This window comes from Pholis gunnellus (assembly GCF_910591455.1).
Source record: "Pholis gunnellus genome assembly, chromosome: 7".
In the NCBI taxonomy this organism is placed as follows: Eukaryota; Metazoa; Chordata; class Actinopteri; order Perciformes; family Pholidae; genus Pholis; species Pholis gunnellus.
In genome coordinates, this window is record NC_136533.1 from 11,677,251 (window position 1) to 11,948,718 (window position 271,468).

Here is a 271,468-nt window from a genome sequence, read left to right on the forward strand (position 1 = left end):
AATCCTCCTGCAGGGTTGTTTCCTGTGGCCTTTTGATTAGCCGTGGATTAACAGGACCTTTATGTTTTTCTCACTGCACCCGTGTTTTCAGCACAGGTTAGCTCCCCTATTACAAAACAAATGAATTAGTGCCTGGAAATGTGTCATGCATATTACCTTTCAGCAGGAGGCACATTGAGCTGGTCAACCATAAAGGAGCAGTGCAAAGCGTATCATGCAATATCGCTTGTTTGCGTTTCTCTTTAAAGCTCTTTGTGATTTACTGTGAGGCTTGTTTATGCTTAGCAATGCAAATGTGAGTCTTACAGCAGCATATATCACACACCAATTAAAATATATCAATAGAAGTGGCACTTGGTGATTGGTCATTGTGTTAGTCACCCAGGAGCAAAGGACTAAGCATTGCCTTGGTGACTGCAGTCCTGTCTCATAAAATACAAATACTAAGTGACATTAAAACAAAGTGCAGGCCCTTGTCTCCAAAGTAAGAGTCACCTAGGAGATGTAGGTCAGAAAGAGAAATTTAAGTGTTCAAATTTGTCTCTCTTCTGCTTTGACACATGGTTTACATTTGCAAACTTTTTTTAATCAAAATGTCCTGTGATATCTTTTCACTCCGTTACCTTCCCCGTGGGTGTTCCTGGCATCAGCCGTGTGTTCTTGTTTACGTGTGTTGTAAACACTCCTGTATTGTTATTGTGTATTGTGTTGTTCTGGTCTTTGGCTCTGTTAGCCACATCCTTGGAGACCAGGCATTTCCCTGATGTATAAGATGAAAGATAGAACAAAATGCCCCTCATAGGTCCCAGTTGGTTAAGCGTGTTCTGATCACTGCCAAGGTCTGGATGAACATAAGCCACACAAAGGACCGTGCCTTCCAACCACACGAGCTCACAATAAAAAAAGGATTTGCCTCAGTTCAATGTCTTACACACTAACCCCCAAAGGAGAGACGTGTTGGTGGCGTTGCCGAGGACATGTCTAACAAACAACAATATCAACTTTCTCTGAATTGATCCCAGAGTTCAAAGCTTTTCATCCCTCACTATCCCGTACCTTACAAACTTGTAAGTTACTTGAGGCAAGCAGTCAAAGTTTATAACAGCTTTCCACCATTTCTCCACAGTGAAAAAACAATAGAAATGCAAACACAAAAGAAGAGGTGAAGGGTTTAAGGTTAAACCTATTACATGGACCTCAACGGGTTCTAATTTCACTTAAAGTGACCCAATATTTTTTTCCATTTTATACTCAACATGTCACCTGTCATTCGGGTGTGTTGTACATCAGCATTTTAATAGCTCCCTGTCTACACCTCCAATAATATTACTTCATCCTGTGATCCTTGCTGCACAGATATGCTTATCCACCTCAAAGCCTTCCACCTCATCTTTTATCCTCTGAAAGGTAACTCTTTGTATGTGATTGAACTATGTTAATTCATACCTTTTTTTGCATAATAGCCCTTTTATCTTTCTGCTTCACAGAGAAATTTCCTTCTTTGTTGAGTTTGTTGTTAATATATTATGATCTCACATTGTTTAATATTGCATTATTCTCTCATTTTCAACAATATATACAGTAACTGAGAATTATTGTTCATACGAAACTAGTTCATTATACAGTAATATATTGTATAGTAGTGAGGGCTTCTGCATGTTATTCTCAATATTGAAATGGACTCTGTCATATTGTTATTCTGCTTTCTCCTCTTATCTTTTTGCCCATTTACATTTTCTCAATCTTACACCATCGAAGCGACTTTCTTCTCGCTCTTTGCTCCTTCCATTTTATATCTGTCAGCTGGATAAGTATCATATGTAGTTTAATAGGATGATTTGTTGTTACGGAGTCATCTGTCACCAAAACTAAATGATGAAATGAGAGTGTGAGCGGCACTGTCTTGTCTTTTATGAATTATGCAGTGGGTCAGGGGTCGCTGTTTTGGTTACAGTCCACAGCACAAACACGGACCTCAGGTAGTACACTCATCAGTCCTGCTGTTTCTCACCATATGGAGTCAATGAACTGGGACACCCCTCCTACACACACACACACACACACACACACACTTCACATGTGCCTGCAGATACAAATTCATAGAAGTACAGTACAACGATGAATAGATGCGTTTTATACTGTCCAAAATTGTCATATTGACTCTTCAAAATAACAGACTCATTTAATTATTCTTGTAAAATCATAGATAGATAGATATATAGATAGACAGATAGATAGATAGATAGATAGATAGACAGACAGATAGATAGATAGATAGATAGATAGATAGATAGATAGACAGACAGATAGATAGATAGATAGATAGACAGACAGATAGATAGATAGATAGATAGATAGATAGATAGATAGATAGATAGATAGATAGACAGACCAATAGATGGATGGGCATGTTTGCATGTGGCAGTGTATCTGATTATATAGATTATATGTAGATATATAAATCATTACCATAATAGAATAACCGAGGAAGACAGACTGCAGAGCCTGTCCCCATCTTATGGTCACAAAGTGAAACTGCTGCCTGAGAAAAAAAGACCAAAAAAAACCAACAATTAGAAACCATGATACAATAATAAAATAAAAGCACAAATATATAGTGATCAACATTTCTTCCCTTTCTTCCTTTTTTCACGACTTTCAGTGTTTAATTGGTTGAAACTATTCACAGACAAATTGAATTAGATGTTCCCGCCTCTGTGCAATTGAGATATCTGTTACAGATGATGTGCCGTATAATGAATGCCTAATTTATGTAATTAGACCATTAAGCATAATCCGAGCATATGTTGTAAATGCCCTGAGGTCTTCTTCCAGGTACTCCCTCTGATGTCACCCAGAAACAACTAATGGGGCGGGCTGCTGCGAGGACTATAATCCCGCTGTTTGATAAAATAAACAATCAAAAAGAATATATTCACCATATTATGATTTTGAACATTGAGATCATGCTTTTCTTCAGATTTTTTTTTCTGGTCAAAACTGAATATTCAAGAGGGCAGCGTGTGAAGATGGCCTTTAAATAGAGTGAATATTCCGTTATATGGGCTAAATTCGCGATTGAGGAGGTTATTGTGAGAGCCCTCTGTCTGCTAATTAATTGTCATTCTGCTGAATATTCATACCTTATCATCAGCGCGTCCTTAATTGCACCGTAAAACATCTCTGGGGGCTGAAATCACCATGGACTTAATTAGCAACACAGGCCTATTGGTTGGGTTGGAGAGTCACAGTTTGCAGCAGACAACAAACTACACCTGCTTTCACTGAACGTGTGTTTTAACGACGAGGCCAGGTAGCAAATCCCTTTAAATCTACAGGCTTGCTCGCGATAATGTGCATGACAAAAATAGAAAATTGCGGTAATTTAAACTCGTAATTCAGTGGTAGTATAAATGTTTGTTTTATAGATGCGAATTTGTTCACGTCTAGCGATGATTTGTCTATTTATAGGTTGATTAGTGGCCTAGATAAATATTGCCTGCAGTCAGCAACAATCACGCTCTGTAGGACTTGAAATGGGAAAGTATAAAAAAACAAAAAACAGAAATCACCACAAAATAATTTATTATGCGTCCATAAAATCTAGAACTATGTACAAAGAGCTTAACTAAAAGTTGGAAATCAAATGTGTATTATTTTTTTATTATTTCGTATTAATTTTCCAACTTGTCTCAACCCTTGAATAAATGGTTTCCTTTGTAATAACCCTCATCTTTAAATTTCTCTTAATTGTTCCCTGAAAGGCACATTTCCCCCCCCCCCCCCCCTCTCCGTAGGTCTGGGTGGCAGCATATCTCAACTCGATTCAGTGTGACAATATTGTTTGGCTATCATTCGCTGCTTTAGGATGAATGGCATCGATCCTCTTTTAACAACATTTGTTTCCTATTGTGTTCGGGGGTGCAGCAGAGGAGGGCAGACGTGTGAAAGTGGCTGTTTGATTCTCTTTTTCATCCCCATGACCTCAGCTTTTGTGTCTCGTCACCCTGGGAATGTCACGCCTCACTACTCTACTTTAAGATGTTTCAGAAAGTGCCCTTTGTTTTCGCTCCTCTTTTTTTTGAAAGCTCACACAAAATTGTTCTTGGTCCCCCTCCTGCTATAAAGGATACTTCAGGCTGAGGCACGGTTCACAAGTGCAATGCAATTTGGCTTATCCCAACCTTTGTTCGGGTTTCTACAAATGACCAAACATAGTGCAGACTTGATCTACTGCTGCTTGAACTCAGGAGTTTGGGAGCAGCTAAAAACCCTATTCAGATTCAGAGTCATGGTGGTATTTTCAGTGTGTGCATTCGACGGGGACAAAAGGTCTACCAATATCCCATAACCCTGAAGCTCAAAAAGCCACTCCGTCTGTGTGTGAGCGGAGAGGGAGAAAAAAAACTCTTACTGCTCCTCTGTGGCTCGGCTGGTTAATGCGAGTGTTGCGGGTTAACTTGCAAAGCACTAACTTGTCGTGGCAGGGCAAACATGAGCAAACAAAAGTGAGAAAGATTAGATATATCAGGAGGAAAATGTGAAGTTAAGAATCATGCGTAAAAATTGTAAGTAGTCTGTGACATTCAAAGGAATTGCTGCATGCTTTTTTGTGTTTGCAGTTCGATTTTAATAGCTCATAATCACATTTCACAATCACAATTCGTGCACGTAACAAAGGCAGTCTGACTGCTTTGCGCACGGCATATTAATCTCAGTGAATCCCAATTATAGGCTATATTTATTTTTAAATGAATGAATGAATGGGCTGGATGTCAGTAGATGTTTGGCACTTGGCAGGGTGTTGTCATTATTCGCGGTGTTTGAGATGGGTCGAATTGGCCACTTCCTTTTGGACAAAACCTTTTCAGCTGAACATTAATGGCAAATGACAGGTGTTAAAAAGGCACTCTGCAGGGGAAAAAAGTCATGAAACTGCACGATGGAAGTTTTAGACTTGACACTAAAGAAATTGACTTTATATATAATATATATATTTTTCTCGAACTCTCATAATATGATGTATACAAGTATTTATTATAGTTAGCCAATATCTATGAAATAGCCTTCTACCGTTTCTTCTTTTTTGCATTGATTCAGGGTTTCAGATTGTTAAACAGTGCTTTTACTGCAGGGAGGACGCTCCTGGTTTCTGGGTGAAAATAGCTCGGTGTCCCCCGCAATGCGATTCTTTTCGTAATCCGTCAGACTGGTGATGGGGTGCTTTGTGGATTTATGGGGGGAAATTAGCATAAATTATGAGCAAATCTGCGTGTGCGTGTGTGTGGTCCCTGCATTGCAAACCCTCCAAGCGGAAAGGTGGCCCTGGCCAAAAGCTTGAATAGCAATAGCTCAAAATAGGCTTCCCATTTGGTTTTCACATTCATATAATTGACTTATGGATATTTTATACAGTTTTCACCACACCATCCTGAAGGGTTTATTTGCATTTCTGAAGTACTTTTCAATCTTCTTTACATAAACACAATAGACCTGACTGCCTCATGAAGTTTCAGTTTGAACAGCGTTGTTTGCATTGTGTTGATGTTTTCATATCGTCTACTTCCTCTGCGCAGCTCTGGGCGAAATTAGCTGAGAAAAACTAATAGTCGGCTCATCAACAAACTTGCTCATGGCAAATTATTTTGTATGGCATTTCGTAAACAATATTAGGCTTTAATTAGGGGAAGCGAAACGTCTTTTTGCAACATTGTATCTGTAAAATAAGTTTTAATTCAAATCCACACCATAACAAATGGTTATTAGCGTGCATAAAACACTTTATGGAAAACCGCACTCATTACACACACCACTGCACAAACAGCAGTATTTTTTAATTAATTCACGTCTAAATCAAATACAATATACTCCTGCCTCAACAACAGCACATATGGTTAAAAGCCAGTTTCATTACAAAATATCATTAAATTACAATATAACGTGTCCGTTCAAATTCCAAATATCTACACTCGTGAATTGTAACTGTACAGTCCACTGAAGAAGTATTAGCGCATACCTTCACACACTGAGTGTCATCGCAGTTCAATTCCGGTTGCCGAGCCTTTTCACCCCTTTTTCTGTCTTCAAATGGAAATGATTTCCATTGGCCCAAGGTGTCCATGTAAATAGGTGTAAATGAAACCAGATTATGCCTTCCTCCCAGCCCCCTCCTCCCATGGCAATTGTCATGTGATAGCAAAGAGGTGGCACATTAATGGAGCGCCTCTACAGGGGTCTTTTCTGCTCATGTCACTACATAAAACTATCAGATGGTTAGAGGAAGGCCATGGAGGCATCCACTTAGCTCGTCTTATCAAGGACGCCAAATGAAATCTATTCAGCTCTGCTAGTGGGACGATCTGACTTACTTTGGCAGAAAGACTTACAGCAGCCGTCACTCCATAAATGTGCACCGCCCGCCCGCCTGCACACTGCAGAGGCGCTCAATCTGGCTGTTTTACGCACAACGCAACTCCAGCATTGTCGGTGTTGAAACTTTCCTCGGCGGTTTTTTTTCCATGAAGAGCGGCAAGCTTTCGTCAAGGAATTAAGGGAGACTACTTTTTTTATTGCTTTTCTGAAAATATCGAGGATGCCTCGCCCAGGGAGAAACACGTACAGCGACCAGAAGCCACCTTACTCCTACATCTCCCTCACTGCCATGGCGATCCAGAGCTGCTCAGAGAAGATGCTGCCTCTCAGTGAAATTTACAAGTTCATCATGGATAGATTCCCTTATTATAGAGAAAACACTCAGCGGTGGCAAAACTCTCTGCGACACAATCTGTCCTTCAACGACTGTTTCATTAAAATCCCCCGGCGCCCAGATCAGCCGGGCAAGGGCAGTTTCTGGGCTCTGCACCCCAGCTGCGGGGACATGTTTGAGAATGGAAGTTTCTTGAGACGACGCAAAAGGTTCAAACTGTTGATGTCAACTGATCATTTGGTCCAGAGTAAGCAGTCGGATGCTGCCCATTACCTCCAGCAGCAAGCCAAACTGAGACTGAGCGCCCTGGCAGCCACCGGCACACACCTTCCCCAAATGTCAACTTACAACCTCGGAGTGTCTCAGTCCTCAACTTTTAAGCATCCGTTCGCCATCGAGAACATCATCGCCAGAGAGTACAAGGTCCCGGGGAGTCTGGCGTTCTCCACCATGCAGTCCATGTCTGCCGGGTACCCGCTCCACAACCAGCTGACGACAGCCTGGCCCCACATGTACAACACCAGCATGATTGACACGGTGGCCCCGATCTCCATGGCAAGTAGCGACTACAGTGCTTATGGCGTGCCCATCAAGTCCCTGTGCCACGGGGGACAGTCCCTACCGGCTATCCCTATGCCAATCAAGCCCACCCCGACTTCCATGGCCGGTTTCTCGGCGTTACCTCCACACATTCCCGCGTTTCTATCAAACTCTCCACAGTCGCTGAGCCCGACGTCCCCACAGACAGCGACGAGCCAAAGCAGCCCTGCAACCCCGAGCGAGACTCTGACGAGCCCCTCCACACTGCAGTCTGTGGCTGTGCACTGACCAGCTCAACTTTCCCATGTAAACGAACTGCTGGCCGGCTCCCAGGCCCCTTTATCAATCCCAAAGTTTATATTTTCTGTCGTCGGAAACTATCAAGGCGAGTTGCAGTTGCATATCGAATTATTTGTGTATGTGTCGAATGTGTCGCTTTAAATTGTGTCATAGAAGTCCAGCACAGAATCGCACAGCGAAGTATTGCTCTTGAAAATATAAATTATTTGATAGTTCTATTTTTCAGTTTATTGTGAAAGGTGAGTGTTGAACGTGGTGCCACAGATGGGGAACCAGGGGACGTTTGTTTTGGCACCATCAACTCTGATTTAAAGTGCTTGCAATTTCCGTGGCCGTTTTTCAGTTGTATCAAATAGCAAAACTTTTGCACCGTTTCTGTGTGACCACTGTAATGTCAATGAAATTGCGAGGCAATGGCTCTGTGTTTTTGTTTGCTTTTTAATACTGGAATGATGGATAAGGGTATACCAAATAGGAATAGGATTTAGATTTGTTCTTACCATCCCTGTAAAAAAGAAAGCAAAATGAGTTATCATATCTTTTCAAACTGGAAAAGTATGAGACCTCCTCAAAATGCAAGATGTGAATATTGCAAATAACTGATACTGAAATGTTGTAAAATGCACTTTTTAGTTTTATGTTTTAGATATCTATTTTCCAGAAAATGTTCTGTGAAGCATTTAATTTAAAAGGCTGTGGTGACCATGTGTATCAGATGCTGTAAATTTGTACTTTTGTTTTTTAGGTAAAAGCATGCATTCAAAAACATTTGTGTTGGTACTGTTGTTGTTGTTATTGTTGTTGTTTTGTTTTTGTTTGATTATTTTTTGCAAGCATGCGTGCTTTCGAAAAGTGTGCAAACAGTCTGCAATGAGTTGGAAAAATAATGGTCATCGAAATATTTTCTCATTAAAAGTGAAGTAAACAATCAAAAATGTTTCTGAAGATTTAATCTAAAACGATGTTAAATGTCATTATTATTATTATTATTATTATTAAATTGGCAAAAAAACGTTTAGCATATCATACATTAATTCCCACACAAGAATAATATCGTCAAATAATAATACAATTATTATTAATAATAATAATATTATTATTACTACTAATAATAGTAGTAATAATACTTTAATGTGTCGTGTATTCAGGCCTATATGATTTCAGTGTTGAAGAGAAGCGGTGGGGAGAGAAATGAATCGTGCAGTCGATTAGGATGCATGGAGTTGCGATGCCATGGTCACAGCGCAGACAACTGGGCTCATTCATCAAGCTGTGGGCTAAACACAATTAAGCCCAACAATAAACATTTAGAAAAGCTGCACACAGTGTCCAAATCAATGTTGTTGCATACTTTTGCCTCCAAAAGTCACAGAGCGCAATTAATAAAGTGCCAGGCAGATTTTTTTTCAAATGTTTCGACCTTATAATGTTTTCCTATTCGGGCAGACTTAATTCAACAGGTTTCTAAATAAAGAGGGAGAAATATCTGCAAAATATATTTTTCAATCTATTATTCTATTTATTTTCAGGATAAAAAAAAGAACGCGCTTTAACTGCCTCCCCTATAGAAAGCAGCAGCCTATTTCGGGGTATTAAACAAATACATTAGAATTCCGTCACTTTATACAATCGAGTAGATCAAATAAAGGGTCTCGGGCCACTTCATTCTCCCTCATTCACTTGAATTGAAAGTGCAAAGAATAGCAAACTTAGACTGGGCCACCAATGTAGATTTAGCCTTTTTTCAGCAAGACAAAAAGACTGATTTTTCACAAACACATTGCTGACTGGGGAACTAGGAAACGAGCTGCAAGACTCTTTTGGAATTTAAATCCACCCCTCCCCCATGGACTGTTTGGACAACAGTGTTAGTTTTTTTTTTCTCCTCACTTTGTGCATTTGTGTGTGTAACATTCATTCTGACTCTGGATGATTAAATGTATTGACACTGCAACGGCAGATTACAAGCTTTAATTTTAAATCAGATTGAATTTTTCTGGCTGGTCATTACAATTACATTTAAACCACATTAACATATGGAACTTTTTTTTTTTAAGAACATTAAAGCAATGAATCCAGCCACTAAAAAAATATGTAACAACAATATATATTTACTACACATTTAAACGTGTGCAATTTTTTCCATTAAGTTGGATTTCAGTGTACTTTGTCTTATTTGGTATATATTGCACTGTTATAAATAAAATGTTAATGTAATATATATTGATGAATGTCTGGAAAGAACTTTTGTGAACAAGAAGTAATTCATTGTACATTTATCCCAGAATGTGAAATGTATAAAAATAACAAAACGTGTTCATTTGATGTATTATGTTCTACTCTGGAGCAGAAACGCAACATTTAAAGGCAACATCCTGCCTTTAATTATGTTTCAAGATGCAGTGTATTGGGCGGATGTTCCATGAAAATATTTAAAATGTTGCCCTTCAATGCAATGAAGTCCGTCTAGAAAAAGGGCGTTATTTGGCTGGCACTCAGTTCATTAATAAATAAACACAGTTAGCTTTTCCACCACAAAATGTTCAAATGAGCCAATAAATTTAACCCCTACAAGAGAACGTGTGAAACCACAGGTTACAGGTGGGAGAGAGGAAACACACATTTGACCTCACCATAGGAAACTCATCTGACACCTGATTTGGCAAACATAATTTTTTTTTCTGAATACAACCTTAAAACAATAACTGTTCCTGAAGCCAATAGATGTTTTTGTCTCCAAACATCCCAGAGTTTTACCTCCTATAGCATTCATTTCCTTTCATATTACAAATAAAATCTGTTCTCGCTAATTCAGCCTATTATACAGATGATGTTTTCCATATTTTCGGTAACATCAGTATGAACTCAGTTTTATAAAGCAAGTCTGCCTTGTCCTTGTTCTCTCAACTATGTTCCACTTAGACAAAGAAGAAGGTCATCTTAGGCAGGGGGATGAAATATAGACCACATGCAAAACCCCAATGTTGTAGTTTAATTAAAATAATTCATTAAAGTGGAGGCCCAAGGTAATTAGCATGTATAATTTATGATTTGCTTAATGCATGCAGGCAGTGGCCTCCGCAATAAACTCAACTTAACCTCAAGTAGGGAGCTGATACGGACAGGGTGCTGTTATTTACTATGTGTTTATTGTTTGGATATTTGTCAAGAGGAAGCAAGTGTTTCATAAAACCCTGGCCGTTATCTGGCTTCCACGGCACACAAACAACTTATTTGTTTATGAGTTTATCTTGTGGATTTATGGTCACTCATAAGAGAAGCTGTCAGGTTTGTTGTGAAGAAGAGCTATTGAGAATTGCCCTCACTTTTTCACTCTATCTGACGTCTATGTTTACGGTTAACCTGCTGGTCACTGTAGTGTTGAAAAGTAGTTTATGCTGGCTTTTTGAGCTGACAGAATGAGGACATGGACAAACACCACAAGCAGACAGACTGTCAACGCTGACTTTTAGAGGAAGCACAATAATCAGAGATAGACAAAACTTGCATTAATTATGCTCCGCAAATGTGTCAATCCTTGACAAGCCTTTTGACATTTTAAAACATGGCTAGTGGCTATATATTATTATATCTTGCAAGTACTTTTTTTTTTTTTTTTTTTATAAAAACAACAAAGTAAAACAAATATTTTCAGATGGAGCTGTGGACCATGGTAAACAGATTTATTTTAGTGGTAAATAGAGCAGCTCGGTGCTCTCCTGACAGGTGGGAGAGGAGCTACTGGATGAAAATCTATATCTTCTAAGATACTATCATTCTTTTAAACCTGTTCGTACAAATCATACACAATATAATCATACCAGTAAATCTTACCATTGGTTTAAGGTTTTGTCAGAGATCATCACTCTGTTTTACTTCATATCACAAACAATGGTACAGTGTGGGAATAATATTCCACCAGTGAAACCCTCACGGTGCACATCATCATTATGAGACTACATGGTTTAATCATCAGTCATAATGTGTGACCCCCAGGTTAACTACATTACATGGCTGTGTCAGAGGGCAAAGGGCAGGTATAGTGGGCTGGAGGGAGAGGCAGGGGGATGCAGCAGCATTCAGGGCTGGCTCAGCCAAACACCCATGTGTGCATGAAATTAGAGTGTCAACATCTGATTCATGCTGCTGGGTGGTGACTGTGAAACAAATTATGTCAGCGGGTGGCAGCGGCGAAATTCCACTGACGGTGGCTACGTGGAAGTTGAAGCGGGCTGTAGATTCTATTTCATAAACTGTGATAAAGTTTAAGGCTCTCAGCTCGTGCTCCAGCTCATCCAGAAATATATATTTTTAATCTCTTTTAATGTGCTTTCAATGGATTCTTGAGCTGCAGACGGTGAAATTTAAGTTATCTGATGGAAGTGGGTATCGTAAAGAAGACTGGTTCCAGGAAATGGGGTGATCATTTTCTTCAAGATAAGGATTCACATTGTTGCAGACAGGGTGTGAGGTGCAAATGAAAGAGTTCCTGCTCCATTGTCAGCAGAACAACAAGGCTCATATAGATATAAAGCTCCAAATGCAGGAAACATTCAAATTCTTTGAAATGTAATTTTAAGTGGAAATACATTTTGCAAACATGTAATCCTTCCTCTGATGCTCTTAATGTTTCTTCCTTTTATTCACTGTTTCTGTGGATCTTTCCCAAGCTGAATAGAGTGTCTTTGGACAGAGAATACGTTGTGCAGATTGTAAAACCTTTTGAGGCAAATTTGTGATTTTCAGCTATATAAATAAACTGACTCAACTTGACTTTACTAATAACAGTAGATGTGATATTAATTCAGTGGGGCACAGTTGCTGACATCGATTTCAGTTTACAATACGTGATGCAACACATCGCCATCTTTGTACAAGTGTACATAGATGGAGCTCTTGTTATTAGCTCCTGAATGTGTGCAAGTGTTGGACGGGTTGAGACAAGGGGAGACAGACAACCAACAGAAACTCATTCATCAAACTTCAGGCTCCAACCTTGTCCACCTCGGGCCATTACATCTGAGATCTGACTCACACCTCTTCTTCATTTCATCATTAAAAGTCGAGCGAAAATCAGAATGGCTTGGACTTTTTTGCGGTTGTCTCCACATGGTCGACAGTGTTGAATTCTATCATGCTCATTGCTGATGAATCTATTTGTTTTCCGCAGAGTTTTATTTGGCATGCCTGTGAAGGGTGTGTTCTCAGAGCATAAAGTGCTCTGTCCCAGCTTGTCCTGTCTAAATCTGTTGCCCTTGCACCGTATTAGATAATATACTTCTGATTCAATTCAAAGAAGTCCCACAGCTACAGTTTGACCAAATGCTTGTTGATGCAGAACCTCAGTGTGGGAAGCAAGCTAAATACAAACAAGCTGCTTTAATGAAGGTACTTAACAGATTTGACACTACAACGTTTTTGCTTCTCAAGTGCTTTAGCTGTTAGGCGTTAGAACTGTAACATATTCTGTGGATTTTTAGCAGCCTGCTATTTCCCCTTTTAAACGTGGGACGAAAAGCTAATTTATCACCTTTCCATGGGATCTTATCGTACCATCTCCAGCCATAAACTAACACTTGCACAGGACTTCAAAGGTGCGCTAGGTAGCAGAGGTGAGAAAGAGGCCTACATCCACTTGGGGCTAGTTCCTCCCAGAGATGAGATGGAGCTGATTAGCAGGAGTGTGCAGCGAGCCCCGTGGGGGCAGCAGCTGGAGGAGCGCTCCCCACGGGAGAAGGGAGAGGTGTGAGATTTGACAGCTTCTGTCTCTCCCCTCTGGATACTGCAGGGTCAGGGCACCCTCAGCAGGCCCGGGCTCTGCACTGGATAGGAAGTCAGCAGTAATTGCCATTCAGCCAGTGGGACAGAAGCAGGGGCAACAATAACCAGCGAAGAACACACAGCCTGTTTCCTCTTTGTCTTGATGTGTTTGAGGAAGGATGCTACCTCCTCTCTGACAGAACAAAGCCGCAATAAAGTTCCCACAATCAAACACAATCTTGCAGAAGTTGCAGAGGAGGACTCATCATTCGGGCGTAGCGGCGCAATTGGAGTCTTCTCCTACACCAGAGGAGGCCCACACGGCGGCTTCTTGCATAACAAGGCTGCATTGTTTTGTTAATGTAACTTCATCTGTCTTTGATCTAATCTCATGTTGTCATGGCCAGTGTGAAAATCCCTATCAAGTGCATGATCCAGCACTACGCTCATTGTGATTGTGATAATCTCCTGCATTGAAATTCCACTTTGTTCCTTTGTTTCTTTGTTAGCGAACACAATGTGAGGTTAATTAGCAGCCACTGGTAACCTCTGCGTTCCTGCATCCTTCATCACAGCTGAAGTGTACTCTTCACTGGAGCCGCTGGCACTAACAAGACCAAACACAAGGCCTTGAGCCAATTCAAAGTAAGCAGAATACAAACGCAGCAGCAACTTAATCCCTTTCAGACTAAAACACAGGCCCCAAAAGTATCAACTGTAATTGGTTTTTCCATGTCATTAATTGCTCTCGTCATTGTTTCCTTTCTTGGACTGAAAACACACAGAGGAGGAATTGACTAAACCAGCATTGCATCAAGTTATATTTGCAGAAAAGGGTTGCAGTGATCACGTTTGTCAAACATTAAAAGGCATTTAATGTGGTTATTATCTGATTCCAATGTGTCACAGTGTCATTTTCTGTTTCTTCTGTGGTGCAGAAGCTCTCAGCACAGTGCATTTATGTGTAATATTGCCCTTCCGCCACTTCAGATCTCCCCATTCCCTGGTGGTCTAATTTATGTTAAGTCACAAACCTCCCCTATGGCTGTTTTGAAATGTTCAGAATGGAGACTGTGTGCTCCAGGTTTATGCCAGCACCACAATCCCCTGTATAATTGTTCTCTATGGGAAAGCACATCTCAGTGAAACCATCTGCAAGTCCATGGGGCAGTTTCCTAAGAATGAGTGGACTTCTTAGGGGGTTCCACTGCAATCCAGTTTCTCTTGTGAAGCAAGTAATTAATTCAAATCTCAGGAAGTCAATAGCTGCCTGGATCAGAGGCACGTAGCACACAGCTGCTGATACCTCCGAACCAACACATTCTCACTGCTTGTCTTCTCAGGAAGTCGCCAAACAAAAAGGTTACAATGGGCGCACACACCCATACAAGGCCAAGATAACACTCGCTTCAAACTGTGATTTTTGTGTACTCTTACCATGCGGCGCACACTTCATTAATCTAAATTGTAGCGACGATAAAGTCACCAATACTCTTAGGAAATGGGTTCTTTATGAATGATGTAATGTACTGTCATTAAATAAGCTTTCAAGGTTCTGTGGTCCCTCTAGCTACAATTATTTTATCCAGTGTTGAATCGTTTTTTTCTTGAAATTAAAGTAAAGAAAACATGCCACGGACTATTTTCCATTATACTAAACACTGATTTAACTTGACAAGGTCTTAGTTTCCCCAAAAAGTTGATATGGTATCTTCATATAGAGTTGAGTTTTCCAAAATTCTGTGCAAAGAAGCCCAAGTTTTTGTGTCCGTCTTTGTGATGATGCGCTGGAAAAATTGTTCCTCTCTTTTTCTACTTTTTTTGGGTCATTAAATTCATTAGCTAAAGCGTAGAGTGATGAAATATGATGAAAGAGCCAGGGCAGCACTTTAAGAACCACAAATGAACATCACTTGCTTGCTGCACACATCGTTCTTTAGAAGTAGAGCAAATGAGAAGAACGAGCCATTTTAGTTATGCCTTGTGTCACCATGTCTCTGATTTTGGAATCATTTCAAGAGACTTACTTGAAGGTACATTTTCGAGCTGAAATCAAACTGCAGTCGCTTCCACTTGACAGTATGATCTCCGAGCTGTCGGGCAGAGATCAGCAGGACAGGAAGGCTCGGTGTGTGGGGAGTGAAAGTATCGGATTCACAGGCAGCAAACTTTCCTCTCCCCTTCTTCTCGAGACGGGGCAGGGCTGGACTAAATGCCTCGCTGGGCTGCTCCCTACAGCTTATTGTTATCCAGCCCATAGAGGAAGCCACTGCTGTGCTTCCAGCCTGTCTCTGACAACAAGTGTAAATAAGGATCTAAATAACAAACAGAGGAATGCAAGCCTGTGTGTCACAGTGAGCTTCACAGGGCTCCGCTTTAGCTCCACACTGGCCACCTTAATGACTTGGTCAAAGGGAGCGTGCAATGGTCGGCTAATTTCTTTTCTTTGGCATCATTAGATGGCACTGTAGTGGACAAATGAAAAGCAGGGCCAGTGTATGTGTGTGTGTGTGTGTGTGTGTGTGTGTGTGTGTGTCATGGATTACTGGCTTTGGCCTTGTTGTTAAGACCAAGGAGCTGGAAATGAAAATGAGCTCAAGTAACGTTGTTTAAAAGTGATGTTGTGTCTTAAATGTGATTTCACAGTGTGAATGTAAATCAAATTTGATTTCGCAACATGCAAGACGTTTCAACACCTTTCTTCCAACACACCCCGACAATGATGAAGAACATCTTGTGAAAAATGCCTCAGTTCAGAATGACTGACACTGTGTCTGGGCCCTGCGGCAGTGAGTGAATTACAAGCCTCTTTTTTTTGTTAAGGTCATGCAAGATTCACAGCGTTGTCTTTTGTTTCATTCTTTAATTGACGACTTGCAAGAATGAAGTTATGACATGTGTTTGACATGTCCAAAAAGCTCTTCTTGCTGCCATCAGCAGCACTCAACACCTGAAACGTTGTAAATAGTCGTTATTAATGTTTCAAATGAGAGCAAAGCAAACAATTTTGTTTGCATATGATTTTCCGACTGTGACCTAATCCCTGTGATCCCTAGTCTCCTTCCACTTGACCTTTGACAGTCAGGAGCCCTTCTTCTTACCGCATCAAGTGTGTGTTGTGCAGCTTGATTGAAAGTCCTCAAGCATATCAGCAAATTATGAGTCTACCTCCTTCTGACACCCTCTCCGGTTTGGCGAGAGCGTTGTGCAGCGCCTGGAGAAAGGGCTTGCCCTTCTGGCCACAAATCAGCCGGGGAGGCAAGCTTGTATCTTCAAAGGGTGGGCTTCCCCCCGTGATTTACAGCCCCCACTGAGACAAAGTTAGGCACGGCCACTGTCTCTGCACCTGGGCCTTTATCAAGCAGCCAGGATGAGCTCTTTGCAGAAGACATTCAAATGTACAAGGAGCAGATTAGGCTGACTCAATCTTCTTTTGCTCGGAGAGAGAGAAAAAAAGAAAAGAAAGGGAACCGGCTGACTTCAAAAAGACCTCTTTACCTCTGCTTCGTGAATGAGTGAAAGGAGTTCGGGAATGAAAACAGCCTTGTGTATTCAAAGTGCTAATTCACAACTTATTCCTCTAATACACTCATGAAGCACTTTTAATTGTGTTAGTTCGCATTCCAAAGACATGTTTGTAGCTTTTAATTGGAGGCCTCTTTGAAATCATTGAAATGTATGACTTGTGGGGCCAACTTAAACAGTTCTTGGCTTGGAGGGTGGCTGGCTTTCATTCCCAGGCCTGGGTGGCTCTCAAATATTGGCTATTAGAGGAAAAGTGATCTAAATATAATGTTTTTATTTTTTTTATCATCATCATTAGAATATCTCAGTTAGGTGCATTTCTGACAGAAATGTTTTGGTGAGTATTGATGGGAAGTAAAGAAAATATACAGTGATTTGTATATATTGACCTTTTGATTGATCCACTTGTTTGCGTAAACCTCTAAATTGTGTCAATTCTAATCATCTGTTGAGGTTTAGAGGCAATAGAAGATGTTTGACTAACAAAATGAAAAGACTTGTAAAATGAGTTAAGACAGTATTCTATCTTTTCATTTGATTATTGATCTTGTGCTTTTCAAGAACCAGTAACTACATTGCAGCTTTTATGCACGAGAAACCAGAGAAGTAATATAATCAATAAATCATATTTTCTGACTAAACTAACTTAACATTTGGGATTATACTGTATTTTTTTAAGCATTGCCATGTCTGATCTTTCACTCATTGTATTTTACTTTGGAATATTTCAATGTTTGTGTGAATCTCTATACTTTCATTCAACTAAAACTGGCGCGCATGTGTGTCTGTGTGAGACGTATGTGTGTGTTCTGTAGTGCTGGATGGGAGGAGTGAGTGCTGGAGCATATTTCTCTGTCAATCTTCACACATGTCCACAGTGTTCAATACACTTTGGCAACCTCTGCAGGTCTCAGTTACTTTTTTCAGATAAACTATGGACTTCTTTCTCCCTGAATGAATTCTTTCTTAAGCCATTCTGCCTTCCTCTCCTGAATCATCCTTTAATCCAGAGAAAAGACCCCGAGAACTGGCTGTCATTTAATGCTGCCACTGCCAGGACTCCTAGCTTAAATAAAGTCAGTGTAGCATGAATCTAATTCTGTGGATGTATGGGCCTGGGACGGTGAATGTTGCGTCTGGAGAGCCGGTCCTCTTCAAAACCTCCGTGCGAATGCCTGGCGACTGCACAGTTACCCACAGTGAAAGGACCACCCACTTAGGGTTGAGAGGGGATTTGAAGCTTCCCTGCATGCTCATTCCTTTCCAGGCCTTTCTGATACTGTTTGCAGCTCATCCAATTGTGCCACTCTTAACGTTACTCTATGGCTCTCTGAAAGCAAGCTTCAACCGTCAATCTTTCTTTTCGGATGATGTCCATGCGTATGTTGATACATCTTGAAGGATTTCCTGAGGACCTTGAGTATACTTTATTAGATCTTGTTAATAGCTAAGTTCATAACAAACAGAGATTAGTCAAATATTGAATTTAGACTCTGTGTTTCATTTTTGCAGCACAGACTATACAGTACTAATACAACTCAGCACTGCATTTTATGACATGTCTGAAAAATGTGGTATTAGAAGATGAATGTTGTAAGTGCCAAATATAAGAGCGAGGGAGACATTTGACATTATAAAGTAATAAAATAAAGCAAAACTATAATTTACCCCTATTCACTAAAGAACATCCAGAAATCTCAACACTTAGTGATAAAGTATTTGGCAATTTTACCAATTGTTCCTGTAGTTTGAATTTCAATGCTTCAGACACAACGTCCCCAGGACTTCTCTCTATGCGTTTCCTTTGAGGTCTTGTATATTTGGATTTCCCGCTTCATTGCTCCACCCCAACATGTTCATTTCCAACTGCCCATCTCCATTTACAACCTGTTTTTATCAACTTTTTTCACAAAGCACAACAAAACAGAGGGAGGGGAGCCTCGCTGCTTGCGTGCTAACACAGCCAGGAACATTGTCCATGAACTTCTCCTCATCTCCATCCCCCAGTGTTATAGACAAACAATCCTTTCCATATGCAGTGGAAGGGGTCATGGCGTTAACAGAGGAAGGAATGCTTTGGGGAGAAAATATTGTCCAGCAATGACACAGAAGTAATTTGGGTCTCACTGAGTGATTTCATCAGGGCCTTTGTTGCCTCAAAGTGTTTGACCCAGAGGTCCCTGTCAGCCCTGTTGTTAATGGGAGCCAGAGCAGAGTGACAGCCCCAGAAAGTAAAACATTTTACTACTAATAGTGGGCCTCCAGAGGCTTAGGCATAAATATTTAAGCTCTTCTCCCTTGTCCCAAATACTGGGGGGTCTCCATGGTGCATTTATATATAATGCAAGAAAAAGAGCAAATATATCCGCTAGATGCTACTATACCGGCTTGATGGTATTTTTTTTCCCAGTTGTTAAATGGAATAAGAATGAAGACAAAGTTTTCCTTAAACAGGAAATTGAAACAGTGCTGTGTGTTGTTCTTAACCCTCGTCAAGCTTTTCAGGGCCGCATGACTTAAAATATAGACTCCTATCATCAGTGAGGTCTGAGAAGAGTTCCCCGGTATAGGCCTAGCATGAAGAAAAGGTACTAGCTTTGGCCTATTTCTCAAAGTAAACTTCATTAAAAAGACTATGTGGCTTGTGAAGGTGGTCTGACGTGCCCTGAATGATGGTCTCCACAAACAAAGCTGCTACACAAGCCATCGAATTATCTCTGTCAAACTTTGGCGTAATCTGAGCTGATCCTCTTAAAAATATTTAAATGAAAACATTTGCACATCAATGGGCTCCATGGCAACGCTGTGTGTATTCTTCTTCGGGGTGCCTCTTTAACACTGAGCTTTAGAAAAGCACATCTCCTCTGTTGTGTTGACAAACAACAAAACAAACAATATTAAATGGAGGAGCTGAAGTTTTTCACAGCGTTGATTGATGGAGGATCCTGAAAGGCTGAAGGAACCCGAGTTGAATGAACACTCAAGTTCGAGACGTTGGTAATTATATGATTGGTGCTTGGGATGTGTCGTTATACATGGGCTATAAACCAGAGTGAGAGCATTTTGAATAAGATGACCAAGGTTGTGAGAGTGAATGTATTGCAGGACTCTTCATAAGTATTCACTGAGCCGCCTCATCAGTACTTTATAGCTGCATATTATTGCTCTCCACAGTGAGACCTGTGAGGATCACCTCTCCCCCTAGTGGCGGAAAATAAATCAGCCCGCATGAACTTAAAATCATCTCCCCGCTCAGGTTTTACCCAAACAGCTCCGACCGCCGTCTGAATACATTATAACATAAACTCGGGCATTTTCGCGGGTGCAAGTGTTGCAACAAAATGTGATTATGTTTGTGAAAATAATAGTGCTTCCGTGGTACTTCCTCTGCATTCTGGGAAATGGGCGATGTATTAATATAGCTTGTGGCTTAATTGGGTTTTGGATGGTAGATTAATTAATTTGTGGCTAATAGGCACAAACATGAGAAAACAAACTTCTTTACTTTAAGCTCAGGCTGTACATGCATCTAAGTAAGTAACGTAAATTATGCAGACTGTGTTGATTATTCTGACAAAGAGGTTTTTGTAAGAGGTGCTTTAAAAGATTACTCCTTCCTGGCATTTTATCAATTGCACACTTCCATAAATAAGTTATGCTGCAGATTTGAATTATTAGTCTGCTTTGCTCTAACAAATATTGAGCAGTGATTAATGACATGGCTTGTTTATAAGTGAAATAATATCATCCGTTTTACAATACGATAGCGTGTAGACTATATAATACCACAAATACACTCTGCTAACAGAGTACGACAATATGAATATTTACCCAAGTACTAAAACTGTCACTCTTTTGTAAGTATCAGACTTTCACACAAGACAGAACTTGTGTATTAAAGCTAATTATACTTTTCTGTTCTCTAAATCTGCAGTTTTTATCTCCCCAGAACAGACTGAATCTCTGACGCAATACAGAAAAAAGTTCTGGGATTCAGCTAGGCCCTGTAACTCTGCTGCAATCCATGCCTGCAAACTGATAGCTTACAGAAATAGAGCCCCCCCCCCCCCCCCCCGGTCCTCAGCATAAAATGTGCTTTAATCAGCAGAACATCAATTAACAGTTGGAAATAAAATGTCACCTTGCCGTTTCAGGGGAGAAGACGTCTCCCCTGAAGCTTTCATTTGGAAAACTTTTAAATTATTTCTTATGGTAATTTTCTGATTGTGCTGTGTGCTAATACCATTTTCATTTGGGTGTTAATTATGTTTGCAAAGTTTTAAAACTCAACAGAGCAATTAGAGCCAAATAGTTGTATCAGAAAATGTCAGTATTCAAATATATTGTTCCAAGGTTCCTGTTAATCTAAGTTTTGTATTAGGAAATGTTGACAGAGAGATTTTTGACACAAGACAGACTAATTGGAAAAGACTAATTAGACGGTCTGGGGAATTGACTGTGATTTTAAGGAGATGCCTATAAATGTTGATATTTTAAACTCTCACTACTTTAAAATACGCTTTACTTTAATGTAAAAGGTCAAACAAACAATATCTCTATGAAGACGAACTCTAGTTAATTGCTTATTTAGAAAATTCAAGTAATATGTGTTGCAGCACAGCATAGACTGATTATGAGACCATTTTCACCAACTAACTTAATACCACATAGATCATAATCGTACCACATTTAATGTGCAATAACAAATACCACATTTCCACTATGTTCAGTGTAACGCTAATTCCATGCACACTTTTTTTGTATCAAATAAAGACTTCAATGCAAATGTTTCAGACCACTGTATCCACTTTGTCTGCAGATTTGGTCTAAATACCCAAAAGGCGGGATGGATATGAGACTACGCTGAGGTGGGACTGTGCTGCATATATCAGCGGAGTCCTGCCAATGTGATAATTCTCCAAAGTTAAACAGCCATAAAAGGCTTGAGAACTCTGACCTTCACAATCTAACTAAGCAAGAGAAGCCAATGATGTGGAACAGACCCATCGCAGCACTCACATGATGATAAACTATGCTCCAGCTTTGCTAAAAAATAACTGTATGTCTTCGATGACATATATAGCGCCAGCATTTCAATAGGATCCCAATTTATTTTGCACTAAAATGGTTTATTGTCGGCTATAAAGCATATGCAGCAAGAGGCGGAAGGACGAGGCTGCTTCAGCGCAGCGAGTGTGTCTCAAAGGCATATTGTTCTCTGTGCAGCTCAAGAGCACATCTCAGTGATGTGCCTCAGCTCCACGAGAAGGCCGTAAAAACTATCAAAACTTATAAACCTTATCATTAGTCTGCCTCGTGTCACTCATCCCTGCTACTTTACTCACAGTTAGCTGTTTTCCGCTCAGCGACTTTCTACAAACTTCTATCATGAGGGGGAATTTTGGCACAACAAAAAAAATAATTTGATCTCATAAGAAGTGTTTTATAACAACCTCCCACCACCACAACCACCATCACACGCACAAATTCAATGAATTTACAGACATTTAGGCTCCCGAGCAGTATTTGTCACTCTGTGTCAAAAAGTTATCATAGAGAATAAAATGAAAAGAAAAGAGGTTTTGCTTGTTGTGAGACTCGTGTCGATATGAGGTCATTTACAATCCTATAACATATTCAGACACTGAGCAGATAAGCGAGTGATACATCTTTCACCATGCCTGCCCTTCACACTTGTCATAGCAGCACCATAAACAGCATCCATAACAATTGAACCCACAGAGGGAAAACCTCCAATATGCAGAGGAGCCTGAAGCTAGGGCATACTTTGCTAAGAAAGAGATATGTTTTTGAAGTCGTTGTGAAAATATGTAAAGCATTGTTCTTGTGACAAGCAATACTTTCTCAGCAGGAATTTCATTTTGCTGCAAACATCCCTATAATTAATGAATAATGTCGTGTTTAGTGAGAGCGTTCTATTATTTGTATACTTGGTAGAGGAAATCTTTGTGGGTATGTAATTAATCATAATTAAGAAGATTTTGACAAGAGCTTGGGGACAGAGCAGACAAAGCCCTCTTTCTATATTCCCAGGGAGGGCACTATGAAATGATGGGAGAGGTATGCAGGCAGCTAATGAGATATGTTTCCAGCACTGTAGGTCCTGTTATGATCTTTGAGTTTCCTCTGTGTTAAGGGAGATCATTGAGGGTTACAACCGCTGGCTGGAGAAGGGAGGCACACACCTCCTTGTTTCTCTTAACCCCCTCCTTAGATCTATAACAGTGCTCTTCACAAGGCTAAGTACCATTTAATTTAGTCGCCCTCCCATATTTATCTTCTGCTTGTGATTTATGGGTTTCAAATCTATGCGCTTGAAATGTCTTTACTTTCGGTCCACAGATTTTCACACTATGTTGCATAAACATCTCCTTCTTTCTTTGATTAATTCTGAGCTGAATTTGTAATGCACATCATGATCATTATTTACAAATTATTACATGTTATTATTGTCTATATTTGTGTTGTTTCTGGTGGGGGATTTAAAATAATCACGGCAGCAAAACATTATTACTTATTATACAAATTACTTTTTTAAACATACATTCATCATTTCTCATCCTTTATCTTACTTTCCTCTAATAATCATGTTTCACACTTGTCTTTCTGCACTATACATATTATTTGTGTGTGTGTGTCAATAGTTTACTTGTAACACACACGTTACACATCCTCCATTTTCTCCCTGAATAAAAAAAAATCTTACATTGTTCTGATAAATTAGTATTTGTCATAGTATTTTGAATACTTACAAACTGATTCAACTATTACAAATAATTCAGCAACAGCAACAGCAAGCTGAAACAATCAGCTTTAGTGAATTTGGGCTCTTAGCCATACATCAGGTACAAGCACGCTCTGTTGTATTTACAAGTACAAGGGAGGTGTGAACGCACTCTCAAATTACACAACTTGAGAGAGAAACACTTAAAACAAAGAGGCCAGTGACCTCAACATCGAGGAAAGTTCCTAATTGACAGCAGCTTGTCGGCACCTGTATGTGTCTGACTGGTTGTCTTAAAGGTGTGCAGAGCTGACTGTTTGATGAAAGTCCTGAGACTCTTTAAAGTCCAGATAGTGAGTGATGAATGGCCCTGTCCCTCACTCCACCTCTCTAATTTTCCTTTTGGAAATGAAATGAGTTTTTCTGTGCTGTTGCCTAATTGCTCTTCGCAAGCAGCTTTAAGAATCCGCGATGACAAAGTGAGCATACCATCTGCAGCAGCTGCTTACTGGAGGCTAATGCCCCAAGAGCGCACATACTGTCCTGACACTGGCATTTCTCACTCTGCGCTGCTCCTCCGGTCAGGCGCAATAACACCTCAGGTTGAATAATTCAGCCTGCCATCATCCACAAAGGCAGCCTGAGGAGTGATGGCCTCCGGGTGGCATAGTTCACACATGTTCCATTTGGTTTGGATGCTGTAATTAAAGAGACGGTGTTGTTCAAGTGAAAGATCAGTGAATCGTTTACTAGCTTTTGGATGGTCGAGATAACAGGAATATGATACTTTCTGTGTTAACATTATGATGAGCGGTAAAGAGTGGAGATTTGTGGAGTGATCTGGAGAGCTGTCCCACTTGGCAAAGAGCTGAATTGTGTTTGATTTCATAAATAATTGCAGTCATCAGGGACACACATTGTTTTAGGCTTAACCGTGTTGTTTACCCATGCCACATGTCTGAGGGAGAGACACTGTTGTGGATACACATCGCCCTCAAGGAATCTTACCAAGGGCCCACAGTTGGCAAGTGTATTAAAGGCTTTTCCAGAGTGTGTGTGTGTGTGTGTGTGTGTGTGTGTGTGTGTGTGTGTGTGTGTGTGTGTGTGTGTGTGTGCATGTGTGTGTGTGTGTGCGTGCATGCGTGTAAATAAGTGAGGAAGAGAACTTAAAAGAGGAGAGAAAAACAACATGCATCCAGTACTTGAGGTATTTAGGCGAAGCTGTAAGCAAACACATCCGTAGCTAATGAGGCCTGGCATATGGAGTGATGATTGGAATTCATCATTGCTCACTGTTGCTGCAGTGCAGGACTGTTATGCTCCATCGCTTAGACAACCACTAAAGACTAGTAAAAAAGCTTTTTTTTTTTTACCACAGTGTTAGCAAATTAAGCGCCACATATGTGGGCCAAAAAACAAGTTGAAAAGAAAGGTGATTGATTGTTCCCTTGTTGCCTTCCTGTCAGCTCGCTTTCTGTCAGCAGAGGATACATGAAAGATGGAAAGCATCGACGCCTCTGGCCCAAATCCCACTTTGCACTGACAAATGTAGAAATTCTTCGAAAATAACAAAAATACAAGAACTTTTCTCGTCCTCATGACCCCAAGAGTTTTCAGAATAAGAAGGAAAGAGACATTCCTTTTGGAAGAGGTGTGGTGCTCACTTCTACATTTGTTCATCTGAGCTTTATGAGGAAGTCTCTGTGGTGGACTATGTGACTGTGTATTTTTGTGTACAAATGTGTACACTTGCATATGTGTGTGTGCTAAACAGAGCTGGGAGGTGGAGGCAGTGGAGAGACAGAGAGAGAGAGAGAGAGAGATGATTAGGAATCAGTATCTATGCTTCTTCTGCCTGCGTTTGGTGCCAGAGATGAAAGAGAGTGGAGGAGGAGGTGTGGGTGCAGGTGCTTGAATCTTTATCTGAGTGTCTCCTTGCACAGCGGAGGGACCGCTATGTCCCTATTATGGGTGAGTGCAGCGATCTCAATAGTCCCAGTCACCCCCCCAAAAAAACAGCAGCGCAGTAAAACCGGCACGGTGCCATTAGGATGGAGCAAGCAAACATATGCCTCTCTCTCAAAAAAAAAAAAAAACAAGTCTTGATGAAAGTGCATATTGATGTGATAAATTAGGAGTACAATAGATTGTTGGGTGTTTGTGTGTAAATGTTTAATTAACCCGCTTGCCTACATCACTGCTGTGCTTTGCAGCTAAGGAATCAATCTACTTAGCAACCCATTTAACAATACAAGACCTGCCTTGACACATTCATTGGGGACAGCCGAGCAGTTGTTAATGTCTTCAAATTAACAAAGCCATTAACCCAAGTGATAATGGTCTGTTTGATGTGTATGTGCAGGTTGTCCAAGGACGATAACTCTGTATAAAACCTGGGTCTAATTTTCTTCATGGCTTCAGTTGAATTATCTGTATTTTAATGATCGCAGACATGTTTAAATCGGGATGCTAATGATCAAGGGTGTGTTCAAACTAGCGGTTTTTAATCAGGAATGAAAAGGGGAAGTGTCTAATAGAAATGTTAATAATAATTAAAAGAGCTGTATTATTCCACAGTGTGAAATTGCCATCTATTGTTCACCGTCGGCTCGCCCCAAATCACCAAATCAAATATTTATCCAACATTTCAATACTCCGTGTGAATGTTGTGGATTCGGAAATCTTTAGACAAATCTCAATTTTAACACCCATTAAGTTCTTCGTGTTTTTTTTTTTTTTTTTCAACAGTGGTACATAATACCGAGCAGTCTGCACCCCCCTCCTCTTTTTTTGCAGAGATCACAGAACACAGAGGGGGCCATGATGACCCCATCCCAGAGGAACCTGCTGTTTTGCCTGCGAGGTAAAGAGCTTGGATGCAGAGGAGTTTTTTTTTTATTTAATCACCGTGCTCCACAGTGCACAGTGTGTACTAAGAGGAGATGGCAATTATAACGCCCGTGCCGGCCTGCTGTCCTGCCCGTGTGGTGATGCATTCCCTGGGGCGTCACAGGGAGACGGCGGCGGGGGCACCGCTACCATGAAAGAGAGCAGAAATCCCCCCACAGACACCCCAAGCTTATCTTTCTGCAGTAAGAGCCAACGACGAACCACATCACTGGGGCGTGCCACACTTAGTTAGTGCCTCCTTTTGAGCAAAATAAACACTTCAAAACAAGGTACAGGGTATTTTTGTGTTTTCTTTTGTGTGCACTTTTCTGCCAATCCACAAAATCCCACTGACCCAGTTTACCTTCCTGCTTCAAATCGATTTGATTACACAGCTTTGTATTCAGTGGTTTCACATTCTCCTTAATCCTCACATTAATGCCATTCTCACAGTCCAGATTTAAAGTACCCCTTTGATTGTATTGTTTATACTAAAAGGAGAGGATACGGTATTATGATACAATATTGATATATCCATAAATAAGTACTAGTGCTAGCTCTCCCACATACTGCATTTGTCAGACTTTCTCGTACTGAGAGGAACTAGCTCAACAACTTTTCATATTAGATCAATCCTACAAGGAATATTGTTGTTTATTGGCAAACATCCTGACACATCATCATACACAATGAAGCAGGCATGAATAATTAATATTGTCTCATACAAAATATTCACTCGCGCTCCAATGGTGTTTACTCCCCTGCAGACATCCATACTGAGGATAACCTCTGCTGTTTAGAGGAGCTCTGCGTCTCACTTCTCTGCTGCTGAATACTGAGAAGTTACAAGAGACACAGTAACAACATAAAAGCAGCGAGAAATAGATCAGTAAATACACAGCAGCACTGTTTAAAGAGTAGCTCGAAAACACGGCAATTGCGTTTTTCGGAAGCCAGGAAAAATAGTGCAGTGCAGCAGTGCAGCCAAAAACTGGTGACTGCAAAGAGACTGAGGCTTGAAACCTGGGTACAGGTGAGATGATAATGAGGTTAATCTGACCTCTGGCATTTAAATAACGCGAGATTTACACTGAGGACACAATTATAACACGCCAAAAAGAAGGTTTAAACTTGTTTCAATTTGCGGTTTGATTACAATGATGGCAATCTTTTCAGTTTCTTGAGGCATGTTAGTAACTTTGCCCGATCTTTGTTTGGTGTGTTTATTCAGATTTGGCACCAGCTGTTAACATATGTTTGGATTCGGTTTGATTTTATTGGCTCAACAGATGTATGGCCTTCCTCCTTCAGGATTCCAAATGCAGCCACATGAATTATGCTCTCGACAAATTACTGTTATTGTTAATACTTGTGCTACATTTGAGCACATTCATATTAAAGTTATTACTGGTTTAGACTAAAACCAACAGACTTACAAGAGAATTTTGTATACCTTAGTGAATGTAACTGGGTCCTGTAGACCGCGTACAGCTGAATATTAAACTGGGGAGTGACTGACTGATGGAAGATGGTGCAGCCCTGGGGAGACGTCTTTGTGGGAGAAATGACACTCCCCTTGTAACTGTCTCGGAAGTCAACGCTATCACACTGTCAAACTCAGAACTTGCTTCCCGCATTTCTTTTATTCCCCCCCATCTCTGCATTCAAAATCATTCCCACAGCCTACAGCTACGAGCGCAGACTTTTAGTGCGCGTCCGCTCTAGACGGGAAGTGTGGGGGACGGGGCGCATCCTGGGCCACCCTCACCAGGGAAAGTGACAGCCTGGATAATTGGCACTAATCAAGTGACTGCTTGTATTGAGAGAATGTCGCTATCTGCACAGAGAGAGGAACAAGGTTGACCCACAGAGGTAGTGCCCAAGGCCCTTACTCTCTTACAATAGAGTCTGTCAATCTGCAGTGTGTGATAGTCATCATCTACGAGCACAGTCTGTCTTTGGTCAATATGCATAAAAAAAAAAAGAGAGAAAGAAGAAAGTCAGAGATAAAGAAAGAAAGAGAGAGGGGTGGTGGGAGAGGAGAGACGTTTCCTATTTCACATGAAAACTAGGATGTTATGGAGTGCATACTACATTATTCTTTTTTATAATTCCTCTTACAGCTATTGCTTTGAATTACAGAGGACTTTTTTGTCAAGAGCGAGAAGGAGATAAATCAAAAATTCATCTGAAGAAGTTCTGCATAGGGCGAGGCGAATATACCTCTGGTGGAACCAACATTTGCAAAAGTTCTATCTCCTTAAGCAATTATTAGCGGTGATAGTTTGACATGTACAAGAGTTGTCAACAACTGACTTTAAACAAAGTACAAAGCAGAAGTAAACAGTGCCTTGGGCAAAATTAACTTGGGGGACTAGCCACCTCATGAATTATAAATGACCATCTATTACTGCAGTGAGTGCTACCAGGAGGCTTCATTCATTGGAATAGACTAACCTATTTTCAACACATCTGAAAGTCAAGTGACAGAGAGGCGCTAAAGAATGCAGTTCAGGGAAAAAGGAGCCTGTTATTTAGTAAACGAGTTGTGTAATTTCTAAATTGTACCAAACTAACCATGGAATACCCTCGGGGGGTTTGTGTCATCTGTTATACACGGTTGCCTACTAACTGCCATTCACTTGCAAATTAATTCCCTTTGCAGAGCACGTTTTAATCCATCTAATTAGCAAAGTGGCCGATGCATAAAAGCCTGTGTTTTATCTTTTTAATCCTCACCTCCCTGATGCTGCCTGGAAATAATTGAAATTATGTCAATAAGATTATATCGAGTCAGGATGCTTTTTGACAAACTGGACTTGGACTTTAAGTTGTTCACTTCAAAGATCCACGTAGATGAACGCTGTTCGTGTGTTTGAATCTCAGGAGAAACAAACTCACCACTAATAAAAAAAAAAGAAATCCACAGGTTCAGAGTTTTTCCTTTTTTACATACCTTCAGAGTATTTCCTTTGCTATAATTCTCAAGGTGGAAATGTAGTACATCTACTGACCTGAGATGACAAAGAAGAGGGATTAGAGAAGCTCCCAGGTGCAGCTGTGCGGGAGCCACGAGGAGTCTGGCTGGTCAACATTGATAAAAGACGTCAGCCTGTCCTAACCAGGGACTTGTGCCTGCTTGTGCCTTGTGGGCTCTGTCTCAGAAAGGTGGTGAGACGTCTGGATTGGCACCTCTCTGGATACACTGATGTAACCACTGGAGAACAGTGAGGCCTGAACAGCTGAGGATCCCTGTAGAGGAAGACACACACCAACGGCTTCTTTAGACATGCAGAGAGAATACATGATGAAAGTCCATTAAACAGAAGACTTTGGGTATGATTCTAGAGGTAGGAGACTAATGTGTTGTTGTCTATCAGAAAATGGGTTTCACCTTTTTGTTCCAGGTGACATACAGAATCTTTTTGTCAAACCTAGAAGGAGCTGGGCTACAACTGCAGAGATAGACGTCAATTTCCTCTCCTATCAGATTAGCACAAGATGATAAAGTTGCACCAAATCGGTGCAATGAATGGTGGGAATACTGTGCCTGGTCTGACATTAAGCACACACACGATACAGAAGACATGGTTTGCTTTTTACCTTCCCACATTTTTCCTCTTCCATTCCTTTTTGCAATTTGCGCATCTTTGCGCTGCACGTGCCGCTCTGGCTCGTCTTCAAAAGACCGGTAAATACAATCTTTTTACACCAGTGGAAGTAAATACATAGCTGAATACAGTAGGAAAACAACACTGTGATCTAGCTCTACAAACACCGTGATTGGCAGGTGTATGGCACAAAGTGGGATTCAAGCACAGCTTCACACATTAATTGTAGCTGCCGTTAAAGGATGTTAACCAATATATATTCAATGCTCCCTTTTTAGACTCAGTTCTGAGGAGGCACTCTTCAAGCATGTGTTATGTGAGCCGCACCGCTGTAGTTTTCAGGAGACTTGAAATACCTTTTTCAGTCGGAGCGTCACTGCAGAACAACATTCCCTCCAGCTGTTTATTGGCAGCAAAATAAACTAAAATAACTTCAGTTTGTTTTGAATTGAAAGTCTTTATAAATGAAAATAAACAGCACTGCAGCTATGTGCTGCCGCATATTCTTTCTCACAGGAAAGAATATTTATTTACTTTGTATACTTTGGCACATCAATATTTCATTTTCTCTTACATGATTTTGATTGTTTCGGTAAGGTCCAGAATTATTTATCACCCTGGACACATGGAGGCCCTTGTGCCTTGTTGTTTCTGATTAAGGCCTTCAGATACAAGTCTATGCTAATCTGAAGAACACAGGATTTGGTGAAGAACTTTACAGATGAAAGCAGCTGTGCACTGATAAAAGGACAGTGAACACAACACCGCATAACATTAGCAAGGTGGAGTTACTTCTACTGACTCATAATTGTCCAATATGCCTGGGAGATACACAGATGAGTTCACGCGACACCAAAAAAAAGAAAAAAATCCTCGCCCCTTGTTTTGCATAATACTCAGCTTTGCATGGAAGCAGGGAGGGGCAGGTGCCAGTGATCTTCCCAGTGTCTCCAAGTCATTTTGTTTATCATTCAAATGAAAACCTTGTTCCATTATCCATGAGGGAGCGGGAGTAATGTGTTAATGTCCCTTACTCATAGCTCGTCTTCAGGTCCGAGCTGACAGCACCGCAGCCGCTCATGTCACAGATGATGAGAGACAAAGGCCAGACAGAGGGCGGCAAAAACAGGTAATTACTTCATACCTACACTTTTATAGAGGCGACTCCCCTCAGCACTCACATTTCTGTGTATTATAATTAGGCCAACCAGGCCAGGGTCTGGGGAGGCATTTGAGGACATACAGACTTTGGGACTTTGATGAAATCTGAGGTGTCAAGCAGACATGAAGGGACCTCAGCACTTGCGCCCTTCATTCTGCCTTGTGTTTATGCTCTATGCTGTAAGAGTCTCCTCATAGGGATCATTTGCCTTTATCTCTATGTGATTGATTATTTAGTGGAAAACTCCGCAGCTCAAATCAACGTGAAGCCAGCAAATAAAGTCAAATAACAAGGGAGAGTGCCGGTCTGAGGGAGGGAAAGATCTCAAGATGTTTTTGAAGCGAGTCAGAGTAGCCAAAGGCGAGTAGATCGTCACGCTTTCATATCCACCCTTTTTAATATTTCTGCCCCGTTTTAATGATGTGCTTCCTATCCTTGAGTAAAGTTCTTCATAGCCAGTCTTTTTGCCAGAGAGGGTTTTTTTCTCTTTGAAATAAAATGTAAGTATATATTTAGTCTCCTAGTTTAGAGGCTTACAGGCCAAGGAAGAAACTCAAATTTGTGCTTTTATGAATAAGCATATTGACGGTTGTCTGGCTATTGCCAAAATGTTCACGATATATTAATAAGCAGTGTGTGAGTTCTGTTCTAAAGCTTTGCTGGAGGAGTATAAAGTTTCAGTTTGTAAATTAACAGAAATAATCCCATCAATAAAAACATTTTCAGCTCACTTTCATCATCTGTATGTTAATAAGAAAAAAAAAGACCATACTATAAAGAGATAACTTGCATGTAAAACTCAAGAAAATATACAGACAGGACAAAGCGTGTCCATGCATGAGGTATATGTGTATGGGGACTTTGCATAAAGAAAAATCAAATATTGATGATAGTGGAGAAACTTCCAAAAGAAAAAAAAACAATGAAATCCAAAGCAGCAGACGGCTGTCATTACAACACCTATAAGTGTCTGAGGCCCAGATATCAAAGCCGTCCTTTTGATATAACCAGCCCCTGCTCTCCTTTAAACATGTCTATAATGAAGGCATCTCATCACACTCCGTCCGTCTCAATTATCAGCCAGAGCCTTGTACTTCCAGTCGCAAACCCTGAGGCTGACTCAATATACCTGCATCCCCTTTTTCTCCTTGAGTACAAGACACTGGGTGCACTTGAAAGGACATGCAGCCAGTAAAGTTTGCATATGTGACACTTCTTAGTCTGTATATTAAAGCAGGGGGAACTGGGAACCCATGATGTTGAAAATCGTAAAATCTGCAAGACTGCACCATTGAGATACAAAAGACAATGATAAAGAGAGACACAATATAACAACCTGGATAGTATGCAAACATGTACAGCAGTGAAGACTAAATGAAGATTATAGAATTTAAATCATGTAACATCTATGAGCTTTTCAGAAATTGTAACATTGACAGGCACAGTTTACAGTATAATGAAAGATTTAACTATATTTTTGAAGCTATTGTTCTGTTGCAACATATTACCAACTTTCTGGTAAAGATGTTGAAAGGGAAATATGTATAGAACCCCCCTGTCTTAAGGCAGGGACAGCTATTGGAAAGTGCTGGTTCAGTCTGCCTCTGTCTCTGGGCATAGCTTTGATCAGTCCCACCTCAAGACTTATCCTGGAGGGAGCACTGCACTTCTATTCTGTATGGCTAATCATACTTCCTGTCTTTGTCTTTATGTGCTTTAGACAAGCATCAGATAGAAGCACAGGAACAGATTTGCCCCGAGAACCTGGAGAATAAAGCCTCTGGTTGTGCTGCGGCTCGTCTTCTCCAGCGGATTTCTTCATGAATATTTCCACTGTTTTGGAGCGGTGGATTTCAACCCATTGCAGCTTTAAGAAAAGGTGCTTTTGAGAAAGGAGGGGAAAAAAGCATTTTGGAGTTCAAGAAGCCAGAGTAAACACACTGTATGTCACCTGACTGTGGTGGATGGTGTATTTTTAGCTGTACCTACAATCGCTGATGACAAGGCCAGAGGTTAGATCTGTACTCTGAGCCACGGCGCCTTGCTAACCAGAAGGGACGAGACTCAAGTAGTGAAATGGTTAAACAAAAGAAATTCCCATGCACAACATATACTTTGGGCTCAGGCTATATTTCCTGCCTGCCACCAGTGGCACTTTTCACCAAGAAACGTGCTTTGTGTATTTCAAGCAAGTACAGAAAAGACCATTTCTGCCAGGAGCCAAAAAGAATGAAAAGAAATAGACAAAAAATCCTTTTTTGCGGGGAAGCTGAAGGCTATGAAAACCATCTTGTGTTCTATTTTAGAGCTGATTTCCATATCCATGGCCACCTGATGGAGGTCAGGCTGCCCTGGCCAACTTCCTCTCGGGGAGAGAGACTAACGGTGACGGGGACACAAATCCAAGAACAAACTATATTCCATCCTTTCCAACACCCACGCCACTCACTATCCTCACTGGCACCGCCAAGACTCTCACACAGATAGGGAAATGAATCGCCATAGAGAAACAGAAAGCAACAAAATCATTTTTTCCTTTTACTTCTTTCTTGCTCCCCCCCCCCCCCCCCCCCCCACCCCCCCCCCCCACCCCCCCCCTCTTCTGCTTCAAAGCCTGCAACTCTCTGCTGCGCCCTAGGGTTAATTAACATGAACCAAACAGTGAATGATCACAGAGAATGGGAAATCTCCAAAGGTTAAGTGTCACATGGGAAACGTGTTGTCAGAAGAAGTAGAAGAAGGCTGCTTTTTTTTTTTTTTTTTCAAATGAGAGAGTAGCGTAGCATGGGGAAGAAATTCGTAGACACCTTTCCAAAACTTTGCATTTCTCCTGTCAGAGGAGGCAGAGCTTCACGGTCTGGCTTCAAACAATATCAGTAATTCCATGACATTTTGATGAACAAAAGAAGTCTGCAGTTTTCTCTAACTTGCTGATCTTTCAGTGGATTTGCTCCCCTTTTTGTACAATATCGTAAAAGTGCACACAACACAATCCCATAAAGTGATGAGCAAAAGCTTGTGGAAAAAAACACATCCATCACAAAGTTAATCACTGCTTTTAAAGACCTACTCATTGAAATTGTGTCTCCTCTTGGTTTATCCCTGGAGGGGAAAAAAGAAAATGACTTCATGAGCCACAGATATCCGGGATAGCATGTTTTGCAGGGGAAATAGTCTGATTTCTCTTTGTAATAATTAACATGGGCTCCTCTTCTCTCCCTGTGGCTTGTCGCTGACATTTGGTTCATGCTTGAGTGTCTGCCTAGCTGATTTCAATCTCTTGCATGAAGGTGAGGTTGTGTGTGTGTGTGTGTGTGTGTGTGTGTGTGTGTGTGTGTGTGTGTGTGTGTGTGTGTGTGTGTGTGTGTGTGTGTGTGTGTGTGTGTGTGTGCATAGGGTCCAGTGGCCAGTCTGACAAGGACATTGGTGACAGGGCCTGCCTTCAGTAGATGGGATTAAGTGTCATGAAAATATGGATTAAACACCCACTCAGTCAATCCCGGACCTCCAACAGGTTAGAGGTTGTAAGCCAAATGCTGAAACACAAATGAGTCTTGTCAGTGTGTTTGAGTTCTTTCAAAATTGCATTATGTAAAAGGTTATATCTCGCTCCCTTCTGAATACACATTTTGACAATTCCCAAATTTATCACAGCGATCTGTATACCTTGTGTCTGCAGTGACACGCCATATTGATTTACACTGTGCTCCGAGGATGAAAACACCTCAGAATGGTCACCTCACCCACCGCTGCAACAAGCCTTATTTTACATTATTACATTATGTATGCAGGCTTGAGTATGGATAATGGATGAATCTAAAGCAAAGCAGTTTAATTACCCACCATCATTCTGTCTCACCTAGCTGCGGAGCACACATCTTATTAGCCATGGTGTAAATAAACATTAATATGCCAGGCTGATAAAGACTGTCCTCCCCTTGCAGTTTCTTGGTATATTATCGCCATCGCTGCAAAGTACACACACCCAAACTGATCCAGTGGCATGTGCAAACAACGGAGGAGCTGCTGATGCTTGGGCCAGACCATTACAAGCACTTCACAGAAAATTATCATTAGTGCATCTGGCTGGGGGCCACGCAAGCGCCATCAAAAGATTAAACTGTACACACACTTTATGCATACATGCATCCTGTATGTTACAAAACAGAGACCCTGTGTTTCCTATGTCAGACATAATGATCAAACCCAGTGGATCACAATCTTTGCAAGTGTGGTTCTTTGTCAGAAAATTCCCTTTTGCGTGTTTGGCAGGGCGGCGAGTGGCAGAATAGGCACAGGGGATGAGGGGCGTCTCTGTGGGCCAACTGGAGGAGGAGAGACGGTGGATATAGATAGAAAGCGTGTAGGTTAACCAGCCACAGGGTGTTCTCATCCCTTCAGCACACGGCTATGGAGAGGAAGCTTCAAGCAAAGAGAGAAGTCAGCATCCAATCCAGCCCTGAGCATCAAATAGTGCTGATCTGATAAACTATATAAAAGTCTGGTTATGTCTCCAGGCACGCTTTTTAACAAACTGGATTGTGACTAGTATCAGACATGATTGATTTAATGCACAATTAAGAACAAAGCATCATCTTTCTCCACTAAATACTGTATTAAACAGGTTGAGGTTAAGCAGCAAATTCACAGCTTGCACCAAGTAAAATCTTCTCATGAATCCTTTTGTCTTCTAAAGATGACAGAAGCTGAACTCTTCAAAGACATTGTGTTGCATGTTACACAAAGCTCTTTTAGAAACTTCTTGACACGTTTTTTTTTTTTTCTGCAGATGGACTGACTGCAGCCAAAACCGAAGAGGAGACAGGGCCTTATTCTGCTCTCTTATGTTGTTTCAATTACCAGTCTACTGTACAAAGGAGGCAGCCTGATGGCATGACGAGTGCACAGCGCTCTTCTGCCTGTGCTGTTGTCTCAGTTTGAGCCTCATAAAAGGAAACGGGCCTGACGAAGCCAGAGGCGGAGGATCCGGCTCTACGGTCTGCGCAGAGAAACATCAGCAGAGCGGCATTCTTTAGAAGGAGATGTCCTTCAGTGTGGTGCCAACTCTCCCTGGGGCAGCAGCATAACACACAACCTCTTATTTACCATATACAGGATCTCTCAGTGCCCTTAACGAGCCAGAGTATTCAGCATCACAGAGACAAAGGCCACACTTTCACTGAAGAAGCTCTGGTTTGGGTGAATTAAATAATGATAATTAAGAAAATATTAATCAAACTCTGGCTCTCTCGGCTCCGCAGCTGTGGGGAGGGAGCGGGTCCTCCAGCTTAGCCTGTAGGAGTTCTCATTTAGAGTATGCCTGCGACCTATAGAGCTGCGGGCAAACACACACACACACACACACAAACACACACAGATGCACACAATTAAAAGCAGACCTTGGTGGCCCGCTACTCTATAATTAAACACCCTTTGGTGCTCTGCACAAAAAAATCCGAGCCGGGTTCAGATGTGTCAAGGAGGGAGGGAGATGAGAAGGAACGTTCCGACGCTGTCGGTTCTTTAAGTTGCAAGCTCTGTTCAATGCAATAAATTAATAAAAAGCACAAACTAAAACCTTCCCAATGTGCAGTTGGTGTGTCTGGCGGGCCGACAGCAGCTCCACAGCTGTACTGTGAAACTTTAATGCTGCTGGATGCCTGCAGCGCTGCCTGGGCTTTGTCTCTGAGGTGAATGGGGGGGAGCTAGCCACATGTTCAATCTAACTGGGACAAGTATTAGCAAAGGTAACTGGATTTGTCTGACCTTTCATGCTAAAACCACCACAACAGAGCAGCCCGACAGCTGGGAATGGTCACTGGTCCTTATCAGTGTCTTTGAACATAAAGTAATCAGAAATCTCCTCTCAAATGCAATCCTTATTAGGTGATTATATGGTATTATTCTTCACCTTTTAGGCTCCAGAGTGCTTGTCATTTGGTTCTAGTTGTTATGGTAATGCGAGGTATTCCATCTCCTTCCCAGCATGCTCCGTGTTTGACATTCATGGGGTTAAAGTCCTCTGAATGATGAAGTGCCAGCGTTTGGGACAGTAAATTGCATCGTTTCAATTGAGAAGAGAGTTCCCCTTGGGTTTGCTGGAGGTCCCAACGGACTGGCCTTGAACAGAACAGCATGTTGTACATCTATATAAAAAAGGGAAAAATATGGTGCTGCTTTCCTCTTTATGATGCAAAGATTAATCTGTCACCACACTCGCGCATAAATCTCACTCCCTGCTTTGCAAAATACTGTTTTACCTAACTTTACACTATATTTTATTTTTTTATTGCCTATAAACATAAACCATCACAAAAGGCTAATGTTGTCATCAATATTATTACAAAATGATCATAAATCCAGTGCCTTGCTCAAATCTGAAGCCATTTCTCTCCTAAGCTACTCAACCAGTGAAAATATTAGACAGAAGCATTATTTTATCGGACAATTTCTCTCACAATAATAGATGATCTTCTATCATATTTGAGCCACAGTACACCACTTTGTTTTAGATTATAAGGTCCATGCGCTTTCCCTCACATCCTTTTCCTCATCGCTGTGTTCAGCATTTCCGATCTTGCCTTTTGGGGCCATTTTTTTTCTTATACTTCAGTAGAAATGCCTTGACAACACTGTGGTGGTTATTTCATCCTGAGAGACCACAAACTAAACAGCAGAAACACACTGTATAGAAGCTTGTTTAGTGGTATGCAAATCATCTTTGCCGGAGGTAAAATTAACATTTTTAATTAAAATATTAGCACCAAACAAACACAGAAAAACACACTAATGATTAAATCATCTTGATGGAACCTCATAGTGGAAAGTGTGGAAGATTTGAATCTTAATTCTTTGTACGAAAAGATGCTGTATGGATCATGCATGACTGTTTTCACAAAGTAATACATCTTCAAGTTGGTGCAGCATTGAATCTAAATACCATCATTTCAAATACGGTTTAAAAAATTGGCAAACTGCAAAATAGTAATATTTCCATCCCTTGTGCAAATAAAATATATGTTCTTTGAATGGCTGTTTTATGTATTTACTCTTAATTTACTACTTAAAATAATAAGGGGAAATGATAATGGAACGTAAAAAATGTTTCAAAATATATATATTCAAAAATTCGTGTTTCCTCAGCAGATATCAGATACCATGAGGCCTGAGACACAGAGGAGCGGGAGCTATCTGCTCTTGCTTTTAATGCTACTATAGCGCCCTCTAATGGTTATCTGTGTTATCAACATACAACAATGTCAGAACAAAGCAGTGGAATGCAAAGAAAGTAAGCAATACTCTTACAAAGCAACTTTATTGCCGTTTTGGTACAACAAAAGTACGCTTTAATACAGATTCTTCATGTTTCGAGATATAAGATAAACGTATCTCCTTAAATGTTGCATTTAAATGTGTGCAGAAAAAGTTCGTTCCAAGCGTGATATTCATGAGTCCTCCTCTCCAGTACACCTTTCCAGAGGTGCAACGTGAGGCCCTTTTGATACTGATGATTCATTTTTACTCCTCTGGTCCGCACAGGCCGAGCAGCACCTTCTGGTAGTCTCCCTTGGTGTGTTCCTGCAGAAACAGAGACAGGTTAGAGGTGCTGCATGACAAAAGAAGGCTTACTGTAACTCAGTCAGAGGTCAGGGGGCAGGCTGAATAATTCACTTACCAGAATAGTCTTTTGCAGAGACTCTCCAAAGTTGGTCTTGTATTCAGAGCAGACCTTCTTCAGGTCCACCTCGCAGCGCGACACAATAATTCTGGTCACCATCTTCTCTTTGGCTCCTTTACTCTGAGCAGACAAGCACAAGTCAGCACTTACAAGTTGTACACGCTTTCAACTTAACTACAGCAGCTGATGCAACGCTGTTGTAAGACAACTTCTGCCAACTTTGGATTCTGTGTTCCTGCAGCAAAATTGCACTTTCAAAAGCAGATGTACTTCTTACATCTATTCTAAAAGAAAGGGAAAAAAAAAAAAAAAAAGTCTGGCCCTCAAAATAGCCACATTTCCACAAGAAGAAATAGAACAGCACCGCGTACCTTCATGGCTTCATTCAGTCTGCTGGCAAAGTACAGCTGTTTGTTTTCAAAGCACTTAACTGGAACAAAAAGAAAACCTGAATAAATATCCACAATAACGCGTCTTGTATTTGACAGATGATTTTCTTTTGTAATTTTAGAAGTGATTCACACAACAGTACCTGGCCTACACGGTGAATATTTACTTCAGTAATGATTAAACAGGGTGTAATGTATTAATAATATGAATTATTGATAAAAGATAATGTGTACCTAGCACCAGGAAGGACCTTTGCAAGTCTCCTTTGACTTCCTTAATAATGCTCTCCTGCATGTCGTAGGGGCTGTAACTCTTGTACCTTTGAAACACTAACAAGCAGAGGGAAACAAAGTGATTCACTGATTGTTAATGGGTATTTTTCAAATGTTTAAGAAAAATTAACACTTATGTAACAATGCTACCAAGCAAAAACAGGCGATCTTACCCTTCTGCAGGTGGGGCACGCTTCTCTCGGACATAATGGAGATCCAGGTCGGCACATCAGTTCCTTTTATCTTCACCCCGGCCTCATAGAGGGCCTGAGATGAATCAATGAAAGAGCAACACAAAACTCATTACACTTTGTGGCATAGAAGTGTTGTCACTACTGTTAAATATCAAGGTACCAAAATTAAATATTGTTATTGAATGAGCTCAAAATGATCAAATGAGAGTAAACGCACTGTATGTCACCTGAGTAGTAATGATCAAATTACAGTTTTTTAAATTCGATTTATTTTAGATTCCACAGACAAAGTGAAAACGGGCAACTTACTCTGGCATCTTCATCAATCTTTTCATAGTCTACCATAGCGGACGGTTCTGCTCTCTTGGTCTGCACAGAAATAAGACACAAACTCAGGTCAGCTTAAACTGTCTGGTGTTGTATTAATCATAAAAGACGGTCACTGACAAATCTCACCTGCACCAGAGCCAAGAGCAGCTTAGCAAAGTTCCCGGAGGTGTCACCTGCCACGTCTTTCTCCAGGTCCTTCTTGAACACTGTGGGAAATAATACTTTCAATGTAAACATTTAGCTTTCTCTGCGTATCTAAAGTAATCACATAGCTGTGGAATTTCTGGTTCAAGATCATTGAAGACAAGACTTTTGATGGAGAAAGATAACCTGTACAATAGCCTAATAGTGCATGAATGGCACAACAACCTATAGGTGAGGCAATACATGCTACAATGTATTTCCAGCCCTTCGTATGAATGACTGGGATGTTTTGAACTTACACTCCATGTAGACCTTCTTGATCTCCACCATCTCATTGTTGCTGCGTGAGCACAGAACCTCAATCAGCGTCTCTTCATCTGTTCCTGCGCCCTGAAAAAGGCAGAAATCTTCATTACTTTTTAAGTATGAAACTCTAGGATGAACACAATGAAATCATAAAATCGGGGCGTAGCACAAAAGCAAGTTCTGTAATTTCTCCAGAAGGGGGCAGTGTAACCTTTAAATCTAATCTGCTGATATTGTGTACCAATCTGTGTCCTTTACCTTGATGGAGCCTCTGATCAATGAGGCATCGTACTGGGCCGTGCTCTTCATCAATCCAAGGATCACTGCTTCCAGAGAGCCAGACAGCGCTCCCTTCAGGGCTGAGATCATGTCCTAAAGATAAAACAATGTTACCTGAATGTCTCCGACACTGTTTCTAACAGCTATAGCTGTGAAGCATTTTGGATCGCATCTCGAGGCCGACTGTACCTTCTTTGCCCTCCTTTCATATGCAAAAGCGACGTCTCTTCTTTGGGAGTAGGTCCGCTTTGTCAGGATGTCAATGATGGTCTGTTCATCCACTCCTGTTCATGTTAGAATGAAAAAGACACACACAACTAGAGTCAACTTTTACAGTTCAAAAAACTGAGCTGTGAGACATTCTGTAGGCTAAAATGGTTAATGCCATAGAACAGGTTTGGAGTCTTTTGAACATGTGTGTGTGTGGATTTATCTTTAATTATTTTGAAAGTGCATGTTGAAGAAGAACAATAAACACTTATAAGAGGGCCTGGTAGCAAAGCTTGCCTGCCTGCTTTAACACATGATGTGGTCACAAGGCATTTTCCCCCTCAAACGTCATTAGTAAAGAAACTTAGAACATATTCTTCATAACAACAAAATGGCGGACTGTTGAAGAGGTAGCGTCCAGACTGTTGCCAACGGCTCCCAGCTCTGCCAGCACTGAGGCAGACTTGGAAGTGTTCCCAGCATGGTCAAAACGTTTTTTAAGCCAGGATGTCTGACTCACAAATACCAGCTACTCATCTGTAGAGAGACCAGCAGCACCAAGCACAGATTTCTTTTTTTTTTTAAGCAACACGTACAGTACTACATCTTACCTTTGGTTTTGATAGCGGTCTCTATTCTGGCAGCATCTCTGTCAGGGTCAAAATCCATAGCAGGTACCACAGTGGGGAACGTGGGTTCATGGGCCTGAGGATCCAAAGCAAATCAGAGTGAGATCAAATTGATGCTATCTTTTTTTTTTAATATATATATGTATTTAAAAAAGGTACACCATGTATTGTGTAAGAGTTTTAATAAATTAAATATAGGACGTTACCCCAATGTTGAGAGAGAGCTGTCCCAGAAACTCTGATACCATAGCCATTGTGACTCTCCTGGAAAAGGTTGCAAAAGTGTCAACACTACAGTCCTGTAATCAAATCTCATTGTAATCCCGTCACCAACTTGTCTGAGCTTCATTCAATGGGCTCTGTTTGTTTTGTCTCAAGATATCATCACCTGACCCCACAAAGCCAATCTTCTCTACACAGAGGCAGAGGAATTTAATTCACTTAAGTTGTTGCTTTTGGTACAACTGTGTCACCAAAAAAAAATCACTGTGACACTTTTTCCATTTCATCAAGTTACTGTATAACTTAGTTTCCACTGCTTTGCCATATTCACAGTAAAATGGTTCGACACTACTACCCACAATCCCCTAGGTCTTTGAAATCCTTGTTCAGTCTGACACACATCTCTAACAGCAATCCCACAGAGACACACCCTGGAAAAAGTGCTCCTGTACTCAAGTCTGGTAAAATAACTGAGCACATTCACGTGGAAGAAAACAGGAAGAGGGCTCACACTGAAGAGCAGGGATTCATTTTAACCATTAACCATTTGGTTTGACCATTTTAACTTAACCAAAACTCAAGAAAATAAAACAACAAAACACATTCGCAGACTTAATGGAAATCATGTGGAAATCATTTGCCATGATTGAAAGTTGGGAAATTCCCTTAAACCTCCCTGCAGTGTTACATCTCAGTTACAAAGTCAGTTAGTCCGCATTAAAATGTAGAACTGCACTGAACTTACCTTTGTTGTCAACGTTGAGATGATGCAGAGATTTGTCCAGGCAATGTATAAATGGAATGGGTGTGGAGGTTCAACTTTTTTCTGACAGGAAAAAAACTTCCCCTGTCACCTCCCCTTTCCAAGCACTCATGACTCCACCCTTTAACACTGTAGCTCAAAGTTTTAAACACACACACACACACACGTGCGCACACACACACACACGTGATATCTAATATTCACACCACACACACACACGTCCATACAAACTGTTACAAAGATGTGAAGAACTTCACCCCATATGGATACTTGCACAAAAGTTTATTGTTTTCACAAAACACAACAATTAACAAAATATACATGTCTCTGAACAAAATTAAAATATAAAAAAAAAAGTATATTTTCTGTACTCTCAAAGTGCTTCAGAATTCACATTTATGTTTACGGTCATAATGTATTTCCAGTATGAAATTACAGATTGAATAAGTGGTCTTGTTTCCTCTCCTTTCCTTAGGCGTGCAGGTCCAGCTCCTCACCTGACTCACCTTATATGAAATGATAGAAGTTAAATGGAATTCTGAACGAGCTTTTTTATGTACTTGTTACGCCTGGCTGCACGTTTCTTTGGTTTTTTCTTCTTGTTGCCCCCTGCATTCGATTTGTTCTGTGACTGCCCAGCTCCATGGCTGTTGGACTGCGATGACCCATCTTTCGCCGTCTGGTAGGATAAAGGAAGGTCAAATTATTGTAGATTTAAATTTCAGTAGCATCATACCCTCAAATGCTTTGTTTAGTACAAGCATCTGTGGCGAATGTTGACAATCCCATTGCCCTGTTGAAACTTATTGCGAAATATTTGCCGTTGCAAGTTAAAAGCAGTTTAAATATCTTTGAGACACTCATTGGATTCCTGTCTAAAATTCCATGTGGCAGAGTCTACAGCACTAACCCTGCTGAGCTGTTGTTGATGTTGCTGTGCTCTCTATTGTTCCTGCGTTTAGTTGTGGGCTTGTATAGGAAAACTATGCAGTATTGTGCTGGTTCAGCCTGTCTGTTAAGAAAACAGCCAAGAGTTTTGCACTCAAGAGACTTCATGTCATTTATCTTGGCTTTTAGAGAATCCCCGTTGGTGGGTGTGGACTTCCTCGGCATTAACCAATAAAACACTTCCTATTAGTTCAAACAACTTATCATCTCTTGCCATCACTTGTGCGGTCATGACCTCCAGTGCTTTTGTATTTTTTCACCGTGTCATCTATCAAGTACACACCTTTGTGAAGGATTTTGGTGGGAAGGTGCAGGGGACACGGCCGTGTTTCTGGTGGAAGGGCAGGACCACAGCTGGATCAACAGGTATCCAGGGCACGAGGCCGGACGCTGGGGGCTGGGGCACTGAGCTGTGGAGCTGCTGCAGGTTGTACGCCCCCCGACTCACTTTCCCATTAGCCGCTTTTAATAAGGTCACGAATGGTTCCCCTGCCTTGTGCGCAATCAGATACTGTCCTTCATCTAACCTACAAAAAAAGCAAACAAAGTCATTGAGGGTGTGTTAAAAGTCAAAACCCACACACTGAATCATGCAGCATTCTTAGTTCCCTGCCAGGTGACTGGTATGGGGGTGAACAGAGTCTTAAGAAAGCAGAAGGTGACACATGTATTGTGTGTCGATGAGTAATCGATTGCGTAACACAACACAAAGATGAAGGGAAACTAATGTCATGTTTTTAGCCCAAGGCTGACCGGACATCTTAAACAGAGCATGAAGACAAATAGACAACTCGTCTGCAGATGTGGTCCAACTAAAAAAATATTAGTTCATACATGTATTGTGTTTTTATACACATTAAATATGTTCTGTGCTTCCATAAGGACACATTAATTAAAATAAAGCTGCAAAAATTATGTTTTTGCAAAAAGACTTACAAGAGAATACACTTTCAACTACAAACATCTAATCAGTGCATCCTTGTGTACAAGTGGATGCAAATTTGAAGAAATTCCCTCCAGACGTTCCTGAGATATTGCGTTCATAACAGGACAGATGGACTTACGTACAAACATACGTCCAGATGAACGGACCGACAACCCAAAACATAATTATTCTGGCATTACAAAAAAAAGGGGAAAATGAGGATGGAGGAGCTCAGCACTAATAATCTAAAACAAGACAAAGAATGTCTTCAACAACTCACCCAGTTAGCTTCTTCAGTAGGTGGTGCAGTATATTCAGGGACTTCGATGGCCTGTGGATGGAAAAAGAGACACCAGCAAGCTTTAGTCCCTCTACTTTCAGTCCGTCTACGTTAGTAGTAATCTAAATTTCAACACTAATTAAGATGACAAAACCAGAGGTTGATGAAAAGGCTTGGATTATTGATCAACTCTCAAGATGAGAACTTGACAAACTATATAATCATACTGGGGCGATGAGGCTAATCCCAATCATCTGCACACATCTGTTGTAAGGACACTCACTTGAAGCCACAGGAGACGTTCTGTTTCCAGTCGTCAGGCAGCTTTCTCAGCAGAGCTACTTTTGATGTGTGCGCATTGATGTGAGCTACAGAGACAGAACGAGAGGGTGAGCGACACACTGAGAAAGCAACGAGATCTAATGAGCATGCACACCACGAGCTTCCCTTCATCATCAATCCCATTTCTAGTGCTTACAAAGTAATTAGTCGCTGTTGATTCGCCTGCATTGTTACACTCTTGAGTGGGTGGTAAGAAAAGCTTGTTGGTCCCGTCTCCTTTCATGCCTCCCACTCCAGCATGTAATGTCTGCTTATTTCAAGAGGGCCTTCCTTCAATTATGGGCTGTTTCAGGGCCGGCACCCACAGCCAGAAATACACAACTGGGGAATGCCACGTGATAAACCCCATGATGAACTACGAACCACTTAGAAAAGAAGGAAGTCTTTTATCAGCTGTGTCATGAAGTGAGAAATAATCTATACCGTTGCACATAGCTGGCATATAATCCCTGTTTTCTCACCGGCTATTCCTTGTCCTATACTATTGACGGATAAAGATAAAACGCTTTTTAAACTGCAACATCGTCTTCCAAAAAACATCAATAGCGAAGCTGAATATAAGAAGCCAGGCTATACACTTGTTGTACTGTCAGTGACGCTGATGAGAGATCCTGCCTAGTGTGTCAACTATGCCAGGAGACTGGACAGGCGTTTAACACCGAGACGGCTTTTAGCCATTAAATCATAACGGAGCCGACACCTACACGAGTCCACACGTCAGTGAACCTAGTACAGAAAAAGGATAGATCTTTGAGCTACAGATAAGCAGTACATGTAAGCACACAATATGCATTAAGGGAATTTAACTGAAGTTCAAAACAACATTTAGCTGAGTTCTGCTTTATAATTCCCCACAATCAAATGTGGCTGTAGTTATGGCAACAAAGTAAACTCATTCACTACACACAGTCACAGCAGGATGGTGAGTCATCTGAAGACTATTCCATTGGTTTGTGGGAGGATTTGCCATGTGGACTCTACTGAACCCTCTCAGGAAATATTACTTTGACTATTTTCCTGGCAATTATTTTGAAACAAATTAAAGGCTGAAGGCGCACTCCTCCTGCACTGGAACTGAGAGCAATTTGGTAACATTTATTTCTTAATTTTCACTGAATTTAGCAAGAAAACGATTGCAGTTTTTGTTTTCTTACCTATGTAGGATACAGTGCTGGAGTGGAGCAATGTCTCAGTCCACAGCTGGCAAGCCTCACTGCTGCTCAGACACTCGACACCATAATTCAACTGGTACTCCAGCTTGGGAAAGACATGCACTGGCACAAACTATTGGGGAAGAAAACAGACAGACATAACTGTTGCATATATATTCATTTTATACTTTAATATGTGAAAAGACACTATTAAAATCTGGAGGATGAAGTTAAACTAACATGTATACCTGGTTTTGTCTGTTGTGGCCTAGTTTTCTGTTATGGGTCAGTGAGACAGAGCTGCGCACCATGAGCAGCAAGTCTTGCAGACTGTAGAGCTTATAGAGCAGGTTTCCTTCCTCTGGGGCCTGGTAGTCTTGTTCATCTTCAATACCAGCCTGTAAGTCTTGTGACAGGATTTCTGTGTGGGAGGCAATGATGAACTATGTTAATCAAGCACATAAACACAACCTAAATCCACAAGAATGAAAATGAACTTGACACTAACTTTTGTGCTCTGTAGTAGTAATGTTGACCAGCGGTGCCGATACGCAGGTCTCGCCATCCTGGTTCTGGTTTCTCTCCAAATATGAGGAAACGCAGGGCTTCACCAGAGACACTGGGTGGGAGTGAACCGAGGGTCCCATGCATCGGGTGGGGGAGTTGGTTTCCTGGGACATGGTGGAGCCTTTGGCTGCGTCACTGGGAGAGTTGAACATGGCAGTCTGCATGCGCAGGATCTCACCCAGCTGGTCGCCAGATACTTTCGCTCTTTTGAGTTGTCGCCTCTGCTTCGTACCTTTTTGAGGGGACGCTGACTCGGGGTTTACAGGTACAGACTCGGGGACGGGGATTATCGGGGGGTCTGCAGCGCGCGATGTGGTCCGTGCGTTAGCTGGAGACACCGAGTCATCAATGACCAGCTTCTCGTCATCCGAGTCTCCTATAAAAGGTGGGTCTTCGTCACTTTGTTGAGCAGTGTCCGACCTCATTTGTTCATTTTTGGGGGCAGTGGCCTCACTCTCCTCTTTTACGGGACCATTCACATCTGTCGATGAGCTGTCCATCTCTTCTTGTGAACTGCCGCTAGTGTTTACAAGATGCTCACTGGACTTTGTCGTCTTAGCTAAAGGCGGGGAACTTGGAGCGTTTGAACTTTTAACACATGCATTCTGCATCTTGGGGGTTTTAATGGGGGGCGCCTCTCCAAATGTTTCCAGGTCAGCGAGGTCCACCTCAAAGTCAAGACCATCGTTTCCAGAAGACACCAAGTTTCTTTGTGACCTCTCCTGATTTAGAAACAGAAAACAAAGAATCGTTGTTCAGGTGAAGTAAGACCCCGTACATGACACCACGTATAGGACTTCTATTTGCGCGACTACATACGGCGTGGAGTTGCTGGTGATCCTCAGGAAGCTCCGTCATTAAATGGAACACATTTTTACTGCCTTGCTTCTTGATGGAAAGCTTCAAACTCTCCTCGTGGTAGACATGTGACCTCTCTCTCACCGTCATTTCAGTCTGCAGCAGGGGTGAGTCTATGTACACAGTCTTCTTCTGGCTACTGCCTGTGAATTTAAGATGTGGGAAACAAAAAGGAAATGTGAAACAGTGCCACCCTGAGGCCATTCAACGTCACTACACACTGTGCTCTATCACTCAAAGTGTCTCACCTCTCAAAAGGACAACCAGATGACTATCTTATATGTGCTGCCAATGTGAAACGTGTTGTTCTTTACGGTGAACGTAATAACCTTGTGTCATATATATGTATAGATCCTTATATTCTAAAATGTCATGAACTTGTTACAAAAACATGTCATCGCCAAATAGCAATTCCTATCTTTTCCTATTAAATTTACATTTAGCAAGGAAGCAAATAGATTTTTGTGTTGCTTGAAATTCAAGTGTCATCCGATACAAAAAAGAAAATAATAAAATGTAACTCCTCATATAGGCTTCGGTTTTAACATTCTTTGTACACACACTGTTATTTGTATTCTCTGGCATTTGATGACTGAAAGTGAACAGCAACACAAAGAAGAGAGAGAGAGAGAGAATAAAGGAGATGTCTGGTTCTTGTTAGCATTTTCACTCATGGAAGCAAAGCCGTAATTGGCCCTAGTTAACATCACCTCCACTATAACAGCCTGAATGGCCGACTGATGATGCTGTACCTTTTTCTGGGTTTAATTGGACACAAACAGGCAGTTCCCATTGCTCTCCAAAGTCAGGACCATGGTTGTCTAGCAGCCTGACGAGGGCATCTCGAGTCAGACACACTTCAGGCTCATAGCGGGCAGACAGACTCTCGGCATTACTATCAGTGCTGATTTTCTGTGGAGAAAAACAAGACTCGGTCACACGACCAGGACATCGACTCCATCAGTCAAACATGACTGTCTTCAATGAACTGGACTTTTGACTGTACCGTGTGTGTGTGTCCCGCATCTTTCAGAAGCACAATTAGCATCGGTTTTGCTGAGCAAGACATGAACACCCTCTGGTGTCTTTTGTGAAAACTGCAAGAGCTAAAATGGATTTAACAATAGACCTGCGGTCATGAATCCCATTCTAGCCCTAAAACGTCTTTGTGACTTACTTTATTGGAGTAATTAAAAAAGCGAGACAACTGCTTACAGCGTGCATGTCCTTGGCTTTTTTAGCTGGAGGATTCTCTGATGAAACACTCTGATAATCCGATGCAAGCTGTGCATCAGCAGGCAGTATCTTGAGGTCTGTAATATCCACATCGCCCTGGAGAAATAAAAAGGGTACAAACATGGAAATAGAGGAAGTGAATCAACACCGAAAGACTGATTCTGCAATTCAACACTTCCAAGTTGTAACGGTTGAATAAAATACTGGACAATGGCATTTAGGAACAAGATATATGTATATGAAGTGGTTATCCTACATATCTGTTATTAAAAGGAACAGCTCTTGTGTGATACTTAACACTTCAAAAGGTAGATTACCATGGTCAGCAGCTGTTTCTCAAAGGTCAGCTTCAGGCCTGGGTCGAATGTTCCGCCTGTCAAACTAGTCATCTCATAGATCTGATAGAGCTCAGGAAATGCCTGAATGTGCTCCAAACACCCCCCGAAGAACTCCTGAAACACAAATCAAGGCTCAATGTTTGAATGCTTATATATAAAAAAAATATATATATATGGTGCAATCCTTGTCGTATCAGTACCTCTGAATATTGCATCGCTCCCTGTGATATGAAGTTGTAGTCGTCCGCACATATTTTGGCCACATCTTGCAGGTACCTCATGAACTGCATCACTTCATTGTTTACTCGGGCCTTCAAGTTCTGAAACATTAGAGCACGCAAGTTAAAGAAGGGATGCAACGAGGTCTGGCAGGATTAAAAATACCATTAAGGAGATAATGCTGTTACCTGCGGAGGATCTGTTATTTTCTTACTCATCAAAATGCCAAGATACGCCTTCTGTTCGTTGCTGGACAGGCTGGACATACATGGGACAGGCAGTCTGGGTTCAGGATAAGCTGCAACCGTCTCATTCTCAGCCTGCTTGAGCTTCACTCTGGATTTTTTAGTATCCTTACATTCTGCTGTAACTCCAGCAGCATTGTCAGGATCATCACTATCACAGCCGTCCCAACAGAAGACATCCTTTCTGATGCAACCGTTGTCTTTAAACTCTGCAGCTGCTTTTGTGGAAGGAGAGCCGGAGGCGTTTGCAGTCCCACATCCCTGTTTATTGTTCTCCACTGGACTTTGGTGAAAAACAACATGGAAGATAAACACTCACTAATTACACAGAAAAAAAATGCACCTCAACTGATGTATTATTAATAAGATTATTCATTGACATACCTTTGGAGAAAGGCCCATAGTTCTCTGATATTAGGTGCAAGTGAATATTTGTCATAGAGGTCTCTGGTAAAGAAAGGAGCCTCAGGGACTGGAAGGTCCTCCCTTAAATTAAAAAGAGAAAATAAATCATATTAAAGGGCCTGTATCGTACACAAAAATTCACAACTGTTTCTGTACTGCTTTAATACTGGGAAAGACTTCTGTTGGCATGTAAGACAGGGGAACTTAATTGGTGTTTACACATTTTTGTTGTAGGGTAGAAAGTTAAATAAATAAATCATTCTGTACACACATTTGTTATATATTGGATGGATATCCAGCAAGCAACAGCTGTGGGAAGTAAGCAATCTATATTTGGTGCAAAAATGTTTTAATCAACAATTAAATTGTGCCATTTGTGTTGGTTTCTTCCTGATTGACTTCAAATAGCCAAAGATCTACCCTTTATCTAATTTTAATATGACAACATATGTAACGCTTTTGTGCTTCAGGATAAGGCCAGTGGTGTTATGTTTTGAAGGTAAATAATAGGATTACATTTCTAAAATGTTTCATAATGTTACTTACTTGTGATAACGGAGTAAATACACTAGTGTAACGCTACCTGTAAGTTAGTAGTCGGCTTGTAATTAACGTTACCTACACACGTGCTACAGAGCATCAAGTCAGGAAACCGTAGAATACACTTAACTTCCTGTTTAAACCTTCAAAATAAGAGCTAATATTAGGGTAATCGCGACGTCGTTGTGATTTGTACAATTGGTTAATTTTTAAACTTAGCGTTCTGAAGTAAGAACACATATGCCGAGTTTATGCTATATTAGTTATAAGTTAGTGGTATAATAAAAATCCTGCCACGAAGACGACACAGAGGCGATGGTTAATACAATGTAAATTAATTCTTAAGATCAATAGTTACATTATTATTTCGCCAACAGTTAGCTTGTAGTTACGTTCGTCACAACTACACATCTATGGTTTAGCGACAAAATGGTTCAAATGGTTGAAAATCAACGCACAACATTTTGGTCGACTAAAAAAAACTGTTTATGTTATTGTTAACATTAACTTCTGGTCTCATTAAAGTAGCTTGACTGTAAGCTAAGGTTAGCATAATGCAACTCTCTCGTTTTGTCTTCCCCGGTACAGACTCGTGTTATAAATACAAGCACGTTAACGAATAAGAGCTGCAATACAGTAACACACTGTCCGGTTAAGTGCATTTTTAATATCCAAGTAATTTAGTTAGCCAACACTTGGTTTGCATAGTTAGCTGCCAGTCAGTCTCTCCACAACACTGGGACGCTAACTAGCTTGTTAGCTAACATTAGCTAGCCCAAAGTTAATGTATGTTGCCTGAATTATACCAATATGATATTCTGCAAACTGCAGTGACAATATTACTCACCATACCAGCTCCATTATGGTCAATACTAACAAGCAGTCCTTAAGAATGAAGCAACTGTAAATGTACGAGTTAGCGTTAGCCACCTAAAACGTTTGACAGATGACATTCTTCGTCTGGTAAAATTATGTTGACATAAAGCGGTTTGTATGCTTTGCTGCCCCTTCCGGACATTGACTATAATTTATTTATCGTGCATTTAAACCTATGAATTAAACACAGGTCCCTGAAACAAGGACCTCCTTCTCTGTACCTTGACTAAGGTGTCCAATGACCGTCCTCCTCCAGCTCGTCTGAAAGAGAGTTGATGACATCCCATTGTGTTCCGAACCAGCACTTAATCAGCGGACACATTGTCTTAATGTCTGTTTATAGTAATTATTTTTACTTAAAGTTATGGAAGGTCCTTTTTGCTGCAGCCATTCTCTTGTCTCTGAGCAGAACAGGCCTGATTTCTTGCATTTTTCACCCTTAATGCTCATATCCACACCTGGCTCAGGCATTTGCCTTGGGGTACATCCACCATTGTGTTGGTGAACAATATAAATAATATAATATAACAAATATATATAAAGCTTTAGAAACAATAGCATCATGGGCATTATCTGTACACATATGGCTCAAAATCTACTATTGGTCTTGCTATTATTTTGCATTTGGTCAATGATATAATTCTGACATCTTTGCAAATATTTTAAGGTATGATTTGTGTCCACTTTAAATTATTTTGCACAAATGTATCATATTGCAGTTCATTTTGCGTTATCAAAATGTCCAAGGTTAGATAGGAAAATTAGATGAGGGAATATTACTTCCATAATTTTGAAATTTGAAATAATTGCTCAGTCTCATTAATCAACACATTTTGACTGATGAATCATGTAACAAGAACATTGTCTGAATTTAAATTTGATATGTCATGACCACAATTGGGTTCTCATATTGGTAAAATTGTTTTGCATCTTAATATGTAATAACCCAGGGGTGTATTTACACTGTTATATGTCTTAAATAAAAAAAATGTTGACTGTTAAGGTTTCTTAGTATTTCTTAGTGTGTGGTTAAAGTATTGGCACACCTTTATTTAGATTTTCATTGCCAGTTGCACAAATTTAGGCAAAATATTGAAACACTAATTCAAACAGTTGGGCCTGATAAAATGATTGTGAATCAAAAATATACAAATTGATTAATTTGGTTGAAAAAAGTGAGCCAAAGAGAGAGCAGACAACAGAGACAGATAAATAGTCAGGAAATAAAAGCCCATTACAAGCGGTAAATTTTATTATGGGATAACAGCACATAAAGCACATCTAAAATCGATGTGTCCAATGCACTTTTAATAAAGGTAATATTAAAGGTACAGTTTCTAAGTACAATATAACAACATTCATATTAGAATGAAAAGTATTTAAAAGACAACATTAAATTTCTTATTTTTCTTTACAGCTGTATTTACAAAATGAATCAAAATACTTATTTTCATATTTAAGAATCAGACAAGAAGGAGCAAAACTACGTTTGTGAATAGACTACCTGCTAAAGAGAGTTCAAAAGAGCTGGATAAAAAGGTACATGATCATCTGTCCCCATTTCAACATCAGTAGCAAACGTGTGACTTAGAAATTTGTGACAACCACACACTAGTTTCGGCTTTCCCATAACTTGCACTGCTTTTGCATGGAAAAAGAATCCACCCCTGCTCCACCCACCCTTCATGTTAAGTTACCCCAACCGACTGAGCGCACATTGAACACAGAACATTAAAGAAATCCAGATGTGTTGTATGCCTCTTTTACAAACACATACAACTACTTGATATACAATGCATTAGTAAATCTCAATGAAATAAAAAAAAGAGTCGATATAAAACAAACAGAAATTGAAGAAATGCGGGTTGCCTGTTAGTTTTTGCCTGATCAAAGAAAGGTGAACTTTTCTGTCTGCAAGCATTTATTTGACCGTTCAAGATCAACATGAAACAAACTTCCCAGTTACGTTTCTCAAAAAACGAGGTAAGGGGTGACATGTACACTCTAAACGGACCATCTACACATTGAAACCCTTTAACATCAAGCGCGTCAACCCATGTGAAAATGATTAACGTCACATAAAGAAAGTATCTGAAAAACATTTGAAGCATGTGAGAGTTGAGAGTTCATCCTCATGTACAAAATACATCGTCACTTCAGTACACGTCTGTAAAACCACAAAAAAAGACAATCAAAACCATGTATGCATCTTGTTACACCGAGAGGCACTCAGTGTGATACGTTGTGTATTATTGCAAGCATATTCTCACTGATATTTGCTACAGAGTGGAGAGAAAAGGTCAACTTTGTCCTCAAATGGCGATTTTTTTTCATGTAAATTTGTAACACTTCATGTGGTGCAAGAGGTTTACGCTACTGGTCTGAAGAAACCAGTTTCAGGATAGTCTAAAATGGGGAATAACAAAAGCATATCGAGGCTCTGTTTAATAAAATCCAAGCACCACTTCCCTGCATCAGGTAGAGAACTATGCAGACACAAAGAGAGGTAAATATTTAGTATCTTAAAACCTGACAAACTATAGCCTCAGTGAGTGGTTTTTACAATCAGACAAAGAAAAAAACACAATACTGCTGTTTCAGTTTGAATATTATCATTTTTCCACAAACCGGAAAAGCAACCTTAAATAGTTTGTTAATTAGCAGACACTAGCTTTGCTATAAGTCAGAAGGAAATAAGTGCCTTATCCCAAGACGAGCACACTGATACAGGTACCGGCCGGGTAATTTTACCACTATCATTTTTACTATCATTATCATTTATTGAGTCCTAATATCAATAATACATTAATATGCAATGAAATGAACGGACTAATAGGGCGGCCAGGCTTAGGAATCAATACTTTGTTCACAAAATTAACTTACCTAGCACCACACGTCAGGGCAACACAAAATAAATGTCAGCACACCCTATCTCTATCAAACTAATCCTAAAGGAGGGAAGCAAACTAGAAACTAGAGAGTTATCGTACAATATGGTGTAATTGATAAACAGATAAATAGTTTCACTGGGTCGGCCTTAGTAGCAGTATTTTCCTCTTATCTATACAGACAGAAATTACAAAGCTACCTTTATACATGTGATCAATAATAACATTAAATATGGTGAATAAACGGCTGAGAATGAGGGAGAGAGAAAGAGTGAGAAAATAAGTTCTTCGTCCTCCACCTGGGAACAGAACTGGTCAAATATACAGATGGAACATAAAAAGATCCACAAAATCAACACAAAGTAAACCAAAAGTTGATAAATAAAAGGTGTATTTACATGCAGATGTTCAAAGACTATTATGCACAAAAGAATCAAAAATAATACACAGACATATATTATTGCTTGACATTCGATTATGGCTAAAAGTTGCTTTTCTTTTTCTTTTTTAAGCTATATTCTTAAACGTATTTTTAATCATAAATCCTTATCAGCTGTGCTTTGGAAAGTAAGTTCTGTTAAAATGTGATGACTCATAATTCGGGGTAACACACCGACACTCCAGCACAACTTTAAGCGTGACATAACACTGATCTTCACAATTTATGGCCGAGAAGACTCATTTTCACAATTTACACTCCAGAATAAATTTCAATTCATCTCAGGTCGGGCCGTAGCCGCGCTGTCCGAAATGATAGGGAAGCATGTTTCCGCTGTGAAGCCGGTCAATGTTGCCTCCCAGCATTCTGCAGGCCTATGAATTGTTGAAGGCATTATGTCATGCTTTTAAAACCTAAACCTATTATGGATGGATCAAGCTTGGCATTTCCAAAACCTTACATTTCTAAAAAAGACCAAAAAGAAATCCTCGTCCACATAACCCTGTTCCTTTGTAATTATTAAAGCCTTGTCTGGGGTTTATTTTATTCACACACTGTGAGAACAAACACATACACACACACACGCATACATACACACTATTGCTTTATACACACAGACAACAGAGCAGAGACAGAAGGACCAGCACATTTTACTGTATACTATACACTGATTGAGTAGCACACTTAGCATCAATCCCTTACTTAAACTGGGATATATCAAGTGAGAATATACAGGACATCACTTTACAGGCCTGTGTGAAGGCGCAGTTTATAGTTAGACACATAAGTATTCATGTGTTTGATGACCATTTTCTGCTATCCTGCCAATATCGCAACCATACAGAAGAAGATGAAAACAGAGTGACGGGGTTTTTTTTGTTCTGGACTGAGAGTTAACGTCACCAGTTTGAGTCAGCTGAACGAATAAAGTCAATTCAAAAGGATGATGACTGCACTGTAGAGACCCGTAATTGTAACACAAGGCATATTGCTTGTTTTGTATCGTAGAAGACATTACATGCCACTTCGAAAAAAATGAAAAACAAAAATTTTCATTTTATGAGAGAAGAACCGTTTTGGTGGTAGACCTCAGCTGATCATATTTGAGAAAAAATAATGAATCGTTTTATGCGATCATCAAGCGATATTACAACAGCTTAAGAAAATTGAATCATTTCTTTTTAGAAACAAACTTCTTTTTTTTTGCAAATAAATAACAGGAGATCAGCCCAACCTCCATCTCTTAATACTTTTCTGAACAGTAAGTGCTCTATGCTCTGCATGTTCAATGTGCTACGCCCCCTCCTCTTATCAATCGGGTGCTTTGAAGAGATTTCTAAAGACCTCATAAATTCGCATGAGAGCTAATCAAATGCTCGGCAACTGTCCAGAGGAAAGCGAGCTGCTTCTTCGGTCTACCTGTTACCTCCCTGAGCGTTCACACCTCATCCTCTTTCGCTGCTCTTGCTGGGCCACTGGGCCTCTCAACCTGGATTGTCTAGCAGTGTTCCAGACTGGGTTTCTTTTGCTGGGAGACTGAGGTTTACTAGTCGTAGAGGGCTTGTGCATATCCAAATAGCATTGGATCATAACAGAGATTATTACTTAGGTACAGCATATCTACTACAACCCAAACACAACAGATTTAGTATTGCATAAGAATATTTGGTTTTTCTAACAAAGAGGGTTATCATTTTTAAAGACCCTGATGACACCGTTTGAAACCAAAACAGATTTTTTTTTTTTTTGTGTGTGACAGGAATATGCTGTGTACTGATAAAATTGCGGTTTCTAAAAGTGATGGCGTTTGTTGTTTATACAAATGAGATTTTTCTTGAACTTGACCAAAGGGGCGCAGTGGTCTTTGAGTGGCTGGGGGCCCCTTAAAGACATCAATACTTTAAAATTCTGATGACTATTCAAATGTGAAATCTCAACCACTTCTCATGGAACATCCCTGACAAAAAACAAACACAAACTAAACCTAACGAGTACAAACAAATGTCCTCTCAAACAGAAAGCGCAAAAGAAACTCTTCCCTGAGGGGTGACAGCACAAGGTGTTAACGCCTTGTACAAATTGCACGGCTGAGGAATGATAGTGTGCAAACAGAAAACAAAAGACAAACAACTGGATTCTATGTTACGGTTGGTGACAGATGTATCAACATGCTTTGTTGGGTTTCTAAAGGGATATCATTTTTTTTCTTTTTTTTTGATCTTTTTTTGAAAGATTTTTCTAGAAGCCGCTACTGAGATTGCTGGAATGTCTTAGGAATCCATTCTACGTTATAGACGAGTAGACTGGAAAGCGGAAGCAACGACTACTGTTTGGCACATCCAGGGTTTTTTCTACCACTTTACTACCACACTGACAAGAAAGACACACTCAACAAAACAGAAGCACAACAACAAAGCATTCTGAAAATAGCACTTGTCCTACCATTTTTATGTTTCTCCCCTAATCATACAAACAACAGCTAGTCTAATTATTGCAGGAATATAGTTAAGTGCTACCTGACATCTTTTTCTCTCCCTCGTTCTCTTTCATGAGTTTTTTTTAACCAAAACATGTTACAAAAATAGAAGCTTTACTACCAGACAAGGCTTTGAATATTCACTTTCCCTTCACTGTTCCTTCTGTGTCCTGTTGTGGCGTTGCTGAGGCTGAGGTTGTGGTGAGAAGGCAGATAAAGTCACTCAAAAACAACAAAAAAACAATCTGAACAGTTTGACAGCGGCTCATGAATGTGCTTTTAGGTTAGACTGTAAATCTTTGTCATTAGGCTGTCAACCTGCTTGCTGTATCTTCACCTTCCACTAGATGGAACAATTGGATTACGGTCTATGTGTGGATTTTATAACCTGATTTCTGTTTTCTTGTGGCCTTCTTTACATATTACGTGAGGTTTTTCAAAGTAAAATTAGTACCAAATATTTTTGTAGTATATCAACGCCAGTGTGTTGCAAATGTTTCACCAAACAACACCTCTTTATTCTTTCTTTTTCTTTTTTTTGCCGCTCAATCCACGTCTGTTCATAACAAAGATCAAGAAAGCCAAGAGACTTTAATGTCCCAAAAAAAGTTTGTAGGTATGTGTGCATTCTCTCTAAAAGGAGTATCGGAGCTACATTTTGACAGGCCGTTGATGAGGTAACAGAGCTCCTCTAACCTGCCTTCTTTGTTCACCAACCAGCAGCCTCGCCAGCAATCCTAACAGACAGCCCTTACACTTCCAGACCAGTATCATCTGCAGCTCCCAGGACTAGCCTCTGTGACCATGGTTCAACTTGTATTTCTTGTGCACATGCAACACATCACTAGGTAAATATACAAGTCTTAAATTAAAGAAAGGTGTAAATAAAAGTGCCTTATCAATTCAACAATTAAGAATGGTCTAACTACTAATATCATACATGTTATTTAAAATAGATTCTATAAACATTTATTTTTTTCTGTATAGTAAGTACTTATGACCATATACCCTGTAGTACATTATAAAACAGGTGGAATGGACCCTTTTCATTGTGTTGGTGCCCTGTGCTTCTCCAGGGCACCTGTCCAGAGAAGGATTAATAGCAGATGGCCTTACATGATTTCACTATGCAACAATGGTGGATGGAGTCTTTGACAGCTAAAATCATTGCGTTTTCATTAGAATTACCAGAATTCTATATGTTTCTTTTTTTTTTTTTTAAACGATTGTCCATAGAGAGGTGTCGATTGCATCACCATGCCGACAGACCGTCCCTCAAAGTCGCTGTGAGTTTTCATTCCAAGAACGGCATCCAAAAGATACGACTGAACACAAGAGTAAAAGGGCTGAACTTGACCAAAATGTGCGCATTTGTCAGCTGTTTATTTCAGTTTAGGGAGATAGGGATAAGACTATTCAAAGCTTTGAATGTGAAAATACTAAAACTGTTTGGGAAATGTAATCTGAAAAACAACACCGATGCGGATTTATCTTCAAATTGAAGAGGTCTTGAGCTATTTTTAAAATCCAAAAGTGACTCAGTAATTGTTTATGTGATTACAAGTCAGATGTACAGGTAAATCATAACAAGGGCGATGCCAAAAATACTGGAGGAAATGAATGAATGAAATGAAGTGAATCATGAAAGAAATGCGCAAAAGAGGGTCAAGTTCAACCAGACAGAAATCATTTGTCCCTATCTCCTCTTCATGTCCCATGGGGTGTCGGGTCCCACAAGTCTTCCAAAGAGAACTAAATTCAATAAAGTAAACCTTAAGAATCAACTCACTAAGCCCTCCCCTTCAAAGTAAAAGAAGAAGTTGAACAGCGTGCCATCTGTCCGCTCTGGTTTTGTGCAGGGCACCAATAAAGTGTCTCAGATTCCTCCTCCACATTCCCCTACGGTGGGCACACTGGCACCTGGCAGGGCTGCTACCCGTCAACGGGCATGGACTGCTCAAAGTCTGATCCGAACAGCTCCTTGTATAAGGGGGGGAAGTGGGCACGCACAATGTCTGGATATATTGCTTTGAAAGCTGTAAGCTTCTCTGTATGCCTACTGCACAGCGCTCGCAGTGTCGACACTTTGCATATCAACTGTGGAGAGAGAGGAGACAGGCTGTTTAGATTCACAGGGAGGCAAGGACATGGAGCAATGGTAGTGAAAAACATCCCTCCCTACAGTGTATTCCCTCTCACACAGGGGCAAACAGACTTGTAAATATTGAGACAAGCGCTCAGGCAAGAGGAAAACCTGACACTTCATATTATGGAGCTGGTACAATTGATAAATTGCCACTTCTCTACTGATAAAAAGGCATTTAGTGAGACATTATGAATGCTTCCCCTGAAATATGTGTAAGCTTAATCAAATGCACTAAAAATGGTTGATGGCCTGTGGATAAAGATCCTAAACAGTGGTTGATTGCGCCGCTACAAGGGTAGAGCATGCTTAGCAGACAGCAACTTTCAGGGATAACGGATGGAGTGTGTACTGTACCTTTGTAAGTATACCATCCTCTCTGTGGTTCTTCTGCAGGACGTGCTGGAGGGCCAGTTGAATCTTCTGCTGGAGTTTCTCCACCTTCACCTTCTCCTGGAGCCAAGACCGGTCTGAAAGGTAAATTATCCCGACTGTTTGTTACTGTAAAAACACACACTTGAAAGCCCCTTAACAGTCTACTTGGCTCACGTGAAAAGGAAATGATGCAGTGCCACTAATACCAGATACTAATTGATAGAGAAAAACAGGAGGGCAACAGCGTTCTTTGTCGTGGTGAATGTGCGTCTACCTTTTTTTTTTTTTTTTTCTTTGCACTGTGAGTGACACCTACCAGCAGACATCAACACAAAGGCGGAGAACAGGGCGATCTCATCCTCAGACAGGTGCATAGAACACAAGTTTTTCCCAAACTCGAAGACGGAGCTGATCAAGTCGTCACAGCCTGCCACAGCAAAGGACACAGAGAGAGGGCTTAGGATGAGGAAGACCAAAGAACAACATTCACTCTTGATCTTTATTGGGAGAGAGGCACACAGGGAGGGGAGAGGAAGGGGAAGGAATGAAAAAGAGCGGCATGCTGACAGCACATGGGAGCGTCTTAAGCAGAACAGGCAATGCCTTTACTGAGTTTTGCCTCCCAGACGAGTCACTTTTGGCAGTTGGGGTGGTGTTATGCAAGCCAAAATGAGGTCACTATTGAGGCTTTTAGTTAAATCAATTATCGGGGATACAGAGAGACAGGCTGATGCCACTGCGGCTCGGGAAGCCCATCACTCTGCCTACCCTGCCGCGGACCCCTCTGTGCAGAACACACAGGACACTGGGACTCTCCAAGCTGGGACAGATACACATGCTCACTCGCATACACACACACACAAACAGGGAGATACACGGAATGGCAAACTTACACCAAGAACCAGAATTCAGCATTTTTACTGCCGCCATGGGACATATTTACATTTTTTTTTTACCGTCAAAAGGCAGTTGGAAATCCGAGAAAATCCACGGTGGAGAGTCTTACTATTGTCACGGCAGTCAAACACGAATGCTATTTGCTTTCGCCTGAGATGTTTTATATCAGACTATCATTGATGGTTTTGATAGCGCTCCCCCTAAAGACCCTCCGTCTGGCTTTATTTATTCCACAGTTACAGGAGCCATATGCAGCAGAGCCTCACTAACATCTCTGTTCTACCACAAATAACCATTGCAGAGACAGCAATGCCAGGTGAGGCAGGGATGAGTGCTTAGTGTTTGCTTCCAGGCCTTCAGCATTGTGTAAAACAGAGCAGCAGACTCTAATTTTGGCTATTACACCAAGGGAAGGAGTAAGACACTGTAGGAAACACACACAAACACAGCAGCATACAAATACACACATGTAAACTCACACAAACGTGCACATGCACGCACACACACACAGACACACACACACTCCACTTACCTAATGACTTGAACACATCAGGTCCGGCATACTTTCCATCAAAATAGACTGTGTTGTTTTGCGAGTCAAAGGCACGGCACATTCTGACAAACACAACTTCCAAAGAGCCTGTGGAGACAGACAGGAACAAGATGCTGAATCTGAGAGTTGTTTCTTTTTTTCCCCAACAGTTACACATCAGTGAGGGATGCAAAACACATGATTGTGCTTCGTGCTGTTCTTCTACAATGTGAGTAACACAACCACTTTGACATAAAGAAGCCTGCCATCAGAGGGAGAGAAAAAAAAAAAAACACCTCTGCAGATGATAATATCATAGACAGAAGGCTATTCTTCCAAAATGACATGCCAGATAAAAATTGAGCTTCATTCAGTTGTGACAGTGTTTATTCATTCAACCTTTATTTAGCAAGATAGGTTGGGAATTTATTCTATCCTGCAATTGTGTACCACTCTGTGGGAGTTGATAAGAGGATCAAGAAAATGTAACAGAAGCCATTACTGCCTCTAAGGGAGATGCTACTGTTTTAAATGTCATGTCTGACAAGGGATCTCAGTCTTTATTTAATTATTCATATTGGCTGTGCTAATGTAAATAATACTCAAGGAAAGACCCAGGAGAGGTGTTTGTTTGCTGCGTGTGCGGTGTGTGTGCATGTGCGTTTCAGCATTTGTATTCATGCGTAAATATAGTTGACAGTGTGCACAGAGCCATAGCTGCATTTCATATTTTGCAAGTATGTCTTCATGAGAGCAGTTTGAATAAGCAGACATCATCGGTGTCTGAGGAAAGAGAGGGGAATGGCAGCCGTCATGATAGGTATTATCTGAGCTCAGGAACACATTGCTTATCTAATGCTGTGTCCGTCCCCGCTACGTCTGTAATGAACAGAAGAAAATAAAGAGCGACAGAGGCGGAGACAGGAAACAGGCAGGGCGGGGTCTCCTCTCTGTGACACTGTCTGTGCGTGTGAAGAAGAGGACTTTGTGCAGTCAGGTCAGCTACGCTCTTGTGACAATGCCAGGGGGGTGGGGGTGTGGGTGTGTGTGTGTGTGTGTGTGTGTGTCTGTGGGGGTGGTGGTGGTGGGTGAGTTTGACGGCAGCAGGCCATGTTGACAGGCTGTCATACCTGCTTTCAGCAGCACTATCTGATCGTTCTGACACAGCTCCATGAAACCGTCGATGCGCTTGGCGAACTCCACCACATACTGAATGGACTCTGTTATTTTGATAGCACACAGCTGCCACATGACTTCCCGGGGCTAAGAAGAGATAGGACAGAGAATGGGTTATCTGCTTTAAAACAATGGGTTTGATAGCTGTTACTGCTGTGGAGGCCAGCACAGGCCCGGTTGTGGTCGTGGTACCTTGCTCTGGTAACTCTCGACCTCCTCCTGCAGGAAGGCCTGCCAGGTCATCTGCTGCAGCTCCTCCCTCAGGTACTGACATGTCTCCATGTGTGACTTGGAGATGTTCTGGGCCAGGTGCTCTGCAATACAAGAAGATCACAGCTGAGATCTGAATGTTACTCACAAGGACATGTGAAAGTGAAGACCTCACTGATGAAAGATGCCACAGGAAAAGAAGATTTTACTGAGCTTTCAAAAAGGAAGAGAGGCAGATACGCCTGGGCTTTTTTTGACTGGGAAAAGGCTTGTTGACATTTCCTTTTACTGCCTGCAGGAAGCTCATAACTTAAGGTTGAGGCACAGCCAATCTAGTTATGACACAAATGCATGGCGAGGAGGATGGGCGCCACGTTACTCACTGAAACAAAGGTCACATTTTCTCTGAGAGAAATATTGAGTATAAGAATTTAAATGGTTTTGAAAACACATCTGTTAAAAGGAGTTCCTGGGCACAGGGGAGCCTAAAAAAATGATTTCCCCAGACGCCTGCCCTGCTGGATCCTGATTGGCCCTAATTAATGGAAACTAATTACAAAAAAGAGCCTCTTTTAATGAGTGTTGGAGATGAGTCTCCAACCTCCTGCTATTTTAAGCAACCTTTGTGTCGTTTGCCCCACGGTTGAGTTGTTCTCCCCCCCCCCTCCATTTTGCTGTCTCTCCTCTCGTCTCCCCCTGCCTCTCTCCTGCTACTTACCTAGTTCAGCCATGGACACGGTGGGGGAGGTTTCTCCGTTGGTGAAGGAGCAGTAAGGGAAGAAGCCAGAGCCAGGGGCAAAGTCGCAGATGGGCTCCGGCTTGATGCCGTTGATGTCCAGGCCTGACTGGTCAGGAGATGGCTGGATGTCCAGGTAGAAGCTGCTGACCGCCGAGTCTGGTTTGCTGCCGTCAGGGGTGTGACCATCCATGTAGCCGCTGAGGTCGTCATGGAGCTCGGTGAGGCCATTGGCTGAGAGGCCATAGCTAGGTGTGAGCGGCTCCGCCTCTCCGGGCTGTTGTTGGTGGTCACGCTGCTGCTGCTGCTGCAGCCGGTGCTTCTGGACCTCAGCGTACAGGCTGTCTCGCTGCTTCTTCGACATGCGGCCAAACTTCACCGCTGTGATTATAGCAGGACAAAACGTGTGTTACACTCTAGTGAAACTTTGCAAACAATCAACCAGAAATATGTGATAATAACTTGTACTCAAAACATTATGAAAGCCCTAGTTAATTAGAAAATGTCTAACTTTCATGTGTTATCTACTTTACTTTTTATTGTTGAGTCTTATAATAAGTAAAACAGTCTCACCAGTGGGGTGAATTCCCAACACAAACAAACTTAATTCAATAACTTTCTAGATACTAACAAGATACTGACACTCATGTTTAGAAAATGCCTGAAACAGTGGAATTACTATAAGAACTAATCGTATTATTTCACACTATTGACTAAATTCTGACTTCTATAAGAAAAACATAATTCTTGCCGTCAGAAGAAATTACTTGTTGACAAGAGAAAAGGATTGAATTAGCGATTTTTGGGGCACATTAGTTCCTTACTTAGTATAAATTGTGTACCACATTCAGAGTCAATTTATGCCCTCCCATGACAAAGTAAAACAACACTCATGTATGTTACTATTAGACCAAAAGACGCCTGCTATTAGCATCAATCTCCACAATACGAATGTACAGTACAGTAAAAGCGATATACTCTTTCAATAGAAAACAGATGACAAAAAAAGCAAATCTACATTTTTCAGGAGGGATCACTGATGACAGAGATTACAAAAAAAATTAACAGCTTCATAAGTGCAGAGGCAGAAGTGGGAAGTGACGAAGTGACTAACAGCTTACCAGCCACTCAAACGTGAGACGGGCTAAGTTGCTGCCTCCTGTTTCAAGGTTTCCAGACTAAACACTGGTGCTGAGAATGTGACTCCTTGGCCAGAGTTCTGGGGGCCTGGCAGTATGTCAGCCGGTCACAGTGTGTGTCTATGTGTGTGTGTGTGTGTGCATGTCTACGCACAGCGGAAAGCGAGTGGAGCGGCGAGGAGGAGAGTGCGGGCAGATGGGCTCTGGTGTGTTGAGTGAAAGCAAGAGTCACCTTCGTCTGTCCTGAGTGTGTGTGTGTGTGTGTGTGTGTGTGTATATGTGCATGTGTCTGGCTATGCATAAGTGCTAATGTACTTCTGTGTTCATTCATATTCATGAATATGTATGCGTGTGTAACTGAACTGTACAAAGCAGTGTGCATAAAGACATGCCAGCCTCAGCCATGTCTGTTCAGCTTTTCTCTTGTCTGTGTGAATTCCTGTGTGTGCTTAAAAAAAAAGAAAAAAACATCATAGATCTGCTTTGTTCTGATATAATCTCCTCAGCTCAGCCCAGTCTGGACCGGCCCAGTCTGGCCCAGTCTGGACCAGCCTGGCACAGCAGGAGCCCTCCAGCACACATCCCCACCTGTGTGCTCCCATTACAGCATCTCAGCTGCAGCAGCACTAATGACAACCTCTAACAACCTCCTATTTCATCAAACCTAGTTTCTATCACAGCAACAAATTAGTCCCACAGACAAAGCACTCACCTGCTACTGGCAGACAATGAACACAGGCTGACGTCATAGCATGTGTTCATGTCACCATTTTCTTGGGATGTGTCTATTGTGTCTCTTTGAGAATAATGGCGTTCATTATCTGTGTGTGAGTGTTTTCTTTGTCTCACAAAATATCTGTATTTGGTAAGATATAAATATAGGGCCAACTAACAATAATGATATAAACCCACAGATGTTAATGGCTATGTAAAGCAGCTATGAGTTGCAAAAGAGCTATGGTGTTGTTTTTTTTTACTCTTTCAGGAAATACACCTCAGACTTTACAGATTTTCACTGACAAATACCCAGATATCTACGCTGGAGCAGGGACATTTCAAAAAGTTGCATTTCCTGCCGCAAGAAGATAGTGACTAGAAGTTTACAGAAAACAACGTCCTTTTTTTCTAATTTATTTTCTCATCCAGTCCTCACTCATTTTTTTTTTAAATTGAAAATAAACAGATACATTCCTGGCTTGTTTTTTTTTGTAATAAATAATGAGCCCCAAATAAACACTACCAATAACTTCATAAAATGACATTAATATTTTGATCCCCTTAGGAAATTCTTTCCTCTCTTGCCCGCCTTCACAGGGAGGTCAGAGTCCACAACAGCAGCCCTGAAGCACTGCCTCAAACACACTTCAGCAGAGCAGATTCTTGCCCACACAGGCGCTTGAACCCGGGCCCTTCACCTCCCCTGATTCACCATGCCCCCCCCCTGCTGTGTCTGCCCACCTCTTCCATCAAGCACTTACCATCCCGTGACATGCCCACTGCCAGGCACTTCTGCAGCCGGCAGTGCTGGCAGCGGTTGCGGCTGGTGCGGTCGATCAGGCAGTTCTTCTGACGGGGGCAGGAGTAGGCTGCATTGCTCTGCTGACTCCTCCTGAAGAAGCCCTGAACAGAAAAAAGGGGTATGGAAGCACTTTGGGTTACTAGATGAACCACCGTGGGAGGAAAAATGTTCTGGGACTGAAGGATCAATTCATGTTTTCATAGTGTTTTAGTGCTTATAAAATTCATTACCGATTGATAGTGATATACTGTATTGCTGGTGGTGATACTTTTATTTTACTGCTGCCAAACTGATTAGATAATACCACTCCTGTTGGCTGTTAAATCTGGCATTCAAAGAGTGTTTTTTTTTCACCTGTGTGTTCAGCATGAGGGTGGTGTGTTTGGATAGGAATGATAACAGTGGATGGTGTTCTTCTTCAGTGGGGCTATTAGGGTTGATTAACGCAGCACTGGCATGTGCAGTGCTAAAGGATTGCGAAAGGATTGCGAATGCACACCGACTGGATTCCTCATCCTTTGACTTAATGAATTGATTCCAGCACATCATTAACATGCCCCACTCTACTGCTCCATACACATATGTCTTAATTAGCTGCTCATTGGCTGTTTAATTACAAGAAAACAGCTGACAGCTGCCAAGTTGCTTTATAATGGAAGCCATTATGGAAACAGGCTATAACTGCCAGTGACAAGCAGCACTCTTTAATAATGCTGTGATTTATGGTCCAAACTTTTATACTCGCACATATCATTAAAGGGCTCTCTGCCTTGGACTAATTAGCAATCATTAAAGATAGATTTCAGCAGTTTATTCTTTAGTGTTTTGTTCCTTCCAGCTCCTGTGTGAGGGAGAGTAGCATTGGGAAGAACAGGAACCTCTCTCTCTCCCTCCTCTCTCTCTCTCTCTCTCTCTCTCTCTCTCCACACACACACACACACACACACACACACACACACGCACACACAGGAGCAAACAGCAAAGGTGCAGGCTGGCTGAGGAATGCTAATGATGTGCCTGGTGACAAGCACTGGGACAAGAATACACTCTAAGCACAAAATTCCCCTCACTGTGAATGGCTGGTGCATTTGAAACAGTACAAAAGGCGGCTTCAATGGAAGCAACACTGTAGCAAACAGCCAACAATCTGCTATAATTCAAAGCACTCTCCTTTTGATCATTTTATTTCAAGAAGAGCATGCTGCAGCAGAAGCAAAAAAAAGAAGAAGTGAAAAGACATGTCCCTGGGAGGGAAAGGCAGAGCAAGGCAGAGGGATGACTTTGTCCTACTAATTGTGCTTTTCTGTGATGTCCTCTGTGGTGCTTGACCACTTTAATGATCATGTTCTTTGTGTTTACACTTCGCAGTCCCTCTCCAAATCATTGTAAAACTTCAGCAACATTTATAAACGTTTTTCCCAGCAAACAACTTTCCATACCTTCTCAAATTTCCCTGTCTTCCCCTTCTCAGATCTCTCTCTCCTTCTCACTCACACACACACACACACACACACACACACACACACACACACACACACACACACACACACACACACACACACACACACACACACACACACACACACACACACACACACACACAAACACTACTTCCCATGACACAAACAGCTCCAGTCTCTTGATGCTTACCTTACAGCCTTCACATGTTATCACGCCGTAATGGATGCCTGATGATTTGTCTCCACAGATCTTGCAGGGAATTATTTCGATTTGAGCTGCAGAGAAGAAAAGAAAATGAAAGAAATAATAAATAAATAAAAAATCAACATTTTGCTGTCACAAGTCACTGTACAACACCCTCGCCATGGATCCATGTTGGTACATGAAAGAGCACTGTGCTTCTAAAAATGTCTCATCCGGTGGCTTTTGAATCCTCACTTCCACAGAGCATTAGCTGAATATTTACAGAGTTGGATATGTGTGTGTGTGTAGGTGTGTGTGTGTGTGTGTGTGTGTGTGAGAAAGCGAGGAGGACATTTTAAGTCCTCACAAGCAGCCAATGTAAACAAAGTGTCAAACACAACTTGTACAAGGAAAAACCCATCTACCCACGAACCCAAATACAGAACAGTCATATTAATACTAGCCTGGAGCAGTGACAAAGGCTCATTTAGAAACATGAGGAGACTTCATGAAGCCTCTTAAACTTCAAAATCATAAGAACCTCAGGACTAAATCCACTGCGGCCACAAAGACTCATAACATGGCCTGTGGTGGACGGAGCGGTGGCAGTGAGTGTGTACGTCTGTATACGCTACGAGAAAAAGTGTTCAGTGGCCGCGGTGTTGTGCTGTTGACAGGCCTGTGATTCACCCGCCATAGAGGACAAAGGCACACAGAGGACAGGCCTCATCCATCGTTGGCCTTCTCTTCAGGAGCAGACCACAGGGCAACACCACAGAACACACAGACATCAGAGACACAGAACTCCCTGCTCGTCCCACTGCTCTCAGCTTTATCATTGCAGCCACTGATGCTACATCCCTCTCCACCTCCACCTCCCCCTCTCTCTCTCTCCCTCTAGAGATCTCTATCTCACAGCCCTCCTCCACATCTCCAACATCTCAGTCCCACTATCCCAACAGTGCAGTACAGCGCCAGACGAACACCGCTATCTGGTCTAAATCGAGGAAAGATCACCGCAGGATATTTTCTCACAATGTAATGGTTTTCTCCAACCACCCATGTGGCCAACCAATCAGAGCATGTGGAGCTATTGCAACATCAGTCTATACCAATTAGGGGAGGAATACTATGGTTTTTGCCTTAATAAGATGCAAAAGAAATTATAATAATTTAAAAAGTGGTGGTAAATTTTCGATGTCAAAGTGTTACATCAGCCTCTCCCCTCCAGCCAGGCCTAACTGTCTCTTCACAAGACTGGAAGCTTCAAATATCCCTCGTACACCTTAACAACCAACCTCTTTAAACTAGTTTGATCACATCAAAAGTACTTCTGCTGAAGTTCAATCCAAAGATCCCTGCCCATTTTAATCATCTGCCTAGGAGCTTGTAATGTGTCATGTGGATAATGTCCTTGTCCCTGAGGCATGCCCGGGAGAGGCCCTTAACACAGAGCCTCTAATCCACTAACCCCGGAGCCACACTCTATTCATTCAGGAATCTGTGTCTGTTCTCCTCGCGCTGCTGGAGTCAACAAGACCGGCCATGTTTACATGGAATTAGCCTACATTTTAGTAAAATGAACAAAAGGGAGTGGTGGAACATGCACAATTAATTCTCCTCCAGACAACACCTCCTGCGATTCGTGATTCTCACATACAATAGAGGGCACTGCACCTCGTCGGCCCGGATTAGAGTGAAATCCAAGCAGGAGGCGGGCTTCGACAACCTAACCGAGAGGGTTAATTTATAATTAATCTTTTCCTTACTGTGCACAGTTGCTTGTTATTTCGGTTAGGTCTATGTCTGTATGAGTGCACTCTATTGTTTGTTTTTGTGTTCTCCCTGCATGAGCATTAGCAGTGCAGTGTGTTTCGACTCCTTTAGCGTTTTCAGCCTCATTACTTACATAATTTGTTCTGACATGCACTAACAACAACTGAAGCGTGCCGTAATTATGACTAGTTGTGGTTGTATTGAGCTAAAGGTTGTAGTGACAGGCCCCAGCCATTGGGTGGCAGTGCAGGGCCGTGGCTATGGTTGTCTTGCCAAGTTAAGCCAAGCTTCTTCCACCCACCCTATCCAGCCCACAGGCTTTTGGCTCTGAGCTCCAGCCTCTGATAGCTCCAGGCTTAGGCTGCTGCTAGCTTCCCCCACCCCCACAGCGTAGCTGTGAGATGCCTTCATCTCTCCTGAAGAAGCGGAGCTGGCTAGGCGCTCGCTCAGGCCTGACAGAGGCTCTGCCACATCAGGTGAAAGCAGTGGGAGTAGAGACACGAGGGTGCCAGGCCGGGCAGGCCATACACATACGCGAGCATGCCTCACAAAGCCCTATCTGCAGCAGGAAGACCCTGAGTGCACATAGCCTCACCAGCTAACACCCTCTCACTCCACCACTGCACAAGCCCCTGAATGCTCAGTGCACTCAACAGTAAAAAGGGTTTGTCTCTGGACCGGCTGAGGCAGGCTCTGTCATTTCTTGTATGAGAGAAAACCTCAGTCTGAACACAGAGTCATTTCCACACGAGGATAAGCTGCTTTCAAAAAAGATGTGGAGAGAGGGGTCAAGGAGAATAAATACCCAGCAATGACACAATGGAGATCAAATACACCATGAAGTCACCTACTTCATCAGCCGGAGTCAATATTTGTATATCTGTGACTGTGCAAGTTGTCCTCTCGTGTGGCTGCTCATGGGGCCTCTAAGCTACACTTTAGACACTGAGGATGATTTAAACTGAATTCACACAGGAGAATCAGTCAAACAAAAAGGCATGCGCTCATAAGCACTCCCAATCTGGCAGTCAATATCTATTGACATGAGCTGCGGTGTTAACTGCCTCTTGGTGTGAAACAGGCAGCTGCTGGCTCGCTTGAGCTTGACCAGCGCAGTGCCACTGATCCCATTCACTGCGCCTGCCTGCCTGCCTTCCTGCCCGCCTGCCTGCCCGCTTCCCTGCCAGCCAGCACTGCCTGCACTGTTTACGACATCAAAGCCAGGCACAGTTAGACGGGCAGCCATGCTAAAGCCCATCCCAGCAGCCCGACGCTCCTCACAGCACTGAGATGGCCTCTGCATGCAGGCCACTTCAAAGACACCTGCTGAGACGCCAAGATTATGTGTGAATCACACTGCAGCGCAATCACACCACAGCATAATCATAAGGGCCGGACGGCGGCTCAAGACTGATTTCCTGTATGCAACATTGCAGCCTGGCGTGGGTGTCTTGGACAATGGGCATGGCAGAGAGAGGAGACAGTCAAGCCGAATGCTAAAGCTTGTTCTTTGTCTGTCTGTGGTTGAGCAGTTCAAGGACACTGATTCACCACACTAGCAGGCCCTTTGAGGGGATGACGTGTCACTCAGAGCACATGCACAATAGGGCAGCCAGGCCTCTGCATGTTCACCCAGTGCCCTTCACTGTCTTCTCCACTGCCCTGAGATCAACCCACTGCTAAAACTACACTCCATTATCAAAGACCTGGAAACTGACAGTCAAATGTGAACACCCAGAACAATTTGCCAAACACACTAACAGCTTACAGGGGTCTTGTCATAGTTTATATTGTTATAAGCATCAGACTGACAGACATTGTCAGACAGAACACTTCTTCCCTATTCACTGCAAATGTAGTATTGATTCATTCAATGATATAAAGAGCCATTCACAGGACATAATGAAACTGTGAAGCTGAGAAATAAATAGAAAAAGTGGAGAAATATTTAGAAATGCTGCTACTCTGGTAGTCACTATGCAGTGTGAATTCTTGATGAAAAACAACAATTAGTATGCACTAAAGAGGACCTGCTATTCATACCTACCACAGCATAGTGCACTATATTATCAATTTTAAACATCCACACAAATGTGGAACATTTCACTTAGTTCCCACTAATAATTCTTAAATTTGTTTTCCATAAACTATCAGAATTATATTGTTCAAATTTTACATACAGCATGCTGGTAAAAAAATAAAATAAAAACTGAATATCCTACAGGCTTGTGCAAACATGGAAAATCACCAGTCAAAATCTCCTGGCTGTTTCCACTGAACCCTTGGACTACTGACATAACGTTGAAGGATTAAGATTATCCCTTACATTACAGACCCATGCCCAGGCCACCGTCATAATGCTGAGAGCTTAACCCATTACTCGATTGAACCAATAAATCATTTTCTCATGGCCCGATGATTCATGATAGATGTGTACAATAGACGAGGTCTGAGATCGGGGCGTCTATATTCTCTTCGGTCTATGCAGAGCCCTTCTTTTTTTCCTCCATTGGCTCATTTACAACACACATCGTTCTGAAAGAAAGCATGTGAAGCAGTTGAAAAAAACAAACACATTTGCCTCTCTGCGCATGGTGGTGTGTGAGTAAGTGAGTGTGTATTTGTGTGCGTCGGCCGTGTTGTGTTGACAGCTGTCAATGACAGAGTGACGCAAGCCAGCGGGCTCATGTCAGAGATTATGTAAGGAATTGAACAGGGCCCAGCGTTATGAGCAGATTAACAATTCTTCTCCTATCAGACAAACTGTGTTAATGCAGCCTCCATTTAGAATATTTTTGCAACAAAACCAAAGGACACATGCCTTTCCTCAGGACTGTAATACAAAAAAGTACATTGTTAACATACAAACACCGGAGGCACTGAACCGGCTGGCAAATGTGCACTAAGCAATGTTCCTCCATCATTATCTGCAGCTATTCATTTTGTGGAGACCAGCTGTCGGTTGATAAAGAGTCTTCTTTAAACAGATACCCATGACAGTCAGATCTAGCTGCGGAGAGACGACAGCCCAACAAGAGCTGGAATCAGAATTCTGCCTCTTTTCATCTGCCGGGGCTCTGCTGTCATGTGAAGTCGCACAACACAATACTTTTTTTATTCCCATTTAAGCAGCAGAAGAAATGTTTTTTTTGAATGTCAGCGGCAAAGGACAGTGGTGTCACGGAACACAGGCTGAATAGTATAAATGTGTTATTTGTTTAGGGATCGGAGGCTGTTGGCATATTAGCATAGAGCTGTTCTAATGGCATTTGCAGGTTTGTAACACAAAGAAAACACACGGCGCTTGTACAGAAATTCACCTGCAGACCAAAACTGTGTATCATCACTTTAAACAGCTTCCATTCAACCTATGAACACGCCAAAGTCATCAAAATATATTCTGACCAGAGGGATTAGAGCAAGGAAAGACGTAATTGACACATTTTGATGTCTCTATGCTGCGTCTTGCTAATTCCCCCCCAATCATTTAGCTGCCTAAGCTGTGATCCCCCTTCACTAGAGACCAGCTATATTTGAAGAGATATTTCCGTTTGAAAAGATGGGCTCTTTAAGTCTTTTCCTATTATTCCTTCATAGCAGTGAAGTGACTCTGCTAAAGCTCAGGTCTGGACCATTGCCCTTGGCTGCTTTTTGGATGAACTCAAGCGTACATCTCTGTGTTTGTTTGTATGTGAGGCCTATTAATATTTCAACACTGCCCAACTTCAGTTGCCTGTACAACACAGCAGTGCGTCTCTCTCCATGTCTCTCCCTGTATTTACTTGACTGTTTTATTGAAGTGCATTCTGACACCCTCTATGAGGGGGAGCAGGAGAAGGGAAGATGTATTCCCAAACCGCAGCACAAGACATCTCTCTCCACGTCTCTGTCTCCACCGGCGTAACAGTAATTTGGGCACTAATTTATGTGTTGTTGTGGCAAAGATTGACGAGCTTCTTGACTGGGAGTCTGCGCGCTTGCACTCTAGGGGAAACAACAAAAGCCTGGGTTTACCGAGCAGACGAGCACCATGAAGGGTAGCGTGTTTGCGGCGTTCCTCTCCCCTCCCTTGTCTGCCCCACCTGAGCTCAAATCTCTCTCCCCATCACTCCTTACCTCCCTCTATCTATCTTCCCCCACCTATTCCCTGCTTGTCTGTGACTCCAGTGACAAGCAAAGTTGTGCTGGGGACCGGAGGGCACGCCCCGTCTGTGTGTGCGAGCTTGTGCGTGCGGGCGTACATGTGTGCCAGGAGGGAGAAAGACTCACACTGTTTACTCTGATGGCAGTATACAATCTGTAGACAGCACTCACTTATGCATTCTATCAGCCCCTAGTTAGTCAGAGAGCGTCATGAGAGCTGAATAAAAAAAAATCTGTGTTGCAAATATTTACATGCTTTGTCTAACTATTTAGATCATTTGGTTTGGGCCCTTTATACATTTAAATGTGATACATCCTCTATTATAATGACATACATTTTGAAGGGAAATATACGTTTGAGTCAGAGTTGCTTGTGTATTGTTTGCTTTACTCATGCATTGCGCAGAAAGGCATTGGGATGCACCAAAACTCAAAATCACTGAGGCTGAAATCACACAGGACCGACTGATTGACTGGTGCAGGAGCTGCTGTTTGAATTCTAAGATTCAGCGGAGGATCATGTGATGCTTCTGAACCTTTAGTGTGACCACTTGACCTAAGCAGGCAATGGTTAATGCCTCGATTGTGGTACATTGCCTTAGCTAAGCACCTCTCAGCTCCTCATCTCCCTGCAGGGACAGCAGCCTAGTAGGCTCCTTTAGAAAAACACAGGAATATATAAATAATGAATCCACCAAAACATCCACTGCAATTACACGCAGAAACCTTTACATAACAACAAAGAGCCTTGTTCAGTTGCACCAGGGAATTTGCCACTGCCACACTGTATAACTTCCTTCCTCCTATAATTGCTGTATTAGTATGCATTTCTGTAAGACAACTAGGATTCTGCTGTGGGTTTTTGAATAGGATTTTTCTACTGTTTCACACAAAGAAATCAAAACTTACATCCATACAACTTCCTGCATTGTCTTTTTGCCAGAGGGGTGACTGAGTACATGAGCATTTCTCGTGTGCATTTTAGACACTTGCGAAGTCTATCTGTGGGTGCTTCAGTTATGGTAGATATTGGGGGAGAGAGTAATGGGGGTGTGAGGGGGGGGGGGAAGAGAAGGGAGGCTGGAGGTCCCATCTCATGCTGCTGCTCAGGGTCAGTGGGTCAGAGGCACGCAGCCAGAACACACATGGAGAGCAGGCTGAATAGTTCAGCTGACAGTAATTGTCCCTCTGTGGTCTCCTTAGGAAAACATGTTTCCAGACAATGAAGACCGGCTGCATGGGCCAGATAGTAATCATGATCTTGATTTGCTCCATCGAAGAGGGAAGCTCAGCATAAGCCTGCAGTTATGGCGCGAGTCAGTATTTCCATTGGAGCTGACATCAGCTGAAGCCAGCCCTGCGCAGGCATGCAGCACATGCATTAATAGATCAAGAGATGAGCTTTATTCCAAAACATTTGAAAACAATTTGAGGGGGGTAAAAAATGTAATAAAATCATGTAATAGCTCTACAAATAACAAAATAAGGAGGTCCACAGTGTAAAGTACGTGTCAATGAAAAATGATCCTTTCAAAATTGGGATTGTTAAATTCTTCCTATACTATGGGAATTAGCATTTAGAGTATACTATACTGCAGGTAACATTATAACACTACAGATGCCTTAAGCTACGTCTTCAGTTAGCTCCTGCTTCACATCGTTGTCGCCTGTTAATGTTTTATATATCAGTCACCCTGAATTGTTACTTATATAATGGACATCAGATTGTGGAAGGAAACCTGGAAGCTTGTAAATCCTATGCACACGTGTCATTCAAATGCATTGTAATCTCAAAATTAAAAAGTCAGTCTCCAAAACGTGAACAGGTCTGTCTACCTTTAATGGAATCAGGAACGTTACCGTCTGCGAGTTTTATGAACGCTGCACACAGCAGCGCGGTTACTCGACAGTTTTTACGGCTGAGCTGATGAGCACTTTTTACAGCACCTCTGACATTCTGCTTGAAGGTCTTCGGTTTTCATCAGCCGAAAAAAAGAGCAGGCAAGGACAGGGAAGATGAATGACATCAATGGCCAGCCGATACTACCAGGGACGTGTGATTGAGACAAATGAGCCTTGTTACATTAGCTCGTGATACTGAATCCTGCTGCTCAAAGATCCAGAGTTTGATAGAGCTGAAACTAGAAGCACCCAACCTTTCTACAGATCACCGGTGTCATGGGGACCCAGAAGAACAGCTCTCATAAAGAGCCTGCTTCACTGGGCTCTTTCTGTTTTTACCTGGACCACTTTTGTTTTGTCCTTATGAGCATGCATGCACGCGCACGCACACACGCACACACGCACGCACGCACGCACGCACGCACACGCACAAAATTCAAATATTTAGGCCCTTTCTTCCAGGTGCAGAGAGAAAATTAAAGTGAGACAGAGCAATTATCTAATCCATATACAGCGCCCTTGGCTAATAATAAGTGAGTGTGAATACTTCCATCATGCATCATTTATCCTCAATGCTACTAAATGATTAAACTGAAAGGTTATGATTGCAAACCATGTAAAATATTTACTTGTGATGAAATTTGCAAGACACTTTAAAAATCAATCTGTTTATTTCATTTTGCCCGTGGCAGTATCAGTAGACTGAGGCATTGATGGTCAATGGCTTGCCTAAGTGTCACTTGTGTGTTGTCGCTTTATTAGTAACCGGATACATAAGTGGCCATCAAGTGATATTAAACGGGCTCGAAGCTAATTACATATTCATATATTATATAGTTACAGTACATCTAGCAAAGATAAGCACAACAGGTTCTGCTCTCACTGTGTAGGAGATGCTGAGCAACTCCACTGTCTTCCTCCCTCTCCTATAGTTGTAGCAGACCGTATGAAAGGCATTCCTAGACGACAGGGGTGCACGAGGAGTGTCTACTGCCACACAGAGTTCACAGACTGCTTACAGCGTGTGAGGCACATTCCCCCTGCACTGCTGTTTTCATAGTCCTACAAACACTGGCCTGGTTTTGTTTAACATGGCAGGATTAAGCAGCCATGCACAAAGCATGCTTCCCTCCTTGCACGCTTCTGCTTAGAGTGGAAGGCCCGAGCGCTCGCTGCTACCTTTTGGTGCACCGGCTTCCCTGAGTGCCGGTGAATGTGCCATGGTGCTCTAATCCCAGGCACATAAAAAAAGGGCCAAGATTAATGATTGCGTAAACACATCCCAAAAGCCCTGGAATAACAATCGGCTCTTCAGCCCTTTCTGCAGCCATTGCGAAGGCTCTTGGAGTCAGCTGACAGCCAGTGCATCCCTCTCTCCTTTTGCTGCTGCTTCACAACAGTCAGGAGTTGTCTGTGCTTTGTTGCTTCATTAACAACAGGAAGCTGTCAATATTTTCCACATGAGTGGGTATTTTGCAGTGCTGCAGAAAGAGGGAACTTCTAAGCCAGAGCAGGACATAGGGTGCTCCACAGTTCTTCAGCCCCTCACTTCTTCCTGCTAACCAAGGCTGCTGCACAGCATGTCTGGCCCTCAGCGCCTGTCATAACGCACACGTCTGTCTGAGTCCATAATGAAGACAGCAGGGTCGGAAGAAAGATCTCAGTGCAGTTCTGATTAATTTGTCAACCTGTTCCTCATTATGAGATCTAAAACAATAGCGTCTTTGACTTGTGAAAAAGACTGTCAAGTAGACCTCAAGGAGGACATTAGAAGTGTGTATAGCAATAAATCACAACCACAACAGACCGAACAAGGCCATTAAAATGACATTAGGAGCACGGACCGTCCTCTCATCCCTGTCATCCCCGGTCTGCGACTATAAGACGAGCTGCTTGGTGGGGAGGAGGACGTCGTGGAGACTGGGAGAGATAGACACGGAGAAAGAAAAAAAGAGAGAGAGTGCAGTGCAGTCCACTGGTCCAGGGCAGGGGAGCGTGGGACGTTCAGATGAAGTGGGAGGCCCCTCTCCAGGAGGTTGCTCCTCAGCATGAAGGCAGAGGCAGCACCCCGCCTAATGAGGGGTGAAGTGGAGCCCCCTGTGGGACCCCCTCAGGCACATTCATTAGGAGATGAAAAAGCGTTTCCTGCGGCAGAGCAAGTGCCTGCCTTGGCTCGGACATGTTTAATTTAGGGCAATATGAAAACACGAGGCCACACTGGCCAGGTCCGCCATCGTGGGTCAGGGGACTCAACAACACACAGAGCCAGCGAGCCAGAGCTCGACTAAATGTGTGCAGAATTGAATTATGTACTTTTGTTTTTTTCTTGGAAAGGTTTGGGTTTTGAAACACACTTTTATTCCTACAATATTCAGATTATTGAAAGGTCAAGTGCACTGATACTTCCAACTATGTGTAAAAAGTCTGTTGTAGACAGGCTATTATAGAGAAAATGTGCGGCTTATCACAAGTTTTATTCCCTTCAATGCATTGCATTTTGTTGCATCTTTATGGCTCCAGGCAAAAATAATAGATTCATTTAGCCAGTGGTGGTTTGTGGAAGGGAACCAAGGATTATGGTAATGCAGCACAGAATGCTGCAAGCAAAATACAGTGAAAGAGAAGTTGCTGCAGTAAGAGACACAGGAAGAATATCCGAGAGGTTAATTCATATGATTGCACAAATCAGAATTCACAAATGCATCTTGAAAATCTCATATCGCACAAGGTATGCTGTTTGCAAAGACAATAGAAGAGACAGTGCTTCTTTCCTTTCACTGTATAAAGACGGGCATTACAGGGTATCAATCTATGGTGATTCAAATACATCCGTCCGCTTATCACAGTTGCTTATTCTTTTTCCTGATGAATCCTCACATTTATTAAGGCTGTCTTCTTGCCTTGTTAGATATGTATAACCAATCTCCTGTAATTAGCAACTGCTAACCTTTGGGGTGCTAATCCTCCATGAATTGTGGATTTGTACATCAAAGCCCACACTCTCCCATATAGCTGGTGCTTGAAATTACACTCGATTTGAAACCTGCAATTATTTGTATAGCATGGATGCAAACAGTCTCCTCTTTTATGTCTCAGAGAATCCCGTGGGTTTGCAGTAAAGAATCCTTAATCCACTCCAGTGGAATCCAAATATAGAGTTAACACAGCTGGCTCCCTAAAAATGTAGATGCACAGCCAAGTGCCTCCTGTGCACGTAAAGTGGAGAAAGCTTCTCTCTCTCTCTCTCTCTCTCTTATTTAGATTAGATTTCTTCAGTGGCTTAGATGCATCACATAAGAAGCAAGGAGGATTGCCCAGGGGTATAACACAACCATACTTCAATAACGGCGCATGGCTACACTTGTAGTTGTGATCTTGTCCTTTTCACAAGCAATAATTGAAAGTTGATTAGATAATCAATGGTCTTGGCCCCTTTGTTTAATGTAATCATATGTCCAGGGCTCCGTCGACAGGGTGAATGCCCAGCTGTTTAGAGTCAGCTGCAATTTGTACTCTCTCCCATTCAAGGCCAGACTAAATCCATTGTACAAGGAGGGAGAGATTATCGAGAGGGAAAACAACTGAGATAGCTTCCCACACACAGGCACACACACACACACACAAACTTGATGCTTTTGCAGGGAGGATGCCTGAAGCATTTATTTTCTTTAATGAGAGACAAGAGTCTCACATGTGTCAGTGATGCACAGCATGGGAACAATAGGGTGGGCTTTAATTCCATCAATCTACTGCATTTATCCTTGTATCACATCAATACCTGTCAGTTAAGCAGGATGAGATAAATCATGTCAAGCAGACTAAGTCAGGGCCACACTGAGCTCAGTAAATATGCAGACTTAAAACTCGTCTTAAAACTCGGGGGGTGAATGCGGTTCCACACAGTTGGTGACAAATTTAGAGCATGGGTCTTAAGCAAGGAAATACAAGAGATTACCTTGTGAGACAACATGACACAAAGATCATCCTTCCTGCACTCACTCTAGTAAGTGATTAAATAGCTATGAATTAACAATGATGTTGTTAGGTATTTAGAGGAAACTCTACACCTCTGCTGTCACCTAAGCCTCCCATGGAAATCTCTTTACTTACCTTACTGTAACAAGGATCCCCCAGTCACACTTCTTTTACCATCTTAAATGGGAACCGACACCCCACCTTCCGACACCTGACATAAAATGCATGCATAAGCACAGGCAAGGTGCTATTGAATGACACGGAAAACTTGACTGTGACAAACAGAATCGAGATTCATAAAGCTCGTCTTTGTGTGTTTATGTGTTTTTTATGCGCATGCCTAAACTTGTGCAGCATGTGTGAATCGGAGAAATACAAGGCAGCGGGAATTTGAAAAGTCCTCCCCACATATGTGCAATAAGAGCAGATTTATCGTCAGATAAAAAAAACCCACATATAAAACACTTCAAGGATTGGCTTTGAGCGATAGCAATAACCCTGCAGGCGGCCAAATTATGATTTATGTACTTTGGCTTGAGAGTGCATGGGGCAGTAATGTACATGTCTATGGTAGCCAGGCTTCTCACTGTAGCATAGGAGCGACTCAGAGAGAATACATTTGGTGTAAAATTGCTTCATCTGTTTACAATTCCATTTGGAGTTTATGAGAAAGACAGGCAAACACAGTCTGATATATTGCCCCTGTGTCACGGCATGGCAGGAGCATCCACACAAAGATTCATCTCTCACTTAGAAGCCAAATGATACGTCTAATTTGCTGCGAGCACAGTTATTTTTAACCTCTCCAGCTGTCAGATAATGGAGCTTGACTGTCAGCGCTGGTGTGTGTGAGTGTGTTAAAAGGTTGCAAACTCCTTTCAATTTACCATTCCCTTTGAGTGAATTACAAAAATGCACATTCCCATTAGTTCACCTGATTGACATTGCTTTTTCTTTTATCACAACCAAAGGGGGGATTTAAAGAGAGTTGACTGAATTAAGATGGAGACTTCCAACGGCAATCTAAATTTGGTTTTCAAATGCGTTTTTTTTTCTTCTTCTTTTTGTTCCGATGCCTTGAAAACATCTCAGGACTCACACTGAAGTGAAGGTTGTTTTCGTGGTTATTAATTGGACAATGTGATGTCTTTTTTATGACTTTCCTGAATGATGGAGTCCTTTTGAGCAGCATGCTACAGCACCAACATGTACAAATCTGCTACATAGCCTACCCTCTACAATTGTTCCTACATTATTCAATACCCATTTAGGAAGGTGAGTCATCTGGTGTTTAATATTGGCAGCTTTTATTTCATTTAGGCATTTCTCTCCGACAAGAGAGAAATCTAACTGTATTCTACAATGGCCCTTCTTGCCAATAACAAGAGAACAGCAACCGTGTTAGCCTAATGCAGAGAGCCAGTTACATAAGGCCATTGGAAACAGTTCTTAATCAATGAGCTGGCAGTGGACTGCAGGCTGGTGTCAGTGGTTTGGCTGATGTAATTTAGATGGACACTAATGGATTCCCCAGCCTCTCTTCATCAAACATAGCTGTGAATCATTGCACCGTCATTGTTAAGGGACATTAGACATTTCTAACAGGCAGCACTGGTTAGACTGCGCTAACATGATACGGTAATAGGAAAACATCATGTCCTCGAGGCTAGAGAGATACAAAGAACATAACAAAGGGCTGGGTGTGGGCGGTGGCATAGAGACATGGACAGAATCGAAGAAGTCACGTCCAGTTCTACTTTACATTTAACACACCCTCCATCGTGAGCTTTTTCAGTATTTTATATTAAATGAACTAAATAAAAAATCAATCATACAGTTTATTTTTCCACTTACAACAAATGGCAGGAGGAAAAAACGTTGTTTGCCTTTCACAGCTATTGCATTTTTCTACTGTAAATACTGCTCCAGTGAATGACTACATGTCCACAATAACCAGCTGACCTCTAATGTTTGCTAACTCCAGCTTAACAGCATGTTATGTAAGAGAAGTGAAGGGGACATGTGGGGACTGAGCTCAGTTTACTTCGACCAGGTCAACAGAGGCTGCCTGGCTGCTTTGCTGGCTGCCATCGTGTATCATAGTGCTTTTACAAAAGGTATAGTATGCTCTCAGTGGGCAATGACACTTCACATTGACCGGGCCTGACTTCAGCTCTAAGGTAACTCAAAATACAAACCACGCTCATGGCACAACCTCAGCTGCTCTCAGCCCTGTGCTTACACGACCAAACCGGAGCTCAAGTGAACTGTTATAGAATAGTTCCTGACCTCAGAGTTAAACTATAATCTGCGGTTGTTATTGCCTTTAAAGCTCCCTGCAAGGTGTTGAATCACAGCTAAAAACTGCTACGGTATAACAGGGGGGAAAAAGAAGACAAAAGATCTATTGTAGTAACCAGTAATGTGACAAAATGTCTAGTTTTAAAAACGGCATATGTGCATCTTATTTTTAATTTAACGTTCACTTGATTTGGTGTGAAATGCCCGTCAAATAGAATCTTGTTTTTTTGAGACGGAAATTTAAAAATCATGTGCTGTGCTTGGAAGTTAATGTGCTCCAAAATAAAAGGGGCATCGTCTTTTGTTTCTTTCAAAAGATGCACGCTTATCAAAACTGAATTTTTAGGCTGATGCAGTACAATGCTGTTCTTGCTCAAAAAACCTGCTGAAAAAGCCTTTATGTATAACCAAGCACACACACTTCATGCCGTAGCAAAGAGCAGCCACTGTATTGTTAATATGCTTCCGTATTGGCAGTGTCTCCTGCTTCACTTCACAGGCAGCTAAGCTTCATACTCAGGTGCCGACAGTAGTGCTCTTTAAGGGTTACATAAGCAGCAGCTAATGGTGCTGGGTGAGTATTTGGGATCTAATCCTCAGAGGCAATATGATCCACAACAACAACTTTCTACATGTTGCCCTGGCCCGGCAGGAAACACAACACTCTTTATGAATCGAAACAAATTGCATACAGTGGTGACTAGAGGGAGGAATGAATTCTCTCTCTCTCTCTCTCTCTTTCTCTCTGTGTGCCTTCTTGACACACTAGATCCATTTCTCTGCTTGTTCAGTTGGCACAAACATCGCCCCCTTACAAAAGAACATAAAGCTTGGGGAATTTTCGAGAAAACCCGTTGCAGTTCTCCTCCATGCTAGTTAAATTACAGAAGAGGTCACAGCAGGGGACTTCGGAACACAGCTACCAATCAACTGCAGCAATTCTCCTGGTGTGTTTGTCAACATTGCTGCCTGGTGTAATTGGCATAATTGTCAGGTTAGAGCTCGGCACAGACCAGGCGTCCTCTTGGTGAGCATGGGCCGTGTCATTAAAGGGACATGTTTCTGGAGGCGCTCCCGGGGACACGTAACACGCAAGCATGTTGGAGCGACAGCTCGCCTGATAAAATGGCTGCCTCTTATCTCTACTATGCATATGAAAGGCTTATGTCTTCTCCATGACAGATTCTACGCCTCATCACCCCGGGATTTGCCCAGATACACCAGTACAGAAGCTGGGAGAAAAACAATGTATCACATGTGTAGCCTCATCTTAACACTGTCAACTGATGTTTTGTGTGTATGTCCACGCATGCTCAGTAAAACACAGATTGAACATGGACTCACCGAACTGATTCATTGCTAATGTGTGTGTGCGTTTCTCACCTGCACAGTAATTCACAGTTTGCGGCACAGTGAACTTGGCAATCCTGGAGCAGGCTTCAATTATCCTGATAATCTGTAGTGAATACTTGATAAAATAATGATATAGTATCTATAATTACCATGATGTGGTGAGGCAGAGTGTGCTGAAAAATAATCGTTTGTATCATCACCGCTGGGTAGCATCATTATTAATCTGACAGCACTCATAAAGAGCTTTGTTTGTTTTCTCTGATTGCTCTTTTACTACCAAAATAAACAACTTGGCTCTTTTGAGTTACAGCGGTATAATTTGCTGGAACAGCAAAGGCATTTATCTATAAATTTATTTTCAATTTGAGGTAAGCTGCAGTCATGAAAGCTAAATCACTACCAGGGAGAAGATTATTCTAATTACTAACCAGCTGTCGCACATGCTGCATGAGCACAGGATGTGTCAGAACACAGAGCAACCAGTAATCAGTTTCACAGAATCATTTGAGCACACATTTACATCTCGCACTAAATGTTAAACATGAAATTGTCTTCAATTGTATGGTAATGTTGTAAAACTAAAAGAAGCATATGCTATAACACGGTGTGACGGAATTTAGAAACACATTTTATGGTCAATTTGTGATGCAATCTTATAAACTGAGGGTTTATTCGCTTTATTCGGTTTATGCTGATGGTGTTTTAGTTTACACTCAGATTATTCTGGAGGATACGTTGACCAACTGACGGCATGTTGTAGGAATGTACATTAACGCATGTACTTGGACTAATGTGGGTAATATTTATTCCAAAAAATGAAAAAGTGAGTCCAAAGCTACAGTATACTGTGATTCAGCCACACAGTAAGCTAAGAAGCCAAAGAAGCAACATTTTCTCATATGTCTTTTCCGAGCTATATCAGAATTAGACCATAATGCTAGCATGGCTTGGTCCCTGGGGTTTTCTTTGCCATTTGGACTGCTAGCGCTGCAATCCCCCTGACAGGCCTGTTTACGACTGCTCTGCTATCAGAGGGCTGAGCAGAGCCAGGGACGAGCCTTCATTAGAGATTAGAGTGACCGTCACAAAGTCCAAAATCATCACTGCTTCCCACAGCAAGGCGAGGGGGAGACACTGAATGGGCTTAAGCTCATGCATCAACAACAACTCCGTATCAGACGGATCCTCTGCTTAACACACAAGTTCCTTTTAAATTTCAATACCCATTCGTGAATGACATTTAAAGACATTTTTTAAATTGGCTCCAATCAATTTCTTCACTGGCAAAAACTGTCATGTTCATAGCTTCGTTGCCATAAAACAGAGATGCATTTTGGCAAATACCATGCATGACATTACCTTCTAAAAACAGCAATATTTGAAGCAGGAATATGTGCGCTTCAGTAGCAGACATAAAAAAATAAGGACATACTGCATCATATCAAGATCAGATGCAGTTTCTTGCTTATTAGAGCTGTCATACATGATTTTTACTGACCGCAGAGGTTAGGCTGAGTGAAGCTTCTCGCTTTTACTGGTGAAGCTCATCCATCTCCTGATCCAAAGCCGCTGGAAATTATTACTGATAGATATGAATATTATGAGACAGAATATGTGCCGCTGGATGGAATTCCTGGCTTTCTGACCATATCCACTCAAGATGTCTTCCCCTCCCGGGCGTTGTATGCCATGTACTCATCCGTCTCTCTCGCAAAACCATCACAGGATTCACAGAGAGGAAGATGCTACTCTATTATAACGCTGATAGTTTTTTGCACGGAGAAAACTCACTGATGAGTTTAAATTTTTAAAAAAATCTGTGACTCCTTTTACACCTACTCTGTAGGTAACAAAGACTGATGTAACGCATAACAATACTGCCCGGAAATAATGGCAGACGGAGGTTAAACAAAGCAACAAAGCCTTTATCCACATTACGCACTCATTCCTCCTTCCATCAAAATTCTTGCTGTAACTCCAGAACAAAGCAGCTATTCTCAGAGGAACATGAAAGACAGACACCTGTCAATCACAGCTCCTGTGACTCTCTATTTCCTGTGTCAGAGGCTGCAGGATGGAGAAATGTGCAATATTCTGATAATATTTCATGCAAACTAATGCAAGTCAGAACACTTCCCTGCTGGCCAGAAGGAGGGGAAATGAGAACAGGTAATTATCGGATTGCCTCAAGGCAAGAAATGATAGAGATTGCAGAGAACGGGGATATTTAGCCCTGCTAATGAAGGCCCATGTTGTGGGAGCACCAGGAAGGGGGAGCAGAGGGAAGCTAGGCTGTGGCTCAGCAGGAGGTAGAGCCTGATAAGACCATCTTACATAATGGCCACATCCAGGCCTGGCTCGCTGTTGGACTGAGGCTCCTTGTCCCTCACGTTCTCTCCCATCCACTCAGCATGTCCAGCCAAGGGTAACATTGCAGGGGTATCATCACCAGGAAGTAACATTTACAAATTTGAGGCCTGGGGGTTGAGTCTGTTTACAGATGCAGTAGAATAATGCTTGCAATGTAAATAACTACGGCGGCATGTTAAATACATTCTCTTATTTTAAGTCCATCAATACTTACTTATTGTTCACCGAGACAAAGAATTGAGTGATTTGAGGATCACCCCCATTTAACTCCATTGAAGGGTTTACGTTAGCCCATCTCGACAGCCTTACTTAAAGTGCTGAAAAATAAAACGAGATAGCTTATTTTGTATATGCAGCACTTCCCCTGGACGGATATGAAAGTTTAATCATGACATTAGGATTCACAGGCATTCCCTTGCCAGACCTGCTTGCAGACATCAGAATTGCTAATTTGCAGGTTTGCCCAGGAAGGGCTAGCTGGTGGGTGAGGAGGCGATGAATGGAAACAGGAGTCTGATTTGCACAGATAACCTTGAACCCCAATGCTCAGCTTCCTGTGGATGTACGGCGCTCAATCAGTCCCTCTTTATCATGTTGATCTGAGCCGCTGTCCAGTGCAGCGGCCGGCACAGCGCCGCACTCGCTCTTACCTGACTACTTTGAGAGTGTGTCATTAGCCAAAATCATTTCCTGCTCCCTTTCCTGCATGTTCTGACACAGCCATTAACTTGCACTGAAATGTCATGAATGAATAAATGCAGCAAAATAATTGCTTTCAAAAGGCAATCTTGGCTCTGCAGTAATGTCCCGATCAGATATCAACATTAAGCCAAAACAAAGCCTTTGACCAAAATCTCAGTAATTGTGGCTCGGTTTCTAATCTAAATAATTAATTCCTATTGCTTGTGATGAGAGTCCACTGGAGACACGGACATGATAAAGAAGAAAGGTCCTGACAGGGTTATGAGTCAGCAGAGATGTGAAATTCAAATTGGCCAGGCTAAGCAGTTTGAAGCTGATGGTGATTTGAGTAGACTAACTGGTCAGCCCTACAGTACAGTACAAGAGCCCTGGGCTGAAAGATGGTGGAGTTACTCATGAGCACAGGTGCTTTATCAGCAGACCACATGTGAGGGGTGAAGCAGCAATAATTGTAAGCTTCATCGAATGATACGCCGTACGCTCCATTTTACAGTAAATTATGAAATATCTTAATACAAACTAAGCTTTACATTTTTCTTTTCCTTCACAAATAAACCAAACACACCTTTTATGATTATGAAAAAGTGGGTGGAATAGCCATTTGTTTGCTGCTCCGAGTCCATCGTGGGGCACTTTACTCGTGCTATTAACAAAATTAAAGTGGAGATCTATCATTGGCAGGGGAAGATGAAGCAGCAGGAGCAGAACTCTCACTGTTTTCTGTCACAGCCTCAGCTGTGTGCACACACTCTCCTTGCGCACTGCCATCTTTCACTCAGCCAGGCACTTGCCTCCTCGCCCACTGCGCCCACCAGGCCCGTGGAGCACATGCCACTGCCAAACATCCATTTACTCCCCGCAGGACTCCCACGTATCTGAAGCGGGCCTGTCATTGAGACCTGTTTAGATTTCACTACACCGAATGCCCGGTGCACAGGTGAATACGTGTTATTCGGTCAGCTACACACACACACACACGAACACACACAGTGCACGTAATTAAATGCTTCGTTTAAAATCAGCTTTGATAATTTCTCCGGTAACACCCTGTCACGCTGACCGGCTAGACTCAACAGAGGGTGGTAATTGCTTCCCTGTAGAGAGGCCGGTAGCTTGCAAAGGTGTGTGTGTGTGTGTGTGTGTGTGTGATTACTGTACCACACATGTCCACTGGATTCAGCTAGTGAAAGCTGAAAAACACACACACTCAATAGCCAAAATACACAGTAAGTGAGCGTCTACAAGTCTTTGTTTACCTATGTGTTCATAGGGTCAAGCTGTGTGAGCAAACATACAAACAATAATTGGCTAATATATGAGCAGCATGACCTGATGACCAGAGTTATGTTCTCTCAGCAAAGAATCTCCACCTCCAACATCTTAGCCTGGAGGCAGGTTTAATGCTTACCTGCAGAGGCTGCCTTTGTCTTTCAAGTGGAGCGATGGATGAAGCACAACAGATGGAGATGTTGGATGCTTTCAGGAATTATTAATGGCACGCTATGATCCCAAATGACCTTCAGCAAATAGTCTCCCAGCACTGGAGTACACAGGCAGCCCTGCACATCCATATTGTATTTAGACAACACACCTGGGTCAATGGAGAAACATCGAGCCATCATTACTGTACTTGGCGCACTAATCCAACCCGAGAAACCTTTGCCTCCTTTTTCGCTCAAATGCAAACGAAGAAGCATCCAATCACATTAAATACAATCGTATGTTTCAGGAATAGATTTGAGATTTATGCAGCAAACACTAATTCCGTAAAGCCCAATTTGTTTCTCCCACAATGGGAACCATACACTGGAATTAATCTGCAGAAAGCCTTTCCTGTAGTTTTAAAAATAAACCCCTCATCAATGGAGGCTTTTGTGGTTGCTCAAGGGATATACTATTGTGACATCAAATCTATCTTACGGACGTACATCTGTAACAGCCATAAAATATCTGTTGCCTATGGATAACATTCAGTTTACAGTACAAACTGAACAATCTCCGGATTGCCTCGGAGAGAAACTGAGCTGCTGAAATACACCACCTCTGCTTTTAGTGTGATGGAACCAAGCTAAAAATCTCAAGGAAACTTGTTTATGTTAATGCATTTATGTAGGGGAATAAAAGGCTCACAGTGCTGGGATCTTTGAAATTCTTGACCAAAACAAGAAACACACAGATGTGTATAGTTTCAGATTTTCAGGATCATCTAATTTATGAGCGTAAGACAAGTAGTTGGATGGCTTAATAATGTTCTCTACCTCAACTACATGACACGACATGAGAAAATAACTGTTCGCGTCTACAATAAACGGATGTTAACACGTGTTACAAAGAGACTTGACATCATCTAAAATTGCGCTTTCCAGGACATTCATTCAATATGCGCTTGCAAACATGTGGAGTTAGCATGTGATTTACAGGGCAGCTACTAATTATTCAATCAGCGACTGGGACTACCCTCTAGGCACATTCATGTAGAAACAAAATTAATTTATAATGGTTGCAATTAAAGCCTGAAGCTATCTACATTTGATCCCTGGCAGAATTGTTGTACACGCCAGATTGAGCCTTTGTTTTACATTAAAGAGAGGCAATATGTTGGACCTTATTGAGGCACTACTGTGGGTGTCGGGTACCATTTGCAGTACAGTATATGTTACACCACACTGCTGCACTTGGAATAGCAAAAAGAGTTCTTGGGTAAGCCAATGAACATAACACTGGTCAGGCAAGCGCCACGCATGGTAGCACACTGCCACGTGTGACTGTGTGAAAGGGTGAATGAGAGGCAAACAGTAAAGCCTTTTGGCCCTCTACTCGAAAAGCAAACTGTATTACTTCTGTATTTTAAGTGAAATCACCATGGCTATTTTCTGTTTACATCAACAGTAGAGTGACTACAAAGTGCAAAGTGAATGTTTTACAACTGTATGGGTTACATTGGGGTTATACAGTTTCTATATTTAGAGGGACTTGTGGGCTATTAGGCTGAGGCAACAATGCCCGGCAATGTTTGTACAGTATATTCAAGGTCTGCAGCCTTCAGTTTCTGGAGAATAAATACTGTGGCGGTGCTCTCATAAGACACTGCATGTCTTCAAAGAGCTACATCTAAGGGGGAAATTGATCAGACACTTTTTCTCACACTCGGTAAGAGTAGAAAGGAATACATTATTTGAACGGTGTCTATCTCCTTATATACACGGCCTCTGATTAATTACCTTAGGGCTCGCTAATGAGAATGTGTAAATGAATACAATGTTAATCTTCTATGTATACCATGTTTACTCAAGTTTGCTGAGGTTCAAGAAAAAAACAAAATCCCTTATGTATAAATTATAATAATCCCACATCAAGAGAAAGAAAAAGAAAATCCATGCTGAGATCAAAGCAGAACGGCCCGATGCAATCATGTGTCAAAAGATGAAAAAAGCAACTTCCTTACCCACTCAAGTGGGCAAGGTATGTCAAACGTACAGTAGTTTGACTCTGATCATCGTCAATTTGAGGAAAATCATCCCATCATGCCTTTGCCTGTTTCCCCTCTTACCTTTGGTTTATCCGCAGTGACAGCTGATATGATCCAGAACAATGAGGCTGAGACAGGATGTGACGAAATATTAAGAAGAATTTGCCTGTGCTTTATGTAACAAAGAAATTTAACTGAAATTAAAATCTAAGCATGACGATAATGAGATTTAGCAATGTATTCCCTAAAAATGAATGAAACTTAACTATACTGTTGCACGCAATAAATATTTGCATAAATACAAAAAAATACATACAAAATCATTTCATTTTATAATAACGTAATAAAGACTTTTATCATAAAAAAACAAATAACATACCCTGCAATAAATTCGCACACAAACATGCAGAGTCCGGGAGGACCTTCCCACCCATCACTTCTCACTGTGGTTCAGACTCTGGTGTCTTTTATCACAGCAGTGTAACACCTTAAAACATTTCATTTACACAGGGAAGCAGAGCTCAGACAATAGCCATTTGTTTACTGAGACTGATGGTGTCACATCTGGAACTCCATTAACTTTACTGTTGACTGCAGAAAGAGGCGGTAACATAAGCCTTGAAATACAAATACACAAGAGCAAGTTTTTCTTCCTCCGTTTTTAGACTATGTGTACCTGTGTAATATTGCTGGTAATAATTTTGTTTATATGCGGTATATGACTGCATTGTCCATAAATAACAAAACATTTAAGCATTGAAGAAATAAGCAGTAAAACTGTGGGTGATTCTTATGACAGTTGTACGTCATTAGCAGTGGGCTGTGCAGCTTTGATAGTAATTGAGAATGCTTTGTTTGGGCAAATTCCTCCTCTTTTGCCCCAAGTCACACATTAAAGAGATTAAAACAGCCTTCAGCGCAGTAGGAACAGGGCGGTCTTCTTCTCCCCTCCAACTATTGACAAAAACAAAACTTAGAGACGACAGCTGCTGATTTGTAACTAAGCGACAGATCCCTGCAAGCAAATAAAGCAGTCGTGCCAGTCTTTTTGCTAGAAAAACTATATTTGTTTCCTTGTGACAGAAATCCATTGAATGCCATATAAACCCTTCAAAGTTTACACGAGGACACATTTTTTTTGAGGAGCCATTTCTTTCAATTTATCTGACGACATTGTGCCGTGTATTGGATTCTGGGAGCTCTGAAAATGAGTAAAGGGAGAGCTTTTTTACATCAGGGATGAAGATGTGTTTTTTTGCCCAAATTAGGCTCCTGTAAGAGGGAGATCACAAGCACAGCCTGAGACTTTGAGCGAGGGTCTCTGCTGACGCTGCTGTTGTTGAGGACTGGACTGGGCTGAGCTGAGCAGCCAGGTTGACAACGACCTGCGCTCAGCACTAGGAAAGCTCTCATCCAGAAACAAGAAGCCCAGGGGAATAAAGACAACAATATGCCAAAATACCCACTTGAAAACAACAAAACAACCCAGAAATGCTCAAAAAGAGTCAGTGGTGGGTGATTGCCAGCTGCACTGCAGATTACCAGGCTCTCTGAGAGTCTTTCAGCAGTTGCTGAGAGCTGGAGCATCATCTACAGCTCCTTAATCAGTTCAGTTGGGGAGGGATGGATCCTGACATGCAAAAGGCTCAGCACGATGGGGAATAAACTCATAATCAGCAATCAGATATTCCACATTGCTAGAGGGGGCGGGGAGCTCATCTCAGATAGGTCAAGGATCTCTCCACAGCCAGTTAACCCCTTTTGCTCCAGCTGGGAAACATGCACACTCTCATTGTCTAGGACACGCATTGTTTAGTTGTCTCTGCTGCCTGACTCGCTGAATTACCATGTTGAGCCAGACACGTGCAAAGGAGTGCAACCTCTTTCTCTTGTATGTAACCGTGTAAATACAGTTTCAATTTCAAAACAAACTCTACGATTCCATAAATGGGGTTGGAGTTCATTAAAGCACCATGTCCCTGAATAAGCCATGCGCGGCGCCTTTAAACAAAGTTCATTGCCTTGCACATTCTACTTCCTTTCATCTTTGCAATTAGCACTGAAACAGCATTTCTTTTATTTCAAATGAATGCATGTGCATAAAAAATCAATCTTAAGCAGACTGTTCGAGCAAGGCTGTTTTTCTTTGTTATTTATGATGATACAATTCCTTTCATGCATCTTAGTTGGGGTGAGGAGGGCCTAATGCTAACCTTGAGAGTTAGTTTTCACTCTGGCCTGTACAGGTTCCCTCTGGGAGATTCAAACATGCCCTATTACAATCTGCTGCACCAATGACAGCAAAGTTAGGAGACTGTAGCAACTTCAAAACTCTAATTATTCACATTATTTGTCTATCTTGAAGAGCACCCCCTAGTGCTCAGGAGGATTCACAAATCCTTGTTTTTTCATCAGCGCAGACGCCGCATCAGATGAGTGTAGATGATGCCATCCTACAAGTAGAACCCCTAATGGCCTCTGCTGGGACACGTAATCAAACGCCTCACAAACTTCTCTCCCTTTTGTAATCAAGCAGCGGAGCGCATGTTGTGACGATCTTTGTTATAAAGCTGCCTGCTCCCTCATCTCATCAAAATTCTGTGCACCTCTCATTTTTCATCCTTTGTTCCCCGCCAGGGTACCTAGATGCCGCAGTCGCTCTCCATGGAGCAGAGGGGAGTGTGACTTAGCATGCCGTGACCTCTGACCCCGTCCAGGCTCCCCGACTATACAGCATACTTTTGCTGCAATTCTGACAACGTCATCACTATTTACAGTCTCTTAATACAAATTCCATAGACATCCGTATGTGCGACCTAGGAAATCACTTTCAATCAAGTTCACAGAACATGGCTGTACCATATGTCCATAGCAAAAGTGCTGTGTTAGCCATAATAGTGACAGCTCTTATCAGCGGCTGTCACCGAGAGCTCCTTTTTGGTCAACCCTATAGGTCACATTAACAGAAAAGTACTCCACTCTCATCTCACCTCTGCTGCGCTGACACAGGAGGAGGAGAAAGGTGATAAACCACACAAACAATACTCCTCTTCTTGCCTGCAGCTGGCACGCTTGCCTAGCAGGGAGATCTGATTACAACTGAGAAGAGAGCAGCTTGGTGTTTCATGGAAAAGCAGGTCAACTGGAGAATGCTGTCAGAGCTCGGGAGTCACCGGCCTGATGCAGGAGGAGTAAAAGCTATCGCGCACGGCGGGGATAGACGGAGGTTTTGTCTCCAGCCGTACTGTAATGGGCTTTATTTACTCTACCATTAAAACCAGAAAGGACAGGACGAAGGAAGCGAGAGGGCTGAGCATACGTCTCTCGGGAGAGATGCATTAGTGTTGTCTGGTGTTACTCCTCACCTTCTACCGCTTTTCAGTTTCTCCCCCGTCTCCCTCTGGCTCACACACAAGAGACGGAGCTGCCCCATTGCCGACACCTAACTCCTTATGTGTTTTTCTGTCCTCAGTGTTTGAGTCAGACAAAACGCAAAATCAATAATGCTTTTTCTCCCCCATTTCCTCTTTGATGCAACTTCAAAAAGCCAATGGACAGCCCTCCAGAGGCCCACAGAGAGAGAAAGCCAATGGTACGAAACACGCTCAGAATGAAAGTACAGGAGGAAAAACTTCACTCTTCAATCTCTTAAAACACTGTTAACTTCTGAGCCCCATGGGGCAAAGCCTATGAGGGTAAAACGGGGCAAGTCCGGCTGAAGATATATATAATCAAATATATTTATTCTTATTATGAAGCTAATAAGTCCACAGAGTATGCACATAAGCACTGTAACTGACCAAACATAACAATCACGTAGAATGTAAAGCAAACGGTTTCTGTGAACAGTGAAATACATCCCAATCCCTACTCACTTCACACATTCGACAGCGGAAGCTACAGGAAGAAAGAGGGAAAAAAGAAAGTGAAATGTTCTTTAACTCCATGGACTGTGGTATATGATTATCTAAGGAGTGCTGACAGTGGGAGTATTCTATCAGCAGCTAAATGCTGCATGACAGGGAGACACTTCAAAGGATCTATAAGTGACTCCTGAAATACTGAGTGAAAGTAACGCAGGAAATTACCCTTAAGTTAGAGGCGTTTGACTAAGCCCAGCTCAGTTTTTTACCTGACTGGGGAGCCAAATTGAGAACCCTGACTGAACTCGGAGTGAACGTTTCAGAATGAACAAAAATCCTCTCATGTAGCCCAATGGTTATCTTGAGCCGCTGTTGTTTGTTGTACCCTGCTGTTTGATTGGGCATAGGACAGGAGAGTCATTTAACCTCGCCTGTGATTGGATCTAATCTAATCTGTCAAAGCCACAAGGTGTGACTGACAAGACGAGATGACTGACAGAGCTGCCTGGCACACTACCAATGGCTTGGATGGATGGAGTCGCAGATTAATGTTTGTACAAACTATACTCAGATATGAGTATAAAAAGACTGTATTCATTTGTATTTGGTTGTTGCAAAGACTCAATGTATAGAAAAATCAATTCCATAGTGAATCAATCGTGAGCTATACATTTTTTAGCATATACCTTTTAAAGTATGGCTATAGCAATTAAGCCCTTCTGTAAATTGATGTACTTTTTTTAATGAATTATGCAGATTAAGAATGTATGTTCTTACTCATATCATTTTGTAAGTATTTTAATTTATATTCACATGCACATACATGATTGATTATGATGATATACTATGTGATTTGTTATTTATAATAATAATTTCAAAAGAAGGATTACTACAATTATCCAAAGACAAATTGTCACAAACAATACTAACTATAACTATAAAATAATTGAATTTAGAATTAATGGCCATCTCTCCTCTCCTCTCCAGAGTGCACCTCCCTATCCTCCCAACTTCTATGGAGCCAAATCAAAAATCCATGCTCTCAATGGGCAGTCAATATCTCATTAACCAGTCCCTCCACACACAGTCAGACGGCCAGGATGTTCGTCTCAGTGTGCGCAGCAAAGACTGGCACACCTCACACACTTTAATAACCTGTGGGGACGCCATTCCACTTCTTCAGCCAGCTAAGAGGCAAGAGAGAGGGCTAAAGAACGCAGCCTCCATCTGTCAGAGCGACTCTTGCTCGTCTCTCCACTGCTTCGATTTTATCTTATAAATTTGACTGCAACGTGTAAAAAGAAGGTGAAATTGAATGTAAACAAATTTCATGAATGCAAATGTCATTTTAGGGTACTGTTTCGAATATCGGAATTATGTTCACGTTCAAACTCAAATTATTTTAATCAGACTAAAATAAATATGAACACTTCTTAAAAAACTCTCTTTGTAAATGGGGCTTTTATTTTAAATCCTTACAGGTGACTTATGCTATATTTGTCTTCCCCTTAATCTGTGGCGATTTTTCCTTCAGCTCTTCATGTCCTCAGTCCCTAACTGGATAATAGCCAATCTTGTTAACCTCTGCTTTAATGTGTGAGAGCCTGCAGCACTGGGTAGTGAGCACCTCAATCGGCCACTGATAGAAAGAGACAAAGAGTACCAAATCTACAGCAAATATTTACAGCCTTGTTAACATAGCCTTACAGCGCCTATCACAAGATATTTGGCTTTAGCTTCTCTACGGCCCCAGCACATTTTTTACAGTCTGGTACACACTCGTGTTAAATCACATATTAATGTGCAGTCTGCATGCACTGTGCCTTGCTTTCGACACTTTTAAAACATTGCTGCTTTGCAGTGATGGAAGAAATACTCAGATCCTTTATTTTACTAGAAGTGCTAATACCACAATTTAAAAAATACTCTGTTTTGAGTAAAGTTATAAGAATTAACTGGAAAATACAAATATAAAAGTATCCAACGCAGATAAATAGCCCCTATGGGTGCATTTAGTATATCTAATTATACATTATACTATACAAATATTACTATACCATTTTTTTTAAATATGCGTTTTATTTTCTTGATCAATCCGTTTAGTAAGACGTAAGAAAATAGTTCGATATGTCAATCACAATTACCCAGAGCTCAAAGCGACACCTTCAAATGTCTTGTTTTTTTACCGACAAACAGTCCAGACTTCAAAATGATTCAGTTTACTATAACTTAAGACAAAGATTCACTGACTAATCATCATATGTTACATACTGATGGGTAGTTAACATTTTTAAAACACATATTTTAAATGTTCTAATGTTCTTCTGTTTTGCATGTAGAATCTGAATTTGTCAGGTAACTATTGTCAGATAAACGTGGTGCAGTAAAACATTTGGACTAGAAGTATAACATGTCATAAACAGGAAATACTCAAGTACTTGAGTAAAAGTACTCAGTTACATTCCCCACCGCTATGTATACCTCGTCACAATGATGCTCTTTGTGAAGGGTTAATTATATGTACTGAGGATGAGACGCACGTTTTACCTTTTCTGTCAATCTACACATCAAACAACTTTCTTTAATTATGTAATTGGAATTTTCATCCTAATTGTGCTGAGTAGGCTGGCTAATTTGCATGGGGTAATGAGAGGGATGTTTCCATTACAGGTAATTAGGTACTTGAGAGGCAGGCAGTGGTGTGGTAGAGGCTGAATAGAGAGGAAGAGGTGGGTAAAGGGGGGTGCAGAGTAGAGACAAAGCCACAGAGACCCATAGAGATGTTTGGTATAATATATTAGCATTATTTTGCAGTGCACAGTATGAAAAACTTTTTATTTTTAAATCAACAAAAAAAAGGCACATGCAATATGAACACAATTAACATAATAACAAAGTCATGTTCTGTTCATCCATTCATTTCACTGACCATTTTCAGGAAGAAATTACTACTGCCGTTTAAATTAGTTTCCAATTATACAGCTTGTTCATATTTTAATTTAATTTCTGACATTGCTACAGTGTCCCATCATGACACCAGCAGCTCCTATTAAACTGAACGTACCAATAAGGGGTGAGACAGAGCACAGAGTGGACATATAGACAGGGAAATAGAATGACTAGTAAACATCTCAACATGTTTACGGCTGATGACTAATAAAGAAAATGTACTTATTAAAAAAGGAAAAAATGCATTAAGTCAGGAAAAGAAGAAATATACACATTAAAATGTTGTGTATATGCCACAATTTAAAAAGGTCATAGAAAAGCTACACAGCAGTCGATTCCGTCCAAAACCAATATGATTTCATAAAGCCCTTCACTATAAACTGCATAAAGGACATTAGGTCAAAGGCCATTTTTCATATGCGTCTCATTGAAAATGAGATACAGGACTGCGCTTCCTCTCAATTTCACACAATTTCACAACTGACTGTGAGCCTCACTTCATAAATGAATTCTCACACATTGTGATCGATAGGGGGAAAAATAGATGAAATTAACACTACGCTCAGAGTTGCAAGTCTCTCACACAAAGAACACAATATTTAACTGCATCCAGATGGCAAACTTATTATGCAAATACATAAACTGTAACTAGGAAATGCTGTTAGGGTTATTATCAATACTACTAATATTAATACTAATATATAAATTTGATAAAAGCCTATTATTTCACACATGGGTTATTCATAAATACATTACTATATATTAATATGTATACATTTAAGTATTTTGAAAATACTCCATTGCTTTTTTGTCTGGACAGTAAATATAAAAAAAGAAGCACAAATGTAAATATATTTCAGGTCAGATGGGAAGACAAAAATGACATCATTACTGGCATTTCTCCTTCAACACAAAATGACAGCTGCCTGTGTCTCATCGATGTTATTGTTTTTAACTGTATTATGCATACGAGCGCATTTGTTTGGATATGGTTGTTCACATTTCTCAATATGGAAGACTGAGTGTATTAATATGTGTGAAGAGCATGATTATGTGCGCGTGTGCAAGCATGCATGAGAGAAGTGTGTGCTGTACTGTATGTCTGACTGCACTTTCACTGTCTGTCTGTGCGGATGTGTGTGTGTGTGTGCGCATGTATGCCTGGATGATGGAGGGGGTGGAAGAGCTGGGATTAAGCATACTAGATCAACATCACAGCGACTGGGAGGACCCAGTCCTGCTCTCATGGCCACATATGTACACCCGACTAACCGAAAAATAGGTCAGTGGAACACAACACACTCACACACAGATATACACACAGACACACATGCACCAGTATCAACTCAAAGAATCACAGTCTGCCAGTCGCGCCAGTGCCTTGTCGCCCGTCTGCGACCCACGTTCAACACTGCCACGCACATCTTCCCGCGGAACAGACACATCCTCTGGACTGGAACAACAGGATTAAGAACGGGACAGAGAGAATAGCAACAAGAGCCCCCGGGCCCCCCTTTCCGACCCTTTGCCCCCACCCCCTCTCTGAAATGCTACCTCACATTAATGCCAAAAAAACTTCTCAGGAGCTGTGCTTGTCAGAGACGTGCAAAGATTACACCGGCTGTGGTTTCCACAGCTCCCCACACAACAGTAGCAGCGAGAAAGCACACACACACACACGAGGAGTAAAAGAATCAAACCAAAATACCTTTACAAATTTAAAAAAGTTAAATAAGTCTAGCTCAGTGTCTCTTTCTGAATAAAGAACATATATGCACATCGGTTCATGCATGAAAAGAAACATTAGAAAAGCCTAGCTCACTTGCATGCATTCAGAAGCACAGTATTACTGTATTCCTCCCTCCCTCTCTCTCTCTCTGTCACACTCATGCCTTGCAAATGAAATGCAAAGAGTTGGCAGGCTATGAATAGCGGAGCCGTACTTCCCTACTTGTTACTCAGAGTGCAGGATCAGCATGCATTTTTCTCTTACCTTTCATAGCTGAAATCACAAAATACATCATTAAGCTTCGAGTCCATAAGAGAACAACTATCACCAGCGCAAAGCCCTCCACTGCTGTCTCAGCAGCAGCTGGCCAGCACAGCTCTGTCTCTCAGCCTCCGAGCATGACCACACCAGAATCCATGTGACTGTGACATCAGTGTTCATGTCTGACTGCTCCCCACCCACTAGCCTTTGATTGGCACAGCATGCAGCCAGTAGGGGCGCTGAGAGCTCAGGCAGGGAAGCTGGCCCTCTTCCCACTGATTGCAGTCAGAGCCTTGTATACCGGCTTGCTAGACACAGCGCACTCTCGCTATCTTCCCTTGGCATATCCTTTTTAGTGCAAGGATAAAGTCCGAACCAGTTCTAGCAGACGTCAGTTTATCACACTATTGTTCTATCCCTTCTACTCTCTCGGTTTTCTGCATTAAAAAAAAAAGAAAAGAAAAACAGCGCTATGTTAAGGATAAGAAAAAAGTCATAGGAGGGGATAAATGGCTACGCGGGGATGAGAGAGAGAGGTGAAGCCGAAAAATAGCCAAGGAAACAAAAGAGAGCGGAAGTAATAAAAGGAAAAGCGGAGAGGATGGATAAGAGGGGGGATCTGTAATGTTTTTGGGGCTCAAAGATCGAAGCGCTCCGCTCTCCTCCTCCTCCTCCCTGTCTGTAGATATGAGTGATCAGTGTGAGGCCAGATGTCTGCAAGCAGCGGTGGGCCCTACACAGAGAGAAGACGAGTGGAGCCTCAGCTTCTTCCCGTGACCTCTCAGAGGACCCGCATTGCCCTTCTCTCACACACACACACACACACTCCGACGGCTCTCACACACTCTTTTAGACAGGTGAAGAAGGCGAGATAGTGACGGAAGGGTTCGGATGATCCCTTCCACCCCACAGCGACCGGGCGATGAGTTTCTTGCTATCATTTCTCCTTCTCTCCCTCCTGTGCCCCTCACTCTCGCCCCCTGCTTCCCATTCCAGTCCCTACCTCTCTGTCTCTCTCGCTCTCTCTCTCCTCCCCCTCTCCTCGCTCATCCTCTCTCATATGATAATCTGTTCTGACTCCTAACCAGCTGCCTCTCTCTGATACAATATTCTGGTTTTAGTGCAATCCAGCCTTGGCCAATAACCACGTTGCATTTGGCATTTCCACAAATAAGCTGGCGCTCATATCATCTCGTCTCAAGACAAACATCATGCAGCTTCAGTTTCAGGCGCTGCAATATTTCAAATCTAAAAATGACAGGGAAAATACTTTTTTTAACACCACCAATATTTCAAATTTGGATATTTTAGAGGCTGATTTTACAATCGCTACAGTGGTTTGACATCAATATCACAACAGCAGCACTGTATCTTTGCCACAGGATTATGATGCTTTCACTTTCAACAATGCGTTGACAATTTATTTTTTTTTATTCCCGTTTTACATACTAAATATCTACATGCATTTGATGTTTTCTATCATGTTCTGTTGAATGAATAAAGGTGCTTCTCACCACATATACAATGGAAATGAGGACTCAGCAGCTTGCAACATAAATCTTCCCATGACAATGTTTCATTAGGACCTCTATGATCCATTAGAGACACTAAACACATTAACTCACGTTGTGTCAACACTGGTCTCTTATTGCACACCGTCTAATGAACAAAATATCATTCAGAGGCTGATAGCATCAAATGGAGCGTGCTTGGGATACAAACTACACGTAGACAGGCCCTGGTAAACTATTCAAAACAATGTGGTGTCAGAGACAGGGCAGTTGTCTCTGCTCTGTCGGCAACTCATTTCAATGTTGCCGTCTCCCCACAAGACCTTCAAAGTTCACCAGATGAGTCAGGGCCAAGGCCCACGCAGGAACATGTCTAACTGCCACTATCTGTGGTTCTCTCTCAGAAACCAGCTGCTCTATCAGTGTACCAACCGTGGCTTGACACACAGTGGCTTAACGCTGAGCTATGGTTAAGGGAAAAAAACAACAACAACAACATGATACTGCAGGAGGAGTTGCGCTTGCTGGCTGGTTATCCAAAAACATGTGAGAGGATAACATTCTTATTACCGTCTGAGCGTCAGGAGCACATGTTTTGTCTGCTTACAATCTATGCTGTGAATGAGTTCCCTACATGTTAGGAGAATTATGAAACGACCAACGCCACTGGCTATTTCTAACAATGAAAGAGTAAAACCTATAAAATGTTGCATCAAAACCGATGTGGTACACCGAGTCTAATTGTCCTCTAACATATCTTCCCTATCCATCCGCTTTCACGCGGGTTTGTTCTCCCGAATTATAAAAACAAAAAGCATATTACATTCTACCAAAGAAACAAACATCGACAGTTCTGTAGATTATCCGCAGTAACTTGGAAACTTTCTGGGGCGGTCCGGAGGCTTATAGGGTTTAAGTCATGGAACCATGGAACTCAATGTCCGTAGTCTAAATCTGGGTGGGGATCTTTGTTGCACGTCATTCCCCATCTCTCTGTCCTCTCTTTTCTTTTTTTCAATACTGTGAGCACGACAAACAAAATTGTATTATAATACAATATCATTTTTAATTGTGGTGAATTTACCCTTTAAGAAAAACATAAAACTAATAAACCAATCTTGATGTTGTTCTACTCTACAACAAATGCCTGCAACTGTATATAATTGTGCTTAAAAGCCCAGGCCTCCCTAAGGAGAAATGTCTCCAGCTAAGCTGCTTCATTTGCTCTTGATCACACTCTCCCTTGACTGCTCCACATTAGCAGTGACAGTATGCCAATACCCTGCTGATAGTTGTTCATTAGGGCATTGATTAAGCCACAAAGGCTCTGATGGTCAAACGTCTGTGGGTATGAATATGCTGATCACTGTAGCCATCGATAGAATCCTTTTAGTCAATCATTTCTTTTAGTACAAAATGGAAATCGTGATGGTGAAGTTGCTATGACTCCAGGAGGGAGAGAGTTTCTGGTACAGACACTAAATTGGTGCATTGAGACCAGCCCAATCATGTGTCTCACACTCCTCTTGGATTAATTCAAGCAAATGTATTTACTGTAAACAAGCCCTGTGGAATGGAATTCAATTGAGATGAGGTGCGGAGCATCCACTGGTGCCCCTGGAGGAGAGGAGAGGACCAGAGCTGATAATGGCCTCATTAGCAGTCTGTCAGTAGCCATTCCACGCACAGACTCACCATGCAGCTGATCCGTGTTAACTCTTACAGCTCTGGACCAGCCTCAAAACTGTCCTCTGCGGTGCTGTTGCACTCTGCGGCCTTTGACCTCCACGGGATATACAGTTATGGACTTCCTCATTGTGTGTGGGAATCTCGTCGTGAGGTATTTTAGAGAGTTGAGGCTTATATTCCACCACAAGAGCCACCTGGGTGTTTGGAGGCACAACACCAGCCTGAAGCAGCGGTAGAATTAACAAGCTTCAACAGGCACTCCATGAAAACAATACAGATCAATTTAATATAGATGCCAAGGAGTGGAGGGCATAATATTAGAACCATAACAGCACTGGCCCACACCACACAATCATAAACCAATTTAGGGCCATTCCAGGCAATTTCCTGGGGGCTTCCACTTGTGGGAAGACTTCAATAAATCACACAGACAACAAAGGGAATATCTATTTCAGTGAAAATAGAGGACACTATTGGGTTATGTCCAGAGGACTGCGAAGGGTTGCATTTAAAGAAGAGTTTGAATAAGAGAAGTGAGAGTTTAAGAACATACTACATGCCGCTGCTGTGCCTGGGTTTCATGGTATAATGTGTAGCTACAGGAAATGCCGTTCAGTCATTACGGCTAATGGGTTTTCCACGGAGCAAAGCAGTATGTCTACTAGTCTAGCAAGGTAGCAGCTGTAGGTAAGTATTGTGCTTTCTGCAATCTTAACAGTTACTGTACACTCTGATCAGATGACTATATACACTGCCCTTCATCCTTTAGATAAACTGCAACCCCGGGGCCAGCTCAGCACTATTCTCTCTTTCTATCCGTCACTCAATACAAACACACACAAGCACAATATTTATAGAACAGGAGGGTCAAAATGAATAAACCTGAAAGCATATCATTCCTACATAGGTGAAGTGTACACCCGTCAACTGTCATGTAATCCGAATCAACAACACAGTACTTATAGTGAATGGTTGACAAGGCTATAGCCTTTTGTTTTACTGCCAGGGTTATTTATAGAGTGAAATTTAAATCTTTTTTTTTTGAACAAACACAAAAATAAGAGCCTCTGGTATTTCCAAATCAATTCAATCAAAAGTACCGTGTCACCGTGGTAGCAAAGCCATAGTTGTCCTCCGCGGATTGACCACGATTCAAATTTAAGGCAGACTTGCATGCCTGCCTCAAATGAAATGACCCCTTGCAGGTATGAGTGAGGTGGTGACAAGAGGCTTTGAACAATATAATAAGCACCGCACTTCAATGGAAAAACATCAAACACCCTCGGCTACTTTTTAGTCGCTATTTTGTTTGGTGGCTGCGTAGTTGTTGCTGTTATTTGTCTGCTAAATTTAAAGTAAGTGAAATGCCAGGCCATTTCTGTGCGTCTCTGGGCACTCCAGCAGCAACACAAGTGTTTACAATCGGCCCACTGGAACTGAATGTTCACTTGATTGATACAGCCTTGAAAGAAATATGTGCCTCATACATTCACAAAAGGTTGTCATTTAAGTGACTGGAATAAATCAGTTTATTTATTTGGTTTATCAGATGAAAAGGCAGTGGTAAAGAGGGATCATCAGCACTGCTGGAGTGCTATCATAAATCTCACGGAACAATCTTTCAATAGATCAATAGAAATCAGATTTAACAATGAATTGCACCGCATCTCCTTTGTGCGAAGCTGCCCTTGGGGACAGAAAGGAAAGGGATAGGAGGATAGAGAGAGAAGGAGCGAAAGGGAACGAGGAGGGGAGATTATCATAGGCATGGCAGTCTGTGTGAGAGGCTTAGCCTGGCTAGGCAGGGAGGTGGAACCCTGTGAATTCTAATGAACTGGCAAGACTCCCCCAAAACCAGCTCCATCTCCATGGCATGAGGACGACAGGAGGGAAGGAGGAGGTGATTAGGAAGGCGCAGCCCCTCCACGGCAAACCAAACAGAGCAGGTCATTTTCCCTGTGATAATTATGGCTATAACCAGGCATGAGGGATTGGTAATGGACCTGCTTATTCTTCATGCCCTGCAAAGGCAACCACTGAGCCTGTCGAGGGGGAAAAAGCATGGTGATGTGTTTTTTTTTTTTTTTGTTCTTCTTCTGTTGGTCGGGTGACTCTGGTAAGAGTTGCGTTAGCTGTTGAAAAGGGCAGCAGGGGAACTTGGCCTTTGAGGGAGAAGTTAACGAATGAACTTCATTATTGAGGAGCATACCAGGGAGACCCCCCGGAGTGTGTGATGTATTACCTGGCGTCAAACTTACACACTCCCACAGCATCACCAATATAGCCTGACATCAGCTCTGGGGGGAGGTAGGCGTGTAAACTAAAATAGTTAACCTTCTGGCTTAAGGCTATAGAAGAAAAGAAGAAAACAGAAAAAACAAACTGAGATGTACAATATTTGCGTCAATAGAGATGTTTTCAATAAAAAAAGAAGAACATTTTAAAACCTCTAAATTACTCAATATTTCTTCTGCGTTTAGGCTGAACAATTTCACCATTATTCTCTCTATTGGAACACCAAAGTGAGTAATGAGGCAGAGCTTTTTTCTGTGACTGCTCAGCGCAGAAACCCTCAGAAGAAAACTGTTTCAGCTTAAACTAACACATATTTAATGTTCTCTCTGCGACTTCAGGTACTGCAGTTGGTCCGGTGAGGCAGTGCAGATCAACGCAATGTAGATTACTCTCATTTATTAAAAAGCAGCTCTGTTCAAGCATGAAAGTAACTTTTCCTAAGTTCTATGAGCTTAATAAAAACAAGTGACCCACTAGAGGGACCAATGCTTTCCTCAAGATTGAGGGAGATCTTCAGGCTATTCGCGATGTGCACCACTTAGCCTTCCCCCTTCCCCTGGATGGAGTTTCTCTACGGTGGATGGGACGAAGGAGCTCTTTTACTGAGCACACTCTCAACACTTTTACTCTTGACTTATGAGGATGCCATGGGTGCAGGGGAGTGATTCATCACTGGGTGTGCTCCTCTTGCACCCTCACACATTAGTAATGTGGTCCGCTGAGGAGGAGTTCTGTCATCAGTCTGTACCTGGACCCTCCGAACAAGGTAGGTCAACAGGAGGCAGCAGCGGCTGGCCCACTTTTAGTCTTTCACAGCACCTTTAAGTTTCCTCCAGCTCTGCCACAGCTGAGCCTGACGGACAGACTAAGACCAGTCTGGTCAAAGGGAGACACTGCATCGGTGCTGTAACTGGTGTACTCTCTCTATATCTGTTGACTCAGTGAAGCTTGTCCTACCAGTGCCAAAGTACAGCAGGCCGAGTGAGACTTGGTGAGAAGTTAAAGCAAAGGGAGAATGGCATCTTCATTCAAAATAGTGTGAGAGTGTAAAAGCAACACAAAAAAAAGAAAGAAAAACAAACAAATGATTCATAGTTTGGATGAAAAGTTCCCAGACTTCTTCATCTGAAACCGCCTGGGGAAATTTCATCACAAGACTCCCTAGTCTTCTGTAATACGGCCGCAACAAAATAAGTGGCAAACACATGATTGTCTGTTCTTTCACAAAATGTAGAGCCACTTTAAGTCAGCATAAGCCTTTGACCTTAACATTGCAGGTAATGCACATTTAAATACCTACCTCAGTATTCATGTTTGTCATTTTACTTGTGAAGATTAGGTGTAAAAAGGCTATTTGAAACCAAAACACAGGATTAAGGGATAATGCTGCTCTGTGTCTTGTGAGTCGACCTTGATTCTGTAATCCAGCACAATACTGGAGAACAGCATATTTCTCTCTCTTGTACATTCAATACACTCACTGTAGAACAGCTCACGCTGATGTAATGGCAAAAGCATAATGGCACTACGCTGAAAGAGAAAGTAATCTGAATTAAGGGGAACTTCATTGTGATATCTGTGAAATAGAACTGGAAATAGCATTACAACATTTGTACAAAGAAAAAAACTATTGGTAGTACCTTTATATATTAAAGCAGGCTGGATAAAAATATGAGCTGATAATGTTGTTGCACGTAAGAGAGGAGAAAAAAAGACAGTCAGGGGAAAAAAAAAGCACATAAGTGAATTGATTTGAATCACGCAGACCTGCACTTTAATGACCGTGGTGAGAAATGAACTTGATCTTCAAAGTGAACCAACCTGCAGCCAGCCCCGGCGTTATTAAGGACCGTGCCACTTAATCAGAGAGGACGCCGATTTAGCAAGGAGCTAACTATGCAGGAGGGACCCTCTCTGGTAGAAAACACATTACAGAGCATTGTGTCACCTGACTCGCGCAGGTATGTATACATGCTCTCCTCTCTTCCCCCAATCTGCCTTATTTTCCTGACTCCATGTCTCCTTTTCTGTTTTTTTTTCTTCTTCTCCTGCCGCAGACCTAGTAGAATGAAAACCTGCCTTTGATGTCTGGGATCCTATAATGCTGAGCAGTAGAAATCCGCATGCCTGTTATCTGTAGAATCTTAATGATGACGGCTAACTTCACAATGGGTTAACCACATCTCTCTGTTCTCGCACTGCACACCCACAGAAACACAAATTAATAGCAACGGGAAAAAACAGCCTTTCTCTAATAAAGCAGATTCAACAAAATGTGCACAATGCGATCAGCACAAATGTCAATGTATAATATCACTGAAAGCTTTTGTGAGCACTTCTGCTTTCTTCTTGGTCGATGTAACTTTTTTTTCTACTTTAGTTTCTGAGCAGAGTGACACATTTTTGTTGGAAAGACGGGATCCTTACTTCAAATGCATCTAATTAAGTTCCAGTACACATATGAAGCTCGGTATTCAAACAGTCTATTTTGTTGTGTTTTTCCCCCAACATATTTATTTTTCTTTGTTGCACTGTGACGATCATTACTGACCTTGAAATGGTGCTTACATGATAGTTCAGAATAATTGTATTATAGGGGACATCTTACTGGTTGCATGGATTATTCAACAACATTCCTCTGAATAATTCAGGAATGAAATTATATATGTTCATTTTACTTGCCTTAATTCATGCATGATATTGCATCAGAATTTTCAAAACCCCCCCAAAAAAAACATAATGGGATATTTCTGACAATAGATTTTTTATTTTTTTTTGCTCCACTTCAGTTTAGTATAATTTGTCTCAAAAATGCACTTCAGTGAGAAGTGAAGACAATCAATATCAGATACATGCTGGTCAGAGTGATAAGCTCTGAGCACGAGAGGACAGACTATGTGTATGGCTGCGACTGAGGAACTTGATGATGGCACGAGGACATTTAATTATGGCCCCCATCTTAAAGCTTCCCCATCAGCATCCGTCAGGATCATATCTGGAGGAGCTCCATGACCTCCGCCTCCGTCGCCCTCCATGAATCAAACCTTTCATTACCTGCTGACAATCTTGTCCTGCGCTGAGTGTGAGTACACCATGGGAAAGTGATGAGGCATCGGAAACCTGATGAGTGACGGATAACCATGCGCTTGTGCAAAGGCTGGCCGGCTGTGCGCTGCCGTGAGCGCAAGGCCGGCCGTGCCCTCCCAGCCATGCCAACTGCTTCGCCTGGCAGACGCCACCATCTCAGCACAGCTCCACGGTCCCCGGGCCCCTTTCACCTGAGGTGGCAGACAGCCGGCAGAAGCGAAATCGCCGGCAGCAGATGGGGCCACTTACTTTGGCTGGCCCAGCCAAGCATTGTGTCCTTGTCACATGTCAGTTACTCTTGTTTTCTGGTCTGACAACACTTCAAGACAGGGCCTTTCAGTTTTCAGTGAGACACAAAAGGGAGAGGGTGAGGAAAAGCTGACGAGGCCTCTCTTCACTCCGGCGCAAATTCTCTGAAAGAGCCGGCACCAAGAGAAGAACCAGATTAAAAGCCAACAAAAGCAGAGCTCCCCCACAAAAAGCTGTTGTGCACCCCTACGGTTCCCCCTTAGCATTCTCCTCCTTATAAAACACCCTGGGCCCCCAGGAGGTGATAGAAAGAAGCGTCCACACCCACAGAAATGTATGCAAAGAAAGCACATGTACAAAGGCCATTTGCAATTTTACAAAATGGCAGACATAATGCTTTTACCGAAAAATGAGGACCTGCCATATTGTGTTGGAGGGGAGAAAGTATGGCACCAGAGGAAAAATGGAGAAAAATCATGCTGGCCTGGTTTACGACAAATAGATAGCTCTATTGATTTCCCTTTTGCACTGACTGTCCATCCCTCACTGTTGTGATTACATTGACCTATTTCATGAAAAAAAAAATAGCCGTCTGTTATAGATTATACCAGAATGTCCAAAAAGAATACTGTTTTTGTGGAACAAACAAATAGAGAAAGATGAAACATAACCTACAGTACAGTGGGAGAAAGAAATTGCGTCAATTTAAGCGTTCAATGTTGCTCTGGGAGGAGAGGAAACAACAAGTTCTTGTACCATGCTGAGAATCAAATAACTTCAACAGAAAGAGCGCCGGCGCTTAGTGGGGCCCCGCAATGTCAATTTCAATCCTAACAAAAGGGCAACAACATCAAAATGATTGCAATATTGCTCAACCAACGTTTAAACATAATAATGCCAATTTTACAAACTTGGAATTATGTTTAGTAAGAACAACAGAGCATAACATATTTGATAATAATCTAATGTACTGTATTGTGTTTTTTTTCCTTTCTGTAATACACTACAGCACAGTTCAGTGTTGTATGCTTTGTGCTGATGATTCCTCTGCGTCTGTGTGTATTGCTGTGTGCACTCGTCCTGCTCCACTATGTCTGTGCTGTGCGTCTCACTAGACTATCTCTCTCCGCGTAGCTCAGGGGACTCTGGCTGGCTGATCTTCATTATCAGCCCGAGCTTAACAATGTACTGGATGCACTTCCCACATGAGTGCAACTAACAAATCCCCACAGAGCTGAATCAAGGCAACAATGTGATGAAATACCTTCAAACAGCCACTGAGCATGGAAAACTGAGCTATGCAGAGACAACTCGCACTGCCCCGGGCGATTCCACAGGAGTGCGCCTGTTGCCAAGCAAAATTAGACAGCATCTGGGACATATTATTCGCCTAAATTGGCAATGTACAGCACTATTAAGGACCATAAATCTCATGTTTGATTAACTGAAAATACCTCAATTCACAGAGCCAATGCAGCAGCATTCTATCACTCAGAAATCCAAGCAGGATCTGATGTCTTTTAGAGGTAAAATAGATGCTTTACGGGGGTAAAATCTGTCATGTGAACACAAAGAGCATTATTGGGATTAATAATGCTGTTAGCATATTGTTCCAAACATACACCAGACTACATTTATGAGAGGAATCTCAAATGCACAAAAGCTAAAAAAAAAAATCTACAAACTCTGGCTTTATAACTTTGAGTTGAATCTCAACGACTGATACTATTTCACTGTAACTCTGCACTCAGTTTTTCTGTGGAGAAAAATCTAAATCATCAGTTTCCTTCAAAACAGATTGGCTGTGCTATTACTATGTGAGCGTGGATCTCAGACGAGAGAAACTCAATACAAGCTGCTAGCAAATAAATTAAGACGCAGGAGCAAGGCCATGTTTCTCAATCAGTGTAAAGGAGTCTGTCATCGCAATGGAGATAAATATAGGGTGAAAAAACTGGGACTCTCTACAATGTATCTGTAAAACTGAAGAGAGGAAGCATCGTCTGTCTCCTTTTTTCTTTTCCCGGAGTTACATTCACTACTACTACTGCCTCCCTCTGGCCACTTTATTCCCAATCTAAACTCAGGCACACACTACACATAGTACACATTAATACAGGGGATTGGCTGAATATTGCAAATGTAATGAAATAAAATAAAATAACAATGCTTCATTATTTTTCAGCTATTGTTAAGACTGCAAATTCATATCATACGGTGATTTTTGAGGACAGTTTTTTATTTTTATTCGAATATTGTTTAGTGTTTCTGTTATATGGAGGTATTATTAAATCATTTTGTATGTTTTGTCGAATCTTTTGTATACACTTAATGTAGAAACTCAAGCCTTTGTTTTATTGTGCATCATAGTCTGAACAGTTAGCCAGACAATCAGTATATTGTACTTCATCTGCAAGAGTGAGAGAGGATTAGCTCGAGGTAATCAGGAGATCTGCTCTGTTCGAGGTCGAGCATCCTGGCTACACGACGTGTGTGTGTGAGCGTTAGCTAGCTCTCTGCTATTCGAGCTGTGAGACAGAGCCCCAGACTGCTGATGGCAGATTAGAGGTGAGACGTCTAATCTCAGTGTAATCAGCTGCTGCATCTGATCCTCCGCTCCACACCATCGCTCTCAACAGGTCCAAACAGAAACTCATCTCACAGCAACGCAGCCTTGCTGAGGTAGGAGACTGTGACCGCGTATATCTGGTGTCCGGCATCAAAGTAAGACAAGAAGAAAAAAAATACAATAGCAAATTTAAGCCCTTGATCTCTTGTTGTCACCTCTGTCACAGGGAATTTTTTTTTTTAACATCAACTGCTACTAAAAGCCAAAACAACAGAGCATATGTTAAACTGTCAGGGAAATGTACAGGAAAACCACAGCTGACTTCTTGCTGAGAATTATAGCCTTGTGGTTAAAGAAAGTGCTGTCGAGGGGCCGCCCCTTATAGGGAATGAAGAAAGAAGGGCAGTCAGACCGAGAGAAGTCTCCTTATAGCAGCTAGACTTGAGAGAGGACATCGCAGTCATAGGAACAATGAGTATCTGTTTTCATCTAGAATACTTCACCTTCTGATGGCTCTATGATTAGTCCAGTTGGTTGAATGAGAGGAGAGGAGAGGAGAGGAGAGGAGAGGAGAGGAGAGGAGAGGAGAGAGGAGTCTGCCAGTGAACAGCTGCCCCTGTAATTTATATTGATGAGGGGACTGGCATGGCGGGAAGCTTCCAGCAGTTTGATCACTCAGGCAGAGTGGGGAGTTAGTCAGAGACACGGCCCATCCCTGTGGTCTAGGTTGGACTAGGAAGACCTCCTAAAACACACACACACACACACTTGCTTGCACACACATACAAGCAAGACTGCCAAGCTCACATTACGAGTGGCAGTGTGGACTGGCGTATAGTGGGGAAGCCAATGTTTTCTCTGCGAGAAGAGAAATAGGTCTACAGCCTGGCTATAACCATGTAGGGCAGCGCGATCTCCATCATTATTACGCCACCATATAATCACCAGGTTTCTCTAAGAAAGACCTTCCCTCCATATTCTCAATGACCATTAACCAGCCCTTGAACTTATTCTTGTGCACACAGTTCTGACGAGGTGCTACAGCCGCTTCCTGTCTGTGAGGCACAGCAATCAACTACTTGTTAAGGGGCTTTACTTTGATTTCCTCACAAGGACGCGATTTGAATATTTCTCACTGATATGAGACAGCGTGGTCCAGTCTCTGCCCAGGGCTTTGAACCCAAGACTCCTAAATCATGCTCTTTGATTTGAGCCCCCTTCCGGTGTTGAGGTGCTTAGCGCCGCACTAATTAAGATAGTGGGGCGGTGGATGGTGGGTCAAAGCGTTTCTGTGCTACCTTGAAGATATCCTGACACAAACACGAACATGCACATATCAAAAAAGGAAATACCAAAGCCCCTCCAGACAAGCAAATAGCTTAACACACAATCATGCTGCTGTTTTGACAGGGCTGTTTGAGTAAGGTAGACCTGTCTAGGAGATCATATCCTTTGCCCTGCTGTCTGATGTAAGAAAGAGCCGGGGTGTTTTACAGGGCGAGATGCAGCTTCTCACAATCTGAAACTCTTCGACCGCTCTTACAGAAAAGCCCTCTGGCCTTCCCTCTCCACAAGTTTCATCAGAGTGATCAGAGGGAAAGGATAGCCTTCAGGGCTAGTTTCTTCCGTTCACACAGTAGGGTATGAACACACACACGCACACACACACACACACACACACACACACACACGCACACGCGCACACACAGACCTACACACTTAAACAGAAACACTGCAATACACCGCACAAAAGCGTTTTTACATGCCTTTTCGGAGACACTTCACACGTGTCAAAATGGAGTACAAATCTCTTGGAAATCATTGATTTACAGGTTTGACTGTTCATCAATTCTTCATGAGCAGACTGAAATTGAAAAGGCAGTGCTGGTGGTTAGACGAGGCAAAGCCTGTGTACTATTGTTGTACAGCAAAAAGAAGTTTGTATCTTTCAATTGCAGTGATATGATCTGTACATGAAGAATACAAACTCTAATGCAGCTTCAGAGGTTGCAAACCACCACACAACACCACATCCGTGTTGCTCAGCTGCAAGGCCTTGCAGAAAACAAAGAAGTGCGTCAGTACGCGGTCTGCTTCAACTGTGCATGATTATCAAACAGTCATATGACTGCATAGCATTTTAATTTCCTCTCTGGGGTTATCATCATATTCACTGCGGGATGGAGAAACACGAAACAGTGAAAGTGGATGGCACTGATCTAATTGAGGGTATTGATTTATTACAATACTAGTCGTGCAACAATATGCATATAGGCACTGATGAAAGAAGAGTCAACAGAAACAAGATGATCGTATCATCTCTATATGAGGTACGGAGAATTTGGTTTTCCCCACATTAATCAGTGTAGATTTTTTCTTAGAATGAAATGACATTGTTTACAGCCTTAAAATTGTAGTGCAACACAAATAAAAGGGTAATAACAAAATCGGTGTACTCACAAGTATGTGTCTTCTTTGTTACTGAGATACCTGCAAAGAGAAAACAAGAAAAACATTAAAAATAAATAGGAAAAAAACCCACTGAATAAAAACTTGACATGGCTCTGCTGATAGCTAACTGATGGTGGTGATGACGAGGAAGAGGTTGACCCTGTGCTCCAACACACTGTCACTGTCCAAGGTCACTGAAGTGGCAGGCCCAGGGCTATGGTGTGTGTAGGCTGGTGTCTGACCTACAGCCGTGCTACATTAACATCCACGACAACGTGGTGGAAACTTTATCCTCTGAGGGCAATGAATAAAAAACTATACTTAAAACAAACAACATTTGGAATGCTAATGCATTGAGCAGCCGCACTGATTGGGCGTGAGCACATGACTAAGCCTGTGGCCCAGAGCTGGATGGAGGCACTTTGACCTCCCTGTTAGTTAGTTAATCCTTCATTTATTTATTTATTGAGATTAGGAACCTCTTTTTCAAGAGATACTGTGCACACAAAGCATACGTGAAAGCACAAGACAAAAGTATAAATCTAAGCACAAATTATGGTCCAAAACATCAATTAAGTCAGAATATAAAGAAAACAATGACATGTAATATTTTAAATATACGTTTAAAAGGGTGCTGGATACCAGCAGTGGGTGAAAAACAAATCAGAGATCTTGAAATAGTGTACTTTTTTTTCTCTTTAATTTATTATCATTTTGACAAGCTAGTGATTGATAAGAGAATCAAAAGCATCAAATCAAATCAAAACGATCACAAACGTTTCTGGTAGCATAACGCATCATCTAAATGTGCATTACAATGTGGAGCGGCACAGATTACACATATTATTTATATTGTGAGAATGAATCAGACCTGCAAACTCCAGAACGGTGAAAAAGCTGACCAAAATCATGTTGGGGGGCCTGGGGGCATTGACACTAATCTATTGTGATTTTGAAACGCAAATGAAGCCTTTTGAGTATAAGTATATACTTTACATACTGCTGGGTAGCTTGCGACCTATGAAGCCATATTGATGAAAAAATATCAGAACTATTTTTATTTATATGAATGAATTAAATATGAATTAAATATTTTCTGTATTGTTAATCTGAATCTGCAAAGTAACAATCAGCCAGATGCATTTAGAGTAAAATTACTTTCAACCATGCACGTTTTATAAGAGAATAGCACAGCACTGACAATGTCATGAAGCTGTTGCAGTGCTGTGGTCTAAATGCTGCTTGCTATCGCTGTACTAATATATTACTTATCTCCAGAAGGGCCTGTGGTGGAGTCCGTCCACTAAGGAGTCCATTTTAGCCAAGCAGGTAGTTTAGAAATTGGATGGTAATCATTTTAATCGGTGAGACTTGCATACATGTGGAATTATACTGGATATAAAAGTAAGGTCAAACATATTAGCAAGCAGTGCTGCAATTAAACGAGCACTGAGGCGTCGGGGATGAAGGATTTAAATCATTTTCATCCTTAAAACTTCCTAAAATGTACACCCCCCAGTTTACTATAAACCTTGTGCTGAGAGTGAGGTCTGAGAGATAATGTAATGATAGAGGCAGAAAAGATTTGATAAACCACATATGAGATACAAGCAGTTTATGTGTGGAAGTGTGCAAACTGCTTATCAAACTAGTGGCCAGTCTGACCAGTGTGAGTCAGAACTGGCTGAGGTGGAGCTGGGCTGCCACTGCTCACGCTGCCCTGCCTCGGCCCTTCGGGTGTCAACTCATCGAGTGAGCCACTTCGGTTCCTGCTGTCTGCAACATTGGTCTAATGCCCCAGGAGCCTGACGCGGACGAGCGCACAGCCAGCCCTGGTCCCCAGCGGCCCCGCTGGATGCTCATGCTTCGGGGGGCGATAGCGCACTAATAGATCCCACTTGTCATGCGGAAGCAATGGCTAATTTTTCTACAGCTTGCATTTGAAACTCGAGGGACGGCGAGTTGACATGATTCAATAACTCTCTGTGAAAAAGGCGTCTGGCCAGAGATAACAATGTTTCAGACACGTTTGAGGGGAAACGAGTCAAAGAGCAACGAGGGGGAAAAGAAATAAGCCCTTCAGCCTCCTATAGACATACACACAGAAACACGTAACTAATATCAACTCCACTGAGCAGAAAGAGGGAAAACAGTCACCTAGGGGCCGGCAGTCTGTGATGGAGCTCTAGCATTGTTCCAGTGCTCAGGGCCAAAAGCTTCTGCTTCTGTCCAACTGTGACTTTACGCAAGGAGAAAATAAACTGTAATCCAGTCTTAATTCTACACTTCAATCAAATGACAGTGAAGCCAGCGAGAGCTGATGGTCCATTAAAGAGCAGTGGTCTCAAGGTGCTGCAACACAAGGCAGCTGTAAAAGACAATATTAAGCAGTTAACTGGCTCTTTGTTTTGATGGGTAAGACAACCTCGTAGACCATGTGAGGAACACAGCCGGTATGCTTAGGGGAAACTGTATTAGAAGAAAAGAGCAAACTAGCAGCTTTTTAATGGCTTTTTGTCAAACATAAAGAAGACATTCTCAAACTATTTAAGGGGAGTCTGGTGACAATTAGAAAAGGGATATTATCAAATCAAAAGGCGCCGTATTTCATATAACATGTGCATGGCATACAGCGGGAGCAGAAAGTGACAGAGAAATCAAAATAGCAGCCTGTTTGTCTTCTGACTGACCACAGATCTTTGAGTTGCAAACAACCATTTGCAAAATGTTGATGACGGAGGAAGTGAAAGAAACACAAGTCTATGTGAGAGTATGCGTAGAGTATATGCGTGTGCTTTCGCCCAGAAAGCCACACAGACCACAGTGTGAATACTCGAGAGCTGTTCTGCTGTCTCTGACTTCTTCACTTACAAAGACAAGAAGTAACAATTTATCTGGCACTTTAAAGGCTCTTGTTTCTAATCCTCAGATGTTGAACTGTACATCAATGATGCAGTAATGAATGATTATTATTGTATAATCATGACATTTCCTATTTAATAAACTTAAGCATACCACACATTTTGAGCTCTACCCCTATTGCCACACTGCTCCATGAGCTCAAGTCTATTTAATTAGTGATATAAAAACTGTAAATGGTTTTGTTCACTAGACTTCGGACTTTTTCTCACAACTAATATGATGTATTGTGTGTATTCTTAGATCCTAAAATGTACTACTGCACAATATTAGGGAATTTGTTTTGAAACCGGCATTGTTTAAATCATCTAGTAGTCGACTTATTCCTTCTCTGCAGTCAGCAGACATGTGTACCACATCACCTGCATGCTTGTGGCGTGCAAGTCTGTCCTCATGCCACAGGAAATGGATAAACCTTTTTTTTTTTCTCTTCTACTGTGCCCCTAGTGGTCAAAAACTCCACCACATACCGTTAGCAAATGTCAAAGACTGAATAAAACCAGATGTACAGAAGGAGATAATATATACCATACATGTAAATCACAAACTCCAGAAGTAAACACAGAAACAGCCAAAATAGCCAGAGCTGTGTGTTTGTTTCTAATAAGCGGTCCCATCAACAACTGTTCATCTCTCACACACCGCATCACAAAAACCTAATAATATGAAAACTATTCTCCTCATTAATGTGTTCTAAGGTGCAGAGAGAAAACCAATTCTGTCCTCACGGCAAAGGCTCATTTGGGCCTGTTGCTATGCAGGTTTCAGGAAGCAGGAGGGGTGGTACGTGGGCCCACTTCCTCCTCTATGTGTCATTCAGAGCCCTGTGATTGGAGGTGGCAAGGAGAAGGGGCCACAAAGCCAATGAATGAGTCAGGCGTTGAGAAAGAAGGAGTTAGCTCTGGGCACTGACATTGGCAATGCCTGCCAGCTCATGTCTTCTCCACTGGACGGCAGGTTCAGAGGTCAGAGTGGAGGTGAAGCTCTCCTTGGCTGACAAGCAGGCTGCTATAAACACTCTTACAACACGAGGTCTGCCTTTCATTAACACCCAAGTGCTTTCTGGGGATTATTTATATATGATGGATACTGAAGTTAAAAGACAAGCCTGTTGTCTGTAGCAGTTTGATTGTAATTTAAACATTTGTCACGATATGAGGGACAGTTGTCACTGTGTGGCCTTTGATCAGTCATATTTTCACTTGCATTGGTAAAGAATTCAGCACCTGTTCTCATGAGACTTCGCCTAGACTAGAGAGGAACTGTGCAGGCGAGTGGAGGTTAACCTCCACCACATCTATCTGCAGGGGGGGGCACACATCCTGTAAACATGCCATTTAGACAGGAGGACAGTGAGTCTGGGTTTGAAAGCCTCAGTGCTGCAGCCGGCTGTGGAGCACCGTGCCATCGCGGGCGACTCAAAGTGACAGCGCTGTAATGAAGTCTGAGGCGCATGGCAGGCTGTACGTCATAATTTCAGGTTCCTTAAAGCCTGACAGGGAATGATTATCATGGATGGTTATTGTCACCCTGCCTCCCTGGGAGACGAGGCGTGCTCTGGGGTTGTTGCACCGTGACATTCAAAGTTACAGTCTCCTTCATATAATGGAGCTGTCCTCTCAGCGCGCTAATGGGAGCGATCCATTTAACCTGTGCCAGAAACACACAGACGAGGAGGTTCCTAATGCGAGGCCTCTCCCGTGGGGACGTCACACTCCCCCCCTGGCTGCTCCCTTCCTGCTGCTTGATTCATTGACTGGTGCTCCTCACTTATCCTCATTCACTGTTCAGTCTGGGGAGACAGGGAGGCTCGCTTCCTGCCGCCTGCTCCACATGCCACCGCTGCACGCCCGCCGCACACAAGGACATAGCCTGCCCAACAGACCCAGCTGCTGGAAGAGCCAGCGAGGGCCCAGCGAGGGCCCAGCGAGGGACGGACTAGACACCTACTGGAATTCCCGGTCAATACCATAGGCTTTGGGAATGCTGGCGGTACAGACTCTTTACAGCTAATAAGGCCTCTAAGATAGGAAAAACATCAGACAATAATGAGAAGGTTCGGTTATGGTCCCGTCTTAATGATGGCAGTTGTATGGACTGTTCATTTTAGTCTACTCCTGAGGTTGCTGGTTAATGATGGTGCCTAAGTGTGGTCATCTTAAGAATGATAAATGTAGCCACATTCAGTAGTCCATCTTTTGAGTGCTGCCGCCTGCCCGCCTGACAAAATGCTGCTACATTCCTGAGAGAAAATAACTAGAAACAATTAATGTGTTTCTCTTGTTAGCCATCAAAAAGCTCCAAAACATGTTTTGCTGCGAGTTATGTTGCTGTAAATATACATCTTTTGACATAGTACTAGTTCAGGCTTGTTTAGATAGTGGGCAATTCATACATAAAAAAAATCTTAAAGTAATGTAACCGGTCAGACAGTGTTATGTGCAGCTAAAGTACAAAGATATGATGCAAGGTTACTCATCAAAAGTCATAAAATATGATGGATGAGCTGATTCAAGGACCTCTGTGCTGTTCCAACTCTGTCAGTCTGAAGGCTAAGTTTCATACACAAAGTCATGTAAAAAATCTTCTCTTTTGCAGTGACACACTTAGCCGTATTAGCTATTATCCTGCTATAAACTATACATGCAAAAATGTAATGATTAAAAAAGCACAATATTCTAATCAGCTGCCCCCTAATATACTAAAACACTTAATCCATAGAGAGGCCAATTCTCTGGGGAGGCGCAAGAGAAAAATGACTTCTCTGTCTCCAGGCGCTGTTATTTCTGGTCATTTCTAATTGGTTTTAACTAAAAGCAACCACTCCGAGACTCCACAGGTTACGCCAATGCATCGCTATGGAATTGTCTGCAAATAGAAGATATACATCCAAATTAGTTTTAGAGGACACCACAATTGTCTTTCAGAAGACGAAAGGAGAAAGGGCAGAAAAAAAATAAAAGCACACATGCCTTACTGAGAAAGGAAAGAAGTTGAATGATCCCAGCGGAGGAGGGGGGATGTTATCAGGGTGACCCTGACATCATAGAAACCCTAGCTGACTTGAGGTAACATGGCGCACGCACCTCGCCCCCTACAAATGTCTCCCAGGCTTCATGTACAACGTCTCCCCCCGCGTGGTTCTGCATTGCTGGGCCCGTGAGTCTCCAGGTGAGTCCTCAGTGCTGTTTGGTGGCTCGTGAATTATACATTGCAGCAGAGGAATTGACGTGGCCCAGGAGGGCCGAGAAACAGCAGGCATGGCTGGGAGGCAGATTGAAGACTCTGACGGAATTTTAATTGTACCGCAGGGAACGCTGTGATAAGTGCTATTGTTATTGGTAAGACACTGCTGCACAGGTTCACTTAGCTGAGAGCTTAAAATAAAAAAAGACTAAATCCAAAAACGACTCTGTTGTACAACGTCCAAGGCTACGTGGTGCCAACAGCCCTATTGTTAACGACTATTCTGTGGAGTATGGCTGATATAACTGTTGTACCTATCATTACGCTCTCTCTGTGCTCAGTATTTATTTATCTGCGACATGCTCAGAGGACCAGTGAAGGTCAGCTATGGCGAGGGAAGAAAAATTCAGGAAACATCTACAAACTAAAAAAGGAACCGTTCAATCAGAAACCACCGAGGCATTCCATTCAGTTGTTTTCTTGTACGATGCAGTACAGTACTGCAGGTGAAAAGCCAAAATGTTAGGGCTTTCTGCCGCTCTGATGTTGTTCGCTCTGATCCTGGCTCTAGCTGTACTATTAAGTAATTCTCCTCTGAGTGCGAGCTGGTCCCGAGGGGTCTGACAGATGCAGGAAGGCCCAGGGCACTGGTCAAAGTGAGGCCAGGGGCACAGGCAGGCCTCTGTCTATACTCTGTGCTGGCGGTTCCCAGCCCAGCGGTAATCTCCCAGTGATCCAGCCTCAGCCACACATGAAACCCAATAGCCTTTCAGCCCCCACCATAAATAAAGACAAACCATATTCAGCAGACCACCATGGCTTACTTTACCATTATTGAGCTACAACAGCAGTGTGAATAGGCCACCACTGGGTGTGTTTACCCACTCAAACATAAAGGCTTTAACTACAGATGTGAAATGGATAGGTTGTCAGTGGACCGTTTATTTCAAGTGGTGTAATTACATTTAAAAAAAATAAATTAAAAAAAACATGGCAGCCTTTCAGTATTTTCTTATTTTCAGAATGTAAACAGAAAAATACAACAGAATTCCCAATATCAGAATACAGTATATATAGAGGTCAGAGGTTGCTCTGCCTCTCTAGTAGTCAACAGTAGCATTCCCCAGAGACAACTCTTCCAATCACATTACAATATATTAGCCCTACACAAGTTGAAATCTAAAGGGGGAATACAATTACCTGCAGCTCCTGAGGCACACACTCCAGTTATGCACAGTAATAGGTTGTAAGAGTATTACAGTCGGCCGAAAGAGATGTGCCCCTCTGGGCTAACCTATTCAGAATGCTTCAATATTCACAATACACAGCGCACTGCAGTTAAATAAAGAGAATCTCAGGAATTGCTTGTTTTCACTTTATATTTGTGACTGTCGTCTGTTTCCATACATTGTTGCAAAGGATGATTCACAGGCCATCTACTTCAGGAAACCACGGAGGTTTTGCCAAAAGGCATACATGATTTTAACAGATGAAGTGTTGTCCAATGTTTGTTTACTCAACTCCCCCGTCCGAGCTCGGTATTTCATATCATCTCAAGGGTAGTAGTTATAAAAGACGGGATTAGAACATATGAGTTGATATGTGCTCTGACAGTTAGTGACAATCTGTTACCAGAGCTGTCCAGGTCTGTCAATAGACTGTCCACACAAGCCTGGGAAGGAACGGCTGGGGGGGGACTAGAGCTTTGATGACAAACTAATGTCAGCTAATATCAGCTCTATAAAAGGCTGACTCAGAAATATATTGGAACCCTTTCATTACCATCACTCATACAGTCTCAATTCTCATCCAGTAAAGTACAGTACAGCAGGCACTTGTCTAATGAACAAGGGTCTATGGGGAAGGATCACTCCATGCGAGTGTGTTGGAAGTCAAGGTCCCACAACAGTGGACTCGTGGCTCTGCTGATAAGGACTTGGTTGTAATTGCTCAAAAGGGAGGGAACTGCAGCCCCATTAGGTCTGGTCTTAGCACTTGCCAATAAGCCAAACTGCCCCTCTGAAGCCTCCCATGTAATGAAAACTTCCTCTGAGATGAATTACATGTCTGTCAATCCACTAATTAATATCATGGACTCGTCTTTTTGGCTTCTCCGCAGTAACGAACTGAGTCAGAGAGATGGGGATTGAGGTATATCGGAGCACTGGAAGACATAAAGGAAGGAGAAGCAGAGGCAAACAAGCGAGCCCGCTGCTACTGTGATTCACTGCAGTCATGGTCGGCACTTAGAGCAGCATCTATTTTTCATGTATTTCATAATTAAAACCTGCGAGTTCTGTAAGCCCTCCGTGCTCCATGCAGATCAAAGGTAGCCCTATTAGCAGGGAGTTCATCAGTGGAGCCACTCTTCCATTTCCAAGCAACAGAACATGCTTAAAGCAGAAATACCCTGTAATGACACACATGTGTGATAACGGGACAGCCACGGAGCTGGACTATGATTAATAGAACACAGATCACAGTTTCCACCTCCTGTTTCAAAGCTAACACAACAGAGGACTTGCGAGGATAACCCATGTGTAGCAGATAAAGAGGCTGATGAAAGACCGAATACATATTTCACACATCGCCTCTTGTGGCGCAGGTGGAGTGTGATTCATATTTTGCATTCTCCCTCCCCCCCCGCTGCATTCTGTATGTAAATGTAATGGGAGGGTAACGTGGGATAAAGCTCTGCAGAGTAAAGACATGACATCACTTGCGCGTGGATAGAGGAGTACAAACCTACCTCACGTAGTGTAATCAACAGACTGTGTTGCGTTATTCATTTGTCACATTGACTCTTGGGTAACTTGATACCACAGGGCGCCCAGTCTGGACGCCCTGACTGTTAAGAGATTCTTTCCACCAACACTGTAACTACAAAGCTGATAAGCACCGTCTTCATATCGTCATAGCTTTCAGTGGTTCTCAACCTGATGACCCCTTAAAACAAAGCAATGATTGCTTGCAACCCCACATCATTGTCCAGTTCAACAAAAGCGAATAAATAAATAAATGATAAATTATTAAATCAAATCAAATTAAAGATTAAATCTTAACCAATGTCCCAAGAAATATATATGTTTGAAAAATGTAACATAATTTGGCAAAAAAGCATGTATATGATAGTAAGTAATCTACCGAGGGTAATTCCCGACAGAGTGTTATCGTGATAATTTGTAATCATTTTTTTGTGGCTTGTGAATTGGAAGTACATGCTTTGCAGTGGCAGAGGAAGCATTCAGATCTTTTACTTAAGTAAAAGTAGCAATACCAGAGTGTAAAAACACTCCATTTCAATAAAATGTTACATGAAGTAGTAAAGTAGTTAGGAAAAGTAAATTCTAAAGTATCTTAATTAAATACTGTTGGGTGGCGTCATTTTATGAACTGTTTTGGAGTAGAAGAATAAAGTAGCATAACATTTAAATATTCAAGTGGCCCAGAAGGGTGCTTGAATACAGTACTTGAGTAAATACACGTATTTATTTTCCAACACCACATCACCACCCACGGTCGAAATTGGTCAAACTCAACCAGCAATTTATAAAATCTAAATTGATATCTAAAAACTCTGCCTAATGTATCTTGCTGCAACAAAGCTTCCTGCTGTCGATGGGGTTATACTTATGCTATTGCATAACAATGTCAGAGGAAGAACTTGGGGTGAAGTCATATGAAAGAGGAGCTATAATTAGCCATACTAGCATTTGCACACTCATAGACATTGCAGCCGAGTTGTTTATTCTTCCTTACTGAAAGCACAACTCCAGAGCCAAGTTAACGGTTGGGCGCAAACCACTCAACTTCCTCCAGGCTCATGAGGTCAGTTACAGTTCACGCTACGATTGCCCTACACTAACAACAGGACAAGGTAAAAGGAAGGGCTAGTGGTTTACCAAGTAGGAAGGTGACAATCCTAATATACACTCCTAATGTCACACGATAAAAAAAAGGGCATTTGTCCAGGAGGCACAGCAAGATAACACATCCTACAGCCAAGCCAGGTTACAGAGAGGACAGACAGAGAGCACGGATTTTGCACTTTACACGAGGGAAACAGCCAATCAGCATCAGCAATCACAATGCTGGCCTACAACAAAGGCAGTTCTAACCTTCCCTGTTGTGTTCAGGAAAGCTTTGTGGCATACTGCCCATTTCCATCTACATTACGTTATCGTTTTACGCAACTATCAACACTGTGTAATATAGACGCCCAGACACATGGCATCACGAGCAAACGGAGTACACAAATGGCCCCAATACGCATTACACACATCCACAGCATATGCACAGTCAGCCCACTGACACTCCATGCAATCACAAAGTCAAGAGGGGTCTGAGGCTGAGTGGGGAGTCTATACTGCAGCCACAGCCATACATTCTCAGCAATGTGAAAGCTTGCAGCCGTGGCCAGCAGTAATAATTAATAGCATAGTCTATAAGCATTCCATTAGGTGCAAGCAGCTGTCATAAACATCTTAATTAATTTACAAAGCAAGCAACTAGGGAATTATGGCGACGTAAAAATCTGCTTCCCTCTGCCGCTCCATAGCACTGGAACAGATCGGGCTTTTAAATTTTTAAACATGCCTTTCATGTTCTCTAGAGCACTAAAAAGCCTTTGAACAGTCAGCTTGTTAGGAGATGCACCTAGCAGCCCAATACCTACGGGTCGTCTTGCTATTCTTTTCATACAGTGACAAGAGGTTTTGGGCTTTTCTTTCCTGCTCTTTGCAGCTTGACTCAAGGAATCTCTCTCTTCCTGTACAGCATCTACCCTGCCTCATATTTTCTTTGTCACAGTGACATAACTGCACTGTGTTTTTCAGTCAAACACTCCGTCTGAGCGCTCTCCTCCATCTTTCCCAGTTGGCCTTTGTTTCTATGAATTATTATTATTATTATTTTTGGACAAAGAGGGCACATATTTACAGATAAACAGCTACTTTCAAACACTTTCCTCAGACGTACTATGTAAGAGATTGGGAGCATGTCTATCGCGCAACACGGCGACGGCTGAGCCAGTAGTTCGCAGCTAACGGTGCTAACAGCGCTAATAGTGCAAGCGACGGAAAAAGTGCTGTAAGAGCTAACCGAGTTTAATTGAGGGGGAACCAGAGGGTGGGTGCCGTGCTTCCACGACGACCAGCTGTAACTGCAATATGAGGCAGTGCAGAGTGGCAGCCGTGAGCCAGCCAGTGGGGTACGCACACATGCACACACTTCAGTGTTGATTTCATATGATATATTAAGTATCTGATGATTTAAACTATGACGGAATATGTTCCTCAACAACTTTTTGACGAGACGTCCCCAGCGTCATTAAACACTCACAGTGACGTTTTCAAACATGCAACAGCGTTGACATAAAAAGAAATGACTGAAATGTAATTTGCTAAAACCTCTCTTTATTTTTGTTGCCTCCATCTTCTCTTTCCCTCTCTCAATCACACACACACACACACACACACACACCGCATGCTGCAGTGCTCAGTCTATCTCTGTCCTTCTCATCCCATTCCTGTAGGAAAAAATATTTTTTTGGCTTGACCACATTGACTGAAATATTTATATATATATATAATCTGGTGAAAAAAGACACTTGAACTAAAACTAAAGTAATAGCTGAGAAAAATTAAGGGAGAACATTTTTTTTGGCTAAAAGTAATATAAATATGACTGAATGAAAATGTTATTCTTTATTACTTTGTTACTCCGCTATATCTTTACACAGCAAACAGTTGTTTGCTGCTGTATTAATGCTCTGAATCGTGTGTATTGCACCTTTAAATCACAGTTACAGATTTGAATCTGAAATAAAACAGCAGCAGCATGAACAAAGCGTTCAGATCCAAAACCCTTCCACTGTGTGCCTTATGTAAGAGGGACATCCTCTTGATACTGAATGGTGCAGCCGACAGTGGCAAAAGAACAAGGATGCCCCTCTTGCACTGAACTGTAATCTGAACAGTGTAGTGCCACAGCAAGGGTCATAGTGTTGTGGTAAAAACTGTCTTCCTTACCTGCTCTCACTCACAGAGGGCAAGATTAGACTGGCCACTCCATTATAGGAGAAAGGCTTAAGAGCATTTCCACTTTCAGAGCTAGGATATCAGCAGCTTCTGACACTAAGCAGGGCTGACCCATCATTTTGGAGGAGAGGATATGAGCTGTCTGCCCAGCTATACAGTTCAGTCTGGGCTAAAAATCGTTTTTTCCCCCCCAAAACACTGCAGTTTAAAAGAAAGAAATACTTTCAGAGACAACAGTGCATGATTATTTTATTATAGGAGCTGTATTTAACATTCTGACCATTAATAGAGCAGTGAACAACTACTTGCTATGTAAAGTTATAGTGGAGTAATGTCTACCTAAAGACTTCGCTCTCCCTCTGAGTTGTTCTCCAAGCTTCTCTGTGCTTTATTGACATAGCTGGGCCAGCCTTGCGTGCTTTTAGTGCATTTTCGTGAATGTGAGCGTGCCCCACTGGCTAGCTCACGGCCACCGCTTTGCAATGCTCTCATACCTTTGCAATGCTCTCATACTGCCGTTACTGCGTCGACGCGAAAGCGTAGCACCCAACCTCCGGTTGCCCCCCAGGTAAACACAGTTAGCTCTGTCAGCAGTTTCGCCGTAGTTTGCACCGTTAACACCGACGCCGGCCATGTTGAGAGCCATTGAAATGCGATCGAAATGCTCCCAAACTAAGAGACTCTGTTTTCTCAACACCCCCTCATATATACATACATACATATATATATATATATATTCACCATGTGCAATTATGAATCAATTTAACTATGCTTTACATCTACAGTATACCATTTACCAAGCAGACATTGAATTTTAATGTGCCCATTACTCTCTGATGAAAGCCAGGCATCACATATCCCTTTTTTTCCTCACTCCCCATTCTAACCTGTCTCTTCCTCCCCATCTCTCTCCATTTCAGCCCATGCCATATTTGCTTAACCCAGCCAGTGTGACAGCACTCAATGCTAAAGCACTCCCAAGGCAGATGATCAAAGTCAGCAGTCAATTCACATTACAATGCATTGATTTGATGTTTCCTAACCTCGCAGGCCTTTCTCTAATGCTGCCAAGGACCTTCAGGATATCTCACAGTGTACCTCCTCTCCCAGCTTTCCCCCCCGTCTCCCTCTCTCTCTCTCTCTCTCTCTCTTTCTGTGTGTGGAACTGAAAATATGGTTGACAGAAATGTTTCTCTGGTCATGTTTGCATACGATTTGATATTCTGTCTCGTTATAAAACGGACGGTTTTAAAAGAACGTGCCAGACTCAAAGCCCAGTAGTAATTCATACGAGGCCGACCACTTCACAACCACCCTCCTTTTACAAGGTAATTACTGCCCTTCATTCACCTGCTGTTTCGAATATTGTTTTAGAGTAAATCACCCCCTTGTTCTCATATGCCACACTTCGTTTGCTTCTCATCACTTATTCATTTGCAATTCTTTATTGAGTTGGCTTCTATGCTTTAGTGACTGCCATTTCCCTCTGTGGGGATGTTCAGAGCACTTCCATGTTTTATTCAATTATGAAAACTTAATATGGTGGAAAGGTGTGCATGGCGCTCGCTCATAACCATGCATTATTTCACACATATTTAATATGCCTCTCTGTTGTTGGGGGGCAGAGACTTGAACAAGCAGCCTAAACTGATGCATGCTCTTTTGTTCCTGGCCTTGACCCCTGTGTGCAGGGTTAATAACAAGGGCCACATACAGAGAGTTACCATATCCATGTTTAACAACTGAATCTGTTGCAACTGTCTTGCTTTTGGAGGGGGAAGAGGGTTACTTTTTTTCTCTCTCTCCACTCAAGAGGTTGTCAAAATGCGTAAGCATCATGGTCATGGCACAGTGACACACTGACCTACAAGCAGAAATGAGAACTTTGTCTGCCTTGATAAACACACACAAACACACACAGAGAACACGAGGGAGGAGAAGAAGAAGAGAGTGTGATAGAGGGAAATGAGGGGAGAGAAACAAGAACTATTGATTTATGTAAGAGAGGTATTCCTTAAACAGCATTAGTCATCTTGGTTGTGTGAAGCAAGCTGGCTCTTTAATTATTCCTCAGAAGCCAGACAAACTCAGGGCGGCGTGAAGAGCACCTATTGATTGCTGCCTGGCATATGGGACACACTTACTTAAAGCAATTCACAGACCGTGTGGATGATCAGAAAGACAGAGAAGGCACTTACCTCCTATTCAACCTACAGAGCTACAACAGAGCAACTGTTAAGTTTGGCAATTAGACAGGTGAGGCGGACTCAAGAGTGTATCAGGTCGGACTACAGAGGTAAGGGAACCTGTTGTTTCGAGGCGACTGTCTCCGAAAGGTGATTGGCACCTGTTGTCGCAAATCACAGTTAGAGGTCCCACCAGCAGAGAGCAAGAGGAGATGAGCTACATGTTATTGAGTGTAAAGAGTGAGCTAAATGAGAGGAGGGTGATTGCACAGGTGACGGCTTGTGATTTGTGTGCTGATGTATTCGGTGGGGCAGCAGTTTGTATTGATGCATTTGATTTATTTGTTTTTTGAATAATTGATTGTCCTTGCACATCCTTTCTATACAAAAATACACTTGCCACTTTTAGAATATACTTCTTTTAACTTACTGTTATCTGTTTTTTATTTTTCTATTTTTAAATGATGTCTTGATTATTGTTATGCACACACACACACAAAAAAAGAAAAGCAGCAAATAATGTCATAGAACTGGCCAATATTTGCGGTCATTGCTGATAAATTGATTATCAGAAAGATTATCTTGTCATAATTATGTCATCACAATTGCATTCTGAGTTTCTGTTTGGCTAGGCTCCTGTGTGTGTCTGTGTGTGTGCGTGTGTGTGCGTGTGTGTGCGTGTGCGTGTATGTGCATGGATGAGTGAGAGAAAGAAAGACAGAGATGGAGTACTCCATGTCTCCTCAACACAATTTCATACGGTAAGTTCTTTGCCCAAAAGAGCAGCTTTGAAGCACAAGAAGGATATTTAGAGGACATAATCAGACAGAACTGTAGGAACAGATATTTAACACACAACATGGGGTTGGCACTTTGATACACTAAAATCTGTTGTAGGATATTAAAATGTTCCAATTAAACACCAAATAATCCATGAGAAATACAAAAAGCACATAGAAAGCTTTATTATGAAAGTCCATCTGTCTTGCTAGCATGCCTTTTTTGGAGCCGATTGCTCATCGCCTGTGAGGTCTGCGTTTTAAAGTGCCATTCTATTGTTATTTTATGAGAGGGGCTGAACACAGAGCCAGAGCCTCGTCTGAGCTGTGGAGAGAGAGAGAGGGAGAATTCCCCTGCATGGCTACACAATACACAGACAGCACATTTAAAGATGTCAGCCCCTAACTAGAGAACAGTCAGTGAGGTGAACTCACTAGCCCCATGTCTTCACCATGTCTAGCCAGGCTGCTCTGGAAACCCCGGTTAAAAATGCATCTGGCGTAGCTGATGCAGCGGGCAGACGGGCTATAGCATGGCAGACGGGCTATAGTGGGCTCACATGTGCTGCTCACAACCCGGGTTACTGGAATGCCACCACTGTATGCCTCATCACCGCTGCTTCCCTTGCACTTACATAATTTACACAAGCAAAGGGAGGGGAGGAGAGCAAGGGGGGGGGGGGTTGAGTCGGTGGAGGAGGCTGAGCTACGGGGAGCTCACGTCCAATTGCGTTTGGCCATGTGGAGAGACAAACAAGGCAGTATGAGGGGAGCTCACGCCACAGCGGGCTTTGATGACTACATGCTGAGACGCCCCCTACGACATGCTGATAGACAGCAGAAAGACCCCACCCCTCCTTTGCATTTACGAAGCCAAGCGGAATATAGACGCAACAGGAACAAGGCAGAGAGTCTGAGCACATTAGAGGTGCACTGATCCAAGACCATGGCATGGTTATTTATTAATCAGCTGAGCTTAGCTAACTGCCTGCTTAGATGAACAGCACACGCTTGTGGTACATTGCAGCATCAGCCCCAAGACAGTGAAACTGTTGACAAAATGCAACTTAAAATACATGGCGCGTAGACTTCCAATAAAGCTGTGTGCTCGTGCACTTTTGTATTTCCTCATACTTTCATGTAGCCATGTAACACTTTTCCATTAACGATCACAGAGAGTGTGAAAATACAGTAGTACAATCTAAAATGGGAAACAAACAACCTAACGCTTAGCACTGTAAATCCATTTGTGCTTATTTGGCTGCAAAACAAAACAATTCTCTGTGATCCAAAGTAAATACTGTCAGTAAATGCTGCAGAGCAAACAAAGAATGTTTTGCCCATTTGCCATTATTCATCTCCGAGGGTGAAGTCAGTGATGAGGAGCAGCATGGCGATGTTGTCAGTAAATGCACTCTAACATACACAAAATCACCCCTTTCATGCTGTACTTTTAGAGTTCACTGGCACCACAACACGGTGCGCTGACAACGTTTTTTTTTTTTTTTTTGCCAATTTCAACACCTCACAGTTGGGGTGTCAGCACATTGAAATAGTGTTGAGAAACATAGCCTTTTAACTGAGAAGAAAAATCCCTTGGAGAAAAAAAAAAAAGAGACAAGAAAAACAGAATGGGATGCAATTCTCCAGAGTGCATCCCCCTTATGTCTCTTCCACTGTTTTTTTGGCAGGCCGGGTAATACACAGGAAAGTACTGGCACACAACACTCCTTCTACCTGAACACAAAGGGAAACATCTCAGCCTGGAGTTTGGGCTTCAGAGTATAATAGGAGGCTAGCACATCACCAAAGGGAAAATGAGTGCTAGGCCCTCCATTGGCTTGTACTGTTGAAGCAAGCTTTACAGACTGAAGTGTTTTTGCTAAGATCTTCATTAATTCAGGAGCCATTTAAGGAGGTGAAGGTGTGATGGAGGCTTCGGAAAACATTTGGGGAACAGGCAGTGAACAGGAGAGGTAGAAAGTAGATGTGGTCATTACTAAACACTTCCTTTCATCATTTCTGAGACTACCTCTCACAATTTAGACTTTCGCGGCAGTGAGCTGAGAGAGCCTAAGCCTCTTGGACAGTTCATTTAGGATAATGCAATGATGAGAAATGGGGAGGGGAGAGTTGTGCTTGTGTGTGTGTGTGTGTGTGTGCCAAATCATGTCTGATAAATGTATCTTTTCAAAATGTCTCCTCTGACTCAAACGCATTTCAAGCTAGATGCAAAACACGTCAGCAAAGACAAGAGTGATTATTTTCATAACCTGCTGAACATAAAAAGGCAATCAAAGTGCAGACATATAATTATTTCATGAATTCAAACAACAAAAAAGGGTATTTCAAAGAATTTTTCACATAAAAAAGATGGAACAGAAATTATCTAGGGGCTTTTTTTTCCCTTTCTTCAGACTTCAGAAAAGAGAAATTTATTTCTGCCTTCATCTCTAAATTGGATGCAATTTATTGCCTCTGTAAAGCTCATTTTTCACTGGCTTGCAGGATCCATGGGCCATGGCAGGCAATGCGAATCTGCCCGCCTCCCCTGGCCTCGGGTGCTAATATGTGGAAACTGGCCTGGGGATATGGAGCCCAACCAATGGAAGAGGAGGCAGAGGGACAGAGGAGAGAATCAATCCCTAATCGCTGAGGAGTAGGGTGTAGGAGGGGTGAAGAGGAAGTAAAAAGAAAAAAAAAGAGAAAAGAAAAATCAGGAGAGAGAAAAGACAGAAAGCAGTGTGTTTACCAGCAGACATTTGGGTGCTGTCAGCTGACTGCAAGAGCTCTGGGATGTCTGAGAGAGAAAAGGGAGTTATATAACCAGGCTGTTAAAACAGGGGGAGAGAGTGAGACAGACAGACTGAGACAGAACGAGAGAGGAACCGGGGGGGAAAATACGTTGCCATTTAAAGTGACAGGGACAACATTATCAAAGCAAAAACAAACATGGTACATGGTGCTGCCTGCACAGACACCAGACAGAGGCAGGTGAGTGTCCAACGAGCACATCATTCTGGTGAGTAGTTCAAAATGCAAGGGTCACACAGATGTGTACACAGGTCAGAGGTTATTGCAGCCATCATGTCTGCATTATCTTAGCACAGGGTCTCGTGTAAGCAACGCTTGCATGCCCCTGGAGCCACATGGTTGCCTGGTTACCTCTGTGCTTTTTGGGCTTCATCCAGCTCTACAGAAAGGGATCTCAGATAGTCCAAGCCGCACCACAAGCCAATGCCCACTAGGGCCACTAATAGCCTCTAAAAGTCCACTCAACCCTGCAGTCCCAACCCATTGACTACCATTAGCTTTGCACTTGAGCTGGACTCCATCAGTTTGGTATGTGGCTTACTGTAACAAAAAAAAAAAAAAAATCGAATAGTTTCGGATGCAAAATAAGAGCGTCACGTGAGAAATCTGTTCTGTCGGACACCCCGCATGCTGTGCAGCCACACATGCACATTAAGTACAGTTAGCTCAAGGTGCATTCTGTCCTGTGACCTTGCTCTTACACTTCCGCAGAGCAATGAATAACTATCGCATTTCTTTGGCTGACAGCTGACACCAAGAGGCCCAGGTGATATATGAGACATGACAAGTGATTCTAATTAAATGTAGAGCTTGTGGATGTAAAGTGGCAGGAAGGGAACAAATCCTGTCCAGGCAGCAAGCGGCAAAGCGGCATGCCTTGCTCCAAACGAGATGAGCCGGGCTGTCAGGGCTGCCTCAGCTGTCCTGTAAACCTGGGCCCAGCTCCCCAGGGGGACTGACAGGTTTCAGCTGGAGGGGAGAAGGCACACCGCAAGCCTCCTACCCCTCCACAACAACAAACACATGACACACAAACAGGCAGTTCTGATGCAAAGCAAAAGCCATGTGGACCGTGTGCATTTGTCACATAACCGTGTACTAACAAGGTACAAAGCATGGTCGTCTGTATTCTGAGCCTAGATGAAGACTGTCATCTAGGTTCCGGTGTGATTTGGTGACTAAATAAAAAAGCAGGCTACAATCACAAAGAATCAATAGATACAGGAAGCAAGACACCTCTGTTGATGCTGCATCCCACTTGTATTTTCACCATGACTGTATTCATCCTGCTCAGGTTGAGAACAAAGGACCAGACACGGTGAGAGTTTTTTCACAGACAGCATGTTTGTTCTTTTCAGGACACGACAGAGGACCCAATGGTACTCAAGGCAAACATGAGTGTGTCAGTATGTGACACAGGACTGCACTTTGCAGAGGACACTCAGAGGGCCGTCAGCTTCCCAATCAGACCCCCGGAGACAAGCCTCACCAAATCAGTTAACCTTTGACCCATCTGGAACAACTTGGGGCCCAAGAGTCGCGGTGAGCCCGCTGAAAGACAATGCGCATCACGCTCCGTTCAGATGAAGCCTCGTTGGTTGGCGTCTGTCCACTCCGGAAATCTATCATGAGCTCATCTAATGCCGGCCAAGAAATATTTCTTTGATAATACACCGTCATGGCTCAGTGCTTCCCGTTCTCTCCAGCAAAGCAGTGCCTGACTTGATATATCTGGCTTGCAACCTGTCGATTTTTCCACAATGGCAGTGTGATATAATGTCTTCAGCATGATGCTGAACATGATTTAAACACATTGTGCATTCAAATATGTGCATGTTGAAGTTGTTGGTTGCTAAATTGTCTTTACCATTTTAGTGTTCCAGAAATAATTCACTGTGATGATTATCATGCACTGAATTTGGCCAACAGACAGATGCTAATAAAATATTTGCATAACGGACACTGGAAAATATTTAATACAGCTTTCAATTTAAATTTAAATCATTCTCATCAGTCATCAAAACCTATAAGTACTATCTGTAGAATTGTATATTATTATAACCCTATTTTTCCTTGAGTCAGGTCTGGTCTGGAAACAAACTGAACTGTGGAATCATTAATGTAAATATCTAATAAACTAATAATATATCAAATATACTTGTGCAAGCAGTCCTTAACTTTTCTGGTCAACTCATCAATTCATATTCTAATTTTGTGAACATTTGAAGCATATACACTTTGGAAATATGCAGTATTTATGCCTGTTCTCTGCAGAAATGTTGACATGTCAGCAGCAAGTATGGAGGAGCAATTAATAACATTAATGATGGCAGAATTTCCTAATATGAGAAGTCAAATATCTGCCATAAAAAAGTTATATTGAGTTCTATTTTTAACCCCACTGTTAACTGTTTTCATTCAAAACATCAAACAAATAAGATACAGTACATTTGTGAATCATAGAGGTGTTTTCTTACATTTTTTTTTAAAGGTGATATATACGAGATTTAGAGCATTTCTATTGCCTCTCTACGGCTCTCAACATTGGGACCGGGTCTCAGCTAACAATGCTAACAGCGCTAATAGTGCAAAGAACAGCAAAAGTGCTGACAGCGTAAACAATTTACCTGAGGGGAACCCAGAGTGTGGGTGCCGTGTCAGCAATGTAGCGGCTCACATGCACTAACGTGCACTAAAAAGCACGAACGACCGGTCCGGCTATGACAACAAAGCAAGATGAAGCTTGGATAAAAGCTTGGGAGAGTGACTTCATACTCCACTTTATCTTTACATACCAAATAGAAACCTTTAACTTTTAGACTGAACCAGGCTAGCTGTTTCCCCCTGATAACAGTCTCTACGTTTAAGCTAAGCCAATTTGCTACTGGCGTCGTACTTAAAGTACAGATAGAAAAGTAATGTTGATAGTCTCATTTTACTCTTGGCAAAAAAGCAAATACGTGTAATTCCCAAAATGATTCCTTAAAGTTACGCAACTGCAACTATATGGAGGATTTCATGGCAGCTCAATTCACAGCATTCCTCAAGATTAAGTAACTGTGTGCTAAAGACAAAAACCCTTACATGAAATGTAAATAGATTTAATTTATTTCTGTAGAATTGCACCTCATTCCATTTTGTGCAGTCTGGTTAGTTACGCCTTTCTTTTGCGACAGCTGTCTTTTTCAGACGCTTGCTGCCGGGCCCCAGTCCATTTACTTTCTTTGGCCCTCTGCAACACAGACCCGTCAGTTCGCCCCGCCTCCTGTCCAGCCCACAATCCCTCTATTTTGGGTGTCTCACAAAGCCACTGATGTGATTAGAGAGGATGATGATTACAGTTACATAACAGAATCAAATTAATTTGTGGCCTGAACACAGCAGTGGCAGCAGGAAATCACTCAAGCTCTCAAATCTCCCTTTCTCTTGGTTGCTCCTGCATGTGTTCCCTATGTCCCTAACATCCCCCTTCCCTGCACCCGCTGCCCTCCTCCTAAAACACACAGACACACCCCTCTCTCCTCCCTGCCCCTCCCTCTAGTCAATTAAAGTCACATCGAGGGATTAAAAGGAAGTAGGTCAGTGGAGCATTGCTGGGGGAAAAAAATGCAACAAACCACGTCAGAAGTCACTGTATCGACCTTGTGAAACACAGACCAAACTAGCGGCGGCTTGTGATCTCATCCTGTCTCGACCAATACCGTGGCTCTTTACAGAAGCCAGGTTTAAATCCCATAGACTGAGCCTTACCCTCAGCTTGATTTCTCTGCAGCTCACAAGAAACCCCCCTGGAGGGCAGCCTAGGGAGCTGGGCTTTGGTGGCGGACACTTGATACCCTCTACAGAATGCTTTGTCTCCAGTCCCCCGAACAGATCCTCTTCAAATGCAGGATTATAGCAGTGCTACAGGCAATGAGAGCCCCATAGCTCCACTGTGAGCAGACAATGCCAATAGCCACCATGCAAGGCAGAAACAGTACACATGCTGTGACTTTTTTTATTTCCCTTTCATACAGAACATGCACATACAATGACTGAATGCACATTCTGACTGCTTTGACCCGTTCATGCTGTATAAGACTGATAAAATCTCACCTTTACTGTTTACGGTTTTAAATCTGCAAATGTACTTACACATGCATTGCTGATGAATAATAGATTAACAATTACTTACATCACATACTGTAAGTGGTGAATTAAATTACAGGACAATAACTCGTCATTAGGAAGTTTTAGTTTTGTAACTACAGATTGAAATGTACTTTTCATTTTTCGTATGCATTCTGTACAGTTATAGATTTTGTAATGTACAGCACCACTGATAAAGACAGCCCTTGGTTACTTTTCTATTACATATGGTACGCAAATCAATAAGCAGTAAACAACATGTCTGCATTTACAATGCCACATTATTGTTATACTGATATATTTTCATACTGAGGAAACTGATGGAAACCAGTGGGTGCCTAAAATGGCCGCAACATTGTTGCAAAATGATGACCTGTGATGTAAAGTAGATGTCAATTGGAGTAAATGGACTTAAACATGAAACTAACACAGGTATGGTGGAAGCTCCAGCTGCTTTAAATTAAATGTTGTTTCAACATAAATAACATTCATTGTTATAGGACACTCCTATTATAAATGTCAACGCGGGATTAACCTGCCCAACTGTTTCTGAAGGCAGTGTTAGAAGTGGTCTCCACTGTGTGATGGAAACTCAGCAGGGGAGGTGAGAAGGGAACGGCTTCGCTTGTACTGTGCAATGACAGAGTGGCGCTGCTGTCAACATATTGTACTGCATTTGTCCAATTTAATCAGCCTCATATTCACCACACATTATAGGGGAGTGAATAATAATGGGGAAACAAAGTAACAAGCATGTCATCGCTGCACATTAACATGTGAAAATTATCTTAGCTAGTTCCACACTCACCAGCTGTGAACGACTTGACAACGAACGTAAAAGGGGGTTTTCTATGACAGACACGAAAACGAGGCGACACATCTCATCATATTGCAACATCGTGGGTCGACACGACAAAAGGGTTTGAAGCAAAGGGATGCCGCACGTCATTTGTTTATTTTCTCGATAACTACAGAATGACAGTACTAATAGGCTGGACAAAAGAACAACAGAAACATGTATAATGCATTTAAAATACTTCACTACGGTAAATCACTCGTTGGTGGATGTTGAAGTATATGTTTGAGCATTGTGCTGTATATTATTTAGACTTTACTTAAGCATTGGACGAGCAAAACCTGGGGTGTCGGACATTTGCATGGGTCATCTCTTGATTGCAGGCAGTTATATGGAATGTCATTCAATATATACAATTAATGTGAATAAATGAACTTAATGTTACATAACTGCATTGCTTTATTTTCATTGTATTATTTTTCACAAGGTCATCGTGTGTTGAATAAAGCCTATGAGTCGCAAAAGAAATGATTCCTTTTGACATCAGATAGTCCGAAAGACTCTCCCAAGCTTAGCTCATAATGCAGCCCCTTTACTGCCCATCCAACTCTTTCTAACATACAACTGCAGTGCTGCAGTACAATAAAACTACAACTAACCATTGCTTGAAAACACTATGATTAGTGCTTCAGGGACAGTTCTACTTCCTTTTGTATTGTTTTGCATCAATACAATCGTATTTTACAGGGATTTGTCTGCTTTATCTAAGAACCATAACTGAGTGAACTGCACCGTGTTGTGCTATTATCTGTGATGATGAGGCATGACGGGATCAATACTTCCTGTGACAACCTGGTTGGAGTAAACAGCAGTGTTTTGCTTTGTGAGTGACCACACTAATTGTTTCATAATGTGGATACCTGATGCCTGTTCAATCACTCCCCTTACAGCCATTAGCATTTAATTATACTATTGAGAGCATAGCAGTTTAGTGTAACACACAAGTGCTGCTACATATATTCTAAAAAGAGCACATTATTTTCCAGACGGTAAGTGCCTTAGCATTGGCTAAATAGGCTACTAAAAATTGCTTTAAGGATTTGAACAAAGGGATCTTGATGAAGTATGCATTTAAAGACGATAAGGCAAAGAAGATTCAAACTCACAGTTTACCTAGCGTTACTCTGGAGAACATAAGGAAATAAGGAAGAATACTGAATTAGCAGAAAAGTTGGAAAACAGAAATAAACGTGCAAATTATAATCTCTAGTGAATTATTCAAAGTCGTTCTTGACAAAGTGAAATGTGTTTAATGGAAGATTTCAATGGCTACAAATGAAAACATTTGTATCTACATATGTAAATGATGTACACACTGTAACCACAGAGCCCTCATGTGAGTCTAAACACATCAAAATGAAACAACTTCCTTCTGTTTAGGACTATAAACTTCCATGATCCAGATTTAGGGAATGACATCAGGATGCGACGTACTGTAGCAATCCACCAGTTAATGGTGCTTGACAGGGCTATATCTCAACACGAAGCTTTCATTAAGGCATCAAAATAAAAAGCGAATCGCTCAACTCCCAAACAGCGGCACACTGGGAACAATGTTGTTGCTAGATGATGATAGGCTAATCAGCTTCAGATGCAACTGGAGACCCTTTGCACGCTGACTCAACTTCCTCCTCTGTCTACGCGTTGTAAGATTAAATACTCCACTGCTGGAGACATTGATTTATGATTACAAAAAGTGGTCAAGCCTGCCACATCAACACTACATCAAGGCAAAGCCCTGGCAGGGTTGTTGGCTTGAGTCCATCTCTTCCGACTTCCTCCATAATGAGCATGTTATCGCATCCTGATTTCAATTAGAGCAGGACACAGATCGAGACAGCTGTATGTTAAAGTGTCTGCACCTCAGGATTCCCCACCGTTATCAGATGAGGAGATGACTGAGACAAACCTGATTGGTTCTGTGACAAATTGCCGCAGGTCGCAAATTAAAAGTGACTTGAGAATCCATTTGCTGCGCCTATCATACGGAGAAATCACAAGATTTGATGATATGAGTATTCTGATTAGCTACACGTTGTCGAGGATAACATAAACTAATATCTAGAGTGCTAACATCTTGCATTATGCGAGGTTGAAAGGCCCGACCTGCATAAAGTGGATGCATTCAACCTTGTAGTTGAAGGAATCATTGTTGATACGAACTCACAATAAGGAGACAATGTATTTCTTGTGAAAAATATTAAAAGAAATAAGACCACGGTCAAAAAGATTTAGAACCACGTCAGTATAACATACATAACATACATAACAGCAGTTGCTCTGCTGTTTTATCAAAGCATCTTCAACGAAAAGTTCACATAATATTTTAGGAGGTAAAAGAGGATGAAGAGGGCAATACTGCTGGTAAGATTAGCCATTCTGACCCTTTGTAGAAATGGCTGTGACAGTGTGAAATTCCACAGACTCGTCACTGTGAGGATGAAAGTCTAAGAAAAGCAAGGGATGAAATCTGCATCCCCGAAAGAGCCCGCTGCTTTAATCTTTGCATTGTGAAGGCAAAAGACGAGTGAGTCAGATTTACGTCACTATTTGTTTGCTCTTTATTCCACCCACAAATGCCTCTTCCTGCTTCCTCTTTCAGACTTGCCTCTAGGAGATGAATCGTTTTACAGTTTAGTTCCTCATTTAAATGAAGTGGGCGGGATGTGGGGAGGGTATTTTAATCACTTATATAAATATTTGCTTTCACATGGGCTGACCCTTGGAATAGTCTATTACTTCATTTCTTTCACCCACTGGCCCCCACCTCTCATCCAGACACGCTTATTTACCTCTTCTGCTCACCCATTCAATAAGACTCCAACTAGCCTAGAGACATTAGCATAGCCACACAGCTTCACAGACCAGACGGCTATGCAGCTTTGTTCTCCGCTTTGTTCTGAGGGGACAAATAAAGCCTGCTATGCGAGACTGGGAGCAGGGGAGAAAAAGGGGGAGGGGGGGGGGGGGGGGGGTTGGACCACTGGGGAGACTGGCAAGTCCTCCGTTTCTACCCTCTAATGCTTTGACAGCGAGTAATAAATTGATCATAGCGTTGGGCATGATGCCGACCTTGAGATTGTCTCTTAAAGTAGTAGCTGGGCAGCGGAAAGAGATAGGTGGTCATCCTCCGAGTACAATGTGTTGTGTGACTGGGAAGACTCAACGATAGTGGTCCGGGATGGATCTCAGAAGAGACAGGGCTCCTGCATCTTTAATTGTTCAGAGGAACAGAGCCTCATCACAATTATAGAGCATTCAGGAAGCCTCCAAACTCATTTAGCTCTCCTCATCTGGGAACAGGAATCCACTAAACACAAATTCCTCTTCTGCAGCCTGCGGCAAAAAGCCTTCTTTTTTTTTTTTTTTTTTCTTTTTTTAAAGATTAATAAGATAAGAGATTTAAGAATATCCAAAAGAAAGAGGGAAAGACTCATTGTTGAAAATGAAACATCTCAACATGTCAGCATGTACAGTAGATAGGGGGCGAAAGATGTCTACAAATATTGACAATGCTTTTATCGTCCATTTCATTACTTTAATTAAAGCTTAAGTAAGCTCTAAAAATACACATATTTTGGTCTTTCAGTCAGCTCATTGTCTGCCTGTCTGTAGCGATCGCATAGGGACAGTGAGTGAAACACGAGCTCATGGGAGAAAAAACATGCACAAGGCAATACAACGAACACTCATTATAAACCTTCTCATCTCTCTGTGCACTCATAATCTACGTCCCCTTCCAGGGCACAAGGTAAATTATAACTATAATTGAAACAGTGCACATGCTTAGCAAATGTGAGCTCTCTCATCCATAAGGAGATGGAGGCCAGAGATGCACTAAAAACAAATAAACCAATCAAGCCAATGCTGCGTGACATAAAAAAAAACCCACACATAAACAATTTGAACTAGTGCTGCACGTCAAGATAGGCAGTGAAAGAAGGTGATGTTGCAGGAATAGCTAAAGGCCTGTACACAAAAAGGCAAAGAGTCTTTAGAGTCATATTCTTTCTCTTCTTAATGGTTATATGGCTGTATACACCACAGCCATTGTGATAGATATCCCTGGGCACCGGCAGTAAGTGCACTCTGATTCCTTGCATGGCCCTCAGTGAGGTACAGCATCACAGAATGAAGCCGAGTGATAGAAAGGTGTGACCAGGTATCACTCTCTCTCTCTCACACACACTCACACACTCTCACACTCACCATCACACACACACACACACACACACCTACACACACACACACACACACACACGCGCACAAAACTCTATATTTTACCCCTTCAAGCAATCCACGTTGAAGCTTTCAAGGACCATGAGAGTGAATAAATATTTGAGGTAAAGTAAGCAAGCTGCTCCTTTACCTTTGACAGTGTACATTTTTAATGGTGCCACAGACTGGCCGACCACTTTATTGTTCCTTTTCAGGGGGAACCATGTTTACAAGGAACTCTTTGCTCATGTGGCCTTCACTGATTTTTAGCTGAATGAGAGTATACGTAGATAAAGACTTCATCTGCTCTCTTTGTCACTGTAAATCATTGCAGGGTTTTCTTATCGAGACGAGAGCCACACATATTTCTGCTCAGATTTAAATCAGGAAAAAGAATGTCACCATCATCCACCTGTAGAGGGCATTGTGATGCATGTAAGGAACAGTGCCCCTGCTATGTGCCTCATGGAGCGGCTGAAGAAAAAACAGACGTGGCACAACTGTCACCACAGCGCGAGTCTCCCTCTGCGTAATCACATCACCCTGATCACGGCTCTTTAGTCATCACGGTCACATGAGAGAGAGGAAAAAGAAGTGACATAATTTCCTCCATTTCAGCACATCTGTTCCACATCTGACAGCCATCCAGACAGATTTAGTGAGGTTTTCTGCCCCTGCTGTGGAGATTGTAAACAGGCCGCTCAGCTTGTGTTGTTAACTCAAACAAGATGTGAGGCCCCCGGGCCAAGTCTGCGTTCAACCTGGGGCCTTCTGATTACACTGGACTCGGGACAGATTCGGCCCCCCTCGCCGAATGTCAGCCGAAGCCACAACACCTGGTCTGAGATCAGTGAGGGAGCACAGAGAAGGCTACAGGCTCTGAGAAGAGGGGGTTGTCCTGCTGTAAGCCGGGGCTGCTGGGCAGATAACTCAGTTGCGTAACACTGCCCACTTCAACACTAGCCTTAATGAGGAGAGAGCCTTTCAATTCGCCCTCACAATGACGACCTGTAACGGAGAGAGCGAGAGAAGAAAAGCGCGGGGCTGCAGGAATCCCATTTGTATTTTCAAGATGAGCTCTCTCAGACAAAAGGTGTCGCTTGTAAGTATCACCTCGTAACGTGGCTAATCTCACGCCGAAGATATTGTAAATGACTGCTTCAGACCGCTCATTCATCTGCTGCACTGCTGGCACTCATCCATTTGATCAGCATCATTTAGCACGTAAACATGCTGCGGGTGACAGGTATCAGAACTGCCTCTCTAATCATACACATACAGTACTTCAGCATTGTGGCATGTCCTCATCTATCTCCCTCTCCTCAGAGGCAGCGCAGCCTCCCGATCAGAATGGATAATACCCTGTGGACCAACTACCACAGTCTACACAGACAGAACAACACTCTGCAGCTGAAAAGAAAAGACAGCCCAGGCCCATTTGGCGTTGGTGTGTTGACACTAATGGACACACGGACGACACCCTCATGTTTGAGAATAAGGATATTATGCAGACAACTAGCTATCTCGTCACTCTCCTCCCTAAAGCATAAGGTGTCGGGGGAACAATTGGTTTCATGGGTGCTGTGGGGTATCATTTGGTAAGGTCTCCCTGTCTCTGCCTCTACTTTGTGAGCCGGAGCTGCTGGAGTTTAAGAGGAAGGGGTATTATCTCAGACTCTTGCCAGCCCAGTGCACTCTTTGGGATAATGTTCTTATTGGGCGTGATCCTCCAACTGCAGAAGTCATGCTGTCTTTACTCAGAAAAGCAGAGGGGGGGACTGGAGGTGGGTGGCTGGCTTCGCCCCAACAGATTTAAGAAAGAAAAAAAATAAAGTTTCCGTTACACTTGCTTGAACCCACATGTTTGCAGAAAATTAGAGAATTAGTAATCACAAGAAAGGCAGTTCATACTGCCATTATTGCTCCTTAAATCGCATGCAAAATGCAAGAACAAGACACCCATTTATTAGATGTCACATGTGAAAAGACTTCAAATTAGGACTTTTATTTATATTCAATACAGATATGAAACATTTGCTTTAAAAAACCTGCTTTCAGTTTACCTTTTCTAGATATAATGTGGAGGAAAATACACTTAAAGGATTTCCTCCCCAGCGGTCTTTGTGCACCTGTTTGACTGCTCTTGCTAAACAAACAAACCACTCAGGAGGTCATATGGACCAAAGGGAGAACGTTTCATCTATTGTCTACACAGCAAACTTTGAAGATTTTTTTTTTCAGTTGTAACTATAAACTATGTCAATATTTGACTCAGAATCTGACAGGATGTTCGGGGGGAAGCCAGAGGGATATACTGTACAGTTCCATAAGCACATTATAACACAGGAATGCATAACAGTACGAGTGTCTAATAACGCTGTATGGGCATACTATAGAGACAGGTACACCCTCAGCAGAACAGAACTGGATCATAGGTTGGTGCCATGATGGTTTCGCAGCTCACAGAATTAAACATAGCATTATGTTAGCATCTCCCCTCCAGCATCAAATCAGAGTGTCTTTTGAAGAATAAATAAACAATCTACGAAGCTTCAGGTGACAACATAGCACACTGGCAGCTCCTCAGCATCTGATAAAGTCCATCTCCTTGCCCGTGGCTCACAATCGGAGAGATCAATTTCAATCTGGAGACGTGATAAAGAGAGATGACAATGCGCCCCTGCGGCTGTAAATAGACAATGCCATGTCTGAAAATAACTGATGAGAAATGATCCAAGCTCAAAAGGTGCATTGATTTCATTGCCTCACCCCCATCCCATTCCAATAATTTCAGCTAACAGTTCTGTAGACTGTGCAACTCCCAACCCCCCCCCCCCCCCCCCCCCCCCCCCCAAAAAACCCCCCCCCGGTAAAAATCAACAGCAGAGCACTAGCCGCAAACGCAAAAAAAAGATCACCCTTCCTGCTAACATATGAATAAAAGATATTGCATTACAGTCATTTTCTTCCAGTGTGGTTTCCCAGTTAGCTAATCAAAATGATACAGTGTCATTTCATACAACAAATGTGTTCTTTATTAACCAGCAGACATTCTAGTCAGACCGTGTTGCCTGCCAGACGGAGGTGATTGTGTTATCTGTGAGGCCGGCTGTGCAACTCTCCGCTGGGCTCCTGCAGCTCGAGGATTGTCCCTTACCTCTCCACTACCCCAAGCACTGCTTCTCCCCTGCACTCTAATTGCCTCCATTACTGTATCTGCAGTCAGATAAAATGCTAATTTCACAGCACATTAATTTCTCCAGGCTGAACAATAAGCAACACAAAGCCCAGGCCGCCTGTCTTTGCCTGGGCAGGCACGTCTGCGGCGCTGGGCTCCTTCCCAACGGTAGAGGAGTGAGAGCACCATTATGCACAGGTCAATGAAATGAAGGAAAAATCCATCGATTCTACATTTGAAAAGAAAACACAGGAGAAGGGCTGGGGCAGGGTGATTTATCAGTCTCAGACGGAGTCTGGCAGTCAGGGTTGGAAAAAAGCTGAGGAGAAATGCTCCATCCTCATTGGCCTGCTTCGGCCAAGCCATAATACAGCAACATCTGTCTATGAATAGATATAGCTTTTCAACCTTCACCTCCAACATGAAAGACTTTTTGAAGTTGGATCAGAGTTGTAGAGATAAAACTGTAGGTTAACAAAAAAAGATGTGTTGTGGACATTTTGTGGACTTTTAGCACAACTATATCTCCGATCTACGAAAACTTAATGGGGTGATTTTGCACATTTTTAATCCACCATTTCTTTTTGCTTCTGGAGTTCATCGATCATCCCCATTTGTCTTGCTCAGAAGCACCCGTCTGTGTACATCAACCTAATGTTCTCATATTATATGCATGGCTTGATTCCTCCCTCCAGCCTCTGGATTAGCAAATCCACACCCCACTTCACAAATCAAAACGTTTAACATAATAGCTCCCATCCTCTAATGGCTACACAACACACTTCATTTATTCAGCCACCGTTTTTAATAAGTCATTATCAAATGCTGCTTAATTCTACTCAGCCCTCCAGGATAGCGGGAAAAGTGCTGTTAACCCTATGCAAAATGTACGTTTGTTTGTGTGCGCATGTGTTTGTGCCAGGAGCAGAGCGAATCCTGTCCCAAGGACAGTCACTCTTCCTGGGAGAGGCAGATTTCCGCCCTGGAGTGGGGGCTGGCCTCGTCACTCGCTGATAAGCCCTTCACATGAGGAGCACTGGAGGGCTCACTACAGTGTGCAACAACATAAACAAGTCACATCAAGTCACAATTCAACTCTGTGATTATACAGTATATCAACAAAGGTCGTTGAAATTGTAATACGTTACAGGTTGTTTGGTGATGAACAACCAGGCTGGGTCAAATGAGGCCTAGCTGCTCTTTCATGAGTCCCGGGAAGCCCGCATAAAGGATGTGAGGATGTCAAAAGGCAGTCAGATATTTGGGCACTTGGCTTTAATCATGTATAAAAAATGGACGTAACCGAAACGGCTATACGGTTGATCTGAAGTATGCCAATGACGGGGATGTTTTCTGCTTGCTTGACCACCGTTTGAAAAAAGAATCAGCCAACAGCTGATCTGGTGTGACAGGGGCCTTAAAGCCAGCAAGGATGCTTTGCTTTTAATTATTATCATTTTGCTAGTTTGATTTGCTTACTGGTTTGCAGTGCACTGCATTCATTAAATAGGCACATTAAAAACTCAAGCAAAACACACAGAGCAAACTGATACAAATACAAGGTTATATCTTTATCCAGCACTACTAAGAACATGTCATTCATTGGTAAATACTCAATCAGTCAACTGATAGACCACTGATCTTGCTAGTTGCAAAAGCATGGTGGACCATTGCACCAAGTCACACTGGTTTGAATAAATAGAGAAGATGTTAAAAAAAACAAGCCACTTTTCATGATGGTGCTATTCTATAAGGCGTTTTAGTGCACTATTAAAATGTATTTAACCATTTAACCATCTAATATTTCTTCTGTATACAGTGTGTGTGTGCAGCATATTGGTTTAGACCACTGAATTACAAATGAAGGTTTGTGTTTCCTCATATATTAACAGAAATCCATCAATGTCCAATGTAAACCTGCACCTGTGCCAACTATAAACATTTCTAAATTAATAATTAAAGAATGCTTACCATCCACACAACTGGAAGGGAACTGAATATCTATTAAAACACAGTCGGCTAGTGAAAGGCTTAAGTGTGGCAGACCGAGTTACATCATGCGCTAGCTGGTATTAACCCCTGATTTCTGAGGCCTGTTCTGGCAAGTCTGTATGGTTTCCTCCTGTTTCCATTCAAACACTCTGAGTGCTGTGAAAGTGTTGACAGACTGAGCACGCCCGCACTGACTGGCTGGCTGGCTAGGGACTGGGTGGGGTGGAGAGGGAGAGAGAGGGAGAGAGGGAGAGAGAGAGAGAGAGAGTGAGAGAGAGAGAGAGAGAGAGAGAGAGAGAGAGAGAGAGAGAGAGAGAGAGAGAGAGAGAGAGAGCCTGCTGGAGGGAAAGGAAAAAGGATAGCAGGCTGGGGCCACAAGCTGCACGAGGGACAATGAACAGACAAGCTCTGTCAACTCTGCATCTCAGTATGCATCAGCAGGCACAATGCTAACAGCTCAAAAATATATCAATCAGATGATGTTCATCAAAGTGTGGAGGACTACTACTGATAGATTGAGAGGTGTCTCTGGTGGAGAAATCGCTTGGTGCATGTTTGAGATGGCAGGTGGGATGCGATGATGCCTGCCTGCCTCCCCTCCCCTAATTAAACCATTACTGCAGGGCGTGGAGACTTGGAGGGGATTACATAATGCACTCCAATGTGCTGGAATGGGCCAGTCCCAGTGGGCAGCAGGCAGTGAGAAAGAGAGAGAGAGAGAGAGAGAGAGAGAGAGAGAGAGAGAGAGAGAGAGAGAGTAGAGGAGAGAGGCATTTGAGGCATTTGAGATTAAGTCCCTTTCATCTTCAACCAGACTCATATTTCCTAAAGTTAAGTACTAGATGAAGACTGTGCGATTACTCTCTCCCTCTCCGTCTCTCTCTCTCACTTTCATTCTCTCTTACACACACTTTTGCACACGAACACTCTTGGTCTCTCTCTCTCTCTCTTTTTTGCCTTTAGTGGAGGACTCACGAAGCGTACATTGAAATGCCTGTGGAAGACTCCGGCTCCCAATCCCCAGTGCTAAATACAGGAATTTCTAAGAATCACAGTTCAAAAAGGAGACACTTACAGTAGAAGATGCTTCGACATGGAGTGGAATATCTCAGTGTTGTCTCTAACCACACAATAAGGGTTAGTTGTAGCGATCCTTAATGTTACTTTTTGAATCAAAACAGACACATGGAAATAAAGTTTGTGAGCAAGTGATGTCTGGAAACCGCTTGGAAACTAATGTAATCAAAAAGAATGAAAAGAAAATGTGGAAATGTGGAAAAAATGTGTTGTGGCAAGAGGAAATACAGGCATGTGCTTGTATTTAAGGAACCACTTTTTTCTCATTTACACAGAGCAGATGCGCATTACACTTACACAGACTTTATAAAATTCTTCATGAAGAGCAAACGCTTTAGTTCCTACCCACACGGGTCATAAGTCCCGTTGTAGGGTAACTTCTCTCAGCAGCTTTGCGCGCTGCTTTCGGCCTCAAACGTTCCTTGTGAGATTTACGATCACTGCACATCTCTAAACACAGAGATACACTATGATGGCAACTCGTAAAAAACAAACGGCAAAGCTCAGACAGGTCAGATGTGAGCGAGTAGATGGATACAGTATAGTATTTTAAATCTCACGCGTGATGCAATTGTTTCAGCAAGATACGACGCGGGAGAGTAAATCACTGTGATTGCTCACAAACAGCCGGATTCAGCCGTGATATGCTCAGGTTGGGGAGCTATCACTCAAGCCCAGAGAGACAGAACACTCAAATCCGCTCTCAGTGAGCCCTCTCCATGTCAAGGGGGATATCACGACATGAAAAATGTCTATTCTCTGGCTCCAATCACGCAGGCTCTCATATGGTTACGGCGTTGCGGCAATCAGGCAAATTCCTGGTGGTGTGTTTTGTGTGAGAAATGGAGAGATCTCCACCAGGGCAGGGCTTCTCCACTCAGCGGTGTTTGCTGAAATAAATCCTGCATCTCCAGCGGTGCCAGACAGCAGACGCTGTCTCTGCCAGCTGTCTGCCATGCCGCTCTGCTCCATTCTACTCGCCGTTTGCTGCCGTGACTGCTGTCCGACGAGCAGCACTCAGCCCCTTGTTTTCATAACAGTTCCGGCACGGACGGCTGGCACAGCTGTTCTGTGGGTCCCCACGGCCTTTTAAAAAAGGCAATAAATCAATCTAGGCACTCAATACAGGCGGGAAATTGACCAATTAGAGTGGCCCAAGATGCTTATGTTCAGGCGGACGATTTTACAAATTGGCTATCTATTTATACTAACACAGGCACTCCACAAGAAAAATTCACTGGCTGCAGTCAGTGCATTAATGTTTTTTTTTTTCTCAGGCAATAGACACCGCATCTTAGTACTCTCAGGCCCTGCTGCTTAATCACACAGCCCTCATTCAACACAGCCTCTGTGTAGCCACAACGTTCTGTATAACTCACACGGTTTCTACCAGCAACACAAAGAACAGATCTGATCAAACATCACATGGTGTAATTTTGTGTTTGTTTTAATACTTAATGTGCAAAAATAAAAAAAATAAAAAAAGGTCTTGTGCAGACCTTTTAGTAATGAGGTCTTATTAGCATGTACACTCTTTGACGAAGCCTAATGAGGAGAAGCTGCCCAAACTAGTACTTAAGTGCTACCACGCAATTGCTTGAAAAGCGATCATTCATTTGGGCTGTAAAGAACACAGGAGCACATAATATTGTAGTATAGTGTGAGACTTAAAAGTCATGTGACTTGAATAAATGACTTGCCGACTCTTAATTTATACAGAATATTAACCAATGTTTCATGTCCTTTATTGCAAGGCTAATACAGTATGATGTGTCTAGTATATGCATCTTGTTTATGATCACAATATGTTTTTGTTGTTGTTGTTTTTGCTTCTACGCCATTATTATTGCATCATTTTTTAAACCAAATGCCTGTTGCCTGTCTAAAACCTTTTTTTTCCCCATAAAACAGAAAATGAACTCGATTAGGAGCTACAGGTGCGGTGGCATCTGTTAGCAATCTGTCTGTGTACTGGCATTTTTTCTGCTCTATCTAAAAAGAAAAAAAAAGATGCAGACTGAACATCATCCTACACCTTTGTTGTACGATTATCAATCTCTTGGTAACAATCAAATAACAGGTTGCTTGCACCTGCACGGCGGTATCTCCATATGCTGCTCTCATAACAGGTAACAGCAGAAGTTAGCATTCATGCCCAGAACTGGCTGATGCAACACTCTGGCTAAATCATGCACAAGATCCAGAAACGAGCCACAATGGTATTTTTCGTAGAGCCGCCGGCTAAACGTGGTGGTAAAGCCTAATTAGTGCTACTCTGTAACAAAGTCCACTGACTATGTTCTGAAGAATGCCATGAGCACAAGCAGCAGTCCCTTATGTTATGCTAAGTAGGACTCCTGAGCATCATTATCATTCACAGTCTACTTGCCTGCAGACTCATTTATGCTTACATGTCACTTTCCTTCTATACAGTCTAATCAGCTGATTAACACACAGAGGCACACAGTGAAGACCTTAAAGGTTACGGTCCTTTTCTGAGTGCTTAATCTACATAACCCTGTTTAGCAGGGTATATTAAAATAAACAGGAAATGGAAATAGGCCTGTGTTGCTTTTCTCCAACATTCCTTCTCCAGTAAAGGCTGGCCCGTGGCTCTTAAGCTGCAGCAATGGCTACAAACACCACTGCTTGTGCTATATGACTCAATCTCCTCTGCTTGGCACGACTCATCAGCCAGTCAGTTGTGTCTCCCATGCTCATCTGTGACCGTCTATGCCATTCACAGCTAGGTGCAAGGGTTGGATTTGTACTCAACAATTTGATCACTTTAAAAAAAAAAGGAGGAGGATTGGTGGTAGCTGCATTTTGAGCACATATTGTAGCAGAGTTCAAACACTTCCATTTTGATGCTATCAATTACCCTCTTTATTCCTCAATTCCAACCCCTTAAATATTAATATGATTCCATAATGAGGCTGAGTGGTCGGAATCACTCACTGTCCCTCAAGGCAGCTTCGCAGTGGACGAGTGCACAGACCTCGCTTGATGAATAAAACCATCCCATTAAGCTACACTTCACCACTCATACATGCCTCGGTGGAAATTGTGTCTTCCTCTTTGTCACAGGAACAAAATAAAAGGCTCCGTGCTCAGTCTGCAGGTGCCTCCTCTAATAACTACATTCTTCATGTGGTGTCTTAGAGCAGCACGCTGCCAAGTTATATTTAATAAATTGTAAGAGGTTTGTGTGTGTGCATATGTGTGCTGTATGTCCGTGTGTGTTTTGCGGTCTCTGGTAAAAGTACTCCGTACAATGCGAGGCTCGAGTAAGAATAGATAAACAGAAACTCAATGTGCCAGCATCTTAAACAATTATCCACAAACTATTTTCTTCCTTTCTTCTTTCAGCCTCCCGCCAGGCTCGAAAAACAGTTTCTCATGCGTCCAAATGAACTGCGTGATAAATTCTATAGGGTCAATGGTTTACAAGCAAAGGAGGACCTTTCAATTACTGCCTGATGAGGCCTGAAAAGAGACAGTCCTCTGCGGAGTGCACAGAATGAGAAATGAGATGCTTCAGATCACTGAAATTGTTACATTTCAAAAAGCAATTTTCTTAAATTGCTGAACAAGTTACTAAAATCAGACACCCAATTAGGATCTGATTTTTAAAAGTGGAATTAAAAGGAGTGGCTCTACTATCAGCACTGTCTGGGGTACAGGCAACCGTTTCTCATCTCCACAGCAAGGCTTTTATGTGTATGGACCCCATATCATGCAACTCACACAATCTAATTAGCTCGTCTCGAATGGAAGAACACTCGTTTTGAAATGCAGCCAAAAAACGGCACAAGATAACTTGGGCTTCTGTTATTGTCGCGTTTATCGACAGATCCTCCCTTTCATGTGTCACGTGACGACGAGTGGCCATGCTACTGAATCATCACTATTTAGACAGTCGGCTAATACACTGTGAAATGAGCACCACTTCGCGATCACAGAGCGAAATAAATCATGCTCTGAATAGAGCTTCGGAACAGAGCTTCTGACAAGAGCGTTTATTATTTCTATAACACTAGAAGCTTGATACGTCTTGTAATAGTGCATTAGGAAATGATCCTCTCTTGGAACCGCACTGACCTTTCACCAAGCAACTTAACATAATATCCTTCAGAGAAATTAAGTGACAGCAGAAATCTGCCCCTCACTTACAAATTAAAATAGTTACATAAAGCAATTCCTTATGCGAATACATGAAGACCCACACCCCCACACCCCCACACATACACACACCCCCACACATACACACACCCCCACACACACACGAGGAGAGGCGAGGCAACCAGTGAACCATGAAACATCTTCATCCATCTCTGTTCCCATGGCAACAAGTGAAATCATATTCCTTTTACAACTTTGTTCTCGACTCAAAGATGTAACCATCTGCTAAAAACATATAGTCACACAGAAAAGTTATGTGATGAATATTTTAGGGGGCTTTGCTCGCGGCTGCAGGCATTATGGTCCCTGGCCAACGTCTTCCTTCGAGGCAGAAAACAGCCACATCCTCCCCCACTGTTGATGATGCAGAGGGGGGGACGGGGGGGGGGGGACGTCCTTTTTCAGGAGAGCCCCGGCTGCTCGCGTGCCTGTACGGCTATAATTCTTCCACCAGAATTATAAACTGACCTATCTTTTTTTTTTCCCCCTTTTTTAAGCCAAACACAGTTTTTCTCAGAGTTTTATACATAGTTTAACGTTGTATGTGGGGAATATGTTCTGCACATACAACTGTATAATATATCATCTGTGATCATTATGATTCAAAATGAAATCTTTAAACATTAAGGAATATCTAATATTAGGTTATAATTGAACTAAAGGCTTCAGATTATCACTTAAAACTAAATACTGCTTTCCAACTTCTCAAAGCCATGATTTCAGACTTGGCTCTTTTAAAGTTTTAAAAACTGTCACAACATTCAAGGGATTTTTTGGATGTGGGATTTGGGGTCTCTTGGTAGGTTTGTTTTGATTTCAATATATATATTGACCTGTCGCAGAGTTGTGGATGGCACAATCTACGATTGTATCGCAGCTCACGATAAAAAGCACTCACATATACTGTATATATATAATTATTTTTTTTTATATGTCAAATAAATCAAATAAAAAAACATTTCAGAGATAAAAGAAAATGACCAGAAATCATCCTCTTATAACATTTCCCCCATGTACTACTGCAAGACATTTATTACATTCACTCAGGCTTAACAGTTTTCTTCCAAAAAGCTGATTAACAATCACGCCACCAGGTCGTGAATAAGCCCAGAGACGATATCAGAGATTTTTACACCTGAACAGTCTTGATGATGCATATTTCACAAAAGATTAATCAAAGAAAAAACAAAGTGTCTTTTATTGTGTCTCCTAATAGCATCTTCATTGGTACTAATTGAAAGCACGGAGTTACTTTCAGTCATCCTCTGAACCATGAAATTATCTATTCTCTGCTATTAAAGTCTAACAGCAGATGTTATAAGCATTGCTCTGTGGACCACGATGGACAGTCAAACACAGTAATTCAGTGTATATTTGATTTCACTCCACTCTGTTATCCACCAGTTTCCTTGTACGAAGAGAGAATTAAGCCTATTTGTCAATGAAGTTACAGCTGGTGAAATTCATGCGATCGGGTTAAGACATAGTGAGCTTGACTTACTGCTACTTGTACTCAATGTAATATTATTAAGCAGATGCCTAGAGTAAGCATGTTATGTTAATAAGTATTGGAAATGAAAATACTGTTTGACATTAACATGCTAATAAGTAAGTAGTCACAGTAAGCAATGTAATACATAACATTTGAAAAACTGAGTATAAATCACACAATATTTAATTTACCTATTTGAATTAAATCAAATGTATCACTTAACCTTCTTTTCAGGATGAAACACATGCAGATTCATTTAGCTTTAGTGTAAAGGACAAATTGCTCAGATATATGAGCTCACAGGGCAACATGAATCAATCAATCAATAAATAAAATACTTCAATTATACAGTAAGTGTAACTTGTTTGTATAGTTGGTTTTTGCTTATCTAACATTAAAGCTGCATTACTTTGTATACACTTTATACTTCTGGGGCATTTGGGGGCAGCAGGAAAAGCTGAAAACCAAAAATCGACATTGACATTATTGTTTTATAAAATTGTTATTGCAACTGTTAGCCATCAAGTGCTATTTACACATCAAGCCAACTTAGAGCCAATGCACCAATCATTTGGAGTTGTGATTAATGTATGGCCAATATTAACTCTCCTTTAAAAAAATATCTTCCTCTTTAGCTACTACTGTGAGCCCCAGCTAGTCACCAACTGGTTTGGTTTTAGACAGGCAGTGCACAGAGGGTTTATCCAAGAGAAAAGCTGCAGTTGCAAAAGGTCGACAACACAATTTGCACAACAGAAAACCGAACATGATGAGCCAGGGCCCATAAGCGCTCTGTGACAATTCTCTATGGGTTTGTCACTATGAGTGACACAGTACTATTTGAATTACACCATACTGAACAAATATTGATTGGTGCAGCTTTAAATATATATATATATATATATATATATATTCATATATGTATACATTTTTGAATAGTTGATTATTTAAATGTGTGCATCTAAATGATATGTGGTTTTAACAGGTGATATGTTGGCTCAAAGTATTAAAAATAACATACTGCATCTGCTCTATGAGGATGCAAGTTAGCATGCTAAAGCTAGCAAGTCAGCAAGTAGAGCTGAGGTAGACAGGAATGTGGCCATTAGTTTTTCATATATCCTGTCATTAGCTGAAGTGTTAAACAAGTGGAAGTTTCTGCATCAAAATCAATTAAAATTCAAGAGCAGATTATTGAATTAAATTTATAATTTAATCTGTGTGGGTCAAAAATGGGACACTTGGCTTTAAATCGTGCACTGCAAAAGTTTCGACTGGAAATCCACTGGGTCCAGTGTAAAAGAGGCTTTTACATAAGGAATTACTGCAAATACCAAAAGCAACTATTTATTCTTACAATGGAACTTTACAATCTGGCCTTTGATGTAAATTGGTTTGTCATTTAATTGGTTTGTCAAAAATATTTTCTTAAATTGTTTTCAATAACAAGACAATTGAAATTCCAAAGTGTGAAGCCACCATAAAGGACCCATATTAATGGCAAAGCTACACAGCAGAGAACTCGCTTCAGACAACACAGCTCAGACTCCACCGCTCTCACTCCCAGTCTGGACCAGTGCCAGAGAGCTTCACGTGGGTTGAAACCCCATTGTGTACCGGTAGGTTCGCTCTTCGTGCAATACATCACGGGCCGACAGGACACTGCCAAGGAATAAAAGGGACAACTGAACCGGTATATTAAGTACAACAGCATCCGATCCATAAAAGTCAGCATTAATGGCCAGGCTGGCCATTTAATATTTCATCTACAATGAGGCCAATTTAGAGGAGTTGAAATGAGCTGGAAATATGCCCGTTTTTTAGCACCGTGTCACACAGCCACATTATTTATTCCCCCCTCTGCCCCCTTCACCTGCCAGAATTAATGGCTCACAGAAAAGCTAATTATCCGGTTTAATGTGGATTATAATGTATGTTCACCTGACCAACAGCAACAGTTTGTGAAGCATATGTAGCGAGTCTGCGGTGTTCTGCTGACCTCGTGTCGAACATTACTCAGGAGAACTGACACTCTACACACCAGATGGAGGAGGACCGAGCTCACTGAGTTCAGGAGAGTAAAGAGACTGGCTAAAACAACTCACATTAACACCACAGCCAACACATCTCTTTCATCCTGCGGCTATACTTGTACGACACTTTTTGTTTATCTGGGAACACAACTGAAGAAGTGGGATGTCGTCTCGACAAAATGAAGTTCAAATTCAACCACATACATGCGATGAGCACTAGTCTGAGTGTCCGAGGCTAGTTTTTCTTTCTTTATTTGTAATTTGGAGAGTTGGAATTTGCGTTCTCTTCTCGCGATCCTCTAAAAACACTGAAACCGAACATAAACCCACACCCTTCTAAAAACCCAATCCAGCTAAAGAAGGAAGGAGAAAAAAACAGAGCTTTGTCCGGCGATTTCATAACATCAAAGCAGAGCTTCTTCTGAATTGAAAAGTGTTTTGGCGGAAAATAGTATAGTTTTGGGTGCAACATCAGTGCCACCTGTTGCCACCTATGGAGCTGTTGCTCAAAACCATTAAAAGCACGAGGGTACAGCTTTAAGACATTACAGTGCTCAAAGATACTTGTCTCCCTTTGTGTTTTGACAGTGACATCTTGTGTCATTAGAAGTAACACTGACATCTGCTGGGAGTAGAGTGACTCCTGGCTGAATTTGGGGACAATTACAGGAGCCACTTGGACCTGAGAGGAGCAAGTTCAGAGCCGTTACTTTGTCTTCAAAGTGTTTATACTAATGACATCATAAATTCACGCAAACCCAAAGAGGCACAATCTGTTGACAACAAACTGCGTGGGATGGGGGTTGTGGTAAGTGGTGGGGACAGTATTTTAGCTTAAATACAAATACTATATCTATCCTTCCCTTGTTGACTGCATCCCCAGGCTTAGAGACAACTTAAAGTAAATCTTACCCCTTCCCTCCACCCCTTCACCACAGCTCAGGAGAGTGGAGGTGGCAGTGGGGGGAGGAATAAATCATTTGGCACTTGAGGCCCCATGAGGAGACCAACTTTGCCTGTAAAATTATCACAAATACAAGTGAAAATGTTCCATTTTGAACAGCATGCTTCCTAATGTAAAAGTGGTAGGTGGCATATTTCAAGTGGGCTTTGATTGATCCCCAGCTGTTTGTAAAATTGTCTGTCGTCACAGAATTCAGGTCAGAGTGATAAGCATTGTGGGCACTCCCTCTGGGACTGCTGTTCACATGTTCTCATTCAGACGTCTGTGTGGTACACTGTGCCACTGTGGCAGTGGCAGCCCGGCGCTACGGTGCTGTACAGTGTCGAAAATGGAGAGAAAGAAGGTTTAAAAGAAAAAAAAAACAATTTGTATTTAAGATTTGTAACATGAATTAAGCCGAACATGTTTAAGATTATACATTATTGTTATTTCGAGGAAACATTTAATTATTTATTGTTGAACAACGTGCATCCTCTCTGGCAATCAATCTAAAAAAAAAAGCAACATATTACATGTGTAACTTTAAAATTACAATTCAGCTGCATGTATATGTATTTCATATATGAAAAAAAAAGATTTTTTCCTTTCCAAAATGAAAGTGAGTTTTCTATAGAGATAACCTGAGGGAAAAGAGCTATTGCCATGAATTGCATTTTAAAACAAAGTCATATTAGAAAAGATGGCAGCTGTAATTTTTTTTCACCATTTATTTATATTTTTTTCTGCCAACCTGGCGAATAATCAAAGCTTCAAACAAAAGAAGGGGGGGGGGGGGCGGAAAAATGAAATAAAAACTACATGAGCAGTCATACATTTCTAATGGGACTCTTTTAATCTTGCAAGGGAGACTTTCAATAGTGAATTAGTCTTTTTTTGTATTCCTTTAATGCTTCCAACAGAAATATATGCAAATCTCTGGCTAATGCTAACAGCAGTGACAAAGGAGCCAGCTCTTCCCTGCTACTCTGTGTTACCCAGCCGGCAGTGCAGCAGTGGCCGGCATAATGCGTCCAGATTTCAACAAGGCCTGCTGGATCAAAACCAGTAATGAATACAAGTGGATGTTCTCCGCTAGAAAGATTTATATCTTCTGCCAGACAGCACCTTGGTCAAGGCTTGCTGTCTTTTTTAAGTCTCACGAGGATACGATTTTAACCCCCACTGCTTTTGGACAGAGAAGACATCTCTATCTTTTTTTTTTTTTTTTACTCCTTTAAAAAGATAACTTCACATCTTTAGAAGGGCAAAACGTCACTGAGCTTCAATTACAGGGGAAATAAATTTCAAGGGAGTGACAAAGGCTTATGTTGAAACAAAATAGCAAATGTACATTTTAGAGCTAGAATTAATATGCATATTAATTCATGTGATACAAAAACACCAAAATTAAATTATGTCAAATATAAAGTTAACTAAACTCTTGTTTCCTGTAATCATTGCTGTAAATAAATTGAAATAAATAAATTGCCACATGATACTTGATGACACACAATCAAAACACATTGATTTAGGCATTTGAAATCCATCTATTTTCATTTTGAGGGCCTGCCTGGCAAAGTCTAAACGTGGTTAACTAGTAGAGGCAGAGTTAATCCTTTTATCTAGATCCCTGCTGCAGGGGATCCCAAACACACTCTGATTAAAAAAGGAAACGTGGGCAATGAACAGTTTAAGAATCATGGGCCCTAAACAGATAAAGGCGGAACATCTTGTTGCTATGGCAGTGCATATGGAATGACTGGCGACAGTTCTCTCCCCGTCTAATATATTCACATTATTTATGAAATATTTTATAAGTAGCATAGCAAATGCTAAATATAAATCCCAAGGAGATGCTCTGTGCCTTTCCAGCTGGAGTTGTGGAATGCCAGTGCCCGTGTTACACAGCTTCTTCTTTGGAAAGGCTGGGTGTTTGTTCACAAGACACACTGCTTTTGATTCCCCCATCCTCCTATTCTTCAATAAGCAAAAAGAAAAAAGGAAAAAAAAGAGGAAAAAAGAAGAAACCTAGATCTTTTTACATTGGCAGATAGAAACCATGAACAAAAGAGACAATTTGATCTGCTCATGTGGGAAATCAGATTCCCGTCTGAGATTTATCCAATGCACTCCAGGAAACAAGTAAAGAACGGCCCCAAAAAAATAATAATTGGAAATTATAATATCATAAAGAATAAAAAGGCCTAACATGTCCATTTAATTATTGTTCTCTAACGGCAAATGAAAAATCATCAGAGGCAGAGAATAGATTTTTAAGGGACTCAGTAGTCAGACAGATGTGAACTAGACATCCAGACTATAGGACAAGTTACCCCCCCCTTCTATATGCTGAGACAGAGCAGGACAACTGCACTGCTATTTCTCCTGTCAATACTCTCCCAGCATCCATTTTCACCTGGCTGACACCTTTTACTGGTCAAGGGATGAATAAATCACACTTAGTGTACTCCCCTGGTAGTTTGACTAAAAAAAGGATATCAACATGAAGGAGGACTGCAGTGTTTTCCTGTCATTGCTGCCCCTGAGGTACGGTGAAAAATTACCGTTGATAAAATATCATTTTTCAAAGAGCTTTATTGCTCTTTTAATCTATCAGCCACAATGGATGGCTTCTGGGATGTGTTTCATTTCATCTGAACACAAACAATCTTTCAAAGGGCTTAATAACAGTTACACAAATGAGAGTCATTAATTACCTGCTAATGGAATAATAGATGTGCCATATAGTGCAGCCCTACAACTGGAAAGGTGTGGAGCAGTAAAAAAAAAATGTATCTAGGACTCCACTTGTCTTTGAGCTTCATTAGTGCCACCAACACAAGCACCATAATGCAAATAGAGGCACAAAAATATGCTGATCATATTCTCTCTGATTCTGGTTATCTGTTTACATAATGATAGAAGAAAAATCACGAGTGGGAATCATTTCAGCTGCATAGAAAGGGCAGGAAAAGGAACCTATGCAAATTGTGCTGTGCTCTAATTATTACTGCATGGATTCTTCAGAAATGTTATTTTTGTTTTTTCCTCCATTTTATTGTATGTTGTGGAATTCCTGCCATAAGATCTAATTGCAGTTTAAATGCAACCCCAGCATTAATCTAAATAAATTAATTGAGTCTAAAAAAAAATGTCAAGTCTTTTTTTGCAAATGATAGCAACTGTGTGCCACTTCCAGCAAACAACAAACTCTACAACCGCGGGACGAATCTCACTTGGATTATCAAATCAGATCTGACTGATGTGACACACTTGCAGTCAGAAATCACATTAATCTTCCTGCCGAATCAAAAACTAACACACGGGTATTTTTCATCCTAACTTTAGTGATAAAACTAACAAATAGAGATAGATTTGGGAGGAGAAAAGAGTAGTTAATGAATGATGAATTAGAGACGAGGGGAAACATCATAAATTCTGACAAGGAGCTGGATGATAAACAGCACTGTTGGATGGAATCTGCCTCTCTGTGTATCTCTCAGACACTGGCTGCCACTTTATCTCTTCCATCCTGCTAGATTACACCTCCAGGGTTCAGGTGGGAATCAATCATTGCTATTATTACCTGAAGTCACAAGATGCATCTATCACCACTAAGGTTACCATAACCTCAATATTAACAGAGGAAAAGCCCCTCTAATAAACAGCAGAAAGGATGGGCTGGCTGGTGGGATTTCATCTTCCTTTCACTTTTAATAAGGCACTCAGAGGAATAAAGATTACAGGCCATATTTAGCATGCAGAACAAATCAGGCTCTTCCAGGCTCTTCCTCTCCTCCACTTCTCATTCTGGTTAGTCATTAAGACTGAAGGGTGTGTGTGTGTGTGTGTGTGTGTGTGTGTGTGTGTGTGTGTGTGTGTGTGTGTGTGGGGGGGGGGGGGGGGGGGGGGGGGGGTCTAGTGTGGAGAGGCGTTCTCTGTGTTCTCCTACCGCTGCTGTCAATAAGGCTCTTCTAAGGCCCAATAAGTGTAAACTTAGTATGAGTCTCTACATGTCTCCACAAGCCGGGTTAGACCACTGGCACTCTCCTCACTGGCACTCTCTCACGCCAGACAGAACCAGTGGTGGAAGAGTGGGTAACGTCCTGGGGACACAACCCTGTTAATGTTCATCCCCTTTTATAAGCCACCATTACACAATGGTGTCTATGTAAAACAAGATGCAGAAAGAGAGTGAGCATCAGGGCAAAACTGGCTAAGCTTCTTTGAGGATTAATGGAATTTAGTCAAGTAGGAGTCTGCGAGTGCATTAGAGCAGCTGACATGGGGTCATGTCACTGCCGAGTGTTTTCAAACGCCACCCCCTGACATGAATCATTCATTGCCTTTCAAATTAATATCATCAGCCGAATGAAAGATCATTAACCACCTCAGAAGCCATTCCATGATAATATACCTCCAATTAAACTATGATCAGAGCATCAAGCCTGATAATAGATTCATACCAATTAAGTTAGAAATATATTCAAACGACTTTTCACTTTGAAACCAGTCTTGTTATTCCCCTCGACATTCAACAACAGCACTCATTACAGTGGCTCCAAAACTAGAAATGGAGAGACCATGTAAATATTTAAAACCCTCACAAATATATAAATATTCATTCCAGAATGATTTGATGCGCTAAATAAATAATCCCTTGTTAAATAAATGACACCCTAAATAAAACTTTAAAAACAGGATCTGGGGAAATGAAGATGAGATGAATCAGAGGGGAGGATTCAGGAAAGAGGGGAGTAAGGGGGAAATGTCAGCTATCACTCCACCCTTTTTGAATTCCTAATGGCAGCCATGCAAACAAGACAGGCTAATTAAAGCCCAGCAACCAATTAGGCGAGCTTTAGCTGAACCTTTTGGGGAGGTACTGAGGCTGAGCCGCAGAGGGGAAATATCTGTTTGGAAGGTGGAGCTACGGAGTCAACTGAAAACATTTCTCCACTTTTATTCCTCAACATGCCAAAACACAGGTTTTTAGTTCACTCTAGCCTCTTAGATCAATACACTGTAGGGCTTTTTACTGCGAGCCAAGTGCAGCATCAAGCAGGATGTGCAGGAAGGAGGTAGGTAGGGAAGGGAACATAAATAAACCAGATGTTTCGTATTTTCACTCCGATACTTAACAACTTTTTGATAAAGAGCCCATTGTGAATAATCTGTAATCTCTTATAAAATGAGCAGCGAGAGGAACATTACTCATGACGCTCTAACGTCACACACATGCTCTGTAAAGTACGATGTTACACAACCGTTATCGTTTAACTTTCCGTGTTCTCGTCGTATGTTCTGAAATTATTACTGTTCTATTGCTTCGGCCCCGAGCCTGACCTCCTCTGATGGATGTCTATAGTCCTACAGGTCTGCGCTCTCCCCGCACGGTGGAGGAGACATAATCTTGGGTGTCTCCTGGCCTATTCAGCTTCCCATTTGGCTGCTTCTTCCAGCCTCCTGGCTCTCTGGAGAGGCCAGGCCTTTATGCTGCCGGAGCCTGTCCTATCACACACTGGGCTGCCGGAACAGCCCTTTTGTGATGGCTGTGATTAGTCTTTTGTGTTCCCAGGTAGAATTAAGATGAAATTCTACAGGCAGTCATTGTGTTCCTATCTTCAGGACACTCAAAAGAAATATGTTGGGTTTTGAAGGGGTGAAATGAAGCCCGCGGGGCCTTGGTAGACCTTGCTCTGTGGGGAAATACACAGTGGAAACACAATGGGAACAATCTTGTCCTTCAGTTTCCTTTTGTGCTCTGCTGAACCTTACTCAGTGCTGCCCATTTACTGTAGCCTCTTTTTTAACAGAGCAGTATTGTCTCACTCCAGTCTGCCTTTCCCTTTTTGCTAGCTTCTGAGAAAAGACCCAAAGGCTGATGAGATGACAGCCGCGACTTTGCCAGAGTCTGGGAGACCCTCAGGGTTTATTACCCACATTCCTCCAAGTGTTGGGTATGCAAATAAAGTTTGGGATGGCGGCTTTCAGATGTGATAATTATGGATTTATTTGTAAGCTGTCACTTCCCTTAATGCTCAGGGACATCAAAATAAGTTCAAATGCAAGCATCAGAGAGGATCACATTTGCTAGTGTACCAGAGATTCAAACAACATGTGATTCTCATGACACCAAAGGTCTGTCAATAACCACTCATTTAGACAGCAGTGTGCTTTGGAGACCTTCGCTGCATGCAGTCCCGCTCAAAATGTCTGGTAGAAAATATTTACATTTTCTCATTCGGTTAGATATTCAAACATCAAGGAGCTTTTATCAGCGGGTAACGCACAAACAAAGACAGAGAGCAAATTTTTATTGCCACCTCATCCCCTGAAACATACTGGAGCTGTGTGCAACGGTTTCAATCAAACCTCTGATTAAAAGCAGAAGTAGCTTCTTAGATTCGAGCCAGTTGGCTTACTGCTGCAACAGTCCTCAATAAATAGGACTCAATAAATAACCTTACCCTTTAACATCTGGTGATTACATCAGCAAGTTTATTGACGGGAGGACATAAATGAACAAACAAGAAAAGGGATCAAAACTCTAAAAAAAAAAAAGGGCTATTTGAGTCCTGCCAGATGTCTGAGAAAGACAACAAAGTGCCTCACAATGAATTGCACATCTATTGTCTTGCGTGAAGTGTTGCCTAATGGGGCGAGAGTAGGTGAGGTTTTCCAGCTGCTGTTTCAGCAGGAGAGGAAAGGCAAGGCAGCGCGCCGAGCGCCGGTACTACCTGAGAAACAGCCTCGCTGGCAGGACTGCCTCACATCACAGACTCTCTGATGGAAGAAAATGGCTGGGCCCGTAGAGTGCTATCTCCTTCCAGCTCAATTCTCAAACATTGGTCTGTCGGCCTCGAGGAGAGTTCTCTGTCACTGTATAAGTGCACATTAAGGCCTGATAAAAACGATGGAATCCAGCCATCCGTCTTGATTTGCAGGTGTTCGTGAGCGGGGAGTTTGAGCACTGAATACCTGCCACTCAGTGGAAGAATACTGCAACTGTAGGTGGTTGGCTTTAGACAAAGACTGACACCTACATGTAAACTACAATTTACAAATCGATTAATGGGATAAATGATTATTGTCTTATTAATGTATTTTGCCTCATATATAAAAACCCATACAAATAAATGTGCAGGGATGAAACTGATAGTAAACATCTGACCCCCTTTTTATATGCACAAGAGTTTCTAACTTCTCAGGCACACACACATTAATACAAGTATTAATTTATGTTTGAAGGAGTACATGTTAGATTAAGCATGTAATTTACATCAGAGCTAGATATTTATTACTGAAAATGTAATTATACTGGTGCTTGCTTCCTTCGTGGTGATGACTAACTTTGGCTTACAGACATGTAATGTGTTAGTGAGTCTGAGACACTCACTCTTGCCTTTAGAGGACAGGGAATACATTTCAGGTTTCAAATAAACAGTACTAAATCTGGTCAGCAACTGCTAAAACAAGTCAATTACATCAACCATCACAGTGCAATCACAAGCGAAACACTGTCCTGTTGTTGCACACTGTGTAGTTGATGTATTTCAAACAGCAGCGGTTCATTGATCAGTCTGATGTGTGGTTCGGTAACAACACTTACCTTTAGAATGTGGCACTGATCAGATGAAGACAGGAAGGACACAGCACCGAAAGGAGAAAGCAGACAATTCATATATTTATATATCTTTTCTGGACACACTAACAGGTGTGAAAGCTTATATTAAAAAGATCATTTTCAAATTATATGTTATATTAACTCATTTTTTTTGCCTGGGAAAATAACATTGTGAGTGGCATTAAAATTGCAGTTTAACAGCACAGCTTACAATCAGCCGAATCTAATGGGAGGACAAGCGGTTGCCTTGTAGAAAGACCTTAATACACGTCTGTATTAGCCCTCTGCTGGTTACCATCAGGAATTCAGATGATAAACGATGCACAAAATTCATCTTCTTATTACAGCACAGTGTGTTCATTTCGAACTAAATTAAATGTAATGATAAGAATCAGTGCAATGACAAACCGAGGTTAAATACTGTACCCTACTGGCAAATGCGTGTGTTATACTGATAAATAGAGCTAGTTCCCAAAGTATGTCTCTCTGTCGGTCTGTTGGCCTCTCTCCCCCCCCCCCCCCCCCCCACACACACACACACACACATCAACACCCAAAGACAAACAGATAGATAGAACTCACACACATGATGCACACACGCTGAGTGTGGCTCTCTAGGGGCCGTTTCACAGTGGTGCTGGGCTGCCTCAGAGCACATTCTATCACGAGCGCACGATAGCATCTGATGACTTGTGCGATGTAATTGAAGTGTAGATTACTATCTCTCATGTGCTTGCCAGATCAAAATAATAAAAATGCAGGCAGGGAGAAATAGAGAGTGGAACGTGAGCGGGCTACTCCGCTGTGGCAGAGTTGCGCATGCCTCTCCACCGCTGGAGACGGAGAGAAACCGCACTATGCTCCTCAGGAGGACGATATGGCACTTAGAAAATTGAATCCCCCCCCCCCCCCCACACCTCCCTCCTAAACTGCGTCCTGGATGAGTGTATGACAGGCCAGGACTTGTTCCTCTCATACAGAGTAAGGCGGAAGCCTGGGTGTTGAGAGATGGAAAAGTGTTGGAGGACATCGGCGTCACTGAGAGCTGACTGACAGCTGTGACAGCGCTGAGAGATGTCAGACGTGGGCTTTACAGGAGTCGAACCTGGACCGAACAGTTCAAGGACACCAAAAAGCTTGGCAACTTCCCGTCAGATGATTGCTCACAGACTGATTCTGCGGATGGTCATCTCTATAGGTTGGCGACAACGTAGACTAAAGAAACGTAAATATGAAGAGGGTAAATACTCATATACAAATAGCTGCTTTGTGATAACCTTCCGTGCACGACCGAGGAAGAATCTCACATCTCAACTCAAGGGGGATCAATGAGAGGAAATCTGAGGGAAGAGATGGAGAAGGTGGAAGGAGATGAGAGACCGAGAGAGAGAGAGAGAGAGAGAAAAAAAAAGGAAGTGAGAGGAAGCAAGAGAAACCGAGCGGCAGAGAAAAGAGCGAGCGCACACAAAATGAGAAAATGATCAGGTTCACATGAAGCGGGGCCACCAAATTTGTCGTTGTGTGGAAGAACCCCTCATTACTGCACCTCACGGGCACTCGGCGTGGCCTTTGAAGTGCTTTGAGGTACATCATCCCATGAAACGAGCATAGTTAATCCACTTGTTAATCAAGTGTGCTCATGAGCTTATGTCTGAAGTGGCTCTTTCTCCTCGGAAGACTCAAAAGCGTTCAAAGGAAATTGTGGCGGGGTGAAAAGACGAGGTATCGAAAATTTCAGACCAAATCGGAGTGCAGCTGTGTGAAAACATACACGATATGCCACATGTGTTGCACATTTTTGCTCCGCAACAAGCACTGGCGTCTAAGTGGCTTTCTTAAAACCAAATCATAATCTGAAATTGCCCACAACTCCGCTAAATATAAACATGCATCCACTTTTCCTACTGTCTATTTAAGATAAGCGTCTCTCATTTATTACAACAAACAAGTGTTTCTCTCCTTAGGTTCTCGTGTGCAAAATGAAATGTTAAAGAGACGACTGGGAATGGTGGAGGCTGTGCTTCATATGCTCGTCTTGCTCTTTCACTCCCCATCCATTCCTGATGAATGGCTTGTCTCCCTTTCTCTCCACAGCAAACCGCAAACAGACAGAAGTGAGAGAGGGATGCCTGCCTCTCCCTCTCCCTCTCTCCCTCTCTCTCTCTCTCCCCCCCAAAAGCCTGTGGGTCGCTCTGAGGCACAGCCACGGAGGCCTAGCGCTGCCTCCCCCTGCTGCGCCAACAAGTCTCCTTTTCACTTCAATTAATGAGCCATAAATAAACCAATGAAGGTGTCAACAAAGAGCACCATTTATCATGGCTTTCACCCACACCACTTCATGTGACGAGGAAAGCTCATTCCCAGCCTAGCGCTCGCCCCAAACAAAGACAATGCAAAAAGAGAGATTTATTCCTGGACGAAACACTCCAACCTAGAATTCATCTTGCGCAGGGACTCTCACAGGTGCAGTGATTTGACAAATATACCGGGAACAGTGGGCCAGTGCCTTTGTTAGATTTCCACAGTCAGACTATAGCAATAAATTTGGTTAAGAGTGGGGGGACAACACTCTCACAAAGCTCCCGAGAGGCTGCCAGGGAGCCCATGTTAAAGACACTTCTTTCTGTCTCAGTCTACTTCGGGGCTGTGGATCACAAAAGGCAGCCTGGGTCTCCTGGAGAAAAAAAGTACAAATACAAATGAATGAGAAAATCTGTTGAAAATACCGGCCCGGTCTGAGCAGCAGGAAGAATTGCTTTATCAGGGTGTCCCATAAATGTCACTTTGAGTCAACAATGAGGGGGAAAAAAATATACAACACTGAATCATAGACCTTCCTCTGAACTGCACGGCTCCTCGAATCATGCAGCAAGCCGAGGTGCAGTACTATAGTGAAGTGCTTCGGAGAAAAGAGGAAAACTCCCTGAATAATATATGACAGCTTGGGTTTTGAATCCGACATTAAAAGTGATGACGCGAGTACAAACTCAGCTCCGCTTCATCTTGGATCCACAAATCAAAACCTAAAGGCATAAAAGTAAACGTAAATAGTCCATCTTCACGGCGCAAGCATTCGCAGTGTAAAATAAAATAATAATAAGAACAACAAGCAGGAGCTTCTGAATACATCTGAACGCAAGCATTTTCTGCCTTGCAGCTAAGCCGGAACTAGTGTCTATATGATCCTGCTAAACCAATTAATGGTTCCTGTTAACCCACTCATCTTTGGGGAGGATCGTCTTTCTAAATAATACAGCAAGATGTCCCCTATCCACCGCGCAGCCCACACACACACACACACGCTCTGACAAAGACTAGCAGATTGTCACTCGAATCTGGGGCTCCTCTCGCACCACACACACTTCAACTCATACATTCTGCACAATACGGAGAGCGGTGGAAGTCTTTGTCTGGCTGTGGAGTGAATCCCCGATCTAAACGCCTCCACACGCCAGACACTTTGATGGTGTCTTATACACTCTTCATAAAATAAACTAGCAAGCACAGAATAGGATTTTGAGACTATACAGACAAGGGAGGAGAAGGTAAGGGAGCAAAATCAAACCCATTACGGCAAAGGGGATATTAAGTGCCGTTATCACAGAAAAACATAGCATTTGTACAATTTTCGAAGCCACCCCCAGTGATATAAATGTCCAGCAAACATAATCAGTCTGGGTTACAGACACGGCCAGAAAGCCACGATAAATGACATTTCCAAAAATCACGCTGACATTTTCTCTTATCAAGCAGCAGGCACTGGCATGGTGAGAGCAGGCTTGTCAGTCAGAGGCAGACAGGCCTCACACCTTATCACAAGGGCACTCAGCCTCTCTGGAGCTAATGCTGAGGCCGGGGATGGAGTTTAGAGATGGGGCTAAGGGGCAAAGAGCAACACTGAAGCCGAATCTGGAGCGCAGTATAGCTACACCGGGTCTTGGATCTTTGGGTGTTTAGAAACGGTGGCTTGTAACTGGACTCCAGATGGAGCCGATGTGAAAAAAAAAAAAACACTGCTATACTTCGACTTTAAAGCAACGGATGCAGATAGGGCTGACTCTTTCCATCCCCCCCCCCCCCCCCCTCCCCTCCGCCCTCCCCCTGCCGCCGCTGCTCTTCCAGTCAGCCTCCCTCGGAAGCAGACACAGAGCGGAAAATTAAATATTTAAGGTTGATAATGACGCTCTTCATTAACATGTGATTCCGAATAAAAAGTGGAATACATAAATAAAGAAATAATAGAATGCCTATAAGCGGACATGTTGAATGAATTCCGGTGGCGATAAAAGGGAGCGAGCGAGAGGGATTTCTTGGTTGGGGAGAAAATGATTGAGGCAAAGGGGAAGAGATCAAAAAGAAATGGCTGTCTGGGGGGAAAATTGAACATATAGTGTCATTACTGATTGTCATGGATTTTCTGTTAACCCCATATGGATTATTTTGCCTCTCTATTTATTTCTTTTTTTAAGTGTGGCCCAGCTTATTGTGGCCTCGCCATTTTATGTTTTTCTCTCATTATCATATATTAATTGTATTTCTTCATTTACAGAGCCCATATGGCACATTTCTCACTGTCAAAACTAACACCGGACTTCCAACTTTGTTCAAGCAGCTGGCTCAGCTTCACGACGTTTAAAAACTGTCACAGAGACACCTCTCTCCTGACAACACGCAGTCGCCGAACGCAATGCAACGTGGGTGAGAACCCAGGATATTCTCCTGGAAATTTCACAGAGGTGCTTTCGGATAGCAGTCACCGGTCTGATTGGCCTGTGTTCACGAGGTAACAGATTCAAGGGACAAGTTATGCTTTCTGTGTGACGAGGGATTCGGTTGGAGATGGCTGTCTGAGGCGGCATTGTGGCAGTGAGACAATACAAGTGGGGGAGAAAGCCTCTATCCCTGGCAGCACATGTTTGAGTCAGAGCAGAAGATCCTGCTAAGCCTCAGTGACTCACAGCGCAGCTCACAGTGCAAATCATCAGCTGTGTTTCTCTGATGTGTAGGAGCTTTTCAAAGTCAAAAGCATTACTTCAGGAATGCGGGGTTAAAATCGGCATGAAATGAAGGACCAAGCAAACAAACACTTGTGTTTATGAGAAGAGAGCGCATACAAAACACACAATGTTATGAAGAGAACTTCTGGTATACATTACAAATGAATGCCATTTGGGGTCCTTTTTTTCTTTTCCTGTTGCCGAAAGCCACTTGGATGTTGTAGTTAATTGTACGCATGGAGGTGATGGATGGGTTAACAGGGTATAAATTATATAACAGCAGGTAAGCGCAATACAGTCATTAGATTCCAATGCTTTTATTTTCCCCAGGAGTAGCTACAGTAATTGATGTCTCGCTCTTCTGCCTGTTTGTCTTACCCTGACAGAATCAGTGAGATAATTCACACTCGACTGCCACACTGGCACTACATACAAAGCAACAGCGTTTTCTCTGACGGTCATGGGATAAAAGGCGACTATGGTGAAAAAGTAATTTTGGATATGCACTAATAGCAAATAAATGGTCAAAGTGGGGGATGTTTTTTCAGAGAAAATATTCTGCGACATTAACCACCTGGACTTTACCTCTAAATCAGTGCATACGGAGAAATATATAATGTCACAAATGTTAAATAACGTGTACAGGGTGAACAAATAAAACCGTTTATACAGCCACTGTAGGTTGAAGACAGAAAACAAACACAAACTGAGTGACTTCCTGTCTGAAATCCCCAAACCGAAAAGGTCACACAGGAGTCACTCACAGAATCCACATCTAATGAATCCAAATTCCAGTGGATTGAATTTCTGTAATGACCCACTGTGCTGTAGCTTAAGACCCAGTTATGGTGGAGCATACACACAGGAACATAATTATTTGTTTACTCCTGCCCGTCTCTGGAGTCTGTGAGTTATCTTGGTGTTTATGCTCCCTTTGTGCAACAGTGACTTCACTGCTGTTGTCATCTTTTACAGAAAGACACAGAAATTATTCATAACACTGTGTGAGTGTGTCCAAGGCCAGCCTCTGCACTTCTGAGAAGAATCACTGATTATACGTATGATTTTGTTTATTATTGTCCTCTCCGAAAAACAGCCTGCGACTCTAAAGAAAACAGCAATGTCTTCTTTGGTTGCATGTCACCGATCCAACATTTCGGTGACGGTCAAATATGTATGACAATGAAGAGGACTGAATCAAATATTAAACAACGCTCTTGGTTTTAGTGTACAGTAAGAGAACCTTTGTTGTCATCATCTCAGACAGACCAAACATGACAACACAACAGAGAGGAGTTATTCATATTGTTTCGGAGCATATGGGCTGCCATTTCTCTTTATAATCTTCATGAAAGTTTTCTCTCGAGCAGTCTATTACAGAGACGGGGCTACTCAAAAACCCCCAGCCTGTACGGGGGGGGGATGCTGCTTGGGACATTGGTCCTATTTATTTCCCTCTGACATTTCTTCTTCATTGTGTAGTGTGCTGTGCCTCCAGCCAGTCAGCCGGCTCCCTGTCCACTCTCTTAAGTCTCTAAATGGGACAGCACAATTGAGAAGATTTGAAAACCATTATGTTATTGGGACCATGCTGAAGAGCGGGACAAGACATAAACAAGGCTGATCAGAAAATATCCCGTCAAAGAGATGAAATTATAGCCAGAAAATCACCAGCCCAAAAAAAACAGTAGATATTTCCTATTAAGAGCACACAACACACGTGGCTATGATGCTCGCCTTTTTAATAGAAAAATGAAAATAAAAAAGTAGTGATGCTTACCATTTGACATTCATTTTTCAGGGAAGATATCTGACGCCCAGCACACTGGCTGTGATCAATATCTAATCTGGAGAAATAAATTGCTGCTGTTTGTCTTTCATCTTTGAGGAAATGTATAAGCATTCTGACAACACCGTGGAAGCATTAATCAAATAATGAAATAATGATTTGGGGAGGAGGGAAAAAATAAGCATACTGTAGCCTGCTCTGATATTCACTGTGCGACCCAGCGCTGTTGACATCCTTGCATCTTGTATCACATCTTGTTACTTCAGTGCAGTCAGGGGGGGGGGGGGGGGGGGCTTCAGCAGAGATCATCTCCTCTCTTTGTCAGAAAGCAAAGCGATGAATTGGATATCTAAGAAAAGGTAGCGGTCCCCTGTGTACACTGTGAATACTACACTGGAACATGCATGGATGTCATACACTTGTGCTTCTGACCTTCCTCTATCTGACAGTAAAGAACTCTCTTTTTTTCCATTTATTCTCAGCCCTTGTCTTTGCAATTACCATGTTCCAATCTCGCCTTGTCCCCACAGTCACCCGCAATACCCAGAAGGATCGGCAGTCTTTCTTCTGGTGCAGCAATTACCGCCCCTATCTCTTTGAAACAAAAAGTTTGGTGTAGGATATTAGAAAATGTCAAATTCAGGTTATATTTCACTTAAGTCCAAAGGCGCTCTCAGGAAACACTATTTTCACAGCCTTTGCATTATGCATGAACTTTGAAGTCCGTCATTATCTTCTTGAGGACGCAAAGGAGTACTGTTTGCTATAAGCAAGTGTAGAATACGTGACTTAAAAAAACCACACACACACACACACACACCAGGTATTGACATTAATAGAAGTCTTTCCCAATCAAATGTAGCAGCTCAATTAGCAAATGAAAGGTGATCCACTTGAATGTGGATTTAACTTTTTCAGCGAGTCTTTATTAAGTATCGCTTCTTCAGAGTCAAGTCAAATAGTTCCTCCTTCGGTGATATGCATGAACTGTGGCCTCTTATCACAATCCTGCAGGACAGACTAATCACATTCCAGTCTTTCACCTGCATGCCTGACATGCTTTGCTAGAGCTCATGATGAACCTTCTCAGGCAGGCATGACACCACTCTGTCACTGATGGTGCCAGACGTTCATCTGCAGGAGAAAATACTGCCATTTCTACTCCTACCACAACTGTTACTATACCGGTAATAATAACAACAACCGATAATAAGACTTTTACCACCACATAATATATATAAACATTTTGTTTGGCTGTCACACCGTCTCATTGCATTAGAAGATTTTCACTATGAAAATACTCGACAAATATAACACTAAGTAAACGGAGACAGTAGCAGGCCAAGTGTTTCAAGTGTTTCAAACAGAAATATGACTTTTTAAACATATCGCTAAAGCACTTGCATTGCCTGTGGCAATGTATTTTTAATCAGCAAGTTAACAAGATAATTCCTATATGTTCTAATGATCTGAAGGCAAGAAGAGTGGCTCGACAAACCTAATAAGTAGTGTTGTGTTCACTAAATCACTAAATCTTTTTATTTTATTTTTTGTCCATTTTTCTTCACCCACAGTAGAACATTTGTTTCAATGCTTAAATCTAATACTCTTCTTGCTTTCCTGCATTTGTTTGTAATGATCTAGGTGTAATATGGTAAACCAGACGTGCAATTTTCCTTAAAAGGAACAGCAACTGTGCAAAGATCTGGTTTTATTCTGGATCTTTCTTATACCACAGTGTTAGGTCAGCTCTTGATTGAACGTTCTGCTTAAAGCTACTTTCTCTTAATATGAAGCATTTTGTCGTGAGCAAAATATTGTTCTAAAAAAAGGATGGATGGGATAATTAAAAAAAGAAATTGTATGGAAATAATGATACATGTTTGTCTTCCTATATTTATTATATGTACAGATTTTTAAAATGAACATTATTGCCTTAGAAAGTACTTTCAACAATTTTTCAGGAGTGCATTTATATATTCTGTATTATTCTGAAAATCCCACGTTTTTAAATCTCTGTCAGGTGTTTTAAACTTAAACAATGTTACTATTCCTAAACTGCATTTTAAAACATAAGAGACTGATTAAAAACTCAGCACGTTTACAGACTCTCAAGATGTGTGTAAACTACATTTTGAGACCCTGACTTTCATCTGCTAGTGGTTCTATTTCTTGAATATCTGATAGCAAATATAATGTATGATGATTATCTTTTTTTTGTTTGCGTTATCTAATAGTGGTTAACTCTGTCACATCAAAGAAGGATATTGAGGGGTTAGTGTTTGCCAGTTTTCATCTAGTATGTGCATGCCATATAGATTCCAGGTTCTAAGCCTCACACACAGGACCTATCTACATATATAATACATACATGCCAAGTATGAGGAATATATAGTTTTGATGAATTTTGAAATATGATGACTTCGCTTCAGGCTTTTTTCATATTTCTCATCTTGTGAAAAAAGATTGGTTTAACGCTAAATGTCAACTCAAAGTTGAAGTCAAACTTCTGCTAACATTTCAGACCAAAATCCTGAGTCTGCTCAGTGACTCTAGTCACATGAGTTTCACTGCGGTGAAGTATGTGTGGCCTGATGGAAAAGTGGTCTGGTGATGTAACACTTTCGGAGGCTGAACGCTCCACACCCTTTTCCTTTCTCTACTGCCACTGCGACCCTCCGTGACTCTTATTTTCCTCCCGGTTGTATTGTCGTGTTTGCAAACACTGACAAAGCTGAGACAGAGCATCCCAGATTTTGGACAAAGGATTATTTTTTTGTTTTCTTTCCCCCATAGGTTGCATATGCAATGTCTGCTGTATAATTAAAAAGCCTCCCTGATGAGGTCACTCCTCACAGTGAAATTTGAACCAGCTTGGAAAGAAATTGTCGATGAAGTGTTATGAAAAGGAATGAAGCTGTGTTACAAAAATGACTTTGGAGAGGATCTGGCAAACAGTCCGCGGACATCTGTTTTCTATAGTTTAGCAACTTTATACTTGTTCAGGCTTGGTAAGGCCAAGTTAAGAGCGGCAGTTGCTATAGAAACAAAACAGGATGGACAGTATTGTCTGCGCTTTAGTTGAAGGTCCCGGATGAAAAGACCCTCATTGTGTCTGGTTGGCGATTTGAGGGAGTTTTAACTGAAAGAAAAAACAGTAATATCCTGTTTTGGCGGTAGCATAGCTTGTTTAACCTTTAACCCATCACGTAATTTGTCAAGAGGAAAATGAACAATATCCCACACCAGCCGACTCCCAGTTTGAGACAGTGCAGATGAACCTGAAAGCAGAAAGGGTCCTGGCCCAGAAAATTGTACTCCGAGGTCAAGGTGGACAGATGGTGCTGCTGCGGTTTGAGCCTAATCATTTAAAGTGAAATCAGGCAAAAGAAAAAAACAGCATTACCTCAAAGGATTGCTGTTAAAAACACAGGAGAGACAGGTTGCTCATTTTCCCCAGGTTAGTTCAGGATGGGTTTCCGCGCAAAAAATAAGTCTGTCTACAAAAGTCACTTTCAATCCAGAGATAGCAACTCATCTGAGCGCAAAAACAAAGCCTCCTTATTACGTGACCTCCGAGATGAGCTATATTCTCTACCGTTAGTGAACGCATATTGATTTACACAGGCAGGAAACAGCTCCAGGGTGCCGAATGGTTGAGGAGAGCCAGACAGAAATTAAGCTTGTTATAGACTGATTTTTCAACTTCCCTTAATTCAGCTTCTCTTTACGGATCCCTGCCATATCCCTACCCCCCCCCCGCTCCTCAACATGGAAGCATGATTTACATATTGCAGGTAAACTAGGGAATAAAGAATGCAGATCCAATTAAACCTCTAGGGAGCTAATTAGTTACAATTAAGTTTCTGCTTCACTTGTTGTGTGGGATTATTTGGTAAACACCTACAGAATGTTGAAAGAATCTTGGCCTTTTCCCTGAACTTGAGAAGCGCTCTACTCATCGTAGTGGAAACTTATCCCTTTTTTTTATCACATTAATTAATCTGAAAGGATCCTGTGTTGAGTTATTGACATCAAAGGTGAGAGAGTAATGGCTTTTTAAGAGGTGTAAGAGGTAAACGAGGTGCATAATCTGAAACCGGGAACACAAAGAGTGGCCAGTGTTATTATCAAAGAGGGTGACGGAGTCATTGTACAACCAAGGCCTGCTTTTAATTAATTGAATGCTGACTTCATTAACCTTGATGTTCAGTATTAAGCACCACTTCCACACTCATTATGCCTAAACACATCTTACAGAGAGAAACCACAAGCGTACAAATAACACGGACAAAGATAACAGAAGCGTTTGTATCCGACTTGCTGCTCAGCTGAACTGTTAGCAGCAAGCAAAGAGCAATGTCACATAACATTAAACAACGATGGCTAAGGCATTTCACCTGCCTCCGCAGACTAGCCTGCAGCCAGTCATAGGTGTGTTCAGTGGCTTCGTCCTGTCATCACATATCACCATTCATTTGTGCATTACAAGGTTCCACACAACATGTCCCTTCGTGTTACGCTGCCCACTAAGTGACAGACAGAGTTTCAGCTGGCCTGTCAAAGAGTCACATATGTATCTGAGATGAACAGCAGCAGAGCCTTGCATTAAAACAATGCAGGGGGGGGGGGCTTCAAATAAATGAGAGTGCAGCTATTTTTCACACGGGGCTACTGTTGGTCTCGACGTGGCCTCAGTGCTGGCCCCGCATTAGAGGCTAGCTGGTGTGAGCCGTCTCTCTTTCAAGGGTCAAGATGTGGAGCGACCCACAGAGTGATAAAATCACATATTGTACATAGCAACGACTTACAAGTTCCGTACTCCTCCGGTTTACTGCCTGCGAGTTTACTGTTGAAAGTGAGGTGAAATTCGGAACTATTTTTAGTGCCTGCCCACACACATCTGCACAATCACCAGTCTGAAACTAAGATTCAAGCCCATAGAAGAACACTGACGTGGGGGGGGCTCTATCACAGCAGAGAGGGGTAAGCATAGCAAAATACTTTTATTAATTAAAAAAAAAAAAAATGTTTTGTGCTGTATGTTTTGGCTTTGTTTACTTATTATTGTCTTTCCGTCGCTCCATATTGTATTTGTACTTTTGCTTTTGTCTACTCTGTACATATCACTCACATTGCATGTTTTTCTGTCCCGGTAGAGGAATACATCCTTTGTTGCTCATCCAAAGGTTTTGCCATCAATTCATTTTGTGGTGTTTTAAACATAAAAAAAAGTATTCAATAAACAGCTCAACATCTTTTCAGATGTGTTCGGTGTTCCTGTTTCTTTGGAAAATCCAAATATGATGTTAACAGTTTTCTTTGGAAATACTGTGAAACCAGTCAGATCTGTGGATTTTCCAGAGAAACTGGGATTTTTCTTTCTTTTCTTGAGGGAAATTTTGCTGTTGAAATTCTTAATTCATTTAAAATATATATATCATTTGGGTAAACCTACGCTTTAAGATTCAAACACCAATGGAGTTTAAAACATCACCTTAATACAAACTGCTGTTAACAAGCACATTACTGATACTTTTTCCAGGTGGTGCCAGAGGTGTTTAAAGAGGAGGTCTGTGAGCTACATGCCTAAGTTGACATTGGCATTCAGTGCGCTAGCAATGCAAATTGTTTCATATTATGGCAGAGAGGGAAATGGCACCTGCTGGGCAAACACGCCATATATTGTAATGTAGCTTAGCAGCACTTGCCCAGCTCCTTGCACTACAAAGCAGTCCATCAAAGTGAGATCTGAGAGGGAGAGAGAAGAAGATCATGACTCTTTTCACACCTTGTCAGACTGACTCGCCTCTGCCAGTTCCAGACCGGTCAGTGGTTTTCCTCTGCACTGGCTGTGCTGCGCCCCAAAAATAAACTCCAGACTGTGGCATAGTTATAATCAGTTCTTCTTACCATAAGAAACAGGGTGAGTGAGTGGAGTAGGCGAGGGTGAGTCTATTTCCAACTCGACCAAAATCAACAATAATACATATGACACTTTTTGCAGGGGCAAGCATTTGTAATATAAAAATGACCAAGCCTTGTTTAATTCATAAGATAATTACAGGTACGCATGCACCTGCAATTATCTTATAATTGCAGGTGTATGCTATAAAAGGGGGAGGGGGGGGGGTTAAAAGTACTTAATGGGAATATAAACATTTGCACATCAGTGATATTTAACAGGAATGGAAGGCACACAAAATGTATTTTGATTTTATCCTGCGCCTGAATTTATTTCATAGCATGCACCTGCAATTAAGATAATTGCAGGTGCATGCTATAAAAGGGGGGGGGGGGGTTAAAGTACTTAATCGGAATATAAACATTTGCACCTCAGTGATATTTAACAAGAATGGAAGGCACACAACATTTATTTTGATTTTATCCTGCGCCTGAATTTATATTTTAGTGAATTTCACAAAGCAGTATAATAATCTATCCATCAGTAAACTTAGGTGACACTTACACACGTCCGTGTCAACCCAGAGTAACATTTGGATTTTCAAAGGGCTTGGAAAGGATATGCAATAAAGCCAAAGGAGGCTCATTTCCATATTAATGGCCTGTTTGATGAAGCTCATACATGTGGAGGAAAACCCTCTCATTTCCTCTTAATGAACAAAGTAAGGTGGGGCTGTTCATATAGTTTGGAGAGATTTTCAAAAAGTTGTATGTTTTGATAGAAATGGAAACGTGATTATATAGTGTGTGAATCTATTCTACTTGTGATAAAATATTCTGATAAAACTATAAATAAAATAATATAAAGAAAGAAATACAAGAAAACCACATGGAATGCATGTACAATGCAATCCAATACATTACACTGCAATAAATATTAACTTTGTCTCTGAGATGAATCTTAATGCTTTCATTTGTAGTGTAGTGTTGTTGTACTGGACTGCACTTTACTGAAGGTATTCCCAATATTTTGTCAACTGCTGTACATGGATATTTTCTCAGCTACTGCAATAATAATGTTGACATTAGTCCTCCATAAAGGGCAGAATTGTTTTTATGAGTTAAAACATCAAACCGTATCACTGGAGAAAACTTGCATACAATGTTAAATATCCTCCATAACAGGCAGATTACAAGCCACACTGAGAACTCCTGCTGTGCAGGGGCCTTATAAATGTCACAGGAAAAGCTTTGCCACATGCCAAAGGCACTCGTCTCCATTAACTCTGCGCCAGGGGAGACTTACTTGGACTGACAGGCGGCAACAATACTGAAAACTCTCCCAACTGTGAGAAGAGAGACACAAAATGAAGAGAAGTGAGAAAAATGAGTTTGGGAACTTTCATTGTCCTACGCCTTGCCTCCGCACAGATGCGCAGCTGAGCCAGTGCAGCTGGCCAACTGACAAATGGGAAAAAATAGTCCAATTTGAGCTGGTCGTTAGCAGTCGGAGCGCAGCATTCCAGATAAATGAGCGGCTGCCTCAGGTATGGCAGGAGATCTTCCTGAAGCATTCCTGGGAGACCGGTCCGTACCACTGCAACCCCTTAGCCATGCCTTCGATCCGACAGGCCCGACACCACAGCAGAGGTGACCTTGCTGTACCGCTCCTGCCGGGCTTCTTATTTTTACACTCCCCCTCACAGCCCCCTCTTCTCCCTTGGCCTGCACTCCTCATTTTTTCTCTCTAATCCCCACTTAAAGAGACAGTGGGATGGTTTTTATGTCATTAACTTCCCCTTTCCACGACTTTTTTGTCTAGAGACAGAAGCAACGATCAAGAGCGAGGTGGTGGCGTTCCATCTGAGCTGGATCCACGGTGAAGGATGGATGGAGAGCCAACTCCATTAAAAGTGTCTATGAGGGGGTCGAGCTGAGTCAAACACTCACTACAAATGTTTGGACTCTGACTCTCTCCTTGTTGGCAATATGTAAGTCCGCCTTTCTCGCTGCGTGCGTTTGTGTGTGTCTCGAGTGTGTTCGCGTATGACGCTGTGTGCCAGCGTATGCCACTGTGCCTAAGTATATATGTTTCAGCGCCAGCTGCCAGAGCGGGGCCACTTTCTTCTGCACACCCACTGTGGCCTGTGGGACCGTAATCTTTGTCAATGCCACGCTGGTTAAGTTTCGCAAGAACCCTGAACGGAGTGGGCCAAACAAACACAGACATGGTTGATTCCGCTTGTTTTTCACTCTATTTTCAGGACATAGCTCATGAAACCCTGATCCAAAGGCGGGATTTAGACATTACCAGATTAGAAAATGAATGCCCCGAACGAACTGTCTGCAGTAGCAATCACATACAGTGAAACAATGAGACGTGTGCTGAAACAAAGTAAACTGCCTTTTCACTTACTAGTACTTGATCCCCAAAAATATGTTCACATCAGAAGACAATTTATGTCCTGATACTGTAATCTGTACATTACATATTCTACAAACAAAAACCTCTCCATCTCTCCGGACAATAGATCAAACCAGTGTGTGCCTCTCAAAAGCCTCTTCACACTTCACACAACCACTTCCTGACAGCTACGTCATTGAATAAATCATGACTATTGATTAACATGCACAGAACAGTCTGCGCAGGCACATTGAGGTTTGTTTCTTGAGTGCCAAGCTCATTTAACATGGGCTCTTTCATGTGAGTAATTGTGCATGCTTCCAGCCATCTCCAACCCCCCCTCCCCTTCATATAAAATGTAAAATCCCACAGCTATTTCTCCCACAGAAATTAGTGAATTGCGATGAGGCGAATTGAATCAATTATTGCCTTAAGGTCAAAACGTATCAAAAACATTTTCCCCCTGTTGCCATCCATTATCTGTACTGATGTACGCAATCTCATTTTGTGCAATAAAACAAAGTGTGACACACCTTGTGATTGTAATTATCTGTGAGTATTCATTGTTCTTTTTCATAAAATGCATAGAGTTCCTCTCAGCATTGATGCCTGACTCGGCTATGACTGCACAAGTGCTTTGGTGAGAATTTCAACCAAATATTCCAATCACGTCATGCCTCTTAACAAAGACATGTTGTGAATTATATTTGCAAAGTCTTTCATTTCAAAGTTATTATCTCTTCATCAAAAATGAATTTCTATAAAAAAATTGCTTTCTCTTTAAATGTGTGCGTTACAACATTGACATCTTCTTTACAAAGTGCACAGTGCTTTAAACATAATGTATTCTGCACATTATGTAATGTCAATCTCAGAGAGATGAGACGAGAGAAGAAAGGAGGAGAAAGGAGGGAAGAGGAGAGGAAAGAAGATGAGTTCCAATTGTCACATTTTGGAGAAGGGATCCCAGAGACAAGGTGCGCTCTGGGACGTGTTCAAACACCTCGGTGCTACAGTGAGTATGTAGATGCCGTCAGCCATCCAGGTGTCCCCGGTCATCCCAGCCAATCCCTCTCCCCTAACTAACAAATGAGCCACCAGTCTGCCGAACAGGCACGCTCATTATAAATGAGGATGTGCATTTATGGGGGGAAGTAAGGGAGAGCCTTGGCAGGGATACCAGGACATGCCTCCCACTCTGTCCACTCCTATGTCTCTCCTTTTCCCTCTTGTGGAAAGCTGAAGACCAGTAGAGGAGGGTGAAAGCATCTAGATCGTGACCTTTCCTCAGGCGCGTTGAGACAAATTAAAGCCAGACATGTGATGAAAGGAGACTGAGGAGACCTTCCAAGCCGCTCCAAGAGCAGCCTCAATGCTTCCACACTTTCAAGTCACTACACATAGAACAGGTTACATTGTCTTAATAACAAGCTGGGGGGGGGGGCTAAATTGCATCTCATTATTTTTCAACAGATTATGTGGATTACTGAGGGAGATCTGAACTAAATTATTTATTTTATGATTTTATAAATAAATTAAAAGCAGGGTTTAAACTCTTTGAATTTACAATGTCGGGAAACACAAGAAGCAAACATTTAACTCGAAGAAACTGCATCCTTTCTGCTAGCTTCCAATGACACAGCAAAAGCCTTAGAGTCTCTGGCAGAATCCAACCACGCAACAAACTACCTCAGCCATGGAACTAATTGTTTCCATTTCAAAGCTGATTAGCAGCCTCGGAGAAACTCTGACAGTTGGACACCACAGAACCAAACATCCAGGAAGAAGAGCTGTGGCTGATGCTCAAGCTGATCGCCCAGCACATCTGCTTCTCTGCACTCTGACAAGAGACTCATTTAGCATCATGGGCCAGTCAAGACCAACAAAAGATACGCATTGCAGACTGGCTAGGCTAAATAAAGCGCTCTCCCTGAGGTCTAAATGGAAAAAGACTTGCGGAAAGACCCTTTTTGCACCATCTTAATTGCTGATGAAAACCAAGAGACAGAGAGGCTATTGCCTAATACATCAGAAACAAGTGCTGAGATTGGCTTGACCTATTAACCGCAAATTCCGAGCTGGCGAGAGGACCTGCTTTGCACAGTAACAGGGCATGCAGCATTTGATTTGTCGTGCAATTTTCAGAGAAATATAACCGAAGTAATTGAGATCACCGCAAAATGAATACGGCTGATGAAACATCCAGGAGAGTTTTTGGAAATGCGTTAATGTTATTATGATGGATCTGAATTAAAGGGACAGTTCATGTCATGAAACTGCTCACAACAAGATCAATGGACTCGGTGGTTACCATAGGATTTTGTGAGACTATGGCAAGTGGACCTCGAAGGGGTCTGGGGTCATTCTACCCCCGGAATAAAACGTTGTACATTTTGAAGTTGTATGCAACAATCTGGTCACTTTGAGAGCAAATAGAGGCTAGATCTGTCAAGAACTTGCTCTTATAAACAATGCTGTGCTCTTATTTTGGCAGGGGCGGAATGTAACTAAGTACATTTACACTACTAATATCTTACTTAAGTTTCATTTTGAGCCACTCTTACTTTTCTTGAACATTTCCATTTTATCTAAGTTTACACTCCACTACATCGCAGAGGGAAATATTGTACTTTAGACTTCACCACATTTATTTGACAATATTAGTTACTAGCTACTTTGGAAGATCCAAATTCTTAATACAAAATTATAATTTATATTAAGTATAAGTAGTTAAAATTTGCTCCACTTTTACCAGATGGGACTTTCCCTTTCCGAGCCGAACTAGAGCTAGTCACTCGAAAATGCACACAGGCCAAGCGAGCCCACCAGTTAAGTGTGCAAAATGTTAGGATCAGTATGAAACTGTGGCGGTACAAACATTTTATTTGGCGGGCCGCCACAGTCTAGTTAATTAAGGGTAAACATTGGTGGATTATCTTGAGTAACAAACTCCCATTGTAGTTTAGAGAAGGCGGACATCTCTACGGCCGATATCTCCAAAACGAGGAACAGCTAAGAGAGAAACATGTATTTCTGATTTGGGGTGAAATGTCCCTTTAAAGGTCATCCTCTTTAAAGCCCTTTATTTCATAATGGACTGCTCATGATCTTCCAACTTAATGTTTCAGTTCATTTTAAGGAAACATATATATGTATATACATGTATATGTATAATGTAGCCACACACTTGCTGCAATACTATATCGCTTCAAAAAATGTCCAAATTAAAGTGAAAAAAACTATTAGTTGGGATTAATATTGGTAAAGTGAGCTTTGCCAGTCTTTATCTATCACAGAGTATAAAACTGAATGATTAGTTAAGTTTCATTAGCTTGTGTATAGACAAAGGATTCAATAAAAACACTTTCTTACCTGAGGTACAGTAGGCAGACCACCATCAATGGGACAGAAGCATGAGGAAAGAAAAGAGAACATTTCTAATTAGGCGAGCTGTGGTCGTCGGTTTAAATGATTATTTGAGTCGGACAGCATTGGGAACATTTATGGAACAATAATATAGAAACTTCCAAGAAACGACATCTTATTCAAATTGTGATGCATCTATCAGAATGTGCTTTGACCAAACACAGTTACATGCTATCATAAGATGAGAACTTCCCCAAGAGAAAGATGGGAAACATTAAAACTAAACTACAGCTTTATTTCATACTGCAAGTCTGGTCTACGCCCTACAGACACAGGCTCATCTCCTTGAGAAGCTCAAAAGAAACACCGCTTGTAAGACACGAGCACTCTCCTGGTAGTCCTTTCGTCTCCCTCTCACTCCTATATCCACAAATCTATACAGACAATCAAAGTAGCACGTTAACACGTCGGAGTAAAAGTCAATGTAGGGAAGAACACTATTGTTTAAAGTACAGATTATGTGGCGAGGGCAGTTGTTACACTGAAGTAGGGTTTGTAAAGCCGTAATGGAGGAGATGTCTCTGCAGGAGAACCTTCAGTCAGGCCTGAATACTGATGCGTCTGACTGATTGCCACGTCTGTGGGATCTAATTTGAAAGGTGGACAGTGATGAATGTCTTTCCTCCACTTACTGGCCATCTGATGTATTATGCATCCCCATCTGATCAGAGAGGCTGATGAGGCGCGGGGAGATGAGGGGTGTCCATGTCCGACGCACCCTGACATTGGTTATATAAATGACTGCACCTCCATGCCTTTCATTTCCCAGCTCACAGGTCACGGGAGGAGCTAATAGGGCCATCGTTAATAGGGGATGACTGACTTCAGCTGGGTCCACCCGTGCATTTTGATGTGCTACACATTTGACAAAGTCTCTTAACACAGTGGCTGAACCGTGCTCCCCTGTCAGCCTGGAGTCTAATTGTCAGAGACACAAACGTGGGCAGCAGCCGGGGGGATATAGTGCTATCGGCTGCCCAACCGCCACTGTGATCATCTGTCTGTGTACGTCTTGGCTCTACATGAGAAAAGGTATGCTTACTTCAGTTGTTTGGCAGACAGACGTGGAGGAAAAAGGACCCTCATTGTTACAGCCTGTCAATGCCAAACCCCATGATTTAGGACTATTGCTTTGATCTGTGGCTACCGGATACTAGCATATTGTGTTGCTGACATCATGTTGCCAGCTGTATAACTGAAGGAGTGAAAGCCTTCTATTAGCCTGTAGGAAAAAGTCGGAGCGCCGTACCGTGTTTTGTTCTCTCCCCGGGAAAAACAGCACTGGTAATTGTGCCTCTGCTGAGGGAGAGGAGTCGGCTCATTCTTTGTTTAAGTGTCCACCAGGAGAGCACTCTCTGACACAACCAGGGCTCCTGAGCACCCATCAACCGCACATTTTAATGTGTTGAAGCAATATTAACCGCAGCGGCAAATAAAAAAGCCCCGGCCCAGACGGGCACAACGTGGGCCCTAACGAGTTTATTGCTGCCCTAATTGAGCCATTTTCACATCAGCTGCTGTTTTTTGTCAGATCAGGAACAAGTCTCCCACTCCCAGCTGTGATTTTCTCTCCGACAGTCAGCTCACGGCCCCCATATCAACCCTGCACAACGGAAGGTCGATGTTGGTATAGATAAACCCATTCACAGAGGCCCACACACTGACACACCCTGAGAAGGATTTGTAGTCGAGAAAACATCTCCAGGAAATACAAGGATGTATGATCATTTCTCACGACTGATAAGACCGAGCACAAGTACAAAAGTTGACAGTGAGTAAGAGCTGCTGCGACTGCATCTGATTACACATCCACTGTTTTTAACATATTTCACTTCCAACCATTATCTGAATTTTGAATTTAACCACGGCACTCATTTGTATTAATCTGTATGCTGATTATGCGGCAAACAGCAGTGTTTACCAGCCAGAGAGCAAGGAAGCCATCTTTAATTCATTAGAAAAACACACTTTGCGGCAAGACATTCAGTTGAGGCTTTACATTACTCGGGCTGCTTTAATACATGCTCAGTATGCAGAGGAGGCCTATGTTAAAGTAGTGGATAATAGGTGAAAAAAGGCTGGGGTGAAATTCAGTCCTCCTCCAATGAGCCATTAATTAGTGCTGAAGGAGGTGAACGACGTGTTCAGAAGCTGAGGATTCTTCATTAGTCATCCCGGGGCTGCACACTAGTCATACAGACACACAATTAGCCCTCCCGCCCCGCCAGCAGCAGCCTCCCCTGTATGCAGCGATCCATAGGGTGGCATTGTCGCAATTTGACGGACACGCCGAAGCTAACGTCCGAGCTGTCCGCACGCGGTGACCGTGTCAGCGCCACTACCCCATCACCCCTTCTCTGCCACACCACTGCTTTGATTTAAAATACATGTGTCCCATTACGGCATATCTGGCCGTTATAATTAGACGATGGGAGCAGATTTCATGAGGAGACACTGCATGTGATCTAATTAGCATTGTATTAAAGCGCTAAATCAAAGTTGTAGCGCATGTGCTTTTGTTTGAGAGTTCTTTCATCTTTGGGGGATTGTTGTAGAGATTGTTCGTGTCATTAACCGCTCTTCAAGATGCTAAATGAGACAGAATATTAAGTACATGATTGACATACTGTAGCCCAACCGGATTTGGTACATGGTTTTTGAAGATTTATTATAATCTTTCAGGGGAATTGTGAGTTTTTTTTAGTTAAGACAACCACTGATGAATGCGATGGATGAGACATATATCCATTACAAAGCTCTGGTGAACGACTGCTTACTGCACAAATTACAGAGCTCTTTGGACCATTTTCATGACATGAAAATCTCCAATTTACAGCCAGAATAGTTCATTTAGCTAGACAATTTGCTACGGCCATAAACAGACTTGTATTTCATGGTGTGTTCCTCTCACCACTCTGAAATAAATGTCTGCTATAATGCTTTTTTTATCTACTGCTCTCTTTTTTTTTTACAATGCAATGCAATCACGTCACAAAAAAAGAAGAAGAAAAAAATACTACCAAATAAACAACATGTGAATCAGGTTTGAATAGACGTAGGCCTTGATGGCAAACTTCAGAAGGCAGCGCTCTGGACAAGTGTTGCAGAAGTGGAGACGAGAGAAGCAGGTAAAGAGGAGGGAGAAAAAAAAAGGAAAAATAGACGACAGGCCTGACTGTGCTGAGCATTTTCTTCCGTGCTCGTGCAAAACACAGGCATGTGCACACAAGCAGATTCACTCATGAGCAGGCTCCCGTCACTGATAGCCCTACAACATATTTTTGTATGCACTTCCTGTCGTGGTACGCCGATAAGTGGCAAAGAGACCAAACAGTCAAAAGTAAGAAAATAACAGCAATATAGTCATTTAAAGGGAGTCTATTTTGAGTCGGGGACAGCTTCTCTCTCCCTTACTGAATTAATCAAATCCAAAGGACATCATCTTCAAACTCGACATCCCCCTAAAGGCAAGCATCTCATTCTGTATGCAGCTGAGGAAGCTTCACAACATCCTAAAAATACAGCGCTCCTGGAAGAGAGGTGCTCTACCAGTCTGAAGGGAAGCATGAAGAACTAGCAGACCCATGGGAATAGACATTGTGATTAGATGCAAAAACTCGGCTTTCATAAACAGCATTAGTTCTTGTTAGACATCCCACCCCTCCCACAGATGCAAGCCCTCACTGTTTTGCAAAAGCAGGAAGAAGGCATTATTGTTTTATTTGCATTTTCATTTCCTGAGCTCTTTACCCCGACATGTCAAACACTAGTGGGCAAACGCTGTTTCTGTCAGACAGGTGTTGGACCGAATGCTCCCATTTTACCCACGGCCTCTTTGAACTAATCAATTTGCTCCAGGCTATTGCTCTCCTGTGATCATATAATATGAGTGCAATAAAAAGGCCTAATGCCGGGCTTGGACAGGGCATCCGTTTATTTTGCTGTTTCATCATCAATGTTCGCTTAGTATACAGAGAAAAAAATGAAACGATCATAAATGAGATGCTTCACAGCCTAATATTCAACAGTGTGAATAGCTTCATTTACTGAATGTATTATCACAACATCCCCTGTGTTTTAAATAATAAAAGTACAAATTGCATGTGATTATTTTTGCAATAAAAAGGTATGTGATTATAAAGTATTATATCGTCAATATTTCTATCGAGGTCTATCAGAAGTTACAGGCCATATATTTTCCATTCAAAATTGCTTACCAATAATCAATGTCAGGTAATGTAAAATGTTGTTTGTTTAATGTCGAAGGGCCGCAGTTGCAATGAATACAAATGACACAACACAACATGTATTTCAATTCCAAGAGGTAATGGGAGCAGACAATTTTTCTACCCATCACTCAGTGTCAGCTCCAGTTATCAACAAATTTGTCTTTCTGCCAGGTTGTCAGTCTCTGGACTCCCCTATTAGTCTTCTGCCTAAATTCAAGAAATATATAATTTCAGAAGCAAAGTGACACTTTAACAACAAACTTTAACAACAAAGGATGACTGCCGTGCCATGATTTTAGTTCATCCAAATAACAATTGCACCACTGCACGGATCAATTTAAGTCCCACTGTTGGTCGCTTTTTTCTGCCCCAACGCTATGCTTTAGCTACTACACACAAAATAAAAAAATATTCATAATCCTATTTGACCAACAGATGGTGCTGTGCAGTTTGGCCGTTTAATTTATCATTTGGTTTAGTGTGAAATTGGCTTGTTTCATTCTTTTACTGTTACCTGAATATGAAGAGCATTAAAATGAACAGTAGTTGATACTAATTCAGGGTGCGAATAAACTAAGAAAGAAGAAGAAGGTGCAACAAGAAAATGCATCAAATGATGTCAAATAAAAGGGAAATATAGCATTTGTGTTAATTTCATGTATTGAGGAAGGTTACAGTGTCCTCATCGGTCCACACACATTGTCCCTCCGGCGGAGCGCAATCTTTTGTGATCTTTAAAGTTGCTCTTTACGATATTAAGCGCATTAATATAGCAGCAAACAGCCATTTGCTATGTAAAGACATAGTGGAGTAATGTGTAACTGTGCAGGGAATGAAGTCAGTAAGTTGAAGTTCTAATACAAGCTTCTCGTTGCTTTGTTGACATAGCTGCGGTCGCACAAGCTTTTAGTGAACGTTCTTGCATGCGAGTGTTCCCCACTGGCTAGCTCACGGCCGCCGCTCTGCACCGCTATAATCATCCAGGTTTCCTCCCAAGTTTTTCTACGCTCAAATTGAAAATGCACATAAAAAAAAAAACAGGTGGATGGGAATCCATTTAGAGGCTCCACTATTTTCCAGCTTTGAGGCAAGAAGAAATTAGTGTTACTGTGTTAAACATGGGATAGTTTCCAACATGAACTTTAAAAGCTGTGTGATAGAAATGATATATAGTGTACCTGTAGGCTACTGCTGTTGCATCTGACTTGAATTTTGTTGAGTTGAAGTTACTGTTTAATAACAATTTTTACATGCGTTTAAATGTCTTTCATTTATTGTCACAGGCAAGACCCCTTTGGGCTACATCCATACTGTTTCAAGAGACAAATCAGGGCTGGACGAAGAAAAATCCTTCACACTGCTGCGGTTTCAAAACAGCCAGGAGGAAGACATATTAAATTCCCTAATCCATTTTGATTACAATGTCTTTTCATCTAACTTTAACAGCCATCTAAACAAATACTGCTCTTTGCCTTCACATTGAGGCAGCTACATTGGTCTAATGCGTTTTGAATCGGGGTAACTATTAATTCCTGTAGCCTGCAGTGAAGACATGCAGTGTCTCTTGCATTACAAGCATTTTGATTTGGGCATTAAAATGGAATTTAAACAACTATCAGTTTCTGATATATTATCATCAGTCAAAGGACGATATATAAAATGGGCATTACCTTTTGGAAAAATGTAATTTTGTTGTAATTTCAGATGACAGTTGAAGCAAAGTTTGCACCACAGTTAAGAGTCAACAGTTTAAAGTGTTTCATCATTGAGTTAAATACAGGACAGATTTCAAACAGACCTTCAAGGATGATTGAAGTGTCAACTGGACATGAATATTTCAGTGTTGTAGGTTGTTAAATTCTTCCCTCCAGTTTCTGGGAGCCAGTTAACAGCTCTCACATTACCAAAACATATATCTCCTCTAAGTGACAGACTCCACAGCACACGAACCTGCCTCAACTTTTCTGATACTTCGGTCGCTTTACTGTCCGACCGATGCAGATGCTCCTGAATGTGAACGCATCTGGTTTGCCGTCTAATGTAAAATCCTTTTGTCCGTCAGTGTTGCGATGCTTCTGTGGGATACGGATGAGGCCATTTTGTGAGCATAGATCATGTAAAATGAAGTGTATATAAAGTAATAACATGCAGGAGGGTCTCCTCTCTGCACCATGAATGAGTCGCTCCTGCCGTGGGGAGTTGGTGACATGATTGTGATTGGACGAGACACAGAGAATCCAGATCAAAGCAATCTCTAGTGTTTTGGCCCCCAGCGCAGTGTAGAGCAGGCCCACACACACACACACACACACACACACACGCGCGCGCGCGCGCACACAGCCTTGCACAAACACTGAAACACATGCATCCTCTCTACCTTTTCACCCTCACACAGTTACATTCACACTTGGGGTCACACATTCATACACTTAGCCTCACAAATTCAGTCTCTGTCTCTTCTGACACATTCACACATGTACAGTCGACACTCTAATGCACTCAGTGGCTGCAGAGTGTTGATTTGGGCGAGTAAACTGCAAAACCTACCGTGTCTTTGCAGAGCATGACATATTTAACCTATAAATGTATAAATTCTTATTATTAAGTTTCTTGCAGTGAAAGAAGTGTCACAAATGAAGATGAAATGTTTGTTGTTAGCGTATTTTAAGTTGTTGTTATTAAGAGTAGGGCTGCAACTAAATATAAATTTCATTGGGAATAACCTGATTCATCGGTAAGTTGTTTGGTCTATAAAATCTCTTACAACCTCCTCAAAGGTCTGGTTTTGTCCACAACGTTAAGATATTGAGTCTACTTTAATAGAGGAGCAAAGAAAAAAATCACTCTTAAGGAGCTGGAATCAGAGAATTTTGTAATATTGCCGGAAATCACAGTTACCAATGGAAGATTTTTTTTTTGTGGGCTGGTGACTTCCCCATCACACAAAACACATTTATTAACTGGTCTTCTGTTTTGGTTCGAAGAGCTATAGATTCAGTTAACCCGACAGCTACAATCTGCATTTCTGTCTTGAGACAGGATTTCCTTCATAACATCTGTGGCTAGTCTTAAAGGAGAAGCTTGGTGATATTCTATATTTTATTCTCCGCATAGATCAACAATGAAATGCACAGATGTTTTGAGAAATAACTAAGCCTTTTGTAAAGCCGACAGTGTATATTACAGATCCATTTCCAATCCAAGATTTACACCTTCAGTAGCAACGAATGAGATTGGGGCGGACAGTCACAGAGAAGATAGGGAAGTCAGAAAGTATTGAGAGACTTACAGACACACTGTTTGCTTTGGGAACATGTTGACACGAAGAAAAATCTAGAAGATCCCCTCAGCTTAATAAACTTAGTAGCATGCCTTACACTGAAGAAAGCAGCAGAACACAAAGGATGCTATTCGCCTCGTGTTTACCAAACTTCCTCCACTACCTGTTTGGTCTTGTTTCACAACAGTGTGATGCTGCGACTGCCTGTATGTGTTTGACAGACACAATCAAGCTTACTGCTGCCTGCACCCATTGCATGAAAATAAACCCGCCCCAAAATCATTAAATTACTAGTTGTAGGTAAAAGGGATTTACACATGTACACACAGGATTACTGATAATCTTCAGCATGGCACACAATGGCAGTGGCTAGTCAACTGAGTTTTTAGTTGAGTGACATACAATTAACCAATACAGAATGTGAAAACTCATTTAATGTTTTGATCGTATTCATTAAAACTATCAGAAATGTCCAGATAACAGTCCTCACAAATTGAACATATAAATTGGTCATTTTTAATTGATTAAATTACAATTGTTGGATCTAAAATTGTAAATGTATTCCCTTACTATTTACTGGTTGCTTACTGTTCATGTGTTGCTTCCTGCAGTTCTATTTCTACAGGTGCCTCTCATGTTGTTGCCCCTCACATGTCTGATCTGAAGAGCTGAGGTGAATCTGAGGTGATGATAAAGAAATGTGCTGCCTGTGGCACGCAACAGTGGCACACATTTACCACGCTGCCGTTTATAATATAAATACCAATATTGAACAAATACTTTTAGCGTAGTGGGGTAATGATCTCACCGTGGCGAGCTGCCATGGTCGGCTTCACAGTTTGAGACTGAGGTTAAAAGTACCATCATCAGATGCGAGTGTGCACCGGTGTGCATGTAAACAGTCTTTGTCTCGCCTGCTCACACTGTGACTATGTCACATTTGTTGTGAATACACTCATGCAAAGTCAAGTTAACACAGAGAGAGAGAGAGAGAGAGAGAGAGAGAGAGAGAGAGAGAGAGAGAGAGAGAGAGAGAGAGAGAGAGAGAGAGAGAGAGAGACACAAACAGAAACACTCATCGGCTGTATACTAGTGTGGGACTAGCTGCTGATGGGTGGGGTAAAACCTGAAGCTGAATGGGAGGATGTCGTGCCTTCTATGTGACCTTGCTGGTGACATCAGAGCTGTGTGTCTGAGCTGTGTGCAGGCAGAGACAGACGGCTTCCGACTGACACACACACACACACACACACACACACACACACACACACACACACACACACACACACACACACACACACACACACACACACAGACAGACACACTGAAATGGGAGCAGAGCTTGGTTTCAAGACTTTGAGTCTTATTTCATACTTTCCAGTGGTAACAGTTAAATTGACATTTTCTGTTCCCGCCATCCCATAAATGGAAGCCTCCGTTTAATTGCTTTCATATGGTTAATCCAAATTAAGCATGTCCACAAAATAAGATATTCCATTTCGTTTGCATAGCTGGTGATTCCAACAAATCTTTCTTTTCCTTCTCCGTGTGCTCGCAATACCACGGCACTTCTGAATGAATAACTTCAAACCCTGGAAAAGACCCAATTTTGGGCAAAAGTGTTTGTACGAGACAATCCTCTATATTTGCCATGGCATGAATGCTGAATACAGCAGTATTGAAGTGTTACAGTGGCTTAGAGAAAGTACATTTCAGTTGGAAAAAGTTGCCTAATTGAACTAGATACCCTATTGTGTAACATTCATGTTCTATCTCAAAAACCAAAAGGGCAGAAATGAATGTGTGAAACAGCCGAAAGAATGACAGAATTATCTTCATGTCGTAATTCATGCAGCTCTTTATGCCTGCTGATTTATCTCAGCAGTGGTCGGATACATTTCCTCCTTCATAATCAGTGGTGAAGAGGGAATTAGAGCTGCGTTCATTAAAATCAAACAATTTCTTTATTCTAGCTCTACTGCTGTGCGCCTTGTTTGAGATCCCCCCCCCCCCCCCCAAAAGAAAATTAATAAATGTACAGATGCACCAGGAAAAAAAAGTGTAGAGATATTCTGGAGAAATACTATAACTGTGTACTTGTATCTCATTCAGTTATATTTTAACTTGCATACTCCACAACAGTCAGGCTTTTCAAGGCTGCATCAGGTGGGAAGTTGTGAAAGTGTCTTTGCAGTGCCTCATTTCAATCATTAAGTAAACTGAATGCAGGAAAACCTGTGAGCCAGATGTTGGAGGTACTAAAAGACAAGACTGACTATAGTTCACAGATATTTAGAGTGGCTGTCTTTAGTTCCAAGCTATAAACTATTAGTATTAGTTCTGCTGTCAGCTCTGCCTTCACTCTTACAGGCAAAAACGGGGGACCTTTTTTCTCCTCACAGAGGACTCGCACTGTCACACAGGGAGTGCTACTACTACTCAAAAAAAGGGACGGGGCCTTCAAGTCGGAAAGTACTCCCTCCTTCCCTCCCTCGCCTCTTTTTCTCCCAGCTTCACACTTGATTCCCACAGGCTTCCATTGATTCATGTGCTACAGTGTTGATGGAGAGCAAACAGATATCCTCTCCTTCAGTGTACTAAAGTCTGTGTTGCCTTTTTAACCTGTCTACTGATAGAATTCTCTGGTTTGGAGTCCTAGGCATACTCACTGATAAAATAGAAAGGCAACTCTGATATTCTACACAAAACGGCTTCATTCCCACCATAAAATCATGGCTGTAAGCACAAACATTCAGCCAGTATTTACACTACTGGTGAAGTGTATTGTCGAATGAGAACAGGGAAGCAGGCCAAGAGAGGTCCTCTCTTGAAAGACGTGGCCAATAGCACATATCTTTACTAAACAACCTTGGATTGTTGAATTGTTGAGACGTCCGTACCGGCCCCGATGTAAAAGGGATTTTGTGCAGACAAGGCGAAGAATAGGCCGACGAGACAGTCTCAGGGTGACTCAGTTTACAAGTTCAAGTCAGGACACAATTCAACAGCTGTGTCCACGGGAGCTCTTGTGCAATTATCAACAGCAACAGCAGGGGAAGTGGAGAAGATGCCAAAGTTTGTCATCCAAAGAGTGAGTGTCTGAAATGTACGATGAAGTGTACTTGAAGTGACCATTTAAAATGAGCAAAAATCAGCTGGAGATGAAATATCTTGAGGGGATTGCTGAAAAATCACCAAAATGAATTACACATGCGACGGCTTATTTTGATGAACGGTCTCTGTGGTATCTTGATATTTCCAAACAGTTACACCTTAACAACCGATAAGTGTAATTACCTTACATTAACTCATTGCTGATAGAGACAATGCGGCACAAACTTTGGAGGGCTCTCAGCTCTTATCTAGTGGGGCTGCGAAGTAGACTAACAGCAGCTGAAAGCCATCTGCTGTGGAGGAAGAACTGGCTGCCTTAACAAGTAGGCAAACTGTCACAGAGGATTAATGCTCTACCTTAAACCTGAGTTAATAATAAATGGGCTGTTTACTTGTTCAAGGGGGAGGCCATAGATAACAGCACTCAAAACCCCTCCTCTTACTGCCAAAAAGATAAATTCTGGTTAAGTGGGGACCTGCCTGCTTTGTGGCCTCCAGTTCCCCGATCATTATGAACAAAACAAGAGTTTTACTATCACTTACTAATGGAAAAGGTCAGATTGCTCGCATGTGTACGCCACATTTTGAAGATCCTTTAGGATAATATATCCATTGTCAGTAATCCTCTGGGATGAACTGGGCTTTCTCAAAGTGGAAAGTTAATTTTTAGTTTGTTTACATTTTTTTTTACTTTACTTTTTTCTTTTTTTTTTTACCGTGGTAACAACAACGATGACATTTGCAGTTTGATCGTGATAGATTCATCACATCTGACCATCAGCATATCGCCCAGCACTGTGAAACCCCCGATAAAGAGCTTCAATAGAACGCGCTGAAGGCGGCTTCAAAACTGGCGACGTGCATCACCTTCTTAGCTGCTGATGCATGCAAGAAAATGTGGGAAAGAAACCCCTGAGAAGGAGTCAAAGCAATGTCTTCTTCTCTCCCCCTCTCTCTTTCGCTCCTAGAGGGCTATATTAGCCCACGGTGGGGATTTAACTAATGAGCCTAGCTGCTCTCCACTGAGGGCATCCCAAGACAGCCTTTCTCCTACAATTGGTTCCAAAGGGTTTAAATGCGCTGGTCGCTGCAAAGCTCCACTCTGTCCAGGAAATTATAAGGTAATAAAATAGATGGAGGAGATGTAGTAGAGGGGTAACTTTTCACATTATTTGCTGTTATGTTGATGGTTGAGTATACAATGGCATGCTGGAAAGTCTATTAATTTGATCACTGGACAAATGTTACACCTGCATATCTCATTTATTTCACCGCCTTTGATACATCATTAAAAATAAACATATTGATCGCACACAAATGAAGTCTCTTCTGTGGTGCTGTGTGCTTTATATCAAGGAAGTCTTGAGAATGTGGACGGGGAGGAAGAAAGAAAGTGAAGATGATAGAAGCGCAATGCTCATTGTTGGTAAGAAATCTCACACGTTTTAAGCCATTTAACAACTTGTGTGATCACGTCTCTGAGCAATTGTTGCTGGACACAATGGCACATATAGCCAGTGCTTCTTTTCCTGGCAGCTAGAATCTGACTATACTGAGGTCAACTAAAACCCATCAGCATCTCTCAAAAACCATGAATTGCGTATTTTCTGCTACTGTGAGTGTTGTGGGCAAGGATCAGTTCTGCACTACGAAGATATTGAAGCTTAAATGTAATTTTGGCCACTCGGAGGCAGCACACCAAGCTGTGAACACAGCATTGGCATATACTGACTTTATAAGTACCCACTTTTTTAAAAGCAAAGGCAAAGTCAAGCGTTTAAAGCAAACAATTGCTTCCAGCCGACATGGAGCAACATTATCATTCATTTGGAATTGCGTGTCTGTCCATCTGATGAGTCCAATATTCACCTCCTCCTGTTTTGGTCTCCACTAACATGTGGAAAATATCTGGCTCTTTAGCTGCTAAATGCTCCGAGATGTTCACCAGCTTGTCGCTAACTTCTCTTTGTTGTTTGTTGCAGGGCAGGTAGTGTACAGTTTATGATTTATTTCCCCCATTCACGTTACAAGCAATCACCTGACCCAGTGTTTGACATAAAAAACGATTAAACAGAGGCATGTTATGCGGTGTGGGGGTGTGTGCTTGACTGACTGCTTGACTGACTGCTTGACTGGCTGCTGCTTGTTGATTTCATCTCAGCAGTAATCATAGACTGTATATAAGAAGTGGACGTAGCCATCATGACGGCTTTGAAGCCTTTAGTTTGGCATTTTGGCTGTCGCCATTTTGGTTTTTTTGGCTGTCGCCATCTGTGGCATCACAGAACACTCTTGTCAACTTTTTCCTGCACTGATGTCAGTTTGGAATTCAGTGATTCTTAAAGACGACCAAATCAGGCATTAATGTTTCAACTGGACCTCGTCACACGTGGTCACCTCTCACTTCACAAACTGTAGATTATTACCGAGTTAGGCTGTTTGTGGAGGATCAAATAGTTGCAACGGTCGAGACTGAAAAGAGGCAACAATGACAGCTGGCACATAACCATTGAACAAATCTCGGTATCACATTCATGCTAACAAACTGCTACATCATGTTGTGAACTGAGTTGTCTCTGTGAGAGAAATTGACTGAAAGCTGTTTAGTGCGATAACATTTGTCTGCTGCTGTAAACATTCAAATATGATACTGAGCTGCAACTCATCTCTATCCTGAGTGCTACCGCTGCACCCGCTGCACCGTGCATGCGGCTGGTGACCAACACAGATGAGTGACACCTTTAAATATCTGAAAACATGAACATAAACATGACGTCTAGGTGCATCAGCAACGACATGACGTCAAACCCAAGAGGTTGTTAAACCTGATCATACCCATAAGTTCCTGTAATTGTATAACAACACTAAGCATTCCACACGTGATTCCTTAGATCAAATGGAAGAGGTTTTCATCAAAGCCTCCATCTTGGCAAAGACTCATTCATGGATCTATTTCAATGTTGTGTCCAATGTAAAAACAAAACCTGCTGTAATCCTGACGATGGTGCGTGTGTGTAAGGATTGGATTCTCTTGACTGTTCCTGCAACATGAACAGCTGACAAAGAGCTTATCCCAGCGGATTAACTATTGCTTTCTGAGGTGTTTTTCCACATCAAAACTGAAATTGTTGGGCACTCCACCAAAGAGCATGGGTGTGGCATGCAGCACATCTCTTTCTCTTTCTCTTTCAAAATCTTCCTTGTGATGGTCGAGCTCAACATGACAACTTGTCTAGCAGCAAGCAAGGTAAGCACTTCTGGATGTATGTGGTAGATGAAAACTGACACTCAATTTGATTACTCGGTGTATACAAAGTCAATGAATATATTACCCTGACGAATCAGAAAGGAAATGCACTGATCGTAAAAAAAAAAAAAAAAAAAAGTGCATTTTTCTACAGCATAGTCAACTTCACCGTACAATCACAGCTGGCTTTATCCGAGCTGAACTGTAACGTGGGTGTGTCCCTGAGCAAAGATGTCTAGGCAATAGCTACTGCTTTGTTTTCATGACAACCAATAATAAATAAACTTTGAACACTGACTCACTCTTCTCAGGCTCAAAGCTTGGGCTTCTCAACCTCGTGGCTGAAGTGATAGCTCAGAAAACCAAACCAAAGTGTTTAGGCTGTATCCTCAGACAGCTAGAAACAAGGGAGTATAAACCCCTTTTTTCAAGACTAGTATCATTTTACCGAAAAAGCCAGCAAAGAGGCATCTCCTCATTTTCCTCAGCTCCTCTTCCTCCTATTAGGCATCCAAGGGACACTCATTTGCAACACTGAAACGACGCTGTGAATATCACCCTCAACTGCTAATTCTCAAAGGTCTTTGTGGCGGTATAAATCATTAAGACAGATACTCCTCAGAGATGCTATGGTGGTCATGTACCTCTTGCACCAAAATGCATTTGATTTCATTTATTCTATGCTCCGTAGTTGGCAAACTGCATAACAAGACGGGTGATGTTAAATTGAACACCTTGTCCAGATCATTTGCATTATTTTCAGCTAATTTACACACCATAGCAGGATCTGCAAAAAAGTGCCAGTACATCAGATTAAATGATACCTAACGTCTCACTCGAGTCATTTACAATCCAAAGATTGATGAACAAACGGAGCAAATTCAGCCTAATTCAGATGCTTATAGGTGTGCCTTATCTGCAGCAGATACAGTGATGCTATATGGAGGATGCTCATTGTGAGGGAACCATTGTTCTACTGCTAATCCTAGCTCAGCTTCCCAACCAACCAGCACTGGAGGCTTAAATGCAGCAGCCCTTTTAATTCTCCACTTGCCGTTGTTGTGCTCTTCGCGTAAATAATACCAACAGACTCAAGGAACAAGCCCGCGATTGAATATGAAGCATGTCTGTAGAAATGCATTGTGACTTGCAAATTGAGTTTTCTTTCCCCTCCTTCCTTTGGACTGGCTCTTGTCGTCTGCCAAGAGATGTGCAGTGGCAGAGATATGACTCTGGTGTCGAAGAGCACATCAAAGACAGGGCCTATGAGAGGTCTGCTTTACCTTTGAACATAGAATAGGATTGGAGGCTGCGCCAGCTCTCTGCAGGCAAGGCTCAGGCTGATCAGAGCCTGCCCAGCGCAGCAAATGCAGCAGCAGTGGGCACAAACACTCGTACTATAGTCAGTTTCAAAAGAGCCCTCTACCCACCACTGATAGCCTACACACAGAGTGAACGCAAGCTTCGCCACTGAGGGAAACTGAGACTGCATGCCAAAGCATAACACCCTGCAGAGCTGAGGCGGTGTCATATGGAACAAAGTTACTGATTCAACAGTCTCTTACACAGTTCCTCCTAAATACTGCATTTCCCACTACGCCAAGCCAGCATGAGGAGAAAAAGATAAGTGCATACTTGACTATCGTCTCACAGAGGGAGGCTCAGAGTGTCCACAACATTATTCAGAAAAACAAATCACACACACACCTTTATGTCTGCACCGGCCTATGGGAATTGGATAGCAGAGATAAATTCAGCTTGCTCCTCTGACCTGTGCCCAGGGATTAATTCAATTAAAATGAGCGTTTATGTTTTTTTTGTGGGTTTTTTTCCCAATCCTTCTTTCACTTCTTCTGCACAAAATATTAATTACATGAATCATAGTTCACAGTCTCTCAGTTAATTGTTCAGCAGTAGAGCATTTCACAGAGCCGCAGCTGAAGCCTGGGAGATGAAAACAGGATGGAGATGGGGGGATGTGAGGGATGCGGGAAAGGGGGAGGGGGCACTAATGCTTTTCCACTATCACTGGACTGTAAAATGCAGATGGGACCCCCATCATGTGTCGCTTGCTCAGCAGCGACACAACCACCTACAAAACTGTTCAAAAGTTCTAATCTTAATTATTATTATTCATGTCAACAATATACAGTTATAACTTAGCTGCCTTCTGGCCTGAGCGACATGTCGCTGGGATTTAAATAATATTTAACTGTATTTTGTGATACAGTTAATGCTGCCAAACTCCTTCCTCCACTCCTCCTCCTAAAACTCACATTTTATTCTCAGCAACATGATAAAGTCCCTAATCATGGCGAATATTCTTCTCAATTCTGAGAAACGTGATTGTTTTAAATTCATTTGGCAAATTATCTCCCAAAAATGTACGTGGGCGGAAAAAAGTGTTTATGAGCACAAACGATTATCAGGTTAAGCAGTAGAAAGTCATGAGCTGGCAGTTTGCTTGCTTTGTAATCTCTACCCCCATATCTTTGTAACAAATTTAGTGTGGACTCCACAGCCGACAAAAAAAGGACCGTGCTATGGAAGTAGCCCACCAATTAAACAGATAATTATGCAAATGTAGCCTTTACTTAGTCAGCGAGTAGGCAGCCGAAGCAGACAGAGCTTTCTACAGGGCAAAGGCTACCACTGCACTCACACAGGAGAGACTATAGTCGAGCAACATGCTCGTGATCTCGCCTCCCTTTCATTTACACACTCGCACACAGACTTGCACACACACACTTCACCTTTAATTATCAGAAACAGGAAGCTTACAAGCTGAAGTCAATGACCACAGGGAGAAAAAGAGGCACCGCTGCTGACTGCGCATGAATAACATTTGAATGCTACAACACTGTAACTGTGTACTGCATCAGTAATGGCTGCTTTCCAGAACTGATAAGGCACATTTCTTTCTCTAATGTGTGTTATTACTGGTGTCAGTTTGTCAACAGCAAACCACTTGCCGTGATTCAAATAAATGAGGTTGGAATAAAAAAAACAAAGCCGAATTGTAAAGTGACAAAAGTGCCAATTCAGTTTTAGTATGAAAGCAGCCTCATTAGTATTGGATGTATCGCCTTTTTAAGACGCCTGCCAGATTGAGCGGTTCGAGAAGCGCACCGAGCCATTCAGGATGCACACCACAACAAAATGCTAATGGAAGACACAAAGCACTGTGCTGACAGGATTTCGATATGGGGATTGTTAACAGTCAGAGAGGGAGAGAAGGCTGGATGCCCGAGTGCTCTAATCCCACCTGCCGCTCTATACTGTACACTGAGGGGGGGGGGGGGGGGGGGGGGGGAGACCAGAGCAGCCCCCGGGAAGTTCAATATCTGCATCTGCTTGACCACATCTCAGCCCCCTCGATGAGAAACAGTGTCTCTGTGGCAAGGTGAAGCAGCACGGCTCAAGGAGTGCAGGATTAGGCCAGACTCTCCAGGCAGACCTCACAGCACTTCGCTGAAACATTCATGAGGTTGCCAGCGTGGCGGCACAGAGACAGGGGCCAACGTGTGATCCACGGGCAGGAGCCGCTTGCCTGAACCGGACCCCCAGCTGCTCCTTCACCGGGGCGAGTGTGACAAGTGCTCTCACATAGCCCATCAGCCACCAGCTGCGGAGCTCTGCTGGGACTCCAGTGGGCTTTGCAGGTACTGGCCACTAACCGGGTCCCTCCTGGGTGGGTCTGGTATCCATGCTGAGGTGCTCTTTAAGCTGAGAGAGGACTCGCACTCCAGAGGCGGAGGTTAGGGCTTTCCTTTGCTACGCATGTGTTTGTTCCTTGGTGACTAACAGAGAGCTGCTTGTGCCTGCGGAAAAGACACGGTGAAGCTGACATGTTTAGATTGGAGAGCAGTCAGGCCTGTCTACATAGTCGCAGTGAAGCGACAAAGGGCTGCTACAGAACTAATACTGACAGAGGAAACAGGAAATAGACTGCAAAGACCAGGATGTTTTCATACTGTAGCTAGGTGCTCATGGATACCGTTAGAATAACAGAGAGGTCAAACGCGTACAGTACAGTAACCTGGCAGTCATGCTAATTGTTAAAGAACTCAAAACCAAACCTTTTTCCCCCAGTTCTGAGAGCATCTATTATTGATTCTATTGAACTTACTTGGACGCCAACTAACTTGCGCTAGTTTCCACAGTTTACCTGACCTTGGTGAGTAGATGTGCCAGACGTGTGTCAATTACAGAAACATGAGTCATTTGTGCCTCCACACCAACAGCCAACTGTGAATGTCTACCAGTGAAGACTGTAGCTCGGCTTTGTCTCCTTTTATCCGTAATACAATCATTCTATTAAAGAGGAGGTGCCACAGTGCAGCAATCAGTGAAGGAATGCCTGGACTCACACTGTGAAGAAAATATATCTAAAAAAAAAAATTGAGGGAAAAGCTTTGCTGCAGCTAAACGATGGATTTGAAGGGGATTTCTTTTTTTTTTAAACCAATGTTTTGATAGATTTACTTGATAATAAAAATGAAAGTTGGAGCCCAGCAAATACAAATATTTAAATTCTAAACCATTTTAAGTAAAACACATACGTGGATTACATTTTAGAAGTCGCAGAGAATTTAAACAACAAATCTTGAACTCAATTGATTTCATGCGTTGTGTAAATACGTAAATACAGAGCATACAATACATACAGCAGTATGTCTGAAACATGAGTACAGTTTCCCTACGACCTCAGAGCAGAGGTGCCTGACAAAGCAGAGCACACGCTGAAGTATAAAACCACAGCGTCTCAGTTACCTTGCCACCACCACACTGCATGACAATCACTGCACTACAGACATAAAGTTGGGCTGTGTTAATTTGAGCACTACACATCCACAGGCAATCTGCAGAAAGACACCAATTACACAGAGTTTTAAAGTGTCTAATTGAGGCCCTTCAGTCTGAATATGTTATTGCCAGTTCTGATTCAAGGATGAAGACAACATGCTCGGCTGTAGCCTGCTGCTTACTCTTCAAGGGATATGTGGTGTTAATAGGATGGATGCTCAGCCTTTGGTTCAGCGTCCTCCTACTGAACCAGCACGCCACAGGGTGATAATCCTTATTTTGTTGCACTGGCTTATTACAATGCTAGCAGTAAATTTTGCATTTAACCACAGGCCATAGCTGCTTGATGTGAGAGCAACCCTCTGGAGGGAGTGTCAAGTCTACAGCATATCACGAAATGGCCTATTATGCTGTTAAGAAAACTTTTTAAGCTACAAAAAAAAAAAAAAATGTATGCTTAGAAAAGCTGAGCATTGCGATTGAGGAAAACTGCAGAATGTTCTCATTTCTGACATGAATTATTATCATCGTCATCATCACGTATTCTGATGTTACATTACACTTAAAATAATAAGTCAGGAGTGAGAAGCCAAAACTTTCAGACAGACAGGACTTAAAAGGACACGGCTGTGATGAGTGTGAACGATTCCTAGAACTTGAATCAAACCTCGTCTAAATTGGAGTGCTGATGAACTTGGTTGGCCATTAATTCCACTTCCAGTGCACCACATATGCAAAGCTTTGTCCACAGACTAGAGTACGGGTCACACTGATTTCCATGACTCTAACTCCAAAAACAGCCACCAGACTCTCATTAGGAACCCCATGTTGGAGAACATGAATAATGCAGCACACTTAGAACACTGGCCAGCGTCTGTACATTCGTGTGTTTGATCTTGTCAAGTTTAGCTCACATTTCTGCATTTATTCTGTGGCGTTTAACTAAGCAAGTTCCCCGAATGCACACAAGGGTGTCGCAGACAGTCACTGGTATTTGATGGGTATAAATATGGGAACGTTTGAAGATTAACCCAAAAGACTAATGCCGCTGTAACACTTGCAACGGGTAGATCAGCTAATGAGAAGCCAGCCCTGGTCTTTGGCATCATAAACATTTTACCAAATGTATTCCAAAGTCCCCTGGAAAAGCATCTTGAGAGTTCTTCCCCTTATGTACTGTACTTCATCTCATTACAAGAAGGACTCAAAAACATCGGATGGAACTTTAAAGATCTGAGCTCTTCTGCGAACCAAAAGGCACAGAGGTGAGAGTGGGCATATTAAAAAAGATATATAAATAAAAACTCAGAATAGTCCCACCAGTACACCCACTGAGGTGTTACAAAATAGAAAATGAAGTGCAAGTACATACACCCAACAAGTGTTAGAAAAGGAAACTGTTAAATACGATTACGTAGCGTGGTTTAGAGGTTAGGGCGTATAAAAAGGGTCACACTTATTCTAGCAATCCATTTATCATCTTTGATTAGTTTCTCAATCGCTCCGAACTGGATCTAAAAGCAGAGAAAAGTTGTGGTTTACTTTCATTTAACTGTTCCCTGCATGTTAAGACATACTAGAAATGTGATTTACATCTCTACCTACATGATGCTGGTCAGGGTGATAAAAGACGAGAACAACCAAAAACAAAACTCAACAGCAGACGAAACACTGCAGGCCTCTGTTCCCCTGACTTCATACTGTGCTGTTTTAAATACATTCATCTCAATACTGAGAGCAACTGAAAATTCATGGGGAATGATCGTCGATTAAATAGTTCATTCCAAAAAATTTGTGGTGAAATGTTTCTATGAAACAAAATGAATCAAGATGAAACATCTAAGGGAAAGTCTTCTGAAAATATGGACCTTTGAGAAATGTAGAAAACTGATGGCAGTTACTACCGAGCCATCTTGTTACAAGCCCGCTGATTTGAAAAGACTTGAGCAAAATGGGGGGAAATAGGCATGTCAAGCTTAGCTTTATTGAAGGTCAGACTAGCCTACTTGCAGTGTGGGCAATTGTCCCCTTAAGTCATTTAGCTTTAATTTCCACATCTGATATCACAAAACGTGCTCCCTGTAAGAGGGATAAGCTTAGCATTGGCCAGAGCTAAAAATAATAAGTCTTAGATGTTAAGAGACCAAGGTTTGTTCTCCCAAGTCATTAGCTAAGATAGCCGTTATACTGACTTTTATTCCCTGAGAGGAGCGCAGGAGGAATGCTGCATTGCCCGCTCTTGCCTTCAAAGTCATTCCAAAGAGTTTGGTCACCTCGAAATGAAAGGAATTTCCAAGAAAAGAAAACATTACCGACACGATCGCGATCTATTTTGTCGTTTGCGCATGATGCTGACATAATGCGTGTTACAAGTTACTCATTTAGTCACCGAGTCAGAACCTATCAAAGTAAATTTAATGATGATTATCCGAGTACCCGATGGATGACAAGCTGCATCGACTGCATAAAGATAAGAGCATCTTCAGTGCACACTGGGGAGATGCTATCAATGCCCCTGTGAAAGCAAAGATGAAAAAGTTCGGCGGTATTACCAAGTACTCATCGAAGAGATCAATTACAGTAAACAAGAATAGTTAATTTGTTGCCAGCAGATAATCAAACCGGATTAAGCTGATAAAAACTGATTTCAAGGTGCCGTGGCAGTGAATGTGGTGTGTGAGCCAAAATGTTTCCAGCTTGATAAAGACAGCCGGCTCCTCCTTAAAGCAACACATTGGTATATTTGATACACAGTCACTCATCCTGCCCCGTTGACAGCAATGAAGGTAAAAAGTTAGGGGCTATAAAAATGATATACATGACAACGGCATTTCATCATGTGTTGTACCAGCTCCCAGATACTCGCTGTTAGCTCAGGACCCAGAGGAGCTTCTGTATCTCCATGATAAACTCATCTGGCATGATTTATTAACTAGTGAATCACACTCTGCTCTCGCTCCGTAACGCAGACACACACACACACACACACACACACACACACACACACACACACGCTACTCTCCAGCTTCTCCGGAACAGTAAGCCTTTCCACAGGGACAGTCAAAGTCATTAGCACCTCCAAACTTTCTCCATGCTAATTTCTGCTTTGATATACTGGGTAGCTCATTTAAAACATAGTTCAGAAACAGTGTGCTGATGTTTAAAACTTTCACAACCAATGCAACTTCGTACTGCTCTCGCATAACAGAGCTCACTCACAAATTGTGCAAACTTTAATAATGCTTGTCGGAAAAAAGGCATCTTTCAAGTTCCACGGTTTAAAAAGAGAAATCCTGACATGTTTCACTTTCAACTCATCCGTCTTTCCGCTGATCCGGGGTGCCTCCCCTCATCAGCGCGGTGTTCTACTCTGGCCAGAGTGACCTTGTGGAGGTTAGGCTAAGGCAGCTGTCTTATCACATCGGCCCCACCCGGGTCTCAAGCGGTCCATCGAGTGCACTGCTGGCACCAGACTGCACAAAGAATGCTGGCATCATTTCATTCTTTGAGCCTCCATCTGCCTCGACTCTGACCAAGGGGCTACTTCTTATTTTAGACCATCTATTCGCATCCGTGTCCGCTCATATAGACCCCCACCGGCCCATCACCCCCGTCCCATTTACCCCTCACATCCACTCTTCAAACGCAAAAACTTGGGCTCCCAAGGCGGAGCGAGCCTGAACTCTATGAAGTAGACTGGAAACATCCGTGTCCTTTCCCAAACTTTGTCAGGTGAAGGATAGTGGTTCTGCTCTAATGGACAGAGGAGCGGCTTTGCCCTCACACTTACACAGCACTTTAAAAGGAAATCCCAGACAGCCGGTACAAAAGCAATATTCAGACACACTTATCACTTTGTAATGAGTAGAATTTATTCATGAATTGGTCATTTCAATAGCTAAAACGTGTGTTAAGGGTTTACACCTAAGCAATACCTGGCAATTCAATATAGTTATATAAGCTATACAACTCTTCTCCTGAGTAAAAAACAGATAATATGATCACTGATGGGCAGTTTGAGTATCTTTAATAATCACACTGTGACTTAAACAGTTCATAGATTTTTTTAGACCAAAATTGCTTTAAATTCAGAAAGAGATTTCCTGTCATCTAACAAACAAAACCCTGTTTGTCAGCATCCCTCGCTCTTACTTATACTCAAGCATTGTTCCCGTTCGCTCCCACACGTACATACAGTAACTATGTACACATACACACACACACATTTCAAAACACACTGCACATGTGGTGCTGGCTCTGTTAGGAAATGCATCACATAATTGTTTTGACTACTGTAACGGCCTGACACACCAGGCCGGAGACCACAACATCTGTAATGATGGATGGCCATCATATTAAAAGATATCAAAGTAACCCCAAAAGAAATACATTCTAAGTGACATCTGTGTATTACCGAGGGGGAACGGTTGCACATAATTGAATTCATATGCAGCTAGAGTGAGATCTGGCGTGCAGCTGACAGCTCTGCGGAGATAGTGAAATTTAACACTACACAGAGTGTGCTGTGGTGGATGATGGACTGCGAGGACCAAACATTTGGTAAACGGCCTTCAGGCTTATCTAGAAATGGACTTGAGAATATGACGAAAAACCTTTGTTTACCATTAGCTTTTATTCAAAGACATGCAAGTCTTTCATAGGAAAAAAAAAGTTGTAATTTTTGATCTGAGACCTTCTGACATGTGTATGCTTCAACATTGTTGCTTCTGTAACCACCTTGTTGGCTGGCCTGGCGCGTGTAAACTCAGAGCCAAGTCAAGAAGTGAAAGATTGCCAAAGAAATGTCTGGCAGGAACAAAAATATTTCTCTCCTGCCGGATGAATCTCCACGGTAGAAATGTACACCTGAGGCCACTACTGTACCAGAACCGTTGACTTTCACTATTTTGTGTTTGCAGTCTCACAGGTGGGAATAAATTAACTAGAATCATTCCCGACTTCCAAATTAATAAACATGTGAAAGCACAAGCAACATAAAAACATTATATCAGAAGCTATTCTTAATTTGATATTCATCCAAATGATGGCCATAAAGACAACAGTATGAAGCTCCAACTCTGCCTTTAAAGGGCTTCTTGGACAAAGCCTTATTGAGCAGCTTAGTGGGTGAGTATTAAAATGTAGTTCACTCAGAAAGATAAACTTCACTTTTTTGTCCATGACCTCCACTTCTCGAACTCTTGGCTCGGGCAGCTTTTGTTCCCTGTGTCCCTTGGCTGCACCGTGCGAGTATATTGTCTATTCTCCACTGTTGTTCTGTGTTTAAAGATTACTCCCCAGAGTCTGCATCACAGCCCCACGCCGTTAGTTTTGGAATTTAAAGGAGTGCGGATTAATAAATCACAATCCCGAACTGAGTACTCCTCAGTCACCTTTTTTGTTGTATCTAACACCCCAATTCCCGGCAGGCTGGGCACACAAAGGCGTGCGAGATCTGTGCTGCTCAGGAGAAGGGAAACAAACAGGTGGTGTAAACCTCGGCGGGCCCAACATCTCTGCACGAAGCCTCCCTGACTCTGTCCTATCAAAGCAGGTTGTGAGACCTCACTGCAGTTTCCTGATAGTTCCTTGCTATGCACACTTAGCAGCCTCTGGGAAAAGCACTCCAGGTGCTCATTGACTTGCATGAAGGCTGACTTTAGTTCTCACACTGGCGCATTCGAAAGACTGATGAGCTGCTATTGATCTCTTGCAGAAGATGCTTTTTCTCATGTACAAAGAAGATTATATAATAAGTATTAGCAAGAAAAGGATTTGACCAATTATCTTCACTGGTTAAGCCTGAAAGAATTACAGCAGGAGAAATATTTTGCATCTTTTCTACCACCGACCCTTGTTAACGCTACCAGCGGAGGAGGCATGTGAATCAGCCTGATACAATGAGCACAGAGTTGAAATGTAGACTGCTATTACCCGCGAGAGCTGCAAGATGCCCGGCATAAGTGAAATGCCGTTTGCTTTCAAGGACACTTATGATCCCAAGGTACTTGTTGAAGAGGAAGAATATTATTAACCCCAGTGGCATGGCCTTCCATTTCTTTATATTTCACAGGCAGAACCGTCAAACCATTATATTACAACATTTCTTTGAATGGTGAAAGCTAATTTGACTTGGGGAAAATTGTTCCGCGTAAGGTCAAAACAATGCCACAACAATGGCGGAAATGGGGCATTTTAAAAATAACTAGACAGGGGAGGAAACTTCAGCAACACAAGCTGTTCTTTTTTTTCTAGGCCAGTGTGCACCAGCTTGCCATGACTAGACACTTGTCTAAGTAAAAAAAGGAAAGTAACACACTTTTACTTTAGAGAAAAGCCAGATGAGAGTTGATAGATGCACAACTTGCTTTAAGAATTCCAGCTTCACCGTTCACTTTGGGAAACTTTGTAAAAGACCTTGAAAATTCTCAGATGACAAATTTGTCTGTCTAGCGAACCAATTTAAGCTACAAAAGTAGATCTGGTTGGAAGCGTTGGTGCCACTGGATTAAAAGGGGACATTTGGGAAAATAGAAATGACCTGTTAGTCTCATCCAACAGGTGCTGACAAATTAAAAAAAGACTAAATGTTTGAGGTCCCACTAGTAGACTTAAGCAGCTGCAATGTCTGTTACACATAATGCAAAAGTGTTAGTGACAAACACCCAGATGTTCTAAGAGCCTTGCTGCCAAAGGGCATACAAATGTAAAGTTTGACCTCTAGAAATCAGGTCATTGAATCACAAAGTTCAGATGGGTTTTTCCTGCGGAAGCCTATGAATATGCACAGAAAACATAATGAGAATCAGCCGCAAACAAATAAAATATATTGTGTTCATGGCCCTACAGGAAACTAACCTAAATCAACTGGAAACCTTAAATATCCAAAGCAAAATTCAAAGCAATTATTTTGTTTGTTTACAACGTTGCTAATTTGAAGCAAGGGTGGCAGAGAAAAGGTCACACAATGACCAAAATGGACGAAGTTCTTCTGCGGCGTGTGACAGCGTTAAGTAATGTTCATGGTAATCTGCCCTTTACAATTTGAAAGAGGTTGTGTACAAGTGGAAACTCTGGCCCGACGGTGGTGGTACAGTAAAGGTCAAGGGGTCACTGCAGTAAACCAGGAATGTGCTCCACAGAGGATGGAAAACCTTCTCTGAACAAATGTTACAATTCTTTGACAAAGTTAGATTTTTTTAACACATGTCAAACATGAGCATAATGTGTGTGTTTAAGGAAATCCTTCAGTATTTCTTGGGTCCTGATGATTGTGAAAGTGTGTTGGTGGGAATCTAGCAATTACTCATCAAGATGTTAAGGACGAAAGTCAAGTGAAGGGGAAATTTGACATTACGATGGCTAGGAGTGCGATGCTAAATCGGTGGAGTGCTCTTTAAATTTCCCCACATTAAAAAGGGAGAGTACAACTGCAGCCAGGGACACATGGAAACAACAGCAGATTTTGATCGGCTGTATTTTATATGCCCGGATCGGCACCGATACAGATCCTTAACCGATCAGCTCGAGACATCCCAAGTCAACATGTTACAACAAAATACCCTGCAAATAATAGCGTTACGGTATTGGGGTAATATTACTGATTTATCCACCAAACACACATTTTACCAGCCAATTGGCTCTTGGCAACTGTTCATCCAAGACCTGGAGTGAAATGCCTGTGGAAGAGAAAAACGCTGCAGAAACTCTGGCTTAGCAGGTGTGCTCTTACTCTTGTCGTTTCTGTATAGGACATGGCAGTATGACAATATCCTGTCAACCATCCTTAGTGACACAAGACTCTGGAGCTCCCCTATAATTAACCCTGGCGGAGCTCCAGCCCAGGTAGTGCAGGAGAGAGGACCCACTGACTGCCAGCATGTCTGGCAGACACCATCCATTCCCCCAAACCTGGAGATGATCCTGCACAGGAGACACTTTGACACTCTCTACCGCACACACGGTGGACTCAGCAGAGCTGCAGCCAACAAACCCATCTGTGGAACTCATTATTAGATCACTGCTAAAGACTCAAGCAAGACCCTCCACACTGAAACTCACTTCTGCAGGTATTTTTCTAAGCTGCATCGCTATTCCACAAGATCATTAAGTATATTATATTTTACCTATATCCTGTATTCCTCATTCACATTTCTGTATAGGATGCTACACCTTTGTGGCAGTCAGCTTGATGAATTTGGAAGGCTGATTTCTTTGTTTTCGATGGTAATGAGTAAATGTAAATGACAGAGAGCAAAATGTGCTCCTTGTAAGATGATTAAACCTGAATATGTTAATGACGTATAGCTTGTAGAATTCCAACTGCATACTGTATATAAAGCTCCGAAACATTTCCACAGCATCCAGAAGTGCTGAGAATTTTCGAGCATCAGCATTTCCTAAAAGGGCCCATAAGAGCTCTAACATTCCCGGTACCTTCTCAGTCGTTGTTGGATAAAGAGAATCCATAAGCCCCTCATTGTTTGCAGTTTGACCAGGTGCCTGGCACATAAAAACCCTATATTCATCTGCCAAATACTGATTGGCTCGCACACAAGACGGCAAACATCTCCTCTTGATCACTGGTCTGTAAAAAAAAGCCTTGTTTCAAGAAACTGTGCTCTGTGTGGAAACGCAAACATATTCAGATATCTCTTTTGAAAACAGGAAGAATGGAAATAAACTTTCATCTTAGCTGTGGATATAGTGTCATTGTTCTATAACAATGAAACGTTATCTTCTTCTAATGATCTGTCTTTTGTCATAATCTGTTACTCGGTTCCAGGTAATAAAATGCATATCATCATACATAAATCAAAACTAATCATATATGCCATCATTTTAATGCTTCTGCACAAAAAATAAAATAAAAAAGACAGTCCAGCGCAATCTAGATTTTCTTTGCTGCCTTGTGATGAATATGAACCTGGGGTTAACCTATTCCTTACAAAGACCAGGAATCAATTAATATTTAATTTGTCTGCGAATTAAATATTGAGAAAACAGGGGGGCTTTTCATAATGTCTCTGCAAGTTTTTTACGAGATTGATTTAAGTGTTTTTCATCAAAGGTAGCGTAACACCAAAGCTGCCACATTCCCCTCCCAGTTTTGCCTGCACTTTTCTTTCAAAATGATTGATTCGCGAATGGATGACTGCACAGGCCTGGTGTGCAATTCAGTGTTTCTTTCAAGCTGCTAACACAATCTGCCTTTAAACATCTTTAAAAAGTTTCTGGTATAATATTTGACGTATCCCATATGATCAGAAAAGATCAGGTTAATAATTCAAATGCAGCCGGCATTAATCATACATTGTACAAACACAATCTTCATAGTTATAACTTAGTGTAAAGTCACATCAGGTGTGATCACATTTGACTTCTTTGTAATACAAAAGCTTCTTGTCTGTTGTTGCTAGACTTATGAAATACAAAACACACTTGCAGTAATTTAACATCATTAAATTCTCAATTATGAGCTGTCACTTAATAACGGACAGTGAGCAATTCCATTGATTTTTTTTTTAAGTGAATAGGATCCTCTGAGCAAGTATGACACTAATTACACCATAGAAACTCTTGAGTCAAGCAACAGATAAACACAAGCGACATCTTGGCATGCATATCCATGCTGCTACTCGCTCAAGAAGCTCACAAAGTCTGACGGTTTTGATGTACTTCAGTCACCCTGATATTTCACTTGTTTAGACAACCTGCTCTGGTTTCATCATGTGGATGTCTACAATCGTACAAAATAACCTTTAAAGTCACATCCAAGAACCCAGACTCAGCCAGTTCCAGCCTACGAGCCTCTACAGAGAATATAACGGCGTCGCAATTACTGGGAAGCTAAATATTCATTTCATCTATGCTGACCTGTTGCCTTCATCCCAATTTTAAGTTTCATTTTAATGAAATTTTTCCCAACCTTCTATCAAATGGATGTTCAAAGGAACCGCAAAGGCAGGGGCCGTCTGATTTGTTATGAAACAATCAAAAGCCAGCAATGATGCTTGTTAAGCTTCAACATGTTCGGCATATCCAGCTGGCAGACCATCATTACACACAATCAGACTTGTTGGCAAAACCCGCTCCAAAAGCTTTAAAACGAGTGTCATCTCTTGATATTTAAATCCTCATATCTAGATTAAACCACCAGAAATATAAAATAGTATGAGCTGATACCAGATTGATCAGTGATTAGATCTTTTTTTCTTCACGTGGTTTCAAATTAAATTGTAATTTGTCCGTTTCCATTAAATACAAAGTGGTATAAGTCATTCTATGGAATAGATGGTTGAACCTGGCCTGTCGTTAAGGGTCAAACAATATCCAAATGTACAACACAGGTTGAAACCACCCGCAAATCAGCTGGGCACAAAATACCCTTCTGTTCCCACTGTCACCTCCTGGTACCTTCACGCTTTGTGGATATATCAGGGAGGGAGGGGGAGGCAGCGGAGAGCCAGGAACCAGGGGCTGAGGCCGAGGAGCCTGGATAAATTAGCCAAACCACTTAGGTGATTTCAACTAAAATTAGCAGTGCTGCCTGTGGGCTCCATCAATTCTGAACTTGCTCAAACTCTGACAAGCATGGGGGAACTTTTCCCCTCGGCCCCGCTATCTTGGAGCCCCCACTGTCTGGCTCTCTCTCTTTCCTCCTTACACCGATACTACGCTTCCCCTCCACATCTTACTACGGAGAGCTCCAATTAGGGCTCTCAGCCACTATGCATGAACACTACTGTACTTCCCGACCTTGCAAGATATTCATTTTCTTTATTTCTTACCTCATTCATGTCAGGGGCAAGAGGAGCGATTCAATTTGGGAACATTTTGCTCTTCAATATATTAACTGTGAGTGCCAGGGGTTGATGAAATATTATAAAATGAATTAAATGGTTTCAATTAGAAAGCACAATCTAATGGTTTTAGTGTTTCAAAAACGGTGCTGTGTTTCATTTTCAAGGTTCATATTCAGCATTCAGTCATGTGGTCACAGGTGATCAGTGTCTGTTGACACACAACAATGTGGTAGCTGCGAAACCCCACGATCTGGATAGGGTGGAACACAATGAGCTGCGATTTCAAAAGGCTCATTTTGCAAAGCTGCAATTCAAATATTAGCAACAGGGCAACAGAGATCTCTCTTTTATTGCATAGGCAGTGTGTGTGTGATACTCTAGAACAATGTACATACAATTAGAGAATATTGCAATCATTTGTTAGAATGCACATGCGTGATGAATCGACAATTTCCTTTATAATCTGACAACATATGTGCAACATTTATCTACACCTGGCTCTTCTTGGAACCAGGTTTTCTCTACCTAAACTGACAGGTGGCCACCCTGAAATGTAAAAAATGTGCAACACATTCTGTATTTAGTTAGTGTTAATTGTCTGTCTGGAAGGCAATTCCAAAAACACTGCATTTTAAACAGAAGTTAATGTGGAGGAACGTTCAAAGCGACATTGAATCGTGAATTGTTGTGTGAGCAGTGGGGGTAAAAACCTCGATTTAGCCACACAGAAACAGCATCCATTCAGCCTGAAACATCACAGAAAGCTCATGTTTGATGTAGGGAACATTTCTGTTCCAACATACGTTTATGAAATCAACCGCACAAATGTTAAGGTGATTTTTATTAGCGTAATTAATTGCTCACAGTAGTTCAAGCTGCGGGGTGAACGTCGCTTTTCATTGCTAATCAGACAGCAACTCATCAGCACTCAGACGGCACGAGTACTGAAAAGGAGCACAGCAGCATGAACACCCAAACATGTGTGAGTACGCACACACACACACACACACCAATAAAAAAAACAAAATGACATTTAAAGACTGCTGCCATGACTCTCACAGACGTTCAATCAGACATGTAAACATGCATAAAACAGTGACGGATCGTATTTGCTGCTCGAGTGACCCAGCGGATGAAGACAAAGACACTTCATAGGAGGAAGTGCACCGCTCCGACCAGCCAAGCAGACTAAATTGACCTATTCCTTAATCGTTTTGAATGAAGACAATGTTGAGCCCTGAGTGCCGCCGAGACCTCCAGCGCTGGCGCTGCGTGCGTGCACTGACGCAAACTGGCTTTCCACACAAACAAAAGCCGAAGCAGCTGATTTTTAATTCTAAATTGTGAATTCCAAAATCATCTCTCCCAGAGATTACCTTTCCCCCAGCAGACTCTCTCTAATTTGTTCAATTAATGGGAATAGTGTTCCAATTAAAATGTCACATCCAAATGAATTTAATTTGAGAGGAGACTGCCTGTGACAACTGGAGAGAGATCTCTGAAAATGGAAACGAATAAAGCGGTTATATTAACATCCATCAATCAGGGTATTTTTTTTTTATTACTTCACAAGATACCTCAACATCCTGTTCCAAAATAAAATAAATGGCCATTGACTTGAAAAACAGAGCTTGATTTATTGCCATGCCCTTATTAGTTGCACTCATAATACAGAATACACTCAACTACACAGTTAACTTCCTCATGAGCCTGACTGGCTCTTGTCTCCATTCATCTTAACCTGTTTGTTGACTTGTTTTGTACAGTGAGCTCCTACCAAGAGCCAGAGATAACCAACGAGACAAAGAGGTCAGATCAAATGAAACTATTTGATCACAGCGCTGTACAACGCCACAGCCGGCTGCTTTTTTTTTCTTCTTGCCATTATGCAACTGCTAACATCTGTTACTTTTTCATGGATATTACGTGCAGCCTAATAAAGCTGGAACATCATTTGTTGGCTTCAAACAAGAGCTTGAATTTACATCAACACAGAGCTGAATAAAAAGGACCAGTGCAGACTTTTTGTGCAATTAATGATCAAATCAAATATCACAAGGGTTAAAGTTCCAACATGCCAATTGGATGACTTTTTGAACCTCTCAGGTGAAATAACTTTTTTGCTCACATGTTAAATTAATTCATTATGCTTCAACCTCCATTTGGGCCAGGACCGGTAAAAACGTATGCGGACAAATGTTCTCATCTCTTTTGGGAATATCTAGCAGAGGACATTTCTCTGGTAACATGCGAACATTCTTTATTCCGCGGAACAGCTCCGGCAAACCTATTGTTTTGAGTTGACAGGGTGCTCCATGGAAGCACGTCGGCTCTTACATTAAATTCGCCATTCTGACCTCCACCCTAGTTTCAAGTGGGGCAAAAAGAGTGCATAGGAAACAAAGAGAGGGAGAGGGATAGAGAGAGTGAAGACTGGAGAAGTTATAGGGAGCAGATTTCCAAGGACGACTCCATCTTCCTAATGGAGTCTCCAGAAGCCAAATGCTGGTTCGCCAGTGAAGAGGAGAGCAACAGGAACAACGGCTCCCTCTGGGGTGAAAAGACAGCTCGAGGTACCGGAGGATAACCGACCACATAACTGGCAGCTTTACTGGTCCATCAAACTGTACAATGAAGAGTCAACGCTATTCGGCTATCATGTATCGTGTAGATGTCTTTATAAAAAATACCAGCCCACTCCTCACTTTTAAGACTTCCTTTGGCTTCCTCTTGTCTTACGGTAGGTGCTGTCGTCATCTTGCTTGGTTTGTGAACTATAGAGGATTAACAACCTGTAAAAAGTACGCAAACTGTCGAGGGGCCCAATTTCAAACACAGCTGCGTATTTTGTTATTACAGACCTCCCACTTTAAAGCTGTGTTAACAATACATCTCCTCAAGACTGCTGCTGGAGTCCTTCTCGTGCAGCCGAACAGTAACAATACCTTTTCTTAAATAAAACATGTAGGAGGGGGGATTTTATTTTTGCCTTACATTGCATCATTGTGCATTTTGGCCCGGCATTACATGAACTGATACAGAATCAGCAGGTTGACATTAATATAGTGTCCTCTGCCATTATCTATCGCACTAAATTCAGTTGTTTTAAAAAAAAAAACTATGGCCACACTATTTTTTATTATCAGAGGAGGTAGAAAAAAGTAAGAAGACAAATCTCTTTTGTCCTTTTATTATTTCTAGCCTGACACAGTGCTGAAAATGTCGCTATTGCGACATTTTCTCCATATGCCTCCAGACATCATCAAAAGACTATTTTTACTTTTTATTGGTAAATCATCAACTTTTATTTGAAAGTAAAACAAATGACAGACGTTCCAGCCCCTTGGCGCACCATCATGTGGGCAGGACAGCAAAGCCAAGGCAGCCTGACGAATGCCCGGCCAAGGCAAGCTGGAGGGAAGTAAAAGACACTCCTCCTCAAACGGCCCGTCAGCTTTCAAAGAAGCAGCCATTAGTGAGTGCTCATCAAGCGGGAACAGGGGCCCGTCCATTCCCCTGGTGAAGCAGAGCAAACGGGAGGCCACAATGCCTCTACAGGAGGGGGGGGAGGCGGAGGACTACGGAGATGAGCCCTGGACCCAGTGGTGTTTCCGAGCGGAGTCAAGCCGCACGTCCCCGGCACACTCAATTCCCAGCCCAACTGTCACTGCTGGCACTCAATTCAGCCCCTTCAAGCACATAATCTGTGCTCGTATGGCTGTTAAACACCACACACTCCGGTCCTTCACTCATCCCATGCCATGGTATTGTGTCTGCCGACTTTCTGTCCATTATTGAGCCATTAAAGGATTTGGATGGAGAACCATTCCTCAGCATATGGTATCTTGATCTTCGACAAGGCAACTTAAGGACAATAGATTCCTTGCACGTTTCGAAACTGATCATTTTGTGTACTAGAGGTAGCACAGGAAATACCGTTAGACGTAGATCTATGGTGTGCTTTGGAGCGCGGTATAACCACAGCAATCGTTTGCTCATTGGTTCACGCAGTGAGGAGCTGTGCGAGAGCTGACTGAGATTCTTGCAAGTCGGAGGGAGAATCATTATATTAATCTCAGCGAAACCAGTGGGATCTTAGGTGGCACGGTGCCACGGCGGAGATTCACACTTGCGGCCATCTCTCCTGATGACAGAGCGATAATGTCACATGGGTCCAGGTGAGCGAAAAATAGCAGCCTGTTTGATGCTCAGCCGGCTGCTTTAATTGGCTAAAACAAAGTAATTTGAGAGCGGTATGGGGGGCAGAAGAGGGTAAATGATGGGACAGAAGGTCATTGCTTCTCTTTTACTCTGCTGTGTGCCATCCACCGACACTCTCAGCATGTGCTGCAGTTAATATTGAGATCTATTATACACTAGCCTTTCACCATCTGCTTCACACACTGAGAACCTGTGCTGCACTCCTTGTTACTGAATTTAAAAAAAAATAATAATGTTTTGCTCCACTGTATGTTTGTTTGAAGATGTTGCAACATGCTTTGATTCGTGGGGATCATAAGATGCTCAGATGTTACTGATGGTTGGTGAATTATAACAAATGATGTAATAGCATCAAAAGAGCTTTTAAAGCGTAAAGAGCAGAGTATTTTTTCTCTGTGTCCATATGGTGCCGTCAACGCAGGGAACATGCAAGTGTGATGCCGATGTGAAGAGTATTCTGTTATTCTACACTGAAATTATACAAGAGCTGCAACCAATGATTATTTTTACTATCAATAAATTAACTACAGTCCTCAAATAGCTTATTTTGTTTCACAAAATATTTTGTTTGTTGATTTATTTTCTGTCTATTAATCACTGCGAAGAGAGATCCTGGGAACATCCATTTGAAAGCTTAAGCTTATTAAATATATGAATCCCATTTGAGAAGTGCTACTTATGAAATACTTATTGAATACTGATGCAGTATATTCGTAATTTATCACAAAACTGCAACTACCTTACAGACACTCCCATAAACAGTGTTTCCTAATGTTCACAAAGTACTGTTCTATTACAGTATTGTCCCTGGTGACACTTCATCAAGACTTCCACTATACAACCATGTGTGCAGACAGCATTTCATTAACACTTGTGTAGCTGTGCGTGTGTGCGCACTCAGGCATGCGTCTGCCTCCGAGCGTGCGTTCAAGCGTGCGGGCTACGTGTGTGCATGCGCTCGTTTGAGTGCGCCCGAGATACATGATGCACCTGTGTTAAACAAATGACCCCCACGCCTGTGTTGGTTTCTCCCAGGTGTGGCTGATGCATGGATAGTGTGGCGCCGAGTGCTCGGGGCCACATTGGCTCAATCGTCCTGGGATCATCTCTGAATGTGGCCCGGAATTTGCATTGAGTGAAGGAACGGTTCACCTCCTCGGCACAGCCTTCCACGCATCTGAGGTGCAGGGGAGGAGTGCGCTAGACCAACCCCCTGCAGGCAGAATCAGGTGTTATCTGTCTGACTGGGGACAGCACCATCAATCTCTCCTGTCCGCTTCCCTTTGCCCAGAATCAAATCAGCACAGGGTAATACATCTGCGCCGACGACGTGCAGACAAGATAAGCAATTGAGTATGCCAAAATTTTGCCAAGTTTGCCCGATGTGTGAAAGGAGCAGTGATAATGTATTTATCACTGCATGCAACTGGTTTCTGCTATCAAGGGATACTGTGATGTAATGAGATATTGTTCACTTAATTCTTCAACTAATACAAAAGTTGTACTTTCACATCAGTGCTCCATGTCAGAAGCAGAGCAACAACAACAACAACAACAACAACAGCCACGGTGCAAAGTTCTTATAAGTCAAAGAACAACTTTTGTGCACAGAAACAAAGTGCACAGAAATCAGGTTTCATGTATCTTGTGATTTGACGCTTAACAGGAATTTGACCGAGTAAAATATTGTATACGTAACGAAAGAACAACACTTGGTGTAATCGGTTCAGCTTGTTCTATTTCACACACACATTACCAGGGCTGCTCTTCAAGGTTCAATCATATTTTCCATTTATAAGCTATCAACTGAAAAACAAGCGAGCTTCTTTTCACTTAGCGGCCTATCAAATATGGTAGATGTTTCTGTACTTCATCGGTAAAAATATGAAAGGAACAAGTCTGTTATCATCTCACATTTAGACCACCTGCACTTTATTCTTACATCAGTCACTAGTCTGTTTCACTTGGCTCATTCAAAATTCAGCAGTCATGCTTTTAGCTTCTTCAAAACAGACAAAATAACATCACTTGAGTTATGCTCTTTTTCGGGCTGGTTACCTGTTATGTGAAGAATAGATCTGAAGATTTCACCTCTTACTTTTACAAGCATAGTGAGATCTGGCCTTGAGATATACTGCAGACCTTAAAGCCCCCTGTGAGTTAGCCTGCAGCCTCACATTCTCCTTCTGGCTGTTTCTGTGCTTGACACAAAAGATGACCAAGCTATTGCTTTAAACTTAGGAGGGATCACAGGCAGGCAAAGCATCATCTGTAAAATCACTTTTTTGAGGCGCAAACACAATGAAAGTTTCAAAGTGAAAATAACAAGTGCACTTTCTTGTAATCAATCTGTACGACAAGGCCTATTATGCCTTGGGCCACTGGTCGGCAAGGGGTTGAAAAAGCAAAACAGCACAGGGAGAATCTGAAAGTCCACAAAGAGATGCACAAGAGAGCCGGAGGAGAGGAGGGAGGTGAAATACCTCTGTTGACACCTGGTCTGGATGATAATCTGATCTGTGTATGAAGGCTCAGAGTTTGAAAGGCACTTTGTCCAATTAGAAGTGTGCAGCAAATTTCCACCTGCCCCTGACAGAGATGAAGTGGCTCTTTCAGAAGACGCTGTGGCACGGAGCCAGCAAAGAGGGCCCAAACACCGCAAGTGGAGCAAGCAGAAATTAATGAGCATCACAAGCCACACTTGTTTGACACAAGATGACATCGAATGAATATTCCCTCAGTTAAACTGTTTCATACTATATTTCAATTACTCAAGCCTCAACAATGGCTGAATGAGAACAGTTCATAAAGAGATATTTACGTTGATGAAGGTTTTGCCAAAAGTTGAAAAAAAATGTACTATTTCTGAATTCATAAAGACATTGATTTGTGTTTGATTCCATTTTATTCACGTTGATTTGAGTTGCATCTGGACTTTTATTTACATGTCACGACCCAAAAGTACTGTCCTTAACCTAGCTATAATCCAAATACTTTGGAGTCATTCATAATGGTTGAGAACATGAAACAAAACATTTTTTTAAAGTAATAACAACTCCTGTTTTGTACAATAACACTTGAAAACAACAGGGATTGTTATGTGCTAAGTTAATGACGAGTGCACAGTACAATGTATAAGGAACGTCTGCGCGACGTGCCACTATCAACATCAACCAGAGGCCTTCATCTTCCTATTTCTGTAGGTCTATTTCTGTCTGTCACATAAAAATAGGCTTTTAACAACCCAGCATGGCGTTAATTATTGCCTCTTAAGTACTGCATTAGTCAAATAAAGCTGCAAATATTGATTGATCAGACAGCTGATATTTGTCAGTGAACGAGAGCAGGATTCGTGGGCCATACATGGTGAAGAGTGACTCTGTCTTTCAATCACTGTCAGAAAGCAGCACAGCAGCAGCATTGCCACACTCCGTCTCAGTACGCCTCCTAAAGCAATCAATCCGCAGACATGCAAGAACCAAATATTCATTAGTGACTTGTTCATATTCAAAAGCCGCCTTTTGAAAGCAACAAAAGAGCAGAATTGTGTTTGACAGGCACATTACAATGATTGTATGACATACTGTGTGAGGCATGAACAATCGTGATCATCTTCTATTATTTCATGAGTAAGAAATTGTGAGCATTATTGTCGTCTGCCAGACGAGAACATCGGCATTGTGACGACCCGTCCTGTGTGGGGGAAATGGATTATCTAAAAACGATTATAGTCTCATAATGTTACACTATGAGACGTATCCAAATGTCTTCTTTGATCTCACAAATAATCAAGCCAGAGTTGCACACTCAGATTGGTTTAAAAATGACACAAAGGTCGGTAGAAAGATCTGTGTTTGGACAACACAGACTGCTGAGAGATGTTTCAATAAGAAGAAGCTAATAGTTTCACACAGAGCGAGTCAACATGATTAATACTTATGGGTATTGCTTAAGTACTCCAGCCCATTGGCCCTCTGTAACCGGCAACAAAAAAAAAAAGGAGCTGGGCTGCGATGTTAATAATTAGTTGGTTCTACGCTAAAAAAAAAATCTGTCCAACCTCACCAGATTTTAATCAAAGGCTGAAAATAGTAGCTGATTGTAATCGGCACTCAGAAGTCACCAGGGGTGTTTGAAGAGCCCGTCAAGCCTGAGAGTGGAGCTAATTCGATTAAGTGGTGGCAGTACCTGGAGGGGACGGATCTGTATCTCTCCCTTTTTTATTTATGAGATTAAGTCGCGCTTGTTATTCCAATATAAATAATCAAGCCAACAGAAATGACACTGATTTTCAAGTCGTTTTTATCTCCCTTGTCGCCAAAAGTTTTTTGTTTATTTTTTGGTGACAAATAAACTTTGTTGAGTAATACTCCAGTGGTACTGATGTAACAAAAATGACAGTGGAGGATGTGATATGTGTGCTTTGACTTCCTCAGTATTATTACCTTACCCCAAGTGATACCACTAAAGAAAAATGAAAGAATAGGCACGGGGGAAAAAATTATCTACTCCAGAAACTATATTATTTATAATATTTGTTCAATTTTAAGACGGATTTGTGCAAATGAACAAAAACTGTGCATGGTGAAATAATGACGCAGAAACTAATGATGATGATGTGTTTGAAAGTTTCAGCAAATCCTGAGACCACCTTTTCCGAGTCTAGACTAGTTATATATAATAAATCCTGAGAGAACATGTGCAGACATTGTTAAGGTACATTAGCATAACTCTACGCAGAGGAGAAAGGATTATTCTGCCTTGTTACCGGTCTTCATCTATGCTCGACGGCTACAACATGCAACTTCCATTTTCATCTTTGACTGATGTCATAGTCCACCACTCAACAGTCCTTCAAACAGAGCTGCCGTGAGGGCCACTTAGTCTTCAGAAAAGCAAGATAAATAATGGTTAAGAGGCTCTTGAGGTGTGCTGTTTGACTAACATACTTTAGATTTTACAACGTTACCTCTTCCTGTTTTAGTGTGCACACGCACACAACGTCTGGGAGACCCTGCGTGGCCGGGAGATTTTTCTCTCGAGTGTTCAACACATGTCAGCGCTCTGCAGCCTGCATGAAGCCGTAAAGTTTCTGTGGTAAAATATATATATATCTCTTCTCTGAGTGTGCAGACACTCACGGCTTTATGTTGACATGACTTGACATGAGGCTGCGTGGATGTATGTATCCAGTGTGACTTTGTTCAAAAGGCACAAGAATGACGGGTTCAGAGATACTGCTGGTAAAGATCCAGACTGAGTGCTGGGGGTATTTTTTGTCAGTGTGAAGGGCTCACCTACATGCTCGGGAGCTTTGCACCCTCCACACTGGTAGAGATGTGAAAGGCTTGGCCCGAGATGCGACATAATAATTCCTCGGAGTGATCCTTTAGACCCCTCTCAGCACCTCTCTCCCTCCCTCCAGGCCTCTTCTAAGGGGCCCAATTCATATCAGAGAGGCACAGAGCAGCACGGAGCCAAGCAGCACCAGTACTTAGGTCACAGTGTACCACATTAAATATAGACTCCTTTAACGCCCTCCAATAATGCATCTGGAGTATTTCCGGTCATTACTATGCAGACTTTTATTTCTAAGATACAAACTTCTGTAAATGGGCCATAGATCTGAGCTGTCATTCACCACTGGAGATTTCACATCAAATCTGGTGTCTGTCACCAGTTGAAACATCCTCGCCAGCCCCAGTTAAGTCACTGGTGATTCAAACTCCAAAATAAACTGCCCCACAAGGTTTAAACTTCAGATTGGTCTAGAATAAGTATGACATTTCTAAACTTTTTAAAATGAATATAGCCTATTAGGGCTTGCATTGCGTTGGCCACAGTATACGCCCGATACATCTGAGAAATGACTCACAGGTTACCAAAGAAATGCAGTTACACCAGAACAGTTGTGCTATGCATTCTTGGAGGAGTGTTTTACTTTGTCAAACCCTTTTACTTCCGCTCCTTTATCTACAGTGTGTATCCTGAGCAGTGAAATGAACAGTTTGGTAATGTGCCAGCACCAAATAAAAACGTGTACAACCGCTGCACTTTCGACCTATTAGCGCTGTCAAAACAACCCCAAAAATGAAGTTTGAATGTTCGCTCTAAAACAAATACATAGGTTCAAACTATTCGAATATCCATTTGTGTGCATTATGTCCATGACACCGTGTCCAAACTGAAGTGCCGCAGTGGGAGAGGAATGGCTGATTCGTTGAGTTGAAATGAAGAGTTATCTATACGACACCTCCACATTTCACTACAAAATCCTAAATGAGATGGCAGCTGGATGGAGGGAGATCGCCTGAAAGTGTCCTATTTTGCTCGTTGTCCTCGTTCAGCTTGACCTTACGTTACATTTTATTTCCCATCAATGAAAGTGACGTAGTGTGACTCCCGTCATGCAATGCATTCAGTACGCGCGAGGCAGAAAGCCACGGCAGTGCTGCCATTTTTAACAATCAAACATTCTTTTTCCTTTTCCAATATCTTTTTCTTTGAATATTTGAATATTCGAATTTTGCAAATCCGTTGAGAGCCCTAGTACTGACTGAAAGCACGTGGACTCAAATAACTTGAACTTTGTAAACAGACTTTTCTGCTTCATATTAGGTGCCACAGAATTAATTATGGAAATTGTGTTTGCTTACAGATTTCAGGATAGGGAACTTTGAAGCTATTGGCCCAGATGTTCTCATAGAGAGACTCAGGAGTCAAGTATCGAACTCAGGCAATGGTTTGCTTGATGACAGCTAGCAACGTCCAGCAGTGTGTATATTTTCACTGGTTGGGGAAGACCGATGACAATGTCTAAAATCCAGTTAAAATAAAATCCAAAGGAGTCCTTTTATGCAGCTTCTCTTGTACCAAATACAGAAAAACTTCCACTCGACATCATCTCAAGTTATTGCATGATTTATAACTCCTTCATTTCTTAGCCGCGGTAGATTCAAAGCTTAAACTAAAAAAAATCTTGAAGCCCCATAGATGCAGCACTGATATGGCTAACCTTAACCGCTTGACCAAAAGATTGGTACAAAAGTTAACTGGACTCTAACATTCATACAAATATTCAAATGTCTGCCATTTATGTACGTTTCTCGCAAAGCTGGACCTGTTTCCTAAAGTCAGGAGGAACTTGATTTAAATATTTGAATAAATTGAGCTTAAAAGTTGAGCCTTATACTAAGACACTTGCAAACAAAGTTTCTGTATAGAGACCAACACGCCTCTCTGGTCTGTATTATCTAGTTAGCTTTATTACCAAACTAAACTTTAATATGAAAGATCATGTTTTATTGGACAGAGTTGGTGTATACAGTACACATGTATACACAAAGAAAAGAAAAGTAATCTTAACAGGAGAATCATTTGTATATGATATAAAAATATTTTTTTAAAAGGGGACCGGGGTTTCCATACTTTTGGCATCGGACGATAGAAATCAAAACAATCCACAAAAGACAAAAAGGATTTTTCACTTAACGGGACATAAAAATGACAGCACTTTACAAATAAGTTTACAATTTGAGCCAAACCAATATTTCATTATTTTACGCAACCGACAGCGAGAAAGAAAGGGCCTGACAACTGACATGATAAAATCTCAATTAGTGCTTATTTAACCACTAATCCTGATATTATGTTGACATTCACAGGTACATCCTCCTTAGATAAGCAAGCTGCCACTCAAATTATATTTGACCTTTGAAGCTCATAAAAACAAAAGACCTTTCTTTTTTTTTTACAAAAGGTAGTGGTGCCAAAGTCTAAACTGAGAGCAGATGTCACCGTCTATGTAACAGCTCAGCGTACAGCCGTAGAAATACTGTTTATCTTTTTCAGTTAAACTGTTTTATATTGTCGGTCTGAGGGGGACTTCATGTGAATAAATCAAATACCGAGCTTTGACTTCAAATAGGCTGATTATTAACATTTAACAATGTTAACGGTCTGACAGGTACCAATAAAGGAGCCCATGATATCATCACCTCACCCACATTGAAGAATTGAAAACGCAGGACGACTGAAACTAGATATTATGTTACAGGCAGCCAACCAGAAAAAAGTAGACACCTAATGGAGTTCCTCTTTCGGATCTGCCCGGGCTGAAGGCTCAGCTATAAGCCCATACCTGTATCTTCATGCTCTCCAGCGGGCGGAGAGCCCTAATTCATTGAATTTGAGAATGCCACAGGCTCAATAATGTTGCTGTCCACTCGAATGGCGTACAAGCCCAATGCCAACTCCCGGCTTTCTGAGATTTTGTGTAAAACCTTTTTCTTTTTTTCTTTTTTTAAAGCCTCTGCGTCCCTGCACCTCATCCGTCTTGTGTCAACAACAACTGAATAAATGCTGCCACTCTAGTCGGGAGCTCTCATTTCGCTACCCAAAAATAAAACTGCTGGTGAAAGTCTGGTTGCGTGTTCGTTAAGAGAAGACCGCATTTATTTTTTTCAACCCTGCCTTTTTAGTTTGGATCAGCTACTAAAACCGCAGTGTCAAGAAAGAGTTGCATCCCACAATGAAACACTTAAAACTGATACATAGTTTATCTTAAGGGTCACAAAAACTTGTGAGGAGTAAATGTTGTGACATAATAGATTCAAAACTGGTATTTAGTATAAAAAGATCAAAAGAAGTGGAATCTAGATAACTGAGGTAAGAATAATAAGTAGGACACGTTGCAATATTTTCTACTGTAAGAAACCACATCGCACTTCAGCTAATTACAACTTTGACAATGATAAAAACAACAAGGCAACATAATGTTTTAGCAATCGATTCCACATCTTTCTCCCGAACGATCGCACATGACGTTCAGATGACTAAATAACAAGCATTTGTGCTAAACAAGAAAACAAGCATAGTGGTCAGTGTCATATAGGAGCACTATACTACTACAACATGCACGTGTACTGTCCACACACACACACACACACACACACACACACACACACTTTCAAACGTACTCATGTTAACGGAGGATCCAGGACACCGGAGCTCTTATCAGATTTGCGGCTTCAGAGCCGTGCAATTGTGAGGGTTCAAGCCTCTGCAGAGACCAACCGTGACCTTACATAACCAAGCCATTAATATTGATTGTTTCCAAATTTGCGAAGCGAGGGATCTTGCAATATGAAAATAACTCCCTTCCTTTTTCCCCAGTAATGATATCCACAGCCCTCCAAGGCCTGTTCTCTGACCCACTCAAGTCTTACAGCAGAGTTTCTGCTGAAGTAAGCCCTTTCTACTTAAAAAGGTATTAGCACTCAGGGTTAAAACAGTAAATGCTCTGTGTGCAGGATAAGAAATGTGCATCCTCAGAAAGTCTAATACAGCTGGTGTAAAGAGGGAAACTGTGCTTGAGCAAGTGTCTGCCGCCTTTCAGATGTTGCTTTCTGTGGCTGGCTTGAAAGCCTGAGCGTATAGCTGTAATCCTAAAAAATGTCTTACAGGCCTGTAACACTACCGTGAGCCATAGACGTTTATTGTTTTATTTTTTGAGGAATCTGCACTGAACTGAGCCGACGCAATAAACCGTTACTTCATTAATTAATAGAACACTTGTACTTTTGCATCAATGCTTTATTAAACGTAGCAATTAAGCAATCATTTCTTCATGAAAGCAAACATGTACTCTGCTCTCCTGCACGGACGATGTTCTGAATATTTCTACATGATCACATTTCCTGTTTGACGGAATACACCGAGTGGTAGGCTAATACACTCTGAGATATGATCAACGCAGGTAAACATGACGGGGGTGAATCAATTTAGGAATTGAATCATAACCCAATTCAGTAAAATGTGGACTGACAGTAAGTTTAAAAAAAGTTCTTAAAACTTTTCTAAAAGCCCTCTACTGCTAACCCTCTCTAACAAACATGTTTTATTCTTTACACAAAGGTCAAAATAAAGTTCCAGTGCAGGGAAACTCCTTTAAGGCTGCAGAGGTTGTCCCACTGAACATGTGTTGTTGGGTTTTTTTTTCACCAATTCGGCATTACATAACAGACTGAAGGCGTTCTTTTTCCTGTCTTTCTCTTTCCCAGACGCACTTTAATCCTGTGCATAAAAGTGTGAGGTGAATATGGGTCAGCAGGTTAGGAGTGTCTCAAAGTCAGACTTGCAAAAAAAAAAAGAAATCAATCCACGAAGCTTCCCAACAACCTGTCTTTTCTCCGCTATTACATAAGTGCTCCAGGCTGTGCCAACCCACAAAGTCACAGTTTCCCTTCAGTGGTATATAAAATGCCCGCTGAAGTACAGTGATTTTCTTTTTAAATTAAATAATCGTGGTGTTCGTGGAGAGAGGGGTAACTCTAGTCTACAAAGCGAGAAGATCCGCGATGATGATGATTTCTGCTCTCAGTTGCGCGCCTCTGTTTATGGCTAAACCTGTTACATAACCAGCTTACATTCCACATTCACCATATCACACTCTAAATATACCCTTGCGCGCAGGAAGAGTGCGCACACAAAAAACACACCGCGCAATGAATTAATTGCCACATGTACGTCGCTCGCCTCACTGCAATGTACACGCCAACCGTGCCTGTCAAGAATCAGTAGAGAAATCCGTATTTCTTTGAACTTGGATGAGCCCGGTTAGCCTGTGCTGGAGACAGCCGAGAGGGGGTGTGGTTAAATACTGTCTGTACTGTACAACATGGACGGGACGTGGTGGATAAATCATGTGAAAATGAACTACTCCTCTGCAGCCATGTAGAAAGACTGTTGACGGGCTAATTGATAATATAGGTCCGTTTAGTTTTTTTTTTTATTGTCTGATCATGTGGAGGTTTAGTCGCTAAAGGCGTGCAGCGCCCCTCATGCTTGAAACAGTGTTTGAGAGCTAAACAAATTCCAGCTGCTTGGGCGTCTTTTTGCACACAGGAATAGCCTAAAATCTGTTAGATGTAAAAAAAAAAAAAAAAAACAGCCGGACGGCGCTGTGTGCTGTAGCAGGAACAGTGGAGGACACACACACGTCCCTCTATACAAAGGAGAATGGGACTGATCGATGAACCAGCAAGCAGTTTCCAAAAGTTCACTTTTGACACTTTGACAATATCGCGTTTAGGCGGACAGGTTGGCCCTTTTTGGCACGAGGAAAAGCTCCTGCTGGTCAACGTGAAGTTGCTGGGTAATTGATTTATCTTGCAGTCAGAGTAAACGTGACATCTGTGACCGTATCACCCCCCCTATGATTCGAGCTGTCAGTGGAGCCTGAAAACCAGCAACACACACCGAGGCAATAATTACAAGGGATCGCGGGTAAAAGCCGCGGTGGTACGCAATAAAAAGCCATGTCCCTGTGGTTGGGTGTATTTAAACAGTGTGCAGTTATTTATGGAGAAGCGATTTAATTCATTTTGAAGTTTGATATAAAATTTAAAAAAATCCGCGATCTGTCTTTATTTCACACACATTACAAAGCGAAACGCGTCCCTCTTACCTCTGTTGGTGCTTGAACAGGTCTGCCTTCGAACCGGGGCTGGATGGTCCGCTTTCCGGAGCGTCTCCAGGTTTACCGGGGTTTCCCTGACCGGGGTAGCCGGCTCCGAGGCGCTGTTGCCCGGGTCGCTCGCTGGATCTGGAGGGGACTCCATGTTGAATTTCAGATTTGCTGTTTAACTAGCGCTAATACTTCAAACTAATTCTACGCGATCTGTGAGCTCCGACACTACGTCTTGCTATCTAATTTAGACTAGAAGTAAGAAATGGGAAATGCGAGTGTGTCTGGAGGAGGGTGTGTAGGTTTGATTGTCCACTAGCAGCGCTAGTGAGAGCTCCAGTCATGCACACTGGAAAGGGAGAGGTTGTCAATAGCCGAAGAATAGATGTAGGCCAGAAAGTAATCCATGCTGATCGACCCTGCGCAGTTTTACATGGGAATGGCAATGTTTTATTAGGCTTCTGTCTCACCGAGCTCAGCAGTTTTCTACATAGGTATTATCTTACTTACAAGATGGGCACATTGTCAGAATATTCTACTGGGTAGAATATATAGACTGTCCAAAAAAAAAAAGACATGCATTTGCATCATCTCATGATCATTTAATAAGGCAAAAACAAAATAATGAATAATAATGAGTATTGCGGTTATTTTTTTTATTTTTTCTTTATTCACAATCTGCAAATCCCTCCCAGTTAAACATGGCCACATCTTCCTATTCCATTCACAATACACAGTAAAGTGTCTGTTTGCAAGTTCACAGTAAAAAGCTGCAAAAGGTAGAGAAGTGATTTACTGCCACATCATGAAGTGTGGATACATTCCTGGCCACAGCAGTCAATAAGCTGCCCCCGACCATTAAAACAACTTTCATGTCTGAGAATTCAAAGACGGATAGCCGGAGCGCTACTCATTATTTTCATCATCATCACCACCATTATCATCATCATCTTCGTCATCCTCATCTTCACCGTCCTGTGGGAGGAGCGGACTGCATGTCTTGGTCTGAAGAAAGGACTCTCCCCTTTACTCACACAAGAACCGGAATCTCTCCGCTCTGCTCTGATAAAAAGTAAAAGATTGACAGCAGTTTGGAGAGAATGCGCTTTAAGATACACGGCCGCGTACAGCTGGCATCAAAAGTCTCTCTGACAACTGGCGTCCGCGCACCGCTTGTTGCGCAGCAATTACAAACACCACGCTCTCTGCATGTGATCAGCGGGCGAGCGGCGAGGCGGAACCCCGCCTCTTTAAAGCGGTGCACGTGGACTTTGACATGGCCCTGCCCTCTCGGTGCAGAGCCAGACTGCTGATAAGTCAGTGGAGGGAAAGAAAAGCACTATGCCAAAAAGTAATGAATGTATAAAGTGATCAAATCATAGAAGGAATATCTCTTTAAACACTATATTATCTGTACAAAAATGTGCTTGTATATTAATATGCATTAGTCTGACTTTACAAGGTCTTTGCTACATCTTATTATTGTCTTCCTGAATATTGCCATACTTTACATAACAGTGTATCCTATTGGTGATTGCATTTGATTAAAACCAGTATATCTGCCTTTACACACAAATAAAGTTATAGTATAATAGGTTTTAAAATCTCTTTCCAGTTATTTATTCAAAACAGGATTCTGTGGTAGAGTGGGTCATCCACTAATCACAAGATCTGTGTTTCGATTCCTGGCTCCTCCAGTCCGCAAGTCAAAAGTGTCCTTGGGCAAAATACTGAACCTCAAATTGCTCCTGAAGGCTGTGCCATCAGTGTGTGAGTGTGTGTGTGAATGAATGAATGAACATTTAGATTGGATCCTGGTGGGCAGATTGACACCTTGTATAGCAGCCTCTACCATCAGTGAATGAATGTGTGTGTGAAATGGTGACTGTTGACATTTGCTATACAGCCCTTTGACTGGTTGGAAGATAAAGTGCTGCACCATTTATCAAATTTCATGTCTGCACCTAATATGATTTATACTATCCAATCCAATATTGCCATACTAACTTTTATAAATAAAGGAAATGCATAAAAATGACAAATATTGTCTTGTCATGAACTAAACACAGCCAAAACAATACACATAGACAACACTGCATCCACATCCAACAGCTGTGGTATCTACAACCTGCTGTCAATTAGTGGAAAATAAAGCAATGGGCTTTCTGTCTTGCTGATGTATTGTCATTTTGCCTTTTCCTGTGTTTGGATTGGATTTCTTCGATTCGGTCACCTGTGCTTGGTGCATTTTTGCGCAGCTTTTGTAATTGGTGTTGACCTTTCCTTTGCTTGTTTGTTTTCAAGCTGGATAAACACTTCGTTAGTCGAGTGACATAATTCACGTGAAGGTAAAAATGTCAGACATGGCAGCGAACCACAAGGTGAGAGGCGCGGAGCCCAATTGTTTACGATGCCACTGTATGTCGTAATTCAGTCAACAAATTTCAAGTTCCCTGAGCATGTGCGGGTGTGGAAAATTGAAATACAAAACATTTAGACAACAAAGTCAGCCATTTCATCTATATAAAAAATACTGAATACACAAAAGCCTACAAAAGTGAAGTCAATATTTGAAGTTTGGTCAAGTCACAGGGGGAATGTGTTTTCATGTTTCCAGTGCATCGGTCCTTGCGTGTAACTCACCAACAACAGTATGATATAACTTTTGGAGCTGCGCAGCGCTCAAGGCCAACTTCTTGACAGAGTGCCAGAAGGAATCTCTCACTGCCAAGCGAAGAGGCCAAGCTCCATTCCTTCTGCTCAGCTTCAGCTCGTCCAAATTTCCCTGACCTCCTGACCCACTGCAATTTAACCGTGCGAACCCGACTCTCAAATTCCACGCCTGTTGCATGTTCAGCATCGAAGCTGAGAAACTGAAACTTGAAAGAGATGCAAGCGCACTTTTACCTCTGAAATACACAAAACAGCATCTGCCTAACTGCTGTTTTGAATATGTGCACACACACTTTTGCAATCTAAGCTGTACATTGTATACCGGCACATCTAAACACTCCTTTTGTGTGCATGCACTTCATGAGACAAGAATAACAAATAATGCTTTATTTAGCACTTGCAGATTATAGGTGCAATATAAATGTCCACACAAAAGCAACACAAACTTAAATTCAGGCCAACACACTGCGCTGTGTTTAAACCAAAAGGATGCAAGGACAAGTTTGATGCTCCCTGTTTAATTTGTGAGTTAAAATGAATTATGCTGCTGTCACATTGTTGAGCAGGAGAAGGATGTGGCGGATGTGAAGCGAGTAGAGTAAGCATGCCTGCCTGTGTTTAAAAATGATTGATTAAGCTGACACCGGCTCAGGGGTGCAACACCGCTCTATTTTTCTCCCTCATTATGTAAGGCTATATTTCAAATCAGGAGTGCACTGGAGGAAGACACCAGAGACACCAGACAGGACACCCTTCAAATAAAAAGTTTATCAGACAACAGCCAAGGAGACTGATGAGTTTCCCCTCTAATCATGTCTTGGGATTGGCCGGCGATAGATCAGAGAAAAAAGGATTGTCGAAGGATGAGAAAAATACGTTTGACCAGTTCAGCCACAAGCACAGTATTCATGTTTGTTCAGTTCATTTTGGGTTGATGTTTGTTTAAATCTGAATTCACAATCAGGCAGAGTACAGAAGGTTGCATGCTATGGACTTTAAATAATGTATATATTTCAGCTGTGTTTACAAGAAAGTAATTAATTCAGATGAGTGTGAAAATGTTGCTCATTATCTCAAGCAGATAGATCACTAAGATATTTACTCCTCTTCTTGTACTGGACTAGTTTTTCCTACTACGAAATACTAATTCTCAGAATGACATTTTCTTTTCATGCGGACATGGTGACTTATCTTTGTTGCCGTACAAATCAGACATCAGAACCCGAGCCCGGCAAACACACAGTTCTTTGCATGCTCATGCAGTGCAGAGTGCCAGAGTGTAATGAAAGAGACGTATTAATGGCCTTTCACTTATTCATGCGTCGGAAATGAAGAGGCACAGTCACATTTTGAAATGGTTGACAGAATAAAGAGCCAACATTGGGGAAATGATTGTATTTATGATTTCACTCTGACAGATGAAGGTATCAAGAGAGAGACAGAGTGACACATTTCTGACAGTTCAAAGTGTTAAATTATGTGATGTATGGCAACATACTCCAGCATGGGGGCACCCACTCTTATATATTTTCACTTTAAGAATCACTCCTCACAAGTGAAGGCCTGGTAGGCTAAAAAAGTCATTGCTGCTATTTCAGCAAACATGGGGAGTACTGTATATTTTACAGTACATATAATGCAAAGGAATATCAAAAGTCAACTGGAGAGCTACTTACTAGATGGCCTTATGCTTTTTTATGATTTTGGCAAATACAGATGAATCCACAGTGTCGCTTCAGACTCAGTGTGCAGCGTCTCCCCAATAGCACCACCTAGCAGCAGCTTGATCACAGTAAATGAGTGTGTCCACACTCAGCCTCGGGATGTTAATACATTCTGTCTATATGTATGTATAAAGAGGAATTCCTTAGCATACTAAATCATGAATGCATGAATGTGATTCACTATTCAAATCTAACATTTTGCCATGTTTTTCCAGGGTCATATTAGCAAATATGTGGAAAATAAAAGAGGGTTATTGATGCCTCATCTGTTCTGCCTATCCCCCCTCAAAAGTTGAAAAATTTACATTTATATTGATTATTCATAATAGTTATGCATTTCAGGCAGTTAAATAACTTCAGTGCCATTTGCTACCTGACTACATAATCATTTTTTTTGTAGTTTTTAGTAGTTTTTTTTGTAGTTTTTACTTCATGCTGTAGCATGAAACTAAGAGAGCCAGAGTTGCCACACTGCACTCATCCATGCTCAGTGATACAATAGTTAGAGCAGAATGCATCCAACATGGTCTGTAGTTTAGGATGGCTATATTACGCATAATAGTCCAAAATATGAACTGCAAGATTTGCGGTTCAGAGTGAACTCCTTTCTGTCTGAGCCAGATTTGACTCATGGCATGTGTGTAGAGTTCACATGACTGGGGACCGGAGTGATTTTCTCAGTTCAAAATCAGGAGGTGAAAAATGGCATGGTTATTTGTGCCTGACAGAAGTTAAGAGCTTTTCCCTGAGGCCCGCCGCCTCCCTGCTGACCGCAAGGCAAGCCTTCTCCTCCAGCATCCACTCACCTTGTGAGATCACACCTCTACACCGGCTGCTGGGATGGCACATCCCGCGACTCCACAGTAACTCTACTGTCTGTGCACGTAGCATAAGGGGGTACTCTTTTGTGTTCTTTATTTGTGCACACAAGTTTGTGTATCACTGTGTCTGTTTTTCTTTGTGTGTGACATGTCTAAAGTTAAATTCTGAGGCGAAGCACAGGGGCAGGTAAATCAAGCGCAAGGTCGAGGTTTGGTACGTGTAATTAGTGCTGTAATTGCTGCCAGGTTCTAAGGTTTATCGGAGAGTCCTGTGTGGCACAATCAGGTCCCACAGGACGAGATCAAAGCAGTCTGGGGAAGGAAGATCTAGTTTACAGCTTATGTTTTAAAGGTTCAGAGGATAGAAACATATCCCATATCAAGGACGGAATAATTCATGTGGACCCATATCTGTATACATAGATGTAGATGAAGCCACATGTGAGTTCACCTATGTAATTTGCAGATCCTGCGTTACAGCGAACCTTAGTTTGACTCGACAGTCAACAAAGCACCATGGTCGCCAGCCTATATACTGTTGAATGTGACGATGAAAACAAGCCAGTGGCACGCTGCCGCCTGCCTGATCCCGTCTGACAGTCCTCGCCCCTCCAACGTTACCGTGCGGTCTCTGATGTTGGGCGGCTGCTAATTTAGCCTTTAGCTCCATGGTACCGTAAATCACAACACTCAGGAAGACAAATGTCAGAACACATGTTGCCAGACTGTGTCTTTGAGCAGAAGATTCCTTTAATTGGGTGTGCAGGGACTGGGTCCAATCCCCAGCACCCTCCTCTTCTTCCTCCTTCCTCACTCTCCCTCTCTCAACATACTAACAAAAGGCAGAGAGATGAAAAAGACAGAGCCAACCCATCCCTACTTTGTGCCATTATAGAACAGACACACTAGGGGTAAAGAGGTACGATGCTGAACATCAAGGAGAGCTTTATATAACTCTCTTTTTATTCGCCTTGTTTCATGTTTATTTTACTTCTTCAAGCTATCATGTCTGATTGACACTGCTCCCTGTCATAACAACCATTATTCATCGAACCAGCTTATGGAATACAGTAATAGCTTCTGGATATATTTGTCTGAGTTTAGGAAAATGTGTAAAGAATCAAAAATGCTCTCCAAAGTATGTTCGGTGTCATCTCATCATCAGTGTTATGATTCCACCCTTCCTCCGCTCGCGCACACTCTGAACTCCAGCAGAGGGAATAGAGATCATAAAGAATAGATATTCAAAGGCTTTAACACAAAAAGACTTTCCTCAAAGCCCGCGTCTCTCTGGATCCGCCGGGCTAGAGAGGGTGAAATGTCCACACAGAGAAATCACAGGGCTCAAGTCAAAAGAAGTCATTTTAATTCTGTTAAACTGGATTGTTCACAATTTAGATGTCATTAGTGTTAGAGCAGCAGATGTTTATTTCATCGTTTGCTACCAGATCTGAAAGTGTGCACAAATGTAGAAGTTACAATTTTGTCACAATCGAAGTTCAAATGCTTAAACCCCTCTAGTTTATCATACGCCACACTGTGAAAAAAATCATTTGAAAAAACGTATACAAGTGTAGGAACCTATTCCTTCATTAGCTTTTGGACCAACTAATAAAGCAGTGCATGTTGCAGGCACACTAAAATCACTTCAAATGGTATCTCGTAACCACAAAACTAACCTAAATACAACCTGGGACCCAAAGTTTAATTGTGAGATATGTTTATCTCTGAACAATGCCTTCGCCAAAGTTGAAGGATTTGTAATAACGATTATAAAATTCTGTATTTTTTTCACTAAAAGTGTGAGTTAATTGGCTCAGTTTGAGTGTCAGACCATGCGGATTAAAAGTTGAAACAGAGCTGTGATAGCACTGCAGGTGAAAGGAAGATGAAAAGCAAATGAGATATTACATATAGTATTGATGAAGTTGCTCTGAAAAAATCATAGCCATGTTATATCATCACTCTCTTACAGCAAAACCTGGAACTGGAATATCTTATTTTTGCTACTGCGTGAGAGAAGAGGGCCTGAAAGGATGTCCTCCCACTGATGTTAATGATTTATTGGTAAAAAAAAACTTAACTAATACCAGCTTTAAGAACAAATATATGGTCAGTCATAGAAACTTTCTGGCCATATCTCCGGCATAAAATCTACCTGGCGGGACATTTCGCAGTTTAACAATTAACTTGTGAGTGCCCATCATGTTGGGTCACATTACAGCTTCTAAATGAACTTAAACATATACATCACTTCTGTGCTAACATTTATTGTCACTTATATGCTGATACCACTATATATGAGGGTTTCTGGTTAAATTATATTTATTGTATCTCAGTAGGTAAGGTAAACATCAGAGCATGTTTAGTTGAAGCTAACTGATCGTGTAAACTTACATATGATGACCCAGTCCAGTGGTCTTCGTATAGTAAGAACTGACTATTCCTATAATGTGGTGGGCTAAATGAAACACTCAAAATGAATCCTACAAGAACTGACAATAATTGGTTTACGAAGTTAGTTTTGAACATGCAACAAAGTCTCAGTGCTGATAAGAAATTTCAATAAATATAAATAACCTTTGCTGAACCTGAAGTCACAGCTCACATGCATATTGTGTCGCAAACCCTGAGCTCTACGGAGACTCTCGTTTCCTGCAATCACCTGACATGTGATTCATATCATCTTTGTTTGTTTAGGCACGGCCCTGCATAGCAGTGGGGAGCGATGGGCCATGAGCTGCACAGCACCACTCTAATGAGCGGAGCTGGACACAAACAAAGAGAGTCTGGAATCTGTTCAGCATCTCTGCCCATTATCTGGCTCTGGTCCAACACACAGATATTCATTCCTGTTCCTTTCAGCGACTACAGGTTCAAGCGCATCACACTGTCCACAAACGCTGCCAAAACTTGAATTAATATGCTTTATTAAATCAATGTGACATGTTCTGCATAAAGCTGTTGTAGCATTCTAGAGAGAGCACTGATTTACTTAAGTCAATTATTTTACAATAGATCAAGATATATTTATCTAAAAAGGACTTACTCTCTTGATAAATGGGATTCATGTGCACCCCATTTTAACAGAGACTGAGTAAAAACACCTGAAATAGAAAAAATAATTAGCTTATCAAGCTACAAATATTAAAAAAACATCCAAAGAATGTTCACATCCTTGATGAAAATGATTAAAACCATCATAATATTACAGTGACAAACCTTTACCCATCAATACGATGGCATATAAAAGCACTTCCTTAATGCCAGATAGCACCCATACATTATTTTGTTTACATCTTTACAAGCTTCATGAATGAATCACGTGTCTTCATTCTCTTTAAATTGAGTTGCTTTAGCTTAAAGTGTGACCAAACTTGGAGTTTTTGAAACTATGTTTTTGAAACGGTGTGGGTTGATGAACGTCTGAAATTCACCAAGACTAAAATAGACAGCCTGTAAAGAAAATTACACAGAGACAACAGCCAAAGCTGCCGTTTCCCCGAGGTTTTCTCAAGCCTCAATTGTTCACAGTAATGTTTGTCTTCAACAACAAACCAAGTCCCTTCTCTTTTTCCTAGGTGGGTTTTTTCCCCAGCCAGACCCCGTAGTGAGCAGCAGGCACCTTTTATTGATCAACACAAAGTCCCAAATAAATGAGCGCAGAATGAGAGCTATGCTCCAGGGAGCTCAGGGGAGCTGGAGCTCCATAGGTTCCCATCAATTTTAATCACTCCACTAATGAAGAGGCTCCTCTCTGCTGGGTGTCCATAACTCACTGTGCCAGAGCTACCTCCACTACCTCAATCAAATCATTTCCACACAGCCCGCTTCTCTTCACAACTCTAATGACCTTTTCAAAATAAACAATACCTGCATTAACGGAGCTGAAAAATGGTTAGATATGAATAGAAAAGTTAAGAGCTTTACAGAGAGTGCGTGCAGAACAAAGTGAGTTAATCAAGCTCACTTCAACTTTGTGCGCCGAGACACAAAGCTTCTCTGTAATGCATTCACCATGAGAGAATCTGTATATTACAATACATTTAAATTGGGAATGCTCAGGTAAGGTTTGATTATCATTAACAAGAACAAATTAGACAGACTGTTATTCCTTGCAAAAAAAAGATCAGTTGCAACTATTATTTGATTGGAGAGAAAACGCATTGGAAACTGATGTGCTTGTTCGCTTAAGTTGAAATGAAACAAGTTCACAGATTGTAATTTTATGCGATTCATACGTTTTTCCTTTGTAAAATGCCAAGATCAAAACAATATTCCACCTGGGCAACAAAGTATACTGCCAGTTTTAAATATAATAAGCTTCTCATTTCTTCTGCATGCAGTTGCATATTCCTTTTGTCTCCAATGTGTCAATAAATACAACTTCAAGCCCTCAAATGTAACTTGAGAGATCTGGGCCTTCCTGGGGAGAAGCTCCTCACGCCATGTTGGTGTATATAATCACCACCGTCTCATCCGTTTTTACCCTCCAAGTATTTCAGAAGTTATTGAAACTCCAGAACTCTGTGAACTAGTGCTTCATGTACACACCCGCACACGCACACACACAAACACACACACATGCTCATATTTTACTTCTCGTGACATCCAGAATCTTTCTCCAGCATCTGCTCCGCTCAATGTAGGTAAGGGAAAAAATCCATCACCTTCCCCCTGGGTTTGCATAAGCCTCTCAAAGAGGTGACTCACTGCCATTGGGCTATTTGTTGCCACGTTTGGGGATTTGCCCTGTCTTTTTGAATTTGATATCTGAACTCTCCGTTGTGGGTATGTTGGCGAATGCTCAGGTTCGACCCAGGCTGATGAGGGGCATTATGTTTTTGCATTAATACCTACTCTTTCCTTGAAGAAGTGATATTTCTATATCATATTACTTAGTGCACTGGGATTCTTTTTTAATCAACCAAAATGTACACGCGACTTTAATATAATGCAGGGGAGAGTCACACAATAGAAAAAAGCCATTATATGCCATTTTGCTCATTTTGCTCTACGGTGGCTGTGCAATATTGTGTAGACTATTATGTGGAGACATGTTTAAAAAAAAACAAAAAAAAGAACACTTCACTGAAAACACACAGCCTAACTGGAGTACTCTTGGGGTGATCTCTCAACTGGAACACATTCAATTCACTGTGATTAACAGCTTGCTCTGAGAGCCTATGGTGAACATTGATGTTTGATCTTTCATTTGTGATGTAGCACATGGGGCACTCGTTGTGTGTTGTTGTTGTAGCCTGTGGGCACACTGCGCTGTGTGTCGGGGCAGTGGGCCAAGTGGACAGAGACATTGCTCTCGTCTCCGCAGCTGGCCTGACCTGCACATACATCCACATTAAGAGCGGATGTGACCAGCTCCAGTGTTGCTCTTCAGACCTCGGACTGGGAATACTCATGACACGTTGCCGCATTAGAGAAAAACAGAGTATTACTGTAGATTCAAAAATAACTTTACGGTTGAAAAAAGTAACACTGAGATATTAATTTACTTTGGTCATTTCATGTGTCTCTCGCAGCTGCAGATATACGTTATGTTACATGCCTTTTGACAGACAAGGAGGAAATATTTCTCTCTGTTTAACTAAAATTAGGGAGTTAGATTATGACTGCAAGCTGATGAATGAGCTTGTGTGGCAGACATGTCTATGTTAAGATGCGCTGGTTATTATCGATCAAACTAAATAACCTGATGGAGCTGACTGAAAGTCACCTTGATATAATTCTGGCTATCAATCATTTGGAGTGCACTCTTAGTCATGGTTGGCAGTGCCATTAGCATCCCCATGGCATTGTTTGGTGAAGACGACAGGGCTGTTCCGCTGTGATTAACACAATGAAGAATCATATCCTCCTGTCCCGCTGCAGTGTCTATTGTTTCCCATTTAGCTCGCTAATCTCCTCTGGATGCTTCATCTCTGCATTATAACCATCCCAAAATGTCTCAAATGTCACTCGGAAAGTGTTTGTGTGTGAGATATAGTACACTTGCCTCTGCATTTGTATTTTTAAGCCTTGCATTGTCAAGCAGCTGTATCACAATGAGAAAATCTACCGTGGATAATTAGTTGAGAATAAGGTGCGGAGAAGCCAGGAGATTGCTTAACGTTTTTTTTTTTTTTTTTTCAAACAGACCTCTTAAGCCAGGGGTGTCCAAACTTTTTTCAAAGAGGGCCAGATTTGATAATGTGAAGATGCCCAAGGGCCAACAGTCCCTGCTGACATTATTTTAAACAATACAAGTTGCCTATACATACACTATTATTTAATAATTATATTTTCAATGACACAGCAAGGATAATTTTATTTTAAATGTGATCTTTAAAATGTAGCAAGAAAATTAAGTGATAAGACATTTACTTTAAGCAAAAAACTAATTTATTATTCAGTCATTAATCAGTATTTCAGCTCTGGTTGAACAGCTGGATAGTTTTTTTCAATCTATTATTATTATTATTAACCTTTTATGTAGACAAAATCCATTGAGAACGAGGTCTCATTTTCAAAAGTTTGTCATTTAAAAACAAAGATAGCAAGAGTAGCGAGAACCATCGCCTGTACAAATAAAGTGATTAGTTTTCATTGAACCCCGTTACTGTATTAACTTCCACTGTTACTGTAAAGCTGTTAGAATTGTGGCCTATCTTCTATTTGCAAATAATATGCATTCAATCCAGTTCAATTATTTAAATTAGAATGAAGAGTAAAGTAATAGCTGTGATCTATACACACCTCTGCATTAGCAACCTGCTGAAATGAAGATACAGGCACCTTAACCCTCTCTATCATTACTTCAGGGCCCTGTTGGGACCGGAAGTACCCTGGCTGTGGTCATCACAGTGAACAGTATCTGGGAGTGTGATGAGAGGGCACGTGAGCCCTTGTTACTGTAGTTCATCTCCTTGGAGCAGAGGCAGCATTTAGCATACCCTGCCTTATCAATATTTCTAAAACACTGCGACAGCAGGAAGCTGTACTCACGTCTGTTTAGAGTAGACCTCCACCTTTATCCAGGCCCAGCTCCACCTTTATCCAGGCCCAGCTCCTTCACATCTCAGCCCTGCATCAAGCTGCGCTACACAAACAGCGTCCTCTCCCTGAAGCTCTTTGACCTCATCATCTCATCAGTATCTGGGCCTCATCATCGTGGTCTTAAAAGTTATTGTCACCACGAAATCATCCTCATTCTACTTTGAGTTAAAAAAAACAACCTGCCAGCAGATCCGCCGGTGTTCCGGTTTAACGTTAACGAGTGACCGTGTGAACTGAACCGGGCATGTTTCATCGCGTTACGTTTTTTTTCCTCCTAAATCGCGATAATGACGAATGTTAACAAACAAAGTTCCGCATGCAGTGGACGTTATCCTTAACCGAGCAAGTCTGAACTGTAACGGAGGGGGGTTTTTTTCGGTGAAAAAATATGAAAGCGGCGGCCCTCGGTATCGACTTTCCTTATTTTACTTGCCGTAGCCATGACAGTTGAAGGGTCAGAGACAATTAAAAAAAGCCAGACAGTTACAGAGTGGTGCTGCCACCATGAGGTGAAAAGAGGAATTGCATGTTGAATTTGTATGATTTATTCATTCCGTTTTGACTGTGCTGGCGGGCCATAAATAATGCATTTTAAGACAGAAGGCGCGGGCCGTATAAAATCTGACCTCGGGCCGTGATTGGCCCGCGGGCCGGACTTTGGACATGCCTGTCTTAAGCCTTTCTTTTTGCTTCTGTAAACAACACTGAAATGTTTAAAAAGCACTTAAATGGACTGAAATTAGCCGAGACCAGAACTACGACTGATAAACTTCCATGACTTTGTGCTTCATCTGAAAAGTTACAAACCCGAACCAACATGTAATCAAGCTGTTCACTACTAGACCACTATTTACAATGCTACAGTCCTCTGGACATATGACCTGGCAATGTCTTTGACTCACAACCATTAGCTGTATTATACACCAACACACAACTATTAGCGGTTTTCCTGCCAATATTCACAACAGAGGCGCAGTGAGGCAACTCGCTCAACACCTGGTCTGGGATCAGGGAGCAGAACACGTTTGCCCTCTGGTCTCACATGGACCGCATTCAGAGGCGAACTACGGGCTTCCTGAAGGTTCAGTGTGGTTGGGAGACATATGGCTTAGCCTGGTGTTATGTAACCCTCAACCCTCACCATCTGCCTGGAGGCCCAGGTGTGCAGAGCTTGCCAGCCACCAGCTGAATCCAACACTACTGGAGCTCTGTCATTCATGGGTTTTTAATCTCGCCACCATCCCTTCCCTTGTTCCAATTACAAGACACGCACGTGTACAAATACGCTGTATTAATAACCGCGGAAGCCTTTTCTCAATTTGGCTCGACAGAGGAAGGAAGCACTGGCGAAGCTTCTGCGGTGGATACAAGAGGGAAGGGGGATAGCCGTGCCTGGCGATTGTTGACAGGAGGGCCCAGTGCACAGAGCAGGCTGGGAGTTATTGGAAAATAAATCATAAATCATCTTACCTCGGTGACAAGAAAAGGCCCTCACAGAGCACATCTCCTGTGTGGCCAGTCCGACTTTGTCTGATCGCTCCTGTAATACTCATGCTAATACAGCTCTAATGAGCATGCACGCACCACACCACGGACCGATCATTAAGAACAAGAACTGAGACGTTGATGAGAAAAGAAGACTTGAGCTCCACTAGCAGGAATAACTTGGATCTCTCTATGAACACCACTAAGAGTTCATCCTACAAACCATTTCTGTTCCCATGAGGCATCACGGCTCATTTCTACACCCATAGGTGATTTAGCCAGCAACTCATCCCCTCAGAATATTAGGGGTGGGGGGGGGGGGGGGGGGGGGGGGGGACTATAGTGGGACTGAAACATCGTGGTTGGCTTTATATCCAAAGTTGACAGGTTTGTAGTCAGAGAGTGCAAATGCTGCAGAACCAACAAATGTGTTTGCCTTTACAAATACAGTGCATCCAGTCAGGTGATCGAGCCTTTTGTAAATATTGAGTGGAGGGGTGTCCCAGCAGCGTGGTCTGCAGGTTTATCTGTAGAGAGAGGAGTACAAAGATGAGCCCCCATGAGGATTCAGGGAGAGATGGCTCGCGTTTGATCACCCATCAGGTGTCAGCGATGTTTCGGCTGTTAAAAACACAGCAGAGGCTGCCGCTCTTGTTTGTGCCAAGCACATCTCTTCAAAGAGCCTCGGAAGCTCTGTAGCTCCTCATTTAAATGGGAAAGTTTCTTTCAGCTGATAGTGAGCGCTGGTGGATCTCCTGTTGACACAGGACATTTTATTCCTGTGAAAACACATCACTGTTGTTTTTCTGCCTCGTGGCGAGAAGGTGATTAATGACCAATTTCGAGATTCTATCAAAGCAACTGCGCTGCTCTGCAAATCCACCCTAATTACTACACATTGTTACAAGGGAGGAGAAAGAGAACATCACATGAATGCTGAGACCAGAGGAACAGACGACTTTTTATATTTGAAATATACTGTATATTTAAAGATACTTTCAACAATGCTGAATCATTTCTACCTACGTAATGACATAATTGTTTTCTTAATTGATGATTTTCCCTTTTTTTTTTGTCATCTCTGTACAAATCCAATGTAAGCAAGGTCTCAGCACATACTTGATCAATTTTAATTGCCACAGCTCTCACCTCTCCAATATAAATATAGTTGTAAAGTAAAAGTATGAAAAAAGAAAGAAATTAAATGTATTCCCGCATACTATGATATGGTAAATGTTAGCGCCTGCTGCATCGCACTCCATATCACTTCGCTCCATATGAAAAATAGTTTGCTATTTTGGAACCCCCTGGCAGCCATAGTGGATCACCACAGACCCAGAGCTCATTTATCTTTTGTCAGAGATGAAGCCAAACTAACGCCATCTCCTGAAGCTGCTAAAGAATGAGGAGGGACGTAGGGAGGGTAAAAATAAACCCGGAGCACAGGTAGCTACACAAAGAAGTCACTCTACAAGTAATGGGCGGCTTCTGAAAGTGGAACTCTGTTTGGAACTGTCTCTCCGCTTGGAAATGGTACTATTTAGTGTCCAAGTTTACTCAATTACCATTGCTAGGTTTTATGAGATTGGAGACATAATGAGAATGAGTGGATATTACAGAAACATTACCTGACTACATAGCTGACCAGTTGAATTATGACTTTTTTGGGTCCCATTTAAAAGACCTTGCAAGTATGATAAGGTTAAGAGACTAAATTGAGAAAGCTTCTATAAGCGTCATTATAAATTGCTGCCAAACACGCTCCAGATCAAATGAATCACCCAAAAGGAAATGCACTACTTTAACACACAACTAATGCTTTAAAAATTTCATCTTTATAGGTTCTGTTTATGAAATAATAATAGTATTTAAGTATAAAATCTTTAAATTATGATTAAATATATATGTGTGTGTGTGAGTGTGTGTATGTGATGTATATGATATAGTCTTTACATGTCCCTTAAACTCTACTAAGTCTGAAACTCTGGTTCTTAGAAGTATAACACATTTTGAGTCATATCATGCTACCTGAGCTCTTTAGCTAAATACAGAGATAGTCGGAGCAATTGCCCGAATAGAATCACATACATAGAAAAAAACCTAAAATACAAGGTAATACAAATCTTTATAGCATCAGACAATGCTAATTCAATACATTTTCACTATCATAACCCCATAATGCAACAGTATTTTTCCAACATAGCAGGGTCAGATTTGAGTGTTGCAGACATAATTTGTGTCTCACCCTCATCTCTGCCCTTCCTCTTATAGCACCAGGTAATGTACAAGGAGCACACCTGACAACCCAATACATAAAAACTTAGTAACCTCAGCCATGCTCTGCTAAAAGTACTAATACTCTAAAACTCTTGCTTGGCTTCCATACGAAAACCTTTGATACCCTGCAAACGTATATCCCTGTTGCCATGAATAAGCCAGTTAAAAGAATATTCCTTTACACCTGTGGTGCCAGAGATAGATCGGTCTGCCAGCAAAAAGACGTAGCCGCCAGCTACAGCCTCCCTCTTTGACTCAGCTCAAGTAGAAATCTTCTGTTACAAGGAAAATAAATGATAAACCTTGTGGTAATAGTAATAGCAAAAGGCTCCTCACCACAGAATGTGCAGAATGTACAGAATGAGTGTTTGTAGATGATAAAGTATCAAGAGACTTGTTTATATGCGCAAGACATCTTAACCAGATCTCTCATAATTGAGAGGAGAGCTTAACCAGTTTATTTTAACATAGTTATAACATATGTATAATTAATACTGATGTACTTGTATTCACTTACTGACACAATCAGCATTTCCGGCCAGAAGCTTTAAAGGCACATTCACAGTAACTCATTTTGTGATCATCTTTTCAAAGCCTCAAAGTTCAGATGACAGCCAGCTTATATCTTTTTTTGGGGGACACATGCAGCGCAGATATATGCACACAAAAACACATTGTCGGTTGCCAACTGGAATTGACTGTTCAACATTAAAATCTGTGCCCCAGACCGTCCTTCCTAACAGCTCTATTACAGTATTTCTTCCTACTTTCTCTACAGGTAAATAAACATAAAGGAATGGCTTTCATGGGATAACAGTTCACTGGATATAGCAAACGCACTTGGGGGAGAAAATGCCTACAGAAATACTGTATGTCACCATATAAATCACTCTCTGCATTCCGCACATCCACATATGATTAGCAGCCCTGTGCATCTTTTCAACTCTCTGCATGCTTGACCGGATCTGTGGCGCAATAAACTGTAGCTGTATAGCATCTCTCTCTCTCTCTCTCTCTCTCTCTGACAAGGCAATGATAGACCAGTCGGTGTGTGCTCAGAATGAACCATCTGTGGGTCCTGGTGCCGGGCTGCTTTGCGGACAGTATGACAGTCCTCAGGTATATCTCTCAGCATGTCGCGGGGCTGATAGTGTAGTGGGCTGGTGTGATACACCGCTTGGTTACTGTTACAGATGAATGAGCCTGATGTGTCTGACTCTCCGTTCTGTCTCCACCCCTGTCTCTATCTGTGTACCTCGGAAGAGCTCCACAGTGGTGGCAGGCAGAAAAACGCACCCAGGACCAACACACAGCCAGTGGCCTTGTCATTGGGAGAACACACCATGACTAAAAAAGGCCCAGCTGTGATTGCCTCTCCATGCCTGATGTGGTCTGATGATGGCTCATCCCTGTCCCGGAGATGAGAACCTGATGAACTGTCAGGAGGCAAACAGCTTTAAATGAGAAATCGACAGACAAGAGCTGCATATAGGGAAGATAATAGACGCATCAGGATGCTCGGACATCTCCTTGCAGGTGGTATTATGATGGCTTCTCTGTGTCATCTTTGAACACACAGTACAATGCCATACAACACCAACAATGTATCCAGATAGTGTCTTACACCCTCACTACTTAAATCCAAAAAACTGGCCGTATTTCCATCGCAGTGTCTTGTTAATTATAAAACTGCTGAAACAGACGATGCATTGTTTCATGTTGCACAGCTATTATCAAAAAAATGTACGATTCTTCCTTGCGGTAAAAGATTTCATCACATCTGCAGAGCTCGAGAGCCGTTTGACTTTGATCTTAACGTGTCTTTTTAATCAAGTTCCAAAAGAGACATCTTCATTGTTGCGGGCCCCGGCTAGACAGCACTGGGAGACATATGCTAAGTTTATCTTCAGCAAATAGATCACCAGTGCTGTAATATTTTTGCTCTATAATGGTCTTCTTTCCTATTGCACTGGGCCCATTTGGCATTATTTGCTGCTGGGCATGACTTCTTAATAGAATTGGAATTCCAATTTGACTCTCCCGCTTAGCAGCCTAAATTTGACGACAGGCTGTCCACAGCCTTGGAACGGGGTAGGCAGTAATTTGAGCAGACCCCCCCTAGCATTACAACTGCTGCATAAAGCATAATTCCTGGATGAGATTTTATTTAATTTTTTTCCTTTGAAGGCTACAAATGAAATAACAGTGTTATTCCTGTTTTCACATCTATTCTGTAAGATGAAGCTGCATTGTCTTGTGATATAGGAAGTTCATCTGTTTGCTTGCCTGCTCCCTGCAGAGTGGTCAAGGTACAGGTCAGTAAAAAACCAGCGGGGCCTGGTTTGGTGGAGATCCACACGTTTGCTCAAGGACACTTCAAAACGATGGATGTATCTGTCATGGGGGCCTGAACTGAGACCTTCTGGATGAAGGACAGTCTACCACATCACAACCGTCTAACTAGTGTTTTAATTCACTCAGCACAAAGGAGTCCAATACGTTTGTGCACCTACTGCTGTAATAGCAAGGGCATCAATAATAAAATATTAGCTTTAAGGCAACAGACACAAAGAGGCTGCTAATTGAGTGTATAATTACCAGAACATGAAGGGAGGCAAAGTGGCTCATCAGAGCACTAACAAGCATGTGACCAGTGGTTTCTTGAGAAGCTCTTTGAGAATTAATTTATTTCACTTGCCCTGGAAGTGACTGCCTCCTAATGGTGCGTGTGACGGGCGAGGAAAAAAAAAGTCAAAACACAACGTTTTATGCGCCCCTCATAAAAATAGTATTTGGATCTCTCGTGAAAAGAGATAATGAATACGTGTTCGGAGACACGGCTGCTGCAACTGCCACAAATTAACAGGTGCAGTGGAATATGGTTTTTCCTCCACACTAACTGATCATTTAAAGATGACTTTTACTATCCATCCTACACATATATGTATATGCAATAAAAAAAAAAAGTCTATACTCTAATATGAATCTGAAAAACAAGGCAGTTCAGTGTGAGTAAAGTGGATGAGTAAAGAGGGAGAGAGGAGCGGGATGAAGAGAGAGATGGCTGCCCAGTCTGCTGGCACTCAGACCCAGCTGGGTTATGGGGAGGCAGTGGCTGCCTAATGAGCCCCTCTTACCCTAGAGAGCTCACCCTACTCCTCCCCCTAGAGTCCCTAATATAAGGATGAAGGACTGCACACACTCCATCACTATCACATGTGTTGCTTTTCCAACACACAGCAGGGGAGCTGATGAAAACACAATCTTCGTCTGTAAAACTGTCACTTGCTCACCAGTTAGCGGCACGCTCATACGGTCTTCCACCTCGGGAGAAACGACGCTACCCATCAGCCCGAATACTTGCACCTACAACTGAGCCATTTTTTTTTTTTTTTAAATCACCTCTCCGTTTTTTTTGGTCAGTATTTACCAGGACTCTGCTCATGAAAAATACTCAGGGGGTCCCTTTTACAATGAATGCCCCATAATGTCATTACCAATGACTACCGCTATACTGTGGCAAAGGTGGATGCTGCTTTGTGTTGAACAACACTGTGAACACATTCTCCCTGGCAGTTTTAAAATTCATGACTTGTCCATGAGGTCCACCTAGCTTTCTTAGGCTTGTAAAAACCCTGCTTAATGGCCTTTGCTTTGTAAGGCCAAAGCCGTAGTTCAACCTCTGCAGAGGAACACTCCCCAGACAGTTGTAAATTCCAATGAAAGGTTAATGTCAAAGTGAGGGTGAGTGAGTTATTCTGTTGCGCAGGGTGGTGGGCAGAACTCCAGCGGGCCCTCTTTCGATTACCACAGCTCCCCAGCGCCTAATGGTCAAGGCTTGTCTCCGCTGGGTAAATGTTTACCCTCCAATAAGAAAAGAACAGGCTCACCACAAACAGGAATACGGAGGCCAGCATGGGCATGGAGATAATGAGCTACTATCAGCCTCCCTGCCTCGGCCACAGCCAACGCTCATTAGAGCCTTGGTGACGGGCAGGAGAGTTGAATGCACTCAGTCAAGTGGTTCTCCGCTCTTCCGCAGAGAAAACTGTCTTCATATTCAAAATGAGAGAGAAAGAATCAACAGTAAAAATATTTGAACAATCTATTCAAACACCTTGTGGATTGTACTGGAGGCAGGCGGCCAGAGAGCAGTTGTTGAGAATGGGCAATGAAGAGATGGCAAAGACTCGCAGGCAGTTCAGTGGGCTTTTTTTTGTCATAGGCTGCCAAAATGGCTTTGATTTACTGAGGGACCTATTGATAATTAATTGTATCATCTGTTTCCTCCTCCACTCAAGCCAAGAAAAGCAAACCCCAACTCTTCATCAGAGGCCCGGGCACAATTCATACCATCAGAGAGGGTGATTGGACCGATGCTGGCTGTGCAAGCTGTCAGCAGATGGCAGCTAAAACTAAACAACTCTCAGCCCCAAAGACAACACAGACTCATGAGCCCAGAACTTTGCCAAGGTGTGGAAGAAACAATTAATAGTCTACTTGTGAATCTACCGCTATGGAAACTGCTTACCTAATTAAAAGAAATTGCAAGGTGGGGCGCTTCCTCATGCCTGGCCTCCCCATTAAACTGTAATGGCTGACACAGCAAGCAGTTTTTCAGGATTTCATCATTCCTTAATTCAGCCACTTAAATATAGTGTTACATGTTTAGGCTATCGTCTACAGTTTTGACTGTCCAGAGCTTTGATAGTTCCTGTCTGCCCGCTGTTTCACACAAACACAGATCTCCCACACATCTACGAAGTGGGTGCCGTCTACAGCAAGCTACCGCACATGACCGTGTATGGAACATACTTTTAGCTCAATAATTCATAATCATGGAGGGATGCTGAATAATTGAAGTGAACTTGGAGGTCTTTCAGCTCAGCGGAGCTTTGCATGTAGCTGATGGATCTGTGGGATTCAATGCACATTACAGGGGGAGAGGGGAAATATAGTGCTAAGCTGTGTTTCTGTTTTCACTGCACATTCATTGATCAATTATTCAGCTGGGCCCTCTGACTGTGACCTACAGTTCTAAGAAGGGGCCCGAGTCTTCTCAGCCTAAGACGGGTCTTTGACAGCGTTTTCTTCTCTTATTGTGCTGCATTTCATGCTCCAGTCCAGCATGTTCTTATACAGCGCTTCTTATAAAACACACTCAAACTTCTCTCTGAAAAGGCTCTCATGTTGTTCAGCTGCAGTGGCCACCACTTCAAATATTACAGTAACCGTCTTTCATCTTTTTAAATGAGTCAAAGTGGCGAGGCTGCTTATGAAATGAGCAGCATGGCCACTTCAGGCAACGTTGTTCTTTCCTTTCCTTGTTCTCTAGTCTAGGGAAAGAGGTGAAAAATGAGAAGGGAGGGGGGGGGCTTTTAGAGAGCTGGGGGGTCCCCCGATTGAGCGTGGCTTTATCACACAGGCCTTCTCGTGAGTGCTGGATCTTTTAATCAAAGACATTATTTCACAGCAAAACCAGCCTCGCAGCCAACATGACTAGAAGTGTCTAATTAACACAGAAGAAAAATGCTGCGCTCGGGCAAAGTCCCTCAAAACGGCGACCTCCATCATTGCATCCTTACTTTCCCCAAGAATGCTGTTTTTCACAGTCTGGTGAATTTATCTACTATTTTAGTTGTTGAGCAAAACTCAGAGCTTTCAATGCGGACAACAAATGTTGCAATGGAGGCATAGTTTATTGTTATTTTATTACAATCTGTTTTTACAAATTTACAAAAAATAACTGTTACCTTCACTGTACGACTTGGGAAATGGTGGAGCACGCTCACACTTCTCAGGTATATCTGAAAAGTTCAGAAAGAGCCGTTGGACAAAACTAGAGATTGTTTGCTATATGCAGAATCAGTCCTCTGGGAGAAGTCGGCATTGTTTAAAGCTCAAATAAAGTAAGTATACCTATTGAGGCCAAAAGACATCCACACTGAATCAGAATAGCCTGATATACAACCATTTAGAGGTCAAGCTGAGCTTTGTCTGCTATGATTTATGATCCACTTGCTCACCTACAGCTGTAGGGGAGAATACATGTCATATAACATTGCTTTGTTAGAAAAACACAGTTTGATACCATTTTGATAGATGGATTTGAAGTTACCCGGGCTTTCTGACATGAGCTGAGTGTGTTTTAGACAGAGGTGTTTAATCTTCATCCTGACTGGTAGGCTCCTTACGTCCCCCGAGCTCCTTGTTTTCCTGTATTGATTAAAATCTGCCCTATCCACCTTCCTGGTGTAAGAACTCCTTCAAAGAAGGCTCAGTGGGATTATTCACTGAGAAAAACTTACCCCAGTCTTTGTTCTACTGGTTGCTCTACCTTGTTCAATGAGGCAAGTCCATGGGCCAATATCGGTAAAGAAAAATAAACTTGGGTTATGAACAGGCGGTTTGTAGTGAGCCCCTCTGTGACTGTATATCAGGTCATTTATCATAATGCCACATCACAAAGCTTATTTAACTGGAAAAAGAGAAAGCCAAAGGTGACCTTCGTACGGCACGGACAGCTTCTCTGTTATTTCGGTTTGACCCTTGAAGCAGCGGTCTGCACAGAGCAAATGAAGCAGGGATTGAGACCAGGGATTAGTTTGGAAATGAGCCCTGCACTATCTTTAAACACGGACTGGCTGAGGACTGGGTAGCTTACCTCTTATCTGTTTTTCATTGTTGCCCGAGCTGAGGAAATAATTTGAACACACACATTCACAGGTCCGTGGGTATGTTCTACAAAGGTATGATGGCAACAACCACTTAATTCGTGATTAGGGCTTTATTCAAAGGCGTGTTTATTCTCCCAGGAATTCATTAGATATAGAAGCTGCTTCCTTTTTTTTTTTTGCTTTCCTGCGACTCATTCCCCCAGTGAGGTGATTTAATGCTAGTCTCTAGGTGATAAAAACTGAAGAGCATGACCACAAATACACTGAATACATTAGCTCTTTTTTCCTCCCAAACACAAGGAAGGGTTATTCTTTCATGCAAATTACCCAGGACACCAGCACATTTCTCTTGTGTCTCATTCCACAGACATTAAATTATTTTAGGTCTAGTGTCAGGTGACTTACCTGTGGTGTTTTAACGTTGCCATTGAAATAAGTGCTGTTGTTGTGGCAGGTAGAATTATTTAAAAAACATTCTGCGCCAGTTAGGATTAATGTGATATACAGGAGAGAAAGGAAACACTTTAACATGATGAAAAATACAGATTCTAAGGTGCACTTCCCTTTGTTTTCATTTTTGATATAAGATGTATTTATTAGCACATTGTATTGAAATACACAGACACAACTTAATATTTGAAAGATTCTTATTTTACTAAAAAAAAAGTTTGGCGATTCTCGTATCTAAAAACAAAATATTTGACTGGCAGATATGTAACATGAATTTACCTGAGCCAATACAAACAGAAAACTGTAAGCATCTGTATAGAGATGAGGACTGAGCCAATCTCTATGGGCGGCTTCAGGTAACACTGAATAAATAAAAAAATAGATTTTGTAACAGCCTGCTAACGTTGTGCGACTTACAAAGTCAATATGAGTTTTCACCACAATAACATCAGAACTCAGCATTTTTCTGTAGTTCAAAATAAAAAAAATAGCTTTTTTTATCGTTTTATATCATTGTGTGAATTTCCAATTTAACAGAGCCCAAAAAAAACGTTCATGGCGCTTAAACACAATTTCATCTCACGGCCCTTTGACCGATCTTGAATTGCAAAAAAAAAGCTCACAGGACTCTGAACCCGCAGCTGCAAGGCATGCATATCCTGGTATGACTGGTGAACATCCCATATGTAATCTATTTCTGTATGAAAATACACACATATCCAAGAGGAGCATATGGGAAAGCAATTATTTCTCACATAATGCAATGTAGTACATTTCTAAGGTGTAATTACAATGGGAAAGACTGAAGACTAAAGTCAAGAACAGAATGTTTGGGGCCATGTTTGTGACTTGGGACCGTGACGCGCTGCAGCTGCTGAATTCAATGAGGAACTTTCATCAGTTGATGGAATTTCTTCTCTTTCCTCCGTCCTCCTTTTGGTGAGCATCATTATAAACTCAAACTATAAGCTGTTATGTGTAAAATACATTTTGAAACCAACCAACTTAATTTTCAATTCCAGTCAAGATCAAAAAGTCACTTGGTGTGTCACACTGAGTTAAAGGAAAAAACGTATATGAAATGATGCACAAGTCATATATATTTATATATGATGTCAAAGGGTCCACTCTACATAAGCATCACAAAGTGTGCACAGTTTCACACGTGTTTGAACCCAGATACAGAATATACTCGGCAATATTAACAGACTTGTTTCATTCTGTATAGCTGTAGGCAGTTTGGATGACTTACTGGGGAAGTCGAGGGTCATATTGATAACATCAACAATCCAATCAGAATGTTATGCGGTGCTTTTTTTTTGTCGTTGTTGGTTTGCCCAAAAAGAATTCTCTGAATATTGATACAGTAACTTTGAAGTAAAGTTTCTTTGCACCTGTACAGAATGAGAGCCTATATGTTAAGGGTTGATAAGTGTGCTATGAAGTCTGTGTTTCCAGACGGCTTTGAGTTTGAGCTGCAGTGCACCATCTGTAGCGGCCGAGGGGACAACTGTTGCTCATTAAATTAGCCAGTTCCATCATCCTGATGCATCAGAGGAAGACCGGGGATCTCTGTGACCTTTCTCTCCCCTACAACCAAGCTCTTTCCTTCACTAATATAGATGCAAACTCAAGTAGGTCAAACACCAGGTATAAATCTTCCTTGGCAAGCCGCTGCGGCGTTTGCCAGGTACGCACTGCAGGCTGGCGTGACGGACTGTGAGTGGAGGTGTGGCTCGAGGATGAAGTGGGCACGTTGTTGCTGCTGCCAGCAGGCTGGGACCAGCTTGCCGCTGGCCGAAGGGTTTGCCTCCTACATGGGGACCAGTTGGCTGCTACAATGTGTTTCTTAAAAGAGATATTTGTTATGAGAATCAAGCTGACGGTGCATTTATATAAACAGTCGGGAATATAGTGAGCAGGTTCTAAGCTTTCAGGAAACTATAACTCCTGAAACAACAATATATGGATTGTTTTTTTACTTGTGCAGCATTAGCAGGAGTAAGGTCAAGCTATGAAAACGTTTATTTTTACGAACTTTTATACTAGATATACAGTCTATTAATGCAGACGACTGACGTTTTACTGCAGTCAGAGAGGTCCTGCCCTAACTGGGTTATAGTATAACAATGAAGTGAATCTCTTGTGTGATTAAAAGTCCTACAGAACACACTATGGAATAGGAAGTGGTGATACCCATTCACCACAGTAAAACCTTTCTAAAATGTTCTCTTTTTAAGGATACTTTCAACAAACCTTCTCTACAGTGATTTTTAAATTGTACCTGCTGATTTAACCAGACAACCAGCTGATCAGCTAATGAGCCAAAATAGTTTGATGACATAAGCTAATTAAAAATTTAAATGGAGAATATGTTGTAAATGCTACAATGCTGAAGGTGTTGCGTGCTGCACCCAGTGTGATGTGAGATTGCCAGTAAATGCCCGACTATAATCATATTCCTGTACCAATGTTCACAATGTTTTCAGTTTACTATTCAGACATACCTGTTCGACCACAACACCACACATAATGGTGAAATGACAAATGAAAAGGACTGAAAGGGACAGAAAGAAATTTTTCTTCGTAAAGCGTTTCAAAAGAAAAGTGCCTTTCTGTCAATTCCTTGTTGTCTCGTGTCACTCTTGTTGAAAAACCTGCATTAGTGATGCCTCAAAGTGGTCTGTGCACACAGGCCTTTCTTGCACACACACACACACACACACACACACACACACACACACACACACACACACACACACACACACACCGTCTATGCAGTCTTAAATTTCCAAACCTCTCTGGGAAAACTCACACCTGTGGCAAATTCATTCTCCCCCTCTCCTCTGTTACACTTACACTGAGGCGCACAACAGGGCCCTCAGTGTTGTATATGGTAATTCTATTTGAAAAAGTAGTGAGCTGTCTTCACCTCAAACTTACAGACTTTCTTCAGTAACTAAGGAGAGGAGCTAAAAACTAAAATGCATATTTCTAAGCTACTCATTTGGAAATGCATTTATTTGTATTTTACTTAGTAGTAAAATCAGGTATAATAGTGTGTGATATTATATATATAAAAAACATAAAATATACATATGTTTTTCCTACAAACTTGTAGTGCTGCACAGGAGGTGATACAATTATGTGCAAAATGATAAATACATCGTTACTCATGTACGCCTGCCTGTTCTAACTCCAGGGCAAGTGCAACAGGCTGCAGCTGCAAATTCTGACCATCAGTGTACAGCGTTGCTATTGTGTCAAGTTACCACATAAAGCAAGACGGTTACTCACAAAAATAAGGTCATGGAAGGAACATGTTGTTATCTAGCCTACATGTAAATGATCACCATTCAAAATTAGTTCAGGCTAAATAAATGCTTGCTGGGGATACTGACAGTCTTGGTGCTGCTGTGCAGGTACTGGACACCAACCAATTAATACTCGTCTCGTAACAGCCTGCGGATAATGAGCAGTTTTGGTGAAACAGGCCTTTGTAGCAATTTTTAAGCCTCCGTGCCAGCGACCTCCTAATTTCTACCTGAGCAGAGAATGAAGTCGCTCTCCCTCTGTGTGTGTTGTTATCTAAGCTTCTCCGTGTTTTGTTGACATACCCGGGTCGGCTATGCGTACTTTTGGTGCATGTCAGTGTATGTTAGTGCATGTCAGTGTATGTTAGTGCATGTGGGCATGGCCGCCCCTCTGCACTGCTCTCATACAGCAGTTATAGCCGGTAACGCCATCCCGACCGACAGCGTAGCATGAACACTGTTCCCCCTGTTGTAAACACTGTTAGCTCTATCAGCACTTGTCTTTCACTGTTGGCATCGTTTAATTGTAAGCTATCAAATAAATGCATAAAATGCCAAAGAAAAAAACATGTAAAGTACTTGATTACACTTTCAGAATATGTAGTTTCGTAATATGTAGTATTACCAGGGGATGACATTGACCAGCCAGAATCTAATATTTCTTAAAAGGCAAAGATCTGTCAAATATATTAACAACTCAAACACGTAGTAATACACTAACATATATAGAAGCCCAATAAACAAAGATTTACTCCCTTTTAAGTGTCTGAAGAACTTCAAAATGAAACACTGACACCAATAAAACATATTGAGAAGTGCTCCCTGAGTTTCAGAGGTTGAGGAGAGTTAGCAGAGGTTGCTGTGCTTAGCCAGTATAAAAAATGGAGGCCTGTATTGAGTTTGTAGGCCTGCAGCTCCAGGCATCGGTGATAAATCCACCTGTGAGAGAGCTTGTATCAGACAGGCCCAGGCCACTGGCAGATAAATCGACTGCCCCGTGCCCTGACTGGGAGACGCACCCCTGTGGGCTTCCCTGCCGCTGAGAGTTATATTTCCAGCTCTGTCCCTCATAGGTTGGAGCAGCGCTTCAGGGTACGAGCAAGCTAAATGAAACACTAATGCACCAAGTTTCCCATCAGAAATTTCCATAATTCATTTCCACACATTTCCTTGAGAGCACACTGTGGGATTTGAGGGAGGGGCTGGGAATCTAAATGTACCGGCTGTGTGAAAAGAGGTGTCTGATCAACAGCTCAGTGGCTGGGACCTTATGGTGAAAGCCAGCCACCTGACTTTACAGGTGTACTCTCTATCTTTCTAACAGGCAGGGGTTTCTTTTTCACCAGAGTGCAGGCAGAGTAAGTAGAGTCAGACTGTGCTCTGTCTCCTCCCTTATTCTCTTTGGATTTAGAGTTTATACAGTTGAGGAAATCTATTATTTTATGTTGTGCATTTCAAAAAGAATCCCCATTCTCAGCCATTTCATTTTCATCAATAAATAAACCAGATTCTGCTCGTTCATTCAGCGCTTCACTCTATGTTGAATGATTTGAGGGGCTTAAAACTGCTTCAGCAGTTCTCTTTGTGATCCTTTTTAAATATTTCCCTCCAGTTAGTTTATGTTGCTGCTAAACTACTTACTAAAACTATTTGTTCTCTCGAATAATAATTCTCTTTTAGATTGCAGAGCAATGATGATGTTACTTTTGATGTTGTTCCTTCAGACCAAAGGCTGTTTGTGTCTGTTGGTGTATTGAACCATTATCCTATGATGTCCAATATAACATTCTGCTCAATTCTGCTTAAAAGGCCATTTTCAAGACCTTTCAGAACTGGAGCTGTCGCTCACTCTTTGTTCATGGATTATTACATTTTTTTAGACTTCCGAACATGTAATGTAATGCAAAATTGAAAATCACTAATAATGTGTTCTATAACAGTAATATTAAAGATGGGTACAAAATCCTCCAAGAATAATGGAGCAGTAATGAGGCTTTGCAAGCTTTGTTGGATGGAGAACAAATGGTTTGTACCAACAGTGTTTAGAACACAGAAATAGTCTGAACACCAGGTGCTGTAGAACAATATTCCCTGCAGTGTGATGAATTGGTTGACTAAAGAGGGTATTCATCCAAAAGCACCATAGTCTGCAATATGTGATTGCTAATCCTGACACAGTCTAAGAGAAATGGCATGTTCTAACAACTTGCAATACATCAACCGTTTTCTGAAAGATTATAATGACACAGCTCTGTTTCACAGTGTCAAGAGCAAACAAAATAATATTTTCATCTCAACAAGCCTCGCTGTCATCTCAAATGTACAGTATCAAAACCAAAATAGTAGAACAAGTGTTATGGATGACGGGATGTCACTAAAATGACATGTTTCTTGTGCCAAAGCCACAAACTTTAAGCGTTCCATTGTCTCGAAAACAATCCTAATAGTCTTTTTTCCTGCGTTAGTAAAAAAAAAAGAAGAAAAAGAATCCTCCGGGGGAGCTTTTGCCCGAGGTAAGACACAGGTGGATGGAGCCCAGAGCAGGGTCACAGTAAAGATTTATACTATGTACAAAGTAAAGAACAGAAGAAAAATGGCTGTTCATGTAGCGTCTCAGTGAAGCGAGTGAAACAGCTGTTCACGGAGTGAGGAAGTGGTCAGGTAAGACAGGCCTGGAAATAATAATCACAGGCCCATCTGCTGACCTGGGACTGCATGGCCCCCGGGCTCCCAGCACAGGCCCTCCGTATGGAGCGCAGCACAGTCCTCGCCCCAGGAAACCTGGCCACGCCGCACTAGGCTGCTGACACTGCCACATGCTCTCTTTCTGTGGCCGAGCTAGCCTGTGTGTATCTATATGTGTCTATATGATACACTCAAGTTAAGGTGCCACTGCAGATACTATCTATAACCAACTGACTGCTGTTAAAGGTAGTGTACTAGGATCCTATTTATACTGTATGTGCACCTCAGGGAGGATGTTTAAACTCAAAAGGAACAAAGGACTGTTATGGGTGGTGATGATGAGGGTGATGAATTGTTGTTTTATCATACGTTCCATTTAAAGAAACGGGTACATTAGATATGAGGACAAAACTTTGAGAGCAAAATGACCAACAACAGGGGATCAAGGGCCAGTCTCGTACCAACTGCCAAACTAGTTTATTCTGATCATTAATTTAGTGACTAATAGCAGTGTAAGATGGCATTTTAATGTACCGTTGGATTAAAACACATTTATCATATTAGAGAGCATATCAGTGATTTCCTGGCTGTGCATCCTTGATGGTTTCTCCAGGAACAAATCAATATTGTGCTGTAATTGAGCGATGAGGAGGGTGAGAAGTGTGAACAGCCTAATCATAATTAAAGAGCGGGCTGCTGAACATGAGGGTGAACTAAGGCTCTGAAAGATATAACAGTGTCGGCAAGAGACGCTGCACCAAAATGCAACAACTTTCCTGTGTTGTCTGAATTTACATCAGAGACTAAATTTAAAAAAGATCCAAGCTACAATCACCCACCTTGGAAATACTGAAAACACAGTTCTGAAGCAGAGAGCAAGTTCAGGCTGCAACAACGACAAACCCTCCATTGATGGAACTTGTATAATGGGTGACGACATGGAATCAAAGGGAATTGATGTATCGTGTTATCCTGTAGTGCTCTACACACAATATTAAGACCAATCATAATTACTCCCCATATTCACATAACAGTCTGAAATGGGATGCAGATAAACTTCAAAACCACTAAAAGACAGCAGATGCTTCCTCAAATCCACCTGCTCACACTTAAAGCAAACGCATATAAACAAGCTCCCACTTAATCACTCTCTCTCTTCCTTTCCGGCTCTCTCACACAAGCACGCACACATCACACACACACACACACATGCTTTGCTCTATGACACGTCGTCAAAGCACGCAACACAAAAGCACCTTTAATGTATTGGAAGAAAAGTGGTAAACAGATTTGCATCAGTACCCCACATTATCTGCTGACACCCAGAAATGATTTGTTTTATGCACACTTGGCCTTGAAGTTTGCAAGCAGGTTGTCAGTGATGATAGAATTGAGGTAAATGGTGTAGACTGAGAAAACAACAACTTTGCTGAGGTCCCCACTTTGAGTTGGAAGGCAAACTGCTTAACGCAAAAGGCAATTTTAATTGTATCGATTCAGCCATACAAATGTCGAATTCTCTTCTCGAAAGTGTGCGAGTCAGCACAGTTTCTGTCTTCTATTGCAGCCAAAAGGAGCTAGTTTATTTTGTAAAGCCTCTCAACCCAAGTAGACAGCACACAATCATAGGATGGGGTTTTAATTTCGCATGATCCAACACAATGCTCAAAAGTTATTTGACAGAATAAAAAGTGCGGATTGTTCAAAGCCCTGTTTAAATATGATCAGCATTGCAAAATGCAAACAGCAAGATAAATAGGTATTTTTGCAGATGCAAGTTTATGTCATTTGTCAGGTGGGAAATAGTAAAGTGGCCTTTTTTCCTCTTTTAATAGCTGAAAAACATTCTTTTGTTGTGGAACAACTGAAGACATTTTAAAGATGCAAGAAAATAAAATGAGAAAAGCTGGACACAAAACCTACAATTATGACTTCCATCGGAACAACTCCTTGTGCATTACGGAAAATTGTATTTCTAGTTTTCAGCTGTAAATTATTTTAACATTCATCGGCTGTTTGAGGCTGATTCAAATGCCAATAATATATGCATTACTTTTATTCCATATTTTGTGTCAGATGGTTGCTCGACCAGGGAATAGTTTAATGTTCAGATACAATCATGACAAATTATTGCCCTGGGCCATGTGGCTGCCTGGTAATTGACATATAAACAAGCAATCAACTAACACTCAACAGGAGTTACAGAATAATCAAATATTATAAACTGCTCTTGTATTTAGTTATTGTACCTTGATAACAGATGAGACATTGTACATGATTTTGTCTTTTAAGAATTTATATTCTGATTGAAACATAATAAAAATAGATATCTGATTAGTAGACACACGATTTATATCAGTCAAAAGTACCAGCAGGCCTCCAAGATTACTTGATACTATTTAAATTTGACTGTAAATTAACAATTTATAAAAGGACAAGTGAAAATGTTAAACTTCATTTAAGTTAATTGCTTGTACAAATGCAAATGAGCACTGCCACTGTAAAATGTTTTGATTTATTAATGATCATATTAAACAAAAAAGAAACACTGTTACAGCTAAGTGCGTGGGAGTTTGCAGTAGGTAACATCATTTTGATTTTGTAAGGCATTTGACTCATTATTTATTCAAATCTATTTATTTAACAGCTACCATTAAAAGCTGTGGAAAGGGCATTTCCAATGTAAGTGCAACTGTTCCACAGGGATGTACATTCATATGGTAATGTACAACTTCAATTATATTACATAGCATTTAACCATTTTTATATTTAGTCCGTTATTATATGAGCAATGGATGTTTATAGAATTATTGAATGTACATTTATAAAATTAAGAAATACCTGCGCAACACTCTGTTTTGATTTTTTTTTTGTGCATTTGTTTATAACTGCAAACTTCATGTGTATAAGCATGCAAGCCCAGGATCTCTATGTATCTATGTCTTTGTTTACACACAGCCTATCTGACCATATGAGGCTGCCTTACATTGACATGTAGATGACAGGCTCGGTCTCATGGGGATGGTCATTTCCCAGGTAGATCTGGGCAAACTGTGAGGGATGGGTTCTGTGTGGCTGTCACAAGACATTACCAGACGGCACATACAGTACTGTGATGCTCCACACACACACACCACAAGCCCATGAAGATGATCACATTTGATACACAGATGACATTCTTTCCCTGCTGTGACAACACGGGCTCATTTTTCTGCTCTGACATCCGTTGCTGTGTGGGTGTTATTCAAGTCAAATCTATCATTTTAATGGAGGAGTAGTCAGACCTGAGGATTATTTGAGGGATAAATATATCATCGTCTGTTCGTTCGGGATCGACCGAATGTCATTGGGCCCAGACTAACTCTTTCAAGACGGATGCCTTAAGATGCTGTAAGGCACATAGATGCAATAGGCCGCATACCATAAAAAAAACATCGAGTGAACAAGAGTAGCAAGCTGTAGAAACATTTGTATAGGCTCTGATAACAGGCTCTTTAACATAACCGCAGAGGGATAATGAACAGGGTAATTATGTCCTCCTTAGTGAGTACAAAGAAACAATAGACCCATCAATTAAAAATCCTCAGGACTGCTCTTGTTTAGAGCCATGAGTGCAACAAAGAGAATTGTCCGCCATGATTTTCGCTTTTTGTAAACGTCTTTAGCACAGTAGATCTGATGATACTCCATTTTACCAGTAACCAGTGCACAGGGGCACAATGGAGTACCCCAGCATATTGCTCAAACCATGGCCTCTGAAAGCACCACTAATTGCATCTGGGATTTGGTTATCCAATCCCACAGTGCATTGCAGCCGGGCGAGGAGCAGGGGGGTGAATTAGAGGCTGGCAGGGTGAAGCTTCTGCTTGCTGAAGCCTTGACAGTGCTTTGTACTGAATGATTGTTCTCCAGACAGCTGACGGAGGTAGCGGCGCACGCAGAGTTGTTTGAAAGCCCAAAAGGATATGCGGCTGCATCATCAAAGTCCAGCAAGTCTTCCATGTGTCAGGGAGAGATTAAGCTCTTCCAGAGAGGGCAACGCCTCTGATCACTCTATTCAATCGATGGGATTTGAATAAAGGAATAAAAGATCAGGCATTGTGTATCTGGGTGCTGTGCAACCGCTGGATAGGATTAAGGCGCGTTGGAGCCGTAGTGACAGACGCCATCAATCACAAGTTCCCTACACTAGTTAGCTAAAGTTGATATTAGCCCTAAATAGGACACATCTGTTTGTTGCTGCACACTCTCTGACTTTAATTAATTCTCAAGTCATTTTATTTTTAGGCACGGCTTTTATTTGTTGCTGCTCCTGTACATGTGCACAAAAAATGTAAATTGCATCCTTCCTTTGCTCACAGTGAGGGGCTCACATACACTGTGATACTGCAAATCAAGCACGCACACACAGGTTCGCATGCACAGCGGCACACAAACACAAACAGTACGAAAGTCACTGTGCAAACAAACTTTGGTCTGGTGGTCTGCTTCGGCCTCATTTTCCTGGCTGAGTTCTCTATCATCGCCCAGCGTCTCCTCCACAGGCTGTGTCAGATAATAGCTTCCTTTCTCCACTTTTCAAGAGAGAATGAGTCTATTCCCTGGGAACGGAGTTCAAGGGCAGGGCTGCGTAACCCAGAGAGACAGACTCTTGCCAAGACCTTGGCTTCGGATCCTGGAAATGGCCTCGTGCGTTTTATGCCTGATTTGAACGTGTCCGCCGCACTGACCAGGTGCCCCAACTCTCCCACATCAAGATGAGGTGTGTTGATCCAGATCAGGTACTTGGACTGTCCTTGCCATCTTCACCTCTAAGTCTAACCCTTCACTAATTGTTCCGACTGTCATCCCCTTGCGTCAGAAAAAGCGGTAGTTTCTTGAGTTGTGGTGTGTGTAATACAAACTCAACTTGCTCTGACTATCGCTGATTCTTTCCTCACTATTGTCTTCTCTCTCGTAGCCCGATCCTCTCCTCTTTTTTACCCATCGTGTCACACAGTGGGGCATAATTACTAGAATCCTTTTCCTGCCTATGCTCTCCTATTATTAGTCTAGCGTTTAAGCCCTCTCCCTGGTCAGATGGTCAATGCTTGAGGGCGATATGTCACACTACATGGGCACAAAATGTAGCCAAACAATGCCTTTTGTGGACCAGGTGCCATTGCACTAATACCATTTGGCTACCATTCACTATTGTGGTGCACAGCGCCTGTTGATACAGTACATTAATTGCAAGTGGTTTCAAGCAACCATCTTAATTAGTACACCCATGGACAAGGTGTGTGCACTCAACTGTCCATAGAAGCCATTATGACTGTTCTCTGGATTAGCTAGTTGGCATCCTTGAATGACTCATATAAAGACGCAATGACAGAGAGGAGAAATATGACTGCACTCCGTATAAAAGAACATGCAGTACCATAGTTGTAGCATCATTACGATGGCTTTTCATCATTATGCAGCATGAGAGAAACTGCCTTTTTTGCAGAGATATTCTTGGCGATTAAGCCAGCCTCTTTAATGATGTTTTGGAGCTTAGTGTTCACTGAAAAGAATAAATTTGATTGCTATTTTTGACATTCAGTCTTCCTTTAATTTTGAGATGGGTCCTCTATTTTCAACATAGCACGACTAGCGTGGAGTATAAGGTAGTATAAAGCATCAAAATGTTCTGCACTTCATGCTGCAACAACAGACCAATTGTTTCTGTTGTTATCCAGTTGAAATGAATCCATACAGCAGACATATGAAACAAGTCTATTGGTTTGTTTGTAAGGGAATAATGTGTAAATTATTTGATATATTGATTCATCTTTAAAAAACTAATACCTCATAAACAGAGAAAAGAGATTATGTTTGCACATTTTTGCTTGATAAATAGTTTTAACCAAAATTGCGACGTATTCCAAACATTGTAAATATATTCACCTTATATCACCCATATCTGGTTACCTGTAGTTCTAGTGTTAGAGTTCTACAAGCACTGCCATTCATTTAGTGGTTTGTTTTCTGATGCTGATGTTTGGTGGTGACTGTGGATTTTGTGATCCCTCTGCAGGCTCTAAAGTTGGAGGTAAAGGTGGGAAAGGGCCTTTCTACGTCCGGGTCAGGCCTCCTGCAAATGCAGCTTGCCTCCTGTATAGGGGCAGCAGACCCCAGTCTGTTTACTTACAGCCCGCTGGAGCAAGAGGTCGACACACACGTGAACCCTCCCCTGCACACAGCGGGCCGCGGGGCCCAGCAACACACAGGACAGCCGACCTGCTTTGACCTCTCCTCTGCTCTGGGCCCCTGGGACCCCGGCCAATAAGCTCAGGGACCACTCACAACCTCTCTGTTAGCACACTGTGCCCCCTCAGCACCTCAGCCGGAGAGCGCTGCACTATTCAAAAACACCCACACACACACACACACACTCAGTACACTGTACACATAAATAAAGAGACACACTCAAACATTATACAGGCATCACATACTGCCTCATGCAAACACAATCTGTCACACACAGCCATGTAGTGCATCTCCCTCTCTCCCCCTCTGCGTCTCTCTCACTCACTCAGGCTCTCTCTCTCTCTCTCTCTCTGTCTGTTTCATGTGGAGCCAGGTCGGAGCTCAGCATTAAACTGGTGAATATCTCCATCTTGTGGGCAATATTAGTTGTATTATGAGAGATGTTGTGGGGCAAATATTCATTGTCTGTTTGAGTGCCGGTCAGACAGGGTCAGCGCACTGATTCTCTTTGTGCTGTTGACTAATACAGGTATCACTCCTTATGTATAGGCTGCAGCAACACAAAGGGTGGAGGTGCGTCTGTATGGTAAACAGCAATTATTTTTCTTGAAATTAGCATGTGAGCCAATTGTGTCTGTTGTAAACAAGGGATGTTCATGTGTGAAATAATTTGTCCACATTCTCAGCTTCCCAGGGTCAAAGAGGCGGCAGGGTGACTTTATCTTGAATGTCACTTTGTTTTTGGTTGGTTAGACAGTACCCTCACTTGGATTGGCTTCTCGGATGAAGGCACAGGTGAGGCCCGCAGAGGAGCAGCCCCTCCTCTCCACAGCATTTCCTCTGCTAAAACAGCCCTACATTTTAATATGCAACATCTGTGCCGGGAGAGCCTTCCAAAATGGCTGCTCCTTGGAGGATGACGGTAGAGTCTGCTCAAACTTGGGGTTGGGGCATTTGGTACTGCAAGGTTCTGCACAGATGTTAGCATTCACAATGTCACTCTGTCCTTTGCTTCAGCTACCCAGGGAGGTCTATTTTAAGGGAGGGTGGTGTGTTTTCTTCCTTAGTTCCCTGAGATCACTTTATCTGTAACTGTCACTGTAACAATTCTACATAGACTTGTTCAGCCGAACTGGGACCGCTGTCTCTGATCAGTAAGGTATGAAGGAGCTTTCTGCCTGTTAATTTAACATTTGGTCTGGTTCTACAATATGGTAGCAATGCAACAAAGGCAAAATGGTTCGATGTGGTGGCGAAACACTACAGAGTTGCCGTGCAATACAATACATTGGGCTATCAAAATAAAATGATAGATAAAGAGAATGGTAAAGGATGCCAGGACAAAGCCACTGCTGTCACCATGGTCATTCAGTTGAATTTATAGAGGAACATTAGCTCAGTCGCAGAGAGCCGTGTTTGCGCTGTGCTTTCACAAAGAATTGAGAATATTTTTTGAACGGAGATGCTATGACCTAAAGGCTGCTTGTCGGTCGGATTATTCAAGTGATTCTCAAACAAGACTCTAGACAAGGCTGCAAAGAATCAGGGAGGGAAAGAAAGGACCAAAAGGGAGAAAAAGCGAAAGCAAGGAGAGGGACATGTAGGGCGCCTAATGCATCGCTTACACAAAGAAGATGTTCATATTTAATGCTCATCATTAAAGCAGGGTTTGAGCATGGAAGACGCTTCTGCTATTTTCCCACACCCCTTGAGCCAAGTCCTTGTGACAGCCCTCCACTGCATCCCGGCAAATTATCCGCATGAGCTGCGGCGAACAAAAACAGCCCAGTGCGGGGGAAGTGAGGCCCAGCCTCAGCTCCACTCCTGTGATGGGGGAGACACGTCACTTTGCATCAGCTCCAGCCCTCCAAACAATCATTTGCAAGTGAGGAGAACAAGACCACTCCGTGGGGAGAGGACAGTTGAAGAGAACAAGGCAGATAAGAATAAAAGAGATAAGGAGTAGGAATGCTGGAGAGGAGAGAGGAGGGTGAGAAGAGCGTTGAGGCTCTACGAGACACTTTAGTGTTCCCTGGGTGAAGTCAATGCTATTAACTAGCAGCGCCATGATACTGATTTCTTTAAAATGTTTTGGCAAAATGAATTACCATAGCCTTGGGCTTGAAACCGCATGACAAATGAATCATTTAGATTGGCTAAGTGAATACTGAATTCACCTGAGCATACACGTGCTCTAGGTATGGAAATAAATAATTAGCCATGCAACAAATACTTGTAGCATATCAACATATATGCTCATAATAGAAATAACACTAAGAATTTCACTGCAGATATTTGATCCTCTCACTTGTGAAATGTAGGATGTGCCTTGCTAGTTTCAGCCGGTGGTCGGTGCTAAACATTCCAGTGTTAAACAGAGTCAGGGCACTCTCTGCTGGACATTGCTAAGCTTGCAGGACCTGTGATCTACTAAAGGTAGACTCTGTGGGCTTTTTTTGCAAACCTCAGTTTAGATGTTTCGAAAAGTACAGACGCCTATGGCCTCTTTCTCAAGGATATATCCCGATGGCCAAGGAGACAAGAGAAAAATTGAGTTACACCAAAATAAACCTGTCTTCCAAGATGCATGTGCTCCAAACCCAAATTGGCCTATTTAAAGGCATAACCATAGACAGCCTTTGAATAATATTGACTTGCAAACTATGCTGAGGTCAAGGACAGGAAGCTACACCACATTAGTTGTCACAAGAGTGATGGAAAGTAAACCAGACACATTTAGGACCGGTGCAAAGTAAAAAGTCAAGCATTCCGCTATTTTTACAAATAATGAATGATTAGGTTTCTGGCAAGAAGAAAATAAGCTCACAAAAAAAACAAACTATGTGGTAGTATTTTGTAGAAAAATTCAATCAATGCTTTTATGCGTATTTGCCATGTTTAAGAATTAATTACATTTCATATTTAAAGAGAATTAGTTACATTATTTTCTTTTTTAACAGTAGATTTCTGCACCATTAATCTTTTACTTATATATTTGTGGTGATGCTATTTTTGCATGCTCTAATGATCACAAGAATGATGTGCTTAAGAGGGTAAAAATATTGCAGCAAGCTGCAAAAGCTTTATATGATGCTAACAGAGGAACCTTTTGTTGACTTTTGTGATACTAAATGGGATTTTCATATCTTTAATAATATAAGAATTAAGTGAGTTTATAATCATTGACACACGAAAACTAGTAACTTAAACCATCAGTAAAACAATTAATATTTTTAAAGCAATAATACAAATATGAAGTAATATCACACAACATTAATTCAATAACAAGCCGTAAGAGTGAAATAAATCCTGAGTTTTACACTAACATTTTCATGGAACAGCACTTTAAAAAGACATGTTAAGTGTCAAATAATCTATTGTATTCTATTGTAATAATCTATATTTTTTTATTCCTAGAAAGCCTAATGATACTCAAGCACTGGTCCAGTATTTATTGAACACACACGGAGTACGTGCAGGCTGTCTGTCTGAATCATTGCTCTCTTGCTGCAAACTACTCTGTACAGCAGAGCACACTATCCATATTCATGTGATTTTTGCCGGAAGGCATTGGTGTCTACTAAAAATAGCATGGTGAGAGAAAGGGTCTCACACTGTGTATCCTAACATTCATGAGCCCAGTCCCTGTGATTGGGTGTAAACAAGTGTCTCTTTGCCGAGACCATACTTCATGTTGTCGAGTAAACACTTGTAAATAATTGCTGTCGGCCAGAATAAATAGATATTCGTGGTGGATGCCGTAAATCAACATTTCCCATTTTCTTTTATTTGTTTGCACACCTCAATAAAGAGATCTCTAGTGGTTGGTGTATTTGTGTGAAGGGGTTATGCTGGTACATGTCCATTACTGTCTGTGTGTATGAGTGTGCGTGTAGTATATGTGTGAATCCTAGAGCAGACGTGGCTGTACACGGGGTCGGTTTTGTGTAGCGGTGAAGTCTAACTGAGGTAAATTGGTAATAGTCAAGCTTTTAAAAAAAATATTTGGAGGGCAGTGAGAGTACATTTAAAACCCCATTACATGTGCCTGGTGTACGAGCTTTCCACAAAGACAAATTGGTTGTGGTTCAGACTGAGTTGAGGTAGTATCACCAGCAGATGGCGGCACACATCAATCTGCTGTTGACGCAAACTACCTGCTAACAACATCATACTGGTTTTCACAGTAGTGATATAATTCCTCACCTAAAGTGCCAAATACTAAATAAACCAGGACATTTCATTTCATTGATTTGACTTTTTCAGCGATACCTGGGCTTTGATTATCGGCCAATACTGTGTTTAATTGATAAGCTGTTTGCCTCACAGTGTGGAGGTTGACTGGGATCTTTCTTTTATTTTTAAGGCAACATCAGAATTGCCTTAAACATTACTTCCTTATCTTTGCAAACCAAAATATAAAAAATAAATACATGGATATGAATGTGCTGAAATTCTATTTATTATTGAAATAATAAATCGTACACCAGCAACAAAAGAGAATTTAAAGATATAAATGACAAGAATTACTGAAAAAAACTAAATAAATGTTTAAATCGAAAATCAAATTGAATCTAGACCTTACAATCTAAAGTCATATTGAATTGTGAATTTTGAGAATCGTGACACCCCTAATAACAATAATCATATTCTACTATTAGCTTGGTTCTTGAGGACTCAAATGTACTCAGATGTAACTAACAACAAAGGCAATTACCGCTAATAATGTGTAAAGGAAACATTCTTGGTGGTAATTTGCTATTCTGAGCCAAATACTTTCCGTACAGATTTTCTTGGACTAAAAGGAAGTGTGTTCAAGTGTATGCCGGCCCATACTAATGGGGCAAAGATGCCGGTCATTTCCTTTTTGAAGACGTAAAAGGTGCCTGAGGCTATACTCCGACTTCACTAAAACCGGACATGGAAACTGTGACAATGTGTATGTGAGCCTGGGAGAATGAAGAGGTGGCTGTGTGGGTTTGTATTGGCTGAAAATGATCAATCAGACATGAGAAGGATGTATTCAGTATTGAACTCTTTCATGTTAAGGACCCTTAGCAAGGAACACTGATGTTGTAAAATGAAAATGATATCCCAGTTGTTGTTTTTTTTGCATGACTGGGCCTTAAAACATGTTTAAACTGGCTTATTCTAATGTCAGGAGTACATAGAATATTTAAAAAAGCAAACATTTTAATGTCATATATATTAATATAATGACTGTATGGTTCGCTTGACCCCACGAAATTAAACAATATATGAAGAAATTAGAATGCATAAAACAGTTACAGAATGTTAAAAATTACAATTGTGCAACAAAGTAAAAAAGTAGAACAAAACAAAATATTTCCATACAGTTGTATAAACACTATAAATTGATCTGTGAGAAAAGCTTCAAAGCTTTTCTCCGATATGGCGGTATATGAACATTTTGTATCGTATCGGAAATTAAAACTGTTATACTGAATGAATAGGTATACCTAATCTGATCTGTATTCCAGCCAGTAAGAATTAATAATGCTAATGGTGTCACTGTGACTTAAGTCGCAAGTTTTGTGTGCTTCTTCCAAATCTCTCTTTGTCGATGCAGCAACATCTTTACACGTCATGTTGATGTTAATCCATATAATGGTGTCACCACAATGCATGACATTTGTATGTGGACAATTCTAAGAAATGATGAGATTTTGGGTCAAATACAAAAATCCTATACAATACATACAATAGATAATGTGCAAGTACAGCACTTCAACAACAGACAATCTCCCTATTTGTACTTACGAAATGAACACTAATTAGCAATAACCTATGTGATGACCTGCTGCCAACGACAATTGTCATTTCATCCAATGAAAGTAATGATGAGTGCCGGTTTAAAATTATGTTTTGTAAGGAATTTATAAAGAAGTGAAAGGAGAGATAACAGATAGCTTCAGAGTTAAGTTAAGTTAATCTTTATTTTAGCCGATCTATTACAACATTTCCTGATCAGCTCAGGACATCTCTATGTTAAAGTAATCTCACTACTAGCTGCCTTTTATCAGCAATTTTAACTCCAAAATGTGTGTTCACGCAACTAAAGGTTTCACCACACCCTGGTGTGACAATGTTCTGCATGCATAAATATGGACCGCACACACACACACACACACACACACACACTTACCCTCTCCCCGAACTGTAGCTCTGACATGTGTACAGACACATGCAGCCTCACATGGTGAGAAACATGTGCCCTGCTGAGATCTAAGCTTTGTGGCCTTTGAAACTCTCGCTTTCAAACTCGCTGCATGGAGCAAAGGATGCCAAGCTGTGGAAAACATGCAGCATTATAGCTCTCTGAGACAAACCAGGAGCAATAATTCACCAATTTAATCCATTACGGTTTTGATCAGAGAGGCAAATTAGTGATTAATTTAGCTTTCAGCACGCCTGCATTGCTAATCATACCACTTATTTCCATTGAGACAACAGGGCAGGGCAGCAAATGAAGCAAATAATTATCCAACACGTCACAGATATACAGTGGGGTGGGAAGTGATTTGGCATGGAGGCTTTATTGTCCTCTCAGTCTACAATCACAGCTGCTTCAGACTCCTTTGGTTAACTTTCCATGCCAAATCACTGTCGCGAAATAACAAAGTAAGCCAAGCTACAGCAACAACCATAGTCAAAGATGAGATGGCTATATTTCACCATTCAATTCTTCAAGAACCTAAAGGCATCATATTGTATTGAAACAATTATAATGATCGAGAGGAATACAGGAAAACCAAACTGCAGAACAAGCAAGTATTTCACACAAACGTCACCACACAGTTTGAAGACAGCACCTTACTAGCTTAAATGGGCGGTTAGCAAACACCGTGACGTTTCCCGCTAGCGGATCAATAAGGTAACCAGCAACACTAGCTTCCTCATATAGCCAAGCATTAAAACACCCACAGAACACAGCTAAGGCATGGACTCCAGATATTCAACTTAACACAAAAAGCTCTCAAAAGATAAGATAAGGTTACTCCTCCTCGATCTTGAAGCGTGAATTTGAACAAGTCCAGAAATGTCGGACCAAAGCACGTTATTCTTCCAAAAAGCAGGTCTACAAGTTTGAGTTGTGAACAGGGAAGCTTGCGAGTGAAATGCTGCTTGATTTAGCAGCAGCAGCAAAAAATAATTTGCGCAGTTGTGAAATTAACTTTACCATTGAGCTAGCATAAAAGCTAAGTCGCAGCTAGCAAAGGGTAACCCCACAAGTCGCGAGAACTCTCGCGAGAACTTGCTGCCAGATGACCATATTAACTTTAACCATTCGAGGTCAATGCCAGGTGATGGTTAAAAACCCACCCTTTTAAATTTTCTCCCATCTTTATCAGACAAACTGCTCACTGTGTGTGTGCATCCTGGACTTTGAAGATCAGATCACAGCATAATGACGGTTGCACACTTTTGACAGCACTTCAAATCAATCCAAAATTAAGTTTGATACAAGTCTACTCCTCCAGAGATGAAAAGTGAAACTCTTTTTTTATAGTCTGTACAGGATTTTTTACTTTACTATCACTTGTTTGACAAAGAGATCTGGTGTAGTTTTATAGAGAGAGAAAATGTATAGTAGAAAACATTTTTATGCAATTAACATATTGAGACTGTATAAACTGTAGGGACTTGCAAAAGTTTCTTTTCCAAAATGGCATATCTATTTTGAAAAAGAAACCATTATTTTAGTTTCATAATACAGTCTAGTGAATGAATGTGTTATAATTGTATTGGTCCCTTGGTGCAAGACATACTTCTGACACTCTGTGACAAGAATACATATTCAAAGATACCTAATTGAAACAGAACTTTGATTGTGGTGGAAAAGCTGCACCCAAGTTCTCAGCTGTCATTTTCATAACCCGCCCCAAGACACCTCAGTCTGTGCAGTCTTAACATCAACAACTGAAGCAACACCTTGCGCTTACAACCAAAGTTGAGACATTTATTAAAGCAGTGTCAGTGCTTCAAAAGCAGCCAATTCTTCCCGCATCAGATTTATTGTAGCTGTTATATTCTCTGACATTGACTACCATGGAAAATGAGGCATATGCTAACTTAAAAGAGCAGTCTCAGAGCTTGAAGCATGAATGTTTCATGGTTTAACTCAGCAGTCTTTGAGACAAACTCTTTCCTCAGAGTCACAGGTTGTGAAACACATACAGACACTGCAATGTACTGATACTGTCTGTATCAGTCGGTTGCCCAGTAAACCAAATTGGCAAACAAAGACCCATCACCTGGCTTCCATGTTTACCCTCGGTTAAATAACGTGACTAGAGGCTGTTGACCATTTGTTATCTGTCCTCCCTGATGCATTGTAATATTTACACCCGTTTTATGGGTCATATGACGGCACAGTTTGTCCATCTACCGGTGTGATTTTCCAAGTCAGAGGGCTTCAAATTACACAACGCAGAAGATGCAGATGAGCATCTGACCGTATAGCCTACTAGTTCAGGCCTTTTCATTAAATGTACACTAAAGTAAGATGTTTCTCCCCTTTCTCATTACTTAAGTCCTCCCAACATATATACATAATAAGAAATCAGTCATATGCTGGTAAAAGATAAGCTGTAAAAATCCTTTCTGCTCTTCAAATCTGTGAATTGGGAAGAGGGTTTACATTTTTATGGAGTCGTTTTTAAGGCACTACAGTGCTTTAAAATCATAATTAAGCTTTAATGGACTTTTTGGTTCTTCAAATGCAAGGAGAAGAGCCAGTGCGTCATCTAAATGAGACTTTTATCTCTCCCTGGTTCATTATAATGAACAATTCAATGAATTTGGTGTTTGTGGCACTACCGTGACATTGGATTTCTCCCCTAAAACATGATAATTACGTTGACAAATGATAAAGGATAAGATCATAAATCGAATCTCCGCAAATAAACTATTTTCTCTACGGTCCACAACTTTTATAGCATCTCAAAGACAAGGACAAACAAAGTCGAGGTAATCGGGACTGTGAGGCCCCTTTGTGTTAAGGATGTTAGTTGTGTAAGTGGATCATAGAAAGTAGGACAGCTAAAATGACACAGACAGACCTAGATGTGTCTCAACGCCTCTCCCTCTCAAGGAAACGGATCAAGCACCAGACTGTGGGTGGACCGGGCAGACAAAATATACTGACTAATAACCATCATACAATGAGAGATTTTATCATTAAAAAAGTATCTGATTTAAGGACAACAAATTAATTAAGTCCCTACTTAATTAAATAATAACAAATCTTGGAACTTGATTATTGGATTTTGGTGTAGAGCTCCTTATGTGTCAACTCATTAACTTCATTTTAAACATGCGCCATCCACCTTAGAATAGTTATAATTATATTTATGTGCATGTTTGTCCCAGAAAGGCACAGAGTATTCACAAAGAATAATCCCGACGTTTCCTCCCACATCATTTCCGATGCACAGGAAGGATCTATTGACAGCTGGCTTTGGATGCAAGCAGCAGCACGACTGAAGCTGAGATGCAGCTGAATCAAACAGACAGGGACAGCCTCTATCAACTTGTGTTCGAAAATAAAAGCATCTCACACATGAAAGGCAGGATCTCCATGGTTTCCCTTGGAGCTGGGCCTCGTTGCCATGGGAGTGGAAGGCGCTATTGCAAGAGGTAATAACACAGAAAGGCAGGCAGGAAGACAGCGTCGTCTTTCCACGCACAGCGCCAGATCATGCGCAGTTTACTTTGCCATGAGTTGATATGCTCGCTGCTGTGATATTATCACAATGGAGCTTTAAAAACGATTGTAAAAGAAATATTTTTGTGTATTTAATCACCATAATTGTGACAACATGTGTTAATATGGTCTAAAGTTAGCATTAATCAAACAAATCCGGCTATTCCTGAGTCCACCCCACCTGTCACATTAACCTGTGCCATGGCAGACTGTTTGCTTAACTGTTTAATGGTTATTCAGACAATATTGTGCAAGCCCCATCTTGATTGTCCTAATGCATTTAACCATCCCATCAGCATGTGCCTTTTTCACAAGTGTGATCAGACAAATCACTGGGGGCAACTGATAAATTAACACACAACTGGTGTGTTACACAAGGCCACATGATGAGTTATTATTAGCCTCCGCCTTTTACTGACGTACTGTCAAGATAGCCAATGATCACACGGCCGTGCTTGTGACTCGTGAGTGATTGCTTCACCTTCATGTGGAGTCTAAGCACCTACCGTGTGAAACAGAGCAGGGTTGAGGAAGCTCAAACGCCTCAGTTCTGTTTATATAAGTCTGATCAGATGTGAGGAAGTCCAACCTACAGTATGTTTGGTTGTTAT

The 271,468-nt window shown here is 41.8% G+C and overlaps 4 protein-coding genes across 6 annotated transcripts; 1 reads left to right on the forward strand and 3 right to left on the reverse strand.

Moving 5' to 3' along the window:
- Nucleotides 1–6,592: 6,592 nt before the first annotated feature.
- foxb1a (forkhead box B1a) lies at nucleotides 6,593–7,534 on the forward strand (the record flags this gene model as incomplete). The annotated part of the gene is made up of 1 exon (XM_079163288.1): nucleotides 6,593–7,534. One exon carries the CDS (start codon nucleotides 6,593–6,595, stop codon nucleotides 7,532–7,534), a length of 942 nt encoding a protein of 313 aa, XP_079019414.1.
- A 31,002-nt stretch (nucleotides 7,535–38,536) lies between these two features.
- On the reverse strand, nucleotides 38,537–42,719 carry LOC306698620 (annexin A2-like). The gene is made up of 13 exons (XM_079163010.1): nucleotides 42,638–42,719; nucleotides 41,877–41,934; nucleotides 41,653–41,746; nucleotides 41,021–41,115; nucleotides 40,811–40,924; nucleotides 40,546–40,636; nucleotides 40,229–40,308; nucleotides 40,082–40,141; nucleotides 39,752–39,845; nucleotides 39,540–39,635; nucleotides 39,288–39,346; nucleotides 38,914–39,036; nucleotides 38,537–38,816 (listed from the first exon to the last, which is right to left on the reverse strand). Exons 2-13 carry the CDS (start codon nucleotides 41,922–41,924, stop codon nucleotides 38,757–38,759), a joined length of 1,014 nt encoding a protein of 337 aa, XP_079019136.1. The 5' UTR covers nucleotides 41,925–41,934; nucleotides 42,638–42,719; the 3' UTR covers nucleotides 38,537–38,756.
- Nucleotides 42,720–42,925: 206 nt separating this feature from the next.
- Nucleotides 42,926–51,665, reverse strand: ice2 (interactor of little elongator complex ELL subunit 2). The gene is made up of 15 exons (XM_079163691.1): nucleotides 51,557–51,665; nucleotides 50,149–50,250; nucleotides 49,708–50,047; nucleotides 49,501–49,620; nucleotides 49,280–49,414; nucleotides 48,942–49,058; nucleotides 48,479–48,638; nucleotides 47,688–47,869; nucleotides 46,810–47,590; nucleotides 46,550–46,722; nucleotides 46,305–46,434; nucleotides 45,092–45,176; nucleotides 44,809–44,859; nucleotides 43,887–44,130; nucleotides 42,926–43,334 (listed from the first exon to the last, which is right to left on the reverse strand). Exons 1-15 carry the CDS (start codon nucleotides 51,568–51,570, stop codon nucleotides 43,182–43,184), a joined length of 2,787 nt encoding a protein of 928 aa, XP_079019817.1. The 5' UTR covers nucleotides 51,571–51,665; the 3' UTR covers nucleotides 42,926–43,181.
- A 1,166-nt stretch (nucleotides 51,666–52,831) lies between these two features.
- roraa (RAR-related orphan receptor A, paralog a) lies at nucleotides 52,832–225,894 on the reverse strand (the record flags this gene model as incomplete). 3 transcript variants are annotated; one of them, XM_079162933.1, is made up of 11 exons in its annotated part: nucleotides 52,832–59,485; nucleotides 59,889–60,001; nucleotides 60,223–60,333; nucleotides 61,336–61,443; nucleotides 62,466–62,598; nucleotides 62,704–62,825; nucleotides 63,440–63,838; nucleotides 66,075–66,216; nucleotides 67,766–67,851; nucleotides 112,413–112,442; nucleotides 225,741–225,894. In XM_079162933.1, the coding sequence occupies 11 exons, from the start codon at nucleotides 225,892–225,894 to the stop codon at nucleotides 59,321–59,323; spliced, it is 1,563 nt and encodes a 520-aa protein (XP_079019059.1). In that variant the 3' UTR covers nucleotides 52,832–59,320. The 3 variants fall into 3 exon arrangements, with proteins under 3 accessions (XP_079019059.1, XP_079019058.1, XP_079019060.1); XM_079162932.1 differs by having other exon boundaries at nucleotides 225,711–225,894; XM_079162934.1 differs by lacking the exons at nucleotides 112,413–112,442; nucleotides 225,741–225,894 and adding an exon at nucleotides 98,556–98,586.
- Between the last annotated feature and the right edge of the window lie 45,574 nt (nucleotides 225,895–271,468).

What these genes read in the sequence shown, in the direction of transcription:
- LOC306698620 (XM_079163010.1), bottom strand. Translation starts at nt 41,924, where the DNA reads ATGGCTATGGTATCAGAGTTTCTGGGACAGCTCTCTCTCAACATTGGG. An exon ending in GACCGCTATCAAAACCAAAG is followed by an intron (nt 41,116 to 41,652) that starts GTAAGATGTAGT and finishes TAACATGAACAG; the next exon opens with GAGTGGATGAACAGACCATC. An exon ending in CAAGAAGGTCTACATGGAGT is followed by an intron (nt 40,309 to 40,545) that starts GTAAGTTCAAAA and finishes TATTTCCCACAG; the next exon opens with TGTTCAAGAAGGACCTGGAG.
- ice2 (XM_079163691.1), bottom strand. An exon ending in CCAATTAAACCCAGAAAAAG is followed by an intron (nt 47,870 to 48,478) that starts GTACAGCATCAT and finishes TTAAATTCACAG; the next exon opens with GCAGTAGCCAGAAGAAGACT. An exon ending in CACCAAAATCCTTCACAAAG is followed by an intron (nt 43,335 to 43,886) that starts GTGTGTACTTGA and finishes TTATCCTACCAG; the next exon opens with ACGGCGAAAGATGGGTCATC.